The sequence below is a fragment of the Brassica rapa genome, chromosome A07, assembly GCF_000309985.2.
Source record: "Brassica rapa cultivar Chiifu-401-42 chromosome A07, CAAS_Brap_v3.01, whole genome shotgun sequence".
Classification (NCBI taxonomy): domain Eukaryota; kingdom Viridiplantae; phylum Streptophyta; class Magnoliopsida; order Brassicales; family Brassicaceae; genus Brassica; species Brassica rapa.
Genome location: NC_024801.2, coordinates 14830159 through 15102383, shown reverse-complemented (window position 1 = coordinate 15102383; position 272225 = coordinate 14830159). Strand labels below are relative to the sequence as shown.

The 272225-nt window shown below is 35.6% G+C and overlaps 47 protein-coding genes, 2 long non-coding RNA genes, 6 other non-coding genes and 2 pseudogenes across 78 annotated transcripts in view; 31 read left to right on the top strand and 26 right to left on the bottom strand.

Moving 5' to 3' along the window:
* The first annotated feature begins 3461 nt into the window (after positions 1–3461).
* LOC103829605 lies at positions 3462–6089 on the top strand. Its single transcript, XR_625582.3, has 6 exons — positions 3462–4305; positions 4489–4819; positions 4896–5192; positions 5263–5327; positions 5432–5534; positions 5641–6089. It is a non-coding gene; the product is annotated as an uncharacterized LOC103829605 (long non-coding RNA).
* Positions 6090–13037: 6948 nt separating this feature from the next.
* LOC103829603 (putative pentatricopeptide repeat-containing protein At3g47840) lies at positions 13038–15249 on the bottom strand. The gene has a single exon (XM_009105280.3). It carries the CDS (start codon positions 15185–15187, stop codon positions 13097–13099), a length of 2091 nt encoding a protein of 696 aa, XP_009103528.2. The 5' UTR covers positions 15188–15249; the 3' UTR covers positions 13038–13096.
* Positions 15250–15313: 64 nt separating this feature from the next.
* LOC103829602 (mannan endo-1,4-beta-mannosidase 7) lies at positions 15314–17481 on the bottom strand. Its single transcript, XM_009105279.3, has 5 exons — positions 16960–17481; positions 16590–16784; positions 16370–16492; positions 16020–16222; positions 15314–15926 (listed from the first exon to the last, which is right to left on the bottom strand). The coding sequence occupies exons 1-5, from the start codon at positions 17287–17289 to the stop codon at positions 15497–15499; spliced, it is 1281 nt and encodes a 426-aa protein (XP_009103527.2). The 5' UTR covers positions 17290–17481; the 3' UTR covers positions 15314–15496.
* A 646-nt stretch (positions 17482–18127) lies between these two features.
* On the bottom strand, positions 18128–20623 carry LOC103829601 (GTPase ERA-like, chloroplastic). The gene is made up of 9 exons (XM_009105278.3): positions 20126–20623; positions 19889–20034; positions 19662–19802; positions 19461–19577; positions 19217–19342; positions 18994–19092; positions 18809–18910; positions 18498–18578; positions 18128–18411 (listed from the first exon to the last, which is right to left on the bottom strand). Exons 1-9 carry the CDS (start codon positions 20520–20522, stop codon positions 18325–18327), a joined length of 1296 nt encoding a protein of 431 aa, XP_009103526.2. The 5' UTR covers positions 20523–20623; the 3' UTR covers positions 18128–18324.
* Positions 20624–21242: 619 nt separating this feature from the next.
* Positions 21243–21955, bottom strand: LOC103829600. Its single transcript, XM_009105277.3, has one exon. It carries the CDS (start codon positions 21712–21714, stop codon positions 21379–21381), a length of 336 nt encoding a protein of 111 aa, XP_009103525.1. The 5' UTR covers positions 21715–21955; the 3' UTR covers positions 21243–21378.
* A 4-nt stretch (positions 21956–21959) lies between these two features.
* On the bottom strand, positions 21960–23734 carry LOC103829599 (pentatricopeptide repeat-containing protein At5g66500, mitochondrial). The gene has a single exon (XM_009105276.3). It carries the CDS (start codon positions 23674–23676, stop codon positions 22093–22095), a length of 1584 nt encoding a protein of 527 aa, XP_009103524.1. The 5' UTR covers positions 23677–23734; the 3' UTR covers positions 21960–22092.
* A 48-nt stretch (positions 23735–23782) lies between these two features.
* On the bottom strand, positions 23783–25509 carry LOC103829598 (gamma carbonic anhydrase 3, mitochondrial). The gene is made up of 5 exons (XM_009105275.3): positions 25252–25509; positions 24792–24935; positions 24589–24714; positions 24361–24512; positions 23783–24259 (listed from the first exon to the last, which is right to left on the bottom strand). Exons 1-5 carry the CDS (start codon positions 25361–25363, stop codon positions 24032–24034), a joined length of 762 nt encoding a protein of 253 aa, XP_009103523.1. The 5' UTR covers positions 25364–25509; the 3' UTR covers positions 23783–24031.
* Positions 25510–28048: 2539 nt separating this feature from the next.
* LOC103829886 lies at positions 28049–35916 on the bottom strand. The gene is made up of 2 exons (XM_033275342.1): positions 34409–35916; positions 28049–29010 (listed from the first exon to the last, which is right to left on the bottom strand). The coding sequence occupies exons 1-2, from the start codon at positions 35661–35663 to the stop codon at positions 28976–28978; spliced, it is 1290 nt and encodes a 429-aa protein (XP_033131233.1). The 5' UTR covers positions 35664–35916; the 3' UTR covers positions 28049–28975.
* Positions 35917–36155: 239 nt separating this feature from the next.
* Positions 36156–38313, top strand: LOC103829596 (pentatricopeptide repeat-containing protein At5g66520). Its single transcript, XM_009105271.3, has one exon. It carries the CDS (start codon positions 36212–36214, stop codon positions 38072–38074), a length of 1863 nt encoding a protein of 620 aa, XP_009103519.1. The 5' UTR covers positions 36156–36211; the 3' UTR covers positions 38075–38313.
* LOC103829597 (putative glucose-6-phosphate 1-epimerase) lies at positions 37947–39984 on the bottom strand. Of its 3 annotated transcripts, none has more exons than XM_009105274.3 (9): positions 39761–39984; positions 39587–39682; positions 39333–39498; positions 39124–39261; positions 38910–39008; positions 38714–38811; positions 38501–38608; positions 38319–38400; positions 37947–38223 (listed from the first exon to the last, which is right to left on the bottom strand). In XM_009105274.3, exons 1-9 carry the CDS (start codon positions 39829–39831, stop codon positions 38158–38160), a joined length of 924 nt encoding a protein of 307 aa, XP_009103522.1. In that variant the 5' UTR covers positions 39832–39984; the 3' UTR covers positions 37947–38157. The 3 variants fall into 3 exon arrangements, with proteins under 3 accessions (XP_009103522.1, XP_009103520.1, XP_033131236.1); XM_009105272.3 differs by having other exon boundaries at positions 39587–39685; positions 39761–39968; XM_033275345.1 differs by having other exon boundaries at positions 39587–39679; positions 39761–39917.
* Positions 39985–40044: 60 nt separating this feature from the next.
* Positions 40045–40118, bottom strand: TRNAN-GUU. The gene has a single exon. It is a non-coding gene; the product is annotated as a tRNA-Asn (tRNA).
* Positions 40119–40353: 235 nt separating this feature from the next.
* LOC103829595 (U3 small nucleolar ribonucleoprotein protein MPP10) lies at positions 40354–44581 on the bottom strand. Its single transcript, XM_009105270.3, has 13 exons — positions 42709–44581; positions 42552–42607; positions 42324–42414; positions 42126–42236; positions 41891–42028; positions 41740–41808; positions 41622–41663; positions 41460–41528; positions 41285–41356; positions 41137–41190; positions 40899–41040; positions 40718–40783; positions 40354–40614 (listed from the first exon to the last, which is right to left on the bottom strand). Exons 1-13 carry the CDS (start codon positions 43354–43356, stop codon positions 40604–40606), a joined length of 1569 nt encoding a protein of 522 aa, XP_009103518.1. The 5' UTR covers positions 43357–44581; the 3' UTR covers positions 40354–40603.
* Positions 44484–47907, bottom strand: LOC103829593 (GATA transcription factor 18). The gene is made up of 2 exons (XM_009105269.3): positions 44923–47907; positions 44484–44813 (listed from the first exon to the last, which is right to left on the bottom strand). The coding sequence occupies exons 1-2, from the start codon at positions 45457–45459 to the stop codon at positions 44484–44486; spliced, it is 867 nt and encodes a 288-aa protein (XP_009103517.2). The 5' UTR covers positions 45460–47907.
* A 1038-nt stretch (positions 47908–48945) lies between these two features.
* Positions 48946–50579, top strand: LOC117126658. Of its 5 annotated transcripts, XR_004449356.1 has the most exons (4): positions 48946–49454; positions 49714–49760; positions 49843–49889; positions 50238–50579. XR_004449356.1 is itself a non-coding variant. In XM_033275347.1 (3 exons), the coding sequence occupies exons 1-3, from the start codon at positions 49115–49117 to the stop codon at positions 50301–50303; spliced, it is 489 nt and encodes a 162-aa protein (XP_033131238.1). In that variant the 5' UTR covers positions 48956–49114; the 3' UTR covers positions 50304–50540. The 5 variants fall into 5 exon arrangements, 2 of the variants coding, with proteins under 2 accessions (XP_033131238.1, XP_033131239.1); XR_004449355.1 differs by having other exon boundaries at positions 48946–49760; XM_033275347.1 differs by lacking the exon at positions 49843–49889 and having other exon boundaries at positions 48956–49454; positions 49678–49760; positions 50238–50540.
* A 393-nt stretch (positions 50580–50972) lies between these two features.
* Positions 50973–52912, bottom strand: LOC103829592 (7-methyl-GTP pyrophosphatase). 2 transcript variants are annotated; one of them, XM_009105268.3, is made up of 9 exons: positions 52710–52912; positions 52538–52609; positions 52369–52443; positions 52197–52280; positions 52026–52095; positions 51823–51914; positions 51599–51640; positions 51447–51527; positions 50973–51310 (listed from the first exon to the last, which is right to left on the bottom strand). In XM_009105268.3, exons 1-9 carry the CDS (start codon positions 52821–52823, stop codon positions 51239–51241), a joined length of 702 nt encoding a protein of 233 aa, XP_009103516.1. In that variant the 5' UTR covers positions 52824–52912; the 3' UTR covers positions 50973–51238. The 2 variants fall into 2 exon arrangements, with proteins under 2 accessions (XP_009103516.1, XP_009103514.1); XM_009105266.3 differs by having other exon boundaries at positions 50995–51527; positions 52710–52909.
* Positions 52913–66864: 13952 nt separating this feature from the next.
* LOC103829591 (BTB/POZ domain-containing protein At5g66560) lies at positions 66865–70334 on the top strand. The gene is made up of 4 exons (XM_009105264.3): positions 66865–67886; positions 67988–68057; positions 68139–69467; positions 69571–70334. Exons 1-4 carry the CDS (start codon positions 67846–67848, stop codon positions 70138–70140), a joined length of 2010 nt encoding a protein of 669 aa, XP_009103512.2. The 5' UTR covers positions 66865–67845; the 3' UTR covers positions 70141–70334.
* A 1331-nt stretch (positions 70335–71665) lies between these two features.
* On the top strand, positions 71666–71753 carry LOC117127028. The gene has a single exon (XR_004449788.1). It is a non-coding gene; the product is annotated as a small nucleolar RNA SNOR75 (small nucleolar RNA).
* A 52-nt stretch (positions 71754–71805) lies between these two features.
* On the top strand, positions 71806–71893 carry LOC117127029. The gene has a single exon (XR_004449789.1). It is a non-coding gene; the product is annotated as a small nucleolar RNA SNOR75 (small nucleolar RNA).
* A 66-nt stretch (positions 71894–71959) lies between these two features.
* Positions 71960–72029, top strand: LOC117126990. Its single transcript, XR_004449751.1, has one exon. It is a non-coding gene; the product is annotated as a small nucleolar RNA Z105 (small nucleolar RNA).
* Positions 72030–73754: 1725 nt separating this feature from the next.
* TRNAI-AAU lies at positions 73755–73828 on the top strand. The gene has a single exon. It is a non-coding gene; the product is annotated as a tRNA-Ile (tRNA).
* Positions 73829–74025: 197 nt separating this feature from the next.
* LOC103829589 (oxygen-evolving enhancer protein 1-1, chloroplastic) lies at positions 74026–75661 on the top strand. The gene is made up of 3 exons (XM_009105262.2): positions 74026–74334; positions 74702–74995; positions 75087–75661. Exons 1-3 carry the CDS (start codon positions 74092–74094, stop codon positions 75546–75548), a joined length of 999 nt encoding a protein of 332 aa, XP_009103510.1. The 5' UTR covers positions 74026–74091; the 3' UTR covers positions 75549–75661.
* Positions 75662–76512: 851 nt separating this feature from the next.
* On the top strand, positions 76513–82587 carry LOC103829588. Its single transcript, XM_033275350.1, has 2 exons — positions 76513–80550; positions 80643–82587. The coding sequence occupies exon 1, from the start codon at positions 78099–78101 to the stop codon at positions 78519–78521; it is 423 nt and encodes a 140-aa protein (XP_033131241.1). The 5' UTR covers positions 76513–78098; the 3' UTR covers positions 78522–80550; positions 80643–82587.
* A 1325-nt stretch (positions 82588–83912) lies between these two features.
* On the bottom strand, positions 83913–89424 carry LOC103829585. Of its 3 annotated transcripts, XM_009105259.3 has the most exons (12): positions 88476–89424; positions 88216–88287; positions 87205–87484; positions 86722–86806; positions 86241–86321; positions 86041–86166; positions 85185–85960; positions 84996–85095; positions 84853–84912; positions 84667–84753; positions 84458–84583; positions 83913–84349 (listed from the first exon to the last, which is right to left on the bottom strand). In XM_009105259.3, exons 3-12 carry the CDS (start codon positions 87276–87278, stop codon positions 84044–84046), a joined length of 1821 nt encoding a protein of 606 aa, XP_009103507.1. In that variant the 5' UTR covers positions 87279–87484; positions 88216–88287; positions 88476–89424; the 3' UTR covers positions 83913–84043. The 3 variants fall into 3 exon arrangements, with proteins under 3 accessions (XP_009103507.1, XP_009103508.1, XP_033131232.1); XM_009105260.2 differs by lacking the exons at positions 88216–88287; positions 88476–89424 and adding an exon at positions 87669–87687; XM_033275341.1 differs by lacking the exons at positions 88216–88287; positions 88476–89424 and having other exon boundaries at positions 87205–87644.
* A 4119-nt stretch (positions 89425–93543) lies between these two features.
* LOC103829584 (uracil phosphoribosyltransferase, chloroplastic) lies at positions 93544–99781 on the bottom strand. Of its 7 annotated transcripts, none has more exons than XR_004449352.1 (7): positions 99261–99700; positions 99051–99165; positions 98889–98937; positions 98654–98731; positions 98435–98493; positions 97326–97791; positions 93544–97102 (listed from the first exon to the last, which is right to left on the bottom strand). XR_004449352.1 is itself a non-coding variant. In XM_033275336.1 (7 exons), the coding sequence occupies exons 3-7, from the start codon at positions 98895–98897 to the stop codon at positions 97773–97775; spliced, it is 228 nt and encodes a 75-aa protein (XP_033131227.1). In that variant the 5' UTR covers positions 98898–98937; positions 99051–99156; positions 99261–99781; the 3' UTR covers positions 97213–97772. The 7 variants fall into 7 exon arrangements, 2 of the variants coding, with proteins under 2 accessions (XP_033131227.1, XP_009103505.1); XR_625575.3 differs by lacking the exon at positions 93544–97102 and adding an exon at positions 98115–98167 and having other exon boundaries at positions 97213–97791; positions 99261–99702; XM_033275336.1 differs by lacking the exon at positions 93544–97102 and adding an exon at positions 98115–98167 and having other exon boundaries at positions 97213–97791; positions 98435–98503; positions 99051–99156; positions 99261–99781.
* Positions 99782–103134: 3353 nt separating this feature from the next.
* LOC103829583 (protein DA1-related 6) lies at positions 103135–107289 on the top strand. Of its 4 annotated transcripts, XM_033275331.1 has the most exons (12): positions 103137–103301; positions 103520–103555; positions 103801–103891; positions 103976–105348; positions 105429–105558; positions 105625–105699; positions 105777–105875; positions 105977–106189; positions 106265–106330; positions 106414–106532; positions 106612–106670; positions 106740–107289. In XM_033275331.1, the coding sequence occupies exons 3-12, from the start codon at positions 103853–103855 to the stop codon at positions 107084–107086; spliced, it is 2520 nt and encodes an 839-aa protein (XP_033131222.1). In that variant the 5' UTR covers positions 103137–103301; positions 103520–103555; positions 103801–103852; the 3' UTR covers positions 107087–107289. The 4 variants fall into 4 exon arrangements, with proteins under 4 accessions (XP_009103503.1, XP_033131222.1, XP_033131223.1 ...); XM_009105255.3 differs by lacking the exon at positions 103520–103555 and having other exon boundaries at positions 103135–103301; XM_033275332.1 differs by lacking the exon at positions 103520–103555 and having other exon boundaries at positions 103141–103294.
* A 78-nt stretch (positions 107290–107367) lies between these two features.
* Positions 107368–109487, top strand: LOC103829581 (pentatricopeptide repeat-containing protein At5g66631). Its single transcript, XM_009105252.3, has one exon. The coding sequence runs from the start codon at positions 107427–107429 to the stop codon at positions 109410–109412; it is 1986 nt and encodes a 661-aa protein (XP_009103500.1). The 5' UTR covers positions 107368–107426; the 3' UTR covers positions 109413–109487.
* A 26-nt stretch (positions 109488–109513) lies between these two features.
* Positions 109514–110805, bottom strand: LOC103829582 (calcium uniporter protein 3, mitochondrial). Its single transcript, XM_009105253.3, has 2 exons — positions 110140–110805; positions 109514–110045 (listed from the first exon to the last, which is right to left on the bottom strand). Exons 1-2 carry the CDS (start codon positions 110671–110673, stop codon positions 109608–109610), a joined length of 972 nt encoding a protein of 323 aa, XP_009103501.1. The 5' UTR covers positions 110674–110805; the 3' UTR covers positions 109514–109607.
* A 443-nt stretch (positions 110806–111248) lies between these two features.
* Positions 111249–115381, bottom strand: LOC103829580 (annotated as a pseudogene).
* A 1363-nt stretch (positions 115382–116744) lies between these two features.
* On the bottom strand, positions 116745–117278 carry LOC103829885. Its single transcript, XM_009105572.1, has one exon. It carries the CDS (start codon positions 117276–117278, stop codon positions 116745–116747), a length of 534 nt encoding a protein of 177 aa, XP_009103820.1.
* Positions 117279–117473: 195 nt separating this feature from the next.
* LOC103829579 (UPF0496 protein At5g66670) lies at positions 117474–118758 on the bottom strand. The gene has a single exon (XM_033275334.1). It carries the CDS (start codon positions 118690–118692, stop codon positions 117535–117537), a length of 1158 nt encoding a protein of 385 aa, XP_033131225.1. The 5' UTR covers positions 118693–118758; the 3' UTR covers positions 117474–117534.
* Positions 118759–119659: 901 nt separating this feature from the next.
* LOC103829578 (dolichyl-diphosphooligosaccharide--protein glycosyltransferase 48 kDa subunit) lies at positions 119660–122545 on the bottom strand. Its single transcript, XM_009105250.3, has 13 exons — positions 122181–122545; positions 121962–122098; positions 121754–121879; positions 121608–121661; positions 121385–121498; positions 121166–121221; positions 121041–121082; positions 120852–120927; positions 120672–120743; positions 120443–120568; positions 120217–120321; positions 120056–120139; positions 119660–119970 (listed from the first exon to the last, which is right to left on the bottom strand). The coding sequence occupies exons 1-13, from the start codon at positions 122452–122454 to the stop codon at positions 119923–119925; spliced, it is 1314 nt and encodes a 437-aa protein (XP_009103498.1). The 5' UTR covers positions 122455–122545; the 3' UTR covers positions 119660–119922.
* A 237-nt stretch (positions 122546–122782) lies between these two features.
* Positions 122783–128570, top strand: LOC103829577 (UDP-glycosyltransferase 72E3). Its single transcript, XM_033275333.1, has one exon. The coding sequence runs from the start codon at positions 126935–126937 to the stop codon at positions 128381–128383; it is 1449 nt and encodes a 482-aa protein (XP_033131224.1). The 5' UTR covers positions 122783–126934; the 3' UTR covers positions 128384–128570.
* An 18564-nt stretch (positions 128571–147134) lies between these two features.
* Positions 147135–149132, top strand: LOC103829576 (homeobox-leucine zipper protein ATHB-53). The gene is made up of 2 exons (XM_009105248.3): positions 147135–147992; positions 148764–149132. The coding sequence occupies exons 1-2, from the start codon at positions 147552–147554 to the stop codon at positions 148995–148997; spliced, it is 675 nt and encodes a 224-aa protein (XP_009103496.1). The 5' UTR covers positions 147135–147551; the 3' UTR covers positions 148998–149132.
* Positions 149133–149378: 246 nt separating this feature from the next.
* LOC103829574 (serine/threonine/tyrosine-protein kinase HT1) lies at positions 149379–151592 on the top strand. The gene is made up of 6 exons (XM_009105245.3): positions 149379–150114; positions 150226–150361; positions 150449–150644; positions 150735–150856; positions 150933–151088; positions 151177–151592. The coding sequence occupies exons 1-6, from the start codon at positions 149783–149785 to the stop codon at positions 151507–151509; spliced, it is 1275 nt and encodes a 424-aa protein (XP_009103493.2). The 5' UTR covers positions 149379–149782; the 3' UTR covers positions 151510–151592.
* Positions 151593–151640: 48 nt separating this feature from the next.
* On the bottom strand, positions 151641–153605 carry LOC103829575 (probable protein phosphatase 2C 80). 2 transcript variants are annotated; one of them, XM_009105247.2, is made up of 5 exons: positions 153427–153605; positions 152721–153199; positions 152345–152654; positions 152119–152271; positions 151641–152036 (listed from the first exon to the last, which is right to left on the bottom strand). In XM_009105247.2, exons 2-5 carry the CDS (start codon positions 153197–153199, stop codon positions 151749–151751), a joined length of 1230 nt encoding a protein of 409 aa, XP_009103495.1. In that variant the 5' UTR covers positions 153427–153605; the 3' UTR covers positions 151641–151748. The 2 variants fall into 2 exon arrangements, with proteins under 2 accessions (XP_009103495.1, XP_009103494.1); XM_009105246.3 differs by having other exon boundaries at positions 153364–153573.
* Positions 153606–153868: 263 nt separating this feature from the next.
* On the top strand, positions 153869–156138 carry LOC103829573. Its single transcript, XM_009105244.3, has 3 exons — positions 153869–154753; positions 155076–155417; positions 155517–156138. Exons 1-3 carry the CDS (start codon positions 154466–154468, stop codon positions 155994–155996), a joined length of 1110 nt encoding a protein of 369 aa, XP_009103492.1. The 5' UTR covers positions 153869–154465; the 3' UTR covers positions 155997–156138.
* An 807-nt stretch (positions 156139–156945) lies between these two features.
* On the top strand, positions 156946–159032 carry LOC103829572. The gene is made up of 3 exons (XM_009105243.3): positions 156946–157292; positions 157375–157590; positions 158667–159032. The coding sequence occupies exons 1-3, from the start codon at positions 157050–157052 to the stop codon at positions 158754–158756; spliced, it is 549 nt and encodes a 182-aa protein (XP_009103491.1). The 5' UTR covers positions 156946–157049; the 3' UTR covers positions 158757–159032.
* Positions 159033–159271: 239 nt separating this feature from the next.
* On the top strand, positions 159272–163165 carry LOC103829571 (annotated as a pseudogene).
* Positions 163166–163670: 505 nt separating this feature from the next.
* On the top strand, positions 163671–164829 carry LOC103829883. The gene is made up of 3 exons (XM_033275992.1): positions 163671–164232; positions 164371–164642; positions 164725–164829. Exons 1-3 carry the CDS (start codon positions 163671–163673, stop codon positions 164827–164829), a joined length of 939 nt encoding a protein of 312 aa, XP_033131883.1.
* A 358-nt stretch (positions 164830–165187) lies between these two features.
* LOC103829569 (ATP-dependent DNA helicase DDM1) lies at positions 165188–169795 on the top strand. The gene is made up of 16 exons (XM_009105242.3): positions 165188–165911; positions 166085–166163; positions 166257–166529; positions 166613–166711; positions 166820–167166; positions 167249–167438; positions 167521–167696; positions 167783–167852; positions 167934–168123; positions 168209–168304; positions 168386–168480; positions 168571–168690; positions 168775–168894; positions 168993–169091; positions 169170–169274; positions 169358–169795. The coding sequence occupies exons 1-16, from the start codon at positions 165880–165882 to the stop codon at positions 169580–169582; spliced, it is 2316 nt and encodes a 771-aa protein (XP_009103490.2). The 5' UTR covers positions 165188–165879; the 3' UTR covers positions 169583–169795.
* Positions 169796–169875: 80 nt separating this feature from the next.
* Positions 169876–169947, bottom strand: TRNAE-UUC. Its single transcript has one exon. It is a non-coding gene; the product is annotated as a tRNA-Glu (tRNA).
* A 463-nt stretch (positions 169948–170410) lies between these two features.
* LOC103829568 (succinate dehydrogenase [ubiquinone] flavoprotein subunit 1, mitochondrial) lies at positions 170411–174279 on the top strand. Of its 2 annotated transcripts, none has more exons than XM_018653262.2 (15): positions 170411–170661; positions 170868–171029; positions 171122–171209; positions 171319–171465; positions 171608–171748; positions 171826–171911; positions 171995–172087; positions 172174–172237; positions 172340–172483; positions 172605–172792; positions 172905–173079; positions 173175–173345; positions 173444–173513; positions 173611–173731; positions 173840–174279. In XM_018653262.2, exons 1-15 carry the CDS (start codon positions 170569–170571, stop codon positions 173978–173980), a joined length of 1884 nt encoding a protein of 627 aa, XP_018508778.1. In that variant the 5' UTR covers positions 170411–170568; the 3' UTR covers positions 173981–174279. The 2 variants fall into 2 exon arrangements, with proteins under 2 accessions (XP_018508778.1, XP_009103489.1); XM_009105241.3 differs by having other exon boundaries at positions 170416–170661; positions 170871–171029.
* A 926-nt stretch (positions 174280–175205) lies between these two features.
* On the bottom strand, positions 175206–180206 carry LOC117126465. The gene is made up of 3 exons (XM_033274416.1): positions 178073–180206; positions 177873–177987; positions 175206–177781 (listed from the first exon to the last, which is right to left on the bottom strand). The coding sequence occupies exons 1-3, from the start codon at positions 178230–178232 to the stop codon at positions 177634–177636; spliced, it is 423 nt and encodes a 140-aa protein (XP_033130307.1). The 5' UTR covers positions 178233–180206; the 3' UTR covers positions 175206–177633.
* LOC117126840 lies at positions 176435–177552 on the bottom strand. The gene is made up of 5 exons (XM_033275991.1): positions 177491–177552; positions 177289–177400; positions 177055–177212; positions 176863–176983; positions 176435–176761 (listed from the first exon to the last, which is right to left on the bottom strand). The coding sequence occupies exons 1-5, from the start codon at positions 177550–177552 to the stop codon at positions 176435–176437; spliced, it is 780 nt and encodes a 259-aa protein (XP_033131882.1).
* Positions 180207–195496: 15290 nt separating the features above from the next.
* Positions 195497–197877, top strand: LOC103829567 (scarecrow-like protein 4). The gene has a single exon (XM_009105239.3). It carries the CDS (start codon positions 195732–195734, stop codon positions 197523–197525), a length of 1794 nt encoding a protein of 597 aa, XP_009103487.1. The 5' UTR covers positions 195497–195731; the 3' UTR covers positions 197526–197877.
* Positions 197878–198691: 814 nt separating this feature from the next.
* On the top strand, positions 198692–199476 carry LOC103829566. Its single transcript, XM_009105238.3, has 3 exons — positions 198692–198932; positions 199034–199161; positions 199253–199476. The coding sequence occupies exons 1-3, from the start codon at positions 198769–198771 to the stop codon at positions 199312–199314; spliced, it is 354 nt and encodes a 117-aa protein (XP_009103486.1). The 5' UTR covers positions 198692–198768; the 3' UTR covers positions 199315–199476.
* Positions 199477–199933: 457 nt separating this feature from the next.
* Positions 199934–202954, top strand: LOC103829565 (wall-associated receptor kinase-like 21). Its single transcript, XM_009105237.3, has 3 exons — positions 199934–200921; positions 201563–201610; positions 201695–202954. Exons 1-3 carry the CDS (start codon positions 200216–200218, stop codon positions 202789–202791), a joined length of 1851 nt encoding a protein of 616 aa, XP_009103485.1. The 5' UTR covers positions 199934–200215; the 3' UTR covers positions 202792–202954.
* A 5048-nt stretch (positions 202955–208002) lies between these two features.
* Positions 208003–212571, bottom strand: LOC117126731. The gene is made up of 2 exons (XR_004449538.1): positions 212337–212571; positions 208003–210922 (listed from the first exon to the last, which is right to left on the bottom strand). It is a non-coding gene; the product is annotated as an uncharacterized LOC117126731 (long non-coding RNA).
* Positions 212572–213543: 972 nt separating this feature from the next.
* Positions 213544–214452, top strand: LOC103829564. The gene is made up of 2 exons (XM_009105236.3): positions 213544–214070; positions 214216–214452. Exons 1-2 carry the CDS (start codon positions 213606–213608, stop codon positions 214270–214272), a joined length of 522 nt encoding a protein of 173 aa, XP_009103484.1. The 5' UTR covers positions 213544–213605; the 3' UTR covers positions 214273–214452.
* A 3739-nt stretch (positions 214453–218191) lies between these two features.
* Positions 218192–221684, top strand: LOC103829882 (the record flags this gene model as incomplete). The annotated part of the gene is made up of 10 exons (XM_033275990.1): positions 218192–218728; positions 218881–218982; positions 219233–219313; positions 219386–219495; positions 219574–219709; positions 219781–219967; positions 220076–220599; positions 220698–220895; positions 221002–221343; positions 221440–221684. Coding segments are annotated over 10 exons (2310 nt in total), but the record flags the coding sequence as incomplete, so codon positions are not given.
* Positions 221685–222216: 532 nt separating this feature from the next.
* LOC103829563 (precursor of CEP5) lies at positions 222217–226099 on the top strand. Its single transcript, XM_033276113.1, has one exon. It carries the CDS (start codon positions 222996–222998, stop codon positions 223410–223412), a length of 417 nt encoding a protein of 138 aa, XP_033132004.1. The 5' UTR covers positions 222217–222995; the 3' UTR covers positions 223413–226099.
* A 2246-nt stretch (positions 226100–228345) lies between these two features.
* On the top strand, positions 228346–236700 carry LOC103829562 (precursor of CEP6). Its single transcript, XM_033275745.1, has one exon. The coding sequence runs from the start codon at positions 231115–231117 to the stop codon at positions 231418–231420; it is 306 nt and encodes a 101-aa protein (XP_033131636.1). The 5' UTR covers positions 228346–231114; the 3' UTR covers positions 231421–236700.
* A 10666-nt stretch (positions 236701–247366) lies between these two features.
* Positions 247367–251066, top strand: LOC103829560. Its single transcript, XM_009105232.3, has 2 exons — positions 247367–249113; positions 249510–251066. Exons 1-2 carry the CDS (start codon positions 248833–248835, stop codon positions 250972–250974), a joined length of 1746 nt encoding a protein of 581 aa, XP_009103480.2. The 5' UTR covers positions 247367–248832; the 3' UTR covers positions 250975–251066.
* A 1077-nt stretch (positions 251067–252143) lies between these two features.
* LOC103829559 (mitogen-activated protein kinase kinase kinase 5) lies at positions 252144–255795 on the bottom strand. Of its 2 annotated transcripts, none has more exons than XM_009105229.3 (11): positions 255124–255527; positions 254417–255064; positions 254234–254321; positions 254081–254143; positions 253815–253981; positions 253655–253730; positions 253489–253548; positions 253272–253397; positions 252954–253181; positions 252790–252869; positions 252144–252632 (listed from the first exon to the last, which is right to left on the bottom strand). In XM_009105229.3, the coding sequence occupies exons 1-11, from the start codon at positions 255525–255527 to the stop codon at positions 252467–252469; spliced, it is 2106 nt and encodes a 701-aa protein (XP_009103477.1). In that variant the 3' UTR covers positions 252144–252466. The 2 variants fall into 2 exon arrangements, with proteins under 2 accessions (XP_009103477.1, XP_009103479.1); XM_009105231.3 differs by having other exon boundaries at positions 252147–252661; positions 255124–255795.
* A 252-nt stretch (positions 255796–256047) lies between these two features.
* Positions 256048–257660, bottom strand: LOC103829558 (50S ribosomal protein L25). Its single transcript, XM_009105228.3, has 3 exons — positions 257226–257660; positions 256989–257118; positions 256048–256515 (listed from the first exon to the last, which is right to left on the bottom strand). The coding sequence occupies exons 1-3, from the start codon at positions 257613–257615 to the stop codon at positions 256286–256288; spliced, it is 750 nt and encodes a 249-aa protein (XP_009103476.1). The 5' UTR covers positions 257616–257660; the 3' UTR covers positions 256048–256285.
* Positions 257661–259487: 1827 nt separating this feature from the next.
* Positions 259488–266799, top strand: LOC103829557 (LOB domain-containing protein 36). Of its 2 annotated transcripts, XM_009105226.3 has the most exons (4): positions 259488–264213; positions 264392–264447; positions 264732–265831; positions 266414–266799. In XM_009105226.3, exon 3 carries the CDS (start codon positions 264752–264754, stop codon positions 265766–265768), a length of 1017 nt encoding a protein of 338 aa, XP_009103474.1. In that variant the 5' UTR covers positions 259488–264213; positions 264392–264447; positions 264732–264751; the 3' UTR covers positions 265769–265831; positions 266414–266799. The 2 variants fall into 2 exon arrangements, with proteins under 2 accessions (XP_009103474.1, XP_009103475.1); XM_009105227.3 differs by lacking the exon at positions 264392–264447 and having other exon boundaries at positions 259489–264213.
* A 2159-nt stretch (positions 266800–268958) lies between these two features.
* Positions 268959–272225, top strand: part of LOC103829556 (serine/threonine-protein kinase SRK2I) — a 4138-nt gene continuing 871 nt past the window's right edge. The window contains exons 1-7 of one of the 2 annotated variants that reach the window (XM_033274236.1): positions 268959–269426; positions 269636–269710; positions 269807–269908; positions 269981–270034; positions 270124–270216; positions 271278–271370; positions 271456–271477. In XM_033274236.1, coding sequence (XP_033130127.1) covers positions 269250–269426; positions 269636–269710; positions 269807–269908; positions 269981–270034; positions 270124–270216; positions 271278–271370; positions 271456–271477 — 616 coding nt within the window. In that variant the 5' untranslated portion in view covers positions 268959–269249. The remainder of the gene's footprint in view (positions 269427–269635; positions 269711–269806; positions 269909–269980; positions 270035–270123; positions 270217–271277; positions 271371–271455; positions 271478–272225) is intronic. The other variant, XM_009105225.3, reaches the window with a different exon arrangement.

Genomic DNA, 272225 nt, shown 5'->3' with positions numbered 1-272225 from the left:
TACAAATCTTATGCCATAAACAAAATAAGTTACACTCATCATATCCATAATTTGAAAATAAAACATAAACAAAAAGTGTAAATAAAACTCATAAAATTCAAATATCGTTCTCAATCTTCCAAACACACATGAATTCAATCAATATAATAAACTGATACGGATGTTCTCATTATCCTCATATGTCATTCAGAAGATATCCAACGTCTTCAAAGTATCATCATACCGAAGGAATCGCCTGAGATCTTTCAAACCAATAAACCTTCAAAATAAAGAAATAAATTCAATCAAAGTTTGTAATTTCCAACATATATATAAATACACATACTGTGAAACTTACCGTTAATTAACACTCACCACATTCTTAAGTATCTTTTATGTTTCACTTCTCACATTGAATTCACATTTTATCATAGCCGCTACACCTTTTTCAATCATCATTCTCTTTCTCTGTCATGATGATAGATGTAGTGGTTTAGATTTGCAAACTTTGATACTGTGTTCTGTGGCAAATATTGACTGATTAACATGGTTGGAAAGCTGACAAAACTTCAACCCAATACTCGTAGTAGAGAGAATCAATGATCTTCTGACCGTACATGCTCATGTGAAACCAAGTAGATAATGACTTAACCATAACAACTTTCACAAGGCAGATAAAGATAACTAATGCAATCGCAGTTAGAGGTTTTTTCAATGACTACCATCACTTGATTATTCGATGAGGTTTCTCAATTTTTGCTCAAAATCACATTATGTTTTCCTTATTTTTCCTCAATATTATCTTATATCATGTTATTAGAGAGGAAAGCTAATCTATTTTAAGCTTTTGATGTAATCAATGATTGAAAAATAGAAGCTTCTTAATTGTGGTACTTCTATTATAATTAGAAGAGCGAGATATACTCATATAAGTTCATTTTATTAGATGTTTTCATGTGTTTTGAATGCCGTGTGAATGTATTTTTTTTATTTTTTTTTCAATACTTACATCTATCTATATATCTATATATATAAAAATATGTTTGCCTCCCTCCTGTGATGCCACGTCATCAAGTCGTACGTTATGGGAGTGACACGTGTCCCGTTTATATTTGGGGCCAAAATAAAACAAAATGTTGTCAGGGGTAATTGAACCCAGCACCTCCAGCATTGGTAATTTCTCTTAGAACCACTAGGCTAAAGTCACTTTTTATAAATATGTGGCCGCGAAAATACTTATTATCGTGTCGGCTGGAAGCCCATGCTTCTTCTGCTTGTGGCCAGGGCCAGCACTGAACTGACGTCAAGATGAAGATCGTGAAGTTAAAAACTTTGCTCCAAACAGTTTTGCAATGTTTCCAACCTTTATAACTTGATGCATATAATATATATCAAAATACATTTATTGTACACGCTTTTATTAGTTTTGCTTTTAAAAGAAGGTATTTGCAGTTATAAATATTTTGTGCCAGTGAAATAATGGTTGAAAAATCTCTATACATATGTCATTTTAAAATAACACTCAACTTTTATACACGTTTTTATTAGTTTTGCTTTTAAAAGAAGGTATTTGCAGTTATAAATGTTTTGTGTCAGTGAAGTAATGGATGAAAACCTCTATACATATGTCATTTTAAAATAACACTCAACTCCTATATATAGTCAATACATATATCCATGTTATATTCTAGACTAAATATTTTCTCTTTTAAAAATATAAAAAACAATTTTTTTAGTCTACAAGCAAATGTTATAGAGCAAGTATGCATTATACAAAATAATATATATTTAAAATCCATACACAAAAACGTAAAAGTTGATATATGCCTCTTTCTGACACATGCACACTCCACTATGAATAAGGAATAAAAAAAACAGTATTGTCATCAAACTTTATCACAAATCCACATTTGTACATCTATAATTATGAGTTGGACAATTAGTTAATTTGATACAATATCAAAACAAGAATAATCGAAAAACAACAATACCACCTCATACTAATAAGTAACACATAACAGATAACCAAATTCTTGAATCTTAAAACAAATTTCAACTCGAGCATTTAGTAAATATCAAATTAACTAATATCCTGCCCGTAGGGCGGGCCAACCCTAGTCTATCCTACTATATAAAAGGGACTAAATTCAAGGCTTTTGAGACTATCCACCTCAGCCAAAATATTCTCATCCAAAAAAAATTAAAAATAAATGTCATTTAGAAGATAATTAACTAATATAAAACTTTTGATATTTCTAAAAATTTCAAATTTGTAACTGCTAATTTATTAATAGAATCATATATCTATATTGAATTATGTTCTATTTTTAATCGTTACTTTAAGAGTAAATAAATTATTAATTTATAATATATATATATATATAGTTTATAACTTTATATTGTAGTTATAAATAAAGAAAAAATAACCGGGAAAGGTGAAGAAGCTCATATAAAATTATGTAATTAAAATGGTAAAATGGTGAATATGATGAAGTGAATCTAAGAAAATTTGTTGTACAAATTATGGTGCTTTCTTCGTCCACTATAATGATTTAAAATAATATATATTCATATAAATAAGTCAATATTTGTTGTTTTTTTGTAAGATGTTAAGATTATCATTTTCTGAAAGGTTACACTGATCCAAAGAGATTAGTTTGTGGAGCTAACCAAACGAGGATTATAGTGTTTACTTTGGAAAAAGTAATAGGTTGAAGGATAGATGGCGTGCGTGTTTTTTCACATGGAAATCTGCACATATATTAAAATTGTAAGATTTGAATCATAGAGAAAATATAGTGTATATGACTGAAGTTGATTCATTCCGAAACTAAAGATGGCTAAAATTCTTCTTTGTCAAAATGCATAGATGTGAATCTTATATGAATAGAGTTCTCAATTGTTTATAGCAGTGTAATAAATTCTGTGTGTAAAGGAAAAAAAATGTTGTATAAGTGAAAACAAAAATTATGATTTTTTTCTTGTGCTTATAGGCTCTTCGCAATTTGAAGAAGAAAGAACATATTGTGTGAAAATCTTTGGCTCGGTCAAATTTTATCGAGTTGTTTATAAAACTGTTGTTATATGATTCACGTAAATTTTCAGTGTTGATTTAAAAGCCCAAGAAAACCCATCTATACTGACTTTTTGATTTTTTTCTGTGATTTAAATTTAAAAAAGATAAAACTTTCGATAAGTTATGTAAACTCAGAACAAGTATTTAACTTTAGAAAGCATTTATATGTTTCAAACTTATAATATATACATATATAATGTTTAAAATTATGTATATAAAACCTGTATAAAATGTGCTTAAATATGTTTCTCTTCTTTAATGTGTTAATTGTACTATATATAACATTATTTTAAAATTTCAAAAAGTTTATGTCACATACAAAAACCATCAATAAAAAATATAATTCTCCATCTACAACCAGAAAAAAAGAAAAACTATAAACATATAAATTTAAATTAAGAAAAACTAACATTGGAAAAACAAAAAATTAATGTAAAAGAAACAAACCGACAAATAATATTATAAATAAAATAAATTTATAAGACACAATCCGCGCGAAGCGCGGAAAAAATCTCTAGTATATATAAAAAGGGAAGATGTTGGTATCCCTCCAGGATATCCACGTGGAAAGTATTTTTTTATAGGGGCGACACATGTCCTTATCTCTACACAAACCGTGCTTAATTTTGTCTATTCTTTTGGGCTTCGGTTAAAAGGCCCGTTCTCTGGTAGAAGAGTGGCCTTAAGTCGCGTTTTCATCGTCGCCTCTGCACTGGCTTTACGTTTCCGGTACCTTCTGCAGAGAAACGGTTCAACCTCCACGATGTGTCTTAGATGTGATCCTTGCGTCACAGAGGCGGTGGGTTTTTTGTGTATAAATAACCCTAATCTGATTTCGCGATGTCATGTGTGTTCTTGAGTCTTCTTCGTACGACGGCGTCGGTGACTCCAGACCTTCTTCACGTTTCTGAAACGGATTGCATAATTGTTTGAGAGGAATCTTCTTCAAGCTACGGAGAGACCCAAATTTTCAGTTTTTTGAACCAATGGAATTCCCTCCGCCATGTAGAGATGGAAACGACTCCATAACTTCTTCTGCCTTATCTCCGATGGGGTCAGCAGAGATTCATCAGTTGCGTCAAACTACCGTCTTCCTTTATTTCTTCTTCGCATAGAAGAGCTCTGCTGAGGAAGGAGAGTGAGATTTCAGAATGGGGCAGGAGGATTCGTGAATTGGGGACTCGATTATCAGAGGAGGCAGAGAGATTGCAGGCAGCTTCTGTGGAGTTTTCAAATTTGCAGAGAGTCAGGTAGTGTACCTAATCCAATGGTGAAGAACATTGTCAGATTTCTTTTATTTTTGTTTTGATGAATGAATGAATTACAGTTTGAAAAGATGATTCTTTGTTGATCAAAGTGATATATATATATATATATTGTTTTTGGTTCATTCATCTTTCTGATGTATGTAACTTTGTTATTGGCTCTCTCAGGCAAGCATCAGTAGCTTTGAACGTTTGGCAGCCAGAGGTTGTTTGTGGCAGACAGAAACAAATGGTTGAGCAAAGCGCTGTTCCTGTGAGTGCTCTTGAGATGGAGTCTCCATCATGGAGATTATGTTATGCAAACAGCAAATCACGGGTGTGAATAGGGCACGTGTAATTGACTCCTTTCTCCTCCTTGCTGGCGTGAAAGCCTGGAGCTTTAGTACCACAATCGAAGTTCATCTACTCAGTTTTTGGGAGGCAGAGCTGCTTACGCAAGCGCCAGCACCGGCTGAGGAATGTAAAGAGAGGCGGTGAGCTGACATGCTCCTCCACTAAGGTAACTCCAGCGAACAAAAAAATCAATTGCCTTCCTTTCTCTTGAAGATATGTGAATTTTACAATTTACGCTACAGTCAAACATTTGCTGTAAACGTTTTCAAGCGCCTCTTATGCATGCCACGGTCGACGTCCACCGTTTGAATACCTTCGTACATCTTTTCAAGACTGGTTCGATGTACGCGGTGAACGTTTGACGCGGATAAACCTTAACTTCAAATTGTCCAACTCTCCTTTGTCAATATGTTTCAGTGACTTAACCGCCTTCGCCAAAATAACAGAACCGGTGAACCCGATACCTCAAGTCAAGAGCTGTTTCAGTTCCGCGATTCTGAACAGCTGCTAGGCTGCGAAAACACCAACACATCTTCCAGGTCACTCTCTCAAACTCTGCTTACAATCTAACCCTGTTTATTATTTTAAATGTTCATCTTCTTTCCGCAGACATTATTGGTGAATTAACCGCTATTAGGGGTGCTGTTGATGACTCCTCACAAGGCAAAGAATCAGTACGTTTTTTCTTAACTTTTCTTATAAAGACTTCTACGATATCATAAATCAAGTAGAACTACCAAAACATGTTAACATCATGTACTTTGTCTGAAACTCACAGTGATGTATCTATTTCCTTGAGCTGCTGCCTTTCATAAACAATAGTCAGACTTACATGTTGACCTTAAAGTTATTGTTGCAACGAGAAAAAAAAAACAAAGATTGTAAGAGTTGCTTCCTCTTTTACAATTTCACACAATTGACTTTCTCTTTTATAATTTTTTTGCCGTGCATTAAAATGAGAATATTTTTTCATGTGATCACAATAAGTAAATGGCGGCCCTGGAGATGTTGTGCCTGGAGTTAGCACCTTTCCAGCCATGATCAATGTCATGGTGATGACAATTAATGAGAAAGAGCCAGCTATTGAAACAACCTAAGGTGGTCTATCAGCCACAAACTCTCTGTTCCCTACGTCTTCCAAGGCACATAAGAAGGCACACATTGCATAGTTGGAGGAGGGTGCAGTTTCTTAGTCACAGACTCACGGAAGCAGCTACTAGAATAATGCTTAAGCATAGTTTTTTTTTTTTTTTTGGTAAAACTTCATCTGCTGTTGACAGTACAGTACCCTTAAAACTATAAAAGACTATTGTATTTGGATTTCCTCATATTTAACCATATGTCAATGAGAGAATAACGGTGCTGCAATATGTTATCCGTAATATTTGTCGACATGGTAGTTACTATAATGATCAAACCTGTTTGTTATTTTTTTACAACACCTTCTCATTACTGCTTTTTACAACTACAAGAACAATCAAATTTTGATTTCCTAATCGTATTTGGCCAATTATCAATGAATCACTCAGTCTTCGTTTTATACATGAGTATTAACGGTACAACAAACAAAAATGTTAACAACTACGCACCGGATATGTTACCCGTAATATGACAGAACCAGTTCTAGATAATGTTTTGCTCTGGTCTAGGTTGCTCAGATATCATACACTAACTGACATTACATACCTTACATGGCAAATAACTGCTGCAATTTAGATGGAACCACTAATTTACACGACATATAAAATCTACACCAACTGTAAAGCTTATTTAGATTTTCAACCTTCTCATTCATAGCTTTTCCAAACTAAATAATATGAAGGTTTGTACATTAAAACTTCAAATATGAAGTTTCACAGTACAAATTTAAAAATTTGAAGTTGTTTTTAGAGCATGTATAATTCATATTTGAAGTTTTAAAATTACTTTTGAAATTACTTTTGAAAATGCTCTTAACACGAAACAATTTGGTTTTGGTTTGTACTCCATTATATATTTGCTTCAGTTTGAAATGTATTTTTAAACAAATTGTACAATCAATAAAGTTCTCACTTTAGTCGATAATATTTGGTAATAAAAATATTTAACCGATAACATGAAAATTCATTATATCGACACAAACTAATGAAATAAATAAATAATATATATAGAAGAAAATCTATAAATTAATACCCGACAAATGAATAGACACAATAAGTTTTACTAAATTTTACTGGTCTTGAATTGGACATATGTAAAATATAACTTAATTCGATAAAATAATAATAACATAATTATTATATATATATATATATATATATATATATATAATTTTTATACAAACATAAACAAATCATTTAAAAAAAATGAATTCATCGTTCATTTTTTAAAAAAAAATCAATATTCTGATGTTGTAATTGAATTACAGATAAATACATTGTATATACTATCATCATATTCAACACACATTATATATCAAATAATTTAATGAAGTACAATAAATTTTAACTAAGATTTAGTATCATAAAGTTATTTTTTTTGGACAACCGAAACAACTATTGTAAACAAACAAAATATATCTTATCACATATAAGATTTCCTCACCTAAAACTTTTCAAATGTCAAAAATCATTATCATACACATCTTTTGCAAATACAAATCTAAAACGCAAACCATAAAATTATACAAAAAATAATAACCAAAATCACAAGTAAAGTGTATCCCGCCCGTAGAGCGGACCGATCCTAGTATATATATATATAAATATGTTCGCTGTTCTCCTGTGATGTCACGTCATCAAGTCGTGCGTTATGGGAGTGACACGTGTCCCATTTTATATTTGGGGCCAAAATAAAACAAAAGGCTGAAAATAAATGAATGCAGTCAGGGGTAATTGAACCCAGCATCTCCAGCACTGGTAATTTCTCTTAGAACCACTAGGCTAAAGTCATTTTTATAAATATGGGCCGCGAAAATACTTATTATCGTGTCGGCTGGAAGCCCATGCTTCTTCTGCTTGTGGCCAGGGCCGGTACTGAACTGACGTCAAGATGAAGATCGTGAAGTTAAAAACTTTGCTCCAAACAATTTTGCAGTTTCCAACCTTTATAACTCGATGCATATAATATATATCAAAATACATTTGTTGTACACGCTTTTATTAGTTTTGATTTTAAAAGAAGCTATTTGCAGTTATAAATATTTTGTGCCAGTACAGTAATGGTTGAAAAACCTCTATACATATGTCATTTTAAAATAACACCCAACTTATATATATAGTCAATACATATGTCAATGTTATATTCTACACTAAATATTTTCTCTTTTAAAAATATAGAAAACAGTTTTTTTAGTCTACAAGCAAATGTTGTAGAGCAAGTATGCATTATACAAAATAATATATATTTATAATCCATACGCAAAAACATAAAAGTTGTTATAAGTCTCTTTCTGACACATGCACACTCCACTATGAATAAGAATTAAAAAAAACAGTATTGTCATCAAACTTTATCACAAATCCATATTTGTACATCTATAATTATGAGTTGGACAATTAGTTAATTTGATACAATATCAAAACAAGAATAATCGAAAAACAACTATACCACCGCATACTAATAAGTAACACATAACAGATAACCAAATTCTTGAATCTTAAAACAAATTTCAACTCGAGCATTTGGTGAATATCAAATTAACTAATATCCCGCTCGTAGGGCGGGCCATCCCTAGTATTAATATATAAAACTGTCTAAATAATCTCAGACATTTATCCGAAATCTGAATTAAACGAAACCGAATCACAAAAGAACTGCATAAAACATAATATTAGAAATAAATATAATCAAAAATAATTTATTTATTTTTTAAATAGACAGTTTTATTAAAATAAATAAATCCTCAAAAAATTGAACCACCGAATATTTAGATATTTAAAAGATTTTATAAAATTTATATAATATAAGTATGAATGAAAGAAAATAACCCCATAAAAAGCTGTGCAATTATTAGAATGAATAGACACATTTTTAGATAACCTCTTAAAAATCTATGCATTTTTTCTTGGAAACAAATCAAGAGAATGTGGGAAAGGTAACTCATGGAGGAGATACTCTAAAGGAGAAATTTGGATGGTTAATCCATCCAAATAAAAAATAGTAATGATGCACTTTAACTATCATAGCTACCAAGGTTTAATGGATATAAAGAAATATTTACTAATATGCCTTGTCTCAAAATTTCTACATAATCTAAGTGTGTTCATGAAATATGTATGATCAGAAATGCAGTTTTGTAAGAAGAAAACACACACACCTTTTCATCGTGTACGAAAATTAATTTTAATGACTTCAATATTTTTATGACTCAAACACGGATTATTCTTTCAACTACCATTTGTTGAAAACATTTCATTTGAATATTTTTGTAAGAATTTTTTTTTTTTTTTTTTTTTTTTTTTTTTTTTTTTTTTTAACAGGAGGTTCAAAGGTGACCCGTAATCCGCACGTGGTTTCCGTTTGCCCAAAGGCCCGTAATCCGCACATGGTTTCCGATTGCCAACCATCTAATCCCCCTGGCCCGGAACCAGCCGGCACTAATACCCATTACCCAAGGACCCAACACCAACGCCGCGATAACTTTAAACTTGGGGAGGGCGTAAAGCATTCCGTGGCCACAGGGGGTATTCGAACCCGGGTCCGTATTGGTTTGTTAACTACCTCAAGACCACTAGTCCACCACCCTGTGGTTTTTTTTGTAAGAATTTATAAGCACTCGCTTCACACAATTCTTTTTTTACCATTTTTAAAAACTTTTGTGAAAGATTTACAATAAGATACTTATAGAAATGGACAATTTATAGTTTTCAAAAATTTATAAGAATAATCACGACTTTTCAGATTTGAGATAGTTATTTTAAAATATATATTTACAGTATGACAATTTATTTTGAACTGATACAAGCCAAATCAAATAGTATCCTATCTTTGGATATACATACTATCAACTATAGTAAAAATATATCATTATTTTCATATTATTAATTATATTCAATGATTCAACTTTGGGTAATCTTCAAGAATATAAAAATAAAAAAATTGATCATTAAAAAGTTTAATGTCATTTATGCATCTCTTTTATCATGATCAATCATATTATAATCAATTTTAAGACTTATATGTAAATAACATGACCACTTTGGTGACTAACATGTTATAAACTATTCAAACATTAAAAATTAATAGATTTTTTTATCCTAACGTTATGTTAATATTTCATAACATATTTATTTCTATATTATGCTAATATTTCATAACACAAAGTTTATCTATTATTAAAATGCAACGGAAGTATTTTAAATTATACACCTTTTAAATTATATATTTTAAATTAATTAAATAGTATATAACTAAATGTGTTCCAAAAACTATATGAAACACTCTTAACCATATAATTAATTATTACTTAATCATTTGAATTCTTTCATATATTATCAGTAATTTAAAGGAAAAAAAATTAATTATATGACCATTCCTTTGCTTGCCACCTTTCACTATTTCAATTGATGACCTTTCACAAATTTTAAATTTGTAACCGTGAGTGATAAAGCGTTAATCACAACAACGTAATATAATGGAGACTTTTCATAACGGTCCGTCACAAAAAGTTTTAGCGTAAACCGCATGTTCATCGTATTTAGATTTTGGTTTTTAGTTTTTAGTTTTTATTTTTTAGTTTTTAGTTTTTAGATTTTTTAATTTTAGGTTTTGATTGTTAGTTTTTGATTTTGCATAAGATTTTAGTTTTTTTGAAAAATCCGAATGGTGGTTTAAGATTTTAGTTTTTAATTTTTGATTTTAGCTTTTTAAATTATTAATGATTTATTTATTTTAATCTGTGTATTATTTATTTATAAGATTTTTATTTTAAAAAAACTTAGAATTACTAAGAACTACATCATATATTTTAATAAATAACAATATTAATATATTAATAAAATATGTAAATCTTATCACTATGTAAATTTTATTAACGTATTATTTCTTTTAAATATTTTTTTTTTGTATTTACCTGTTTGAAATTACTAAATTAAAATTATTATTTTAATAAATTTCATCTAATTTATAAGGATAATTAAGAAAATATCGTATTTATAATTTTATATTTGGAAAATACATATTTATTTACTGAGATAATACATATATATTTGAAATGAATATATAATTTATTTCAATTTTATAAAATAAGAAGTCTATATAAATTTTATAAAACATTAGTGTTTATCAATAAAAATAATTATTTTTATAGACCAAGATGGTTATATAAACCTAACAAAAGTGGTTTTTGGTTTTTATGTAGAAAACTGAAAAAGTGTTGAAAAACCAGTTTTCCTAGGTTATAGGATATCTATTTTTTTTTTAAATTGTGAATGGCTTAAAATGGATTTTCTGAAAAACAAAAATCAGAAACTACTGCAGAATCTATAAACAATCAACACCTTAATATGCATGCGCATGTGGAGAAAACAAAATTCCAGAGTAAACTGCATGCATGCACTAATTCAGGCAAGTAATTCCACACTTTCACACATTTATTTAACTTTCATGTGCTAATCTCAATGTCGTTAAAATGATCATAAACACGCATAATTTAAACGGATGAAACCGTACATCTTCATGATCTCATGAAAAGTAATTCCATAACATACTTAACATTAAAGTTCAAAAAAAACATACTTAACATTGTCAAACAGTTAATAGGTGAACTAATTAAATTTTAGAATCTGATACTAATTGTTAAATCAACTCTATGATCTCTATAATGAAATCTACCCAAACCATAATATAGATTTAGTTTAATTCAACCCTAGTATGTTTTCTTAGAGAAAAAACAAAAGAAACACTTACCTTAATCCATGCTTAATGAAAATAAAATGAAATCAGTTCACCAATTTTCTCCTTCCATTGATTTTTCACTTTGATGATTCCTTTTGATGGAAAAAAAATCCAAGTTTTTTAATACAATTTAGTATATATGTTATAGTTATTTTATGTGATTTTTCATATATTTCATTTTACATGGATTTGTATATTTAACTAAGAGACACCAATTAATACCTACCATCATACATGTATCTTTACATATATTTTTTGGAAAAAAATATATTTATTGCATGATGAAAAGACACAACAATATAGAAAGATACAAAAGTCTTTTGATATTTTAATTTCTTTCCAACCAATGAAATTTTGGGATAAAAAAACACAATCATTCACATTAATTTAGATTTCATATTATTAATTGAAAAAGAAAATATGTTCATTGCATGATTAAAAGACACATCAATATAGAAAAATACATCCTTTGACGTTTTAACTTTTTTCCCACTAATACAATTTTTAGGATAAAAAGACACTATTATAAATAGATACTAGGTTAAGACCCGCGCCTTGCGCGGGATGAGCATTATATATATAAATTATTTTATATATTATATGTTTACAATATATTATGAAATAATAAATATATATTGAATAATTAAAAAGTCATTATCTACTACTTATATAATTAAATTGGTGCAAACATATAAATAAATTTTATAAATCGAAAAAATATTTTTTCTATTTGATATGATATATAATTAAATTTAAATGATAGTAGCATATATATGGTATATTTTAATGTTAATATTTATTAGATGATGCTTTTTGCTCATATTTTTTTTTTATCATTTGTATCTGTTATAGCAAAAAGTCTAAATTAATTTCACCGTGGAATTAATTTCTTAAGTAATTTATAATATTTTACAAAATTAAGTTGTCAATATTTTTTTCAAATTTTTTATCAAAAAATGTTCAAAGTAAATTTCAAAATTAAGATATTTATGTATTTTTATATGGTATATAGTTTAATTTAAAATGATACATATTTTATATATCTTTTATTTTTGATACTTATTAAATGAGATTTTTAACTTATATTATTTTTTAATTATTTGTATCATGTCATAACAAAATTTTTAAATCATAGATTACAAAATTTGAATGTGAAACTTTTAACAGTTTTAGTGATTGATACTCGTTTTAAAAAAAAATCAAAATATAATATATAAATAATTTTTTTAATTTTTATTATATGGTTACTATGATTGTTTAAAATTAAACAAATATAATTATAATACACACTTATTTTTATCAAATCTTTATTATTCAAAATCATTAATTATCATATATACTTTAGCCACATTAGGCAATTCCGTAATCTTATTTAAGGAAATAATGAAGCACATTAATAATGTATTTATTGTGGTTTAATAAAAAGCTTATTATATATTTAGATGGACCAACTTATTTCTCTAAGGATTCTAAAAATCATTCTAGTGATGACACGTGGCTACAAAAAATGTTGCAATGTTTCTCAAATAATATATAAGGGATGTCCGGAACATATTAGAACTAAGGATCACAAAATTTGAATTGGCTCGGAATCTCTCTTCATCTCACAACCGTATCTAAGACGCTCAGCAACAGATACTAGTAATTCCAACACACTGTATATATCTTCACTTTGTGGATGGGAACGACCGCCAGATGCAAAAGCTGAAACCCGATCCTTGATCAAAATTGAAGACCATCCTGGCTCTTTGATCACGCCTTTTGATTTCATACTCTTCCTCACAACTGCAGCCTCTTTCCACTTCCCTAAGCTTGAATATATATTGGCTAGCGTTACAAGTGCCGTAGAAGAAGTAGGCTCCACCTCTAGAATCCTCTCCGCCGCCCTTCTTCCAACTTCAACGTCTCTTTTGGCAGTACACGCTCTGAGAAGCGTGGTCCATACTACATCATCCTTCTCACACGGCATCTCGTCGATCATCCTCTCTGCTTCGCATAGCCGTCCTGCTCGGCATAACAGATCAACCATACAACCATAGTGTTCCTTGGCTGGACTCATGTTGTACTTCTCTTGCATCAAGTTGAAATAGTGGAAACCTAGGCCAAGCTGACCCGAATGAGAGCAAGCGGTGAGAACGCTGATGAAAGATACAGCGTCGGGTCTGAAACCAACGTTTAGACTCTTCTCAAACAGATCGATCGCTTCTTTGCTCTTTCCATGTTCTGCGTATCCGTTGATCATAGCCGTCAAAGCAACGATGTCAGCTCCTCTATCTGTTTCTTCGAATACCTTGGAAGCTTCTACGATACTTCCACATTTCGAGTACATATTAATCAGCGCGCTACGTATAGTGGGGCTCTGTTCTAAACCGAGATAAAGTGAAAGCGCGTGAACTTGCCTGCCTTGCTCAAGAACCGCCAAGTTCCCCGAAACGCTCAGCAAACTCGCGAGAGCAAAATCCGTAGGTTTCGTCCCTGATCGTCTCATCCACGAGAAATACTCAAAACCTTCTTCCGCAAAGCCGCCTTGAGAGTAACCTCCGATGATCGTGCTCCACGAAATGACGTCTCTGCATCTCATTCCTCGAAACAGAACAGAAGCAGAGACCAACTCGCCGCACGTCGAATACATGTTCATCATCGAGTTGCTCACTGACAAATAATCTCCTAGCCCTAGAGAGAGAACATTACAGTGGAGCTGCTCGCCCCAGACAAGTCTAGAAAGACTCGCGCAAGCAGCAAACGCAGACGCAAACGTTTGTTCATTAGGACGTACGTCAGAGTTTCTCATCTGCAAGAAAGTGTTCACCGCGTTTTCTTCTTGACCTATACGACTATAAGCAGTGATAAGGCTCGTCCACGAGACCACATCCCTCTCTTTCATACTCTCAAACAAACGCAGCCCGTCTTGCATCTCCCCGCATTCGGTGTACATCGTGAAGAGGGAGTTAGCCACGTCGAGGACGGCGACGAAGCCTTTCAGTATCACATGAGTATGAATCCCCCGTCCGTATATAACTTGGCGCAGACCGGCGCAAGCCTTCAAGGCGATCGCAAACGTGAAAGTGTCGGGTAGTCCTTCGAACCTCGACATCTCCGAGAAGTACATAAGGCCTTCCTTATGACGACGGGCGTGAACAAGTCCCGTGATGATGGTTGTCCATGTGACTGTGTTTCTGTAAGGCAATTCGCTGAAAAGTCTGCAACACTTGTCGATCATTTTAGTTCCTTTGTACAAATTCAATAAAGAACTTGCCACGTAGACATCGCTAAGGAGATGAGTTTTGTGTGCAAAAGCGTGTAAAGATTCTCCGAATGAAGAGTTGGAAGTTTGACCACAAGCCTTGAGTGCAACACTTAGCACGTGGGAGTCGGCGGAGACACGAGGATCATCGACGTGCATTGCAGAGAAGAGAAGGAGTGCTTCGTCGTAGTTTGTTGCAGCTATGTATCCCTGAATGATTGTTGTCCATGAATAGACATCTCTGTGAGGCGTTTTATCGAACACTTGGCGAGCATCCTGCAGGTTTCCGGAGCCGACGAGAAACTTCAGTTGATCATTCAACTGATTCGAGACAAGGAAGGCCGGTTTCTCAACGGAAGCTGTGCAAAAATGTCGGAATCTGCCGCCATTTCTCACAAGAGTAAGTAAAATCATACTATGTCGTTCTCTTACTCGGATGTGACTGCCTTGTTGTCTAGACGACGGTGGTGTTGGGCCCCGCCATACAGTTTCAATCTACGTAACGAAAACGGCACGTCGTACTAATTTCACAAAATCATATTACCAAAAGCTGTCGGTTTGATTTTGATGGATCTTGTCCCCCTGAGTGTTTTTCTTTTCTCTTTGTCCATTACTACTAATAAAGTATCATTACAAGCTGAGATCTTACGGTTCGGAACTCATCTCTTGAGCTAAAAAAAAAAAAAGTAAGTAAAGTATTACAAGAAGACCCCGCTAAATGTTTCAGTTTAGACCTCCTTTTCTTACTGGTCCATAGCCTCTGGCTCTCTTCCATTTCTCCACATTGATCATCCTAGCGAAGATTCTCCTAATCAAAGTTAACTTGCGCGATTGCTGAGCAATGACGTTAACAGTCGATGAGCTTTGGCTAAGTATGATCCCATACCCATCTTGAAAATTATCCATTCCGTTGCCCAAAAGTTGCCAGAACAATCCTCCAGCTGCTGCTCCTCCTCGTTTCGCAGACTCGTAAATCTTGCCATACACGGTGTTGAAGACAAGGTCTCTCTGCGCCGAGCCGGCTTTCTTCGTTGATTTGCCGAACTCTGCTACGATTATGGGTTTGTGAAGAACGTTCTGAGCGTCTTGGATGTGTGCGTCCAGCCATTTGTTTAAGAACTCCATTTGAGATTGCTCGCTCGAGTCTACAAACCTGCACAAATAATACTTAGTTAGTTAAACATGTGGTTTTTCTTTCTAACTGATTGGTGTAAAAATACATTTATGGACATTATTAATTTATTACCATTCGTCTGGGTAAGAGTGAACCGTGACGAAATCAATTCCCGGGATGCGGTTATTGGCTATGAAATCTGTTCCAAACTGGCCTGGTGGGTTCAGAGTCTTGCTTTGCGGTGAGGACTGACCGTAGAAACCTTCAAGTCCAGCTTCAAGCAGATGGTTTCTGTCTAGTGACTTCACATGAGCAGCCATTTCAGTAATCCAAGCCTGTTTTTATAATTGAAAAAAATAAAACAAACCAACAAGTTAAATCCCCCAAAAAAAAAGAAAAAGACTATACAAGTTATTATAGGTATGAAAATATGTTTTTAAGGTGAAACCTGAATGGTGTTACAAAAAAAAAAAAGGTGAAACCTGAATGGTTCTTCCGGTTGGATCTGAGGGGCAACGAGGCTCGTTCATGAGCTCCCAAGCCATAATAGTCGGGTCATCTCTGTAGTGAACTTTGGTAAAAGTATTGAATCTGTTCAGCACAGCCTGCAAGGAGATTTCAAAAGGTTTAGCTGAGAAAGCCATCATTTCTTTTTATTTTGCGTTGGGTTGAATTGAATGTATACAAGTGAGAGAATGAAACCTTGATATGGTTCTTGTAGAAATCTTTAACAAGAGAGTCTGTGAAGAAATCGTCTTCAGAAGAAACAGGACGGCCACGACTTCTAGCCCAGTCCACATATTGCTTCTTCCCTCCAAAGCTCACGTAGTTGTTGGCGAAGCTGAGTATGATCTTTATACCATGCCTTCTTGCTTCAGCTATCGCAAAATCCAAACCCTTTTCCACCATTAAAAAAAATAACTCGAAATCTTTAGAAAGAAACGTCAACAAAGATCCACGGACTAAAAACTATAAACAAAGCGTAAATTGGTTTTTCATCTTAATAATTAGTCGTGTGAGTGTATTTAATATCTGATCTAAACCACATATGTTCTTAGTCTAGTGGCGTTACCTGAAACATATCTTCATTGTAAGAGCCAGGGGAATACTGGAGAGGCCTGTAACCGCCGTCGCTGAAGGCCCAGGTTCGAGCAACGGTCAGTCCATGGCGAGACGCTTCTTGGAAGGCGGCGGAGATCTTAGGCCTTTGGGAAGGATCGGAGGCAACGTACATGAGCCAATAGGCATTGAAGCCATTAGCGTAATAAGGATAGCCATTGAGGCTAAACTGAACACCTTTGGTTCTCACGAACCCATCTCTCGAAAACGCATCTGTTCCGAGCTTCAAATAGCTTTGTTGGATCAGGATCGATAGGATTGTAACCAGACACAGAGGCTTCATTTTCTCCTATTTTTGTTGTTGTTATTGTTGTGATGCCTCTTCTCTTACACTCTTCTTCTTCTGGCTTGTCTCTAAGTGGGTATTTATGGACACAAACTATAACCGTTTTAAAGCATAAATCTCATTTAAGAGTGTGATAATAGCACATTCATGTATTTGCAATTTATATGAGTGGTTGGTTATTGATTGGTATTATTTCTCAAAATTTTAAACTGTTGTATTATAAGGAAACTAATGGTGTGTAATAAAAATCTCATATGTTAGTGTCACACTTAAACTTTGAAAAGGTGTTTTACGTAGGAAGTAAAGCAGGTGATTCCGCTAATTTTGGTCCCAATCAAATCAATCAAAGGTACAAAGAAAGCGTGAAACCAGTCCCACTTAACACGCAAGCGTAACCGTACACATGCCTTAATGCTTCAGCATCGGATCATGTTACACGTGGCAGAGTTTCGTAGGTTCTTATAGCAGCAACCCACGCGTCTTTCCACTCATGGATACAGAGCCCCTCTAACTTTTACTTGATTGACCCTTCCTTGCTTTATGGGTCGGTGCATTTCTATAATTTAATTTAAAGCCCATAAAGACACTCATGTGCCGTTGCTCTCTAGATTTTTTTCAGTTGGTTTGACGACAAAATGAGCGGTTCTAACTTTCCACCGACCCAACCAATTCACTCTACTACCTATCACCCGCCATAAATTACGGCCAGCTTTTAGAAAAGTAAGAAAAATGTAATTGTTTATATACTAGTATGTATTAGGTTATGAGTCTACTTACTACCTGTGATTATGAATAAAATGAGATTAATATTCTGTGGTTAGTTAGTGGAACAAAACAAAAGAAGAAAGAGTTTTATTTTTCAAAGGAATCGTCGGATTGAGATTAAAGACAAAAAGCTAACCTGAGGCTGAGCCGTATCGGTTAAATACATATAAAACAAAACAAAAATGGGGAAAAAGCTGACCTGAGCCGTGCCATTTGCACTTTCTACCCTTGCTCATATCCCAATTTGAAGCCACTACACACTACTTACTACATAGCTCGGATCTGTCCTCCATAGCCATAGTACTTGAGAAGTCCCTCATCTTGTCTCCAATTCTCCTTCACTCTCACTTCCACCTTCATTCCACCATTTTATATGTGTAATCAATCATATGTTCATTTGATATTTATACATGTAATGATTCATGAACATTTTTAAGCACCTCAAGGTAGACTTTTTTCTGAAGGAAATCTTCAATGTCTAGTCGAGCAGCCGTTGCTAGCGTTTTCAAAGCCTTCCCTTCCTATTGTATATCACATTGAAACTCATTTCAGCTAAATTAGTCAGAGATAAACTTGTCTCCAGTTGAGACCTTTTTGATCTTTGGGCAGAACAGCTAATGAACTGTATGCACTTTTTTATGAATGTCCACAAAACCTTAGCTACAACATGTTATGCCAAGAGGCCCAAGAACAAGGATTACTCAATGCAAATCAGCATTTAACGTTTTGATGTTAAGGGTTGTATACTTACTTTTCCTATAAGGATGATCTTCTGAGAATTTTTATCCACGACTACTTCTACTTGAATAAAATCTTTTGCAGCTGGTCTAGTTTTGTAGCTCAGCACGTTCACCTGCCACGTCGAAGCAATAAGCAAACATGACTGACGCCCAAAGTTATTAATAGGACTCGAGATTTGCAAACTTGTGAGCTTACCTGACATGCATAAGGAACTTCATTTCGATACTGCATAAATATCTTCTCTCTAACGATCTCAGCAACAAAGAATCTCTCCGGGTGCTCACTCACAATATCCTAGAGAGTCCAATACCCGTAAGACATTAAGCAAGCAAATTTGTTGCATGTGTAAATACAATATTAAGCAAATTAGTCATGAGCTCTGGTATACAGCAAAGGAGAGAGTTCTTTTCAATAATACCTTGGGATAATAAGGTGGGCCAAAGGGAAGTTTGGATAAGATCCATTCTTTCACATCCTCTACTCCATGTCCGTACTTTGCACTAACAGGTATAACTTCATCAACATCTGTAAATTTTTCATACCACTGAAAAGCAGTTGCAGCACTATCAAGCCAAGAATATTTACTATGACTCCACCAAATCTGGATCTCAAGTTTTATAGTGAAGTTGTGGTAACCAATAGCTAAAAAACAAGAAACCCACCTCCAGTTTCTTGGCAATCTCACCAGGTTTAATGAGATCTTTCTTATTCATAACAAGCAGCATGGGTGGCCTCTTCTTTTCGAGGTCTCCCAAGCCCTCTTTCAAGACTTGGTCTATCTAGCACATAAACACAATCCAGAACTATGAAATGGAATACTCAAATTCCACTTAAAAAAATAAAACAGAGAAGCAGCATAATACATTAGCAGGCGTTTTACAAGCATCAACAAGAATAACAACGCAGTCAGCATTGATGGCAGCATCACGGACATTCTTCATCATCATAGTGTCTAACCTATGCATCTTCTTCTCGATTACACCAGGCGTATCATAAAGTATCATCTGCGCAACACAACACAAGATTGCTTCTTAATATTCTTATGTATATCAATTCCAGAATCGTTTTTAAAAGAGAAAGGAATCAAAACCTGATACTCAGGGCTAGAGCAGATACCGAGAATCCGATGCCTCGTGGTTTGGGGTTTATCAGTAACAATGGAGATCTTCTGACCAATCATTTGATTCGAAAGCGTGCTTTTCCCCACGTTCGGCATCCCAACCACCGCCACGTATCCTAATTATATGGAGTATAAAATACCATCATCCCTAAAATCATATATCGATTAGGAATAAAATAAATAAAGGAGACGGAGAAAAACACAAACCGCTGCGATGATTGGTATCAGGAGGAGTGTGGCCGAGCTCCTCCATCTCGTAATCGTCGAGCAACGCCATGTTTCTGTCAGGTTTCATGCTTAACGAGAGCAGACTCGCCTCGTCACTCATATCCTCTTCCTCTTCTTTATTTTCTGTTTGCGATTGCTCAACAACCTCCGTTTGCCTAATCCATAGTTTCTTCGAGGAGGCGAGTTCCGTCGTCCGAGGACCGTAGCTAATTGTGGTGCCATTGTTCTGCGCTTGAAGATGCGATTTGGTCAATCTCCGCCGACGACGACGAGTATCGATGTTTTGATGTGGATAGAAATTAGGGTTTTCGAGTGCGGAAGTAGAGAAGAATTTGTAGCGGGAAAGAGTGGGGGAAACGTGCGGAGTGGCCGCCATTGTTGTTTTTTTCGAATTGATAGATCTCTCACTCGCTCGCTCGCTGGTTTGTGATTAGCTGAGGGACGAAGTATGATCTTCATACGACGTCGTTTTGTCTTTTCTTATTTAAGTTAACACCCCTATTTATAATAGTATAGCAAATTGCTACCTCAGTTATATTTTGGTGCTCGTAAACCCCCTTTTAGGAACACTACTAATTAACATGAAAAGAAGAATCAGAGGCAAACACCAAACGTTGGCTAACACTGCAAACCAGTGATCTCTGCAGCATCTAGCTGTTGAGTTATTTCCTCAACCTGTTTTTCTCTATAAACAAGTTAGAAAACAACCCATATTCATATTCCTCTATTCACAAGGCCTAAAGTTCAAAACTCATCCCATTTTAGCTCAGTTTCTATGTTGATAGTTCTTGAAGGGAATCACAAGAAGCTTTTAAAGTCAGATTACTGAATGAGTATGATGAAGTAGTTCTCAGTCCGAGCATATGCATGTATCTCTTAAGCATACAGGCTTCCTAAGGCAACAAAAAAACGACAAGGGGATCCAGGAACTGGCTAAAAATGATGGTTTATGCTCAGACTGACATCATAACAACTTCTCATATTAAATGGTCAGTAAGAAGAAAGAGATCCACAAAATTTACCACCATAAGACTCCCCAAAGTTTGCGTGGATTTGCAGCTCATCCATCATTTTCTACCTCTGTGTTACTTGTAAAAGCTTTAACTGATTGATCTTTTATTAAGCTTTAAAATTTTATACATGGATTGATCCGATCCACACAAGAAAAGAGAGCAACATTATGAACTTAGAGACGAGCAAAACCAGAGTTCTCTCTTTTCTCCATACAAAATCTATTTGTAATAAATGACAGGTCCATTTGAAGTAGCATCCCAAACTCCTCCTTCTTTCACATATTCCAAGTACCTAGAGAACTCTGGTTTCGCTGTCGTTTTGCTCTTCTTGGTTTTTGTCTTCTTCTTCTTCCTCTGTGATCCAATATCGAAGAAACTCAAAAGCGGGTGAACTGAACCTCCAGTTTTCTCCACCGGTTTCTTCAGCTCCGCTGGAACGCTCTGCACTTTCCCTTCTAAAAGCCTAACCCCTGCTGCTTCTCGTTCTTCTTCTTTCTCACCACCTAGCTTCTTGTAGCCTCCTCGGTCCTTCCTCGTGCTCAAGGCTCTGATCATCGTCTTCTCTGTTCAAGTCTCTGTTTGGAAGTTTAGTCTAGGTGATTTGTTTTTAAAATACAAAGAAAGAGGGTTGTGGAGAGGTTTGAAAAGGACACATCTTTTGACTTCTCTTGTCCTAATCCATTTATCTTAAAATTATCTGTGACATTGCCCTTTCAACTACTTCTAATCGCCGGTCAATGCTGCTCCATGCTGACTATGTCTTCTTTTGGTTTTTGACTTTTAGAACAAAGAGACAATTCAAAACCAATGCTTTAGTGGGATTTTTTTTTCTGTTTCTTTTCATAAAACAGTAGTTGAACTGCTCAAGTGTAGTATAAAGTGTTTAATAAAAGATGACGACTGATGCTGAAAAAAAAAACAAAAAGTGAAGATTCACATGAATGAACTGTGTCCAGCTGCTTTAACCAAACCTTTCTTATTCAACTTCTCCCTCATCTCTTCAACCATATCCCACTTCCCAATCGCTGCGTAGAAATTCGAAACCAAAACATAGACACTTGCCTTCTCATCATGACCCTTCTCCTCCATAACCCTCCTTGCTGCATATTCGCCTCGCGTTACATCCATATTAAGACTACAAGCACTAAGTACCGCGACCCATATAGCACAAGGAAGGTTGTTTCCGCTATCGTTCATTCTCTCAACTAATCTCCATATCTCCTCTGTATCACCAGCCTTGCTTAAGATATCGATGAAGCACACGTAATGCTCTGTTCCCGGTAACAGCCCATACTTCTCCTTCATCATACCAAAACATTCCTTACCTTCCTCAACTAACCCCGCGTGCGCACAGGCCGATAAAACAACTAGGAACGTCACTGAATTGGGCAAAACTCCACTTCCTTCTTCGCACATTTCCCTGAAGGTTTCGAGCGCTTTGACGCCATCCCCATTTACCCCATACGCATCTATCATACTCGTCCAAGAAACAACAGTTTTCGACGTAATGGCTCTGAATACAGCACGCGCTTGCGCGATCTGACCACATTTGCCGTACATATCCATCAAGCCGTTGCACAGCTTCGAATCCGAAAGGAAGCCGTTACGCAAGGCGACGCAGTGTATCTGTTTACCAATCCACAGATCAGAGTTGTCAGAGCAGCTAGCGAGAGAGCTAACGAGCACTCTAACATTGGGTCTCCGCCTACTCATAAGCAGTAACGCGTCCTCGTAGTTTCGGTTTCGTATGCAGCCTGATACCAAAGAGTTCAACATCGCCTCGTCGGTACGAACATTCAAACCGAAATAAACCTTCATGGCTTCACTCATCAGCCCTACGCTAGAGTAGAAGCTTATAATCGAAGTTCCTAAGACAACGAGATCGCGTCCAGTCACCACCACCACGGCGTGAACTTGCTTCCCTTGCTGCAGAATCTTGAGAGAGGCGCATGTTTTAACAACGGAACACAAAGTGAACTCACTGATTGCTACTTTGTCTCTACACATAGCTGCGAAAACGCCGAGAGCTTCTTTGCCCTTACCGTTTCGAAGGAAACCCGAAAGCAGAGCGTTCCACGATACTACATCTTTGTCCTCAACGCTGTCGAACACCGCAACGGAGTCAGCCAAGCTCCCGTGCTTTGAGTACATGTCGATAAGCGCAGTTTTTGAAATGGTTCCTGTCTCTGCGCCTTGTTTGATCATCAAGGCGTGAACTTGGCGTCCTGTTTTGGGATAGGACGAGAGGGCACATGCGCCGAGAACGGGAGTGAAGGTGTGCGAGGTGAGAACAGGGCTGGCTCGATGCATGTTAACGAAGAGACCCAAGGTGCCATCTGGGTTTCCTCCGCGGAGGTAAGACGAGAGCTGAGAGTTCAGCGATGAGAGGTCTCGTTGCAGCATTTCGTCGAACACGTGATCGGCGTGGCCTGAAAAATTGCGCGCCACCGCGGCTCTCCATAGTAAATTCGTCGATTTACCGGAAGCATCACCCAAACGAGACAAACATGCGAACATGTGAAAGGAAAAGGACAATACTCGGTGGCTTACAATAGAAGCAAGCAGAACCCTAATAGCAATCTCTATACGAGCATGTCAAAGCAAAAGGTCATTCTGTCTGAAAAGTGAGAAAAAACTGTTCCAACCACTTATTACACAGCCTTGTCGCCACAACTTTTTTTCTTACAAGAGAACAAAATCCTCTCAAGAATCTTTTACAGAGAAATAGAATGTCTTTAAAACTGAAAATTTTACTTTCCAAAGTAAGCGCTGGTCAATCAAAGGACCTTAAAGCTGAAGAAAACTTTATTGGAGAAGCATGAAATGAAGTTCCTTTTTAAAAAATTTCAAATTTAGCACGAATCAAAACTTCTCAAGCTGATTTTGGTACATTCTCAGAGAGACTGAGATCATCGTATTCAGCATCGCGAGCGTTCTTCTTGTAAAGAAGCTTCTTGAAATCAGTCTCGTCCAAGTTCTTTGTGTTTTCTGCGGTGTGCACTTGAGCTAAGTTGGAGTAATCCACAGCGGAACTGGAGAAGAAGGCCTTCTCTTCTTCAGTCACCTTCCTCATAAATCTAGCTGGATTTCCTCCCCAAACCTGTTTTTTTTTAAGATTAGAAGCAAGACTGAGACCACAAACTTCACCAGAGCAACCAACAAAGTTGGGATAATAATAAGTGTGAGTGTGTGTATAGGAACCTCGCCGGAAGGAATCCTAGTGTTCTGCCTGACAAGAGCACCTGACTCAACCATGGCTTGCTTTTCAACATGAGCTCCATCCAAGACGGTTGCACTTGCACCAATATAGGCCTCGTCTTCGACAGTGCAGCCATGTAAAACAGCACTGTGACCTGCCCCCCAAAAAAATTAACCTTACAATGAACACACTCTTGAGTTAGAGACAGGAAATGAATTGAGAATTTTTACCAATAGTGACATTGTCTCCAATGAGAGTAGGCAAGACCTTGCCGCTCAAGTTGGACTTGGCAACGTGGACAAGAGTGTTATCTTGGATATTGGTACCAGCGCCGACACTGATGCTGTTAGCATCTCCTGCACAATAAGCCGTTCAAAGCGTTTGTTTGTTATCAAGGAAAGAGTATTTGATTGAGATGGTAAAAGTAGTTTACCTCTCAAGACGCATCCATACCAAATGGAAGAAGCTGGTCCCACATGGACATTACCAATGAGAGAAGCGCTGGGAGCAACGAAAGCCTGCTTATCGACACTAGGGGCTTTGTCAAAAACATTCATAAGCGTGCGGTGCCTGGATACTGGAAAAACAAAGAAGGAGTTGTTGGCATGGCATAAGAAGTAGTATGTGGAGAAGGCTGGACAAAGTGAATCAATCACAATAGACAAATACAGAGAACACTAACAAACAATTGAAGAGAATCGCTTTCAGCAATCTTTTTAAAATATATAAGAACCGCTTGATTTGATTTTTTTTTTTTTTTGACAAATCGGAAAAGAGCACGCACATAGAGAGAGATGAAATCAATAACAATGGCATAATCAATCAATCAATAAAGCATCAAGATGAGAGAAAACTTGGGATCAAACAAGGATTGGAATGGAAAGAGATAGTACGTTGTTCTCGGAAGTGATTTTTGCCTTGGAGGCGACAACCGAGCCGATCAAGTGCTTGACCAGTTTCACGGATCCAGAACCCCACGCTGTACAATGCCTTTCCCATCACCATCCTCTTCTTTCTTCTTCGTCAACGAAATGAAATCCGAAAAGGGCTTCTTCGCCGGAACTAGAACTAGAGAGAGAGAGAGACTTCCACGCTCGTTGGTTTTCTGCTTAAATTCCGGTTATTATCCAGTTCGCCTTGTTAATTCATTCCGGTTTTAAGTAATTTCGGTTTTAGCCGGTTAAGTAATTCCGGTTTTAGTCGGTTCATTGTCGGTATTCTTTTGGAATTGTTCCTTTTTTCTTTTGTCAGGTGCCCAGAAACATACTACTACAATTACAACTCTTATCTACTCCCTCCGTTCGTTTTTTTTTTCTTTACGTTGTAAGACTTTGCACTTAAATTAAAAAAATTGATGCAATTTCTATTCTAACCTTTTCAATTACTTGAGTTTATTCATTAAGTCAAGGGATATGCTAAACATCACGTTAATAATTCAAGGGTAAGAAAAGTCATCTTATGTCATTATTTGCATAGAATTCAGCAAACATCAAGTATATTGACACAAAAAAGGTATATTGACACAAAAAAAAGCACTAGAACGTCGAATATAACCGGAGGGAGTAATAAATGATGAAATAAAACTGATTTAAAAAACACAATTACTCTTTGTTTGTTTTTGGGTGGGAACAATGTCTAAACGGTATCCAGATATGAGTAAAGTAATTTCATTCTCATTAATTAACTTCAATGTACAAGTCATGTATTTATACTATGTACAAACTCATGTCTACCGCTATACAAGGAGACTCAAACTATACAAATGACATAATATAAGTATAGGATAATAGTCCCCCTCAAGATGGGACGAAGATGTTTAGTAGACCCATCTTGCCAAACAGCTTCTTAAAAAGTGCAGGGTACAAGGGCTTGGTGAACGGATCAGCTAACTGAAGTTCTGATCGAACATGGAGCAATGTGAACAAGCCTTGAACCAGTCTTTCGCGCACACTATGACAATCCATTTCCAGATTCTTCGTACGTTCATGGAAAACAGAGTTATGAGCGATGTGGATAGCAGCGGTATTGTCACAGAACAACAGCGTCTTCTTCGATAAGAGAAAACCAAGTTCAATGAGAAAATTGTGTAACCAGAAAATCTCATCAGTAACAACGGAGAGACTCCGATACTCAGCTTCAGCAGAACTCTTGGCAACCACTTTTTGCTTCTTAGAGCGCCATGAAATGAGAGAAGTGCCAAGAAAAATGCAGAAACCAGAGGTAGAGCAGCGAGAGTCTTGACAAGAGCCCCAATCAGCATCTGCAAAAGCTTGAAGTTGCAACTCAGCCTGAGAAGAATAGAATAAACCCTGACCAACAGTCCCTTTAATATAGTGAAGAACCTTCATCAGAGCTTTATGATGACTCTGGCGAGGAGCAGAAGAAAACTGGCTGAGTTTATTCACAGCAAATGTGATGTCGGGTCGTGTAATCTGTAAGTACATAAGGCGACCAACAAGTCGACGATAAGCTTCAGCATCAACAGGAAGATCAGAAGGATCAACCTTTGGATCAGCTGTAAGTTTGAGAGAAGGATCCATTGGGATACTTGAAGGCTTACAACCAAGAAGTCCTGTATCAGCAAGCAAATCAAGAGCATATTTTCGTTGACAGACATGTATACCATCAGTTGAACGAGCGATTTCAAGACCAAGAAAGTATTTCAGTGGACCGAGATCGCGAAGTTTGAAATGATTCTTCAGCTGAGACTTCAAGAGATCAACTGCAGAATCATTGTTACTACAGATGATGATGTCGTCAACATATACGATGACACAGAGGAAAAGATCATCACCACGCTTGAGAAAACAAGTATGATCTGAATGAGTTTGCAGAAAACCCAAAGAAAGGAGTGTAGAGGAGAACTTGAGAAACCATTGGCGAGAGGCCTGTTTTAGACCGTAGAGAGATTTCTCAAGTTTACATACAGCATTCGGTGGTAAAGAGTCCCCCTTTCTTTGTGCATAGCCGGGAGGAAGACGCATGTATATTTCCTCATCCAGATCCCCATTTAAAAAGGCGTTAGAAATATCAAGCTGATGAAGGGAGAAACCGTGAATAGCTGAGAGACTGAGAAGCAACTTAACAGTAGTGAGTTTAACCACTGGAGAAAATGTATCATGAAAGTCAACTCCTTCCTGTTGAGTATACCCCTTGGCTACTAGGCGAGCTTTATACCTTTCTACGGTTCCATCAGCATTGAATTTTACCTTGAAGACCCATTTGCAACCGATAGGAGTTTTATCAGGTGGGAGAGTGCAAATGGTCCAAGTACCAGTCCCCTCCAAAGCATCAATCTCGTCATCCATTGGAACATCCCACACCAAAAGTCTCTTGGCCTCAGCGTAGGTTAAGGGTTCTTTTATTTTATCAATGGCCACAAGAAATGAAAGATAGTGAGAGGAAACTTTATCATAAGCAAAGAAAGAAGAGATTTCATGGAGGGTTGAAGATCCTATTGTATTACAATAGTAATCTTGAAGATAAGCAGGCTTTTTAAGTCTCCTGTGTGATGATTGAGCAGAAGGCTCAACATCAATTTCAGTGTTTGAGGAAGACGTGAGTGAAGAAGTCAACTCAACGTCAGGAGCATTTTGTGGCACAGGAGCTTTTGTTGGTAATTGATCAGGAAAAAAGTCAGAAGAGATAGAAGAAAGATCATTACCAACTAGAGGAAAGAGCTCTTCGTGAAAGACTACATGACGAGAAACAACAATAGAGTTAGTTTCAAGATCAAGAAGTTTATAGCCTTTTGTTCCCGAGGGGTAACCAAGAAGAACACAAGCACGCGCTCTGGGATCGAATTTTAGTCTGCCTTGAGAAGATGTGGAAGCATAACAAAGACACCCAAAAGATTTTAATTGATCATAATCTGGCAATTTGTGAGTTAAGACTTCAAAAGGGCTACGGTTTTTAAGAAGAGGAGAAGGAAGACGGTTGATCAAGTGAACTGCAGTGAGAATGCAGTCACCCCAGTAAGGAAGAGGAATATGAGATTGAAATAAAAGAGCTCGAGCAACATTGAGTATGTGCTGATGCTTGCGTTCCACAACTGAATTTTGTTGCGGGGTCTCGGGACAAGAATGAAAAGAGGCAATGCCTTTAGATTGAAAAAGAGATGTGAATTTGAGTTCTGGAGCATTGTCAGATCTAACCCCCTTAAGCTTCCTATCAAACTGAGTTTCTATCATGGCTATGAACCCGGGGAAAATAGTAAGGACATCAGATTTGTTCTTAAGGAGATAAACCCAAGTGGCTCGAGAACAATCATCAACAATGGTCAAGAAGTATCTAAAACCATCATGAGTAGTTGTGGAAAAGGGACCCCAAGTATCAATGTGAACTAAATCAAACGGTTGTGAACTGAGGTTATTATGAGAGATAAAAGGAAGATGTTTTTGTTTTGATAAATGACAAACTTTACAATGAGGATCACTTTTACTTTGGTGTTTAGGAATATCTAGAACAGAATGCATAGACTCAAGTTTGGACAAGGAGGGATGACCCAATCTCTTATGCCATAAGGCGATACTAGAAACTGCAGCAACAGTAATATTTGGTAAAATACCTGAAGAAGTTAAAGACTCGATATCCAGAAAGTATAGGTTGGCCACTTCTCTACCCATTCCAATCATTAATCCCCGAGTATGATCCTGAATTCCACAAGAAGATTCATCAAACCAAACTCTACAGTGTAATTGCTTAGTGAGACAACTAACACTTAAGAGGTTAAACTTGAATTGGGGAATATACAGGACATCACTAAGGAGAAGGTTACTACCCAGGGCTATGGTTCCTATACCAACAATGCTAACCAGAACTCCATTCGGCAAAGACACAGTTGTGTCGGGAAGAGATTTGAAGGTTAAGAAAGAGGAGCGTTGATGAGAAATATGATTAGTAGCCCCAGAGTCAATTACCCATGCGTTTAAGGGAGTAGCATTGTTAGTGACGCAGTCGGAAATCACTAAGGTTAGCAAACACTAACCCTTAGATCAAAATCAAGCTCTCAAGCAAGAACTCGAATATTAAGCTCTGGAATCCACCAGAAAAGATAAAAGCTTAAAAACTTCTATTGATAAGAAAAGATATGAATGTCCAAAACAGAATACCTAAAACTCTCTTATATAGAGAGAGCCTAAAACATAAAAAGGTAAATCCCTATAATAAAAAGAAAACATGAAATAAAAGGAAAACTTCTAGATTAGGTTATGTAAATCTAAGAGTCTCCTACATCAGTCTCCTCCACCTCGAAAGAACTCGACCCCGAGTTCTCTTCTGGATAAAGAACACCATCAGCATGGTACTCATAGATGTCAGCCACATTGAACGTATTAGAAATGTTCATGTCTTCTGGAAGTGCCACCACATAAGCATTATCATTTAACTTCCGCAAAATCTTGAATGGACCATATTTGCGAGGCTGTAACTTGCGATATGTGCCCACGGGGAATCTTTCTTTTCGTAGAAACACCATCACTTCATCTCCTTCTTTGAAAACCTTGAGTCTTCTACGCTTGTCTGCTGCTTCTTTATTCTTTTGGCCAGTTGCTTCTAACTTCGCTCGGACAGCGTCTCTAGTTGCTAGAATATCCTCTGCCATAGCCTCAGCTGAGATACTAACTCCAGGAGCTTTAGGCAACTTAACCAAATCGACCACATGCTTCGGAATAGAACAATAGACCAAAGAAAAAGGTGATTTCCCTGTAGCTGAGTGCACGGCACTGTTGTAAGCAAACTCCACTTGAGGTAAAGCCAGATCCCATTGTTTCGGTTTATCTCCACAAACACTTCGAATCATATTCCCCAAAGTTCTATTCGTCACCTCGGTTTGCCCATCAGTCTGTGGATGAGCTGTAGAACTCCGTTTCAAGCTGGTTCCAAACATTCTCCAAAGTGTAATCCAGAAGTGACTCAGAAACTTGGTATCTCTGTCGGAAATTATTGTCTTAGGAACCCCATGAAGACGTACCACTTCCCGAAAAAATAACTTGGCGATGTTAGAGGCATCTGCAGTCTTCTTGCAAGCGATGAAATGCGACATCTTGGAGAATCTGTCAACGACCACAAACACAGAATCGACGCCTCGCTGTGTACGAGGTAAGCCTAGCACAAAATCCATAGACAAGTCTTGCCAAATATCTTCTGGGATTGGTAATGGCATATAAAGTCCAGTGTTCTGAGATTGTCCTTTAGAAACCTGACAGATATAACACCTTTTAACTATAGCACCCGCATCTCTCCTTAAATGTGGCCAATAAAACCTTGTCTCCAAGCTAGCAATGGTCTTGTCTCTTCCAAATGACCACTAAGGCCGCCACCATGCAAATCGCGAATCAACTTTTCTCGTAATGACGAGCAAGGAATGCACAGCCTGTCTCCTTTAAAAAGATAACCATCTCGTATGTGGAAATCTGCCGAAGGATGCTTCCCATTACATTTGCCCCATAACTCCTTGAATTCAACATCACATTCGTACAACTCCTTCAAAGACTCGAAACCCACAACCTCTTGTGCTAAGATAGTGAGTAAGGAAGCTCTTCTACTCAAGGCGTCTGCCACCTTGTTAAGAGTTCCAGACTTATGCTGAATAATGAAAGGAAACTTTTGCAGAAAACTTACCCAACGAGCATGCATCTTATTTATCACTTTCTGGCTGTGAAGATACTTTAGAGCTTGGTGGTCTGTAAATAGAACAAACTCTCTCTGAACCAAGTAATGCTCCCATTGTCGAAGAGCTCGAAAAACCGCATAGAACTCTTGATCATACGTGCTCCACTTTTGGCGAGCTTCACTTAACTTTTCACTAAAGAAAGCTATCGGTCGTTTTTCTTGTGATAAGACGGCACCTATTCCCACACCACTAGCGTCACATTCCACTTGAAACACTTTGTCAAAATCGGGTAAGGCTAATACTGGTGCAGTACAAAGCCTCTCTTTAATTAAAGCAAAACTCTCTTCCTGTTCAGATCCCCAATGAAACTTCCCTTTCTTCAAACACTCAGTGATAGGCGCAGTAATGGTACTAAAATCTCTAACAAATCTTCTGTAGAAAGTAGCTAGACCATGAAAGCTGCGTATCTCAGTGACTGACTTAGGAACCGGCCAATCCCTTATGGCACTCACTTTCTCCTGGTCAACCTGAATCCCTTCTTCACCAATAACAAATCCAAGAAATAACAGCTTGTTGGTGCTGAACGTACATTTTTTTAGATTGATGTACAATTGGTTTTCTTGTAAAACCTGCAAAACTTGCTTCAAATGTTCCATATGCTCGTCTTTTGTTTTACTGTATATCAAAATGTCATCAAAATAAACCACCACAAAAGAACCAATGAACGGGCGGAGAACCTGGTTCATTAATCTCATGAAAGTGCTAGGAGCATTTGACAACCCAAAAGGCATCACCATCCATTCGAATAATCCGTCTTTACTCTTAAAAGCAGTTTTCCACTCATCTCCAGGCCTGATTCGAATTTGATGATAGCCACTTCGAAGATCTATTTTTGAAAACACCTTAGAACCTGACAACTCATCAAGCATATCTTCCAACCGGGGTATAGGGAATCGATATTTAATGGTTATCTTATTAATGGCTCTACTATCAACACACATCCGCCACTGGTTACCTTTCTTAGGAACTAGCAGAACCGGTACGGCACATGGACTCATGCTCTCACGAATAAATCCTTTTCTCAGCAAATCTTCAATCTGTTCCCTTAAAATCTCATTCTCCTTAGGGCTCATACGGTAATGGGGAAGATTTGGCAGACTGGATCCTGGAATCAAGTCAATATGATGCTGAATATCTCTCATGGGAGGTAGATCATTAGGAAGTTCTTCCGCAATCAACTCTTTGAAATCATCCAGAATTTCTAACACTTCTCTTGGGGTTGACGTTTCCTCCGTTACTGCACTCAACAACCCTTTAACAACCAAGGGATAGAAACACCTTGCTTCTTGAACATCCCCATCAAGCTCTTTGTCGTCATGTGTCATAACCAAGAAACTTGACTTCTTTTCCTTCGCAGTGTTACAAAAATCCTTAACAGGTGCCATGGCAATTTTATGGTTGCCCCACGTAAACATTATCACATTGTCTCGACCTCGATATGTGATATCGTTATCATACTGCCAAGGTCGTCCAAGAAGAATGTGACAAACATCCATGTCAAGAACGTCACAAGTGATCTCCTCCTTATAATGTTTACCTATAGATATGAGAACTTTGCAAGTCATGCTAACTCGAACTTGTGATCCTCTCTTCACCCAACCAAGACCGTACGGTTTCTCATGACGGGTTGTGGGTAGCTTCAGATAGTCCACCAGCTTTTGAGAAACTAAATTCTCTGAGCTTCCATTATCCACAATCACATTACACACCTTGTTTTGAATAGAACAATGTGTTCTAAACAAATTCTTACGTTGGCCTTCTTCTTTAGATGATAACAAGACTCGTTGCAGCACAAGGTTTATCATCTCTCCAGATTCTTCTTCAGCGAATTCAGCTCCCTCATATTCTTCATTCTCAGCAAAATCCCTTTCATCCTCTTCATCTTCTTCCTCTATTATAGCAACTGTTCTCCGACTTGGACAGACATTTGATTTATGACCATGTCCTTGGCAACGGAAACACTTGTCAATGGAAGGCTTAGCATAAGGATTGTTTTGTCTCTGAGCTGGTGCCTTGTTCTGTTGGGTTGAGTTAGAGCTACTAGCTCCTTTGTTTCCCGGATTGGAGTCTTTATTGGCTACACTCTTTTCTTTCTCACTTGTTGGTTCAAAATTGGTCTGAGCCGTGTTTCTTCTAAATGTTGAGAACCCGCGTGATGACTTCTCCATTAACTCAGCTTTTAATGCTAGACTGGAAGCTTCCTGCACAGTCCATACGGTTTGCAAACCCATCTTTCCCTGAAGAGAACCCTTTAACCCACTGATGTACCTAGCCACCTTCTGATTCTCTGTTTCGCCTAACTCATTGCGTTCAGAGAAACGCAAGAATTCAGCTGTGTACTCGGTCACAGTTCTGTTTCCTTGAACACAATCGAGATACATCTTGTAAAGAATTTGTTCGTAATCTTCCGGTAAGAATCGCTCCAGCATTAATTGCTTCATTCGACGCCAAGTCCTAACTGGTCCTCTCCTTTGTCTTTGCCTTTGGACAACGAGTTTATCCCACCACACTGCAGCAGTCTTCTTCAGTTTGACAGCTACCATCTTAACTTGTTTATTCTCAGGAACGCCCATGACATCAAAAAATCGATCAACATCAATTTGCCAATCAAGAAACTCCTCCACTCCCATAGTTCCATAGAACAATGGAATATCGGCTTTTACCCGATAATCATAATTGTTTTGTTGGTTTTCTTCAGCTATTTCTTCTTCTGATTCTTCTTCTGAACTAGAATTATCAACAATAACATCACGATTGTTTCGACCTTGTTGACCCCGAATTGGTCTTCTTTCTCCACCTCTTTGACCGGCGTGATTAACCTGATTGGGATAAGCCACAACCTGATTATTTAACGCAGTTACCAGATTTGCCAATTGAGCAGTTACAGTAGTGAGGTTTGTGGTTGCCTCCCTTAAACCTTCTGCGAAACCCTCGAAGTCGGCTTTGGTTACTGGTTGATCACCCATGGCTGATCAAGCTTCGAAAAGAGAAGGAGAAAACCTGGCTCTGATACCACTTGACGCAGTCGGAAATCACTAAGGTTAGCAAACACTAACCCTTAGATCAAAATCAAGCTCTCAAGCAAGAACTCGAATATTAAGCTCTGGAATCCACCAGAAAAGATAAAAGCTTAAAAACTTCTATTGATAAGAAAAGATATGAATGTCCAAAACAGAATACCTAAAACTCTCTTATATAGAGAGAGCCTAAAACATAAAAAGGTAAATCCCTATAATAAAAAGAAAACATGAAATAAAAGGAAAACTTCTAGATTAGGTTATGTAAATCTAAGAGTCTCCTACATCAGTTAGTAAATGAGCAGACATAAGGCCTATCAATACCGGTAAAAGAACAAAGGATAGAAGGATGAAAAGTACCGGATATTGGGCAAATGGTTGAAGAAGAAGGGATGGAAGCTGAGACCAAATGAACTTCTGGTGTGGGATTAGCCGTTGAAGTCTGAAGCTTGGTGCTGAGAAAAGAAACCAGTTGCTGAATCTGAATAGGAGACAGATCATCTGCACTGTGAGAATCATGTTGAAGAGAGTCGATAGCTGTAACATTGGCTGTCAAGGCAGAAACCATCTGATCAGATTTGGGAGAAGGTTTCATACTATTGGGATAACCATGTTTCTTGTAACAGCGATCAACCACATGACCAGGACGATGGCAGAATGTACAATACGGTCTGTCTTTCCTTTGATAACCAGCAGAATGTTGCGGAGGTTTATTGACAGATGAATCAGCAGGCTGAGAAACTTGAAAAGCTGAGGGAGGTTCCAAGAGGGATGAAGTCTGAGAGTGAGCAGCACGATGACTGTCCTCTTGATCCAAAAGGTTGAAGACTTCAGAGAAACTTGGAAGGACCTTCTTCATGAGAATACGACTTCTGATGTTCTCATAATTGTCATTAAGTCCCATGAGAAAGTCGATAATGCGATTAGTTTCCCTCTCTGCCAAAAGATCTGCAACAGTATGATTAGCAACCTGAAGACTTGATAGTTCCTCCCACAATGACTGAGTCTTCGTGTGATATGAGGAGAGATCCATACTTCCTTGCTTGAAGGAATGAAGCTGATGACGAAGCTTGTAGAGTCTTGGGAGATTGGATTTGTGATAGCGCGTATGAAGATCCGTCCAAATGTCTGATGCGTTCTTGAAGTACAAGATACTCGTATAGATCTGTTTGGTGACGCTATTCAACAGCCAAGACTTGATCATGCTGTTACATCGACACCAAATCTTGAAATATGCATCATCCTCAGAAGGTTTAGCGATAGATCCATCAACAAACCCTAACTTGTTCTTAGCCTCAAGACTAGTAGTCATCGCAATAATCCAAACGCCATAGTTACTACCATCAAGAGGTTCCGCAGCTAGAACTAAACCAGGATGATCGGAATTCAAGAGGTGATAAGGCGAATGAATATTATCAGGTGAATCAGATACCTCGAACCGAGCTAGTGAAGGTGAAGTACCAGATCGAACAGTTCGATCTTGAGATTCGTTGACGGCACGAGCTGGATTAGAGCCAGAAGGATCATCGCGACGCAACGGTGAAGATTGAGAGCCAAACTCAGGGAGATCTGGCGAAGGACGACGGTATCTCGATTTGCAGTTACGTTTCCCCATTGATGTCGATCTCGAACTCCGATTATCAAGGACAATCTGAAATGAGCCGAGATTGCACAGGGATGTGAGGGAACTGACGACTCGAGGAAGGTGACGACAAACGATCGGAAGAATCCGATGAGAATCCGGTGAGAATCCGGCGAGAATCCGGCGAGAATCCGATGAACGTGAGTGAACAGAGATGAATATCGCGGAAGGTTGTTAGAGAACGAAATCAGATCGCTCTGATACCATATGAGTAAAGTAATTTCATTCTCATTAATTAACTTCAATGTACAAGTCATGTATTTATACTATGTACAAACTCATGTCTACCGCTATACAAGGAGACTCAAACTATACAAATGACATAATATAAGTATAGGATAATACCAGAAGTACTCTAACTTAATCAGGACCCCTCTCATTCACACACCCACCAACGCCTCTCTTTATCCTCTTTTAACGAGACGACAACGGCCACTAGGAAGAAGAAGTAGAAGAAGCTTATCTCATTCATTCATTCACTCCCTCCTTTTACACCCACCCTCTCTCTCTCTCTTCCTCACATGTCGCTAACTTTAACTTCCTCCTCTCTCGCATTGGAACACACTCTCTCTTGTCTCCATAAATGCTCAAAGGAGGTCGAACTCAAGCAAGTCCATGCTCACATGCTCAAATCCGGCTTCTTCCACGATCCTTACGCCATCACAAAGTTTCTTTCCTTCTGCCTTTCCTCCACCTTCTCCTCTTACGCCCAGGACGTTTTCCTCAACGGCTTAGATCGCCCAGATACTTTCTTGTGGAACCTTATGATCAAAGGACTCTCCTCCTCTGACCAACCCGAGACCTCTCTTCTCCTCTATCACCGCATGCTCTCCTCTTCCGCTCCTCATAACCCCTACACCTTCCCCTTTCTTCTCAAAGCCTGTTCCAATCTCTCCGCTTTCCAAGAAACCACTCAAATCCACGCACACCTCACCAAACTCGGATACGCCAACGACGTATACTCAGTCAACTCCCTCATTAACTCATACGCAGTCACCGGGCACTTCAACCACGCTCGCCTTCTCTTCGACCGAATCCAAGAACCCGACCTCGTCTCCTGGAACTCCGTCATCAAAGGCTACGCAAAAGCTGGAGAGATGGATACCGCTTTAACTTTATTCAGGACCATACCTCAAGAAAAGAAGAACGCTATCTCGTGGACTACCATCATCTCTGGTTATGTTCAAGCGGGAATGAACAAGGAAGCTCTGCAGCTATTCCACGAAATGCAGAACTCTAACGTTCCCCCTGATAAAGTCTCTCTAGCTAGCGCTCTCTCTGCTTGCGCTCAGCTCGGGGCGCTCGAGCAAGGGAGATGGATCCATTCATACGCTGACAAAGCGAGAATCAGCATCGACTCCGTCTTGGCTTGCGCTCTTATAGACATGTACGCGAAGTGCGGCGACATGGAAGAAGCTTTGGGAGTGTTCAAGGACGTGAAGAAGAAGACGAAGTCAGTGCAGGTATGGACGGCTTTGATCTCAGGTTACGCGTACCACGGCCTCGGTGGAGAAGCGATCAGGAGATTCACGGAGATGCAGAAGACTGGAGTGAAACCAAACGGTATCACTCTCACCGCGGTGCTAACTGCTTGCAGCTACACGGGACTAGTGGAAGAAGGAAAGTCAGTGTTCTACACCATGGAGAGAGATTACAACGTGAAACCGACGATAGAGCATTACGGCTGCATGGTTGATTTGCTCGGTCGAGCTGGACTGCTCGACGAAGCAAACCGTTTGGTTCAGAAGATGCCTATGAAGGCTAACGCTGTGATATGGGGCTCGCTGCTCAAAGCCTGTCAGATACATAGAAACATCGAGCTGGGAGAGAGAATTGGAGAGATCTTAATAGGAATGTATCCTAATCATGGCGGGAGATATGTTCATACGGCAAACATTCACGCCATGGGGGGAAAGTGGGACAAGGCGGCTGAAACAAGAAGACTGATGAAGAACAAAGGGGTTGTGAAAGTTCCTGGTTGTAGTACAATCAGCTTGGAAGGGACCACGCACGAGTTTGTAGCAGGGGACAGATCACACGCGGAGATTGAGATAATTCGAAGTAAATGGAGAACGGTGAGAAGGAGACTTGAGGAGAACGGGTACGTACCAGAGTTGGAAGATGTGCTGCTCGATCTAGCTGATGATGAGGAAAGAGAGGCTATAGTGCATCAGCACAGCGAGAAACTGGCTGTTGCATATGGGCTAATGAAGACTAAACCGGGGACAACGATACGTATAATGAAGAATCTGAGAGTATGCAAAGACTGTCACAAAGTAATGAAACTCGTCTCTAAGATATACAAGAGAGATATCATGATGAGAGATAGGACAAGGTTCCATCGTTTCAGAGATGGGAAATGCACTTGTGGGGACTACTGGTGAAATATAAAATTTTATTGCTTAAGAAAAATGGATACATTCAACAGTATTATAAAAAAAAAAGTTAGAAGTACAATTGTTGTTTTTCAACTGATGCTGAGGAGCTGTGTTGCTGTCCAAGACTGTCCAGGCTCGAGCTTGACATCCCCAAGCTGAGAGTTAAGAAGGGACAAAGCGAGAGTTGAAAGCTTTTGAGTCTGTGTATAAGTTTTTTGTAAAGAGTTAAAGGCTTACTGATGATATATACCTTTGCATTTTCAACGCAGACAAAGTCTCTGTAACAAGCCTCCATCTGAACATGCGGGTTCCACAAGACAGCATCCGACCAGCTGCATTTTTTTCCAAATACAAAGTTTTACTCAGGAGGCACAAAACAGTTTCTGAAATGGAAGCATAAAGACACACATAAGCGTTTTGCTAAAATCGTACTTTGTGTTTTTGATGATTATTTTGTCACCCAAGCCATTATCAAAGTGCAATTCATTAGGGGCATCAAGATAGACGCAATCCACAAATCCAGGAAAATTGACTGCATCCCTGGTGGAATATTTGAAAATAAGAAGTTAGACGTGTGAAATATGAGAAAAGAAAACCAACTAGATCTGTAAACAGCTAAAAAAGGAAGGGAACAAAGAAACGAACCTGTCTTCTTGACCCTCAATTGGGTTTTTAGGATCAGGATCCTTATTGAGAGTTTTACAACCCTTCAGACCTCGCACGGATGCTCCCGTGACAGAAGCCTGATGAACCCAAGAAAGTTATAATACCAAAAAAAAAAACAAATTCAATAACAAAGCTAATTAATCCTGAAACTAGAGCAATCTTAAAGGAAGCTTACACGGAAGTAAGTATGCAAGGCGGTGTTAAAAGAGAATGGTTTGTTGTCTGTGTTTGTAATTTTAAGCTCGGTGGAAAGGCAGTCCGCGCCAACAACGACCTTAAAGCAACCCAAAACCAAAAAAAAAACTGTTAGAAGAAATGGCACCTTAGTTAACAACCTACAAGAGTGAGTTTGGAATAATAATTAAAAAAAAGGAATTGACAAGAAAAACCTTGTAAAGAGCGTGGAAAGCAAAGTCCCACATGGATCGACTATAAGGACCATCCTTGAGCTCAAGAGTAACAGCAGCATTGTCATCCGCATTCTCAGAATCCACAACAGACCAGTCCATGTTCCTTCCAAACCCATGCTAATCCAAAAAAAATGGTTAAAAAAGCATAATTCATTCAGGTGGAGGAAACAAACAGTAAAGAAGAGAACCTGTTGAATAACTCCAGGTCCAAACTGTGGGAAACAATGTGGAATCCCTCCGCTAATGGGCTTGATCTTATTGAAGACAGCATCAGGTCTAACGAAAAGAAGATCTTTCCCACTCGCAACTTTCCACGATGTCACGCATCCTCCAAACAGATATATCTCTGCCTCGCTGCATTCCAAATTCCAAATTCCAAACCAAATCAATCTTTGACCCCCAAAAACAAAAAAAATAACAAACTTTTTATTCTTTTTTTTACCTCTTGTCGGGAGAAGTGAGAACGAGTTTTGGTAAATTGCCTTCACCTTCTGTGACTCTCACTCCCGTAGTAGCCATCGCACAGAATCTTCTCCTGCTGCTGATATAAAAGAATTGTAATTTGTAAAGTGCCACGCTCACTTTTGATACAAAATCAATAAAGGAAAATGCTTACCGGCTGGTTCGGAGGTGATTTGGAGAATTAAGGGTGAGAAATGAGTTGGAGACTGATACCATCATCGCCATCTTTCTCTCCTTCCACTCACTCTAGATTGAAATTTGAAGACTTATTATTATTCCCCAAACAAAAAAAAAAAGAAAACAAAATCTATATATAAAGGGGAAGGAAGAGACAAACGGAGACGGAGGAAATGGCTCTTCGATTGACGGTGGGGACCCAAACTTTAACGTTGACCTCCTCCGAATAATCTTACGAATATCCAACTTTGAAAACAAAAACGCTAGAGGGAGGGGTCGAACCTCCGACCTTGTGGTTAACAGCCACACGCTCTAACCAACTGAGCTACTCCAGCTAATTGATTAGAGTAGTTACTTAACCAAAATATTAAGGGAAATTGCACCCAGTAACCAGAAAAAAAACAAAATTCAATACCTAACTAAAAATACCCTCTCTCTCCTACTTTCTCTTCCTATCTCTCTCTACTCTCTCTCTAAAAATCTAATTTCCTTTTTTTTTTTGGTTATTTAGCAAATAAGCCCATATATTAATATACAAATTATAAGAATCGGTTGTAAATGCTAAAGAAAAACAAGATAAAAACTAACATTTCAAACAAATGAACACACAAAATTCATCATGGTCAATTAAAAAAAAAAAAAGCCTAATAACTGATCCGAACAAAATTATAGGCGCTAAACCCTTAAGAACAAAATTTAAATACTTCTAACATGCTAAACTGTTGTTGGTATCATCTAATCTTGAAGCAGTCTTGTGTTTAGTAGATTTGTCTCGACTCAACTCTTCTGCCTCTGTAACACCCTCTCCTCTCTTTCAAATTTATTCATTGCCTGTTTTTTTTTTCCGAAAAGAGTACTCAAAGTTCAACATTTGATGCTTTTTGATATTATCAAAGTAGTAGTTATGTCATGTTCGAGCAAGAAAAAAAAATACCAGTTCTAGACATCTCTGTACTATTAGTATCACGCGCCTTCTTCACAGGTTGTTTTGCAGATTCAGCTGTTCCACAAAGTCAAAAAGTAATAGAGGTTAGAAACAATTTAACTTTTAACATTGTAGGCATTTTGTGTATTACAAATGAAAATATTTCCCATTAGACATTTAATTCCTTTACCTTTGAACTTTCTCTTCTTATTAGCTCTCCTCCTCTTTCTCTCTTCCTGTGTAAGCTCTGACTCTTCCTTTATTTTGCCTGTCCCCGAAAATATTTCCTCTGGAGCAAGCATTGCTGCATCTGACACTGCCACTGGCGCAACCTATACACAGAACACAATGAAGAAGCTGCTAAGTACAATGGTGCTCTCACCTCAATCAAACAGACAAAAACAGTTGAAAGTAAACAATAGAGTTACCTCTTCCATTGCTATGGCTGGGACGTTTGTCTGTATAGACATTTCTTCTATTACCTGAAAGTTTTTGAGTTAAAAAAAAAGGTTTTGGTGCCAACCTCGTTACTATGTTTAAACCTCATCATTTAGGATCTAAACGAAAAAAACATACTGGTTTAGGTGTAAAATGGAAGTGGGAGAGAGCATCCAACTTCAGGCATAGTTTCTTGAATAGCATGCTTGCCTGATTTAACATTTATAAAAGCAAAAGGGAGTGTGAAACTGGAAGGGAGAAGATCCATAGGTTAATAAACAAATAAGCCAGAAGCAAATTTCAAAGTGGGAACCTCTTTCTTCAGTTCATCAGAGAAAGTTGCTGGAGCAAATAACGGATTAGACTTCTGAACGTATTCTTCCTGCAAATAGTGGACCAACACACATTTATAAGTTGTTTGGTTCTCTCTCACAACAACTTAAAAACAAAATAAATCCTTGTAGACCATACAAACCTCGTAAACTTCGGCAAGACCTTTCTTGCTTTTACTATCGTCCTGCATATTTCCAAAAGTAACCAAACAGATTTCATCAACTGTTAAACGAGGTTAATAGCTCTTCAATAAAACTAACCAATTCCTTGGCTTCTCTTTTGGATTTAGTGGGCAGACTAGGCGCTCGTTGGACATCATCAAAACGAGCCTAAGAAACCACACGATAAGTTACGCAAAAGTCAAGAGGAAGAAGTAAAAAAGGAGACTTTTGTTGCAAACTAAGCAGTTACCTCAATGATTCGGCTCTTGATCATATCCTCAAGTGAGGCTGTGACCTCTTCTGTGATTACAGGAGGAGGTCTGGCATTGTGCTCAAAATCTAAATCAACTTCTAAAGCACTATTCTTTGGCCTCTTTGTAGCAGTTACCTTTCAACAAGAAAAGTCATACATAAATTTAGCTACAGAAAGCAACGTTGCAAGTTTTCACAGATTAGTAGTAGTGGAGTAAAACATCGCTGGGTACCTCTCCCTGCATAGTCCAGTGTTTGGGATCTAAGTTTGCTTTCTCCATCTGATCAATCTTGGATTGAAGCTTTAGTAGTTCTTTCTCATGGGTAGAGAGTTTTCCATTGCCCTAATGGAAAAGGAATTAGTCAGTCAGATCTCATGTACAATTCCACTAACGAGAAACGAAGTCATAGCATATAAGAATAACTAGTACTTGGTTTACATCTCCAGCTTCCTCATCTTCCATGACATCTTTCATCATCATTTTTGGTTCCTTCTTTTTACCACCAAAGAAATCCTCATACCTAATTTTAATTGATAGACAACAAAAAAAAAAAACTTAGAACAAATCCAAGGAAGAATTATTCGCCTAATCTCGTTTGTTCATTCTCCGGTTAGCTCATTAACTGTATATCAGAGAGAGAGAGCATAGGATCCATACCTGGCCTTTCCCAATTTGTCTGACTCTTCGTTTTCTTCACCAGCAAAAGCACCAAACTAGAGGACAAGAACAAACCAAAGATCATTCAACAGAAGAAAAAACTAAGAAACTTGCATTCAATCCCATTCATATTCCTGAACACTGTTTATGTGCATACCTCCTCATCTTCTTCATCATCCTCATCATCTTCTTCGTCTTCATCATCATCATCATCATCATCGCTCAAATTTTGCTTCTTTCCGTTTGACATAGCTTTATTGTTTTTGGAGTCGAAGCCATACTCTAGAGCTTCACCCTCCTCTAAAAAATCCTCCAAATCTTTGATCTTGAAGAACCTGTCCTCTATTCCTTCATTCTCTTCATCCTCCTCCTCTTCCTCTTCCTCTTCTTCATCTTCATCTTCTTCTTCACTTTCGTTAGCTTCTACCTCATCATCGTCATCCCCATCATCAGAGTCAATCCCATCCATATCCAATCCATCCTCCTGAGAATCCCCGAGGGCCAAGTTTCCTATTCTACGAACCTCTCGAGGGTTTTTAGCAAATCGCTTAACCTCATGCCGCAAGCTCGACAACAAAGGCAGAGACTGCATATCAATCTGCTGCCAAATCTGCTCCGCGTCAAAACCATCAACCAAGAGCTCCTCAAAAGGAGATTTGAGGTTGTGAGGCTTCAACCTAGTGGAGAGATACTGAGATGCAACGCGAGCCACCTCCGATATCGAGCTCGGCGCTAGAAAAACTGGTGGTTCAGTCGACTTCAGCTTCTCGAGGGCTTCCAAGCCCCAATCCTTTACATCGGCCATTGATTATGCGTACAGAGTTACCAAATCGTTGCCTTCCGGAGCTATGTGTGTGGCGGTTATACCTCTAAAACCCTGAGAATTAATTATCCCGCGTATACCTCTCATCCAAAGAGAGAGTTTTGCTTTAATCCTTGGGCTAGATTTGGGCCTTAAGTATTTATAATTTGGCCCATGTATCCTTATTTATTTTACCCTAGCATTACTTGTTAGGTGAGTATTGTTATGCTGGGAGGGGAGCTCACACTAAAGATAAAGTGGGCTCTTTAAAACAAAAGTTCCCAAAATATAAAATGCATTCTAAATCGCCTAAAAGAGGAAAACAAAAACAAAAAAAGCATTCCAAGACAAAAATTTCTGACCAAAAAATAAATAAAGGTAGACTAAAGTCTTAGGGAAAGTTAGTGCATAGAAGTAATAGTACATAATGGTTCTCAGTAAAATTATGAACCATATAATGCAAACATTATTCTCCGTAGCGCAAATTGACACAAACAACAGGTCAAGAGGAAGAAACTGACAAAACAACGGTCAAGTTACTTACGAGAAGAAGAAGACTAATCATAATACCAATAAAAAAGAAAAAACTCACTACAGTGGTTGTGTGCACCCACACAATTGAGACATTTTGTAAATCTACATTCCGATCTGATTTCAGGTCTTTCTCTATAGAACACATTTTCAGCGACTCAGGTGGACCTAAAACTTCTCTGTGTGAATGGAAAACTTCTCACTACAGTGGCTGTATGCACTTGGAAATCGTTTACGGGAATATATTTTTTATCTCCAAGTTTATTATGTGCAGCTCCTATATTTTTTTGAATATTTATCTATAATTCATGCTCATTTCAATAATATTCGGAATTCGTGTATTTATTTAGATAATAACATAAATGCGGTTTGTTGGTACCATGCAAAATATATAAAATAACAGCGTAAAATCCTTGACATGCTCGATCGTTGATGATTTCACACTGTTATTTGTTACTACAGTTTAAACAAATATTTGAACGAGTGAAAAATACATAATGTTACGAATTAAGATAAAAGCGTCGATATCATAACATCAACATTGTCTCTCTCCAACTTCTCAGTACACAAGGAAACTCTCTTTTTTTTTTAGATTCCTTTCACCTAGTAAAGTCATAGACAAGACTCATTGCCGTATCCTCTACATTAAGTCTCCACGAGTGGGAATGTAGGCCGTTAACTCCGTCTACGGGATCCCGCCGGTAATACTCTCCAGCACCGCCGTAGTCATGGTTTAACATGATCTCGCTGGCTACGAAATTGCACGTTGACGATCCGCTCTGATCAGTAGCATTGTTGTGGTTACTATAACTGGAAGGATGGTGTCCGTATTGATCTTGCGCGACTGTGCTGCTAGCCGTCATCCTCGTCGTATCCATCGTTCTCCTCTCTTCTTTCTTGAAACGAATTCCACACGCATTGCATAACGACTGCATGCACCGATTTATAATATAATTTAGAAAAATATATGTGATTTTCTATAAACAAAAGGAAGAAGGTTAAAGGTATTTAATAAAAGGAAAAATATAATTAAAATACCTTGGGACCTCGAGGACCATTCCTCCATAGGGGCGTAGACGTTGTATCACATTTGGTACAGCGACGATCAAGTAGAGTATCGCCGCCACCAGAAATACGGCGGTTGGAAGAGGGAAGGACGCTATACGTCGACGTTTTGGAGGTGTTCGTATCGGTGTCAATGAAACTGGAGACACGAGTTGAAGTACTGGACCGTCGCATCTTCTTCTTGTCTCTCTCAGATAGTCTTGTAGTTGTAGTGGACGGAGGTCCCAAAGAGAGAGTGCAGTCAACAACAGCGGTTTGTATGTTCGAACAGCCGTTTCCATTGTGGACAAATAAGCATGTTTGAGTGTGGTCGTGGAACCATCCGCAAGACTCACAATATCTCCCCTGCGTCATCTCTTCGATGAAAAAACCCCAAGTGAGACTTCTTTTGGGGGTTGGAAAGAAACGTTTAATTTGGAGGTGTTGTGGTGAATATGGAGAAGGCCATAAGGGTCCTCTATTTATAGTAGTTAAGCAAGACAATTGAAGTAAATTAATATGTCGAGACATGCCATTTTAGGGACAAACATAAAGTAGTGTATTAATTTAGACCTATCTACAATAACCAACAATCAGTAATCAACAAATAAAATTACTCAAACAAAATCTTATTAAGACGACTTAAACAAAATCGTGCAGAGACAAAAAAAAAAAGAATCCCATAGCTATATACAGTTTGTTTTAATGAACAATGTTTACTTAATTATATATGGGAGCGTTGAATGTATAATTATCTGTTCTGCAAATATTTGATTACTTTGTGTCATAAACTACTAAAATGTACTTAAAATAAGAAGGAAAACGTAGAGTGATGTTGATCCAAAAAAAAAAAGAGAAGAGCGATGTGATTTGATGTGATGTGTGGCTGGTCACTGGAGAAGGCAAAGGTTGGTCAAAAGAGCCCACGTGACAAGGGGGAGGAAGGGGCACAGAGTTCAGGCATCAGAGAGGAACTTTCAATCTCCGATCACGAGGCCTCTCTAGTCTCTATTTATATTTTTCTTTTCGATTTTGATTACAGGAAGCAACTATACCATATGTTTAGCGTTCTTCCTTATCTATGATCCAAACTGTTCTTGTTCTTTTCTGCCTCTTATTATTTATTTATTTGCCAAATATGTGAAATCCATTATAAAATGGTACGGTTGTAATATTACAAAAAATATAATCCTAAGATTTGTCTTGGCAAAAAGAAATAAATACAAGGCAAAGCTTAGACAATGTTAACAATAGGCCTAGTTAACAAGGCTGCGAGGTATAAAATAAATCATATAGCTCACTCATAAGGAAGCCAGAAACGCAAGTGGATTCATCCCTCCACGTCGCCATATATATCACACCTGTTTTAGTGTCTCTCACTCACATGATCAGTGATGATCGGAGATGGTTAAGTTAACGAGAAGAATAAGTATTAGTTATTATACGTATCATTTCGTTCAATCTAGATATCGTTTGGACCAATGTAGTCGCAGTAGGTTGAGTGTGTAAACCCCAAGAGAATCAAATCATATGCATGCCTTGTTTTAACGAGAAGAATATCCGTACATATTTTGTAGGGTTTCAGAGACAGAAAAAGCTTATGAGTGGAGAAAACCAATTAGTTAAAAGACGAAACCCTTCTATAATCATCTCACGTAACCTCCTACTGTCCTACATCTGCAAATAACCATCAAATTAATAAAGAGCATATTTATTTATTTATTTATTTTTATAAAAAGCATATTTATTAGCAGTATCTATATATATATATATGTGTGTGTATGTGTGTACGATATCTTTTTTTGTTCCTGTCCATTCGAGTTTTAGCAGGAGGTAGATTCTGATGTTGAATATTTGAGTGAATCTTGGTGGGTCAAAGAAGACGTTCTCTAAAAAGTGAAAAAGAAAAGGTCAAAAAACTAATAATGCTACCCATTAAAACGATTTTAGCGCAAAAGTAAAAGTTTTATTCTTGGGCATAGCGTTAAATCATTATATACCGAATCCGACACATTAAAATCAATTGTTTGTAAGATCATATATCTACTGTATGTAATTAGAAACAGATCTAGACAATGGTAATTGGTAGTATAACTTTGGATGTGCTTTACACTTAACATATTACTACGTGAATGTGAATATATTATGTGATGATATAAACTCAAATGACAAGAAAATAATCATCAATTTAGTCAAAAAAAAAGAAAATAATCATCAAAGTTGAAGGCGTGTGTGTATCCAAATGATGATGATGACGTAGGCTGGTTGGATTTTGCCGGGGCCCATGCATCGACTCGCTACTTGAAGAGTTCCGAGGAAAATGGCCCGGGGGTAAATTTTCCTCACGCATGCATCATGCATTGCATGCAAAGGCTTGATTATTAAATTAGTTAAAAATACACTTGATTAATTAATACCAGTATGTTCAGGTTGGGAATCAACATTTTTTTTTTTTTCCCAAATTGAAATTCATTCATAACTGAAATACGGTAGTTCATACATAAGCTGGCGGATAAAAGACATCCCCAGAAACAAGAGCCCACAGAACAGGCAGCTAGAACCCACACCGGGGCAACTTTCGATCACAACGTAAACAAGGCAAAGAAACTAGAAACCACACTAAGAAATAGCAAACTACAAACAACTACAGAGGAACATAAGACCAACCAGTGCAGAACACCTTCAAAGTAGCAGAAACCAATGATCTGGATATATCAATGCTGCCCACGGCACGCCATAAGATATCATCCACTTGTAGAACCCAAGACTCCACGTCTTCTCACACTGGATATATCGCTGCCGCCTATGGCCTGCCAAACGATACCATCCCCACTCGTAACCAAGAACCAAGACTTCGCAACCCGACGAGAGAGATCGCTTCACGACCCATACAACTCTCGGATACGGCATGAACGCATTCTCTGGCGTCCACTCTACACCTAGAAGCCCACAGCAAACCTCCACACAACCACAGCAAACCTACACTCTGGGAATCAACATTACTTGAGGGGAAAAGACGGGGACACAAGTTATCAAAAAAAAAAGACGGGGACATTCCTCAAAAGTTACAAAATACAGCCAGAATGTCTCTAGTATTTACCTTTTTTGCCTACTTTTGATATTTTCAAAACAAATCATATTATAAAACTGTTTCTATCGAAGTACGTAGCATATCAAGCTTTCAGTAAATCTAGTTATGTTACATATTACAGGAATTTCATTCTTTTAAAGTTTCCTGAACCCAGAGGCGGCCTTGGACAGAAGCGGAAGAAGCTGGTGCTTCCGGCCGCCACTAAATTATCAATAATACCAGCCAGAAATTTACATAAATAATTCAATAGGTCAACTGGTAAAGCATATTTTTAGTGCAGAGGAGGTGAGGAGTTCGACCTAACCTATTGATATTATTTAAATTTCCTTTTTCTTCTTATAAAGCTAAATATAAATAGGCCACATTTTTAAGATTTGCTTCCAGCCCATTAATTAGTAGGACCGGCTCTGCCTGAACCATGTGTGGTTTAAACATGGGATGTTATTAATATGTTATTTTTTGGTGATCTACTGGTAGGTGGATTTTGGGTTACTAAGTAATCCGGATTCGAAAGTATCTCATTACATTTTTTATTTATTGTTTAGGATCCATTTGAATACCCCAAAGATGGTCCATATGTGGGTTATAGTTCCATTTGTAGATTAGTTTAGTTTTTTCTATAGATCATGGATACTTCTATGTTAATTAAAAATAAAAGAATTTATCGTATTCAAGGGAAACAATGGAAAAAAAAACGAAAGAAGATGAGGATATCAAAAATATTGAACCAACGTACAAGTGAAATGTATCATAGACTAGGAGAGTTGTCAAATCAATATGTTCTTATACGGTGATCCAAAGTTAACTGAAGCATTTTCTTCTAGTACCATCTCGTATATAGCACTATACAACATATTATAGACATGGAGTTCGTGAGTTGAACATACATATCATCAAAACTTGTTGAAACTGCGAAATTGACATGTTATAAAAGATTTTGTAACATCTCGGTTTTCAATGTGTTGAAAAGGTTAGACCATCTTTATCCCAGGTTTCTAACTGGGTTTTTAACAAAAATAGATGATTTAAATAAATCAAAAATAATTATAAAGTTCATTACCGATCCTTAAGTAAGGATTCTGGAAACCGATTTTAATGGGAGTTTTACAACCACGTGTCAGCAAAGTAAAGGCACCAGATTTTTTTTTCTATTTTCTTTTCTCTTTTTTTTTCTGTTTTCTCATCTTCTCCGTCATTCGACGAAATCCACCACCTCTTCTCTCGGCTTCTCCGTCAGAAACGATCGACGACTCTGTCGGTCATCACGGCGTGTCCTCCGTGTTCTCCATCAGACGAGCACTCGAAACCCACCGAAATGACAGCATGATTTGGATGCTGATTACCGCCAGAAGAGGACAGCATGATTTGGACGCTGATTACCGTCATAAGAGGACAGCTCTCCCACCAAACTCTCTCTTCAATTCTTCTATTTTAGGTTCTCTTCTTCCTCTACCTCTGGTTCCTTATCAACATCTATTTGTATCATCTTGGGAGTGTTATTCTCTGGTGAATGAATTTTTGAAGCTTAATTAGCGAACTGAATCAAATATTCCTATGCTAACAAAAAAAAATCCGAAATAGAGGTTCTTGTTGATGTTTATAAAGTTTACAAAGTTTGTATAATATGCTTCTCGGTTTTGTATTGTGTTTTGGGTTAGATAACTTCAGTCCACGACTTGAATTACTTGTCTCAGATGCTGTCAAGAGGCAGATGACTAAGGACGATGAAAAGCATCAAAAGGTACAAACTTTTTTAAAACCCAACAAGATTTGATTCTTTACTCTTTATTATCATAGATGATGACATGGTATTGGTCGGTAAGATTTCAACCTGACGTTACCATATCATGGAGAGACTATTTCATTAGAGGTAAACTAACTTAAACTATGTCCTGCACTTCCTTTGGCCATTACTTCCTGTGTGATTCAATATATATGGTAGTGAGAACTTTCTCCAACTTTTACAATGCAAGGTATCAAATGTGATGACATTTTTTGCTCACTCTTGATTTAACTTTAGAAATACAGAATTTGACCTGTTTGAATATGAGTCAGGTTCGAGTTTTTTATTTAAGTTTGAAGGTTCGTAATCTTCGTTTTTGTAGATTTTAGTGATATGGGTCTATTATCAGTCTCATGTGGGTTATTTGCTTTTGAATATAAACCATTTTGCATCAGTTACTTACGGATGTTGGTTCTGCTCTTTATGGTAATACAGGAAGGAGAGCTACTTGTGCTGCTTACAAATGGTAGAAAGCTAATGGGAACACTCTGTTCTTTTTGATCAATTGAGAAGAAGAGGAAGCCCGTCTCTAAGGCAATCTCAACACACTCCATTCTCTTTATCTTTATGATGCATTGTATTCAAATTCCAAGTCTTGTGATGTGGGTTGGAGTTAAAGCGGGTTTAGGAATTTTCAGCCATTTCTGATATAGATTATTTCATTTTTGGATGATGCATTGTATTTCATTTGCATTGTATTAATAATTTTTTTCTTCTAAGAATCCTTAATTAAGAAACTTCCATTGGACCACTCAAAATGGGAGTTTCTTAACTAAAGTTTTTAGGTTACTTTTATTAATTAAAAAATCATTAAGAAACCCATTAGGGGTGATAGGGATAATCATGCTCTTAAATAATTAATTTGATTACTTGCATCACTTAGGCCTGGGCATTTTACCCTGACCCAAAAACCCGACCCGAAACCGACTCAAAAAAACCTGGTTCGGGTAGGAACCGACCCGATGTTGCAGAGGATCCACGGGTCTTGGACCCGACCCGACCCAAATTCGAAATCCGATGGGTACCCAAATTAATAATGTAAATTAAATAAAATGCATCAAAGGGGAATCGAAAACGAGTTATTTGTCTAGAGAACATGGGGTCAACCACTAGGATACAACGAATTGTTGTTGTATATCGCATAGTTTAATATTTATACACATTTTAATATAATAAAAACACAAATTTCGAATAAAATTTCGAATATTTTTGGATATATAAATATTTTCAGATATTTTTAGGTCTTTTTTAAATCGAATCCGAATCGAACCCGACCCGAAACCAAACTGAAACCAAACCGATAAATTCTAGTTACCCGAATGGGTCTAACTATCTAAGACCCGATCCGACCCGGATCCGGTACGATCCGAACCGACCCGGAACCGAGAATTTAAAATTACTTTATCGGGTCCTAAACTCTTAGACTCGAGATTGAGCTACAACACATCGGTGATGAATTTTTCAGTGAGTTCTTTAGGAAGTCCCATGACAGTATCAACTCCTCCCACCTTAGAACATTACAACGTAAAACGATTTTAGAGATGTTTACCATAATGTTTCTGAACATGTATCCAATATGGTGGAAATAAAACATAACAGAAAACATGGAATTTTTTTTATTATTATGGAGATAGGAGGGCGAACCACGGTATCAATAAAGGGAGAAATGAGGGGATGCTCAAGGGTTAAACCTCCAGCAACCTTGAAAGTTATGGAATCATCAATCTGAAGATTGAGAACAGAAAGTTAGAGACTGATTTGATAGCAAGAAAAGAAGAATCGAGTGAGGGTTTTACAAGATCGTCAATGACTTTTGCTGGTATCTCACGGAAATAAACCTACGTCACCAAAAAAACTATTAAATTCCAACCCGCAAGAAATAGTTTTTTATAAAACAAGGAATATCAATTATGTGTTCACAATTTGGTTAATGAAAGTTGACGTTGAGCCAAAAAAAAAAAACAAGGAATATTAATTGAAAGAGAAGAGAAGGGGATATGTGGTGAGTGTTGTAGAGTACCTCAGCTTTGTCCCATCCAGCTCTTTGAACACCAGTTTTCAAGTTGCTTATAATAACAGATCCAACAACGCCTCCGTGTGACCCGGAATAGCCTGTATTGGTTTGTTTCACACAAAACAAAAAATGCTTAAATCACATCTTTCATTACAGAACAACATTAACAGCTGAAGTTGCACCCAAAAACAACAAAAAAAAGGAAGGACCCTTGATAAATTGGCGAGCTTCTTCTTTGGAGGTTGGTTTTTCTCGGATAACACCTTTATAGACAACTACCTAAGAAGATATTCCCATTAACACATCAGCTCAATAATAATCACAAGAGAAGAAAATCTAATAGTAAAAAAAAAACTTTTTTAAAAATAAATAAGCAATACAGTGTCAGCAGTAATCAATAAGGTTGGTAGAGGATCTTGTGCAAACTGGCTTTGACCTCCCAATTTGGATATTATCTCATCTGCCTAGACCCCAATTCCAAAAAAAAAAGATATTTTTTTCTCAAAACCAGCAAGTGAGGAAAATATTGGAGACCATAAATTAGAGGATTACCTTGGCTTGAGCAAGAGCGACAACCAAGTCTTGAGGATTGTCTCTCCTGATAGCTTTCTCGTCAATGTCTGCAGTCTTTCAACCCCATACATATTCCCAAATCCAATTATTACAGTCACTTGAAAACTAAACACTAACTTAATATCAAACCCCATAAAAGAAGCATTACCACTATAGTGAAATCATATCCCATTTCACCCAATATCTTTTTTCTCGCCATCGACTGAGATCCCAAAATCAGCTGTTTCCTCGTCGTGTTCATAAGAAAGAATCATATATATATATAATTTAGCATTCTGATCGAGAATCGAAAGTAATCTATACGAGAAAAGCAAAGAGACCTTGAATCCTCTCTCCACCACCATCCTCGTCTCCTCCTCCTCTTTTTGGAAGAGTGAGGGAGGATATAATATTACGATAAATAAAATTACACAAATCGAATGTTTCACGACCATTTCTAATTTTTTTTTCTACTATTCCAACTCTCTTTCTCTTTATATACTTTTCTCTAAAATATCTGCAACTCTAATGGTCAGCGTAAGAGCATCTCCAATCTCACTCTATTTTTCACTCTAAAATAGAGTTTAGAGTAAAAAATGCTCCAATGGTACTCTATTTCTCACTCTATAATAGAGTGAAAAATAGGTTTACTCCAAATATAGAATAATTTGTTTTTTTTTTGTTCATCACTCTATTTTCTACTCTAAAATAGAGTACCATTGGAGCAAATTCAAACTCTATTATAGAGTTACTCTATTTTAGAGTAAAAAATAGAGTAAGCCATTGGAGATGGTCTAAGACCAACGGACAGTTTCTTTAGAAAGGGTATTTAACTACTTTAACATTATTAGTTGTAAAATTATTGAATTAACTCTTAAATTTTAATCACAAAAAGAAAATAGTGTAATTATAGAGTTACACATAGGAAGGGAATATGACATAATTTATTTTTGGGATTCTTATGAATTTACTTTTCTCTTCACATAGGAAGGGTGTCCTAATAGTAGTATTGTTTTTTTTGTGCGACGATAGTAGTAGTAGTAGTATGGTTCAACGTTGTTTTACATTCCTTTTGGCCAGTCTGGATCGTATCCAATCACAAAATGGCATGTGTTACAAAGAGCCATAGTTTGTAATTCTCAAATAATGTATTTAGTAGGTAGGCCATTCTGTAAAGTCATACCAATATTGGGACTATATTTCAAGTTAGCAAAGATATTGGGATATATAAATGGACGTACTAGAAATGGGGCGTATATTGTAAATATTAAAACAAGATGGGCCTGTTTTTCTGTATCAAACATTATCATGCACAGCATTTAGTGAGTCCTACAACTAATGGGCCTAATTTGTAAATTATGAAAGTTATGTGGGCTAAAAATAAAGCCCGGATGAGAGAACAGGTGTAATTGGACTACGAGTTGACCGTAAATCAGGAGTTTTTTGTTTTTGACTTTTAAACTGGCTTTCACCAACGATGGAGTTTTTCTATGCCGGAACTTTGAACTTTCAGGATTAGTTTCCTTAATTTCGTTCAACTTTTATGGATCCATGAAGGACGTTTAAAGGCTATACGGAGTATTCTACGTATAGTCCAAAAGAAAATCCAAGAATGCAGCCTCTAAAGAAGGGAACCTCTTTGCGCCCATATACTACTTTTAGATCCTGACATTAATCTGTGCCTCTCTTTTTTTTTGTCGACTAATTTGTGCCTCTTTTGGAGGTTTTTTCTTTACTCTCTTGTCACTGCCTCTCTTTTTTTGTATATACATGTGGTCAAAAATTTCGTTGACAGTTTGTTAATTATAATTATGTGAGCTAATGATGATCGATAGAAAGAAAGAAAAAACTGATTTTTTTTTTTTTTTTTTTTTTTTAAGATGAGAGAATAAAGAGTTGATATATTGAGAGGGGAAGAGAGTTGGAGCAGACAGTAACTTTGGAGTTTTACTGTGGTAACTTTAGTTTAACCACAGTAACTACTTGGGAAGTTATCTGATGAGATGAGAAGGTAACTTAGTGAAGAGAAGAGAGTAAACTCGACCAAAGAGGATAAGGAAGGATAAGGGAGCAGTTTGACAGCCTGTATGATGCTGGAAAGGAGAGGATGCTTTTCTACTAGTGCAAGCATGTGAGAAAGCACAGCCAAGTGATTCAAAAGGAGTTCCAGCCTGTCCTTTGACTACACATGCTTATACATTTCGAAATTACTTGTTGCTCTCTCTTTATATACTTGTAAACCCTCATCAGTATTAATTAATGGAGTTTTGAGTCTCTCTCTCTAGTCTCTCTCTTGTTCTTAATCTCCAATCTCTTTAATTCTCAGATTAAACTTAATCACTCTTTAAATCACAAAATCTAATATGGTATCAGAGCCAGGTTCCTTTAAAAGGAGAGAGTGATTTCGTTTTTCTAAATGTCCTTGAGTGTTCTTGAGTGTTCTTGAGAGTTCTTGAGAGTTTTTCAAGAGCTAGATCCTTTAAAAGTCAAGTTTGTGTCTGTTGGTGTTTCTTTTGGAGAGTCAGCCTCAAGGGAGTCCCTTTAGGTGTTTGACAAGGTCAGAAGAGGGGTCTAGTTTGTGGTTAAGCTTGGCGTGTGAGATTAGAAGCATTTGGGGGAAGATCTAGGCTAAAGGTTGTTGCTTTAGGCTAAAGGAAATGGAGCTGCTTCAATCTGGTACAACAAGGCGTGAAGAGAAGAAAGAGAGAGGGAATGAGTGGGGGTGGTTCTCACAAATGAAAACAACTCTGAAAAGGTGTAGAGTTTGGAGAAACCATGAGAAGGAAGAGTCTTTGAAGGGTAAAGCTGCTGAGAAAGATCAGACAGCAAGAGAAACAAGTGGAGATTGCTTTAGTCTTGAAGAAAGTATACTTCTTGAGAAGATTGAAGATGTTTATGAGAACAAGATCAATCTTAGGAGAGTGTATGAAGTCAAGAAGGTGATCAGTGAAGCTAAGCAAGGAAGAGAAGAGTTCAATAACCATGTGAGGAAGCTACAACACTTGTGGGTTGAACTACAAGGGTTGAGATCCCATGTGGATGGGGATGCTACACCAGAGCAAGAGATGGTCTTGAAGCTCTTGGCGAGCATGGAGTCATCATATGGGTGGCTGGTGGAGATGGTTCTAAGAGGGGAACAGCTTCCGGAAATGGAAGAGATCTGTGTGCTTATAAGAAGGGCGTATGAGATAATGAGAGATGATGAGAGGCTAACCATGAGTAGGAGTGAGAGCTCATGGAAGCCAAATGGGAGTAGGAGTGAGAGCTTCCAGAAGCTAACCATGAGTAGGAGTGAGGGCTCATGGAGGCTAACCGGGAGTAGGAGTGAGGGCTTCCGGAAGAGGAGGAGGTGCAGAATGCTATCCAAAGCTTATGTCAACATAGGAAAGGGTAGGAAGAGAGTTGTGGGAGAGTGTTCTTACTCAGCCTACATGGGGGAATCAGTAGAAGACAGTGGGGTGTTAAGAGAGCAGGAGAAAGGGAGTGGAGCTGATGATCGCATCACCAGGAAGGAATGGAGAGTGTTCATGGAACATGTACAAGCCTTAGCAGCAAGCAAGAAGCATGCTATACAATCCGGAGCTTCTAAACCCATGGTGATTGATTCTGGAGCAAGTCATCATATGATCAGTGATAGGAGGCTTATAAGTGAGATCAAGGCTGCAACAGGGAGTGTTAGGATAGCTAATGGTGCTATGATCCCAATAGAAGGAGTGGGAAAGCTCAAACTGTTTGAGAAGGACACGGCTGCCTTCTACATGCCTCAGTTCACTTCAAATCTATTATCTGTGAAGAAAGCTACCATTGATCTTGATTGTCAAGTAGTATTCAGACCTGATGAAGTTGAGTTTCAAGATTTGAAGACTGGGAGAGTCATTGGCAGAGGAGACAGCAAGAATCAGCTATACCACCTCGACTTGGCTAAGACCTCTAATCCCTTTGATTCTATTTGCTTGAGTAGTACTGCTGAGAAGATTGATAGTATTACTTGGCATGCTAGATTAGGACATCCTCATGCTCGTGCCATTGAATTGATAATCCCTAATATGTCATTCAATCACTTGGATTGTGAAGCATGCATATTAGGAAAGCATTGTAGGACTGTTTTCCCAACATCTAAGACTACTTATGAGCATTGCTTTGATCTAGTTCACTCGGATGTGTGGACCGCTCCATGCATGTCTAGAGACAGCCATAAATACTTTGTAACATTCATTGATGAGAAGTCTAAGTATACATGGCTCACATTGCTTCCATCTAAAGATAAGGTGCTAGAAGCGTTTATGAACTTCCAAGCATATGTATCTAATCAATACAATGCTACTGTGAAGGTACTGAGATCAGACAATGGAGGTGAATACATCAGCAATGCCTTCAAGAGTCATCTAGCCAAGCATGGGATTGTGCATCAGACCAGTTGTCCCTACACACCACAGCAGAATGGTGTAGCTGAGAGGAAGAATAGGCACTTGATGGAGGTTGCTAGGTCGATGATGTTTCATGCAAATGTCCCAAAACGTTTTTGGGGAGATGCTGTACAGACTGCTTGCTATCTCATCAACCGGGTCCCAACCAAGATACTGAAGAATCTGTCTCCATTTGAGGTGCTGAATAAGAGCAAGCCTTTTATTGATCACCTACGGGTATTTGGGTGTGTATGCTATGTCATGAGTCCAGGAGAACAGAGAAACAAGCTGGAGGCAAAGAGCACTAAGGCTATGTTCATTGGATACTCTATCACTCAGAAGGGATACAAGTGCTATGATCCTGAAGCAAGGAGAGTGATGGTATCTAGAGAAGTGAAGTTTATTGAATCAAAAGGGTATTATGAAGAAAAGGAGTGGGAAAATCTGAAGGATTTGTCTCAAGCTCCATCTGATAGAGCAACAACACTGAGGGTGCTGTTGGAGAAGCTAGGGATAGGGTTATCCCAGGATCAGGAATCTGGAAGAAGAGAGTCTTCCAATCCGACTAGTGAAGCTGAAAGAACAACTCCTCTTGATCATGAGAGGGGGAATGGAACTGAATCTCATGAGCAAGTGCAAAATCAAGATTCAGGCCAGCATAATCAAGAGGTGACACAAGAAGTAGAGAGTGGTGCTCAGTCTAGTGGAGATGGGCAAAGAGAGTCTACTGGCTCAGATGAGAGTGGTACTCAGTCTAGTGAAGGAGATGGGTCAAATGAGAGTGGTACTCAATCAAGTGAAGATGGGCAAGAGCCACAAGAAGAACAAGTTCAGGAGCTAAGGAGGAGCACAAGGGTGAAGAGAGATGCTTCCAACTGGGTAAACACGAGAGTGTACTACAATGCCCAGGCTGTGGAGCATCCTTCTCAAGCTATGTGTTCCTTTGCAGAGTTTCCGGACGAGCATACAGCCTTCACAGTAAGCTTGGATGAGAGCTATATTCCAAGGACATATGAAGAAGCTATGGCTTTAAAGGAGTGGAGAGATTCAGTTGCTGATGAGTCCGGAGCCATGATTAAGAATGAAACATGGTATGAGAGTGAGCTGCCTAAAGGGAAGAAGGCAGTGACTAGTAAATGGGTGTTCACAATCAAGTTTCATCCTGATGGAAGAATAGAGAGGCGCAAGTCTAGGTTGGTGGCAAGAGGATTTACTCAGACATATGGTGAGGACTATGTTGAGACCTTTGCTCCTGTGGCTAAACTTCATACTATCAGGATTGTATTATCTTTAGCTGTGAATCTTGAGTGGGATTTGTGGCAAATGGATGTGAAGAATGCATTCCTTCAAGGAGAGTTGGAAGATGAAGTATACATGCATCCACCACCAGGTCTTGAACATCTAGTAAAGAAGGGTAATGTGTTGAGGTTGAGGAAAGCTATCTACGGTCTCAAGCAGTCTCCAAGGGCGTGGTACAACAAGTTGAGTACTACACTGAATGGGAGAGGGTTCAGAAAGTCAGAATTGGATCACACTCTCTTTACCCTAACCACCTCATCTGGTATTGTGGTATTGCTTGTGTATGTGGATAATATCATCATCACAGGCAGTGATAAGGAAGGCATCAAGGCTACAAAGGAGTATCTCAAGGCAAGCTTTGAGATTAAAGACTTGGGGGAAATGAAGTATTTTCTTGGGATTGAGATATGCAGATCAAAGGAAGGATTGTTTATGTCTCAAAGGAAGTATGTGATTGATCTCTTAAAGGGAGCAGATGCCTATGGAGGAAAGACAGCCAAGATGCCAATGGAGGATGGTTACAAGGTTCCACGTGAGGGGGAGATTGAGGATAGCAAGCCATTCCATGATCCTAAGCTGTATAGGAAGCTAGTGGGGAAGTTGATTTATCTTACCATTACTAGACCTGATGTGTGCTTTGCGGTGAATCAAGTCAGTCAACACATGCAAGTTCCTAAGGAGCACCACTGGCGGATGGTGGAAAGGATCTTGATGTATCTGAATGGAACTACTGGTCTTGGAGTATGGATGGGATGTAACAAGAGTACTGAGGTTGTAGGCTACTGTGATGCAGATTGGGCTGGGGACCGAGCAGACAGAAGATCAACCACATGCTATTGTACATTCATTGGTGGTAACTTGGTCACTTGGAAGAGTAAGAAGCAGAAGGTAGTGTCTTGTTCCAGTGCTGAGGCCGAGTATAGAGCAATGCTGAAGCTTACAAATGAGCTGGTGTGGATAAAAGGGATTTTGAAGCATCTGGAGATTATTCAAGCAACGCCAATGACAATGCATTGTGATAATCAAGCAGCTATCCACATTGCATCTAATTCTGTGTTCCATGAGAGAACAAAGCACATTGAGGTTGATTGTCACAAGGTGAGGCAGATGATGATTCTTGGGGTGATTCTACCTTGTTATACTCGGAGTGAGGATCAGTTAGCAGATGTGTTCACAAAGGCAGCAAGGCAAAAGACAATGGAGTCCATACACATCAGGTTAGGACTCATTGATCTCTCGCCTAAGGGCTAGTCTATACACTCTCCTGATCATGTGATCTCTACTCTTTTTCCTCATTAAGGTTTTGTCCCAATGGGTTTTCTTTAATGAGGTTTTAATGAGGGAGATCTCATGGTCCTTCCAAGCTTGACTTGTTCCACATGGTCAAGCTTGAGGGGGAGTGTTGAGATGAGAGAATAAAGAGTTGATATATTGAGAGGGGAAGAGAGTTGGAGCAGACAGTAACTTTGGAGTTTTACTGTGGTAACTTTAGTTTAACCACAGTAACTACTTGGGAAGTTATCTGATGAGATGAGAAGGTAACTTAGTGAAGAGAAGAGAGTAAACTCGACCAAAGAGGATAAGGAAGGATAAGGGAGCAGTTTGACAGCCTGTATGATGCTGGAAAGGAGAGGATGCTTTTCTACTAGTGCAAGCATGTGAGAAAGCACAGCCAAGTGATTCAAAAGGAGTTCCAGCCTGTCCTTTGACTACACATGCTTATACATTTCGAAATTACTTGTTGCTCTCTCTTTATATACTTGTAAACCCTCATCAGTATTAATTAATGGAGTTTTGAGTCTCTCTCTCTAGTCTCTCTCTTGTTCTTAATCTCCAATCTCTTTAATTCTCAGATTAAACTTAATCACTCTTTAAATCACAAAATCTAATATGGTATCAGAGCCAGGTTCCTTTAAAAGGAGAGAGTGATTTCGTTTTTCTAAATGTCCTTGAGTGTTCTTGAGTGTTCTTGAGAGTTCTTGAGAGTTTTTCAAGAGCTAGATCCTTTAAAAGTCAAGTTTGTGTCTGTTGGTGTTTCTTTTTAAAAAAACTGATATTTGAGATTTTAGAGATTTAAGAAGGTATTGAGAGATTAAGAACGATTAAAGAGAAGTTTAGTGAAAGATTTAAACAAGAATCATGGTTTGAGAGTGATTAAGAGACTTTGAGATTTAAACTAGAGAGAGAGTAGAGATAGAGTGATTCAATCTCGTTAATTATTAATCAGATGAGGTTACAACTTATATAGTATGAGAGCTTAGGGTTTACAAGGTTTAAAGATAATCTAAAGCATGTGTAGTCAACCAGGAGAGGAGCGCATATCATAAAGCATCCAATGAGCTTCTTTCCGCGTGTGAAGCATCTTGGATCTTTGACTAGGATGCTGACAGTCTGTCACAACCTGGCACAGCCTGTCAGATGCGCTCCTCAAGCTCTCTCAACGGTCTGATCCAAGTAGAGCATGGTAGAAGGTAAGAATGATCCGTTTACTCCCCTCTTGGTTAAACGGTCATGGTAACTTCTTCTTTACCTTGTACGGCCACCTTGTACGGCCTGTCCGTACACTCACATCCCTAACTTCATCCTCAAGCCTCTAACCTTCTCTAGCTTCATATCACATATTTGCATCACCTCATTTCAACACTCCCCCTCAAGCTTAACCATGTGGAACAAGTTAAGCTTGGAAGGACCATGAGATCTTCCTCATTAAAAACCTTACCAAAGAAAACCCATTTGGGACAAAACTTTGATAAGGGAAAAAGAGTAAAGACCTCATGATCAGGGGACTATTCTATGGGTGTAAGATCAATGAGTCCTAACCTGATGTGTATGGACTCCATTGTCTTTTGTCTTGCTGCCTTGGTGAATACATCCGCTAACTGATCCTCACTCCTTGTATAGCATGGCAAGATTACTCCCAAAACGATCATCTGCCTCACCTTGTGGCAGTCTACTTCAATATGCTTGGTTCTCTCATGGAACACTGAGTTGGATGCAATGTGTATAGCTGCTTGGTTGTCGCAATGCATAGTCATTGGTGTAGCTTGCTCTATCTCCAAGTGTTTCAAGATCCCTTTGATCCACACCAACTCATTGGTTAGCTTCAGCATTGCCCTATACTCAGCTTCAGCGCTTGAACAAGACACTACTTTCTGCTTCTTGCTCTTCCATGTCACAAGATTACCTCCAATGAATGTACAATAGCCGGTAGTTGATCTTCTGTCTGCTCTATCTCCTGCCCAATCCGCATCACAATAGCCCACCACTTCAGTACTCTTGTTGCATCCCATCCACACTCCAAGGCCTGATGTACCGTTCAGATACAAGAGGAGTCTCTCCACCATTCGCCAGTGATGCTCCTTTGGGACTTGCATATGCTGGCTCACTTGATTTACAGCAAAGCATATATCCGGACGTGTGATGGTAAGGTAGATGAGCTTCCCTACTAGCTTCCTGTATAGCTTTGGATCATGAAAGACCTTGCTATCTTCAATCTCCCCCTCACGTGGAACCTTGTATCCATCTTCAAGAGGCATCCTTGCTGTCTTATCTCCTTGTATACCTGCATCTTTCAAAAGATCAAGTGTATACTTCCTTTGGGAAATGAACAATCCTTCCTTAGATCTACACAACTCAATTCCAAGGAAGTATTTCATTTCTCCTAAGTCTTTAATTTCAAATACAGATTTTAAAAACTCCTTGGTGGCTTTTATCCCAGCCTTATCACTACCTGTTATAATGATATCATCAACATACACAAGTAGACAAATGATACCTGAGGGTGAAGTAAGTGTGAAGAGAGTATGGTCCAATTCTGATTTCTTGAATCCACGCCCATTTAAAGTAGTGCTCAGCTTGTTGTACCATGCTCTAGGAGATTGTTTCAACCCATAGATAGCCTTCTTGAGTCTCAACACATTTCCAGATTTCACAAGATGCCCTAGGCCTGGTGGTGGATGCATATACACTTCATCTTCTAGTTCTCCTTGAAGAAAGGCATTCTTCACATCCATCTGCCAAAGCTCCCACTCAAGATTCACAGACAGAGATAATACAATCCTTATTGTATGGAGCTTAGCAACCGGAGCAAAGGTGTCAATGTAGTCTTCCCCATATGTTTGAGTGTATCCTCTAGCCACCAGTCTTGTTTTCTTTCTCTCAATAGTCCCATCAGGCTTGTACTTGATAGTGAATATCCACTTGCTGGTTACTGCCTTCTTTCCTTTTGGCAGTTCACTTTCAAACCAAGTGTCATTCTTTATCATGGCATTAGCTTCATCACCTACTGATTCCTTCCAGTCTTCATGTAGCATTGCATCTTCATATGATCTAGGCACATAGCTTCCATCTAAGCTGATCATAAATGCGCAATGCTCTTCTGGATAGCACGCAAAGGAGCACACAGCTTGAGAGGGATGCTCCACAGCTTGGGCATTGTAGTACACTCTTGTGTTTACCCAGTTGGAAGCATCTCTCTTTAACCGTGTGCTTCTCCTCAATGGAACTACTACATTCTCTTCCACGGCTTCTTCTGGTATCTGGCTTTCTTCACTAGCTTCCTGACCTCCATGTTGATCACTTCCCCTTGAGTCATCTTCACTTTGAACATGAGAGTCTGCGCTTTGTTGTTGATTTTCGGCTTCACTTGTTCCTTGAACTTCAGTATCAGCAGATTCACTTCCCCCTTCATGTTCTAAGTGAGATGATTCTTCAACTCTAACAGGTGGTGTTGCTTGGCGTTTGTGCTGATCTGATGACACTCCAATACCAAGTCCTTGCAAAATGTTTCTCAAGCTTGCAGCCCTGTCTGATGGTTGGGATAGATCTTCAAGTTCTTCCCAATTCTTCCCATCATAATAGCCCTTTTCTTCAAAGAACTTCACCTCCCTTGATACCAATACTCTTCTGGTATTTGGATCAAAGCATTTGTATCCCTTTTGGGACGTAGAGTATCCAATCATCATAGCTTTGGTACTCTTCTCTTCTAGCTTGTTCCGCATTTCCCGGGTACTAGCACATAGCACACACACCCAAAGATCCTCAAGTGTTCCAGCACTGGCTTACTCTTGTTAAGAACCTCAAAGGGGGACTGATCATTGAGAATCTTGGTTGGTGTCCTGTTGATTAGGTAGCTTGCGGTCATCACTGCATCACTCCAATGCCTCTTAGGCACACTCGTATAGAACATCATTGATCTTGCCACCTCCATGAGGTGTCTATTCTTCCTTTCAGCCACTCCATTTTGCTGGGGTGTATAAGGACAGCTCGTCTGATGAAGTATTCCATGGCTCGCTAGATGTTCTTTGAACGCATGACTTGTATACTCCCCACCATTATCTGACCTGAAAATCTTAATCTTGGCATTATAGTGGTTAGTAACATAGTTTTGAAAGTTTTTAAATGCATCAAGAACTCTATCCTTTGTTTTAATGAGTGTTAACCAGGTGTATTTAGATTTTTCATCAATGAAGGTGACATAATACTTATAATTATCCCTAGATAAACAAGGTGCAGTCCAAACATCAGAGTGGATCAAGTCAAAACATTTCTCATAAACTGTAACTGATCTTTGAAACACACTCTTACAATGTTTTCCCAAAATACAAGCTTCACAATCATTATTTTTAAACATGACACCTGGTAACATTATGCTTAAGGCCCTAACATGTGGATGTCCTAGCCTAGCATGCCACAAAGCATCCTTACTTAAAGAAACCGAGCTAAACGAAAAACAAGAACTAGAGATAGGAGAGAGATCTTCAAGCATGTAAAGGTCTCCCTTAGTTGCTCCTTGGCCGATCAACTTACTGCTCTTAATATCCTGAAACTTCACATCATTAGGACTAAAAATAACATTGCAATTAAGATCAGTAGTGCATCTCTTGACAGATAACAAGTTTGAAGTAAATTCAGGCATGTAGAATGCATTAGACTCTTTATTAAACAGTTTCAACCTACCAATGCCTCTAATAGGAATTCTATCTCTATTAGCAATCATGACATGACCTTGGGTAGGTTCTATATCCGTAATCAACCTGTTATCACTAATCATGTGATGAGATGCACCAGAATCAATAATCAAAGGTTTATGTATATCCTTAGCTAAATGACTTCTAGGATGATCATTGTTATTCTTTAAGTTCTCAAGAACTCCTAAGAGTTTATTAGCAATGCTATGTTCAGTTTTACCAATCAAGGGACTCTCTAGTATATCTAGCAACCTATCAGTTCTACTAGACATAGTATGAGCAGCAAAAGAATAACCAAGAGTACTGGGTCTTAGTTTGTTACCAGACTCCTTAAGAGCTTTGATGAGTGCATCTATGTCTGACTTCCTGATCACCTCATGCTCTAGGTTCTTTCCTCCTGAATGGTGAGAAGAGAGAGCTCGCCCTTCACTCTCATTCACTTGTGAGGATGTACCAGCCCCGGATGCACTGCCACTGCTTGTCTCGGTGGACATGTGAGCTCTGGCTTCTCTCTCCTTGTTGAATTTGCTTGGCTTGAGGTGAGGGTGAAGTATCCAGCATTGGCTCTTCTTATGGCCTGGCTTCTTGCAATGATCACAATTCCCTTCAAAGCGGTCACCATACTTCCTTCCATCATTCTTGTAACCCGCCTTGTTTGCTTGCACATCCTCAGCCTGATGAGCCATAGGTAGCTCCTTTTTTCCTCCAAACAAGCCTAGAGAGCCTTCCTCCTTCTGCAGTTGAGAGCACACCTCCTCCATTGTTGGTAGGCTTGACGATCTCAGCATGTGCTTTATGACATCCTGGTAGCACACATCCAAGGTCATCAACAACCCAAACACTTGATCCTGCTCTCTCCTCTCCATGATGATCCCTTGATCACTGGTGCTTGGACGCAGGTTATCCAGCTCAGACCAAAGAGCTCTGAACTTCCCAATGTGTGTAGTAAGCTCCACACCACCTTGCATCAAGGAGGTGATGGCTTTCTTCAACTCAAACACACGGTTAAGGTTTGAGACATCTCCAAATGTCTTCTGGAGCGTCTCCCATAGATGCTTAGGTGTCTCACAGAAGATGTAGGCTTCAAGCAACGGGACTTCAATAGAACTGTGTAGCACGGACAGCACCATCAGATCTTCTTGAACCCATTTCTTCTTCACCTCAGCTTCAGTGAGTACTTTTCCACCCTCAGCTTCCTCATTCCCTTTGGCCACTGGCTCTGGACCATCATCCGTGATGTGGTTCCACAACCCTAGCCTCCCAATAGCAGTCTTCACCAGCCGAGACCACAACAAGTAGTTCCCTACACCTTTTAAGGCAACCGGAACCGTAACAAGCTTACTGTAGTTTCCTTCCATCTTCTCTTTGCCTCTAGTTACTTCTAGTCTTCAATCTTGTACTTCAGTTGAGCTTCTACCACACCAGATCTTCAAGAACACACGGGACCAAAGAACCAAGGGTAAGACACTCCAACAAACTGACAAGACTTCCCGGAAGTATCAAGAACAAACGCAAGAACACAAAGAAGGAATGAGTAAGAATCACACAAAGGAACTAAGATCTCTCAATACCAAAGCCAACCTGGCTCTGATACCATGAGATTTTAGAGATTTAAGAAGGTATTGAGAGATTAAGAACGATTAAAGAGAAGTTTAGTGAAAGATTTAAACAAGAATCATGGTTTGAGAGTGATTAAGAGACTTTGAGATTTAAACTAGAGAGAGAGTAGAGATAGAGTGATTCAATCTCGTTAATTATTAATCAGATGAGGTTACAACTTATATAGTATGAGAGCTTAGGGTTTACAAGGTTTAAAGATAAGCTAAAGCATGTGTAGTCAACCAGGAGAGGAGCGCATATCATAAAGCATCCAATGAGCTTCTTCCCGCGTGTGAAGCATCTTGGATCTTTGACTAGGATGCTGACAGTCTGTCACAACCTGGCACAGCCTGTCAGATGCGCTCCTCAAGCTCTCTCAACGGTCTGATCCAAGTAGAGCATGGTAGAAGGTAAGAATGATCCGTTTACTCCCCTCTTGGTTAAACGGTCATGGTAACTTCTTCTTTACCTTGTACGGCCACCTTGTACGGCCTGTCCGTACACTCACATCCCTAACTTCATCCTCAAGCCTCTAACCTTCTCTAGCTTCATATCACAAGAATCATGGTTTGATATTTGAGAGGGGAAGAGAGTTGGAGCAGACAAACTGACAGGCTGTGCCAGGTTGAGATGAGAGAATAAAGAGTTAATATGTCTGCTCCAACTCTCTTCCCCTCTCAATATATTCAAATATCAGTTTTTTAAAAAACTGATATTTGAATAACACTGGCAATGGCATACAAAAAGGTTGTGAGGATCAACGGAGATGTGAACTTATCTTTAACGGTGCGAAGGTGTGCATGGACGAGACGATGTGTGAGGTGCGTGCGTGTGAAACCATCATTTCGTCTTCTAAACTTTTTTCCATCAGATGATTATTTCTCATAACACGTGAGATCACAAATAAAGGAAGTGAGAAAATCATTGAGTGACTTTCTAGTTTTTCTGGGGTAAAGTCTACTCTTACTTTGATTGCTTCTTTTATTTTTTTCTTGTGCCACGTACAATGACTCGATGAAGTTGAAGAAACTGCATCCATGCGGAAAGGACCATGAATACACATATTCACATGTTAGTAAAAACTGTACTATAGCCATTACATATATTACCATTTGAGCTTGCTCTGTAAATAATTAGTAAGAAGATGGAAACAGGAATAGCCTCTAAGTTACCTAAGGTATATGTTTTACATTTTGAGTAAACGACCCAACAATAGAATCATAAACCTCAGTAAAAAAAACTTGTACGTACTCCTAGGAGTTGTAACTTGTAAGATAGTAAATGAACATGTAGCGTTTAACAATATGAAAGAGATATGTCTGCATCAATAAATTCAAACAAGGGGTCTACAAACAAATATAATAAACATGAGCACCGTAATGTTTGTTTCCACATTCAAATTTTCAAAAGGTCGATATAGTTTTTATTGTTTGGTTGGCTGGTTTAAAACTGTGGATGGATGAACAATGCATTGAAAGCTGCACATACCTTTTCTTTTTCTCTCCTCCTTTACATCTGTAAATTTTGCAATAAATATAATTTTTGCTATGAAAATATCATAACAAAAGAAAACAATTAATGTCCCCCTTGCATTCCACATGGGATTCCTAAACGTCAAAAACCCCATTTTTCAGAATTAGGTGAAACATTATTTTCATATTAACTAGTAGTAATATATAAAAGAACCGTCCATATATATGTCTGCCACTTAATTTGTTTAAGTAAACAACTTTGGTCCTTGATTTCTTTTTTTTAACAATTCACTTAAACTATAAAATATCAATGGAGAGCATTTCAAAATAAGTAAGAAAAAACACTGTAAAGCATAAAATGGCAGCGTTTGTAGTTAATTAGAATACATGATTAACAAATGAGTGGGATTTTGCTTGTCCCAAAGCGAAATTTATCTGAAAATGTGTCGTCTTGAGAGAGTAGTTGAGATTCTTGCTGTTCTCCAACTAAAAGATTAATTTATAAAAAGAACAAATTAAAGGGGAGGAAAGATGGATCAAAAACGAGATCCCCTTTTTCGATATACGAATAATTGTTTTTTTAATCAGTCTCTTTCTCATCATTTAGGATTCCAATTCCTTCCTCTTTCCTCCCTCTTTTTCTCTCCACATTCTCCTTAGAAAGAGAGAGGTTTTGGTTTCTTCTGTGAGTGTTTTTTTCAGAGCTTTCTTCACCAGTGTGGTCTACAAACAATGGCGTCGTCAGAGAAGTCTACCTCCAAGGGTCAAGCATGGTGATGAGAGCTAACACTGCTTTCAATTAATTACGATAATGTTCGTTGTAATGCAGAAATTTATCCTTTTTTAACATATTGTTTTCTTCTTGTTGATGAAGGTTCTGCACGACTGGATTACCTAGCGACATTGAAATCGAAGTTGATGATATGACATTTCACCTCCATAAGGTGTGTCCATAAACACCTCAGATTCTATCTTTCATTTTCTTTTAAATTCTTTTTCCTCAATTTTTTTGTTGTGTCCTCCAGTTTCCTCTCATGTCAAAGAGCAGGAAACTTCACAGGTTGATTACAGAGCAGGAGACGAGATCATTTTCCTCTGTAAATCCCCAAACCTCCACGGCGCTAACTGTAGTAGTAGCAGAGAGCGATAAAAAGGGAAAAGGCCATGAAATCGAGGATGAAGAAAAAGAAGAAGAAGAAAACGAGCAGGAGACTGAAGAAAATGGCTTTCCACACATAAAGCTCGAAGACTTTCCCGGGAGCTCAGAGAGCTTCGAGATGGTGGCAAAGTTCTGCTACGGCGTCAAGATCGACCTCTCCGCCTCCTCTGCAGTTCCGCTTCGCTGCGCGGCCGAGCATCTCGAAATGACTGAAGAGTATTCACCAGATAACCTTATTTCAAAAACGGAGAGGTTTCTTTCGCATTCCGTCTACAAGAGCTTGCGAGAATCCATCAAGGCTCTTCAAGCTTGCGAGTCAGTCTCACCTTTAGCGGAATCGCTTGGTGTAACGGAACAGTGCGTAGAGTCCATCGTCTCCAGAGCTTCCTCAGCCGATCCTTCACTCTTCGGTTGGCCCGTAAACGACGGCGGCGGGGGCCCTGATCTGTCGCTTATTCCCGGTGGCGCGTCGTCGAAGTCTGCAAAGAAACAGAATAGGGATAATACGAATACGGAGCTATGGTTTGAAGATCTGGCGCAGCTGAGCCTTCCCATCTTCAGAACGGTGATCCTCTCAATGAGATCGGAAGATCTGAGCTCAGACGTCATTGAGAGCTGTTTGATTAGTTACGCCAAAAAGCATATTCCAGGAATCTTGAGATCTAACCGTAAACCGTCATCATCATCTTCAACCGCAGCTTCGGAGAACGAACAGAGAGAGATACTCGAGACGATAACCTCTAATCTCCCGTTAGATAAGAGCTCCATCTCCGCGACCACGAGGTTCCTCTTCGGGCTACTACGAACGGCCATCATCCTCAACGCGTCGGAGACTTGCCGCGATCTACTGGAGAGGAAGATCGGATCGCAGCTGGAGCGAGCCTCGCTCGACGATTTGCTCGTCCCTAGCTATTCGTACCTCAACGAGACGCTATACGACGTCGATTTGGTGGAGAGGATCCTTAGCCACTTTCTCGACTCCTTGGAGGAACGATCGAGCACCGCGCTAGTCGAGGCTGACGGACGGTCTCCGTCGCTGATGCTAGTCGGGAAACTGATCGACGGATTCCTCGCGGAGATCGCGTCGGACGCCAATCTCAAATCGGAAAAGTTCTACAACCTAGCGATCTCGCTCCCGGATCAAGCTCGGCTCTACGACGATGGACTCTACAGAGCTGTCGACGTATATCTCAAGGTAATCAATCTTATTGGAGAGTTGGTTAACAACCGGTTATCATTAAACCGGATAATTGGATCTGACTTGATTTTGAATTTTTCTTTTAAATATGAAATACAAGGCGCATCCATGGGTAACGGAAGAAGAGAAGGAGAAGATATGCGGCGTGATGGACTGTCAAAAACTCACGTTAGAAGCGTGCACACACGCCGCGCAGAACGAGCGGCTTCCACTACGAACCGTCGTACAAGTCCTCTTCTTCGAGCAGTTACAGCTCCGCCACGCGATCGCAGGCACGCTACTCGCGGCTCAATCGCCGTCTCCGTCTCAGTCAACGGAGCCGAGACCGTCAGCGACAAGGAATCTAACGATAGCGGAGGTGGTTAACGGCAACGAAACGAGGGGAGAAGAGGAGGTGGACGCTGGGAAATGGAAGAAGACGGTGAGAGAGAATCAGGTGCTTCGATTGGATATGGATACGATGAGGACGCGCGTTCACCGGTTAGAGAGAGAGTGCTCAAACATGAAGAAAGTGATCGCCAAGATCGATAAAGTAGGTTCGCCGGCGACGACGGTTACCGATCGGCCGAGAAGTTGGTCGATCACGAAAAAGTTCGGGTGCAAATTCAAGACGCAGGTCTGCGATTCGCAAGAGGCAACAGTGGTGGATCATAGATCCCGACGGGTTTGATCGATGAATCTCTAGTACAGAATCAGGAAAGCATATCGTGATGATGATGATGATTCTTGGATTGTTTTTTTTTTAAATTTAATCCGTGTAGATGTCTTGCTATGTTCTATACGAATGTGAAACGTTTTGAGTTTGGTTTTGTATAACCAAAATAAACGTATCTGAATTAGCATATCCACAGTAAACGTAAAGCCTAAAGCCCCCACTGATAATTAAAGTTTTCATAGATACAAAAGTGTTTTTTAACGTAACGTATTGGATTATGCCTTCAAATATGATATTCAAGCAGCTTAACACATGTTTTTTGGTCCAACTCGGATTAAGACACGTTATAATATCAAAATCTGGGCCACTTTCTGAAGTATTAGAAACTGGGCCGTAGTTGTTCAAAAAAAAAAACTGGGCCGTAATTATTGATTATTTTTGAGAAGCTGTCGGTGAGAAGTAGGAATTGTTTCGGGCAAAAACCCGAACGAAGTGAAACCGAACCAACCAAACCAGAACCGATTCAAACCGAACCAAAATCTATTTCAAACTATTGATTTAAGATTTCTCCAACCCGAATAGTTCGGTTCGGTTCGGTTCTAAACAGAATCGAACCGAGAAACCGATGTGTTTTATAATTATTTATATTAAAAATATTAGTAATATCAATATACTTAAATTCTAATACTAAACCACATATTTTCCCTTTTTTATTCATTAACATAAAATTTTCTAATTTAATATGTAATCATCAAAATATTTGATTTAAAATATTTCATTCATTGCTGATTTTTTAATTTTAATGTTATAAAAGACATTACTAATGATGTTGTTTATTTTACTTTCGTTAACTTTAATTTGTTTAAATTCTTACATATACTTTTTGTGACTTCTTAAAAAAATTTCTTTTCAGTTTTATATTAAATTTAGTTTACATAATTTATGTTTACATAATTTATGTTGTAAAACATAATTTTACTTACACAAATTAAACTAAAAAAATCTAATTAAACTGATTCAAAAACACACATCGAACCGAATACAAACCGAACTGAATACAAACCGGAGCAGACCGAATATAAACCGAACCAAACTAACTATGGTTTACTTCAGTTAGAAAAATACTAGAACCAAACTAACCAAACCAAACCGAATTCGAACCGAACCGAGAAAAGAACCGAAGTGCTCACCCGTTTCACCTATATACACATCGAATGTTGCGCCGTTTTGGCGTAAGTAAAGCGGGAAAGAACACTACTCGCTGTTCAGAGTTGATAGTAAGACTTCATGTCGTTTTATGGAGCAGGCTACCTAAAACCCTAATCCTATTTCCGTTCAGCTATAAATAAGCTGGCTACCGTCTGAATTCAAAAATTCAAGTATATGATTTCATCGTAAATATAGCTCTTTTGTCCTTTCTTTGTTATTCTAAGCAGTAATGCTGTTGCGGTAATATTTTTTTAGATAGGCACTCTGTTCGTTGTTCAAATCGGTTTTAAGTTAATTATTTGATTTCTATTTTGGTAAATTAAAAAAAAATTCTCAGTGATGAAGAAACAATAGATGACGAGTCCGATGAATCCGTTCATAAAAATCATGTGGACAATCGAGGCATTTGTCTGAGAGGATGACTGTTCTTTTTCCTGTTAGTAATTTGAGACGAACAAGTAAATATGGGTTTCTTGGTGATGAACAACACAATAGATGACGAGTCCGATCAATCCATTCTTTAAATCGTGGGGACAATCGAGGCATTTGTCTGAGAGGAATCCTATTTTTACTCTGTTTATGTTAGTTTTGTTCTACACTAAAATTTCGATGAGAAGAAGAAAGAAAGGCATGATGAGGATTGTTTATTGTCATCTGATTCCTAATGATGAATCAAAACCTCCTACTCATTCTGAGTGCCTATTTGTTTCTACTAGTTTATGCTCCTTTAGATATATAGGCTGCTGTATTAGTTTTTATTCAGTAATTCGGTTCTGATTCGCATAGATGCCCTCGAGTCAAATCAACTTCTTATTTTACTCCAAAATTGAGAAAATGGAGTGGGAAAATAGAGTGGGAAAATGGAGTAATGAACAAAAAATAAAAAGATTACTCTATTTATAGGGGAAAATCGCATAAAAAACCTTGAAAGTGTCACTTACTAGCACTTTAAACCTTGAAGTTTTTTCACTAACACTTTTAACCTTCAAAGTGACATTTTTATCATAAAAAACCTCCAAAGAAGAAAAATGACCGGTTTAACAGGTTAAAAACAGTTTTTTTTTCAAAAATAATTTTTTAATTAATAAAATAAACAAAAAAATTAATAAAAATCGAAAAATTAAACAAAAAACTCATAAATTCAAAAAATTAAAAAAATAAATAAAGATTTAAAAAGTTAAATAAAAAATAACAAAAAATAAATAAGATCAATTTAAAATGGAGAAAAATAAAAAAAAATCATAAATTTCAAAAAAAAATGAAAATTAAAAAAAAAAATCATTTGAAAATGAATTTTTTTTATCAACATTCATTTTTAATTATATGTAAGAAATTATCATTGGAGATATGCCAAAAACCGTATCATTGAAGATATGCCAAAAACCGTTATTTCCGACATATCTCCAATGACGGTTTTTGGCATATCTCCAATGATAATTTCCGACATTATATTTGAAAATAAAAAAAAAATATTTTTGAATTTTCAAATTTTTGAAATTTATTATTATTTTTCTCTATTTTAATTTGATCTTATTTATTTTTGAATTTTAGTTATTTTTTATTTAATTTTCTAAATCTTTATTTATTTTTCTCACTTTTTTTAATTTATGAGTTTTTTGTTAAATTTTCCGATTTTTATTAATTTTTTTTGTTTATTTATTTATTAAATAATTATTTTTTGAAAAAAACAATATTTTTAACCTGTTCAGCTGGTCATTTTTCTTCTTTGGAGGTTTTTTATGATAAAAATGTCACTTTGAAGGTTAAAAGTGTTAGTGAAAAAAGTTCAAGGTTTAAAGTGCTAGTAAGTGATACTTTCAAGGTTTTTTATTTTTTGTTCATCATCCATTTCCCACTTCATTTTTTCTATTTTAGAGTAAAATATGGAGTGGGGTTGGAGATGCTCTTAGGCATGACCAAATCGACTTTTCCTTGGAGTTACCGAAGCTTTTCAATAACGACAAAGTAACGTTATCCAATCTGTCAACAACAACAGCAATTAGCACTTTGTACAACTTGCCAAACTAATCCAGTTTCTAATATCAAATGTATCTAGTAAAATTTAAAGATTTTGAATATTTTGGGGATAAAAAATTTAGTTATATATATTTAAGAAGAGAAACGCATAGAAGAAGTCTTTTTTGATAAAAAAAAAGTCGTCTTTATTCATAACGTCACCTTTAAACATTTTTTCATTGGCAACTGATATGGATTATTTCATCGTAGAACCTATATAAGAATTAAAAAAAGTAAGCCTCAAACAAACGAGGAGACATAAAGCTCTAAGCATCCTCACCAGAAATGATCATTTAGGGATAAGGGCACTGCTAGTAAAAGTTGAAAACATTGGAGTTCAATGCTTTAAAAAAAAAAAACGATTTATCGATCAACAATAGTTTACGATTTGTATCTTCAACAAAGGCCCATTAGCTCAGTTGGTTAGAGCGTCGTGCTAATAACGCGAAGGTCGCAGGTTCGAAACCTGCATGGGCCATTATTTGAAACACTTTTTTACAATATTTGGATGTCACATGCATGTCAGCATCCCTGGGTGGACAGTATCCATATCTCCACTTAAGATTTGGACACGTGGCAACAAGAGAAGCCAGTCACACGAAACAAACCAATGAAAATCATCGCCTTATCCCAATCTTATCTCTCTACTACGATTATTACTCTTTTAATCTTTACTTTGCTCTGCCTCGGATCAGGAAAAAAAAAAAAAAACTAGAACTATCTGAGAGACACTCTGTGGCCATGGCAGCCTCTCTCCAATCCGCCGCCACATTCCTCCAGTCCGCAAAAATCTCCACCGCTCCTTCTCGCGGCAGTGCTCACCTCCGTTCGACTCAGACCGTCGGCAAATCGTTCGGCCTAGAGACTTCTTCTGCACGCCTCACTTGTTCCTTCCAATCTGACATCAAAGACTTTGCCGGAAAATGCTCCGACGCTGTTAAAATCGCCGGATTCGCTCTTGCAACCTCTGCTCTCGTCGTCTCGGTAACTTTCTTTCATCACCTATTCATAGATAAAATTTATCACAAATAGATTGAGCAAGAAACAAAATGAAATTAACTAAAACACATACAAGAAAATTAAAGAGTTTTTGTGTGCTACAGCTTCGTTACGGTGTAACATTGAACACTAAATGACTAAACCAATAACATTTTGAATAGCATAATAGAATATTGCGTTAACCTGCTAGATTCATAATCTTCAATTCATGTAAATGCAATCACTAGTAACAATTTTTTTAATGCTCACACACCTAATTTGATAGTGGTATGATTTTTAATGAATTTTTAAATCTTATTGCTATCAGTTTGTTGATTAACTGAAGTTGTATCTTTTTTGGGTGTAATGAAAGGGAGCAAGTGCAGAGGGAGCTCCGAAGAGACTCACTTATGACGAGATACAGAGCAAGACATACATGGAAGTCAAAGGAACCGGAACTGCCAACCAGTGTCCAACTATTGACGGTGGCTCTGAGACTTTCTCCTTCAAACCCGGTAAGTACGCTGGCAAGAAGTTCTGCTTCGAGCCTACTTCCTTCACCGTCAAAGCCGAGAGTGTTAGCAAGAACGCACCTCCTGAGTTTCAGAATACCAAGCTCATGACCCGTCTCACCTACACCCTTGACGAAATCGAAGGCCCCTTCGAGGTTTTTTATTTTGCTTCCACCGCAAGAAACAGACTTCTTTTGGGTTAGGTTTAGGGTTTGTGATTCATAGATTCTCTTTTTTTTTTATCAGGTTTCTTCAGACGGAAGCGTGAACTTCAAGGAAGAAGACGGAATCGACTACGCTGCAGTCACTGTTCAGCTTCCAGGAGGCGAGCGTGTGCCGTTCCTCTTCACAGTCAAGCAGCTTGACGCCTCGGGCAAACCAGACAACTTCACTGGCAAATTCTTGGTCCCGTCGTACCGTGGCTCGTCCTTCTTGGACCCAAAGGGTCGTGGTGGATCCACAGGATATGACAACGCCGTTGCATTGCCAGCTGGAGGCAGAGGAGACGAAGAGGAGCTTTCGAAGGAGAACGTGAAGAACACGGCAGCTTCGGTGGGAGAGATCACTCTGAAAGTGACCAAGAGCAAACCGGAGACAGGAGAAGTGATCGGAGTGTTCGAGAGTCTTCAGCCGTCGGATACTGACTTGGGTGCCAAGGTACCAAAGGATGTGAAGATCCAAGGGGTGTGGTATGGTCAACTTGAGTGATCATGTTATTATATCAAAACATTTTCTTCTGTTAATTGTATTTGATGATAATGAGAACATCTTTTCATGCTTCCTTCGTTTCCCTCTTATAAAATAAAAATGCACATGCCAAATACCAACTTTGATCTTTTGGTCTATTGATAAAGAAATAATATGTGTAGCTGATCTGTTGTGTATACATAGAATGGTTGGGCCTCAAAACATGCTATCAGTCCTAAACATGATGGGCTTTGCGAATTAGAAGTTTTACATTAAAATCACTTCGATAATCGAGGAATATACAAATGACTGAAATAGTTGGTTTGTGTAGTTGATATTTGTATGAAACTAGTTAAATAGACTGGCGAGCAGCAAGTGGAAATAGTATTAAGTAATTTAGTATAATCACCTTGCTCCTTATGGACCTTACCCTGTAGTATAATGTGCATGGGTGTAAAATATTAAAACAAAACAGTGTTTTTAACTTATAAATAAAACATATTGGTCTGTGCTTGTTCTTAAATCTCGTGACATGAAAAAACACAAACAATTACATTGGCGTGGGACAGCACATAACAATGCAGATCACAAGTCAGATGATCTTTCTTATGTTTTAAACCTCTGGAATTAGTATATATTAATGAAATTATTTAATTTTCTTGTTTAATTTTATCCTACAGAGATCAGATTCGTAGAGAAGTATAGTACAAATCTTTGCATTCACTCGCCAAAGAAGTTCTCAAGATACTCTTACAGTAGATTCTATAAGCGTGCGTGTCATCTAATCACATGTTCTATATCTAAAATCATTCTGCTCTGAGGCATGTTACTTGGTAAGTTTCATCTTAAGGATAATCGACTAATCCACAAAAACAACATTAAGGCAGTAGCACATATATAGTATATGCCCCCCCCCCCCTCCCCGCCCCATTTTTAAAATATCAATAAAAAATCATATATGTATTTGTTGGGTTTTAAATAAGAGTTAATTGTTGACAAAAAGAGGTTAATTGGGACAAATATAATTCATATTCTTCAAAAAAAAAAACAAATATAATTCAAATTGGGACATAAGTAGAATTGTATTATTGTCCAGTTTGACCTCATGTAATAACTATTGTTGGCCTTACATACGAAAGCATGTCACACCACCGTGGGAGATTAGTATCCACTAGATCTGACGAACCACTCTTTTATAATACGTTAAATGGCTGGGTATTTGGACAAGTTCTCTAGGCATGTAAAAACAATCAAAAGATACATCCGCCAAAATATCAAAATTCCTAAACAAAAGATAGACACATTTTCTGATTTGATTTCGGTGGAGACGTGGGTGATTTCAGCCTCACACAAACATTGTGCGAGTAAGGTTGAGCTATTTTATATTCAGAAAGTAAATAGAGTGGTAGGGCAATCCGATATTTTACCTTTTGTTTTTTTTTTTATATTCGGAGGAGTTTCCTGACCTCTATTTTGTGGATCCAGACTAGCCACGTGACAGATTTAAGCCTTTGGCGACCGCTTTGGATCAGGCCACGTGTTGGTTTCTTCGGGCCAAAGAACCCATGTGAAAACCTCGGTGGCCAATGCGAATCGAACCCGAGACCGTACGTGCAACCACAAGCCGTATACCACCAGACTAACTCGTCCTATTCCTTTTGTTTTTGAACCATTATATAGCCAATGAATTGATTATAGTCGATACAGATCCATTTTAATTGATATATATATATATATATATATATATATATATATATATATATATATATATAAACAAAAAGCAAGAAGTCCACTTTAACCTAGAAAGAAAGACTCTTCAGCAAATCGTTCAAAGCAAAAGCCAAAAGCATTAAGTATACATACATAACACAAAACAAGATAAACAATTATATACAGCTTTTTGCATGCCGTCCAACATAAGAAAATAGCACTAGGCATTCGATAATTTTGGGAACGTTCTCATTAATGCCACATTCATGCAAAATAAAAAGCAGTGATTTGAAAAAAAAAGTAGTTAAAATATTTGAATACTCCTCAAGGTAGGTGACTCTTGTATCTACTAAAAGGGTCCAACAGAATCTAACGGGCCCAGAACACTGATGGGGTCCACTCTCACATGGTAGTCAGTCAGTCCCTAGTGTCTTAACGTGAGAGATCTAATCTTAACCCACCCACCGGAGACGCGAAACTTCCCCGGCTAACTCAATCTCGTCTGCTTTGCCGGTCATGCTGCTCCTTCCTCTCTCATCTTGGCCACGTTAATCTCTCCTTCTTTCCCGAAATACCCTCCACTCGAGGGTCCGTTCTGTAAAATCATTTGGCAAACAATAAATAAACCAAACCGTGAGCTGTCATGTTCCATTGTGATTACTACAAGACAAATCTGACGTGGACTCAGAGATTCTCGAGGCTAGTTGTCTTCTTCTTCCTCGCTATTCATATATAAAAACTCGTCCCAAGGTCGTCTCTTTCACAAATACAACATCGAACTATCCTATCTTCTCTTACAAAACCTCAAACTCAAGAGTCAACTCATAGAGTTGTTGTTTTTTCCAAAGACGTAAACAAAAAATGGGAGCGTGCGTTTCACGTGAATGTATGAGGGGGGATTCGGCGAAGCTGATACTGTTCGACGGGACTTTACAAGAGTTCTCAACTCCGGTCAAAGTCTGGCAGATCTTGCAGAAATACCCGTCGAGTTTTGTCTGCAACTCAGACGAATTGGACTTCGACGACGCCGTTTCAGCCGTCTCCGGCGACGAGGAGCTCCGATCGGGACAGCTTTACTTCGTTTTACCGCTGACGTGGCTCAATCATCCGCTAAGGGCGGAGGAAATGGCAGCGTTGGCTGTTAAAGCGAGCTCGGCGCTGACCAAGAGCGGCGGAGTCGGTTGGCTTGACGGCGACGGCGGTAACTCGAAAAACATCGTCGGAGTGAAGACAAACGTACGTGGCGGAAGACTTACGCGGAACTTAAGCACGATCGCCGAGTAGGGTCAAATTAGTCTTTTGAAAGACGTATAAAATTGTAATTAGAGACGTTTGACTTTTTTTCTTTTTATGGAGAAAAAATAAACAAATTTGCCATTAGATTTTGAGAAATCCCCTATATATTAATTGTGAATCATTTGAAAAGTTATAACCTCAAGTTTGTAATAATTAAAAATAGCCCCTTCCTACGTGTCCTTTTGTTGTGCTCTTAATTGTCTTACGTGGCAGTATAATAGAGCTCATTATGTTGAGATTAGTATAAAATTAAACATCCTAGCAAAATGTTATATAATTGTTACACCGTCAAATACAATTGTCACATTCCCCTATCGTCATTACTCATATACTCCTTACACAATGATTCGCTATATCTACATAAGTAAACTTTTGATTATGTATTTAATTCTAAATTTTATTATTAACATAATGGTTGGGCGTATTGAATTCGGAATGGGCTGACCGAATATGTAAAGGTACTATTTATTACGTATATGCTTTTCGTGCAAGGCATGAGTAGAGTAGAATGTCGTGTTTTGGGAGACTTCGTTGTAACTTTTCCTATATATACTTTTATAGTTTGGTACGAAGAATAAAAGTTGACAAATATTTTCTTTAAATCTATTCTAGGATGTCATCTAAAATCGCATGGCCAAACCATGAGAAGGTCATAAAATATAGAAAATATAATTATAGGGGATTTGCATTCAACTTACCGTTTATATAATTTTAGAAATTCATATGTAAGATGCTTACTTAAAAACCTTTTTAATTTACAGATTGCTAAAGGGATATGGCGCCAGCTTATGTTTTCAAAGGAAGAAAAAATAAGAGAAGACGAGTATGTGAATGTACTTGAACATCAACAGAAACAAAAGTTCTTGGAATGGATGAAGAATCAATCAGAACTTGCTGGAAATGTAGCGTGCTCTTCTATATGTTGTTTTGTTTGGCATACTATGTCTAAAACGTGGAAACCAAAATATGATAACAAAGACGAGTGTTCTCTGTTGATCCAATTTATTTAAAGAAAATTTGTTCAACTTTTATTTTGTTTATTAATTTTACTATCCAGTTTTCGAAAGAAACCAAAATACGCTTCTTTCGACGACAGAGTCAATGATGAAATGTGATTGTGATTGTCTATATCATACTAATTTGTTTTAAACTGTTGATGGATTGCCAAGTATTTGATGATAAGGTCATACATAAAGACAATAGAAACACCGTTAATTCTTATGATAACTCAATTTAACCGGTATGCCAAAGTTTAAATATCTTAGAAACACTGTGGAAAGAAAACACTGAACCATGGAATTTATTTTCTATAGGGGATTTGTATTGCGAAATTAAAACAAAACACTATAATATTGTCACATGTATCGTGGTTATTCGATAACATATGGTTTGTTATACTTACTTTGTAAGTATATGTCGTGGCATACATTAAACTTAGTATACAATATTTAAATATAATATAACTTTGACTTTGGCAACAAGTTTTAAATCAGTAATGGTATTGCCAAAAATAAAGAAGTATCTTTTAATGATCGATTGGCCATCACGTTTATCCTATATTTTTGAGACTTAGTTTAGGAACGAAATTTGCAATCATTAATGCTATAAAACCATATAAAGGAAATAATAATATTTAACTTTACGTACCCATTAAATATTTGTGTGGCCATCACGTTTGCTTCGACACCAAGGTTTCATCGATGTTAATGTGATATATGAGATAAGGAAAACAAAATATGTAGTTTCCTGTGACTCTTTGATGGTAATTATTATGGCTCCCAAACCTAGACACGACATATATAAACATTGCTCCCACTCATTGAATCCCACATCAACTTGCAAACAAGCAAAAGAGCCAAAAAAAATCCGTTGCTTAGAAACCATGTCGATCAATCCAGTCGCTGATGTTAAGCCTTTCAAAACTATGTGGAAGATCAAGGTCAAAGTCATCCGGTTGTGGAAACAATACTCAGCTGCTGGAGGTGAAACTATTGAAATGGTTCTTTGCGATGTTAAGGTACGAGATTCTTTGGACGCCTGTAAAGTACATTACTTTATGCCTTTATTTTCGTTTCTGAAAGTCTTTTGTCTATTCTGCTATTTACCTAGGGTGCTAAGATTCATGCATCGGTGAAAAGGGACTTGGTTGCTAAATCCTGGGTGAGTTCAAGTGTTACTTTAATCCATTGTTTATGACACAATACATTTACTATTTTCCTAAGATGATATGACTCTTAACATTACAGGTATAAACATCTAAACTGTGTTGCATATGGAAGGAACGCTGTTGAGATTGATGCTTACTGGAATTATACAAGAGCAAATGTTGTTTTGTGTGTCTTGAGTTTTTGGCAAATCGAAAGGCTCCAAGGTATAAATTTTGTTTTAAACCTGTTAAATTTATACTTAATTTATACGCTGTAAAATTGGTTCTTAAATTATACGTGTTTACCAAAATATTTTTTTTTGTTTCATTAGGTCGATTCACATTCATCACGAACATTGAAGGATGTTCGAGGATTGAATTCGAACCCAATATTCCGGAGATTATAGCTTTTCGTCAGCTGTAAGAGCATTAATATCTTTACAAAACACGATTTTGTTCATATCATTAAAGATCTCTACTGTTTGTTAAAAAAAATTGTCCTTTTTTTAACAGGATTCCACCAAATGCTTATTGATGTCTTGCAACAAGCATTCGAAGGGATAATGAGGAGGACGTTTGGTGTTACATTTTATCGTTTTCAGTTTTTTATCTTTCAGTTTTTGATTTTGCTTTATAATGTTCCTGGGTTTTATAACATAAGATAAATTTATTTTGATCTCTATTTTTACAATGCTAAATGATAGTTAATTTTTCACAAGTGCGTTCTTTACTGGGTCGTATAATTAATTATCTCACTATTGTGTCAATACAGTTGATGCTAACCTTATTAGTAGACGTCCTATTGTCTGAAACAACACCCTTGGTTCCCACCTCTTCAATCTTTCTCTGCAATGTGAAACTCTTATTCAATATAAACTAAAATATATCGTCAACTCAAATACATTTAAGGATAATTCACAAAGTTTTGCTTTGCTTGATTGTTTAAGTATACTCATATCAAGCAAAGAATTTTTAATACTAATCATAAAAATTCTATTTCAATCAAGCAAACAATCATTAAATTTTAACATTTTTATCAAGCATTTGAATTCAAATAGATATTCCTAAATAGAATTTAGATTTGTTGAAATCAAATAGGTAAACGATGGATTTAGGTTTTCTGTGAAAGCTATGTCAGATTTCAACCTATATTCGAGACCCGATTGAAAAATAAATACCGAAACAAATGAAACTCCCTGCAATTGATAATTGATTTTACAGATCTCAAAATATTATCAAATTGACTAACCTTATAGCTTCTCATTTTCTGAATCGATTGTTTACTCTGTGGAAGACCAGTAACCTTCGATTGCTGTTATTGATTAGGTTTGGAACGGGAATACGTATTGCACAGAGAGATAAATCAGAAGATCGCTTTGGAATCGTCTGTGACGGTGATAAACGAAACAGTCGATTCGGGAACGGCAAATATGGGAAAAATTAAAAAAATTTGGGAAACAATATATCTGCAATTTGTGTTAAGACAATGACTTGCTTTTCCCCTCAAATATTGGACAATCATAATTAAGGAACAAATATAATCGGGCCTTTCAATTTATTTGTTTATTATTATGGCCCATTATAATTATTCAACTCATCTATTATGTTATATATGTTACGACAATATAATTTATATAAATGTTGTGAGAAATATTTTTTTTAATTCCAAGTTCTATTAAGTTGTGTTAAAGTCTTTACAATAATCAAATATAAATCTTTTAATAAGATTAGTTACCAAAAAAATGGTATGCTATTTTATTTGTCTTACTAAAAATATATCACATACTCGGTAATAAACAAAAATATTTATAGAAAGATCATTGACTGTAAATACAATTTAATCTTCCAATATCTATAAATACTTATATAACGAAAAAACAAAAATCCTATATCTCTTAATAAAAACCCCACCACATATTAGTAATATTCATCTTATAACCTAATTTTTTAAAATTTTTAAAAAAATCTCACCCCGCGCAAGGCGCGGGTCTAATCCTAGTGGTATATTAAATCCAGTGTGATGTGATTCCAATCTTCAAACAATGCAGTGCAATGTTCCCGTAGGTTTAATTATTTTTCTCACACGTAAATGTCTGTCTTAATAAATCTCAAAAAGTTATTTATAACCAGCAAATCAGCTTGTGATTATAGCTAGATTCTGGTCCAATGTACTCGACCAAACCAAGCACAGTTGAATCTAAAATAATTTTGAAAACTAAGGCGCTTTGCATTAAGATAAGGAAGGATTTAACGTTTTGATAGATATGTTCTGATGGAAGTTGTGGTCCATTTTACTTCCCTTTCGTGCTGCATTTATGACTGGACTATACGCTATTGAACATTGAACATTGAAATTTTCAATTTCTTTGTTGAGACTTGTATGCAAAGAGAAAGAGTTAGTTCGGTGGTTTGGATATACAAGTGACTTGATCATGAAAGCATAGCTACCAGTATGTGAAGTAATTTCAAAAGTCTTAAGTATCAGATTTTTTGTTTCGGTTATACATAGAACGAGCAACATTTTACTAAAGTTTACTAGTATGAGTTTGACTAAACTGGAATATGTGAGGCGAAGAAGGCAGGATCCATTGGCCCTAATCAGCATTAATGGGCCTTTAAAACAAACAAATGAAATTAAATAAGGCGTTGAAGCTTTTTTTTTTAACGCTGATTTATTACGATCTTACAATTATGATATAGGAAAGATTACATAGACGATTCGACAACCGACAATACTACCTACCTTATGAAGACCTACGCCTAACTGCATCACCTGAGCCGTCCTATGAAGATCCACGCCTGGCCAGATTTACTTGCACCATGTTGAAGATCTCTTGCAAGCCTTTTCCTCTGGAGTCTGCATAATTGTTTAATAAACCGCTTTCTCCGGGACTTGAAACCTGGATTTCCTGTAATCTGCAATAAATTGCATAGTCTGGGATTCGAACCCCAGACCTGGGTGTAGAAGCCTTTAAACCTTAACCAATAGGCTACGGTGCTTCCACAAGCTTATTGAAGCTTAGGATTCGAATATCAACAAAGAATTTAGGGGGCCGTAAACCACACGTGCGGGGTCTATAAACAAGTCGTGTGGTGAGGCTCAAAGGAGCTTGGCAGTGCTCATGTGCCAAAGCCATATTAGAAGAAAAACATGTACTTACAAGAAAATTAACTGGCTATGATAACAACAATACTAATGAGTTTCCTATCCTTTCCTTCGTGCTAAGTAACTGTGAAGAAACAAGAAGATCCAATCATCCAGACGAAACAGAACATTATTATGATTAAAAGATGGGGACAATCATAGACAACGATCTTTTTTATATACACACTGACACACATTTATATGAATGAATAATTTGTTTCATTTGGCAGCTTCTCTAAAAATAAGATATCTGAATGTAAAGCTGTGAGGGATCCAGTCAATGGCCTTGCGTGATTTACCACTACCAGATTGACACCTCTTAAAACATTTTCTCGAAGATTCCGGTATACTCCGGTTAACCATCTCCCTCAAACCCGCCGAACATAAACCGGACTCTTTCGCAAACGTCTCCACAAGCTTTGGCAGTTGAACTTTCTGATTGCGTAAGCTTAGGTTCATTCTTATGTAGTCTTCTTTCGACGTTTCTAGCTCTTGCTGGATCTTCTTTGGTGTATATACACGAACCTGTTTCAAAACAAAAACAACAACCAAGAAGCATAGGCTTCAGCTCTTTTAATTGGCGTTTGATTAATTAAGTGTTTCAGTGATTCTCTTAAAGTGATAAAGAAATACCGGGGGATCGGAGTGGCTGCCTGAAGCAAGTGCAAAATGTAGGAGAGGTTCTGGATGATCGATTGCGAAAGCTAATCTTTCATCTCCTGCTTTGAACTTCTTTGAAGCAAATAGCAATCTAATCCACTAAAAGAGAATGAAAAGAAAACGCCTTTTAAATACTCTAGGTTTGTGCTTTGAAGCTAACATTTAAACTCTCTCAAACTTACCTGTCCAGGATGAGACATTTTGCAACCAAGAATTGAGCTTTGTATTGCTTCCGCGCTAACCGTGTGTCCACCAACGTTATATGCAGCCTTTTGAAAATGCGAAAAAAACACCACAAATTACAAGACAGAGGGAAAGGAAAGGATGGTTCATGAATGCGTCTTTCTCTGTGCAAGAGATGTTGTTACCTTGAGTAGCAGAAGCACTCTCTTCACATTGTTCTGTGGAATCCCATATGCTAAATAGGCCTATACAGAGATTGATAAAAATTGCCATAAAGAGTCTTAAGAGACAAAACTGACACTTGATTATTTGAAGAAAAGGAGTTTACATGCATCACAAGTGCATTGTGCACATTTATCCAGAACGCCAGCTTCTCCTCATGCTTCAACTTACTTGGATCGACTTCCTCTAACCTACTGATAAGCGACCTGCGAGAGTTTAAACATGCCAAGATGCTAAAAATTCACATACAAATATACAATCAAATTCTACCCTCATCAATCTCAAAGCGACTCACTTGAAGTTTTGAAGAAGATCTTCGACCTCATTGGCCTTTTTGGCGTCTCTGTAAATGCAAAGCACTTCAACCATGTTGCTGTAAGGTCCACTGAAGTCTTCCTTTTCTCCTTGTGCATGGAAAGAGTTGTCTAAACGCACATCGAACGAGGAGGAGTTGTTTCCCAATCCAGGGCTCGATGTATCGTATTGGTCAGAGGGCGAGAATGCACTCCTTGATGATAAAGACGAGTTTGGCGATGAAAGTCCTTCATGTAGTAGTACAGAAGGTGCTGGCTCTGCGAGCTTGCAGTATATCTCTGACATACACTTGACCATCCCTTCAGACAACTTGTTGGGCGTCTCTGGAACATGATCTGAGATTCGAGTGCCGAGATGTTCAGCTAGACTGATTAGATTCTCTCCCTTCTGCGCATACAGCGGCTGGGAGTGGCAAGAGCGGGTGGTGGCTTTACTCCAAGAATCTTCTAGAGAAGCTTTTCTACTCTCGAATGATGAACGCTGCGAGTGGCTACGGTGAAAACTGGATTCCATTTCGGTTTCCTTTGGTCGATTTTGATCATCATCATCAAGCAGGGGATCATGTTCTTCAGAAAAGCCTAAACGCCTTCTAGGGGTTGTCACAGGAGGAGGCTTTGGCTTCTCCTTCTCTGAATTTGGGGATGCAGAAGAGATTTGCTGGTCAAAGGCTTTTCGATATAATGAAAGAAGATACTGTTCCAAATGTATAACTTCCATCTCCAGAACCGCAATGTCTTTGATCAAATCAATAGCTTGCTGAAGAAGAAAGGAATAACGTATCTTTAGACTTGCACAGAGCTCGTTTCCAAAAAGATAGATACAATTAAGTGACTGACCTTGGGCATAGGAATGTCGTTTGATTCCGACAACATATACGAAGAAGCTGTTGGATAACCTAATGCCTTTTCAAATGCACAACGAACCTTAAACTGATCTTGTAGTCTTGTCTCGAGCTGGTCAATCTGTGATTCCAACCAACCACAGGAATAAGGACATGATTATTACCAAGTAAAAACAAAGCGTACAACACATTTACCTCTTGCTTCAATGAAGTTTCGGTGATTGAGTGATACTGATTAGGCTTGTCTTTGGCTGATTCATTTGAACGACCCATGTCCTAATAAACCAAGTCAGACAAATTCCACAAAACGATAACCTGTCTCAGAATAGGTTTTATAAAGAAACAGCTTGGGAACTCTCTAATTTAGAGAGTTTAATTTCTAACAACTTAATACCAGAAAGGGAATTCGTTTTTTTTTTAAAGTACAAGACAAGTAAGAAGGATACAAAGAAGAATAGCGAAGCATTTGTGTAAAGGCAGGCTTTCACAAAAAAGACGCAAAAAGGAAAAAAAAAGCAGCTTGGGGTAGAAAGAGAGAGAGAAAAAGATGCTTATTAGTCAAAAGAAACATAAAGATAAATCCAACAAGGCAAGAATCATGTCTCAGCGTCTTAGGCTGTTCTTTAACAAATACCAATACACTTTAAAAGAATGGAAAGAAAGTGATTGTACTCACCAGCTTGATGCGTTGAGAGGCTTCAAAAGAAGTATTCGAAGAAGGTTGATCTCCCTCAGCTCTTTTCTTTTCTGGAAAGCTGGCACTGTGCATAAAGATTCTCAAGAGATTTTATTTAACCTTTTGGAAACAGGTTGCATGAATAAAAACCCATCCTAAAATACAGAGTTGCTATTTTTACCACCACATACACATTTAACAAGAATGTCTTTTAAATCCATTAAGTATCAGAATAAAGTTTTCATTAATTCTTCATCCATTACACTAGCAAATTTAAAAGTTTTAACAGACGCATTATCTTGTTCAGGGCAGCAATAAAAACTTTAATTTATCTGAATGATCCATAAATCTCAGATTTTCAGTTTATTGTGTGACCCATCGCAGCAGCAAGGGATTCAATTAACAGACAAATAGAGGGACACGTTTAGAGCAATCTACAAAGTAGTAGTTGTTAAATAACGAACAATAGAGTGGACAGCTTACCTTTTTGAACGCTTGTGGCTTTGAACCATCCTCAAATCCAACATTCTACTACCTCCACCAACTCCAAATCCCATTTGTTTTTTTTTTAAATTACCACAAAGTAGCTTTCTCCTTATCAGTTCCCAGAAGATGGAGAAACCAAAAGAGTTACAGGAAATGCTTCAAGAGATCGAAGCAGTAACCGCATGGCCTTATTAAAAAACTCCAGCTTTAACTTTTAAGCGGAGATAGCCTGAAAAGGTGGGGACTTTTGTGGAAAAGCTAAGTGAATCTTCTTCACCTGTAAGACACCAACGGATACTATAAAACAAGCGAAACTTCTATATCCTTTAGCGATAAAGGAGGGAGCTTTTAAACATTAAAAGGGACAAAATAAGCGTGGGTTGGTTTCAACTGAAGAAGAAAAGTTGGGTATGGCTCATGTTTCAGGGAAATGATGGTGAGAAAAGAGAGAGTCGACTCACGTGTCAAAAAAGACAGTTACCACTCTCCAGTGTGTACAAGACCCAACCAAATCGGAAAAAAAAAAGAGGGAGCTAGAGATCTACATAGATAGTTAAAAATAGACAAAGTGACAAAAGTGTTTTGCCTTCAAAAGTAAAGTAAAGTTACTGTGGGGATTATTAAGGTAACCAAACTAAATAAACATTATTATATACAATGTACATGTGTATTAAAGTAATACCCAACTTTTGATATGTGTATTTTGATATTTGCCCTATAGACTAGCTGATGGTAATATTCAATATCCATGAGTTTTTAACCACTAAAGACTAACATAATAATGAAAAAGGAATATTAGTTTAACCAATGTGTGGGTTTTTCTTCTTATATTTCTTGGGCTAGTTGGGCAAACAAGTCTGAGTTGTTGACCTTCCCCTCTCTATCTCCTCCACAGTTCCTTCTTGAATCACATGGCCCCATTGGCATGCAATTTACATTCTTTATCTTACTTAACTTTATATCTTAATATTCTAATTAATAATATGAATAGAGTCCAAGAAAAGTTACCAAATGGAAGCAGCGGCTATAACATAGTAGGAGATGGGTTCAGTCAGACATTTCAACGAACACTTAATCTGCCTGCAGAAAAATAAAAACAATATCGCTTTACTGAAAAGCCAAAGGACATGGTCGAATGCATCCAAAATATCATAAGAGGATTATAGTGGGTGGGGGCAGTGCAGCAGCAAGGGCATAAAAATTCCAAATATAAGTGTCTCAACAGAGTAAAAGAAAGAAGGAAGAAGACAGAAGTGAAAAAAACTGACCTCAAAAGAAATGAAAGTAAAAGGGGGCTAAAGTGAACATTCACACGTTGGAAGAGGATGATAGCTTTTGTGCTCTTGCTATTTGTCTCTCTCTCACTCTTAGTTTTTTTGGAGACAAGAGACGGGAAAAATTGACAAATGCGGATGTCCGGAAAATTTGTTTGTGTCTGAGAAGTCGGCTTCCTTGTGTCAAAGAATCACACTCTCACCCGAGAAAGAAAAAAAAAGTTTTTTTTCTTTTTTTGTTAAAAGAAAATTGGGAGGACGTGTGAAGGCATAAGTAAAGTTTGTCTTCCTGCTCTTCTTCTGACTTTAGATTGTCTTCACATTTTCAACTATATTTTTTTTTCATTTTTGAAAGAAAGCAAAAATAATAAATTACAACGTTGCGTATCCGATCCGATGTTTTGGTTTGCATATTAGATTAATTTATTTGCGATTTTGTAAGAGAGAGTAAGAATTCATTACGGTAACAAAAGAAAGAGTTTTTTTGGTAATGGTAAACTAACATTACCTTTTGTTTTGGGGCTTACTCGTCTCCTCGATTTCAGAATAACGTCGGACATCAGCTCACAAATTACGAGATATGCATGTTTTTTTGGTTTGTTTCGTCCTCTAAATCATTTTAATTTATTTTAGCAAGCAGAAAGAGAGTGTATTCAATTAATTGATACTGTGGGCTAGCTAAATATGAAGTATTGCTCTTAGCGGGCCTTTAATAATGCGCCTTATGGATCATGTATTAATCTAAACCCATTAAATTTTTTATGCAAACCCATTAATTTTTTATTATTCTGAAAATGATTGAATCTTATTATATACTTGTTTAATACGTTACAATAAATTTAGATAGCATTAACAAGTGATAACAAGAGTTATATACGTTCAAAAGTACCAGCAGATTTGAAGGTGGAGAAATAGATCAGTTCTGAAGATGACGTGTCTGTTCAGTCATCATTTTAAAGAAAACTGACAGAAGTAGAGATCATATTTTCAAGAACATATTAACTGTATTAGAAAATTATACTGAATAACCTAAGGATCAGTTTGATTACTATTTATCTGGCCATTGATCGGGATGGACCAACTAAACCAGTACACGTCTCTTTCTCTCCTCTTTACTTGTATCTTTCCAAACTAAACGACAAGCTGATCTTATCCTTGAAATTATTTTGTTTTTTGGGTTATAAATATGCGATGACATTGTATTCTTGTGTATACATTAAACGTGAGTCAACTCTCTGAACTTGCGATATACTATTTGTTTGTAATTGTATAGCATAAATAAGTCTTATTAAAGAAATTTTCTGAGAATGCGACTGTGCCGGCTCATATAAATTAACTAAAACTTTACGATAAACACAAAAATAAATTATCTCCCTCGTTGGACTCGTAAACATATTGCACATATTTTAAAATGCAACCCCATACCAAAAAAATCAGAACAGATAAATCACGTTTGTTAAATTTCAAAAGTATATCCAATCAACAAAAGATAGATACATGTTTTCTGAATCCCAAAAATGGAAATGATTTTCTGAATTCAGTTTGGTTATACTTGTACATGGATCATTATTTGACATTATTCCCAAGACAAAGTGAAGATAGCTTGAAATTACGATCAAAAGGAAAAAGAAAAGAGAGGGGAAAATATTTATGGTACACATATAAGGATCAGACATGAAAGCAAGAGAACAAGAGCCTCAGACATGTCTTGAGCGAGTGGCCAAGAGAGTCGCTCGTCTTTTTCATCGTCATGACCTTTTTCTTGTTCTTGAACCACTTCCTCTGTTTCTTGGCCGACAAGTGGTCTTCACCGTCGTAGCATTCGAACGTGTAGCTTCTGAGATATTTTTGTCTGTTGAATCTGTAGATCTCGGGGCTAATGTAATCTCCTGGTGACTGAAGAGGTACATCTTTTGCACCTTTATGGACTCTGACTGCGCTTTGAACATTTTTGATCATCATTTTCTTGTCTATAATCATAAAGAGAAGCTTTGTGCCTTTTTTATAGCGTGGCCTGCTGCTGAAAAAGAGAATGATTTATAATTTACAAAGTGTCCTTTTGATGATTGAATTAGTCATTAGTCACTACTCAGTACCGGTTAATACGACTTTTTGTAGTTGGTACTTGGTACAGCGCTAGACAATTGTTTTTGAAATTTCCTTTTCAAATATCCAAATAGTGTATACACCTGTAGGTAAATGTGGTTCCAATCAAGAGAGCCAGACGTCACTGCGTCGCCCGTCAAGATACACATTTAATATGGCCCGAGGCCCGTTTCAAATATATTGTGTTTCTTTATTCTGATCATTCGACTAAGGCCATTAGCTAAACATAAACGGTATGAAACATAAGTTTTGATCAGTGTTAAATCGTATCCGGACTGCAGTCAAACTGGTAAATCCGATGATCCGATATATAATCCGGTTTGAATTTTTGAAAAAAATATTATTTAAAAATCTGCAAAAAACCATTAAAACTCAGAATTCGGCTACCGGTTAAACTACTGATAGAACCAATAAATAAATTTTACTAATTTTATTAGATTATATTAATTATATGTTATTAGAATCTGTTTGTATATAATATATTAGTCTAAAGTCTTATTTTTATCTACTAATAAAAGATTATCATTTAAGTACTTGTATCCATTCATTTTTTTCGTGAATAATATATTAGATATTAGATTTTGACCAAATATATATATTAGATATATCACTCTATTACATTGATACAATTTGCTTACCAATTATTTCGGAAATTAAATCACTAACCATATCCGAATTTTACCAAATGACAATTAATTTTGACGTACCAAAATATCTCTCTAAATACAACATACATAATACAATATAGTATATACCTGAAATTATTTTATCCTTTGTTACGTCTCTTTACTTTCCAATTAACCTATCATCTTACGTGCCGTTACAAACAATACATAATCATCAAAAATTCTTATCGCTTGGACAAACTTTACCCTGATGGGAGGCCTCAACAATATACTTTTGGACCAATTACGAAAGCCCTCTCGTTTTTTCTTGGAAACTACAATGTTCTCCAAAACTGAAACATTTTGTTTGGCAGGTTTTATCGGGTATGTTGTCTGTTACAAAGAATTTTCGGGCTCAAGGTATTAAATGTGATACATAATGTCCACTCTGTGGATTCGAAGACAAATCGATAAACTATGTTCTCTTTGAGTGTCTAGTAGCACTTCAAATTTGGACTCTTTAAAATATACCATCTCATTCTGGAATTTTCCCAGCTCATCAGTTTTTACCAACATAGACTATTTATTTTGGAGAATACTGAAATAACCAGACTTGAGGTTCTTCCTCATGGATAATGTGGTATATTTGAAAAAATTGTAATGAAAAAATCTTTCGAAACAAAAACAAAAACAAAAACTCCACCAGACATTCTTCGAATGGTAAAAATTGAAGGAACATTGTGGTCGGAAGCATAAATTAAGGCCTCTCCAGTAGTGAGAGACATTTCTATAATACATGGGAGTTTAGACCTCAATAATATGAAATGGTGCTATATCAATGGTTTCTGGAAAGAAAATGATCTCTTTACAGGATAATGATGGTTTTGCAGGAAACAATGAGCAAGTGAATTTATGATGGGAGCCATGAATATCCGTAAAAGTCTATCACCTTTGCATGATGAATGTGAAGCACTGATTTGGGCGTTGGAGTGCATGAAGACCCTTTAGAATTCAGAAGTAATGTTTGCAATAGACTGTTCTCAACTGGTAAAGATGGTGTCTACACCAACAGAATGGTCGGCGTTCATTACACATATGAAAGAGTTCCTACAATATAAGCGTTTTGTTACCAACTTTGTCATCCGACATATCCCAAGGGCACAAAATACAAAGGCTCACAAGTTAGCACGCGGTGCTAGAAGTCTATCTTCAGCTATGGTTTAAGTTCCACCGTCTTGGGTAACAGGCTTGGATTCTTCTTAGTCTAGTATAGCCTTTTGTTGGAAAAAGGTATAATACTTCTAGACATGACTAATTCAGACCTTTTATTTATCAAGATTTTAATATAGGTGATTTAATTAATAACAAGTGCTAAAACTAATTGGTTTAACTAAGCCATTGTCCAATTTTTTGGTAAAGATAAATTGTCAAATAATTAGAGCAACTAAACCAATCGATTAATTATGAGTTTCCTATATCGTAATGAATAATATTGCAGTCTATTACATATGTAATTAATAGATTACAAGCATATGTTATTTATGACCCAGTATAATCCCTATATTGTTACTAAAATAATAATAGAAGAAACATATGGTCAATATTTATATTATGTGATTCTCTTTGTTTTTTCCCTATTAATGAATAATAAAATATAAAACTAATCAAATAAAAATCTAACAAAGCAATCTACCGGAATCATATAAAATTAAAAACCATTCCAAATTCAAGATTTGAAGCATGAATTGTTTAAATTATGATTTTGACACATATTTACTGGAACAAAATCATCCTAATATTTATATAACAAACAAATAATATTTACTAATTAAATTAAAAAATAAGTAACCGAACTACAAGTCACACATTCTAAATCGAACTCATTTTTAATCTAATAGAATGGTAAACACTTCTAACATAATTTTATAACAAATAATTCCGTGTATTAACACCGGTCAGAATTTAGTTCTAGTTAAAAGGTTAGATTTTCAGTTTTACTATTGTTTTCTTTTGTTGTCGAGTTTGTATCTCTTTCGCTATTTTTTTGATTAAAATGACTTAGAAAATGTTCTTGCTGAAGAATATCACAGAGGCCAAAGATGATGAAGTGATAAACCCCAGGAAATTTTTTTGGTAATCTTTTTTAAAATTATTGAATTTTCTGATTTTTATCATATATAATACCAAATAAGTTATTTATATGTGATTTTTAGATTTTTATGAAGATTTTACTATGCTACCCGAAGAAAATGAGTAAACAGTGGGAGAAATAACTAAAATTAGTTAATGTGATTTGATATTAGTTTATTTTCTTATTTACAATCTGTTACGGTTTGATGTTTTACTTTTGGTTTAATTTAGATTTAAAGTTTATTTTTATTATTCATATTTAAATACATATGAATTTTAAGTTTTGATATTCTTATTATGTCATAATTCTTAAATTGTTGCAAAAATGGTTAAATAGTCTAATTTGTAATTTGATATTTTATATGTCAAATAAAAATGAAAACAAAAAACTAAAGTTAAGTATTTTTGAATGTTTCAAAACACAAAATATCTCTTATGTTATTCAATAGCTAATATATTACCATACTAGTGGTGTGCCCGCGCTACGCGCGGGGTGATTATCTTTTGGTCTAATTTGTATTAGTTGATGTAGCCATATTTTGAACTATAGAATGTTGTATAAAAGTGTTAGTTGTTCTTGTTGTTTTTTATGAGAAAACAATGGTGAGAAATAAAAATATATATTAATGAGGACAAACCATTTATAATTATTTTTAAAAATTAAAATCAAAGCACAAAATATGACATAAATGATATTAGAATTAACTAGAGTTTTTCTCCGCGCTACGCGCGAAAAAGTGTATAGATATTTTAATTTACGATCATAGGTTCAATGTTTTTGTCTGGTGACTGAGAACATTGTATTTTTTTTCAAAATTATGGAAAAGTTGATGATTATTAAATTTGTGCAATTGTTAAAAAACAAAGAGAGTAGTTTAAATTATCATAATTTGTTTTTTGTAACAGAGTTATCATAAATATTGTAAGAAAGAGATTAAGTCTTTTGAAAAAAAGAAGCTGCAATCATTTTAAAAATCTATCGTATTGTTTTATTAATCATAACTCCTATGTTTTTAAGCATTTGAAAGAGAAAAAAATGGTAGGATAGGTGATTGAAACGTACTCATGTTTTGATAGTTCTTATGACCAACACCAAATAACCTTAACGTTTTACTGAGAAAATGATATACTAAATCATGTGTTTAAATGTGGTAGTTCAGTAAACAATGCGGCCATTAAAGCACTTCACAAGTATTATTCTAAATTTTATTTTATAATAATATAATACTAAAATAGAGTTGATTTTTACTCCAATATATTATTTTATTTTTTATGTAAAATGTCAATGATTTTGTAATCATTTTTGACACCTAAATAACTTATCAAATATTATTTTCTTTTGGATTTTTCTTAATCACATGAGTTAGGATCATGTATTATATTACCCACGTGAATACTCAATAATTTTGACGAATAATTGTGTTCAAAATCTAGCTCTTGTAACACATTGGAAAATATAGTTCTTGTAACTCTTGTTATCATACCTTGTGTCTTAAAAACCTCTTTCTACATAATTATTATCAAAATTAAATATTTAAATAATTAATTAATTTATATATAATCAAAAACAAAATTTTCTTAATAATATTTGTTTTTACAAAATAAGATAATTCTTATATATTGTGTTGTTATCTTAAAACATATTTTCAATTATAAAATTTAAAATAAGATATCAAACCATTTATAATAATTAAATGGTTAAAATCAGTTTTATCCTTGATGAAATTTATATATAATTAATTATATAATTAAAAAAATTATTGATACTATTATAATTTTTATTTTTACAATATTTTAAATTAGATAATTCTTATATGTATTGTGTTGCTATCTTAAAAAAATATTTTATTAATTATAAAAGTTAGAACATATAAACAATTTGTAAATAAATATTAATCAACTAACACATTTTGTATAAATATATTTTATAAAATATTTCTAATATGTGAATGCTTCATTTAAAATTTCGATATAATGCGAAATAAGTTTTCGCAATCGAGTTCTCACTTCACAAATTAGAGTGGTCAAAGTCGATGATACATTTAATAAACTTTTAATATAATTAATTATATATATAATCGAAAACGAATTTTCTTAATAATAAAAGATTAAAAAAAAGATAATTCTTTTTGGTGCAACTAAGAAATAAGATAATTCTTATATATTGTGTTGTTATCTTAAAACATATTTTTCAATGATAAAATTTAGAATAAGATATCAACTATTTATGGCGCGCGGATTACATATTTTAAATTTGTTTTATTTATATATAAAAATTTAGTAATATATTATTTCTAACTAAATTTGGAACAGTTTATTTGTTACCAATTTAAATTGAATATTGTGTAAATTTCCAAATTTTAATTTGGGTTTATTTTTTCAATTGTATCATAGAATTTATGTTCATGTAAAGCATATTTAAACTATATGTAAAACAACACAATTAACATAACAAATAAGATGAAAATAAACTGAGTTATTTTTATAATTATTTTAATGTAATCAATTTGTATTCTTTATTTTTCAAATTTTTATTTGATGCTTATAAAGTTTTACAAATTTATCAGTGGTAGTTGTATATACATTTTGGGTCATTTTAGTTAAAATATTGAAATTTGATCACACAAATAATACATGGGAAAAAATTATAATATAGTTTTGAATTTCTTATACTTATTTTTTGTTCTATTTGTATTTAACCCTCCGGGTTTGTTTCCAAAGTTTAATATGCTATCTAATGTTAACTTTATATTTAATGTTTCTCTATTTTATTTAGTAAAGAAAGAATTTTATTCTTAGAGATTTCTTCAATACAGAAATTTTTATTTCATAACCAGCTTTTAGTTATCAATTAAATACAAATAGATAGATGTTTTTGCTCAAAAGAGCTCGCAAGAAAATATTTTGGGACATAAAATACTTCGGACTCGGAGTTGCATTGACTTCTCTTTTTGGCTTCCATGTAATTGATTTGAAAATTAACCGTCATTGTACCAATGTTTTTGCCTCCTCTATTTTGTAGTATTGGTGAACGGCACGTTGATTTTGAAGTTTTTTCAAACCCCTCGTCATTCTAAAGGTTTAAAATAATTACATTTATGATAAATTAATGACCATATATGAACGTAGAAAGAAAATTGACCGATGAACTAAATCTAGTTTGTTTCAAAACAAAAGACTAAATCTAGTTAATTGCTATTTGATTATCGTAAGACTCATACTATTGTAGCCCAAATCAAAGATTGAAGACAAAGAATAGAGCCGAAAAGACCAACAAATTACTTAAGTGGTAAAGTATTTCAAGGTGCCGTGGGTTTTATATTTTGTTATTGAATGTGTTATATATTATTTGAATAAGACGAATATGGAGTTCTAATCGTTTTACAATACCAGATCAGTACCAGATTTTAGTTGTTTAACCAAATGTTAAGGTTTGTAGATACTAATGGCTACTAACTTTGGGTTTGTGTTACAATTATGAGCTATATTAAGGTTGTCCTACATTCTATAGAGTACGTTTTCCGCAAGAGTTTTCATTTTTTTTCTTTTGTGTGCAATTATTCTTTTAATAACTGAACTTCATATCTTTATTAACTGTCCTCCTTTGTGATCCATCTCCCTACGGATATCTTGATGAAGAACTTTCCCTACTGATATCTTGATGAAGACCTTGAACATAAGTGTAACAGTGTCTGATTGGTCCTCAAAACTAAGTTCAATGCACACTTATCAATCAAACCTCAAGCTCCAAATTCAATCTCCCTTTATCATATAGACCCACTGAAAAGAACGTAAAAACTTAACTAAATCACAAAAGGTCATAGTTTTATCTTCTGAAACGCAGAAGAAGATACTATAGTTTAATTTAAATCATCAAAAAACCTATGAGAAAGATGTTGTAAAATCCATTGATCAAAGCTGATTGTATTAAAAAAATTTGATCATTAGACAAAAGGTAAGATACAAAATCAGAACTTTTGATGGGAAAAATAAAGAATCATACCTACAACAGCTACGGATCCAAATATTGTACAGGTCACTGATGTCCTAGTTGTCAAGATTGGTATCAAATCTTTCAACAACGCTTTTTGAGTTTCTGATAAGTTACTCTCCCGCTCTTCTCATTGTCCACAATCTTCATTCTTGAAGGTTTCTTCATTGTCTCATTGACTGTTAAGGCCAAATGCTCTCGCTTAGCTGCAATCACTTCATCATCCTTCATATACAGAGCATCCGCAAGGGTCGTGGCAACTGCTACTTCTGACTTAGCCATTTTCTCGTCCTTCCCAAAGCTGGAAGACACAGCGGTTGCTCCTGCGACAGCTAACAGATGCATCCACACCAGCTACAAAGACATCAGCGTGAATCTGAGCCGTGTGTGCTCGAGACTCCTATTTCTTCTTCTCCAGTGAACTGTTGCTTGCTCGTCAAAATTGTTGCATAGAAAGTCCTACCTCTGGAAACCATTCCTGCAAACAGATAATGGTTAGAATCTTTTGTTTCACCAAAGAAACAGATAATGGTAAGTATTTCAATATAAAACATCTGTGTTACAATTAATTAAAATTTTAATGGACACTCATATTCAAACAACCAAAGCTTATTTACTCGTATAGGAGAATCAGTGATACTCAAAAGCCTTCAGTGAAACTCAACCGTATAATAATACAGAGAGAATGAGAAATTTGAACATATAAAGCAACTACGCCAAATACTTATACCTTATCAAGTGAGTTGGCTAAACTATGAGGAACGTATCTCAAAAATAGATTTCCTTTCAATACGAGATTACCTTTGACACATATAGATCTGTGTTGAGAAGCACTTGCTACTGAATGAACACAGCTACAATAAAATATACAATTACGTATATGAGCAGATTAAACAAAACAAACGTTCTAAACTAACAAACACCACTTTAATATGCTTTACGGCATTAGACACGCCTGCAAAACAGAACCAAAACTAATTCGCTCAATTAATTCAACCGAAGTAGCACCCACTGGAGTCATGATTTCTCCAACAACCATTGGCTTTATCACCATGACAGAGTGTAAAATCAAGAAAAATAAGCAAACATAATAAAAGAGAGATGTATCAAACAGGACGTACCAGCCACTCTCGAGATGCTTCGAACATCAATAGTCTCCCTATTTCAGCTATTGCATTCCCTGAAACAATCTCAAAAGAATTCAGCTTAAAAAGAAAGACAGATACCTTACTGTAGCAAACTGAAAACATGTTCCTAAATACTCGTATTTAAACTCAAGCGCACAACCTAACAGTGGTTGTATCTGCACAAACCCTGAAATCAAAATTATATATACTCACTGAAATAGCTGTAGGAGGTTGGTCGTTTCTCATGACAAAGATCCAGTGTTTGACCAATGGATGTGGTGGCGCCAAGACCTGAAAAATCCAAGAATGAATTCATCTCCTTTAACTCTCAATATAAAAGTTAATTGTGGCTAATTATAAGCTTCCAGTGGCATATTGACAGTAACTGAATTGGCGCTAAACTTTTAATTAGCAGTGTTTATAAAAAAACTTAATGAAAAAGAGGTACCTTTGACATCTACTTGAACAACTTTCTTTTAAAAGTTTGCAATCTGGGCCTGCAAGGATAGATAAACACCAACAATTTCCTTTTTAATTGTTTCTCCAACATGAGGTTTTAATTTTTGAATTATATGATGATATAAATTAGAAGTAAAATCAGTTGTCTTACCATAGGTATTGACCCTTACGGGAAGATCTCATGGGATTAGATTGGCTTCTGATTTGATCACGTCAGTTCATAATCATATGACTCGTTAAAGATTTGCAATCCGGGCCTGCATAAGCTGAAAAACACCATGAACCCATAGAATAATTAATCTATCGCTACCTATAAATCAGGAAAAGGGAACCATTTGTTTTTGAAAATCGCCAGAGGTACCTTAGCGTCAAGAAGAAGTAGACCGACCCCATAAGCTTGCCATTTCTTATCACATCCCGATTCCCGACCTTGCAAAATCTGAGAACACAAAGTTTCGACGGTAGTGTTACAGGGCCTGTTCGTGGGAGCTTAAGAGACTTTTTTTTTTGTCAAAGAGCATAAGAAGCTTTAAAATGTTTAATTTATAAAGACACAGGGATGGAGTAGCGGAAACGACAAAGATAGGAGAGGCAGAAGATATTCATCGTCTCAGCCTAAGGTTTGATGGTGGATTGAATGACAAAACGTGAACGACTAACGGAAGAAGATGAAAGGGCTCAGAAGGAGATCGTCGGTCTTGCGCGAGAGAGAAGAGATTAGGGTTCCAGAGTGTCGATGCGTCTCTACCCATCTCTCTAAATTAACGGGCCTTACGGGCCAACACTATAAAGAAAAAAAAATAGAGAAACCCATCAGCCCAATCCGACGTGGATTTAATTGCTGACGTGGACAGCTTCTCTGATGCTCATATAACCCTTTTAGTATAGGTTAGATATCCAATAAACCCTTTTTAACTTTTTAATTAAGTTAGCATCATAGATTACTTTCTTATATACCGGATAACTTTTTTTGTACAAATCCATTGATCAATGCAAGCAAAATAGAAATTATGGCCGAAAGTAAAAGAGCAAAGATTATTTCCATCCTTGTAATTTTGGAAGCATACAACGCATATATCATTTTCCTTCTCCGTAGTTGGAGGCCTATTACTACCCTCTAGATCAGTGATGATCAGATCAACGTCTAGTCTTGATGTTGCGTTTTGGTTATAGTCTTTGGTAACTTGAAGATCATTAACTAAAATATTTCTGACGTCTCTTACTTCATTCATCACGTATTCGATAGTTTCTTCAATGAGGAATGTTGAATCGAGGTAATGAATGTCATGATATGTTAATATGTATTCCATGCCCTCAGTTATTAAGTCATTAAAATTACCTTCGCTGTCGATGATAGATGGTAGCTGAAAATCAATGATGGATTATTGTGTGTTGGATCTATGGATGTAGTAGTGTTTACTTTGGGTTTTCACCTGAACAACTTGTTTGATGTGACAGCCGATGAGATATAAGTGGTTGGTTACTCATTCTTGGAGTATTTGTGAGAGCATAAGGTATTGTAGAAACGTATTATATAGGGTGAGGTTAAAAAGATGAATTAATTGTCTTCTTATAACTTTGGTTTTAATAATCATTTATTCATGGGTGTTAAATTTTTTGGAGTTATTTTTTTTGTATTGAATTGCCTTTTTTAACGTTTTACATGTTCTTTTTTATCAAGACTATGTATTATTTTCATATTGTGTTTATTTTGAAGAGACTTTCATAGTATTAGTTGTTATGTAGCGTTCGGGTTTAGTAATAATATAACTTTAATTTGAAATTGTTAAACAATATATGGTTTAGCTAACCCAAGATATTTGTGCTCTTTATTATAAAGTTTCTATAGGGAGTGTTGTTTTATAACTTAAATGAGTCATAGCTAAGCTTTGGATGAATTTTATATAACTCATGGTTGTAGTGGAATATTTTTGTTTTGTTTTTGCAGAGGATGGGTGATAGATATATATACTGTTCTGTCATTTTTTGAGTTGCGTTATCTGTAAATATGAGATATTATTTTTTCTTATGTGACTGCGAGAAAAATTAAAGGGAATTGTTTGAATGTAATTTATAAGGTATTTTAGGACCTTAACTTATGTTTTGGTACTTTTCAATACACGATTATGAATATATTTTATTTTACTGGTGCTTTTATATCTGTGATATGTACTTTTTCATATATGTTTTGCTAATTTTTCAAGACAGTTAAAGCAATATGGATTTATTTGGGCAAATCAAAATTACCTCTTTTTGGTTTTTTCTTTTCATTTATTTTTTAAAATCAAAATATAGAAAGCTTAGAGTCTAAACTCTTTGAAGCAAAGAAATAGATAAACTGGTGGAATTGATCTCTTTTCTAAAAAGAGATAATAACCCACTTATTAACTTAAAATCTCAATAGCGCAAATCTTCATCGCTCCAAAACACCTATTTATAACTCGACCTTGGATATGTTACAAACACCGATTGTTAATGAGAATAAATGAGGCGGAGTGGAAGAGAGGTGGGGTAAAACTTAATGATTGAATTAAAGTTTCATTTTAATAAATATGAAAGACGTTACAGGAATACGTGATTGGGGACGATAGATGGCGATGGCTTTCAGATGACGACGATATAGCTAACCTTAAAAAAGAAACGGGCCGCTCGATAAATAAACAGAAAACCCAAAGAGAAAAGAAAGAGAAAATCGTGTGTTTAAAGCAAAAGAGTAAAGAAGAAGTTGTCTCTGCTTGACACGTGGCACGATATGGAGATAGGAGAGGTGAGGTGGCAGCATGTGGAGCCTTTCTCTTCTACTTTATTTTTTGAGTTGCGTTATCTGTAAATATGAGATATTATTTTTTCTTATGTGACTGCGAGAAAAATTAAAGGGAATTGTTTGAATGTAATTTATAAGGTATTTTAGGACCTTAACTTATGTTTTGGTACTTTTCAATACACGATTATGAATATATTTTATTTTACTGGTGCTTTTATATCTGTGATATGTACTTTTTCATATATGTTTTGCTAATTTTTCAAGACAGTTAAAGCAATATGGATTTATTTGGGCAAATCAAAATTACCTCTTTTGGTTTTTTCTTTTCATTTATTTTTTAAAATCAAAATATAGAAAGCTTAGATTCTAAACTCTTTGAAGCAAAGAAATAGATAAACTGGTGGAATTGATCTCTTTTCTAAAAAGAGATAATAACCCACTTATTAACTTAAAATCTCAATAGCGCAAATCTTCATCGCTCCAAAACACCTATTTATAACTCGACCTTGGATATGTTACAAACACCGATTGTTAATGAGAATAAATGAGGCGGAGTGGAAGAGAGGTGGGGTAAAACTTAATGATTGAATTAAAGTTTCATTTTAATAAATATGAAAGACGTTACAGGAATACGTGATTGGGGACGATAGATGGCGATGGCTTTCAGATGACGACGATATAGCTAACCTTAAAAAAGAAACGGGCCGCTCGATAAATAAACAGAAAACCCAAAGAGAAAAGAAAGAGAAAATCGTATGTTTGAAGCAAAAGAGTAAAGAAGAAGTTGTCTCTGCTCGACACGTGGCACGATATGGAGATAGGAGAGGTGAGGTGGCAGCATGTAGAGCCTTTCTCTTCTACTTTATTAATATAGATACATAAATAAAACTAATTAATTTATTGATCCACAGTTTATATCGGATTAAAAACTTTGGTTTTGATTGTCAAAATATAAATGTGATAATCCGGGAAGTTGCTTCCCTGGTTCAGTATCCATATTGGATTAAAAACTTTGGTTTGATCGTCAAAATGTATATATAAATTTTAATGGTATCGACATATTGTATAATGTAAAGGAACACCAATAACAGCATTGGGCTTGCGATTGGATGTTAACTTTTTTGTTTTGTTTGTTTTGAGTTAAAAACAATCTTATCATCTTGCTCTCTCGCTCTTTGCTTGATTTATATTCGTGAGCTAGTTTTTATTTGTTTTATTGGAAGCTAGAAAACGGCGACGTTTCAAGAGGGAGGGAAACCCCCGTGATTGAATCGTATGGAATAAAAAAAAGTCAAAGAGGAATGTGGTTACGCCACGTGTGTACAAAACAGCTGGAAGGTTTGGACCACAAAAGTTTTCTCTTTCTTCTCGTCAAACCGACTCGTTTTAAACTTTTAACTTTCCTCATGGACCTATTCAACGCATCGAGAGAGAGAGAGAGAGAGAAGGGTGGGTGGGTGTATTTTTGTTAAGGGAAGATCGGTCGCTGTTTCCAGTCCACATGAAGAAAAGGAAAGGAAAGAGCTTTTTAAAAAAAATTTGGGCTGTAAACGAAACCCAAAAGCCATGTCTTTGGGAATATTCTTCCGGGTTAGCAATAAACCATCTCACTCTCGAGTGGTCTGGTCTGTGCTCTGGGTAAGTATTGACTTGCTATTCATTTTCATCCGAGTTGTTCGTTCCTGATTAAAGTTTGACGGCCTTTAAAAAAGATTCTCCCCAAGTATAAAAAAGTTTCAAATCTCTTTAAATGGGTCGTTGGAGTCTTTCACCTACGCGTCGACCTCAAAATTTTTGGGAATTCTAGCAAAAAAAACTCATGTGAACTTTTTTTTTTGTTTGTCTCTGCATTCCACTTCCAGCTCAAGCTCCTTTCTCCTGGCAAATCTCGGGTTTGCCCGATTCTTTTTGATCATCTTCTGTTACATCGTTTCACACATTCTTAGTTACCACTAGGCATAGATTCTGTCTCGTTACCTAGTTGCGTGGGGGTGTGTGTTTATTGTTCTGTAATTTTGATCATAATGTTCATGTCCTAATTCACCAACCTGATTGCTGATTTGTTTCCTAAAGCATGCTTGACGTAAATTGAGTTGTTTGGCTTAGTGATGATAAATAAATGGTTGATTCCTCGCAGGGGGAAAGGCTGCCCAAATCGGTGAAAAAGTGGGATCCAGAAGAGGAAGAAGATGTGGTGCCTCTCTTGCCTCAAACCCTCTACTTCTGAGGTTATATTGCTGCTTTCCTCTCAGCCAAAGTTCTTTTTTGCTTCCCTTTTTTTTTAAATCTTATCTTTTTTTGCTTCCGTTTAGGATCCTTTTGAAGCAGAAATTGATCTTGCCTTGGATGTTTCACGGGAAGAAGCTGACATTCAAGAAGCTAAACAGCTTGCTTTCGCCCTTCAAGAATCTTCTCTTCTCCAAAAACAACAAGAGGAGAAAAGGCGTGCCGGAGAGTTAGAGAAGGATGCACAAATAGCCCGTGCTTTTCAATATGATGAAACAGAAAGGGAGCTGGATAATAACTCTGCATTGGAAGACGAAACATATGAGCAGCCTGCTAAGATTGCTGTGGAGAGTTTTCAAGATAAAGGCAAAATAAAACAGTTTGAAGAGCAAGTGAAGAATGATGAACAGGTAGCACAGGATCTTCAAAACCGCTTCAACAAGATGGCATATGAGGAAAGTCCAGGGCTGCATGTGCTGGACGACAAAGATGAGCAGCTTGCCAAAACCGTTAAGAGCTCAAAGGAGAAGCGCAAAAGCAAACAGCTTGAAGAGCAAGTGAAAAAGGATGAACAGGTAGCGCAAGATCTTCAGAACCGCTTCAACAAGAGAGCATTTGAGGAAAGTCATGATAACGCTGTGTTGGACGAGCTTGCTAATACCGTGAAGAGTTTTAAGGAAAAACGCAAAAGCAAACAGTTTGAAGAACAAGTGAAGAGTGATGAACAGGTAGCGCAAGATCTCCAAAACCTCTTGAGTGAGATGCCATACAAGGAGAGTGCGGGGCTGCATGATAACTCTGTGTTGGGCAATGAAGGTGAGCTGTTTCCCAAGACCGTTGGGAGGAGTTTAAAAGTGAAAGGTAAAGAAAAGATACATGAAGATGAACAAGTGAAGAAGGATGAGGAACTTGCTCTGGTTCTTCAGGAGAGTCTGAACATGGTAGAGCCTCCTCCTCGTCCTCGTATTGAAGAACGTAAGAGTAATCCTCGTAGAGCTGCGTTGGATGTTAAGAAGAGTTCAAAAGAGAAAGGCAAAGGAAAGAAAAGTGAAGGTGAACAAGTGAAGAAGGATGAAGAGCTTGCTCTGGTTCTCCAGGAGAGTCTGAACATGGTTGAGCCTCCTCCTCCTCCTCCTAATGAAGAACATAAAAGTATTTCTCGCAGAGCTGCGTTTGATGTACAAGAGCAGCTTGCTAAGGAGAAAGGCAAAGGAAAGCAAATTGAAGATGAACAAGTGAAGAAGGATGAACAACTAGCTGTGATTGTTCAGGAGAGTCTAAACATGGTAGAGTCTCCTGAAGAAGACAGCAACATTTCCTCCTCTAGAGCTCCGATGGATGAAGACGAGCAGCGGATTATTTGGGAGAGTTTGAAGGGGAAGGGTCTACTAACTCAACCCGAAGATGAGGTGGAAGATGTTGGACAGCTCCTAGAGGCGAATCCTGCTCCTCCTCCTAGGTAAGCGTATATTGCTAGTTTTCTTGCATTCTTGATCTGGACTTAGTCTTGACCTGTTTAAGAATGTGTGCTTGAAGCAGGTGTGGTGGTTGTTACTGTGAGATTGAACAGGAAAGGTCTGTGGATGTGTTGGGTGTTCTTTGGCATCCTGAATGTTTAATATGTGGTGCATGCCATAATCCAATTACTATCCACGAAGTTGAAACCCATGTACGAATAACCTCCCTTCTTTACTTTGTTGCAAAATCAAAATAATTGATATATATAATTCCTCAGGTTTCAAACTTAAGAGGCAAGTTTCACAAAAACTGCTATCGCCGGTACTGCTATGTCTGCCAAGAGAAAGTGAAGGTATATAAATTCCCCTGTTGGTAATTTTCAGGAGGAGGATGATTTAATAATGTAAATGTAAAATTGTATTCTTTCAGATTAGAATGTTCAGTGAACATCCTTTTTGGAAGGAGAACTACTGCCCTGATCATGATTCTGATGGAACTCACAAGTGTTTCAGTTGCGAGAGGTTAGAGGTGAGTTTACCTTTCAAAACACAGGTAGAGAAGGGAATAAAAAGGAAAGTACAATCCTACTGGTCTGAGTTTGTTATGTTTCTTTCTTTTTTTCTTGGCAGCCTAAGGGAACGGACTTTGTAGAGCTTGATGATGGTAGGAGGCTGTGTCTACAATGTATGGACTCAGCGGTTATGGATACTTACGAAGTCCAGCCTCTGCACTTTGAAATCCGTGAATTCTTCGAAGGATTAAACATGAAAATCGAGAGAGAATTTCCTTTTCTTTTGGTGGAGAAACAAGCACTGAATAAAGCTGAGGAGGAAGAGAAGATCGTGAGTACAAAAAAAAAATTCTTATATATCTCTCTCGCTTTCTCTTTTTACTCATAAAGTTTCCAACACAAGCAGGACAATCAGGAGGATGGTGTGGTAACCCGAGGTATTTGCCTGTCTGAAGAGCAGATTGTCACAAGTGTAAGTACTTAACGCTTTTACACAAGGTTTTGGGCATTCATGGGTTATTTAATAATCTCTGTTCCACACACATATATAAAAAGGTGTCAAAAGGGCCAAAGATGGGGCCGAACAAGCAGCTAATAGGGAAGACCACGGAATCTCAGAAGGTTGTGAGTGGATGCCCCGTGACTGCAATTCTCATCTTATATGGACTTCCTAGGTATACTTTTACTCTCTGAGGTTACTTTCCTCTGTGCTGATAAAGACTAAATGAAAGCTGTCTTGCAAAATTAACACAGGTTGCTAACAGGATATATCTTGGCGCACGAGATGATGCATGCTTATCTTAGACTCAACGGTACGTACTGGATAAAAAAAACACCTAGTAGAATTCTCTCAAGTGTGTGTGTTTTGGTATTGGTTACAGGATGTAGGAATCTGAACAACGTTATGGAAGAAGGAATATGCCAAGTGCTAGGCCACATGTGGTTGGAGACTCAGACATACGCCACTATTGATGCTGCAGCTTCATCAGCAGCACCAGCACCAGCAGCAGCAGAATCTTCTTCTTCTTCGTCCCGGACTCCTAGTGAAGCAAGTGCGGGAAAGAAAGGGGAGTGGTCAGAGTTCGAGAAGAAGCTGGTGGAGTTTTGCAAGAATCAGATAGAGACAGATGAATCAGCAGCGTATGGTGATGGGTTCAGGAAAGTTAACCATATGGTGACAAATTCCAGCCTCAAGGATACTCTCAAAGAGATTCTTCGCCGGGGCTGAAGAAGATGACCCCAGCTTCAAAGTTTTGTATCAGCCATTTTGTTTATAATCATGGCTTTTTGTTTTTTTCAATAAAGCTTGTGTGAGTGTGCCTTGTGTGAGTGTGCAAACAGTTTTTTTTTTTTTTTCTCTCTTTAGCAGTTGTATCCTCCTCGGATTCAATTCTTGCGGTTGATTTAAAACTAAAGGAAATGCTTCTCATTTTTCGTCATTTCCCTAGTTTTAAATAGTTTCTCTGGCGCTTGGTAACAGTCTTGCTCAGCTATCGAATGCACACCAGATGTTCGACAATTTATCCCAACCACTAGTTTCTCCGTAGGCTTTTTCATTGTGACTGGAGATGTTTTCTCGGACCTTGTTCAACTCTGTTAAGCCACTCCACTCCGTAATTACACAGCAACTTCGATCCTTCTCCCGTGATCCATTCCCAAACAAACTCCAGCACTACCTTTCCCGAGCTACCCTCATCGACTCCATCCGTCTCACCCTCCGCTCCCCACCCGTCTCAGAGACCGACCTAACCACTCTCCTAAACCACCGTCTCCTCGATTCCTTCGTCGTCAAGAACGCCTTACGCTCCTCTCCTTCCCTCTCCTCCGCTTGGTCCATCTTCAAGTCCCTCAAGAAGATTAAACCTCAACTTTCATACGAAGCTGAGACGCTCCACGCCTTCGCCACCGTTCTCGCAAAGTTCCACCGCTCTTCACAGCTCAAGTCTCTTATCGGACTGGTCCACGCTGGCAAATTCGGCCATGTTCATCTCAGCTTTATGAACCTCATGAACTTGTACGCAACCGCCAGTGATTTCGACTCCGTTCTCAACACCTGGGACGAGTATATATCCTCAGGAGAGGGGAAAGGATGCTGCACCGAGTCTTGTAACATTGTGATGCAAGTTTACGTGAGCTTAGGTAAAGACGCTGACGCTGTGCAGACGTTTGATCATATGATTAACAACGGAGGGATCCCGAATTCGAGAACGTTCACGATTATGATTGAGCATTTGGTGAAATCAGGGAATCTTGATGCTGCCATGGAGGTTTTCGAGACCTTGCCTTCGATGAGGATCACGAGGACTCTGAAGCATTACTCTGTTCTGGTCGAAGCCTTTGTTGATGCTCAGAGGTTTGGTCAAGTCAAGACTCTGCTCGCTGAGATGAAATCCGATGGGAAGTTCCCGAGCAGACGCATGTTTGAGCCTCTGAAACGTATGAGAGAGGCTGGATTTGAGGAAGAAACTGGAGAGTTCTTGAGGGAGATGTTGCCTGATGAGAGAGTCAAGGACGTTTCTATGTATTCCATGTGCAATCCCAGCGATAGCGAAGAAGAAAAGGAAGAAGAAGAGCCCGAGCGTGATGATGCTCAGGTGAAGTTGAAGCCGTGGCTGGATCCAAAAGCTTTAGCTAATTCGTTAAAGAAGTGGAACTCTGATACTGTTACTGCTTTGGAAGAAGCTAACTTCGTCTGGACGAATCTTTTGGTATGCAAGATGCTGAGGAACTTTAGATCCTCTGAAACGGCATGGAGTTTCTTCTGCTGGGTGGCGGTTCAGCCTGGGTTCACCCACGACGCCTACACGATTGAGAGGATGATGGCTATGTTAGCACGCAACGGGGAGGTTGAGCTGGTCGATAAGCTCATCTCCAAAGTGAGAGTAGAAGGGATTAAACTACCGTTCAGCACCATCAGGCTGATCATTGATCTCTACGGAGTTTCGAAGAAACCAGAAGCAGCCATCAAGGTCTTCCGCCACGACAGAACAACACTCTGCGGTTCTGTTTCGGGTTTCAACCTCATGCTGTTGTACTCATCGCTCTTGAGAACGTTGACCAAGTGCAAGAGAAACGCAGAAGCTCTGGAGACGCTGGAAGAGATGGTTTCGACCGGAGTGTCTCCGGATATCCAGACGTTTTCGGGGTTAATGTATCACTTCGCATTGCAGGGAGAGATTCAGACGGTTCAGAGGCTTTTCTCGATGGTGAGACAGATCGGTCTGGAGCCGGATCCTTACATGTTGAAGCTTCTTGTCCAAGCTTATTGCAGATGCGAGAGATCAGTGCTTGCTTTCAGAGTGTTCCAAGACATGAAGGACTTGAATCTGATCCCTGACAGAGAGACGAAAGAGCTGCTTGTGAGGAGTCTGTGGAGAGAAGAGAAGCGCAAAGAAGCGGCTGCGGTTGAAGAAAGCAGCTACTGCGACGAGGAAGGGGATAGTAGTAGCGTTTTGCGTTTGGTGTTGAAGGGTCATGTGTGGAATTTTAGTTCAAGAGACATCGCTAGAGTCTACAATCTCTACCGCGATTGTATTTTGAAAACTCCTAGTTAACTTTTGTTTCCAGTTGTTTTCTCTCGGCAGCTGAAACCGTTTTAGTTCTATTGGTCCAGTGATGTTCTATTCAAATTAGTCAAGCAAGAAAGAACAAGACGTGCATCTAATATTTGATTTTATTCTACGAAAAATTTAGAGGTCTATACATTTAATTAGCATCCGAATTAGAAGAGAACAAAAAAAGGATTAGGATCAACAACGACCAGCTGAATTAGTCAAATCTGGACGGTGGATCTTCTGTAGCTTGGTAAACCGGTCGATATCGAAGTCAAGCATTTTAATCAAACGTTTCTGCTTGGTCTCGAACCGGCTTTTGTAGAAGCCTTCGAAGGAAGGTTCCTTGGCGGTACGGAGGAAGAAGGCGTAACCAGCCATGAAATACGTCGAAGTAACGAAGAAACATATGGGCTCCATCACGTCCCACGACAGCTCCCAAAACGTCAGTCTAAAAAATCCAATCGTTTGGGCTATAACAAGGCCCAATCCGGCCTGTAATTCTCGCCGTACCAGATCATCGGCTCTTTTGTCGATGTCTGATTTTATTATCTCGAGTTGTTCGAACTCCTGTCTTGTCGCGGCGTTGCGAGTGGGTTCGTGTGTCGGAATTAGACCAGCCACGGCTTTTGTTAGCTGTAATTAAATTAAGAAACAAACGTTAGATTTTTATTAAACGATTTCACTTGTAAATCTATGTAATGCAATGCATGTAACAAAAAATAATTACCACTTCCGGTTTAAGGCAGACGAAATTTCCCAAAACGATGACGTTTCCGGCTTTGTCAAGCATATTCGCGACCCGGTTACCATGTTCAGGATCCGAGTTGTTTTCTCCGCAAACCCGAACAAACTCCGAATAGGGAACCCAGTTTTTTCCGATGTCTCTCAGCCTCGATTTCACCATCTCCATCTCCGCTGCTCTCATAAGCTTCTTCACGTCTTCCACCGTAACCGCGGGGAAATTTCCCGGAGACGTCTTCTCCGGCGCCGTCGGAGGCGGTAACATCTCGTCAAGGCGAAGCCGATTGTTCGACAAACTCATCTCCTTGAGTTTATCCATCAGATTGCCTCCTCTTGGAACAATCTCCGGCGAGAAAAATGCCCTCTTGTGGAGAAATCTCCGGCGGATTCCAGAATCTCCGGCGTCTGGAGCAATGCCGGGTTTGGTCGGAGGACGCATTCGGGTAAGACCCGATATCCGGGAATAAGTTTTGGAAATGTTGAAGAGATTTCTAACTAGTGTTTTCTTCGACGACGCCATCGTCGATCTCTAAAGCTATGTTAGAAAAATAAATGAAAAAGAATATGTTTGCTTTTAGGAAGGAGAGACAGAACAGAGAACACGCTTTGTATATTTGGTCCGATATTAAAAAGTGAAGACTTTGAAGTGCCTTTTATAGTATTGGCGTTAGGTTCAGAGGGTAACGAGACGCAAATAAAGGAGAAGCTCCCAAGAAACAGCATATTATCACCGATATTTTAACACGACAATTACACACATAGGCGTTATCCATTACTCATCTTATTAAACTATTTTAAACGTTAGTTATGATACAGCTAACTCTATACTCTATTTTAAATTTTAAATAATTAGGCTAATAACATATGGATAGTTGACAAAAACAAAACGAATAGATAGAAGTAGAACCATCAGATATTTATTAGTGGAATGATGTTATTGACGAATTAAAAAAGCCTATAAATCTTTGACGAATGGTAAAAAAAGATTATTAATCATTGACGAATGAGGAATTTTATGCCCATTTTTAAAACATGTAATAATAATGTGATTTTTATATTGTACTTCAATTTAAAATTACTAGATGAATATTTTTGTTTTGAAAAATGCACGCTTTTGTAGAGTTTGTGTAATTAAATTGAGCAAATTCTCTAATGATACAATCAGAGCATGATTAAATTAAAATTAGATAGTCATGTCACGGGAATTAACATTATATATGGGTAAGCTAATGCAGATGATGATCGTACACGTGGAAAGCTAAGATTTCGACGTCATAAGCGACTCGCCACGCATTGCCGTCCAATCTTTGGAAAAAATCTTGATAACACGCGAAGTCTTCGAGGCCGGTCATCTTTGTCCACTCTGTTTCCATTTTTGTTTATTACTCATTTTGTTCATGAAAATAAGATATTCTAAATTTATTTTTATTCTAAAATAATAAATTTTCTAAAATTTTAAAATATGTTTAATAATTAATGTTGAATTGTATATTTTTAAAAAATATTAATTGAAAATATTTGAATTGATTGATATTTATTAAAAAATATAGTAAAATAAATAATAAATTCAGTTATAAAAAAATAATTATTTTTTTAATATACGTGAATACTCTAAAAAATCTTTTTTTTGAAAATAGAGGAAATATGATTTTAGGAATTAAATTTACTAAAATAGCTAGCTAACTAAAAAATACCCTTTTGATTATATGAAATCGTCATTATACTCAAACGAGTTTATGATTTAAAAAGTGTGTTAGCTTCTAAAATGCGGTGTTCCACATATATAACACGTAGATTTAGATAAGTGCATGCATCATTTCTGTATTTTTTGTCATTTAGGTTTATATGTTATTGATTAGAGTTATTTTTCAAATATTAAACCAATGGGAAATATTCAATTACTTGAACACGACTACACGAGACACCGAATCCTAATATGTTGTTTCGAGAATATGCAGTTGTCACCGGCGTTACAAAAAGAAAACCACAATGCTATATGCATCTTTAATAAGGCAGACATTGCGAATGTAATATATATACGTATATATTGTAGTTTCATAATCAGATCTCTATAAGAATATGCTTTAGGAACAATGGATAAATATCTTATTTAATATTAACGTAAAACTGACGTAGAATTAATTAGTTTCAGGACAGTTTGACCTGCGTTTCGGAGAATCTCAATATATAAACCAAAAAAAGAAGACAACTACACGGGAAAGGTGGGGAACGAAGAGCAGTTGAGTAAATAATAATAAATGTATGAGGACACACGTAAACGAGTCGCCACGTAAACGCAAGAGGAGAGTTTGGAATCGATGAGTGTGTGTGAGTGTGCTGGGGAGTTGATATCTAAGGAGGGTTTGTTTACACTCACGAGAGGCCCCAAACTGTTTAATTTCTTGTGGCGTCCAGTCTTTTTCTTTTTATTTGGTTGTTTCTTTTGTAAATAAATACTAATAATAATAATAAAAAATAGAAGAAAGTTGGATTCGTTTCTTTTTACGAAGCTACCTTCCCCAGTTGAACGAAGAAGCCTATTTACTTGTTTCTTTTTTTTGTTCATCATCCCACTCCCCTTTCCTTGACCGTTAATTCATACTAATACTTTCCAAGTTACCAAGTAAAGATTCTCTTCACAAGAAGGTAAAAGATATTTATCCATTTTTCTTTCTAGAAACTTATATTTTCCTGATTGCCATGTTTGTAAACACACATGACACCAGTATCTTATCTATAAAATAAAAGCGACTAAAAAGCATGATGGTGCAGTTTATTCGATGGATAATTAATCTACTTGAATTGAAAGTTTCTTGGTACAACATCAGTTTAAAATTTAAGAAAATGCGACAAAACACACACACATACACACACATTATATATATATATATATATTTTTTTTTAAATCAGTCATTTCAAATGGGGAACCTATATGTGCACAAAAACCCCAACTTAAAGCACATAGTCTTTAGTAAACAAGGAGTGTCCATTCTTGTAAAACCGAATCAATTGAAATCGAACCAAACCGAAATAGAGAAAGTGGTTTGGGTTTGATAGTACCGAATAAACCGAATAAATGTTATTTTTAAAAAACTGTAGTACATGGATATGGTTCGATATATTAACCGATTCAACTGAATAAAGTCATAAACTGATTAATTAAAATATATTGCTATATTTATAAATAAATTTTAGAATAAAATTAATAACATATAAATACATTATTCTATTAATATGATATTCATAATTAAAATATTGATTTTAATAATTTTTTATTTTGTTTTAAGTTTAAAAGGATATTTTACTTTTCTCATTTTCATTAAATTAAATAAAACATACCTTTTTAATGATAAATATTTGTGCTACATATAATTACTGTATATAATAATATTATGATATTACTATTTTCATATAATTACTGTATATAATAATTTGTGTTATATTTAAAAGTTAGAGCAAGGAATATATAATTTATGTTTTAATAAATTTGATTTTTAATCATATAAACTAAGATTTGTTATTGAAAAATAAATATAGTTATATTTTTGGTATAGAACCGAATAAACCGAAAATCACTAGTATATAAACCGAACTAAACCAAATTATATATGGTATTAATATAATAGCTAATTTTTATAAACCGGAAAAATTGAACCAAAACCGGACCGAAATCCGGATTGAACAGGTCAATGAACAACGTTAATGTCTTTAATGACTTTTTTACTTTCTTTTTGTTGCAAGTTCCCGTTCTAGGAGACGGAGTTGGAGGGTAAGGTGCGGATGTGCTTCAGAAAAACAAGTCTCCCCAAAGCAATGAGTCCGCTAAACATAGCTGCATGTTGACCAACTTCCTTGATTTTATCCGTAAGACCATCTACTATCTTCTTGATTTCTTGCGTCGCAAGTATCGTCGCCACCTCATCTTCTTCTCTCTCCACAGCAAACTCAACAGTCTCCAGAACAGATGAGATCCTAATTCTCAGTTTATCAACTTGGACTCGTATTTTTTCCGTAGCTATTTTGTTAATTCTCGCTCCAGTCCCCACCGATAAAACCACATTAGACAGTCTCCTCCATATCTTTACATTCCTCTGTTTCTTATCGAGCTTTGCTTTCAGCTTACCCAATTCCTCCAGAAGCACGTACACTGACTCGTACTGAGTCAATAACTCTCCGTCAAAAGGATCTCGCATGGCTTTAAACTTATTCAGCTCCTCCAATGTTTTTGCGTACTTTTTCTTCTTATTATCCGTGTCCACAGATTCTCCCTCGAACTGCTTCACTGCTGGCTAATTTCTGCTCTCTTGACGCAGTTATCGACGGTGTCGCAGAAATCTATGGTCTTGGAAGTACTTTTGAAGTAGACATCAACCAAAGAAGTCAAATCTTTGTTCTTCCTGACATGTTCTCTGCTTTCGATGATGTCTCTTACTACATCCCGGTTTAGGTCAAGTAGAAACTCGTAGACCTCCATAAGTGTGCCTTGGGATATTGACTGAGACTTGGCCGCCTGATCAGCGAGCGACTTCATGACACTGGTTGTACGCTGGTGAAGCGAAGAATCAAAGGTCTTGCGGTCAGAGTCTTGTTGACAAGCGGATGTGTAATATTTGAGGTCTGATGAGTATTTGGACCGCATATCTGTTCGGACCAGAGAAGTGTTCTTGTTAGAACTTGGTTTGATGCAATTCATGAGAGGAGACAAGACTCCACAGAACATCATTTGATATTTACTACTGCTGGTTGGGGATAATCTGATTGGAAAACAAAAATAAAAAGACAGATATTTAGGACAGAGTTTTGCATACAATGGAAACAGAAACAAAATATTTATAAGCTTAGAAGGTAATAAGGTGAAGAGAGAGACATAGAAAATTACTTGAAAACTTGGAGAAGAGTGGAGGATGTCTTCTGCCCTGACCAATCATATAATATACATATATATATATATATATATATATATTTTCCCAAACTGAACAGTTAGTCAACCTTGTACATGGATTGAGATTCAGTCTTTTTTTTCTTTAATATGTTTTCCAGCGGAACATGTTTGTTAATTGAAAAAAAAATTATGTATGCGTTTCAACTTGGTTGTTGAGTTTGTTGCAATGTCAATTCAAATTTATGTCAGGTGGGACCAAGAGCCTCGAAATGTATAGTTAGGCTTGGGCATAAAAACTGAAATCCAAATCTATACTCAAACCCCTCCCTTATCATACAGGTTTTAGATCCTGTAAATAATCCGATCGGGTTTCATATTGTGATATCGATGTCGGATTCAGTTCGGTAAAACCTGATACCCAAAACTAGGCCTGGGCGTTCGGGTCTTCGGATCGGGTTCAGGCCGGTTCCTTTCGGGTCCGGGTCTTTCGGATCCTAAATATTTAGACCCAATAGGTATTTAGAAATTTTTGGTTCGGGTTCGGGTCGGTTCTTCTCGGGTCCGGGTCGGTTCGGGTATATAATTAAAATACCTATAAAATATCCATAATTTTTCGGGTCCATATCGGGTCCGGGTCGGATTCGGATATTTAGGATCTGAAAAAGACATGACATACTCAATTCCATCAAATTTAGTTGATATTTGTCATATATATCTAAAATTTTACAAAATAACCTAAATGAAACTATTAATAATTAAAATAAAACATTTTTAAACTCTAAATTTTATATTTTAAAGCTTCATATTACTTAAAAAATATTACAAAATAATAACAAATATTGTTAACAAAAGATATTTTAACTAAATTATAAAATAATATATATAAAATAGAACACAAAAACATTATAGTTTTAGATATACATGTTTTTAAGTTGGGTACAAATCAGTTCTTATTGGGTCGGTTCTTTTCGGGTCCGGGTCTATTCGGGTCGGTTCCTTTCGGTTCCGGATCCATTCGGGTAAAAAAAATTTTAAACCCAAAAGATACTTGTAAATTTTCGGTCCGGGTTCGGATCGGGTATTTTTGGGTCAGTTCCGGGTCGGATTTTCGAGTCCAGGTTAACTCCAAAGAGTAACACCATGAAGTTTATCTATGAAGTTAATTGATTAAGTCTTTTTGGTAGGCAAATCTTGTTTTTCACGTCTTTTTCATATAAAATAACAAACATATACTACCTCCGTTCTGATTTAATTGGCGTTTTGAAACTATTTTTTTTGTTCCACTATATACAGTAAAATCTCTATAAATTAATAATGTTGGAACTATACCAAAACTATAATTTTTTTTATTAATTTATAGAGATATTAATTTATCGATATACTAATTGAAATAAAAATTTAATTTGAAACTATAAAATTATATTATTTATAAAAAAGTTTAGTGTATATTAATTTATAAATTATTAATTTAAAAAGGTTATATTGTATGATGATTTCGAGAAACCTATGTAAAATATTGTAGTATTGACTTTATTTACCTTTTATATTATTCTTTTTAATTAACAAATTCAACTCGTGTGCTCTTCACGACAACTAATACAAGAGGATAGTAATGGAATTTGTACAAGGTGTCTTGTTTTCTGTGAAAAGTATAGAAAGTCATATACTCTTCTTTTTTTTTTTTGCGCAACATAGAAATCTTATAGAAGCTAAACGAGTTGGCCCAAGGGGGCAATACAAAGGTGGGCTTTTGCTAATGTGTCCGCTAGCCCATTAGAGGCCCGAGGGCAAAATGAAAAGCGACAGACTGAAAACAGAGAAGAGATCGAATCGATGTCCGACAACACTCCGTAGAGTTCTGTCGGTCTTCGCTTCGTGGTGATCGCCGTAACGAGCGCTTGAGCATCTGAACGGAGCCAGATCGAGGTGAAGCCGAGTGAGAAGGCGTGAAGTAGAGCATCTCTAATGGCTAGAGCTTCTGCAAGAAGTGGTGATGCAACGTGATGGTGAGATCTTCCTCCTCTCCCTACCTCTTGGTGTTTGTCTCTGAAGACCCATCCTGATCCTGCAACCACAGAGTCAGCTTTCCAGGCACCATCCGTATTGCAGAGGATTGTCGTGTCAGAGAGATCCATCGACTGTGGCGGAGGATGCGATTTGGAGAGCGATTTGGAGAGCGTGGGAGCCGTCGGGGATTGCGCGAGTTCCCATTCTTGCGGAGGATCCGATTTGGAGAAAGTCATATACTCATATACTCATATATAAAAAAATAGAGGAAGAATATAATTAGGAAAATAATTTTTAAAGGAAAATTCTATCAATTTAAAATTTACATTAAAAAGCGTTTAAATTTTAAAATGGAATCTAAAAGATTATTCTAGTAGACAATAATAAGTGTATAATTTATATACACATATGTTTATTATTTAAACCAGCCCTTTCAAGTGAACAACCTGCTCAACAACTTTTGATGATAACATCTTTTGCAAGAACCCCTTTCTAGGAGAGGGAGTTGGCGGGTAAGCTGAGGATGTGCTGCAGAACGAGACGTCTCTCCGAAGAAATGACTTTGCTGAACCTATCCGTGTGTTGACCTACTTCCTTGATTTTCTCCGTAAGCCCTTCTACTTTCTTCTTGATTTCTTGCATCGCAAGTCTCGTCGCCTCCTCATCTTCTCCTCTCTCCACCGCAAAATCAACAGTCTCCAGAATAAATTTCAACCTTATTCTCAGATTATCAACTTCCAGTTTTATGCTATCCGTCGCTATTCTATTAACTTTCACCCCAGTCTCCACCGTCGAGACCAACCCCCTCTGTCTCTTGACAGCCTTTTCGTACTTCTTCCACATCTTGTTACTCCATTTTCCGACAACCTCGATCGACGGGGTCAACCCAGCGGCGACCGCAGTCAACACTATCGGTGCGCTCAGTGCAGCTGCAGCCACCGATAAGAGAAGAACGGAGACGAACGCAGTTATGAAAACCACATTTGAAAGTCTCCTCCACGTCTTTAGATTCCTCTGTTTCTTGTCTAGCTTTGCTCTCAGCTTACCTAATTCATCAAGAAGCAGAACCTGCTCCTCGTACACCGAGTCGTACTGAGTCAAGAACTCTCCGTCGAAAGGATCTCCCACGGCTTTAAACTTATTCAGCTCCTCCAAGGTTTTCGCGTACTTGTTCTTGTTTGCGTCCTCGGATTCTGCCTCGAACTGCTTCACCGCGTAACGGATGATAAGGCGGCTGTTCTCTGCTATCTTGACGCAGTTCTGGACGGTGTTGCAGAAGTCTAAGGTCTTGGAGGTGTTTTTGAAGTAGACATCGACCAAAGAGGTCAGGTCTTTGTTGTTCCTGACGTCTTCTCTGCTTTCGATGATCTCCTTTACTACATCTCGGTTGAGGTCGAGCATAAACTCGTAGACCTCCATGAGTGAGCCTTGGGATATAGACTGGGACTTGGCCTGATCGGCGAGCAACTTCATGACACTATTTGTTCGCTTGTGAAGGGAGGAATCAAAGGTCTTGAGGTCGGAGTCTTGTTGGCAAGAGGATGTGTAGTACTTGAGGTCTGATGAGTATTTGGACCTCGGGGAATTGTTCTTGTTAGAACTTGGTTTGATGCAATTCATAAGAGGAGAGAAGAGTCCACAGAACACCATTTGTTATTGCTGCTGGGGATACCCTTAATGGAAGAAAAAAAAAGGAAATAAGAAAGATGAAGATCAGGTGAAGGTGAGGAGAGACAGAGAAAATTACCTGAAAACTTGGACAAGAGAGGAGGATGTCGAGATTACTTGTGCTCTGACCAATTCTCTATATATATCTCCAAACTGAAACAGTTAGTCAACCTTGTACATGGACACGTAATAGGCTCCGGTCTTTTTATATGTAGTCCCTGTGGAACAAGTTGTCAATAAGAAAATATATTGCGTTTCAACTTGGTTGGACTGTCAATATCAACTTATTATCAGGATGGGGGGATCAAGCGCCTCAGTGTCAAGATTCCCTGTGTTTCTCTAATGTTTTATGAGTGAATGTACCTCGAGGTTTGTATCTACCAGGGGGTTGGCCAATCTCCCTACACAAGAAAGAATCCAAATGTTTCCCTTTTACCAGTCTTTCTTTCTCTCTCTATCTATTTCTCCGAGTTCTTCGGATTAATAATCCCCATAGACAGAGAAGATCAATAATGTAAGCCAAAATGTCTTCAACATATAGTGGAATTATTATAAACAAAGACCAACCACCACAAAGGCACCTCTAACTTGCGCCTTAAGTCAATATTATTTTTAAATAGTTTTATATGCCACAGAGCGTTGGATTGGAGGGAAGAAGAGAGAAACAACTTGAGTTGCTTCTTCGGTCTGTCTGTCTTTGACTTTTGTGTTCTATTGATTTCTCAACTAGTAGTGAGTTTGACTTATTCCGCACTCTTTTATTAGTATAAAGTCGAAACTCTATTCTATGTTATTATCTGCCTCTCATATGGATTCATGAACACAATACTACCGTCAACTAGTAGCGAGTATTGTGTACAAAGGAACGGTTCATTTCACATAATTTATGTAAATTCACAACTATCCGACGCCCTTAGGATTCTATTTTCTCTTTAAAACTTTTCCTATCACACAGAAACGTCCCATCATGGAGACTTTAGATGAACCTGGCCTCGGACATACAGCAGCGAAAAGAGAGAAGAGAACGGAGTGTAAATTTACGTTCACTTAAAAATATCTAGTTAACAAAAAAGGTTGCAAGTGTTCACTAATGCTTGTTGGCAAAAAAAAAAAAAAAACAAGATTCAAATGTTTGTTTTTCTCTCTCGTCTAAAAATGAAAGTCTGGGCTTTATTTTACTCTATCCGACTGGAGAACCATTCACGGGATGTTCTACTTATGGTAGAGGTAGACGAAGCTGAAGACAAAGAAACCAGCCATCTGCGTTGGAAACACAAGATTATGTGTTAGTTAGCTCTTTTATCAGTTTGTGTGTGTGAAAAAAAAAGAGATGAGGGAATTATACAGTGGTAAAGCAGGCTCCATAATAAGGATACGCAGTTGGGATAAATCTCTCATACTCATTGTGTCTGTAAGGCCTCACAGGAATCTGCATTCGCTCGCATTATTATTTTTACGTCACATGTCTTTTGTTTAGAAAGTTAGTCTAAAGAGATAGTTACTCACCTGCTTTGAAAGAGATAATGTAGTGTAGCCTAGCTTTTCATACTCAACCTTAAACTGGAATACACCATACACATCAGGAACCTTGAATGATGTATGATATAGACCCTGCAAAGTAGGCAACACCAAGCAAAGCTGAGTTGCAACTTCTAAACATGGAAGAAACTTAAAGTCCTAACAAAAAATAAAATAAGAGAAGACTCTGTTTTGGAGCTCAGAAATAAGTCACCTTTTTGTCTGTTGACAAGGTTTTCAGAACATACGGGCTCATCATGTAAAACTGAACCTGCACATCATCAGCTACATACGGTTCCCAGCTCTTCCCTGACCACTCCAGTATCTCCACAGAAAATTCCTGCCACAAAAAATAGCCACATTAAAAGCTTCCCGCAGATACACATTAAACTTAAAGGCAATTGTCACTTTGTGTGTGTCAGAAGATGTAGAAGAAACCATACCAGGTCATCCTTTATCCTATATATTGCTGGCTCATCTGTTTCTCCAACCCTGTGGTGTACAAGACTACCAGCCTGGACACATAAGCTAGGTGAGGAACGTACCCATGAAGGTAAACAGATCTCTAGCTACCAAGGTAGAGAGGTAAGAGCAAAAACAAATGATAAAGCCTCTGCGTATACCTTAAGATGACCTCTTTCGTGGAAGACCCATTTGCTTAGTTCAGTCACGAACTGTTGGTTGCCAGATTTTTCGTATCTGGCACAGTTTTACATACGATCAGTTAATTTTCTTCCAAAACGAAGCATAACATCTATCATTTGACAAAATAAAGATCCTTAAATATTCATAGCTACAGATCATGTACTTACTTGTTTGGACTCCCAGCTTTCTGGACACCAGATCTGAATAACCTGCCGCATGCAAACAAAATCTCTGAATCAGAAACATCCATATGCATGAATTGCTTGAGATATACCATTAAAAATCTACTCACCTGTCGCTAAACAACTGCAACGAGCCTGAGATCACAACCCTAGCATTGTTCCTGGCCTGCAGTTTTAAAATAGACATCAAAACCTGTGAGCTCAACGCACTGAATGAAAATAATCATCACAAGTGTAGAGTTGAGTACAGCTAAGAACACGATCGTTTAGAAACATCAAATTATCCAAGGGTGCATATACAGTATCTGGTACAAGAGAGAGAGACAAACCTGCATGACGGACACTAGCGAAATAGCAGACCCAGTGAGCTGAGGGGGACTCGACAACTTCGAGCTCGGGTTAGCAGAATAAGCTGAGGGAGAAGCTGAAAGAACTTTCAAAACCTATCAATGGAGTTAATGCAAAAGTTAATGCTCACACATCAAGGCATAGTAATTCATAAGAATACACATCAATATTACACACTTATCGAAAACTATTTCTTGGACTCACCAGATTGTTGGTAGGGTTCAATGAATGTGCAACACCTCTGAAGAGCACAGGAGCCTGTTATCCAAAAACCAAACACATAAGCCCTTAACATCCCATATATTACATACATTGTCACATAACTAAGCTTACAAAGCAGAGAAAGTTACCTCAATCTTGGTTTTTCCTAGAATGGCATGTGATTTAACTAAACCATCTGCAGCAATCAAGGTGTGGTCTCCGTCAACATCAGAGACAGAGAAGCTGGAATGATCAATAACCATAGCCGAAGAATCCTACGGAAGACAAAAACAGCTAATAAATCAAAAAAAAAAAAAAAAAATCATATCTCGCATTTCGTTCCAATGAGAGACGAACCTCATCGAAATCAACCCCACACTCCAAGGCAATCCCGCGAATCAGATCAGACGCAGAAGTATCCGCCGATAAGATCAAATCACGACCCGAATCAACGAAATCAGCTATCGATTTCGAATCCAACGATCCTCCAAACCCTATAAACAAGAGCAAAATGTCGAGATCGCATCCCAAATATATATATATACAAAACTAGCGATCAGGGAGCGAAGATCTTACGCTCTGTCGACGGGGCGAAGATGATGAGTCCGTCGTACACGTACTGGCCGTACCGTTGAAGCGCGAGCTTCGAATCTTCAGCTAGCTTGAAATCGAGATCGAATCCACGCGATTTGAGAGTGCTGAAGAAGATGGAATGAGAGGATTTAAGTGATAGGTCGTCGAGAAGAACCAGAACTCGCCGATCCGTCGGATTGTCGACGGAGAAAGAGAAGGTAAGCAGCGGAAGAAGGAATAGTGAGATCAACGCGACGGATCTCGAGAGGTTCATCATATTTGCGACCTAGGGGTTTTTCACGGGTATAGAATGATGGATCAACCGTCTAGATAGTGAAGAAGAAGAAGCAGACCCGATGACGTTGACGACAATCACGTACTCTAAACGCCGTCGTCTCGTTTACTGCTCGAAACATTAAAGTGGGCCAAAGTACAAACATTTAAAAGGTGTGAAATTAATGGGCCTAGGTGAAATTATAATTGGGTTACAATGAGACGTACTCTAAAGTAGGATGGGCTTCACTATGGTTCAGTGTCAGACACTTTAGTTATTAATATTATCATCAGATTAAAGATTTTGTTGGTCAATGATAAGTTTAGCACCTGTAACTTATGAGTAAACATGTAACATCCCCAAGTTGTAATATATGGAAAGGTTTAAAAAGATTGATTAGGCTAACTATGTCACTAAAATTGACTTTTTTTTTTTTGAGCATATTCTGAAAGAACTCCATATTTAAGAGCATCTCCAAGGGAACTCTATTTTTTCCTCTCTAATTTACACTAAAATATAATAACTCTATTTTAGAGTGAAATATAGAGAAAATTATAGTGTAGCATTGGAGATGGTCTAAGCATATTTAAGCTGAAGTAGTGGAAAGATAGGTGATCTATCGGGAAGTGATTCGCGATAGCGTGCGAGTGAAGCCAAAACATGAGAAAATGTCAAGTGGTGATTACAAGATCAGTAAACAATGATTTCGAGTTTTTAAAAAAATTAACGTACCGATCGCTGGAACGGAATAGACCGACAGACTGAGAAAATAGACGTGGATGGCCCATTAGCCGTGGACGGTCGGAACGTTACAAAATACACGTAAGTATATACGGGATTTTTCATTTAAACAATTGTTTTAGAATATGATTAAAACTCCACTTTACGTTATTTTCTATATCAAACTCCAAAGAAAGAAAACAGTAACCTATCGTTGTGGCAGGTGATAAATTAATTGGGGCGTGTAACATTGTGACATATATAATAGATCAATTGGACCGCCTCCTTGCAATTTATTTAATTTGCGTAATATTTGCTACGACGGTCCCGCCAAATATTCAACTACTAAGAGCATCAGCATGTTCACAAAATATTTTTTTATTTTTTTTTTCTGTTTGATTTTTATTTTTATTTTTTTTAAAAAGTTATTAATCGGACCAATCGCGAGTCGCCACGTGTCGTGGAGTCCGTGCTACAGTGATGATCCGGGTTCAATGCAGTGAACTCCCAAGAAACAGGTTCATTGCTTTTGTTTATTTTAATATTTTTTTTTCGAAAACTGTGTAAATTCCCCGTAGAGTTCACTGATGCGGATGCTCTAAGATCAATTATTCAATCATGTCAAAAAGACTACAAGTCTAACTTAATAGAGAAACTAATTAAGAATACCATATCTTAGCAGAGAAGTCCGACCACTCTATATAACAAATCACTGATGTGATTTAGGTGCACTGTTTACGTAAGCACGAGATCGCCTTGACTTACCACTTAACAAATTATATATTTTGTTTCATTAGAGATATCGTGAGAAGAAAGTAAAATATATAGTTGGTTAGAAGTTACACATTGTATATAAATAAGCACTAAGTTTCACCTCCGATTTAATTTATGATTAATTTGATGATATCCTTCCTTAGAGTTTACTTTTAACCATCTTGCATGGAATCATTCAACTTTGTTTTAAATATATAATTTGGTTAGAAGTTACACATTGTATATAAATAAGCACTAAGTTTCACCTCCGATTTAATTTATGATTAATTTGATGATATCCTTCTTTAGAGTTTACTTTTAACCATCTTGCATGGAATCATTCAACTTTGTTTTAAATATATAATTTGGTTAGAAGTTACACATTGTATACAAATAAACACTAAGTTTCACCTCCAAATTAAATTTATGATTAATTGGATGATATCCTTCCTTAGAGTTTACTTTTTAACCATCTTGCATGGAGTCATTCAACTTTGTTTTAGTGTCTTGACTTAGCAATTTGATAATTTAAAACTTGTTATGTGAGGTCACGGGGGAATATATTACGTAGTGACGGAGATAGCAGGAGAAAGAAATCAAGATATTGGTCATAGAATTATATCATAAGTGGAAATTTTCAACAAGTGGTCCAATTATAATTTTGGATTAGTTGGTGATTTTCCCTAACCACCAATATATAATGTGCTTTGAATGAACACATTTTATGGCATCCACTGTCCACCGGCCACCGGATCATTTGGGCATCTTGAGGGAATGATCTTGAGCTAACATATCAACATGAGGATTTATATATGGAGGATAATTGATTTTTTTATGAAATGTTAAATTTATTGATCATCGCTAAAAGAGTATATGTACATGTATAAGGTATAAGCTAACATAGAAAACTGTTATAGAAAGAAAACTCAAAGTTAAACTGTGTGAGCACCAAACCACCTGCACAATTAATTTGATGATTGATTAAGTCATTGATCAAGCAAATAGCTTACAACCACTGCTGAAACTGCCAACATTTTATTCTGATATACTACAATATGTTTGCTTGATCAATGACCAAAGCAGGAGATCGGACCAACTTAATAATGAAGAAAGTAGGTTAGGTACTTAGGTTTGTAAGACAGGGAAATGGTAGTGTGGCCAGGTACAATGGTGTTTAGGTACTTTCAACATAGAACCAAACACACATATATGGCCTAATGGTTTATCTTCTCCGTTATTCGATGGAATGTATATACAAGGTTCTTCATAACTGGCAGAAATATGTATGGATGCTACTGCAGGTCAAAATATTAGTTACTAGCTAATGTATTTGTAATAAAATATGATATTGACCATGTGATCCACCAATATCCTCAACGTGAGTTCGATCGTGTGGTGACTAAATGGTAGTTTTTCTATAGAATTCTCATATAGTTTTGCTCAAAGACATTATGATAATAATATATATAAAAAAATCTGTATTATGTAGGACAAATGTGGTGGTAGCTAGATCTTGCCAGGAACCAATAAAATATTTGTATTTTTTATAGTATGCAAAAATACAGACAAATTATGAAATTAAGTTCAAAAAAAAAAATACAGACAATCATATATCTCAGTTTTGTCATATTAAACATGTACATATATATAGTGCCTATTTTTAGAAGAGAAAGAATATCAAGTTGCATGGTTTCATATTACAGTTTTGATAAACAGTACAGATTTGTAAGGGTTGATATTAATTTCTCATAAACGTAACAGATTTATGACTTTTATCCGTGTCGATAAATAAAATTGTGTTATGAGTGGAATGGTATATAATAAAAGTTAAAATATAGACTCCGACTGTCTTTAACTCCAGATCTGCTCAATATGGGAGTGACCGTCGTGCACTGCACTCTGCTCAGTCTGTTAAAGAAGAAAATAACTTACACAGACAACACCATGTGCTATCTTTGTAATCTAATTTAGCACATTAGTCGAGTCTCAAGAAAATACAATAAGAAGTAGTATATTTTGGTATTTTATAGTCGATGTATGAAATAGTAAAATTATTTTACGGTCTTATAGATTTTTTTCTCAACAATTTTATTTTACAAAACTGCAGTTGGATTTAATTTCATTCATCAATATTTTAAAATATAACAAAACAAACAATAATCGTATGTAAATTTTCACCCAAGTTTTTTTTAACGCTGATTTATTATGATCTTACAATTATGATATAGGAAAGATTACATAGACAATTCGACAACCGACAATACTATCTGTCTTATGAAGACCTACGTCTAACTGCATCACCTGAGCCGTCCTATGAAGATCCACGTCTGGCCAGATTTACTTGCATCATGTTAAAGATCCACACCTGGCCAAATTTTCACCTAAGTTAATTTCAGTATTTTGTTATTACCCTTTTCATGATCTTATCGTTATATAATGTTTCCGATAAGAGTAAATCATATAATTCATTAGTATTTCTATATTACAATGGAGTATATGTGAAGTTTGATTATCAATAAATGCATTTATAGTATCTAACAGTTATCTTTGTGAAACAAATTTTTCAATTTTTTTATGGAAGAAAGGCAAGTAATATATATAGATTAATAGTTTAGTACTAATGTCATTCAATGTATTCGTAGACCATTGCACCCTTTATGAATTAAGATGGTAGTTTGATAAAAACAAAAACATACACCTCACACACTAACCTAACCTGCGGTAGAAACTTCAATAATAATGAAGTGGTTCACTACTAATTCAAACTATACTATATAAGTGTATAACAATAACTAATTTGCAATATTAGACACAAGAAATAAATAAATAAATATATTAAGTTACAAATTTTGGTAATCAATCGAAGTTATTAATTTAAACTAGACTATCAATGTTTTTATTTAAAAGTAGTAATAGAATTGGCTATAAATGAACCCATAGGAGCTACCATAGGAACTCATCACAAATCCTCTAGAACTGAAACTAAATAGTAAAGAAAAAAAAAGTATCAATGCAAATGACAAAACCACACGCCGCCATGTTTTCAAGTCCCGGAATGGGCCACCTCATCCCGGTGATCGAGCTCGCTAAACGTCTCTCCGCTAACCACGGCTTCCGCGTCACCGTCTTCGTCCTCGAAACCGACGCAGCCTCCGCTCAGTCCAAGTTCTTAACCTCGAGCGGCGTGGACTTCGTCAACCTTCCATCGCCGGACATTTCTCAACTAGTGAACCCCGCAGATCACGTGGTGACCAAGATAGGAGTCATTATGCGTGAAACGGTTCCAGCCCTCCGTTCCAAGATCGCCGAGATGAATCAAAAGCCAACGGCTCTGATCATCGACTTGTTCGGAACAGATGCTTTATGTCTAGCATCAGAATTCAATATGTTGACGTATGTGTTGATCGCTTCCAACGCACGTTATGTTGGGGTTGCTATGTATTATCCAACTTTGGACAAAGATGTCAAAGAAGAGCACACGGTACAAAGAAAACCGCTTGAAATACCGGGATGTGAACCGGTTCGATTTGAAGATACCATGGACGCATACCTGGTTCCGGACGAACCGCTGTACCGGGATTTTATTCGTCACTGTCTAGCCTACCCAAAAGCTGATGGCATTTTGGTGAATACATGGGATGAAATGGAGCCTAGATCATTAAAATCCCTTCAAGACCCAAAACTTTTGGGTCGGGTCGCTCGTGTACCGGTTTACCCTGTCGGTCCATTATGCAGACCGGTTGAAACATCGGAAACCGATCACCCGGTTTTGGATTGGTTAAATGAACAGCCAGATGAATCGGTTCTCTACATCTCCTTCGGGAGTGGCGGTTCTCTAACGGCTAAACAGCTAACCGAACTGGCTTGGGGGCTCGAGCAGAGTCAGCAACGGTTCGTCTGGGTGGTTCGACCCCCGGTGGACGGTTCTTCTTGCAGCGATTATGTCTCGGCTAACGGAGGAGGCGGAGCCAAAGACAGCACGCCCGAATACTTACCGGAAGGGTTCGTGACACGTACTTGCGATAGAGGTCTCGTGGTCCCATCATGGGCCCCACAAACTGAAGTTCTTGCTCATAGGGCCGTTGGTGGGTTTTTGACACATTGCGGTTGGAACTCGACGCTAGAAGGCGTGGTTAGCGGCGTGCCGATGATCGCGTGGCCGCTTTTCGCCGAGCAGAATATGAACGCGGCGTTGCTCAGCGACGAACTTGGAATCGCCGTCAGAGCTGATGATTCGAAGGAGGCAATAACTAGATCGGAGATTGAGGCGGTTGTGAGGAAGGTTATGGCGGAAGAGGAAGGTGAAGAGATGAGAAGGAGAGTTAAGGAGCTGAGAGACAAGGCAGAGATGTCGTTGAGCATCGACGGTGGTGGTTCGGCGCACGAGTCGCTTTGCAAAGTCACGGAGGAGTGTACACGGTTTTTGGAACGTGACAGGGACTTGGCACGTGGTGCTTAGAACTGCTTATCGTTTTCGGACTGTTTGAAAGTTGAAACTGCGTGTCGTGTTTCAAAATTAGTGTATTTCCACTGTGTAATAGAATAAATAGATATATGTATTTTGAATGGTGTGTAAAATACTACTTTTGGTTATATATTTATCGACTAGTTTGCCATTGTAATATAATTATCAGTGTTTTGTAATATACTAATGTTTTAGACATTTTTTTTTTGGTATCTGATAGGCTTTATTCTGTTGCTCCACGTTAACCTTTAATTTTGTATTTTTTGATATGCTAGTCTTTATAGCGTTTAGTATACGTATTTGTCAACGAATACCTGTATTAAATAAGTGATGGTAACATACTAATATTTTCATTTTTAGTATATAGATATATAGTTTTTTTCTACTTTTTTCTCAAACATAAAACGATACATCTAAATCAGATAAACCAGATAGAAACCTGAAATTTTTAATGAAAGTAAAGCTTTGAAATAAACCAAAACCAGTAAAATTTACGTCTTTAAAATCAAACTAAAATACAAATACAATTAAAAAAATCTAAAATATTAAACAACTAGCTGAATTTCGAAAATACCCAAGAATATTACTCATGTTTACGATAAAAGTTTGTCAAAAGAATCTATCCAATATTTACTTTGATTACTATTTAAACAAAAACTCATATTTATTATCACGCTAATGTTTACGAAAGTAACTTTTTTCTTTCTTTCTCATTATTTCTATTTCTTAGCACTTTCATTTTTTATATTTATCTCAATTACTCCAAAACTAGGTTAAGACCCGCGCCTTGCGCGGGATGAACATTATATATATAAATTATTTTATATATTATATGTTTATAACATATTATGAAATAATAAATATATATTGAATAATTAAAAAGTCATTATCTACTATTTATATATTTAAATTGGTGCAAACATATAAATACATTTTTTAAATCAAACAAATATTTTTTCTATTTGATATGCAATATAATTAAATTTAAATGATAGTAACATATATATGGTATATTTTAATATTAATATTTATTAGATGATGCTTTTTGCTCATATTTTTATCATTTGTATTTGTATCTGTTATAACAAAAAATCTAAATTAGTGATAACAAAATTTTCACTGTGGATTAATGGTTTAAGTAATTTATAAAATTTAAAAATTAAGTTGTCAATATTTTTTCAAATTTTTTATCAAAAAAATGTTCAAAGTAAATTTCAAAATTAAGATATTTATGTATTTTTATATGTCATATAGTTTAATTTAAAATGATACATATATTTATATATCTTTTATTTTTGATACTTATTAAATGAGACTTTTAACTTATATTATTTTTTATTATTTGTATCATGTCATAACAAACATTTTAAATCATAGATCACAAAATTTGAATGTGAAACTTTTAACAATTTTAGTAATTTATACTCGTTTTTAAAAATTCAAAATATAATATATAAATAATTTTTTTAATTTTTATTATATGGTTACTATGATTGTTTAATTTATTTTAATAGCTTAAAATTAAACAAATATAATTATAATACACACTTATTTTTATCAAATCTTTATTATTCAAAATCATTAATTGTCATATATATACTTTAGCCACATTAGGCAATTCCGTAATCTTATTTAAGGAAATAATTAAGCACATTAATAATGTATTTATTATGGTTTAATAAAAAATTTATTATATATTTAGATGGACCAACCTATTTTTCTAAGGATTTTAAGAATCATTCTAGTGATGACATGTGGCTACAAAAATATGTTGCAATGTTTCTCAAATAATATATAGGGGATACCAATCATACCCACAAAGTTTTATTTTAGTGTCCACACAAGAGTAATTGTTTTACTCAGACACGTTAGATTTATAACGTGAAAGTTTAATTAAAAGATAAAATGTATATTGGCTCTTTTGGAGTTGGAAGCTATGATTTGAGCCATGTGACATGGTCATAGATAGTCTATGATTTAAAACAGATTGTTCATACTTGATCAAATTGTTGTACCTCCCAAACGAGTATTGTTTTCATTTACTAGTCGTGCCGTATAAAAATTTAAGGAAAGTAATCCCAAAGTTATTTTTCAGCATGTTAAATAAATACGTTTCACCAAATGATGAGATTTCAGGTATACTTTTTTTTTTTTGGTAAAATGTTAAATAATTTCAGGTATACTTGATTTAGTTTGCTTTAACTATATTTCTAGAAACAAAACTATTGCATCCTTCCAGAGTTTGTATTTTAGAGATATAATTGTTGGATAACAATTCAATTTATCATTTTTTTAAAGAATGTTAAATTTTATTTTATTTTTTAAAAAAAATTACAACAAGTGTGGCATTGTTTTAGAGTTTGTGTAAGAGTAAACTGAATTTAGAAAACAACTTAACCCCTCACTTGCTTCTTGTATCAAACCAGACTCTAATGCTTTGGAGAACTTTCGACTCCCTCCCATTTGCAAAGAAGATATGCGATTTCTTATTTCTTTATCAATGAATTTTAGCAAAGATGCTCATGGCTGATGCGTCTTTCCATGTTTTCTACCATTTTTTTCTCGCCATATGGAATGAATAGAGCATTGAAACGCATATCAATTTATCATTAGAAGTTTAGATGAGGATAGTTTGATTACTATAAATTAAGCTGAACTCTAATTAATAAAAACTGATAAATGTTTTAGAATATAAAAAGTTTAGACATATTTAAAATTTTAACAACTAGTATCACAACCTAAATTCAGAAAAAAAATAGATTGGAGATATGAAAGTAGGATATATCTTCATTGCAGAAGGAAAACCCTTCAAAATGACATAGCAATGAAGTTGACAATATTTTTAGCCATTAGAAAGATTCATTAAATTTCTTCTCCCGTTATTTCTAAATGATAACGACGTTAAGATGAATCATTCCCATTTTTAACAGTTTATTATTTAACTTGATAACCATCATCTTCTAATCATCTAATCGCTTAGTTGACCTTCTAGATGAACTACATATACATAACAGAATTATTAAAAAAGGTGGGTTGTATTATTTTATTCGCTTTTTAGTTTATGACTTTATTCCCTTATTATATTTCACTAGCAGAAAATAAGACATCTTTCCGGACGTGACTCTTCCTCAACCTCTCTGATTTTTTTCCTTGTTACTTTGGAAGCACCAAATCAATTAAAGGGAATAAATAACTTATCATGATGACAGATTCCAAACATTTCATAAAAACAAATAAACATATACCTGACTCACTTGGATTATTATATGCACTGTCCATGATATATGCTGCCAAATTCACGAGTTTCATATCAGATGACAATTAAGTTATTTGTTTATAATAATATATTATACGAGTTTGAATTTTCGATGGATGATAACACAAAGCTAATATTTAAGTTTTTATATTATATTTAATACACACCCTAATTTTAGCATTGACGGAATTGTCAACTTTCTTCGTTCTTAAAACGAATGAGTTACATGATTTAAAGAGTTTTTATCAGCTTTTTACATGAATCTTGTACAAACACTTGCAAAATGTTTTCTTTTACAAGAAAAGTCTTAACTAAATATATAATTTTCTCGTTCGCAAGCACTTGTATATATTGGTTAGCTGCCCAGACATCAGCAAATGTATTTTTGTATGAAATTATTTTGGTTGACAAATCTTAAAAACTAATCAAGCTGTTTGTGGATAGGAAAGAGCTCAGCAGCCTGAAAATCGTTTGTTTATCTTGCAATCGGCTCATATTTTGGGCCGTAATGTCGTGCACGAAATCAAAAGACTACGGCCCACATTGTTCGATTCGTAACGATGCCAGCCCCTTATGTTCGTTCACCTGGCCTTGTGAATCAAATTTCTTTTCTTTTATATTAACCAAAAACGTTATGAATCTTTATTTTAATTTTCTAAAAGATCAATATTTTATATTTTTCACACATTTTAATAAAATACATTAAATTTGCATAATTTTTTGTATTTATTTTTTTTTCAATAACTCTAAGCTAATAAAAAATCAATTAGTGCAATTAAGTTTTTTTAAATTTACAATTAGTTAATAAAATATGCATTAAAAAAAATTAAAAAATAGATTTTTTCGAAGCAAAATTTTTTTTCTATAATATTATGTAACTTTAAAGAACTGAAGGAGTATTACATAAAGGTATTGGAACACATCATTATATTGTATGTTATGTGATATTAAGTTTTGATTAATTTATAGTCATATTTTATGTTATGCGATATTGTATCAGAACAAATCATATTGAAGGTCTATCAATAAAAATTTCGAAAAACACATCATTATATTGTATGTTATGCGATATAAAATTTGATTCGCATGTGCTAACTAAATTTTGTTTTCTCAATCCGACGAACATCATCAAACAAACAAAATAATACCCATAGAATTCAAATAAAGCCACTCCAGTGTTGCTGGATCTAAGACAGCTTCTTTTTATTCTGACAATATTTTGCGCTAGAGACAATGTAGCCGCCGGAGCACGATACTTGTTTTCACATTGTAGTTAAGTAAACAATTAATTTTAAGATTATTTTGGTTATTTGATGAACACTAGTTGTTATCATGTGCTTAAAGCTAATACATCGTTTGTAATTTTGTACGAGAATACAGCTCGGAATAATGTTATACAAGCGGACGATGGGGATCCACGTGACTTATCAATCTTAGTACAGTTTTTTCTTCGTTTTATTTTTCTTTATTTAACTGTAAATGTTTATGTAACTATCATATAAACCAATGTTAGAATATTAACTTAATCACCACAAAAAGTAGACAAGACTTGTTTGGTGATGTTTTGTAGCTTGAAGCTTTACGGTGGTCGACGATGTTTCACAACAAAAAGTAGTTGAGAACTAATTACATTTAAACAATCCTTAAATGGTGGCGTACCTTAGGGTACTGCTAGTCAATTACAGCTATTCTTGCATATCATCATATTCTGGATATTTAAGATGAGTTGTCCACTCCGGCAGCACTTGCCTCAAAATACTCTTTATGAATAAGTTTTTTAGTGCTAATCAGTCGCCAGCACAGTCAGAATATAATAAGCTAATTACAGTACGAATGTATTGATTAGTTGATAGATAAACTTTTGATTAATTTAAAGAAAGCACAAACGTATGGAATCTCTCTACCCACTTGTCTATCTGTTACTCAAAGCACTGAGAGAGTTGGAAGTACGGGAAACAAGGAAGGCATATGTTGGGATAAACATGACATTTAATTCTTTTAATCATTTTGCTTTAGTGATAATTAATTCGGATTAGTTTAATCAAACAAACAATAGTGGGAGTATTATTATATAGTTAAAAGGACAAGTAAATCGTATATCCCACCTCAAAAGCATATGAGAAAAGGAATCTACACCATGCCATATGCGCATCTTCTTTCGCACTTAGTATTAGATCATTTTCCAATAAATGTATACATCTATTAAGATTATAAATAAACCCTAATAAACGACTGCGATTCTGACGCTACTTTCAAACTAGGGTTTGACATTAGTGCTTGGATTTGAATCCCTATATCGCATTTATTATAAATTTTGTCTTGAAACCTATATTAAGACGAGAGTAAACCAACCTAAGCAAACTCCAAATTTTATCCATATACCTATATACATTTTAAACGATCCATACATTACACATGCATTAAACTAACTTAAATTAGCAGCATATCTACCCACTTAAAGCCTATATAAGACCACAAATATCGCTTAATGGTTAAGACTCAATAGAATACAAATTCAAGCTGGTGTACGTAGCTCTGCCTTTTTGAGTGCTTCTCTTATGTTTTTATATATATCCTACTTAAGTTTTGGTGTGACTGTGATGCAGAAAGCATGTCGTTATCCACTGTGATTAGATTAACGAGTAACATAGTTATATCCAGGTTATATCAAACATATATAAGAATGGGCTGGACTTTTTTTTAAAATTGGTTTCAACTTTAAAGGTATTTCCATACATTTTTTAAACAACTATGCTATATTATATATAGAAGGAAACTTTTGCAACCAAACGATGGAATAGCAGGAGATCTATTTTCATCGAACATACCTTCTTTTAGATATTTTGGATATAGCATGGCAGCCGAGTTGATTTCCAAAAGGAAAAGAAGATATGTAAACACTCTTTTACATTCATTTTGTATTCTATACATGCTAGTCAGGTAATGAAATTTTCAGTTTTTAACAATAGGCAAAATTATAAGATAATAAATAAATCATTTTCATTTTTTTGTTCCGATCAATATTAACCAATTCAATTATGGTGGAAAAAGAAATAAGAGAACCAAATGTAAAACGATAAGTCAAAGATGGAATCTGAAGGGAAGAGAGGCCCGGAGAAGGAAGGAAGGTAAGAGGACACGTGGCATAAAGAGAAGCGTGGTCCAAAGAATAAGGAGTACCGGGAAACGACACGTAATCCAAATAGAAAGCATGCCCATGTGACCTCTTAACTTTACATCACTCATTTACTTGCGTGGAACTTGTCTTTGTCACCCACTTTCCTTCTTTCGTCATATTTTATTTTTAATTATTTTTACATTTAAATATTAGTTATATTTATTTTGTGCAAATGGGAAACACGTAACAAAAACCAAAACTCGACTCCTTTTCTAAAACATATTATTAATCTTCCCATAAACGAGCTTAAAGTAGTTGCAACTCTCTAGTTATATCCTCTTATATTACCCCTCCTTTGTAAAAGCCATACCATAATATTTATGATGTACATGTATCATGTGCTTCCACATACAACAAACACTGTTCTTTCACGAAACTAAGTTTTGGTTATCCAAGATTAAACACGTTTGAGTTGAAGTCTAAATCAACAACTAAGTGCATCGAATATAAGAATGCGACGTTATAACTTATAAGAGACAGAATGATGGCCCGACAGTGCACACCATTTATATAAATATTTGTGCGTCTGGGAAATAAAGCTTTATATGAGTTGTATGATGTGTCTTCCTTCAATTGCGAGAAAAACTACGAGGGGGCATACAACTAAAAGAAGCTTTATCGGTTTCATGTTCTAATTGGATGAATGAAACTCAATTTATTTTACTTGATAAAACTGTATTCGTAACATTGAAGACGAGATGGTTATAAATATTTTGAGACAATCTCTTTTTTTTTCTTTGGAATTTTATGATTACCACTTTATGGTACCACTTTTCATACTTACCATCATTAAAAAAAACATTTTCAAAAATATCTTCTTCATTAAGTGGCAACAAACTTTTATACATTTGTTCTATATATATATAATAAATCACTATTTAAATAAATAAATAAATTTTTTATGTTTTTGAATTATACTTTTTCAACTTTGAATTTTTTATAATTTTTGTTTTGATTTTCTCGAATTTTTTTCCAAAATTTTTTTTTAGAATCGAAAATTGTGTTTGAAACTATTTTTAAAATTTTTAAATATTTAGTTATATATTTATTAGAATCTTAAATTTTACATTCTAAAAATTTTATTTTACCCCTTAATTATAAACCTTAAATCTAGATTAGTTAATCATAGAGATATAAGTGTTTTTTATCATTTATTAAAATGAAGATAAAAATTATTAGTGTAAAGTGAGATAAACAGATAAGAAATCTGTCTTTTTAGATAAATAAATAGGACTGTGCCTTTTAACGTATTGAACTATCCGAATTTATAATTTGAATTTGATATATACTATTCCCTTCGTTCCTTAAAGATACATATTCTAGAGAAAAAATTTGTTTCTAAAAGATTTCTTTTTTACATTTTCAATGCATATTTTATTAACTAATTGTAAACTTCAAAAATCTTAATTGCATTAATTGATTTTTTATTTGCTTAAAATTATGGAAAGAAGATAAACACAAAAGAAACATGCAAATTTAATTTGTTTTATTAAAATGTATGAAAAATTAAAATATAGATCTTTTATGAACAGATGAAATATTATGAACGTGATATTAGTGATAATTTTTTTTTAATTATATAATCTTAAAATTGAGTATAATCCATTTGGTCAAACTAACATTCTTACTCTCTTAAAATAAAATAAAGAGTTACGTGAAACGTTTTGACACTTCGGTTTATCTCTCTTGTGTTTTTGTGTTCTTAACCTGCAACGAAGGTACAGTAGACAAGTTGAATTTTATCCTGTCTCCATTTGAAGACCACGTGAAACTCACGTGCATAGCCGTCATTCAGTGTCGGGATATATCTTCTTCTTCTTCTTCTTCTTCTTCTTTCTCTTTGGACTATTTTTTTCTTCCTAATTATATACCTTCCTATGATTCCTGTTAGTTTCCTAGTTCCTACCGCATTACACACCTACAAAAGCACACTACAACCTTTTTTCTATTTTCTACCAAGTGCCCGTTTTTATATTATGAAAGTGTCCACTACTATTTTTATTTTTAACAACATGAACTATTTTAAACCTCCAATCATGTCAATTATATATATATTCATAGCATTTACTTTCGAACGGATTTGGGTAAATCCTAAAAACAGGACCAAGGCGTGTTAAAAGCTACAATTTCTTCTTCTTTTTTGGTGAGCAAGTTAAAAGCTACAATTCGCAAAGCCCTCGGTGAATTTGTATTAGCTTAGTTTTGCGTACTTCCCCTTTATATGTCTCTTTTCTTTCAACATACAATGTATGACCCTAGGTTTCACACCCTCAACGTCGATGGATCATATATGCATAAGTCGTTTTGTTTAACTGAATCTTATTAGTGGGTTTCTATCTTTTGAGGTGACATGATTTTATGGTTCTTTTTTTTTTTTTTGTTAAGTATGTAAATTTTCATTAGAAACTAATGACACAGGGGATACAAAGGTTTTGAAAGATCAAATCCTAGCATCTAAGAAGCTTATCAAAGCAAGCTGCCTAAAAGAGCCACAAAAAAAAGGTAAAAAAGACTCTTCTAGGACAATGAAAGGTTTGATCACAATCAAAGAATGTGACCAAGGCAGAAAAAAATTAACTTGATAAAAAGAGGAGTTCTTTATGTTGTACAACGCAAAAAGGTCACGTTGAGTTAATCGCACGATGGAGTATTATAACACTATTGATTAAGAAAAATTGTCGGATTTTCTAATAAATGAATAAAATTCTGGAAGATTCGTCACTACAAGAAAACAGCGGTATTCTGACGGACGATCCGACGGAAAATGAATTCCTCGGAATATACCGAGGCATTTCCGAGGCAATTCCGAGGAAATACAAAATTTTGCTTCCTCGGAATTCCGTCGGAATATTCCGACGGAATTCCGAGGAAAACACATTTCGTCGGAATATTCCGACGGAATACCGAGGAAACTAGTATTCCTCGGAAAAAACCGATGAATTCCGAGGAAATATTATAGACGTTAGAGAGCCGTTGGAGAGCCGTTGGGGGATTTTAAAAATTCCGAGGAAATTCCGACGAACTAGCCGTTTGCATCGGAATTCCGTCGGAATTTCCTCGGACCGTCGGCAGGATTTCACCTATAAATACAAGCACCCCTCTTCCTCTTCATTCACACCATATCTTCATCCTCCCTCTCACTTTCTTTACACACGAATTTGATTCATAAAAAACATGTCTTCTTCCAATTATTTTCGTTCTTGGATCGATCGACCTCATTTGGATCCGAACACGAGATTGCTTACGGAAGAATACCAACAAGGTATAACCGAATTCATGGGGTTAGTTCACCGACAACCGGAAGCAAAAACAGGTATGTTAAGATGTCCTTGCTCTAATTGTAAAAATAAAAAAGTTATTAAAGAATGGGATGTTTGGACTCATTTATATTTGAGTGGGTTTACACGAAGTTACAAAATTTGGTATCATCATGGAGAAACTGATTATGAACTTGGTAGTACTAGCGAACCTCAGCCACCGGTTAGATTAGAAGATCCAATTAGAACGGATGTAGATTACGGTGTAGGTACTGAGCAGATGGTAAATGATCATTTTAGAGGGGAAGATTTACCCAATGCCGAAGCTAGGAGATTTTATGATATGTTGGATGCTGGAAAGCAACCATTGTACGAAGGTTGCAGAGATGGTCATTCAGCTTTATCATCTGCTACAAGATTGATGGGCATTAAGACGGATTATAATTTGGCTGAAGACTGTGTGGATGCGATTGCTGATTATGTAAAAGGTATTCTACCTGAAGATAATGTAGCTCCTGGCTCATACTACGAGGTTCAGAAACTCGTAGCTGGTCTTGGTTTATCGTATCAGGTAATAGATGTATGCAGAGACAACTGCATGATTTATTGGAGGGCGGATGAACAGCGGGTTTCATGCAAATTTTGTGGGAAGCCTCGTTATAAAGATACGAGTGGAAGAATTCCAGTACCATATAAAAGGATGTGGTATTTGCCTTTGACGGAAAGGTTGCAGAGGCTGTATCTGTCTGAACGCACAGCGCAACCAATGAGATGGCATGCGGAGCACTCAACAGATGGTGAGATCAGACATCCTTCAGATGCAAAAGCGTGGAAGCATTTCCAATCAAAGTATCCCGACTTTGCGTATGAGAGAAGAAATGTCTACCTTGGATTATGTACTGATGGTTTCAGCCCGTTTGGCAAGAGTGGAAGACAGTATTCTCTATGGCCAGTCATTCTTACACCATACAACCTACCCCCAAACTTGTGCTTGCGACGAGAGTTTTTGTTCCTCTCGATTCTCGTTCCCGGACCAGAGCATCCTAAGAGATCACTTGATGTGTTTCTTCAGCCACTAATATATGAGTTGCAACAACTATGGACTCAAGGTGCTGAAACATACGATGTTTCGTATAAAGAAAACTTTCAAATGCGGGCAGTACTAATGTGGACAATAAGTGATTTTCCAGCATATGGTATGTTATCTGGATGGACAACGCATGGAAGGCTATCATGTCCATATTGTCAAGATAACACTGATGCTTTCCAACTAAAACACGGAAGGAAAACGTGTTGGTTTGACTGTCACAGGAGATTTCTACCACCAGATCATCCATATCGTAGAAGTAGGAATTTGTTTACGAAGAACAAGAGGGTGTTTGACAGTCCACCTCCGGAAATTCGTGGGAAAGATTTGAAGACACAACTTAGAGATTTTGGTGCAGAAAGAACGCCAGACGTCGGTGGACATGAGCATTTTCCGGTAGATGGTGTTGGAAACCTACATAACTGGCACAAAAAAAGTATTTTTTGGGATCTGCCATACTGGGAGGATCATCTACTAAGGCATAATTTAGATGTCATGCATATCGAGAAGAACTTTTTTGACAACCTGATGAACACGATCCTTAATGTTCAAGGTAAAACAAAGGATAATTTGAAGTCAAGACTGGATTTAGTCGATATATGTGCTCGTTCAGAACTTCATGTTGATGAGAGTGGTAGGGCTCCTTTTCCCATATACCGACTTGATGCAGCGGGAAAGGATGCGTTCTTTGATTGGATTTCAAACGATGTGGAATTTCCAGACGGTTACGCATCTAATTTGCGTAACTGTATCGACAGAAAGGAAGGAAAGTTTACTGGCTTGAAAAGCCATGATTGCCATGTAATGATGCAGCGTCTCCTTCCGTTTGCCTTCAAGGAACTATTACCACGAAATGTTCATGAAGCAATTGCAGGGATAAGTGGTTTCTTCCGCGATTTATGCACAAGATCAGTGACTCTTGAAGGTATTGAAAATTTGAAGACTAACATAGCTGTGATTCAGTGCAACCTTGAGAAGATATTTCCTCCCTCATTTTTTGATGTTATGGAGCATCTTGTTATTCACCTGGTAAGAGAATTGGAGCTTGGTGGTCCTGTGCAGTATAGATGGATGTATCTGTATGAGCGGTATATGTTCCATTTGAAGAAGATGGTGAAAAATTTAAGTAGGGTGGAAGGGTCTATAGTCGCACAGATGATCAATGAAGAAACTTCAAACTTTGCCGAGTACTACTTTCCAGCAGAAGTTCAGACCAAAAACAGAAGACCTGCTCGGCATGATGATAGAGGCGAACGGGCAACATATCATTGGAAGGTTCCAGACATTTTCACAGACGTTGGACGACTTAGCGGAAAACCAAAAGACCGTCGACTTACTGATCAGGAGCGCAGTCATTTGCAAACATATTTACTCACCAACTGCGAAGATGTTCTTCAATATGAAAGGATTTTCATGGCAGAAAAGCGGTTAGAATATAGATACGCCACAGAGGACGAACTAGAAGAAATGAAGCAGAGAGAATTTGGTGGATGGATGTTTACCTATGTGAGTGATGGTTTGGCCAGAGGTGAAACATTTGACGATTGGATACGCGAGATGGTCGTTGGACCAAACTTTGTTGTGAAGTCATATCCGAGATTTTGTACTCGAGGATATGCATTCACAACTCAGAAGAGGAGACGTTCGAGTACGACTTACGATGCTGGTGTTTGTTCTGCATCAGGAGATGATGTATACTACGGACACATAAATGAGATTTTGGAAATCAAGTATTTGGGCATGGTTGGATTGCGCTGTACTGTTTTCTATTGTGACTGGCACGACAACACTCCAGATCGAGGTGTGAGAACAGATGCATTTGGTGTTACATCAGTAAATTCAAGACGGAAGCTGCAATATTATGATCCTTTCATTCTTGCTTCTCAGGCCGATCAGGTTTGTTATATCAAGTACCCCCGGGTAAGGAACAGAGATGATCCATGGGTTACTGTTACAAGACTCAACCCGAGAGGCCGAGTTCAGGGAAGTTCTGAGCTGGAAGACCCACTACAACCAAGCACATCCGGCAACTTAAGTGCAGCAGAAGATTTAGGTGGAGTTGGCCTTGTAGTCGATTTAACTGACTTCGGAGAAGAAGCCGCCGTTCACGAAGAGGATGAACCAGTGATTGGAGAGTTTCACCAAGATCCAGATTCAGATTCATCTGGTGATGACGACTCGGAAGAAGACTAGCCTCGACCTTTTTTTTTTTTTTTTTAAAGGAAAATTTCGAGGAAATTCCGAGGACAGATAGGTTTTCCTCGGAATTTCCTCGGAATAGATCTTCTCGATTGAAAACCCCAAGTTCCTCGGAATTCTGTCGGAAAATTCCGAGGAAATTCCGAGGAACTCTTTTTGTTTGTCGGAATTTCCTCGGAATATTCTCGGTATATTCCGAGGAAATTCCGACGAACATAAGGATTTCCTCGGAATCTCCTCGGTATATTCCGAGGAAAATCCGAGGAACTGGGGGTTTTAAATCGAAAACAACGTTTTACGGATTGAATAACACGTATATAACCTTCATTAAGTGTCATAACCAGATTATGATGTTTGGAACTATGAACTTTGGTGTTTTATCCAATAACAAACACTTTTACGATTGCATGAACGAAAACCACACAACGTAAGAGAAACACTTATACACTTTAATAAACGGTAAAGGGAATACTTAGAATTATTTTTGAAATTGTGTTATTTCATGGTTTATGATCATCTATACAAAGAATCCTCAATGGTATGCATTATAATTGTATAAGAAATGAAATACGGCGAAAATAATCGATGTTTTAAAACCCCAAACCCTGGTTCCTCAGAATTTCCTCGGAGATTACCGAGGGTATTCCGAGGAAACTGGATTCGTCGGAATATTTTCATCTAACCGGGTAAACGAAGCCGCCAAATATTTCGGGAAAATTGAATCATAGAATTCCGAGGAAATTCCGACGGAAGTATAAAATATTTCCGAGGAAATTCCGACGGATATTTTCCGTCGGACGCCTCATAAGATTAGGGCGAGCCCGATCTTCTTCCCCATTTCTCTCTTTCTCTCCGCGCCGCTGCACATCTCCTCTCGCGATTCCGGCGATTTCCGGCGATTCCACCGTTCTCTCTCCCGTTTTTCCGGCGATTCTCCCCTAATCCTCCCCCATAATCATGTAAGAACCCTATCCCACTCTTTTAGGTTAGATTTGTATGGTTTTTAAGTAGATTTGATGATTTTGGAATGAGATTTATAGATTTTGTTAGGGTGAATGGTAGATTTGTGTAAAATGGAGTTTGATTATGTATTTCACTTGATTTGAATTTTTTTTTTAGTTTTTATCAATTTTGTGGTTATAAAAATCGAATTTGAAATTATATATATATATATTGAAAACGTTTTTTGTATATAAAATCTATTTTTGCATTTTAAATTCATTTATAAATTTATTAAACATTTTTAAAATCTATAAAACTTTTTTAAGATTAAAAATCATTTATATAATATTTAAAAACATTTTTTTTGTATTTTATATGTAAAATATAAATTTATATATTTATTAAACATTTTTAAAATTTTTAAACTATTTTTTATTATTAAAACTTTTTTTGTAATTAAAAATGATTTATAAATTTATTAAACATTTTTAAAATCTATAAAACTTTTTTAAGATTAAAAATCATTTATATAATATTTAAAAACATTTTTTTTGTATTTTATATGTAAAATATAAATTTATATATTTATTAAACATTTTTAAAATTTTTAAAGTATTTTTTATTTATTAAAACTTTTTTTATTATTAAACTATTTATATTTTTGTGATTAAAAACTATGTTTTTAAACTATTTTTAATTTAAACTGTTTTTTTAATTAAAATTATTAGAACTAATTTTTAAATATGTTTTTTTTTAATTTACAGGTCTAATGATGATCAGATCCGGCCTCGCCAGCGTCGTAGCCGGGGTGGTATGGGGAGCCAGTCTCGGGGTTCTTCCAGCCATGTTCAGGATTCCGTTTCGCCCCACAGCTCATACCAAACATCTCCCTCTCCATTACTCGCTCCTGCTGCTCCCTCTCCCGCTGCTGCACCCGCTCCTGGTCCCGCTGCTGCACCCGCTCCTGGTCCCGCTGCTGCACCTGGTCCTCTGGGAGTGATGAGGGTTGCGGAGTTGGTTCGACAGCCCGGTCGTGACCATCTTCCCTATCTCACTGAGTATCCACATGGACATGGTCAAACATGGTAATTTAAACTTTTATTTTTTAAACTATTTTTAATTTTTAAACTATTTTTTTATTAATAATTTATTTTTTTTGTTAGGTTCAACCGATCCGGGAACGGGATCAGCGCATGGATCAACCGTATGATGTACTCGGCCCTCGACAGCGGACATCCGACTTTCACTCACTTCCCTGTCGAGAAGCAGCATCTGTGGTTTCAGCAGTTTGCGGTAAGTATTCTAATTTTTAAATTATATTTTTTATATTATTAAAACTATTTTTTGTAATTATTAAACTATTTTCTATATTTATTAGACATTTTAAATATTATTAAAACTTATTTTTGTAATTATTAAACTAATTTATATATTTATTAGACATTTTAAATATTATTAAAACTTATTTTTGTAATTATTAAATTATTTTTTTAATTATTAAACTATTTTTTATTTATTAAAACGACGATTTTTGTAATTTTTAAACTATTATATTTTTGTGCTTAAAAACTATTTTTAAACTATTTCAGCAAGAATTCAACTGGAATGCCGATGATACGCTCTCTATCTATCACCATTTTGTCCATAAAGTTATGGACAACTATGGGAAGCAGATGTACGAGTGGAAGAAGAAGTGGGAAGTAAACAAGGTAGTTTTTAATTTATTAACAATTTTTAATTTATTAAACTATTTTTAAAATTATTAAACTTTTTTTTTTTAAATTAAAAGGTCCCAAAGTCGATGAACGGCACGGTCTGGAAGGAGTTGTGTGCGCATTGGGATAAAGAAGAGACGAAAGAAACTTCTTCCACCAACTCCAACAACCGCAGGAGCGACCGTAAAGGAAAGGGCATCTACAAGCATAACTTGGGTGCTCAATCTATTGCCACTCTGGCGGATCGCATGGTAAGCTCAACCGCTTTTTCTTCAATTATTTAAGTTTCAGAATTTTATTTTTTTTGCATTTTCAAATCTCTAATGTTTGTCTAATTTATTTTTTTTCAAGGCGGAAGAAAATGAAGGCCACCCAGTTGATGATCTCGCCCTTATGAAAAGGGCGTATACCAACAAGAAGACCGGCCAGATTGATGATGGTCTTGTGAGGGACGTGGTCGACCTGGTCCAGACTCAGGTGTATGACGAAGTGTCTCAGCTTCAAACCGATGATGACGATTCGACGGCCTCGACCAACTTGTCTCGGGTTCGAATCAACGAAATCGTTGAATCGGTAAGTTTTTTTTTTTAAAAGTTCAATTTAATTATTTCTTGATTTTTATTTTATCATCAATTTAAATTATCTTAACTTCGTTTTATTTATATTTCAGTCGGTTCCAAAGAAAAAGGGACGTTTGGTCGGTTTGGGTCGTCGCTCCCGGTCGGCTGCTCCTTCTTCTGCACCACATGCGTATGTTGATCCAGAAGTTCTTACGGCTCAGCTGAAGGACAAGGATGATCGGATATCTGCGTTGGAGGCTCAGATGGCAGCTCAACAGGCGGGCTATGAGACCCAGAAGAGGCTGAACGAGCAGATGATGGACATGATGAAGAGGATGTACCCGAACGAGACGTTCCCGAACATTCAAGACCCGTAGTTTTTTTTTTTCCAAAAACTCTGAATGTTTTATTTAAATTTGAATATTATCTACTATGTTTTATTTTATGTTTTATTCAATTTTAATTTTAAATTTTAAAAATTTTAATTTTTTTCCAAAAAAAAATAATTTTTAAAAAAAATAAATTTTTTAAAAAAATAATTTTTTTCAAAATTCCGAGGGAATGGAGGTCCTCGGATAATTCCGAGGAACTTTTATCCCTCGGTAAATTCCGACGAACATTAAGTTCCTCGGAATTGTCTGAGGGAAAGGATTCCTCGGAATTTTCCGAGAAACTCAATTCCCTCGGAAAATTCCGAGGGAAGAAAGTTCCTCGGAAATGTCCGAGGAACAAATGTTCCTCGGAATTTTCCGAGGAACAAATGTTCCTCGGAATTTTCCGAGGAACTTTCTTCCCTCGGAATTTTCCGATAAATATTCCGAGAAATATTTCGTCGAAACTTCCGAGGATTGGACCATCGGAATTCCTTCGGTATTTTCCGAGGAACCTTCCGACGAACATTGTGTCCTCGGAGTTTCCTCGGAATTTTGTTTCCTCGGAATTCCGTCGGAAAATTCCGACGGAATTCCGAGGAATTATGAATTTCCGAGGAGTTATTTCCGAGGACTTTTTTCGTCGGTATGTCCTCGGAATAACGTTATTCCGACGACATACCGACGATTTTTTCCCTCAGTATCCCGATGTTTTCTTGTAGTGCGTGGGTATAGACTTGTAGTCACTAGACTAATGTAAAATAATAATCAGTAGGGAAGACGGAAAAAGGAGGAGCACATTGCTTTTCAATTAAAGGAAATGAGTGGTCTCGAGCTCCGAAAACAAATTTAAAAACCCTATAAAATTGACTAATTAACAGTATAAACTTAAACAACCAAAGACAAGACAGATCGTATATACAAGTCTATACGTTTGGAGACAAAACAAAATAAATTAAACAAAACGTTAATATCCAGTAATTATCCACATACAATTGGATCACTTGCTTAATCCTGAGTTTGGTCGCCTTCGGGATCCACACTACGTCTCTTGTCCACAATAGTCGTCCACATCATTCAAGTGTTTTATTACTTTCATTAAATTGCAAATTATGATGATGAAATGCAGCAATCGTTTTATTTTCCCTCTAACATGAACCTTTAATTTTCTTTTCATGACGCAATAAAAAATTGAAATGATAATTAAATATTTGAAGACAGACACTTCTGAAAAATGCTTTGACAGACATATAAGTAAATAAAAAAGGGAAAATCGCATAAAAAACCTCGAAAGTGTCACTTACTAGCACTTTAAACCTTGAAGTTTTTTCGCTAACATTTTTAACATTCAAAGTGACATTTTTATCATAAAAAACCTCCAAAGAAGAAAAATAACTGCCTGAATGGGTTAAAAACAGTTTTTTTTCTTCAAAAAATAATTATTTAATTAATAAATAAACAAAAGAATTAATAAAAATCAAAAAAATTAACCAAAAAAACTCATAAATTAAAAAAAAGTGAGAAAAATAAATAAAGATTTAGAAAATTAAATAAAAAATAACTAAAAATTCAAAAATAAATAAGATCAAATTAAAATAGAGAAAAAACAATAATAAATTTCAAAAAATTGAAAATTCGAAAAAGTTTTTTTTTCCATTTTCAAATATAATGTCGGAAATTATCATTGGAGATATGCCAAAAACCGTCATTGGAGATATGTCGGAAATAACGGTTTTTGGCATATCTCCAATGATACGGTTTTTAGCATATCTCCAATGATAATTTCTGACATTATATTTGAAAATAAATTTTGATAAAAAAATTCATTTTCAAATGAATTTTTTTTTTGAATTTCCATTTTTTTTTGAAATTTATGTTTTTTTTTATTTTTCTCCATTTTAAATTGATCTTATTTATTTTTGAATTTTTTTGTTATTTTTATTTAATTTTTTAAATCTTTATTTATTTTTTGAATTTATGAGTTTTTTGTTTAATTTTTCGATTTTTATTAATTTTTTTGTTTATTTTATTAATTAAATAATTATTTTTGAAAAAAAAACTGTTTTTAACCTGTTCAGCCGGTCATTTTTCTTCTTTGGAAGTTTTTTATGATAAAAATGTCACTTTAAAAGTTAAAAATGTTAGTGAAAAAACTTCAAGGTTTAAAGTGCTAGTAAGTGACACTTTCAAGGTTTTTTATGCGATTTTTCCAAATAAAAAATTAATAGAGAAACTACAATAAACTATATTGAACTAAGAATATCTATAACTGAAAATGTATAAATGTATTATCCTCAAATGTACATCTCGTAGAACACATAAATATCTATATTTGAATGTGTACTACATCATACTCACACAACCAATCTACTGTTCTAACAAAAATAAACAAAAGAGGGCATAAGTGTAAATAAAGGGAAAGAGAACCCAAGAATAATAAGGTCACGATCTTCCGGCTTATAAAAAGCATCTCATAGGACTCTCAACTTCACCAAAGTCATATCTTCTTGTACCACTCTCCTTCAAACATAGTCAGAGAAAAACAGCAACTCTTGTCTGAAAAATCAGAGAGAGAGAGAGAGAGAGAGAGAAAAAGAATGGATCAAAATGTGCTAGGCACTCAAGTGTACCCCTACACGACCCAAACCCATGGCCAGTGCATCATCGTTAACCAGATCGATGGATCATCATCAGGCGAAGGATCAAAGCCGGTGAAGCGGCGGAGGAGGAGGAGGAGCAAAGGGTCGTCCGCCACGAGCGAAGATGACATGACGGCGATCGGAGTGATGCTGAGGAAGAGGAAGTTGACTGATGAGCAAGTGAATATGCTCGAATTCAGCTTCGAGAACGAGCACAAGCTTGAGTCAGGGAGGAAAGAGAAGATCGCCGCAGAGTTAGGTCTCGACCCGAGACAGGTGGCTGTTTGGTTCCAGAACCGCCGTGCACGGTGGAAGAACAAGAAACTCGAGGAAGAGTACGCCAAACTGAAGAGCCAACACGACACCGTCGTCCTCGGCCAATGTCAGCTCGAATCTCAGGTATAATTTTTAAAAAAATCTTTAACATTACAAAACACATAAACTCAATGTTTTTTTTTGCCGAAATTTATGTTGTGATTATTTTATTTTTTTAAAGGATGATTGATTTTTTTCCATTTTCAGATATTCTTGAAATTACGTATGAAAATATATAGTGTTAATAACTATATGAATAAAAACTATATGAATATCATATGTATTGGTTAATTAATATTGTTAAATATAGGCATATGCAATTAATCAAATCGAAATTTATAACCAGGTAAGAATATTTGAATCCGGTAGGCTTAGGGCTTAAGATGCAAAGGGCCCACAGAGGACATGAGTGGATAGTTCGTCATCTTTTTTCTTATCCAACGTTTAAGAAAACAACTCCGCCGTACAATCTAAGTTGGGCTCATGATAGCCCATTTGGAATTCCCACTGAGTTAATGCCACGTATAAACCCTTTTCTGCATTTAGACTGACATGCTGGAAATATTCTCGTTTGATTTGATGCATATTCTTTTTTTTTTGAACAAACATTTGATGCATATTCATTACCATAATTTAGTATAGGATGGATAATGAAGATAATACTTTATTTGTGAGGCCAGGAAGAAAACAAAATGAAATTAATGGTGAAAATACAATGTCTCCTATCGATAAAAAAAAATGTTTTTAGAGAATGTTGCCCACTCTTCTCTGAACTCAATGGCTGTCATTGGTATTAAATACTATATGTTTTTGCTCAAAAAAAAAAAAAAAATACTATATGTTTTGATTTTTCAGGTATTAAAACTGTCGGAACAATTGAGTGAAGCTCAAAACGAAATTCGAAAACTTTCGGAGCGACTTGCTCAAGAAACGTTAACAAACAGTCCGAGTTCACCTCGTTCTGTTGAAGCCAATGGTGCACCAATTCATTTCGAGTTTCCGCCGGATGTTAATTACAACATCCCGTTTTACATATCGGATAATAGTTACTTGCAGAACATGGAGTATTGGGATGGTTTGTATGTGTAATTTTAACAACTAAAATATTTAGTCTATGGATCGAAAATCATGTTTAAATTAATGTATAAATAGATGTTTGTCAACCTGTTGTAAATGCAGTGTTTAAAATATTTTTATTTTAATAAATAACTTTGTTTCTCAACTCTCTTTTTCCCTCTAGTCTCACATATAGGCATTCTGATTCAATATTAACATATTTGCTAAAAATACATATCATTAATAGTCGACGACCATATAAAGATATATAGGGAACATGATTTTCATTGTTACATAAATCAGATATACAAATAAATATATATAATATAGTTACCAAATAGGTTTTCTCTCCAGCTGAAATAGAAACTCCAAATTTCATTACGTATAAGTCATTTTCATTTATACTGCAAATCCTGTATAGATAAAGTTTCTTTTTTCTTTCCAGCCAGATAAAGTTGTAATTAAAACTGGAGATTTTTTAACTAAATATATAAAAGATAAATATTTGTACTCCCTAATTTATCAAATCAACAATAAGGAAAATGAACAGAAGAATTGATCATTTAAATCAATTAAATCTTTATCTATAAGTTTACTTTGGGTCAACATTAATCCTAATTTACCAGTTATTATAAACACGTGTATTTACACACAGAATTAAATGTGTTTGAATATGTTACTTTACTAAAGACTTATTATAAAGTTTCCATTTATTTTCCCTCTCGTTCTTTTTTTTTTGAAAAAAACTAAATTTACAGAAAAGGTACAAAACTTGATAAGACTTTACAGAAACACCCCAATATATTTCGCGTATATAAATGCACAGCTTTCACACTTTAACACTCTCTTCTCTCTCTCTCTCTCTCGTCTTCGTCGCTCACGCCACAATGCCTCGCGGGTACCAACGAGCACCTTCAATAGAGGCAACAACAGAGATTCCGGCGGAGAAGAAGCTTCATCCAAACTACCCATTTCTCATGTCCTCAAAAGGTCTCGAATCAGCCGACGACAGCGACGACGACTACTCAGACCTCGATTACGACGATCAGTTCCACTTCAGCATCAACGACGACGTTCTTGTCGACGCCAAAGAAGTATCCTTAGGGGAGCTGATCGGCGAAGGCTCTTCTTCCAAAGTCTACAGAGGATTGTGGGTTCATCAAAAGGCTTTTCCTTTTCTTGATTTCGCTGTTTGTTGTCTACAAAGTTTGAATTTTTTCATCAGGGTTTGTGTCAAAGATGGCTTCTTTATGATTTATAGGTTCAGGGAAGTGAACCCTGTCTCAGTGAGGATATTCCAGCCTGAAAGAGCGGCTGCCGTTAGCGTTGAGCAGAAGAGGAGGTTTGAGAGGGAGGTTCTGTTGCTCTCCAAGATTCAACATGAAAACATTGTGCAGGTTTTGGATTTGTTTTCGTGTGTGTTATTAGTCTCTTATTATATCAAAGTATTGTCAGCTGAGCTGAGATTCATTTTTGATGAACAGTTTATTGGGGCCTGCGTAAAGCCAAAGCTGATGATTGTTACTGAACTCATGGAAGGCAATACTCTTCACAAGTTTATGTTGAGCACTCGTCCAAACCCTCTTGATCTGAAGCTCGCCATTAGCTTTGCCTTGGATATCGCTCGTGGAATGGAGTTCTTGAATGCTAATGGCATCATTCACCGTGATTTGAAACCTAGTATAAATGATCTCTTTTAGTTAAATGTGCAAATATCACTGATTCAAGATTGTGGTATTGAGTTTAGCAGAGGTTTGGTTCTGTTGCAAGGTAATATGCTGTTAACAAGGGATCAGAAACATGTGAAGCTGGCTGATTTTGGACTTGCTAGAGAGGAAACTAAAGGGTTCATGACTTGTGAAGCTGGTACCTATAGATGGATGGCTCCTGAGGTGATTGTTTCCAATAGATTTCAATCTCTATCCACTGGGTATCACAAATTAAGATGTCTTGATTGGTTGATCTCAGATATTCAGCCATGAGGCACTTCAAGTTGGGGAAAAGAAAGAGTATGATCACAAGGTGGATGTGTACAGCTTCGCTATTGTCTTCTGGGAGTTGCTTACCAACAAAGTCCCATTCAAGGGAAAGAACAACATCTTTGTTGCTTATGCTGCCAGTAAAGTCAGTAAGCAAGCCACGTTTTCAAAAGCTCATTGATTAATCACTTGAACATGCCCATTGATCATCTTTGTTTTTTGCTTTTGGTCAGAACCAGAGACCTAGTCTGGATAATATTCCGGCAGGAGTTGGTTGTCTCCTTGAAGCATGCTGGGCAGCGGATCCTAAAGCTCGTCCTGAGTTCAAAGAGATTACGGCTTCACTAGAAAAATTGCTTAGAAGCTTGTGCTCAGATGATGATGTTTCGTCAGCCAATGTAGCAACCGAGGATTCAACAACTTATTTGGTTCAGGAACGTGTTGTCTATGACTTCCCCAAGCTGAAGATAAAGACTAGTAAGAAGAAGAAGAAGAAGAAGAGAAACAAAGTGATGAATATGATGGCTCCGTTTCTCAAGATCTTCAGAGATTGTATTTCCAAGTAGAAGAGAGTGTTCCTTTTTCATATAGCTGCTGACCATCATCAACACTTTTTTCACATAAATAAACAACACAGAGTATACCAATTCGTATATCACCACCATCATCGGATTCACCTGTGATAAAACTGATCAACTGAAAGATAAAAACTTATTTGGATTCATTGAAACCAAAGTACACATCATGAACTAGTGTGTGAGCTCATCAGATAATACCGTTACAAAATTTAAAACAAAAGGAGCGATCAAGCTGGTGTTACGTAAGAGACGAGGGCGGTGATGTCATCAAGCTTTCCTCCGTAATACCTGTAGCCAGCCTCCTGAGCCGCGGTGGCGAAAGGACTCTGCCGTTTTTTGTCAACAGCTCTCGCACGTGCCAAATCCGCAATCTTCTGAGCAGTGCCTTTAGGGTCCAGTCCAGCTCTAACCGAACTAACAACCACTCCTGTGATGTCTTCGTTGTATAGATTATCATACACACCGTCCGTTCCCGCCACAATCACATCCCCAGCCTCCACATCAATCATGAATACCTAATTCAATAAGAGCCTTAGAGGTTTTGTTCAATAATGTTGTCATATTAAGTAGTCTTATTAAGAGTTCAGGAGAACAGACCTGACCGGAGCGAGGCATGTCGCCACCACTGTCTCCACACCCTAACTGATAAGTAAAGTTGAACCCGTGCTGCTGAACCGGTGACTGAAACACCGTGGTCCCGTCTCTAACCACCGTGAATCCACTGTCTCCGAGATTAATAGCGTGTAGTCCCTGAAACAAGAACATATTTTTACCTAAGCTTTATTGTGTTGTTTCACTCACAAGCAAAGGAAACAAAACTTACCTTGTCAGTCAAAGCGATGATACAAGCAGTGGAGGAGCCTTGAGCTCTGGTTTGAGAATGCGCTTTCTCTAAGACCATCAACGGGTCAATAGAAGAACCTTTAGCCAGTTCTCGAATAGCTGCTACTGAGTAAGACATTAGTTCACGAGAGAACAAGCCAGCGTTGACACCGACTTCAGCCCAACCGCCAACACCATCAGCAACACCGATGGCTTGTTCTTCATCGCAGATGAAGTGAGCGTCTTCTCCGCCTGTAGCTTCTTTCTCAGGATGTGGGAGGTAACATGAACCAGACACCAGCTTCAAACACCTGCTCAAAATAACATCAGTTAACTCAAAAACTTATAACAAAGAAAAAAAGATATAGAGAACTTACTTAAGAGATGTAGTAGTTGGTGAAAGCTCAGAGTCTTGAGAAGTAGACAGCTCATGAGCCGAGAAACAGACAGTAGAGGTGGTGTGGACAGTCTTAGAGAAACCCCCAAAGAGTGAAGGAGTCTTGTCGAGGGGATCAATGCTGGAATAGTGACAGACCAATCTGTTCTTTAAATGCTCTCTCTTCCTCCCAAGTCTCATGCTAGCAGCAGTGAAGAAGGTAACACCAGCAGGACTTGAAGGCTTCTTGGTGAAGTCTAAACCGTTATTAGCACAAGCTGTGAACAAATCATCCAAGCAGGCGTCCCCAAAGACTGGGAGAGAACCAGAAGTAGCCATGGCTCCTCCTCGTAGTCTCCTTCCGGAATCAGAAAACAATCTCCTTTGAGCACCGGAGAAGAAGGTCTTGTTGCTTTTTGCAGCTACTTGAAACCCAATTTGAGAAATAGGGTTTAGTCTTGAGAGAGCAGTCGCTGACATCTGAACAAAGCAAAATAAACCAATGTTTAATGACGATGATTAACACTAACAACCTAGAAAACATCCTTTAATCTTAGAGCCTATCTATGTAAACCAAAACGGAACGGAACGGAACGGAACTACACGAATCATCAGACTATCAACGACAGAGATTCTTCACTCACTCTTGAAGGGACTCTCTATATTGCAAGGAATTAGGTTTTACGGTTGAAGAAAGTGAAACCTACCACCACTTATCAAAAGCTCCTCCTTATTACCAAACCTCCTCCCTTAATCTGCAGCCGCTAGCTCCTGTGTTAATTTTATCAGCCGTTGAGGGTAAAACTGGAATTTAAGGTATTAGCTGGCCTGTTCGTACGAGTGTTGGCTGGTCTTTTGAGATTATATATGTTACCCAATTGTTATATTAGCTTCCTATTAATGGGCTTCAAATATTTGTGGCCAATAGTCTTCCAAATTTCCAACTAGTGTCTCTCCAATATTTGAATTTTTAACAGTCTTGGATTGTTGCTTAATGATCTTGGTAAGTAACTTAGTTTGAATTTATAACTACATAGTTTGATCCACTTCCTCCGTACACTTCGATTACAACTTGTCCATAAACAATTAAATGATATTTATTCCAACTCCAGAAGAAGAAAAACAAAGCTTAACTGAATAGTGAATACAAACAATGAAACAAAGACCAAACAAAGTAACAAACCCCATTTGAATAGCACAAAAATAGGAAATCAATATATTTTCTTTTTACAAAAATCAATATTGTTGTAACGTTATAGACCAAATCCTAAAGACAAGGACAAACAAAAGCCATTCAAGAAAAAAATTAAAATATAATTTCGTCCCCTCAATTTTCACAGGAAAAATACAACAATTCACAAAATATGAATAAAAAATCTATAAGATTAATATGTATGGCATGAGCATGAGACATGCAAATTACTTGTGTATTTGTTATCAAGAACACAAAGCTAATTAAAGACGACGAGACTAATCGAAACTCCAATTAAAATAGCCTAAAACAAAGGAGAACCACAACTGTCAACTGGAAGACATTTTAAACAATTAAACATGGACGAAATTACAAAGGTTAGGGAATCATTAGAAAAACAAAATAGAGAAATAGAAAAAAAACAAAGAAGATAGGTTTGATGAGATACAGGCGTGCTGACAATCTTTGAACCATTTGTAGGTTTCGTTCAGTCGATCGCTCACAGAACAAAAGAAAAACGAAAGAACAGGAAGAACCGAAGGAGTGGCAAGTGTATGAGGAAGCTGTGTCCCAACATAGACAAAGACGATGGTTTGGAGACGGTTTTGGAAGTTCCGATACCGGAGGAGATGTTTTCCGGTATGGGCAATAACCCTGCTTTGAGGTGCCAGAACATGATGACGTGGATGAAAGCTCAAACGTCCGATAAATGGTCTCAACCCTTGATCGCTGCTCGTATCAACGAGCTTCGTTTCCTTCTCTATCTCGTTGGTTCACCTCTTATACCTCTTCAAGTTCAAGTTGGTCACTCTGTTCATAAGCCTGTCAAAGATTCTTCCATCGTAAGTAATCTCAATCTCACCAGGGCTTCTCGAATTAATTTTAGACCTTGTTCAAAAAAATTATTCCGTGAATATTCGACGATTTTATCAAGTAATTGTAAAAATTAATAATTTCGTTTGATTTTAAAAAAAAATTATAAGCTCTAAATTTAGCATTTTATCTAAAATATTAAAATTCTTACCTTGATGTATCTATATATATAGATATTTTTTAAAATAATAATTTTTGATATTTTTATATTTGGGGGCACTTATTACACGGCCCTGAATCTCACAATCAATCTAATATAGCTGATTTAATCAAATATTTGACTGCATGCAGCAAGCTTCGACTGCGAAATATATAGTGCAGCAGTACATAGCGGCGACGGGAGGACCAGCGGCGTTAAACGCTGTGAACAGTATGTGTGTGACCGGACAAGTGAAGATGACAGCGTCGGAGTTTCACCAAGGAGATGAATCTGTCGGCAATCTTAAGAGTAATGACGAGATGGGTGGTTTTGTGTTGTGGCAGAAGGATCCAGATCTCTGGTGTTTGGAGCTCGTTGTCTCTGGCTGTAAAGTCATATGTGGAAGTAACGGTCGCCTTTCGTGGCGGCATTCTTCTAACCAACAAACACCCGCGTCTACCGGTACGCCGAGACCTCTTCGTCGGTTTTTACAGGTACAGTTCCGGTTTAGTTTGTTTTTTTTACAATTCAATTCCGGTTTAGTTATTATAATATATTAAATTATTAATGAACCGGTGGTTTGTTGTTACCAGGGTTTAGATCCTCGATCAACGGCGAATTTGTTCCTCGACGCGACGTGCATCGGAGAGAAGATAATTAACGGCGAGGATTGCTTTATATTAAAACTGGAGACAAGTCCAGCGGTTAGAGAGGCTCAAAGCGGTTTAAATTTTGAGATCATTCATCATACTATATGGGGTTACTTTAGCCAAAGATCGGGACTGTTGATTCAGTTTGAGGACTCGCGGCTTCTGAGTATGCGGACCAAGGATGGTGACGTTTTCTGGGAGACTAGCGCCGAATCGGTGATGGATGATTACAGGTACGTGGATAATGTGAACATCGCTCACGGCGGAATAACGTCGGTTACCGTGTTTCGGTACGGTGAAGCATCAGCGAATCACAGGAGACAAATGACGGAGAAGTGGCGGATCGAAGAAGTTGATTTTAACGTTTGGGGTCTCTCGGTGGATCATTTTCGTCCCCCGGCCAATTTGAAGATTGGAAAATAATTTTGTCCTTTAGTTGTATTTATCATTCTTTTGCTCCTGTTTTATTATTTTTCGTTAGTTTTTGATATATCAACAAAGTCGATGCATTTAAGATTTGTTCAGTATTAAACTTTGGATACAAAAGAACAATAATTTTTGTTTTTTTGGTTAAATTTGGAAGAACAATAATATTATAAGGTTCTATATAAATCTTGTGGTTTAATGTGTCTACTAAATTGATTTACAATAAATTTGATGTTGAGAAAAAATGTATAGTTTCATAAATCTAATTTTTTAAACCAATTTTTATCATAGAATGAAATAAAACGAGTATATTAGTTTATCTTTTTCAATAGCATCGACAATAAGTTGAAATCCATATAGTATTTATAAATCCAAATAAAATATACAAATTTTCAAATTTTATCGGATTAGTATTTACAAATCCAGAGGTTTTTTTCGGATTTGGGCCTTTGTATTTTTCACAAAGAAATCCATGCAAATCCATTCAAATACATTATGAAATCAAATATATTAGTAAATCCGTATGATTGAATAACACTTGATTTGAATTAGAATTTATGAATCATTAAACGAATAACACTTGATTTGAATTATAATTTATAAATCATTAAACGAATAACACCTGATTTCAATACATATTTTAAAATCATATAACCAATAACATTAGATTTAGTTTGGATTTTCAAATCCATCAAAATACACCAACTAATAACCCCCACTTATTAAGAGCTTATTAAAAATATGACAACTAACTTATTTAATAATTAAGAGCTTCCTCTTTCATGGATCTAAATCTTTTCTTAAGATGGTAACCAAGTTCATTCATTAAATTAATGAAGTTGAAAACAGATCACTTTCTCTAAAAATATGTATATACTTTTCGTGTTAATAGTGTCGGTCCTTAAAAAAATAACAAACGAAGGGTCTAATTATAGTTTAAAGGATTTATATATAAGCAAACCAGTTTTCCTCATTCACACTTTCCAGATTGGGAAGAGAAACGGACGACGCTGTATTTACAGATTCAACACTTGTTCCGTCTCCGATCCAATGAAGGACGCCGATACCTTACCTCTCAGCACTTCTTCCGCCGCGGCGAACGCCAAGAAGGAAAACGGCTACTCCGCGCTATTCTCGAAAGGCCGATACAAGTTCTGGGCCTTGGCCGCGATTCTCCTCCTCGCGTTCTGGTCAATGCTCACCGGCACGGTGAATCTCCGGTGGTCAGCGGGGAACATAAGCCATTTCACAGACGATCTGGTCTTTCCGATCCACGAGGATCTCGACGTTCTCGTGAGTTAATCAAATCTCCTTCCAGATTTCGCTGTTGGTTGGTTATGTTTTTGATTAGGGGTGGTTTGATTGGTGAGATCAGGAAATGGAGGAGAGGGAGAAAGTGGTGAAGCACATGTGGGATGTGTATAACAATGGCCGTCGTATCAGGCTGCCCAGGTTTTGGCAGGAGGCGTTTGAGGCTGCTTACGAGGAGCTTACCAGTGATGTGCCTGATGTGGTGGAAGCCGCCGTTTCGGAGATCGCGAGGATGTCTATTCGCTCCGTAGTTATAGATCCGCCCCCGGTGCATTCCACGGTGAGAGTCTCTAACAATGAATCTGACTTTTGATTCATTCTGATTAGCTCTGCTTATAGAATGAGCCATTTGAATCGGTAGAAGACCGTTCTGTCATATGTTTTTTTTTTATTAATTCAAAAGGCCATTCTATTAGTCAAACTTGAGCTGGTCTGGTTAACCAAACCGGAATAGAACAATTAATAAAATGCAATTTCCTATGGAAAGATCTAGCAGTCTTAGCTAAAAAATCAGAAGTCTGATTGCGCGCCCGTGGAACATGAGTGATTTTGATGTCCGTAAAGCATATCTGTAACGTTTCTATCCTCTCCAATTTTGTCGTAAATCTTGGCCAAGCATGGGGATCCTTTATCATTGCAATCAGTTTCTTACAGTTTGTCCCGAAGCTCTGACATGTTGAAGCATGTTCTCCATCGCCCATCACAGTACTTCTACTTCCGAATGCAAAGCTGATTTGCGTCGCGGGATTTTTTTTGTCCCCATAAGTTGAATGTTCCCAGCTATATTAAGTGGGTTTAGATTTTAGTATATTATTATGTACAAGTGTTAATTAGTAGATAGGCTTCAGCTATTAATATTATCCTTTCCTGGCCTGATCTTACCACATCAGGCAACTAGGACAAAAAGAAGCATGTTTCGGGTTCTGGCTTTGAAGTGTTAGTGTTTTGGTTGTAGATCTCTTTCTCCGCGGTTTAGTTAGTGGGAGAATGTGGTTTCTTTGTCCGCATTTTTAGTTTCAGAGTAAGCCACATAAGGTAGAGAGATCTAGTAATTGCTTGACTGTTCTGTTCTGTTTCTTTCCTTCATGTTATAGTAGTATTCTCTTCATGGTGCATTGGTCTGGTTTATACTACCCACTCCCATGCGGTTGATCTTGATAATCTTAAATAGTAAAAATACATAGCAAGCTTCCTCTTCTCAAAGAAGCGATCTTAGCTTCTTGATGCTTAGGACAGCTGTACACAAGCATCGATCGATCCGCAGAACTTCAATAATCTCAATATGTATTTTTCTTCTACATGGGTTCTTTGAGTGTCAAAATTGCTTTAACCTTAATCTCTGTTTTTGTTTTGCAGAACGTACGGGAATTGACAAAGACTCTGAAACTTGCGGACAAAGGAACAACGACTCAAACATCCAAACGAAGCAGCCGTCGATTGAAGTAGACTTCTTGTGTGTGTTTTATAATACGCCGAAGCTTTATCAAAGGTAGTGTAGTCCCCGAGCTGGCGTAGCGTAACAATACTTATATACTCCATGTCAGAAAGATCAGTCTCGTCATTCCCACCTCCCTCCAAAAAAAATATGTCCATCCATGATCACTGTTATTTTTTTCCGTTCCACTTAGAGGCATGAATCGCTTTGCTAAAGACAAATTTTTGAGGAACTTTCTTTTATTTTGGCTTTGAATGGTAATGTCCTTTTTTGTTTTGGACTCTAAATATATCTTTCTGCTCTTAGATCAGCCCAGTTTGCCAAAAAATAATTAATTAATTATATTTTAAATTTGGATAATTTTGTTGCCAAACTAAAATAAAAAAATATAAATAATTTAAAAATAAGATTAAGATCCTCACACGAGAACAGAACCTACTGTACATTTTATTCAACCTTCGTTCAAATTTCCAGCGAAACCCATCTCCATTCTCCCTCCCGGAAAAACCGTAGCTGAGCTCCGATCGACCTTCACCATGGGGGACATGAACGAGCCTTTCATGCGTAACCAAAACGCTGCCGTACAGGCACGCACTAACTAAGGTTCAGAACCGATGCAATGTTCTTCAGCTTAAGCTGGTTCGTCGTCTCTTCTCTCCGATTTATTCATACGATTTTCGCTCTCGTTTGCTTTATTTATCTTACACTAGAGATATTTATTAAGATTCTACGATTCAAATTTGGTTGTTGTGTTCTAGTCTTTTCATCAAGTATTATCTCAGTATCTACTGATATTTTACCATTGCGGATCAGGTGCTAATAACATGATCACTTCTGAATTTTGAATATCAAATGACAGTTTAGAATCAATAAGATGTATGGATTCACCATGAGGAGAAGGCTTTGTAACCTGTTTGAGGTGGATTTCATCTTAGTATTAGAAAGTTAATATGATCACTTGCTGTTTCGCAGATGGGTCAAAGCCAACCCACAGGCTTGACCCCCAATCTTTTGAAGCTCTTTGAACCACGACCTCCCTTGGAGTTCCAGCCACCACCTGAGAAGAGAAAATGCCCTCCTTATACAGGTTTGCGAGCTTTGCTTCTGATTCTATTTAACTTTTACTCATAATGAGGAGGGTAATAATCTTCTTTGTCCCGTGTGTGTGTATTTTCTTAGGCATGGCTCAATATGTGTGTCACTTTGCTGAACCTGGAAATCCAGAGTATGCTCCACCTAAGCCTGAAGTTGAAACTCCTGTATGTTTTCATCTCAATCTCTCTCTCTGTTATGCTTACTTTAGTGACATGTATATCTTTATTCTATTTTGGACCACCAGGCACAGAAAAGGGAGAGAATTCATAAATCACGACTGGAGAAAGGCGTTGAAAAGGCTGCAGAGGATCTAAAGAATTGTAAAACAGAGCTGGCTATTTTATAATTTATATAGCAGCTCTGTTTTGGTGACTTGAAGTTACAGTTTGATATTTTTTTTGTCTGTCAGATTATCCGAATAATGATCCCAATGCTTCTGGAGATCCATACAAGACACTGTTTGTTGCAAGACTTGTAAGTTCCACTGCCTGCTGAATTGACGACCATTGTAGACAGGTGTGTGTTTTGTGGTACTTGACTTTATGCTCCTCTTGTCTACTTGCAGAACTACGAAACCTCTGAGAGTAAGATTAAAAGAGAGTTTGAGGCTTATGGACCAATCAAGCAGGTATGTATATCCCATCATTCCCTAACAGGTTCGGTAAGAATTTTTGAGATGGCTTCTCGCTCTCATGTTTCTCTTTGCAATATGTTTGATTTTACGTTCAGAAGTCTAGGTTTTTGAAATTTTTACGCACAGCTTTTTTCCTTTGAGACCAGAGGTCGAGATGTTTCTGAATTGACATGTTTCGCCTTCTTTTAGTCTACTTATTAAAGCCACTGGGTCTTTTTCTCATAACTTGCTAAAATATTGTAAGTAGTAAAAGAAATCCTGCTCCGTATTTTGTAAATTTCACAAACCTTGGTTGAGATTTTTCTGGGCAAGTCAACCATAGGAGCAGGTATAGATCAGGTAACTTTCACATTTTGATCTGTCTTTTCAAAGGATATATATATATGCTCTTGTTACTACTATATCGAGGGGTTGACACTCACAGGTTTCATAGTGTCTAAGATATATATTTCTCGAAACCCATCCTGGTAAGCTACTTTGAAATATTTTGTCCCGGTTTTCCCTATCCTGGCACCTTATGATTCATCCTACGTGGGAAGCATATGACAGAACGGTCTTCTACCAATTCAAATGGCTCATTCTATAAGCAGAGCTAATCAGAATATGACAGAACGGTCTTCTACCAATTCAAATGGCTCATTCTATAAGCATAGCTAATCAGAATATGCTTTTCACGGTCAGAGTTTTCTAAGAGCACCCGCAACCGTGGATTTTGATGAATCCTTAGCCCAAATCCGTAGGATTAGGGTATTAAAAAAATAATATTTATGCTTAATGCAGGAAGGACTGGGCCGTCGCGAGGGTTTAGACGGATCGAATCCTTAGAGACGTGGCTTCTTCTGAGTGGGTGCGTGGGCTATGCGTTTGGGTGGGGTCAAAAAAAAAATTCATTTTCCATCGAAACCGAAAAAAAAAAAAGTTAAGGAGAGAAAGGCGATTTACAGGCGATCTCTCTCGATCTCGCTCCCTCGGCTCCAGCTAAGGTAAATCGAAGCTTTTACTCCTAGATTTCTTGATTAAGATCACTCTTCATGTTCTCTGTTCTCTATTAAGGGTTTGGTGGTGTGGTTTCGACCGAATTTAGTTTAATTGAGAAATGAGGGTTTGTAAAAATTTTGGGGATAAATCGTTATTTCTTGTTTATGGATTGTATCGGTCTCGGATATCCTCTTTGTGTCAATACGGATTGAAACAGGTTGTAGTTTCAAGCGATTTGCCGTTTCTGAACTGTTTTCAATTGAAACTTTTTTAGTGATATTGTTATCTTATATGTGTTCGAATTCACTTTGTTGATGTTGTTTTCGTTCCTTCTAGCCAGTTTGCTTCCTTCTCGTCAATTTGCTTTAACTCTAGTGGTTGTTTAACTCTGTCTGTTTTCAATTTCTTTTCAGGTTTACGATAATGGGACGATACAGTTACAGCCAGCCATCTTCATCATCAAACTCTCAAGACTTAAACTCCCTCCTTCAAGCCGAAGCAGAGATGTACGCGGCTGAAGCTGAGATAAGTCAGTGGAATGCAGAGGCCATTCACAACAAACCATCACCAGAGGGTGATGATGGAATCCCCAGGACATGCTACTGTGGGTCGGAGCCTGTTCACGGTTATGGACTAACTCCTAAAGATCCATACCGACGGTACATTACGTGCCCCAATGGTGATGATGGAGACTGCCACGTCTGGAAATGGTGGGACGTGGCCGTCGAGGAGGAGATGAGGGACATTCAGACGGAGCTTAGTGAGCTTAAGGGTGAAGCCAATGAGCGTGAGCAGAAGCTGCTCATCCTTGAGAAGAGAATAGGCGAGCTTACAAAGAAGAAACCAGGAGCTAAGCGAATGGTCTTTACCATAGTTTTAGTAGGGTTGGTGTTACTTATAAATGTGCTAGGTTAGTTTATTTAATTGTTTCATCTCTTATAGTTATCAAATTTTATAGTTTGAGAAAGTTGATTGTTTGTTCTTCTTTTTCAGGAAAAATTGTGAAGGATTCAAAGGAGTGGGGCGTACCAGCCATGTTTCTTTAACGAGGTAATTTTTTAACTTTCTGGTGTTTTAACTATTGAAAACTGCTGGAGGGAGCTGAGGCACGACCAGAAATGGTGCTCCTTATATCCGGCAAAGGAGAAGCGCAAACAAGCTGTGGAGGTGGATACAGAAGAAGAGCAGTTTGTCGATCCAGAGGTTAGACCACCAGGAGTAAAGGCTGCGAAAGCTGGTAAGAAGAAGAAGAGTGGCAGGGAGGAGGAGTTGTCGCAACTACAGGGGGTTTTAGAAATTAAACAAAAACTGTCGAAACAGAAGCTTCTTGATCGTTTACTCGCAAAAGCAGAACCTCTCTCTGAAATGGAAATCAGTCTTAAGCTCAAACTAATGTCAGAAATGTTATGATCTTTTATTAATCTTGCTTTTTAGGTATTATAACTATTTAGTGTACTTGATCACTGTGTTATTTGATCGAAATTGATATTTTTAAAAACGCTTACTAACTCTTGTCACTCTGTTTTGACAGGTTGACGCATGTGGGAAGGAGTCACGGGTGCATTTGGTCTGTAGCTCTTGTGGGAAGGAGTCACGGGTGTTGCAGGAGCCACGGGTGTTGTAGGAGTCACGGATGACTCTGTTTCCTTTAGTATAAGTACTAGTGTTGTAGTTGTCTCTGAGAGTTTGTATTAATCAACTCTCTTTGTTTTCCTCGGAGCTGTTCTTATCTACCACTGCACTGAAGTTTAGGTAATCTACTCTATTTGTTTTCAAACTTGGAAAAAACGTGTATCCTCTAGTATTTGAATGATTGTCTGATCCCTTCTAATATTTAAAAACACTGCACTGATGTTTTTTGTTATTTGATTCAACATCTGTAGTTTGTGACTATTAAGAATTGTATCAAGCTGATGTTTTCTTTGTTCTAGACTTTTACTGATAGAAATAATGAAACCAATGTTGAACCGGTAGCAAAAATTTGATTACGAGTTGTAAACCAATGAAACCAATGTTGAACCGGTAGCACAAATTTGATTACGAGTCAAACCAAACCAATAATGAACTTTAATGTGGAGTAAACCAATGAAACCAATGTTGAAATTTAATGAAATTTGATTATGTAACATTGCCCATTTGTTTAAAATAATATTTTGGTTAAACCTATAATCAAAATTTCTATCCAATCTTATTTGTTTAAGATAATTATTTTCTAGAAATGTCATCATCTTCATCCGATGAAGTCGATGCAAGATTGGACGAAATTTGTGATGAATACGTGGAAGAAATATACAACGACATAGTGGAGACCCAAACCATACCACAAAGGACACGTCAGTATGTTGAACGACACCGCGAAGGAGGACAAGACCAGTTATGGAATGACTATTTCAGCGAAGATCCGACATTCTCGACTGCAATTTTCAGACGCCGTTTTCGCATGAATCAGAATTTATTCTTGCGTCTTGTTCATGGCCTAGAAGAGTACTTTCCATTCTTCCAGCAAAGAAGAGATGCGACCGGGAGATGGAGTCTTACGGCACTACAAAAATGTACTGCTGCTATTCGACTGCTTGCTTATGGTAATGCGGCTGACACCGTTGATGAATATCTCCGACTTGCTGAGACCACTGCACTTTCGTGTTTACATAATTTCACAGACGGAATTATACAATTATTCGGAAATGAGTATCTACGACGACCCACACCGGAGGATCTCCAACGGCTATTAGATATTGGAGAGAAACGAGGGTTTCCTGGGATGGTCGGGAGCATTGATTGTATGCATTGGGAGTGGAAAAACTGCACAACCGCTTGGAAAGGACAATATGCACGTGGATCGGGAAAACCGACAATTGTCTTAGAGGCGGTAGCTTCTCACGATATTTGGATATGGCACGTCTTTTTTGGTCTTCCAGGTACCTTAAACGATATTAATGTTCTCGATCGATCTCCTGTTTTTGATGACCTTTTACAAGGTCGAGCTCCGAGGGTAAAGTACATGGTCAACGGACACACGTATAAGTTGGCGTACTACCTCACAGACGGTATATATCCAAAATGGTCGACATTTATCCAATCTATCACACTCCCACAAACTCCTCAACATGAGTTATTTGCTAAAGTTCAAGAAGCAACCCGAAAAGATGTGGAGCGGGCTTTTGGAGTTTTGCAATCTCGATTTGCAATTGTTAGAAATCCGGTTAAAACATTGAACAAAGAAAAGATAGGGAAGATTATGAGAGCATGTATCATACTCCACAATATGATAGTCGAAGATGAACGGGATGGATACTATCGTATTGATATATCTGAATTTGAAGAAGGAGACGCCTCCAGATGTTCAGAGGTGGAAACCGAGATGCCAACAAATCTGAACAATATCTTTCCCACTCGGAATGATCTTCGTGATAAGCAAAAGCATGAAAGATTGAAGAATGATTTAATCCAAAATATTTGGAATAAATTTGGTGATGAAGATTAAAAATTATTCTATATTTATGTAAAATTTTTGTTTTTATGTTTAATTAATGTATTTTATGTTTAATTATTGTTTTAATGTAAAATTATTGTATTTTGATGTTAAGTTATGGATTAATTAATGTATTTTATGTTAAATTAATGTATTTTTTGTTTATTTATATTTCACAAAAAAAATATTTTTTTTCCTAAGGATTCTAACTTAAGGATCACCATTGTACACACATTTTTAACAAGAGTCCTTAACTATTCAAAAAAAAAAAAAAAAATTTAATACTTTAATAATCCTATGGACTCCACAATGGATGCCACCGTTGTGGATGCTCTAAGTCGCGTGAGTATGGATCTAATGGCTGACGCTATTGTCTTCCCGTAGCAATAAACATTAAACATGCGTGTGTGTGTTCTGTAAGATACTCCTTTGTTTTCTTTCCGTCTGATAATGTGTTTAGCGTTTTATTATGCACCTGCAAAACAAACGAAACCATTTAGCATTTTAACTTGTCATCATTTTTATGTTCTATATGTTTATTATATAACCACTGGATTAATGTAGGATTACATATTAAAACTTAGTAATTAATATACACAGGATTCTCTGACTGTGTTGTTCGATATAATAATAATTTATATAAAATTCAGTCAATAAAAGTAATACAAATATACAATACCCATAACCATTGTCTTCGCCTTTGTACTATACAATGAGAATACAGTGATACAGATAAGGAGAAACATAGGGGTAAAAGCGTCAATACAATCTTCCCGCCAGTGGGCGCTACTTCCAATTAATAGAAAAATCGAAAAATGTGACAGTGCGTCTTTTCACCATACCCTCGTTTTGAATTTGCTCTCCGAAAGCGTCTGAGAGAGAGACAGAGAGAGTGCTCGGTGATTTCTCCCGCCGCTTGGGGTTTTTCCCGTTACCGGAACAACCTTCTCCTCCAATGGTTAGTCTGCGCTCCACAGAAAACACTCCGTAAGTCTCTCCCAACCTCTCCTTTTTTTCTCCGGCGATGTTACTGATCCCTAACGCCTCTCGCTGTTATTCTTTGGGGATTTTTCCCAATCTGTGTATGATTGCTTGTTGTGGTATAGCATTGTTTATCTCTGTTGATTTTTAGATTCGTCATTTTACTTTCGGATTTTTAGGGCTTCGGAAATGGCCAGCGACGGCAAAACGGAGAAAGATGGCTCCGGCGACTCACCCACTTCTGTTCTCAGCGATGAGGTTTGTTCTGTGTTCTTTGGGCTTTCGAGTGTGAAGCTTTTTCTTCTGTAAATGTGTATTGATTTGGGCCTTGTTTTGTTTTACTTTTTGAAGGAAAACTGTGAAGAGAAAACTGCTGCTGTTGCTGTAGAGGAAGATATACTTCTAGCCAAGAATGGAGATTCGTCTCTTATCTCTGAGGCCATGGCTCAGGAAGAAGAGCAGCTGCTTAAAATCCGGGAAGATGAAGAGATTGCTAAACGTGCTGCTGGGTCTGGTGAAGCTCCAGATCTGAATGATACTCAGTTTACTAAACTTGATGAGCTCTTGACGCAAACCCAGCTCTACTCTGAGTTCCTCCTTGAAAAAATGGAGGATATCACCAAAGTAAAATCTTCTTCTTGTTGGTTATTCACATTTGTAATGAGAGTTGTTTTTTTTTTCTTAATTGACTTCCTGTGTTTTGCTAGAATGGGATAGAAGGTGAGACCCAAAAGGCCGAGCCTGAGCCTGAGCCCGAGAAGAAAGGTCGTGGACGTAAAAGAAAGGCGGCTACCCAGGGCGACAGTGTTAGTTCCTTTTTTTATAAACTTCATCCACTCTCATATTGGGTATCTTTTGTGTTGTTCAGAAAATCAACTTACTTTTGGATGTTGGACGTTTTATTTTTCATTCAGATGAAGGCTAAGAAAGCTGTTGCTGCTATGATTTCAAGATCTAAGGAAGGTCGTGAATCTGCCGAGTCAGATCTGACAGAGGAAGAAAGAGTCATGAAAGAGCAGGGTGAACTTGTTCCTCTTCTTACTGGTGGAAAGTTAAAGTCTTATCAGCTCAAAGGTGTCAAATGGCTGATATCATTGTGGCAAAATGGTTTGAATGGAATTCTAGCTGATCAAATGGGACTTGGAAAGACAATTCAAACCATTGGTTTCCTATCACACCTGAAAGGAAATGGGTTGGATGGTCCGTATCTTGTGATTGCTCCACTCTCTACTCTTTCAAACTGGATGAATGAGATCTCTAGGTACTCTCTTGACCATTCGTGTTTATATATATGTGTCAAGGTTTGAGGTTTGTTTTCAATTTTTTGTTCTCTTGTTGAATAGGTTCACGCCTTCCATTAATGCAATCATTTACCATGGAGATAAGAAAGAAAGGGATGAGCTCAGGAAGAAGCACATGCCCAGAACTGTTGGTCCGAAGTTCCCTATAGTCATAACTTCTTATGAGGTTGCTATGAATGATGCTAAAAAAAATCTGCGGCACTATCCATGGAAATATGTTGTGATTGATGAGGTAATTCTCCAGATTGACTAGCGTCCTAGGCACATGAGTTTGTATCATCTTGTAACTTATTTTTTTTTATTTAATCTTATAGGGTCACAGGTTGAAAAACCACAAGTGTAAACTGCTGAGGGAGCTAAGATACTTGAATATGGAGAACAAACTTCTGCTGACAGGAACACCTCTGCAAAATAATTTGTCTGAGCTTTGGTCACTGTTGAATTTTATTCTGCCTGACATCTTTGCATCACATGACGAATTTGAATCATGGTACTTTTCTACTGTTATCCGTAGCTTCATCTTTTAAACATTTATTCCTCTTCAAGTATCCAGCTGATAAACTTAGTACTTTATAGGTTTGATTTTTCTGGAAAGAATAATAATGAAGCAACTAAGGAAGAAGGAGAAGAGAAAAGAAGAGCTCAAGTATGAACATTTATGGTTTATTTCAGTAGATTTATTTGATTGTATATATATATCTCATGAGAAGAGTAACTTTTTGGCTAGGTTGTTGCGAAACTTCATAATATACTACGACCTTTCATCCTCCGAAGAATGAAATGTGATGTTGAGCTCTCACTTCCCCGGAAAAAAGAGATTATCATCTATGCTACAATGACGGATCATCAGAAGAAGTTCCAGGAACATCTTGTGAATCGCACCTTGGAAACACACATTAGAGATGATACTATCCGAGGTATACTTGATCTTCTGTGTGTTTTATGCTTTTACAATTAGTTATGTCTCTTCTGGATTGCTTTGTTAATCCGTTATATTATCAGGTCATGGCTTGAAGGGAAAGCTTAACAATCTTGCTATTCAACTTCGAAAGAACTGCAACCATCCTGACCTTCTCGTGGGGCAACTAGATGGCTCATGTATGTGTCAGTGTGCCTTTCTACAAATGTGTTCAAAATTTATATGGTACCATTCTGTTTAACTGTTCTTTTTCTTAATAGATCTCTACCCACCTTTGGAAGATATTGTGGGACAGTGCGGTAAATTCCGCTTATTGGAGAGATTGCTTGTTCGGCTATTTGCCAAAAATCACAGAGTATGTTTTACAATTCACAACCCCTGGTGGCTGGTGCATAGCTCATTTTCCATGAGATCGGCTCTGATTTTTGTTTTCCCTGGTGAACAGGTCCTTATCTTCTCTCAGTGGACAAAAATATTGGACATTATGGATTACTACTTCAGTGAGAAGGGGTTTGAGGTTTGCAGAATCGACGGTAGTGTGAAACTAGAAGAAAGGAGAAGACAGGTTTGTCCTGTGCTTATGCTGCTTTTGCATCATAACAATATTCGTACCATATAATAACCACAAGGTCTATCTCTTACGAAACAGATCCAAGAATTCAATGACGAGAAGAGCAACTGCAGGATATTTCTTCTCAGTACCAGAGCTGGAGGACTCGGAATTAATCTTACTGCTGCAGATACATGCATCCTCTACGATAGCGATTGGGTAAAAATCAAATTAGTCCATTTTTCTAAGAAATTCTTTCCTGGTCTTTATCTCTTTCTGGGTGGTCTCTAACTGTATGTGGGTTGCCTGATCTCCAGAACCCTCAAATGGACTTGCAAGCCATGGACAGATGCCATAGAATTGGTCAGACAAAACCTGTTCATGTTTACAGGCTTGCGACGGCTCAGTCAATAGAGGTAAAACTATTAATCATGTTTCTACTCTCAAGTCAGTGAGATTTTTGTTTATTGAGACTAGTATAACGTTTTGCGCAGGGTCGAGTTCTGAAACGAGCGTACAGTAAGCTTAAGCTGGAACATGTGGTTATTGGCAAAGGGCAGTTTCATCAAGAACGTGCCAAGTCTTCAACACCGTTAGAGGTTTAATTTCTCTCAAAAAACAAATCCTTTTGTACTATACCCTTTAATCTCTTAGTAAACGCTTGAACCAAACAAATACGCAGGAAGATGACATACTGGCGTTGCTTAAGGACGACGAAAATGCTGAAGATAAACTGATACAAACTGACATAAGCGAGGAGGATCTTGACAGGGTGCTTGACCGGAGTGACCTGATGATTACCTTACCTGGTGAGACTCAAGCACAGGAAGCTTTTCCAGTGAAGGGTCCGGGTTGGGAAGTGGTCTCTAGCTCAGCTGGAGGGATGCTGTCTTCCCTCAACAGTTAGACCACTCTTTGAAAACCACTTCGGTGTGTGTTTTTCTCCGGAACATTACCGGTTACTTTTGCCTGATACTCGGAAGTTTTAACTTGAAACCTTGGAAACATCTGATGAAAACAATTGCGGATACTATGTTATTAGACTATTTATTTATGCGTTTTGAAATTTGGCAGTACCTTTTAGTTAAGTTGAAGTTTGAAACTTGGAATTTTTGCATTATTTGTTTGTGTTGGATTTTTGCTATGTTAATGATCAGGCCCGGTTGAGTAACTAAAACTCAAAAATGTGAAAAAAAAGAGCTCCGTTGCCGGGAATCGAACCCGGGTCGCCTGGGTGAAAGCCAGGTATCCTAACCGCTGGACGACAACGGAATTGATGTTTATAGTTGTCATTATCGTATATTCAAACCTAGTCTTTTCCTCACAAAAGGTTTCCAAATACTGGATTAGAACCGTCCACGATTATCCCTTCCTACGTTTCCGAATACTATTAAGCTGAACCTTATATAAAAATTGAAAAAAGTATTTATGGAAGCATGGAATAATTTGATGAGTATGTTACTGGTATAGATAATAAAAACATGGGCCATTATTATTTAAATTTTTTTAATGGCCCTTATTATTTTAAAATTTATTTATTTTAATCGAGTTACCCCTTTCATCGTTTGATCTAAAAAATGAGCAGGAGACGGGCAATAAAGTATAAATTGTCCACCAAACATGTTATCAATTTGACCAATACGAGGGCCTAACCTTGGGGGGTGGTTTAGTTCCCAAAGCAAACCGGTTTAGGCGTAGTTATCGTAAGAGAGTAAGGGTATAAACGGAATTAAAAGAAGTCATCGTTTTCCATTTTTGCTTTAATAAGCACCTCACCTCGGTGGCTCTCTCTCACTCCGCTCGCGAGTTCTCAGGTAAACTTAAAAACGATTTCGTCTACCATTTCATTTGCATCGAATCTGATCGGCTAGTGGATTCAAGAACAAGAAGAAGATGTGGCGCTGCGTCTCTCGTAGCCTTCGTGTTCCTTCCTCAAGGACCTCGCTCTCTGGATCTCGCTTTTCCAGATTCCTCTCCACCGGTTCCGTAAGATCTCTCTCCCGATTCTTAGGTTTATCGTTTCGATCGTATGTAAATACGCGTGGAATCTCGAGTAACGGTTTATTCAGTAGTCAATAGTTTCGTCCGCCATCAAATCCGTTTGAGTTTTAGTATTGAATTTGATCGGGATTGCGTATTGTTAGAATTGCTTTTATTTTTGCTTATTGTGTGTATGGATGTTGATCATGCAGCAGACAGGTGATTACACGATAGTGGATCACACCTATGATGCGGTGGTTGTGGGAGCTGGTGGTGCTGGGCTTAGGGCGGCCATTGGATTATCTGAGCATGGATTCAACACCGCTTGCATCACCAAGCTCTTCCCCACACGGTCACATACCGTCGCTGCTCAGGTTAATTTCGTTTTACCATTCTGATTAGTAATGGAGTTTTGGTTTCTTTGAGATTTGATGAGCTTTAATGTGATGTGGGGGATCTGTTGAAGGGTGGTATTAATGCTGCACTGGGAAACATGTCTGAAGATGACTGGAGATGGCATATGTATGATACTGTCAAAGGAAGTGACTGGCTTGGTAATCTTCCTCCTCCTTGCAACTCCTCTTTTCATAGCTTATTGCTCTTGCTAGTATGTGGTTCAGTTGTTGTGCGTGCATTGAACAGTTATTGATTTTCTTTGTGTAGGTGATCAAGATGCCATTCAGTATATGTGTAGAGAGGCACCAAAAGCAGTGATTGAACTTGAGAATTATGGTCTTCCCTTTTCTCGTACTGAAGAGGGTAAAATTTACCAGCGTGCGTTTGGTGGCCAGAGTCTTGACTTTGGCAAAGGTGACTTTGTCTAACGTCTTGCTACCTTTTTGATCATTTTATTTGATTTTTTACATTTGTGCTCTTGCTGACTTAGTTTTGGGAGCTTTGATTGTTTTAATAGATTTTTCTCATGTTGGCTTTCTTTTTATTCTACCGTCAGGTGGTCAGGCCTACCGTTGTGCTTGTGCTGCGGATCGGACTGGGCATGCTCTCTTGCATACCTTATATGGACAAGCTATGAAGCATAACACACAGTTCTTTGTTGAATACTTCGCTCTGGATTTGCTCATGGCTAGTGATGGTATGTGTTTGGGATATTTTTTCCTTTTACTTGTAGCTTCCGTTAGTATTGATGCAACATTGTTATCCGATCTGCAGGCACTTGCCAGGGAGTAATTGCACTAAACATGGAAGATGGAACATTGCATCGTTTCCGCTCTGCACAAACAATCTTGGCCACTGGGGTGAGCTAGTTTTTAGTAGGTTTCATGTTACGAATTTTTCCAGTTGTGCAACTTTACTCACACTATGCCTCATTTTCTTCCAGGGTTACGGCAGAGCATACTTCTCTGCAACCTCAGCACATACATGCACAGGAGATGGCAATGCCATGGTTGCACGTGCTGGTCTTCCACTCCAGGTATGCTGCCTATTCCGTTTTGAGATAAATGGTGTATAACGTATCTGTATACTAATAATATTGTTGTCTGATTACGTCATATGCAGGACTTGGAGTTTGTTCAGTTCCATCCAACTGGTATTTATGGAGCCGGATGTCTCATCACTGAAGGTTAGCATCTTGTCCTCACATACTCCATTTACTTAGAAGATAGAGATTTAAAGTGGTTTGTCACATGTTCATTTCTGGTGTTTCTCTACTGTACTATTGCAGGATCCCGAGGTGAAGGTGGTATCCTTAGAAACAGTGAAGGTGAACGTTTTATGGAACGATATGCTCCTACAGCCAAGGATCTTGCATCAAGAGATGTTGTCTCTAGATCTATGACTATGGAAATTAGGGAAGGTCGTGGTGTAGGTATGCTAGATTCAACTTTCGCAGCTAACCCTCATTATGAGTCTTTGAGGACCATGATTAATTTCGTGATCCTGTGTAGTCTTAATACTTGTTTTGGATTAACCGTTGCTAAAATGGCCAGGACCGCATAAGGATCATATCTATCTCCATTTGAACCATCTCCCACCAGAAGTTCTAAAAGAAAGGCTTCCTGGAATATCTGAGACCGCTGCAATCTTCGCTGGTGTTGATGTTACCAAAGAGCCAATCCCAGTCTTGCCTACTGTGCACTATAACATGGGTGGTATCCCAACAAATTACCACGGCGAGGTAAGAATAGCAGGAGTCGTTGAACTTTTAAAGTAATTTTACTGAAATTTGTGTAGAGTGAAATATGAGATGCAGTAGAAATCAGGAGTAATTTTTTTTTTTTGTCGTGCAGGTAGTGACCATCAAAGGAGATGATCCAGATGCAGTGGTTCCAGGGCTTATGGCTGCTGGGGAGGCAGCTTGTGCATCTGTTCACGGTGCCAACAGGCTTGGTGCAAATTCTCTCCTCGACATTGTTGTGTTTGGCCGTGCTTGTGCGAATAGGGTAGCAGAGATAAGCAAACCAGGTTAGTCATTTTTTTTGTAGATACTGTATTATAAAGTACATAAAGAAGAGTCTAACCTGATGTTTTTTATCTGCCTTATTCCTCGATGGGTGCAGGGGAGAAACAGAGGCCTCTGGAGGAGAATGCAGGCAAGAAGACGATAGAATGGCTGAACAAGTTAAGACACTCAAGCGGGTCGCTTCCTACATCAAGTATCAGATTGAACATGCAGAGGATTATGCAGAACAATGCAGCTGTCTTCCGCACGCAAGAAACATTGGAAGAAGGTAACAAAAATTAATCTTAGTTAGTCCTGGGGATTAATAAGCTCTCTCCCATCTGCAAAAGCCGCAAGTTTATCTTAACCTGGAAAAATTTATTGCAGGTTGTCAGTTGATCGACAAGGCATGGGAAAGTTTCGAGGATGTCCAGGTTAAAGATCGGAGTTTAATATGGTAAAACGATGGTTTACACATGGGGTCGAGATTATTAAATTATCAATGTTACAAAAAGCTCCTTGTTAGTTGTGACTAACTTATCTGATGAATGCAGGAACTCTGATCTGATAGAGACAATAGAACTGGAGAACCTATTGATAAACGCTTCAATAACAATGCATTCAGCGGAAGCACGAAAGGAAAGCAGAGGAGCACATGCTCGGGAAGATTTCACGGTTTGATTCCCCTTCTTTCCTCATACAGTAGTATATTTTATAAAGAAGAAGATGATGATGATGATGATATAATAATGAATGTGTGTGTGTGTGTGTGTGTGGGTGCAGAAAAGAGAGGATGGAGAATGGATGAAGCATACATTGGGGTATTGGGAAGACGAGAAAGTGAGGTTGGAGTATAGGCCTGTTCACATGGACACTCTCGACGATGAGATTGACACTTTCCCTCCCAAAGCTCGCGTCTACTGATTTCCTTCCCCCCACAAACAAACAAGCAAGCAGCAGCAGCGATATGCTTGTTATTTTTATTGTGTCGACTGAATAATAATAATACCAGGAGGATAAGAGAGAAGGGGATTAGGAGAAATGGACACAAAAAAAGGAGTTTTTGCTATTTATTATTGTGATGAGAGAAAGCTCATGTTTTGGAGGACAAAAACAGCTTTCGTCGTCTTCATCTTGTTTTTTTACATTTGACACCAGAAAGGGTGTGTAATAAAATGGTAAAAGACCGTTAAAATGTGTTCTGTATTCCCTTTTAACCAGTTCTTGAAACACTATTTACTTCTATCTTATTAAAAGAAAATTATGTCTTATTAGAAGAGAAAGAACAAATATAAAATACTCCTAAGATTTATCACTTATTTACTATAAAATGTCACTGAGGTAATTAATAAACCTACATTTTAATATTCATTGTCTTTTTTATGATATGAATACATTTCTTAAATTGATTATTAGCATTACAAGAAATCGGCAACAATAACATAGATAGACAACATTAATATTGCTCCCATTATACCACATGGAAATTACTTAATCTTCACTTTGTAAACGAATCTGGTACAAAACTGGGTTAGAACCATCAATACTCACGTGTAGAGGAACGTTCCATGTAGAACCAAATTTATACAAAGTTACAAACCCGGCTTTTATTAATGAAGTCAGATATATAAACTCGATGTATGTCTAACAAAACCAAATTACATTTATGTTAACTTATTAATCTTATTGTTTTGGTCGACCAAGTAGTCATTATCAATTATTTAGTATAGAAAGATCATATCAATATATATAATAACAGAATTGGAACCGTTATACTTTTATACACAAATTCCTAAGTATCTCCTATAGTAAATTAGATTACATTATCAATACTAGGGTCGGTGTCCGCGCTTCGCGCGGATTACATGTTTAATAAAAATCTGGTCAATTAAAATTGATAATTTTGAAGTATCCGAAAGAAAAGTCAAATTTCGTATTTTTTTTTTATAATGGGAAGACGTTGGAAGCGGTGATAATTATCTTTTATTAAAACATAGTAAGTTTGAGTAAATAATTTTGTTGAGGACTGGTTGCGTTTGCTATTAGGCTTAGGATAGTAGTTTATTCCTCTTTTGGAAGCGTTGAATGATATCAATTTCGTTGTTAAAGTAGAAGCGCGTTCCAAGTGTTGCTGTGAGTGATAGTTTTCCTGAAAAAAGTGAAATATTTGTTAGCATTTAGTTTTTTGTAAAGTTTATGTTTAGTTTATTACCTTCATGCATCCGGAAAGCAATACCTATTAAGAGTTTAATCCCATATTTAATTTTTTTTTATAATTAAACAGACTTTAATAATCCTTTTAAATAACGCAGTATCAAATAGGAGTGAAATTTCGAATTTATTTTACAAACTGAAATATAGATAACCATTATTTTCAGAATAAGTTAAAATATATCTTTTTAGAATAAAGGGTTATTTGTGAATGTTAAAATTAATAAGGGGTTATTGTTGAATGTTTGAGCAATCAAGGGTTATTTGTGAACGTGTTCTATAGCTTTTTGGAATTGTAAACGGTGAGAAAGTGTGAATGTTTTCTAATGTTTTCTAAGGTTTTTATTTATACATTCGAGAAATTGTGAATGGTTTGTATAGTTTATAGAAATCCTTCACAACCCCTCACCCATCAGAAAGGAATTAACATTTCCTTCGGGGGTATTGACTTGTACACAACTTATTGAAAAATCAAGACTCAACAGGATTATCAACAGCAAAGCATAACAGAAACAAATAAAAGAAAGCAAATACATAATTGTAATACAAAAAATCTTACAGGGAATATTAGATTGACTCGAAATCTGGCTGAGAGGCGATGGATATGTGTGTAGACCTAATGCAAGAACTTGAATACTTCTTTTCAAAACGTTATGTGGTTTTTACATATCTTTAGTTATTTGTATTAATGGTAGAATATATTATATTAAATTCTTAATGAATGCAGTCTTCTTTATTGGGATGAAATATGGCAGTTTCGTTATTAATTTACTTGAAGAATATTCTATTGAGTCAGCTAAGGTTGAACAAATTAATATTCTATTTGTGGTAGATCGAACTGTAATAATTAACAGCTGGACGTAAACGTATCAATGCATGGATCGTACGTTTTCTTTATTCGATTCATGCATTGTATTATGTTGACCTCTTCATAATACAATAATGAATACGAATACATAAAATTTATAAGACTGCATAACCAAGGTAGGAATGAAAACCAAACAACTTAATAAGATAAGAAATCCATAACGTTTTAGCAAAATGAAATTGTCTTAGCAAAATGGAAAACAAAATGACTGAAGAGAAATAAGAAGACTGTTATTAGGGAAGCATGCTGACTGGGCAGTCTGTACCAGCCACTGGTGGAGTGATTTTGGTGTATGAGATCTAGCCACTACGCTTGATACGCTTAGCTTCCTTCTGGTCGTCAGTGGCCGAAGTACCACTACCACTGCTCTCAGCTACCTCTAAGATTCCCACTTCAGCTCCTGGACTATGGTTTTGTGCGCCAAGAAGAGAAAGTGGCGTGCTGAGTGGCGTATTTTTTGGTGGTAAAACTGCTGGTGAGATAATCTTGGTAGCGGTCAAGGAAAGTCGGGTTGAAGTGAAATTGTAGGGGGAGACCTTGATCCTGAATTTCTTTGTCTGGCCAATTGTGTCAATAAAACACTGTGGCAGTGGAACTTCAAGCTCAGCCTCATCTCCACCATTTTCCTAATGTAATAAAATTTATTTATCAACTTGGTAGACTTTATGATTATAATATGTGTCAAGATTATGAAAATCTGCTCATGTATCAACAGAACAACAATTACCTGAACATAGGCGTCAATCAACTCTGATGCTTTTCTGCCAGTGAGCTCTTTTCCAGCATCTCCGAGGATGATGAACGTGCACTGCTCCTCATTATCATAGACAGAAAGCTCCACCCGATAGCTAGTTCAAATAGCAAGTGATTAGTATATATACATTGTCAGATGGAAACATATGTGACAGGACAATCTTACTTGGCTAATGCAGTAGCATCTTCATTGCGGCATTTTGGACAAAGCAAGGTTGTCGGACCACGGTTTAGCTTGGTCTGGCAATCTTTGCAAGCAATGTAATACCACTCAGCCCCAAGCTTGACATCATCAATTGTTGCAATGCAGTCAAAGTAGGCAACCTAAAATAACATCCCAAAAGTTGTGAGCAACTAAATTGAGAAAAGTGCTTGATTCTAATCACGAAATGGGATTTACCTTAGCAGGCTCACGTTTGAGGAACACAGCAATCTCACTTATTGTGAGAGTCTCAGCTTTGACAACCTCAACTGGGTTGACCAAAGAAGTGGCAGAAGGGTTCACACTCAACCTTGGTAAGAATTTTAAATCATGCGATTAACAAAGTTAAACACATAATAGACTAATATATAGATTGAAGAGGACATTAGCTAATACTAACCAGGTCAAGTATTCACTGGTGGGGTCAACATCTTCGTCCAAAAACACCCTTGAAGAGGACATGGAACTTAGGCGCAACTTCCCTGTCAATACAAAGCAGTTAGTGGTAGGTTTATGTAAGTGAGTGTGAGTGATCAGGAGTTCTTATATTAAGTGTAAGAGATTACCCCCGAGCCTTTTAGGATTCACAGTTGTGACCAGAAGGACCGTTGGAGTGGTTGCACTTGCGTCAAACTTCAGGCGGAAACTTTCTGCGGCTTCGTCCCATAGATAGACGTTCACCACTGGACCACTGCAGTTAATAAAGAGTAGATGTTTAATTTAACTAAAACTCATAAATTAGAAAATGATATATATGCATTGGTCGAACAACAACAGCTTACTCTTTAAGCTGCAAATGGACCGTCACTTTCCGAGAAACTGAGCCATCTTTGTTGCACAAAACCGGACGCTGATGGAGAGCCTGGCCATCAACCAGCTTAAGGTGGCCAACAACATCTACAACAAACAGTCAAACGCATATATGGGTTTAATAACACATACCGTGAAGAAAATATATGATAAGAAAAATTCTAAATCTTACCGTGAAGATCCCCTCTGAGATCGCAGTTTGCTTCAAAGTCTGAAAAGGAATGGACTCTGAAGCGCTCTGTCAAAATGCTTTCAACGTCTTCTTCATCTTTTGACAGGGCAGAGTCGTGTGAGATGCAGATTACCAGCCTCTGATCAGCAACATGGTACATCACCTTGCTATTGGATGCATAGAAGTTTGTCAATGTGTAGATCCTCCCACGCTGGAGCTCTTTCTCATACTGGCTCCGACGGTTCTGACTGATGAACCCCAGAGCTAAAGTCCCCTACAGAACAGAGATACAATATCGTGTCAGTTGAAAGTGCTCAAATAGATTGATATAAGGCAACAAAAACAAACTTCACAGTTTTGGTTTATCACGAAGCCATGTTCTGTATAATGAAAGAGAAGCTAATATTATTTTATCCTATCGCAAGAAATCAAGTGTGTTTAACATTAAAGTTACAATGAATCATTCCAGTTTTTATGTAAATCAATCGACTTTTTTTTCAACATACGCTAACATCTAAACCTAATGGAAGCTAATCACACATAGGCTAATATTATTTCATCCTATCGTAAGAAATCAAGTGTGTTTTTCAGAGTGATTAAAATTACAACGTGATTGATTCTGGAAAACAAAAACAAATCCCACTAATAAATCAAAGTTACGCTAACATATTTCAAACAGATCAAAAAAAATGTTTTTATTTTAACGAATCAATCCAATCAAGTTTTTATTACGCTAACATTCAAACAGATCAAAAAAATGTTTTTATTTTAACGAATCAATCCAATCAAGTTTTTATTTTAACGAATCATCACAGTTTCTAATAAATCAAAGATACGCTAACATATTTCAAACAGATCAAAAAAATGTTTTTTATTTTAACGAATCAATGCAATCAAATTTTTATTTTAACGAATCATCCGAGTTTTTATTTAAATCAATCTACTTTTTTTTTACAACATATGCTAAATCTCAACTTAATGGAAGCTAATATAATGAGAAATGAAGAATTACCTCCGCATCGATCATGAGCATCTCGATCCCAAGAATGATCCCTGGTACTCCTTTGACATTCTTGCGAGCTTCCCAGAAATGAAGAAGCCTAAACTGCAAGGTGGAATCTCCGGGTCCCGGTGAAACTTATCTGAAGAGGAGGGGAGGAGAAGATTCGCCGGTGAGGATTGCGGTATTTTTCGACATGATTAGGGTTCAGAGCTAACAATCTGAGGTAAGAAAGGTAAGGGTAAGCGCTGAGGTCACAGAGATGAGGGTTTAAATAGAAATCAAGATATAAGGCGAAGGGGAGATCTGGAAGGTTCGCATGGATCTTGAATGGAGGCTTAAAGGAAGAACATTGAAGTTTCAGCCCTTTCATCGGAGGCGTTTTGCGGGAAGATTTCGGGAAGAGAAAGTGAATCGACATGGGTGAAAGAGAAATAGGGAGCGGCGATTAGGGTTGTTGAGAGGAGGAGAAAGCTTTCGAAGCTTTGGCTTGAGTCTCGCCAATACGCGGATATGAGGGTTGATGGGCTGGGAGAAAGTGAATAATCTGGCCCACAGAACAGAGATTGAGTAAGCCCGCACAAAGCCCGTTCGAATGTGCTGGATTTTAATTGGAAAGTGACGGCCCACAAAACAGAGTTTGAGTAAGCCCGCACGAAGCCCGTTCGAATGTGTGGGATGTTAATTGGAAAGTGACGTGGCAAAATGATTGGATGGGAATATTTGGCCTAGGTGGCACCCTTCAGAACATCCATAATTAAGCCCTTTTATATAGTGGGATTAATAACTACTTATCCTAAAATCTTACCTACCTATAGTTAAGACTTAAACTCACAAATGTCCTCCTTTACATATATTACTTCACTCGCTTTTAAATTAGAAGACAACAGGATCCACCTATAAGAGTTTTTCTTCAGTCACAGCATGTAGGTTCACGGTTAATAGTATTTTGTTATTTCATATTCTATCTTTAAAAAAATAAAAAATAATAACAAGTATTTACGAAGTTATACTATATTTTTAAAATAAAAGTGTAAAAATAAATAAAAAATAATAGTAATTGCAAAAAAAAATTTAAAAAATATGTTTAACGCCATCATCAAAACACTAAACCCTAAATATTAAACCTTAAACCTTTAGGTAAACCATAAACCATAGAGTTTAGGATTTATCTAAGGGTTTAAAATTTAGGATTAAGGATTTAGTGTTTTTAAGATTTAGTGTTTAGTGTTTATGATTTAAGATTTAAAATTTATCCAAGGATTTAGGGTTTTTAACCCAAGGGTTTAGGGTTTACCCAGTGGTTTAGGATTTAGTATTTAGGGTTTATTGTTTTGAAATAAAACAAAAAAATCAACTACTACTATTTTTTATTTATTTTTACCTTTTATTTTAAAAACACAATATAACTTGGAAATACTTGTTATTTTTTTCCTTTTTAAAAAAATATGAAAATAACAAAATACTATTGGTTAGGGGGTGAACCCAAAAAAAACTGCACCTATAATTCTAATCCTAATCATATATTATTTAGCCTCTTATCCTTCATTACATATATTATTTAACTTTCCTAATCCTATGTATAAAACAATATTTTCCTATTTTAAAATATTTTTTTACAGATATTTATTTCATTTTAACTAATTTTATCGCTTAATTTATTATCTTTTCTAATAATTTGATATATTTTGTTACAAAATTACAAAACATAACTTAATTGTTTTGAAATGTTTTATCATATCTTTTACATATGTTTTCTCACTCTTTTTAACTAATTCATTAATTATCTTTACTGCAATATTTCGACAGCATTTATTTATATTTTAGTCATAATAATTCAACATGTTTGAATGAAATTGATCCATTTGTGACAAGAATTCAAAACGGTTAACAAAGAGTTTTTTTTTACATAATCAGATAGGTATAGACATTCGGATATCTATTAAGGTACGAATTATTTCTTTCGGGTATCGTTTTTTTTTGGGTTTTGAAATTAGGCTTCATTCGGGTATTAAATTTTTTTGGATGAGTTTCGAGTCGGGTCCTCCCAAGTCCGGATGGATTCGGGTTTAATATATATAGAAACCTAAAAATATTCAAAACTATTGTATCTGAAACATGTTCGAATATTTGTCGGTTCAGGTATTTTGAATTCAAACTAAAAATAACCATATAACCAAAAGTAACATATTATTTGATTTGATTCGGATTTGATTATGATGTATAGGAACATAAATATTTAAATACTTATATAATTAATTATATGATGATATATATAAAATATATAATACTAATTATGAAAACAAAATATTAATTTATAAAAATATAAAATTCACATCCACGCGGGGGCGTGAATTAACTTCTAGTTGTTGTTTTAAACCACATGGTAGATCGAAATACATTTAGTTGATTAGTAATTGAAATTTTGCATTAGAACATTTCTAGTGTAAATTTTCAATTTTTGTGTTATATACGGTAATCCTTCTAATATTCAGAAATATAGTAATTCCATATCGGAACTGAATTTACCTTAACATTACTTTATTTTAGAATAAAATTATAATAAAAAATTAAATCATTATTTGATTTATGAAATAAACCTTTTTTTTATTCCATTATAAAGTGTAAAAGGGAGTAGAGCTAAAATATGTGTAACTCCAAACTTCATTTTAAAGTGGAGTTGGAGATGTTGTTAGTCCCGTCATCGTGGCAATGGTCTTGTTATAATGCTTCTTTCTCCACTTATGGCAAATGCTAAAGAGGTGCTCTTCCACATATACAATTTGCAAATACGGTGGGTGAATAATGAATTATCATATATACGATTTTGACACTAAAAACGTGACCCCATCTCTATGGATTTTTTTAAAATATTGGATCAATCACCAGTTACATCTTCATATTCTACAGATTATGTAAATTATATACTCTAATCAACCATAACCAAATCACTATATGTGTTTTATACACTTGCTTATATGATAACAAAGTATTATATGTAGCCGTATATTTGTTTGTTTGTTTGCATTTGCAGAGTCAGAATTCGTAAATTAGATGTTAGAACTAACCAATGATGTGACAAAAATCAGTAAGCTTCGCACATATTAAATCAACCAGTCCACTTCACTAACCACCTTTATCTATTAACCTATTCATTTCACATATACACATCAATTAATTACTCAATAACAGACTTTGCATTGCCTAGAACGCAACGTATGACAGAGAAATTTCAGTGATTAAACCGCCTAATCCTCTCATCCCTAACCTTTCCAATAAAGTAGTGTTGAAATTTTTTCACTCATACACCTTTCTTTTTCTTATCCTTATAAAAAAATCTGAAATTTGTTTTGACGGCTTTCGGATGGCAACAGAAAAATGTAATCCCAGATTAATTAAAAAACTTATATGAGTTGGCAACTTATATTTCTTTATTTTATCTAAAAGTACGACTACCACAACAGTCTTATATTAAACATCTAGGAACCGATAAAATTTTACGATTTGTAGATACAGTTATTAAGAAACATAAAACCCTTCGAGCCAGAACAAGATACTGGTTATTTTAGGTAAAAAAATCTGAAAGAGAGATGTGTATTTGTAAAGATATCAAATTACAAAACATTAGCGAGTGAGTGGTAAGAAGTGGGGTCACCAAAGTGAGTGGTCTTTAATTTTTGACGTGGAGACAACGGTGCAGCCCAAAAGAGCTGAGAGGCTAACTTGCTTTCTCCACTTACTTTCTTCCAATAACTTTTTTCCCTTCTTCTTTTTCCTGTATTATAGCACTTTTCCCAACAAAAATATCACACTCAGAATACAAGAACTCAGTTTAAATCTTCATATCTTAAAACAAACAAATAAAAAGGTACTCTATCCGTTCTGGAACGTAAGATATTTTACATTTTTTACTTGTTCCATAAAAATAGATTTTATATATGTTTAAAGTATTTTTTTATATTTTTAAAAACTATTAAATGAAAATAGTTGAATTGATTAAATTTCATTGGCGAAAAATTATTAAAAAATGTATAATAAAATAAAATAAAAATTAAATTATAAATATTTATTGAATTCTTAATAAGCTTGAACACTTTAGAAAATTTCACTTTCGGGAACAGATGGAGTATCAATCAACACAAACTCAAATAACTTGCAAGTAAGAAACTCAAATGTTTTTATTCAAAAAAAAATCAAATAAGTTAACAATGAATTAAAGTATACGGTTGCAAACTATTTAATTTCCTTAACATATATGAAATTAAAACCATAAGTGTGGAATATCGTAGCTCAATGGTAAAACGGATTCTTTTTTGCATCCAAGTTGTGAGTTTGAACTTTACTGGAAGGAACTAATATACAATCTTTTAATTTGTAAGCATGGTGCACTAGTCTACCCGTGAGATATTTGCCCCCATAAAATTAATTTGGATCTGTTTGGACCTGAGATCTATTTCTGAATTATCAAAATATATTAAAACCATAAATTTATACTATAATTTGAATTTTTAACCAATAAAAACTACGTAAGTGTCAAGAATCAATATCAAGTTGATCACTCGTTCTTAGATTCTACTTCGCTCGTTTGTGACTAGGTTCTTAGGTTTGTAGTTCGATCAAGAACACATACACGCAATTTGTTTACCCAGACTTCGTTGCCTACTGTCTGGGGAGAGATCCAAACTCTCAAGCTTCCACTAGATCATATATGATGATACAGAGTACAAAGAGCTTACAACGTTTCCTTTGTTTCAGGTTAACTTGACACAGAAGTTACCGGAGAACAAGCGTTGTATCTGAAAGTGCACCACCGGCAATCAGAGTCGTAAGAGAAGATCAGGTCAGCTCCTTCACCGTCGCTCCTCCGTCTCTTCTCTCTCGCGTAGCTCTCTCTTTCTTTCTGTATCTGATCAGTGTAACAGAAAAGGTCTAACAACCTTTTCTTATCCTTTCAGCTTATAAGGACGATGATCTGTTTCCAAAACGATGCCGTCCTTATTAATACTCAATGCGCAGTCGTATAGCTTCTGTCACCGAAGCCCAAACTGATTCAGTCTCTGGCCCAGCAGAAGCCCGTACCGAGAGGAGCTGATGTTCGACAACCTTTAGCTCACAATCTCCACCTTTGTCGAAATCATACTCTCTCTCTTTGTCTTTCGAACATATCGCCACCAAACCTCAACTCAGAGTTTCAACGAATGTCACCGATCAATCAGCTTCTTCAATCAGGCTCTAGACTTAATCTCCTGACGCATCTCTCATCCTGAATCACAGAACTTCAACCAATACCAACCAGACTCACGCCCTGCTCTGTCTTCTTCCTGAGATCAACCTCTCTGAAGATAACCACGTAAGGGCCCTGTGTTGACTTTATCTGTTCTGTTTCCCATAGAACTTTTACCAGTCCTAGGCTTTGTCGATTTTTCTTCCTCAATCAGATTAATTTACCTTATCTGATCTTCTGTTTCCACTCCTTGTTTCGAGGTATCCAATCGACAAGACCCTCTCGGAGCTCCACCTGCTTGGGTTAAGCGACTAACTTGAGTTTTCCCAGACACCGCTCGAAAGCATTTCCAGGTAAACTCTTTGTTAGAAAATCTGAAGCATTTAGGGTAGTGTGCACCTTCTGTAGATCCACTTGACCTTCGCGAACTTTGTCTCTGATGTAGTTGTATTTAGTATCCATGTGCTTAGTTCGGAAATGATAGACTGCATTCCTTGCTAGGCAAACTGCACTCTGTGAATCACATAGTAGTTTAAAACTTTTGAACTTAAATCCCAACTCATCGCAAATCTTCAAAAGCCACTTCCCCTCTTTTGCTGCTTCTGTTAAGGCCATATACTCAGCTTCTGTGGTTGACAATGCCACCACAGACTGAAGTGTTGACCTCCAACTCACGGTATTACCTCCCACTTGAAACACATAAGCTGAAACAGATCTTCTACCATCCAAATCTGCTGAGTAATCAGAATCACTGTAGCCGACTATCTCAAACTGATCTTGCTTAGTAAAGGTTAGGCTTATGTCCAGTGCTCCTGTTAGGTATTTGAAAACCCATTTGACTGCCTCCCAGTGACCTCGTCCTGGTTGAGCCATGTACCTGCTGATCAGACAGATAGCATATCCCAAATCTGGTCGAGAACCTATCATAGCATACATTAGGCTTCCAACTGCACTGGCATAGGGAATTTTATCCATATATTTAGCCTCTTCCCTTTCCTCAATCTCAGTTAGCTTCTTCAACTTAAACTGTGAACTTGTAGGAGTAACCACAGCCTTAGCTCCTTCCATGTTAAAATTCTTCAGAACTTGTCTCAAGTATCTTTCCTGTGACAATTTTAACACTTCTCTCTTTCTGTCACGAATTATATCCATTCCAAGGATACGTGTAGCCTTACCCAAGTCTTTCATTTCAAACTCTGTCTTTAACCTGTCTTTCAACTTCTGTATCTTGTTCATGTCTTTAGCAGCAACTAATATGTCGTCCACATACAATAGAAGATATACTCTGTCCTTCAATTCTTCTCCGGTAAAGTAGACACACTGATCATTCGCACTCTGAACAAACCCCTGTTTCTTCATAAACTCATCAAATCTTTGATTCCACTGTCTAGGAGACTGTTTGAGTCCATACAAGGATTTCTTCAATAGACATACCTTTGATTCATCTCCCTTTTCAGTAAAACACTCCGGTTGATCCATATAGATCTCTTCGTCTAGATTTCCATACAGAAAAGTTGTCTTCACGTCCAGTTGCTCAAGTTCTAGATCGAAATTCACAACCATAGATAGCAGCAGTCTGATGGATACATGTTTGACTACAGGCGAGAAGATCTCATTGTAATCTACTCCTTCAATCTGTGTGAAACCTTTTGCTACTAGTAGAGCCTTGAATCTTGGTGGTTCCACACCCGGGATTCCCTCTTTGAACTTGAAAATCCACTTGCAACCAACTATTTTATTTCTGTTTGGCTTCTGAACTAGCTTCCAAGTTCCATTTTTAGCCAGTGACTTCATCTCTTCTTCCATTGCTTTCTTCCATTCTTTCCAATACTTGCTCCGCATTGCTTCAGCAACAGTTCTTGGTTCTTGAATCTCCATATCCTGAGCACATACTAAAGCATAAGCTACGAAGTCCCCACTCTCAAACATAGCTGTTTTTTTCAGCTGTCTCTTCCCTCTGTCTCTAGCAAGAACATAGTCATTCAGTGATTCCACCGCATCTGTATCTGCTGGTGGTTCTGCGCTTGACTCAGTTTCACTCTCTGACTCTGACTCAGATGAAGATCCTGGATTCAAAGACTCAACTTCAATTTTCTTACTAGCTCCACCTGAATCAGAAATCCCGTGAACTTTGTCGAAGTTGAATGTGACTTTCTTTGAGTTGTTCTTCCTTGATTCCTTTTCTTCCATAGCGTCTTTAAACACTAAATCCTCATGAAACACCACATTTCTGCTCAGTGTGCATTTCCTTTGGTCCGGCATCCATATCCGATACCCCTTAACCCCCTGAGGATAACCCATGAAATATCCTTTAACAGCTCTAGGACTGATTTTGTCTTGAGTAGTGTGTACATAAGCCACACTTCCAAAACGCCTCAGGTGATCAAGATTAATTTTCTCTCCTGACCAGAGTTCTTCAGGAATTTTGAAGTTCAGTGATGACGTTGGTGATCTGTTGATCTAGTATACAGCAGTCGAAGCCGCCTCTGCCCAAAACTGTTTCCCAAAACCTGTTTCTGCCAACATACATCTTACTTTATTCATGATAGTCAAATTCATCCGCTCAGAGACGCCGTTCTGTTGAGGTGTGTACGAACAGGTCTTGTGCCTTTTAATTCCTGCTTCTTTGCAAAGCCCATCAAACTCCTTGTTACAAAATTCGAGACCATTGTCAGTTCGTAGACACTTTACTTTCTTCCCAGTCTGAGTTTCAACTAGCTGCTTCCATTCTTCAAAACTTGCAAAAGCTTCTCCTTTAGTTCTTAGGAATTTAATCCATACTTTCCTTGAGAAGTCATCAATGAATGTGATGAAATATTTGCATCCAGCTAGACTCTCCTCAACTCCCGGAGATCCCCAAAGATCAGAATGGATGTATACTAGAATTCCTTTAGATGTGTGCTTGCCGGTTTTGAAACTCTGCTTTTGAGACTTTCCCAAAACGCATTCTTCACAGAAGTCTAGTGTGTGAATCTCACTTCCATCTAGGTAACCTTCCTTTATCAGCACATTCATGCACTTCAGTCCCATATGACCCAGGCGAGAGTGCCATCTCTGTGCTTTGTCGACTTCTGGTCTTGCCACTGCTGCAACGTTCTTCTCAACTGATCCTTCAAGGTAGTATAATCCCTCATTATACTTTCCAGACAACACTTTCCTTCCATCTTTATAAAACGTCACTCGAAAACCCGCTCCTTCATAGTTGCAACCATTTTTCTCTAGTTGACCGTATGAGATGAGATTCCTTCCCATCATAGGCATGTATCTCACGTTAGTAAGAATAACTTCAGTCTTGTCGGGGTTTCGGATTTTGATCTTTCCTTTTCCTTTTACCTCGCTGTGAGTGTTGTTTCCCATTAAGACTTTGCCCCCTTCTATTTCCTCAAAATCAAACAGTGAATCCTTGTCTGGTGTTATGTGAATGGAATTCTAGAATACATCCATTCTGATCTTTGGGGATCTCCGGGAGTTGAGGAGAGTCTAGCTGGATGCAAATATTTCATCACATTCATTGATGACTTCTCAAGGAAAGTATGGATTAAATTCCTAAGAACTAAAGGAGAAGCTTTTGCAAGTTTTGAAGAATGGAAGCAGCTAGTTGAAACTCAGACTGGGAAGAAAGTAAAGTGTCTACGAACTGACAATGGTCTCGAATTTTGTAACAAGGAGTTTGATGGGCTTTGCAAAGAAGCAGGAATTAAAAGGCACAAGACCTGTTCGTACACACCTCAACAGAACGGCGTCTCTGAGCGGATGAATTTGACTATCATGAATAAAGTAAGATGTATGTTGGCAGAAACAGGTTTTGGGAAACAGTTTTGGGCAGAGGCGGCTTCGACTGCTGTATACTTGATCAACAGATCACCAACGTCATCACTGAACTTCAAAATTCCTGAAGAACTCTGGTCAGGAGAGAAAATTAATCTTGATCACCTGAGGCGTTTTGGAAGTGTGGCTTATGTACACACTACTCAAGACAAAATCAGTCCTAGAGCTGTTAAAGGATATTTCATGGGTTATCCTCAGGGGGTTAAGGGGTATCGGATATGGATGCCGGACCAAGGGAAATGCACATTGAGCAGAAATGTGGTGTTTCATGAGGATTTAGTGTTTAAAGACGCTATGGAAGAAAAGGAATCAAGGAAGAACAACTCAAAGAAAGTCACATTCAACTTCGACAAAGTTCACGGGATTTCTGATTCAGGTGGAGCTAGTAAGAAAATTGAAGTTGAGTCTTTGAATCCAGGATCTTCATCTGAGTCAGAGTCAGAGAGTGAAACTGAGTCAAGCGCAGAACCACCAGCAGATACAGATGCGGTGAAATCACTGAATGACTATGTTCTTGCTAGAGACAGAGGGAAGAGACAGCTGAAAAAACCAGCTATGTTTGAGAGTGGGGACTTCGTAGCTTATGCTTTAGTGTTTTGAACGCTAGCTGTTAGGATCATAGGTTCCTTATATAGACCCACGTTTGCTGCTTGGTTCTTCTGATGATCATCTTTTCTTTCTGGGCAGTCTCGTTTGTAGTGTCCTTCTTTACCACATACCCAACACTCACGTCCCTTAGGTTGACCCTGAGTTTTCTGAGCCTTTTTGAATCTGTTTCCATTGCTCTTACTTCTGTTCCGATTGTACGAGCCACCTTGACGTTTATTCTGTCTACCTCTCTCTGCAAACAAACCTTCAGCTTCAGACTTTCCTTTTCCTAACAAGCCTTTTTCTCTCAACTCAGCTTCCTTTGCATAAGCCGACGTTGTGACTTCTTTGACTGTCAGCGTATCCTTCCCAGTACCGTATTTTAATGTGTGAACTAGGGTATCGTACTGAGGAGGGAGACCTGTCAGTATCTGAATGGCTTGATCCTCGTCTGATATTGTGATGTTTAAGCTAGCCAGATCATCAATAAGCTTTAGGAATGAATCCATGTTTTCCTCAATGCTTTTGTTTTCTTGCATCTTGAAACTGGCAAAGCTTTGCTTGAGGTAGATTCGGTTTGGAAGTGTTTTTGTCTGGTAATCTGCTTCAAGCGCCTTCCAAACTCCCATAGCAGTCTGTTCCCTCATTACTTTCCTCAAGACTATGTTCGAAAGGCTCGAGCATATGAGGTTCCTTGCTCTTGTATCTTTCTCTTTAGCCTTAGGATCTTTTTCATCTTCCGCTTCTGATTTCACTTCTTGATCATCTTCACCTGATGATCTCGAGTCAGTGACTCCTGCCAGAACATGGCCCAGTCCCTGCAGCTCAAGTTGCATCTGCATCTTGAACTTCCACAAACCAAAATCCCCTTTGCCGTCGAACTTCTCCATCTCAAACTTCTTAACCGCCTCCATGGAGATAAGCTCGCGGTAGCCACTTGATTAATCCGTATTAGATCGTAAGTGCCTTAGGTCGCTTAACCGCAACCAGATCGAGAACCTCCCTGCACAAAACCTGGCGCTCTGATACCACTTGTCAAGAATCAATATCAAGTTGATCACTCGTTCTTAGATTCTACTTCGCTCGTTTGTGACTAGGTTCTTAGGTTTGTAGTTCGATCAAGAACACATACACGCAATTTGTTTACCCAGACTTCGTTGCCTACTGTCTGGGGAGAGATCCAAACTCTCAAGCTTCCACTAGATCATATATGATGATACAGAGTACAAAGAGCTTACAACGTTTCCTTTGTTTCAGGTTAACTTGACACAGAAGTTACCGGAGAACAAGCGTTGTATCTGAAAGTGCACCACCGGCAATCAGAGTCGTAAGAGAAGATCAGGTCAGCTCCTTCACCGTCGCTCCTCCGTCTCTTCTCTCTCGCGTAGCTCTCTCTTTCTTTCTGTATCTGATCAGTGTAACAGAAAAGGTCTAACAACCTTTTCTTATCCTTTCAGCTTATAAGGACGATGATCTGTTTCCAAAACGATGCCGTCCTTATTAATACTCAATGCGCAGTCGTATAGCTTCTGTCACCGAAGCCCAAACTGATTCAGTCTCTGGCCCAGCAGAAGCCCGTACCGAGAGGAGCTGATGTTCGACAACCTTTTGCTCACAGTAAGACTTCGTATTGTATGAGTTTATATCTTTTATTTATCTTCACGTGAAAAGCAGTCTGATGATATTTTTCTTACATCTATTCTATTAAAACAGCAGTGTGACTCATTGACAAAAGTTATGTCCAACTTAAAATATAACTGCATATAATTAATAACTATTTCAATCAATATATTTTATAACCTCTACGTTAACTAAACCCAAAATTCCCGGACCCACTTCTTCTTCTTAATGAAATATGAGAGAAAGTTGCTCCTTCTTCTTTTAATCCGTCTGTAAATTATAGTTTTACTTTTTGTTTCTGTTCCAGTAGTTACTCTTTGCTTGATGCGCTATCTTGATTCGAAAACTAGAGTGTTCTGATTTTCATCAGTTTTTTTACCAATAAAAATCAGAATTTTTTGGTTCATTTTTCTTGACTTTTTGATCTGAGATTATCGGACTTGGAGCTTTTACACTTTTATTGGGAGATTCATTTGGTTTTGATTGACAAAAAGTGGATTAGTTTGAGATGGAGATAATGTCGAGTTTCGTTGAAGAAAGAGTTAAAGTATGAATCTTAACAGAGAAAGCTTAAGTTTATAAGCTTTGATTGAAAGTTGAAATTGAGAGTTGTCGTCAGAATCAAAACGTGGTGACAGTGGAGAAGACGATGAGCTTTTAATAGGTGTGGGGCCGGTGCCTTTAGCTCTTCATTCCAAACATGTGCATTGAATATTACTGCACATAAAAGTAATTTAATAATTTAATTTTAGATTTTAGTTTCAATTTTGATTTCTTATTTGACTATTTTTTAAAAAAAAGTTAAGCTAATAAATAATTAAATAAAATTATTATAATGTAAAACCAAAAACAAAATATTAAGCTTATATATAACATATTGATAAAATTATCAATAACAAAAATAAATTAATATTAATCTAAATCACGTGAAATAATTTTGGTTCTCTGTATCATAATTTTCTCTAATAATATAGTAAAAGTTTTCTTAAAATCTAATTATCACAAATCAAATTTATTTATTGTTATCTATTCTATTTTTCAGATATCTATTCTATTAAAACAACAACATGGCCAGTTAATAAAAGTTATGTCCAACTTAAAATTTCAAAATATATTCTATTAAAACAACAACATGACCAATTAATAAAAGTTATGTCCAACTTAAAATTTCAAAATCTATTCTATTAAATTAAGAACATGACCACTTGACATAGGTTTAGTCCAATAATAAAAATCATGAATCAATTAAGAAAAATAATAAATATAAATAACTGTTTATAAGAAAACTAAATTATTTAATTTATCTATTCTATTAAATTAGGAACATGATATTATTATGATAGTATTACTTATAAAAATATATTCTATGGGTTTTAGTTTAACGGGTTTTAAATAGGTTATTCAATTAAAAATATTTATTAAATGTGATTTTACTTCAAGTTAGTGAAGACCTTTTAACCTATTTACATATATATCTAACTAAATATATTAAAAATTATTATTTTCAAACATTTTTTCGAAAAAAATTGTTCGTCTTTCGGTGCGGGTTGGAATTGATATTGGTTTTCGGATATAACATTTTAAGAATCGTTCGAGTATATAGGCCAAACCTAATAGATTATGAAACTTTGATTTTCGGATCGATTCCGAATTGGAGTTTTTGGATGCAAATATTCTTGACTAATTATGTTAGGTAACTACGAAGAAAATATAATATGTTGCTAAACTTTAGGAATAAATTTTAAAAATACTTTATGAAATACATATGGCATAAGTGTATAATTATGCAACTTGACATATTTAATATAGTTACAAAAAATTATATTAAATTAAATTATTATTAAACACAAATATAATTACAAAAAATAACACAAATATAAAAAAATAATTTAAAAAAAAAATTAAAACGAAAAATATACCCGCCCTTTAAGGACGGGTCAAAATCTAGTTTACTGTTAAAAGAGTACATATATTTTTCTGACAAACAAAAAAAAACAAAAAGAGTACAAATATTTAAGCACTTGTGCTTTCCTAATTTTATTGTAACTAGAGCCGGTGTCCGCGCTCTGCGCGGATTACATATTTAATTAAAATATATTAATATTTGTGTTAATAGATTCCTAAACGTTTTCCTTGCATTAAAACAATGGTGAAGAAGTGCCGCATGTTTGTATAGAAAACAATCATCATCTAAGAATCTTCATCACAAAAATGTTTTTTTTTTGCCAAAGTATTTAATTATTCTTATATGTGTCTTCTAGGGATGAATGACGAATCTGTTGATATAGTTGGGAGCAAGGTTTTTTTATTAAGAACTAATTGTGGTTTCTTTCATAATTTGTATTTTTAAATAAAAAACATATTTTACTAATAATGTTTATATTTGTTTTATTAGAGTTTTGTAACTATAAAATGAATAAAAATATCTTTATTTAGTACTTATATAAAATTATATAGAGATAGATTATTAATTTATGATTATGATGGGACTATATATTAATTTGGAACAAATATTAAGCAACTCAATTAGATTCTTGCAAACCGGGGGAAAAGGAGTGGCCGGTCATGTCGTCTGTATTTTTACCTTTTCCCAAGTTTTTAAAACGTTTCGTAGCAATAAACAAAAATCAAAACGTAGCATTTCATTTACATATTTGGAATCTTATCAAATAAGATGTAACTTTTCTTTTTTTTTGTGCGCTTCAAATTTAATAAGATGTAAATAGTCAAAAAAAATATATATATATATAAAACATAATTTGTATTTTATATTTGTTTTATTAAAGTTTTGGATTAAAGTATTAAATTAATATATCAATACTAATAATGTTTTTGATTCAAAAATGTACTTGTAAATTCAAAATACCTCCCATAAGTGGAGGATCTTTGGCGGTTGGTTTGACCATGGTATTGAGGAACAATCGATCCTTAAACAAAGGAAAAAATATTTAAATGTTAGGCAAAGTGAAATGGTTTGATAATAAAACATAGTGAAAAAGGTTCCAATGGATAAAATCGAACCATGAGATTAATTACAAACTAAAATCTTATAAAGCCAAAAAAAAAACTAAATATTTTATATGACCGATAGATGTGAACTACAATTGTAGTAGCTTAGCAGGCATGAACTATTATATTAAATCAAAAAATTTTGGCGGAGACCAATAGCTAAAGACGGAAGATTGTCGGTCTATGTTTAATCTTAACCAACTAAAATCTTATACGTTTGTTCGCACAGATTATCAATATGAATCTACTATTAAAACAATTGAAAATAAACAGTGGAAGGTGAGCCAAACCCCACGTCCCCAACCGCATACAGACTTAACTATCCAACTCTTAAACATATCACTTACGCCAAGAAATTGACAAAATTGTGACTTTCAAATATTGACTTACACAAAATCTTGAACGGTTGGCAGTGGTGGTTTTTTCAGAGTGAGAGGGGATGAATATATGGTCTTCAGATTAGAGTTCTTGATCCTAATGGTAGAATATATGTTATTTAATTTTCAATGAATGCAGTAGGTATTTTTGGCATAAAATATAACGATTTCCTAAATTAAATTGTTCACCAGCTATAAGAATATTAAGTATAGGGCAAGTTAAAGTTGTAGAAATCGATTTTGATTTAGGATGGCAAAGATGTGGTAGCTAGAAGCCTAATAATCAATAATCAATGCATGCATTGTTTTATTATGATGTAACTGGAGTTGAACCGGGTTAAACCGTGACTCTTCACATATTTTGATTTGGGATGGTAAAGATGTGGTAGCTAGAAGCCTAATAATCAACAATCAATGCATGCATTGTTTTATTATGATGTAACTAGAGTTGAACCGGGTTAAACCGTGACTCTTCACATATTTTAATGGTTGGTTTTTTTTTTTAAAACCCAATCCAGAATGATATGGCATAATAGTTGGTTCTGATTATTTTATCCGGCAAGGCTTAGGAAGTTAGGTTTTAGCTCCTTTTGTATAGTAGGATCTTTGTTTGGTCTTTCTAGCTTATTTTGGGTAATTTCAAAAGCTTCCTCGAGTGTTTCCCCTCCTCTCTGGTCCAGCAACAGTTAACAGGCCCCACTACCGATCCCTTTCCGTGTCATATTTTAGAACTACCTGGGCTGCTGATGATCCATGGGCCCATCAGTCACCCTCAAAGCTTGTATATAGACCATTTATACTCGCACTCCTTTCAGGCGCGTAACGATGTACAGGATTTTAAATGAACAATGGACAATACAATTACGAGAGCATGAACCATCTACTTCAATTAGCTTTCTTTTAAGAAAATAAATACCTTTGGTTTATTTTTTCGTTGGGTCTCGTTTAATGTTATTAAATCTCTATTTATTTACTTGCAGACATATAACTACTCAGATAGTAATTTTATTGATCTCTTTTTATGAAGCCATGAAACAAACAAGGCAGTCTATATATATGTATGGTTTTTTTTATGAACAACATGTATGGGGTTTTTTATACCTTCTATTTTCATGGTTGATAACAAAGAACACCTTTTATTTTTCATTTTTTTTTGTTACCGATGACACAACATGCAGATAGGGGTGATTCACAGACAGTCACAAGCAGTTCTGATCAGATACGCCTACTACATTGAAAAATCAACGGCCGAGATCTAAAACAGTCAAAGATCTACAGTATGATGACGTCACTGTAGACAGTGGTGGACCATGCGTCTTGGGTCCCCCGTAAAGAGCGGGATGAGACGGGTTCACACACACACACAGAAAAATAGAACCCCATGGTCTCTTTTTTACTTTCAGTCTTTTGAACTTTTTAATCCCAGTGAAGACATTAATATGAACATGTTATATCATTTGTTGTTCAATTATTTAGTTGTTTCAACTTTCTTGAATTATATGTTGTGTTTAAAACATAAACAACATACTGTAATCGCTGTCTGATATGTTTTGTGTATCTCTTAACTACAAAACTGATGTGGAAATAATCTTACAGTGACAGACACACAGAAGAAGGAAAGATGTACATATGTATGCATGACTCGTCTGGTGTGTTTGTTTATTACCGTTACAGATATCGTCTATTTATATAGTAAAGGAAAATAAATGAAATAATATATACAGTAGTTTAAAATCAATAGAAAATGGGTCCCATAATTAAATCGGACGGTCAGATTTTAATCAACGTAGATCCACTTTCTAGGGCTGACCTTTCTTACCGCTCTCTCTAATACTACTAAAATCCAAAACTCTATTCAGCTTAAAATCTCGCCGTTTCACTTTCTCCCTCTCTCTCTCTCTCTCTCTCTCTCTCCGTCATCGTCTTCTTCCTCTTTCACAGTGAGTGACACGAATCTGCAGGAGGTAGTCTTATTAGACAGCCTTTAAAATTCCGGTTAGATCTGGCCGTAGAATGGCTTACATGTGCACCGACAGTGGCAATCTAATGGCGATAGCTCAGCAAGTCATCAAACAAAAGCAGCAACAAGAACAGCAGCCTCAAGATCATCAGATCTTTGGTATTAACCCTCTCTCCCTCAATCCCTGGCCCACTGCTAACACCCAGTCACTCGGGTTTGGGCTCTCCGGTTCGGGCTTTCCTGACCCGTTTCAAGTTAACGGCGGCGGAGATCCCGGAGATTCAGGGTTTCCGTTTCACAGCTTAGAGCATCACCATCCCACCGCCGGCGGTGGTGTTGGCGGTGGTGGGTTTCGGCTTTCTGATTTCGACGGTGGAACTGGCGGCGAGTTTGAGTCCGACGAGTGGATGGAGACTTTAATTACCGGTGGAGACTCGGTGGCGGCGGCTGAAGGTCCTGATTGTGACACCTGGCAAAATAACAACGATTTCGTAATCTACGGTCCAGATCCCTTCGCGGCTTACCCGAGTTCTCAACCGTCGGATCTCAACCAAGTCGTAGCAACTTCCACTTCACTCCCGTCCACCTTGTGGCCTCCGTCGTCACCATTATCTGCTCCTCCGCTTCCATCTCTATCCCCGCCTCGTCAGAAAATCAAAGATCCAGAGACAAACGACTCAGAAGACGGCGGCTCCGGCTCGCATGACTTTGACCTAGAATCCCCCTTGCTGAGAGCTATCCACGACTGTTCACTGATCCTAGACTCTTCCGACTCTGTAGACCCTGCCAAGGCGGCGCTTGTTCGGATCAAAAAGTCAGTATCGGAGCATGGTGATCCAACGGAGCGAGTGGGGTATTACTTCACCGAAGCTCTCTGCAACAGACTATCTCCCGATTCCGTTTCAAACGATTCCTCCCAGGCGGCGGCGATTGTGGAGAATCTAATCCTTTCTTACAAAACCCTAAACGACGCGTGTCCCTATTTCAAATTCGCGCATTTGACGGCGAACCAAGCGATTCTAGAAGCGACGGAGCATTCCAGCAAGATCCACATCGTCGATTTCGGAATCGTTCAAGGGATCCAATGGCCAGCTCTTCTCCAAGCGCTCGCGACGCGTTCTTCGGGTAAACCCGCTCAAGTCCGGATCTCCGGTATACCAGCTCCGTCGTGTCTAGGTCAATCTCCCGAACCCTCGCTGATCGCCACCGGGAACCGCCTCCGTGATTTCGCGAAAGTTTTGGATCTGAATTTCGATTTCATCCCGGTTCTCACTCCGGTCCAGTTACTAAACGGGTCGAGTTTCCGGGTCGATCCGGATGAGGCGCTCGCCGTTAATTTCATGCTTCAGCTCTATAAATTGCTGGACGAGACTCCGGCTGTCTTCGACACGGCGCTGCGGCTCGCGAGGTCGTTGAACCCGATGGTCGTGACTCTGGGAGAGTACGATGTGAGCCTTAACCGGGTCGGTTTCGCTAACCGGGTGAAAAACGCGCTTCATTTCTACTCTGCGGTTTTCGAGTCCCTGGAACCGAGTTTGGGGCGCGATTCGGAGGAGAGACTGAGAGTGGAACGGGTGATGTTCGGTCGGACGATCTCGGGTTTGATCGGACCGGAGATAACCGGAAATCAGAGATTACGGATGGAAGGGAAAGAGCAGTGGCGGGTGTTAATGGAGAATGCCGGTTTTGAATCGGTTAAGCTGAGCAATTACGCTGTGAGCCAAGCGGAGATTTTGTTGTGGAACTACAATTACAGCAGTTTGTATTCGATTGTTGAATCTAAGCCAGGGTTCGTCTCCTTGGCCTGGAATGATTTGCCTCTCCTCGCTGTTTCTTCCTGGCGATGATGAACCGAACCGAACCAACCCGGTATTTGTAGTGTTGTTTTTTGGTTAAGACTAAAACAAGTATTCAAATGTTAATATACGCCTTCGTTTGATAATAGTGTTTTGGTTTAGTTTCAGTCGTTGAATTATTTCGGGGTAGGTTTTGAATTTTCCCTTAAACTTAATGTGTTTTTATTTGTTTTTCTTTTAACATTGTTGGTTATATAAAGTAGGTTAAAAGCTGTTCTTAGTATTGTTGTGTACTCAACTACTTGTTTCCTCGTTAGATAATGTAAAATTTGTTTGCTTTTTCTGCTCGTTTGTTTGTGATGTAATTAAATACTTCCTAAGGTAGAAAAGGGATAGTAAGTATTTATCTGCGTCTTGTTATTTTGCTTAAAAGTGATAGAACAAAGATTGTTATTCAGTTTTGAGATCCTAATATCAATAGTCAGAAGTCTATTAAGCTTTTTTTTGGGTCAACGAACGTTTTTTTGGTCTAAACGGTCAAAGAATTTATTAAGCTAAATGTGAACACCTGCAAATATATACAGTTAAAGTTTATTTTTTGCCGGCTCTAAAAATCAAACTCAACTTCACCTATCTGTTTCTGTGATGATTTAACATGTATATTTTTTCTATTTTCTTTTTATGATTGTTAAAGATAATGTCGAAGTTTTCCACCCACTGCTCTCATTCTTGAGTCAATTCAGTGTCAGTCTCACTCACTGTTCTGATTTTTTCTTTTTCCCGAGTGTGCAAATGATGACATCATATCCACGTCCTCCACTCCGTCTTCTTTAACGGTCAAGTGCCCCCACATGTATGTCTTTGCGGACGTGTCACGGCCCAATTTACTTGCTGGCCCAAATAAGTAGAGAGGATTTGTTATAGAAACTTTTGTTGCTAGCCCAAATTGGTAAAAGAGGATTTGTCATAGAAATCTGGACCGTTCAATACGTGTCGTCTCTCCGACATGTACATAAGGAAGCCCTTTCTTTGTCCACCACCTGCCATCGAATTTCCACGTGGTTGAACTCAAGCCAAGACACCGTCGTAGGAGTCAGAGACGCTTAATTAAAGCATAATCCTGATAGAGATTAACTTCAACTACACTTTTACTAACCATTTCATACATACATTTGTCGTCGGCATAGGAATCACCTAATATTAAATCGTTTTATAACTTTATCGTCTCCTCGTAAGGATAAAAACTAGTTCATCTATAAATTCAAAGCTTCGAGAAACCTTACAAAGCTGAGAAATGATCAACGCGTTTAAGACGATACGACCACTGCCTTCAGGCACCGTCTCTTTCTTTTCATCACCGTCTAGAGTTAGCCGCAAAGTTGCAGTATTTAGTTTTACGACCACTTCTGATCAACGAAAGATGGATAAAAAACCTGAAAATTCGAAGGAGAAATACGGGTTTGTCTCGTTCACTATATATACATTTAAATAGTGTGTAGTCCGTTTGGAATATATTATAATGTTTCTTTTTGTTTTCCTTGTTTGATTAATTGGAGCAGTGACGTGATGTCGCATTCGTTTGGAGAAGGATACGCTACAAGGTCTGATGAAGAAGGTTTTGGAGGAACCTATGGAGGTAACCAATCTTTTCAAAAGCACAAAGATGAGGTTCATGAGAATCACCCTGGTAATCTAACAACTTTATAATAATATATAGTACACCTCTAAATCGACTGTGAGTGTTTACGATTATGTGTGTTTTTTTCCTTGTTTTCAAGATTACGACAAAACTCAGGGTAGCGAAGCGAAGGAGAAAGAGAGAGGTAGAAATCAGACATAATCACACCGGAAGGACGAATGAATTTTGTTTTGTTTAATATTAAGAATAATAACAGAGACTTATGCTCTGTAGACTGAATTTTCTATTGCGTTTATGGACACGTTACCCTTGTCACTAATGTAATACTCGTTGAATGAAATCTTAATAGTCTTTGTTGGTGTATTTAAATTTTCCCTCGAGTGTGTTTTGTTTATTGATATACCAAAAATATTTCCACCATTTTTTTTTTGTTAATGTGGACCGTCAAATGTCTAGAAAACGTCAGCGATGAATTTTAGCACCGTTTCAGACTTTCTGGATCAGAGGTTACGTTACGTGATACTAATACCAATGGAACTTCGTTGTTGGCTCCATGTTAGCTCCTCACGATTTGGTGTAACAAAATATGGCGCCACAGGTTCTCCAGATGATTCATGCTCTTCTTATCGTGATGCCCAGGCCAAGTTACATTCGTTGCAAGGATGTAATGTAACTCATGCTATCTTCAATTACTTGGCTTAATTATCTGATGGGTTTAGTTCAAATAGTTGTATTGCCTGTTACTGTTAGTCTCGCACGCACGTATGTACTTATTTAACAACAACAACAACAACAAAAAAGTTGGATTCGAATTGGTCTTGGTATATGGTCTTTTCCCGCGACTACGTATGTTTGTTGACTTTTAGAAAACGTAAGACCGTCAGAAACAATGATAAAGTAGAAAACTGATCACGGGTTTCGTTTTGATTTAACGGCTATGATGACAAGAATGCCCCTTATCCACTGTTAACGAGTCAGCGGAACCGTAAATGTCAACTCAACCTAGTAGCCGGAAACGAAACGGTCAAACAAATCATTCCCATGGAGCAGCTTAACGTACAGCCTCTCCCATTGACAATCATTCGATCCATTATTGTCATCAATGGACCACACTCCGTATCTCATCTTCCTCTTCTTCACTCTAACCGTCGCTGCTCAAACCACCGGCTCGGTTAACTGCCAACCCGGTTCCCTCCCTTATCCGTTCGGTTTCACCGACGGTTATCCTATCCGGTTCAATTGCTCCGAGAAAACTGACGAAGCTGCGATCGGAGAATTCTCTGTAGCGGAAGTGACGAACGCAAACATATACGTGAAGATCCCGCCGCTGTGCAAGCGCGACATCCGCAAAATCGAGCAGCTCTTCCGCCACAGTTTCGCTCCGTCGATATCACAGAACACAATCCTCGTCCAGGGGTGCAACGAGTCGTCGTCTGATTGTTCGATCGGTCGAAGTTTCGTCCAAGACCGGTTAAATCTCAGCAGTTGTATTTCTCAGGTGAGATGTCTCGACGCAGCTACGGAGATAAAGGCCGATGTGATGAGTGTCGTCAACGTTGTTAACCGGAGCGGATGTAAGTATTGGTTCTCTTCGATCACGCCTCAGTCTAAATCGCAAGGTTCGGTTAACTTGTTGGGTCAACTCAGGCTCGATTGGTGGCTTAAGGAAGGCTGTAGTAGCACCACTTGCTCCGCGAACGCAAGTTGTACGACAGTCAATATCGGCGGCGGTGGGTTTGGTCATCGTTGCACCTGCGACGATGGATTTTACGGCAACGCCTTCAACGTGCACGGTGGTTGCCGACCAGGTCCGTGCCATTTATTTTACTTCGTTACCAAATTTTTTTGACCGACATAAGGAAAGCTAATCAGATAGCGACACATAACTTCAAACTGACTTTAGCTTTGCCACATTAATAATGTTGGTATTATGATAATTTTACAAAAATATAAATTTAACAAAAAAATCCTATTCTTTTAGATTTATTTTAAAATATATTATTTTCAATTTAAAAAGAATAAAATTTAATTTTGTGATATTTATACTAGTTAAATTTTGTAGGTTTGGACTCCATCTTGTTATTAGATTATTTAATAAACTTTTAGGTATCAAAATTATATATCGTAGAAAATAAATGTTTTTGATATATAACTGGATAAAAGCACCAAAATGTTAAATTGCAAAATGCAAAGAAAATTATAGATGAGTTTTATATAAACCTTGTATTAGTTATATATATAATAATTATCAATTTATAATTTTAGCGGGAACATGTATTTATCCAAAAGATTTTTAAATTTTTTATTATTTTATCAAATTATGGCATATTTTACATTAGTCCAATTTGAGATCAAGTATTTTACTAATTTATTGATTAATTTATGGAATTTTATATTGTAGTATGTGTATTATTCTGTTGCTAACTAGTGTCGCTGATTTAATTTTCAGTTGGTAAACGCAAAGGACTACTACACAAACTCATTGTTCTTGGAATTGGTAAGTAAACTTCTATATATATAGCTCTGAAACTATAGTGGCGTTGATTATTAACTTGAATGTTTATGTTTTGAAATACCACAGCTATTTTACTTGGAGCTTCACTAATTGCCATATTGATATTTGCTTTCATCTACCGCCACAAGCGTTCTGCGTCTTCATCAAGATCATCCCTCGCGAATCGCTTGTTCTGTGAGCTGGCCGGGAACTCCAGCGTTCCCTTCTACACCTACAAAGAGCTCGAGAAAGCCACCGACAATTTTTCCGACAAAAACAAGCTCGGAACCGGAGCCTACGGAACAGTCTACGCTGGAGAATTCCCAAACAGCTCATGGGTCGCTATTAAACGTCTCAGACGGAAAGACACACCAAGCATCGACCAAGTCGTGAACGAGATCAAGCTTCTTTCCTCCGTTAGCCACCCTAACCTCGTTCGTCTCTTAGGCTGTTGCGTCGCCCAAGGCGAACCGATTCTAGTCTACGAGTTCATGCCGAACGGAACGCTTTCTCAGCATTTACAACACGAGAGAGGCCACGCACCGCTTTCTTGGCCGCTACGTCTCTCCATCGCTTCTCAAACCGCAAACGCGATCGCACATCTCCACTCTTCAGTAAACCCTCCTATCTACCACCGAGACATCAAATCCAGCAACATACTCCTCGACTACGAGTTTAACTCCAAGGTCTCTGATTTTGGACTTTCTAGGCTCGGCATGTCCACCGACTTCGACGTGTCTCACATCTCCACGGCTCCACAAGGTACTCCTGGATACTTAGACCCGCAGTACCACCAAGATTTTCAGCTCTCGGACAAGAGCGATGTCTACAGCTTTGGAGTTGTTCTTATTGAGATCATCTCAGGGTTTAAAGTCATAGACTTTACTCGTCCCTTCACTGAAGTGAACCTAGCCGCTCTTGCCATTGACAGGATCGGAAGAGGGCGTGTGGTGGATATCATTGATCCCTCCTTACAAACAGTGAACGATCCAAAAATGTTTTCCTCTCTTCAGAACTTGGCCGAACTGGCATTTCGCTGCTTGTCCTTTCACAGAAACATGAGGCCTACAATGATAGAAGTTGCTGAAGACATCCAACGGATTAAGCTTATGTACTTTGGCAAAGAGGCGAGGAACTCCAAAAACCGATCCGACATCGATATAAAGAGATTAAACAGCAAGTAATAATTATATCCGGGAGTTTGAATTTTCTTTTGTTGGTTCCTTGTGTATGAAGTAAGAAAAAAAAACAATGCAGCTGGAAGATCCACTAGGCTTTGTATATTCATTTCATAAAATCTATACAAAATATATAGTTCCCTCTGTTAATGAAAGCGTTAAATCTAAACATTTTTGGGGGATGCTGTTTTTAGCCACTTGTAAGTTGTAACCTGAGAGCTCTTTTCAAAAACTAAGATTAAGCGCCATAAACATTCTTAGCAACCGCTAGCATTGCCGCTTTTCCTATTATATGATTACAAAGTGTAATATAAGCCAAAATACATATGCAACTAGGTTAAGACCCGCGCCTTGCGCGGGATAAACATTATATATGAAAATTATTTTATATATTATATGTTTATAACATATTATGAAATAATAAATATATATTGAATAATTAAAAAGTCATTATCTACTACTTATATTATTAAATTGGTGCGAACATATAAATAAATTTAATAAATCAAAAAAATATTTTTTCCTATTTGATATGATATGTAATTAAATTTAAATGATAGTAACATATATATGGTATATGTTAATATTAATATTTATTAGATGATGCTTTTTGTTCATATTTTTTTTAATCATTTGTATCTATTATAGCAAAAAGTCTAAATTAGTGATAACAAAATTTTCACTGTGGGAATAATGGTTTAAGTAATTTATAATATTTTAAAAAATTAAGTTGTCAATATTTTTTCAAATTTTTTATCAAAAAAAATGTTCAAAATAAATTTCAAAATTACGATATTTTTGTATTTTTATATGGCATATAGTTTAATTTAAAATGATACATATTTTTATATATTTTTAATTATTGATACTTATTAAATGAGACTTTTAACTTATATTATTTTTCAATTATTTGTATCATGTCATAACAAAAGTTTAAATCATAGATCACAAAATTTGAATGTGAAACTTTTAACAGTTTTAGTAATTTATACTCGTTTTTAAAAATTAAAAATATAATATATAAATAATTTTTTAATTTTTATTATATCGTTACTATGATTGTTTGATTTATTTTAATAGCTTAAAATTAAACAAATATAATTATAATACACACTTATTTTTATCAAATCTTTATTATTCAAAATCATTAATTGTCATATATACTTTAGTCACATTAGACAATTCCGTAATCTTATTTAAGGAAATAATAAATCACATTAATAATGTATATATTGTGGTTTAATAAAAAACTTATTATATATTTAAATGGACCAACCTATTTCTCTAAGGATTCTAAGAATCATTCTAGTGATGACACGTGGCTACAAAAAAATGTTGCAATGCTTCTCAAATAATATATAGGGGATTTTGGATAAATTAAATAAATATTTATTTATGTCCTCGTTTTATTAATGCAAACTCTTGTGTACCTACTGTTTTCTGTTTTTTTTTATTCAGTGGAATTATATGATATGGAATTTTATTGTTCATTAATGTACATATAAGAGCAATGATTAGTAAACAACAAAATGATCTTCTATTAATCTACAAATTGATGAGCATGGAAGTATTTAATGCTACATTAAGAATACCATTCCCAATTTGTTTCGAGTTTTTTGAATGGCTTTACACAACATTCTCCGAAGACGAAATGTTAATAATTTTAGCATAACTCAAACAAAATCTAGCATTCTCCACATATAAGTCTCCTTCTAATAAGCCTCCTTCTATGGTCTACCTTTGTCGAGATTTTTTCAGGTGAGCTAGTTTCAATGCAAATCGCTCATTAGACCGTCAGACAAACGAAAATCACCAAAAACCTTTTAATCGCCACAAAAGCCATTCCCTGCCTCCTCATATATTGATCTGTTTTAAACTTCTTACAGTTCTACGAAATTTCTCTTAATTGGGCCTTGCGAGTTTTACAATGAACTTAATTACCTTCAGTGTAGTAGTAATATTTTAATTAGGGTAGAAATCGTATTTGATCACTGCAAGATACGCGAGCACATTACTCCATTTAATACTCAGACAGCTCATTGCTTCCATTTGTCAGCCTAATCGAAGCCGACCATCTTGAAGACTTTGATTTTTATATTACTTATCGGGGTTTTGAGTTCAAACTAATTTCTATATAGGTCGTTTATAAATTAAACAGAGTAAATATTAAAAAAAAACTACGAGGATAACAAAAGTATATTTGATTATTCGTTGCTTTGTAAAATTAAAAATACAACGTAACCCCGCACGTACGCTTCCGTAGTACCCTGTGAACGGCTTTCGATGCATGTATCAGTAATTACATTAGCATTATCTAAACATTTTTTTGTTAAAGAGAGAACCTTTACAGCATTATATAAACACAAAATACATTATCATGAATTAATCATATAGAGCCAACTTTAAAATTCTTTTAAAATAGTGGATATATTGTCGATGTATATGGTTTCAAAACACATATATTGACATTTCAAACGTAATATATAACACCAAATAAAAGTTTGGCATCCTCGAAACCAAGAAAACTAGAATATCTTTGGCATATAGATATATGAGTATATTTATAATTTTAAACATCCATGCAACAATATATTTATATATGTTATGTTGTTATATATTAATAATGTTTAGATAATAATCCTCTGGATATTTAGATGCAAGGTCAGCAAAGAACGTTTACTATGGAATAGAACGTTTCTTTCAAGACGCGTTGAAGATTGTAATGAAGGAACGTGAGGCTTGTGTTTGTGTCCAATAGGCAATAGCCCATATGAGGTGGTAAATTCCTTGGGGTGACAATATATGAATGGTACTAAGTGAGGCACCCAAGGTATTAATATCCATCATTTAGAAGTTTAGAGTGATCATCTAACCTCGCGATTAGATGGTATTGAGATTAGTAACACACACAACATATATATTATACATGTTAATTCTATATATTTTCTAAGACAACACAGAAACACAAAACTATAAATTAAGTAGGTAATATTTTCTGCTCAAGTTAGATTGTTTTGTTTCTTTTTCTTGTTCTTGTAGAATGACTAGAATCTAAAGGTGAGACCAGGTCGTATACAAACAATAAAGAGAAAGCTCTTGTATTGGATTATTTTCGAAAATAACAGAGAATTATCTTTGACCAGTCATGCGGACGAGAGCAGTGAGTTTCAGCAAAATGAAACGTGGCACAAACCCACTTGCCACTCATCACCTGAGAAAAGCGCTCTTCGAACCAGGTGATTGACAACTGGTGTCCTTTGACTGCACGTTACAGTTTGTTTATTATAGTTATTGTTAAAGAGTTGTAGAGTATACATTAATACTTTCTATATTTTGTCATTTTCCATACCGGCTGATTACAAATACTTTCTATATTTCTATAGTCAAAGCTTTTAAACTAGAAGTTCAGAAATTTCAAAATAAAATGCATAAGGCCGTCCCTAAAACTAATAGATGAAAACGATAAGAGAAAATGATGCATGCAAACATTGATAGCTAGTAGGTTAGAGTAAATTAAGATAACAGAAGTATAAGCAGGACCGGCTCAACACTGATAGGGACCTTAGGGCAAAAGACATTTTTTTACTCTCTCAAATATATATAGAGATAATGTTTAAAATATTTTTAAAATTTAATCAATAATATTTTGTATATTTTGTAATGAAAATAAAACTATATACATATCAAATAATTTTGGGCCCTTTTCAATTTTATTTATTATATTTATAATTTTTTATATATAAAAATATAGATTTATAAAAAATTAGGCCCTTTATTTATCATTACATACGGGGACACAGGCTCGGACCCGAGGCGGTCGCACCGCTTGTCCCCCTTGTAAACGGGCCCTGAGTATAAGTTACACAAAACGTTTTCCGAAATATTATTCCTCAAAGAATGATAAGAACTAATCTAGGGGAGCAATATATATAAACTTCATCTAACATGCCCACGTGATCTTAGCCCTAGCAGTTTTACAATTTATTTTAAAAATGGGAGAAGGCAATGACTTAAATCTTGTTTAAAATGTGATCTCAAACTAACTAAACGAAACGAAGGTACAATGATTAAACCTTACATTCACGTCAGTAAGAAAATTCGTTCACGTTGGTCTCTCTATAATACTTACTATAATTTAGATTTAGCAAAAGAAACTTAGTAGTATAATTTAGTTGTATATATTGGATGTTTCTCTAATAGTACACTACTTGGTGAGTGTAACAGAACGAGCACGTGGAGGTCAGGGAACGGGGCGGCATCGCCAGCTAATAAACCCATTTTTTACTATTGAGTCAAACCACAGTCAATGTTCGAGAGATTATGGCTCATATTTTTTCTATTTTGAAAACCTTGAAAAGATTATAGTGCAAAGAAATAAAAGTGAAATAAATTGTTTCATTTAAATATATGGATATATTTTTACAAATAAAATAAACTAGAAAATATCATTAAACTTAACAATATAAATAACATTTTAGTGCAGGACTGGATTTCTTTAGAATATCAGATTCATATATTTACAAATATTCTCACAATATAAGATTTTATGAAAATGTTGAAAACTATAACTCCTCATTTATAAATAATACTTCATCTGTTTTATATTAAATGTCATTCTGATTTTTAAATTTTATTTCATTATAAGTGTCATTTTACATCTCTAATATAAATATTAAATAATTTTCCAATCTTTACTCTTATTTTTAATTCATTAGTTAATAAAAACAAACAAAAAATTATATTAAACATGAAAAAACAGATAATTTAACAATTTTCTTATTTTGTTTGCAAAAACTACAAACACCACTTATGATGAAATGGAAGGGTCTTCAGTTGAATTTATTGCACTGGAACATGCTTTACGCCATGTTATCGATAGTAGCGTTGGCTAGTTCCGGGTCTAGGACAATTATTTAGGCCGAAAGCCTAGACACCAGTCACACTACCTCTTGATTAACAAAAATAAAATAAAATAAAAAAAAAGATACTCTAGCTAAATTTATACATTCTTATTTTTGATACACAAAAAAAAAAGAAGAAAAACTCTGTTAGCTTACCGTTTTTCTCCCTAGCCGCTAGAGAGAGAAGGTCCGTCATCTCTCTAAAATTCAGCTTCTCTCCTCTGATTTTGTGAAGACCGGCATGCGTGGGCGTACATAGCCACGACGTCGGTCTTTATTCATCCCTTAGCTTGCTTTTGATGTTGGTCTTCTTGTGTTCGATTGAGATTTCTTCTGGGTGGTTGTTTGGCTGTGGTGGAAGAGGTTTCCCGGTGAGATCTCCGACCAGAGCTAACATATCTACTTGATTATGATGAAGAAGACGCCATATACGGTAGACGTACAGAGCAGTTCACCTCCAGCCGTCTTTTTCTCTGTATTTTTTTTTTATAGATTCTGTTAAGTTCTTGTTGTTTGCTGACCAAATATATCAATTCAATTCATGTTTTGAAATCTCTACTCGGATCAGGTGTGTTTATGGCTTCAGAAAAGCTAAATCTGAGACGTCGTTGTTTGGATTTTAGTGTCTGTCTTATTTGATCGTTGTTATAACATCGGTGTAAGCGGTGTGGGATGGTGGCGTGGTGGTGTGTAGTGAGCATATATAACATGCTTAACATTTCTGAGAAGTTTCAGATTGCTTGTCCCGTTCTAGGAAAGAGTCATTCTTACGGCCTTTGAATAAATGTATTTTACGGTGTGTTTTTTGCTCTCATGTTCTTCGGTGGATTCGGTTCGTTGAAACATTATAATGAGGTTGAGGGTCTTAGGCTTTTCGATGAAGGTTCGTTTGAGGAGGAAGCTTGGTCCCAGTTGTTGTTCTTCTCTGGTTTGTTTCTGATGTTATTCTTATCGGTTCTGGCTTGGTACCGTGAATTAGAGGTTCAGGTAAGTTGAGATTTGTTTCGTTGTTATTGCCACTACATCGCTTCCTCTCTTGTCAAGAGTTCCGTCTGTTTAAAGAGTAGATAAAGTAATATTGTTATCCCTTGTCAAGGATTTTTTTAGGTTTGGTTACCTGAGTGAGTCTTCTAGTGATTGTTGTAGTTTTTCAAGTATCACCCGTTGTTTGGGATTAAGTCATCTGTTGTTTGGCTTATGTCTCCCTGCCGTGGGTTTTAGAATCTCAATTTTTGTATGTTCTACAAGTTTTATTAATCAAAACCAGAAGAAAAGAAAAAATTCTGGCTGTTTTGTCAAAAGAAAAAGAAAACACTCAGGCCGTTCGAGAGACTCATTTAGTATATATTTTAAATTATTTACTAGGTGATAACCTGCCCCTTGGGCAGGATGAGATTATTACTTTCATTATTTATAAGATAAGAAGATATTATGCATGTTTAATGTGGACATCAAATTATTACACTGCTGATACGAATTCAAATTTGTTTAAATACAGAGTTTTTTTTTCTTCTTTTTATAACCATCCTTGAGAAGATTAGAGCAGAGAAGCTCTTACCGCTGATAAGAAAATCTTATTACCAATAACTTATGGAGGAAGCAACACTATATCCGTACATATAAGCAGATAAAACAAATTAAATATAGCTTTAGTTGGATATATTTTCTTAAATAGCAGCTGATATATGAGCTTTTAGTTATGTTAAATTTTGCATATTTGACCTCTTAATAGATACTTCTGCGACATTTCCATGTTAGAAACTTAGAATACTATAACATGGAAATAAAAATGTAAATGTCAATGCAAACAAACATTCACAGGTTTGATGTGGGTAATAACTTGACGAATTTATAACATAAGAGATTTTACTAAAACTCCATGCATGCACTGATGATGATAGTAAAATGTTAATGAAGTTGAAAAAAAACATGTGAAACCTAGAGTAGTTAGGCTAATTAAACTACAGTAGCCAAGAAGAGTTTAATATAAGAGGCTGATGAAACCTTAACCTATAAAATTGTAAAACGGTCAAACTTGGTTTAATAATAAAAAAGGTTAGTTCGACTTAGTCTTCTTTTGACAACCGAGTTATAATTTTATAACTGAAATAATTTAACTTTATGCTCAATACGATGATTTTATTGGTGTTATTTTGTTTAATTAACTGAATTAAATATCTCTTAACCTCTGCAAACAAATATTTCCAGTATTCCCACACTGTAAACACACAACCCCATTTGATGCTGCGAGAATCAAACCTGAAGCGAAAACAATATTCAATCTCACGGCCATGGAGAATCATACTGGTTTAACCAATATGAACAGGAAAGGAAGATAGGGATGCAGTTGGAGCTCGCAACACTTAACTATTCTGATTCGGAGACGTTCCTATAGAAGTCTTGCTTGAATACACTCAACCTAAAGATTATAAAGCCTACGGAAGAGGTATTAATGAACGTCTTCCAACATATTTTTAACGTAGACAAAAACCTCTCCATGAGTAGTTTTACGTTTCGTTTGTTTTAGTGTGTAAGCGAAAAAGGAAACAAAATTTTGAAAAGTTCTATTAAAGCAAGGTAAATTTTTTTAAATTAATGTGAAAACGCCAAGTGGTTAGTGTGAATGCATTAAAGCTAATGCTTCTCTTTTAATATATAAGAGATTTTCAAACTATTGAGAAAATTGTAGAAAATGGAGTGACGTAGCTTTCAGAGACACTTCCGTGGAAGAGATGCCATCTCTCCAAATCTGGCTACTATTACACTTTCCTTTTATATCTTTTCCCTCTCATTTCTTTCCACTTTTATTAGTTTATCAATTGTTTAAATTTGAATTTTTTTTTTTTGTCGAAATTTTTGAATCTTGTTTTGGACCCACGATCATTCTTTACTTCCAAATGCCAAGCCCCTAGAAGTGAAAAGTAAAATACACAAGGAGAGATCTTTTTCATTTACACCAGTACAAAAACTAGTAAGTAAATGCAGGTTGACCATTTTTATTTTTCGTAATTAATAAATTAATAATTAACTGTCACACAATCCACATTAAATAGGTTCTTTTCTCTTCGAAAACAAAAACATTATAGTAAAATAATAATATTCATTTTGTTAACAAATAAATAATAGTCACTATAATAATAACTTAATTACTAGTATAGCTAGTAGTTATCTTATCTTAAGGAAGCCTCCTGGAATCATCTGATATCACCTTCGAATAATTCTAACAGTTTAAATCCCTTATATATTAAAAGAGAAGCATTGTAATAAATGCATTCACATTATAATAGACACGTGGCAGCTTCACAATGATTTGATAATAAATATGCTAACGCGTTCACACTATAATCACAAATGTGTTCACACTACGTACTTTGTGATTTTTTTTAATATAAAACTCACATACATAGTTCCAATAAAACTCTAGATTTTTCGGTTCGAATAAAAATAGATAACGAATCAAAAGCTAAACTATATATATATTATTTTTATTGTTTACGGATAAAATTGAGCAAAATATTCATAAATTTTGATTCGATTTGTTATCCGTTTTGATTTGAACCAAAAAATCTTGATATTTGAAACTCTACGAAACAAATCAAATACTAAAATACAATATCCAAAAAAGAAACAAATCACTAATGCCAATATTTTTAGGAACATATATCTAATTTGATATGTTATATGCATATATATACATATATGGAAAGAATTATATATATATGTTATATATATTATACTTTATATCAGTTTTACAATATAAATTTATTATATTAGGTACTAGAATTAAAAGGTTATATAATGTTTTATTTTTGTAATAAAATGTTATTATTAAATTATTTTTAAAGTTTTATTTTATTTACAATCAAATCGAATATTCTTTAAAATTCTAAAACATTTCGGATATCCGAGTCACCGAATATCTAGGTGGCTAAAAATCGAATCGACAAAAATGCTTCCAAATATCCAGATACTTGATATGTGTCCACCCCTATTCACGAATGTAATTTTATTTTCTTTTGATGAAAAAATGACCAATGTCAAGGTCTTTTTTTATTTTAAATAAATTTTAATTTTATCTTTCATGTATTATTCTAAACAAAAATATCATTTAATATTAATTAACAATATCTTTATATATTTTTCAACTATTTTTATATACTTTTTACATAAATATACATGTGCACCTTGATGTGAGCATCTTATAACTAAGTATTCACCACAGCTGAAGTATCTAATTTTTTTGAAAGTTGAAATATTTTTTCTTAATGTTTCTTTCACTATTGACCAAATTGTAGTTAAATGATTTGTCTTAATAATTTTCTTTTCTTTTTCTTAAACTATTATCTGTTTAAAAACTATAATATGAAACTATTGGTTCGACATGACGACTATCTAAACTTCATAATATAAAAATAAACATATAATATTAATTTTAGGTTTTTATCCGAAAAAACCTAAAAATCAAATGTTTTAACCGAATAAACTAAAATGAATATTAATTTAAAATAATAATTATATTTTAGAAGATTAAAAACAAAAAAACGTAAAACCTAACTAATATCCAGATTAAATAGATTTATTGCCTTTTTTATTAAAAATAACGAAACTAATAATCACATCCCGCGCAAGGCGCGGATTATTACCTAGTACTAGTAGTATATGAAAATCTAATAGTTTAAGTCACCATGGACAGAAACTTCTTGTTATATGATTTGTTTAATACACGATAATTCTAAATTAATTTTTGATACTTATCTACGCGTACGTCACACGTGTGTTTTTTGGCTTTTTCAAAGCAAAACAAGGAAAAACTTAACTAGGGAAAAATGTAAAAAATAAAACACTACCTTAAAGTAACTAGTTCCCTAAATGAAAATCAAATTAACATTTTGTAATACGTATACGATAATTACTAATTAGGAGAAGCACAGTTATTACGTTATGACAAAACATCATATCACATGTACACGACCAGACATTTTGGCAATGCATATCACTTCATATTATCCAGATAATAAAAGGCGGGAATATAATAAAAATAATAATAAAGGGTGCGCATAAGTGTTTTACATAACTTCGAAATCAGTTAGACACCATACAATATGCTTTACAAGAAAAGCAAAAACACCACTATCCATTTCATGCCACTGTATCATAAATGTATTACCAGAATCGACCAATAACTGAACTGTGTTTCAAACACATAGAGTACAAAAGTCATTTATGTATTTTTCACACAACGAACTGAAATTATAATTTCATTTGGACTGGCTAGTGAAATACAGATACTTGAATTCACATGTAGCTGAGAAGTAAAACAGAAATAAAGAAACATTATTATATTTGGATATTTGTTTGTAGATCAAATTTTTTTATAAGTACAAGCAAAAACAGTTCTATGTATTTCTTTTTTAATTTAGCAACTGTGTCGGAGCGTGTTTTCAGCAGAAATTCTTGGGCCTATTTTTGTCTAAATTCCAATAGCCAATCAGCTAGGTGACACGTGTACAAGACATCACCAGCCCTAGTAATTACTTTCATGTACTGAACATATTAGGTTTGATGATAAAATTTAAATACTTGTCCTTTGAACATAATTTTTTCTTATAATAAAAAAACATTATGTATATATATATACATATATATATCCAATGAACATTTACCTTCCTAACTGTAACAGCTGGAAAACTTTTTTTTGGATGAAAGAATAAATATTATACTACTATTTTGGTTATTATGGCTTCATCATTGATGCTTTGTGCATAAGAACTAAATGAGTATTGGGTACTATATAATACTACTGCACAAGACTTCTCTGTGCAATTGACTGTCCCTACCAGAATTAACTCTCTCTCTCTCTCTCTCCAAAAGAGTCTTTAAAGTGAGTTTATAGTTGGACACAAACGAGTTCTCACTCTAATGGCATGCTTAGAAATGTACAACTCCAATGGTGGTGGTGCGAGTCCTAGAATCTCTTTCTCTAATGATTTCGTTGAGATAAGGCCTGAGACTACGAAGACGCCGAGATCAAGCCCTCTCTCCAAACAAGAGGGTTCTTCTTCAGCTTCTGAAAATTTCGAGTTCTCTGTCTCCAACTACACAATGATGCCTGCTGATGAACTTTTCTCTAAAGGAAAGCTGCTGCCTTACAAGGAGACTAATCAAGGCCAGAGAACATTGAGAGAAGAGCTTCTAGTTGACGAAGACGAAGAAGAAAGTCCTCGTGATGCAACCAACATATTCTCTCTCAAGCCACCGGTCTTCTCATCTTCTTCTTCCTCTAAGGGAAGGTGGAAAGGGCTTCTGGGCCTTAAGAGGGCCCATGTTGGGGCAAAGAACAATGAAGAGCGATTTTTTCATATGATCAACAAGAAACAATCTCAGGTACTACATCTCTCATCTGGATTTTGTCAAAATCTTGTATCCATCTTTTTCTTCTGTGCATTGATGAAAGTTATGCAATTTTCTATTTTCGGGTCAATGTCAAATGTGATAAAAAATTTCTTCCATTGAAATTTTGGGTTGTCAGGAAGCAATGAATGGAAGAGAAGGGTCAAGTTGCAAGGAACTGAAGAAGAGTATGTAGAGCTTATTAAAAACAAAAAGCTTTCACTTTAGCTAGAAACATGTTTGCTTTCAGATTTTTAATATGTTACATTTATGTTAATCTTGGATCTTGAAAGTCATTTAAAAACCTAAAAAATCAGGCACTTGTGTGTTATTTGTTTGACCGAGATGGTTTTATTTCATCAACTCTTTTCCACTACTCATGTTTCATTGATCTTGTGAGGTATAGATCTGTCTTTGAAAAACTTTGTTGGATGTACAAAAGAAAGAGAGAGAGAGTAGTTCAGAAAATTAAATTTCCAGTCTTAAAAATTGAAGTAACGCATGTCTTTTGTCATCATAGTCTTTACAGATCTATCATCTGTCGATTTGTTATTAGTTATTATTACAGTTCAACTCCAACTTCTCTCTCTCTCGTTGACCGCATTATCTACTGCTCGGAGCATTTCCGAAATAAATTTTATAGCTTTAAATATAGGGAAATTTGAACCAATAACCAACAAAAAAATTATATTTCACTAATTAACCATTTCCTTCCCTCTCTCCTTCCTTTTCTTTCTATCTCTCTCTACCCTCTTACTACAAAACCAATATTTTCTTCTTCCAATATAGTTATTCAACAAATTAACCCTTAAATATAGAGGTTTTTGCTTTAAAAAAAACTTAAAAACTTCAAATTTAAAGTTTTAAAGTTTCACTATTCAAAATTCCAAATTTGAATTTTGTTTTTTATTTGCATTTTGGTCTTTATAATCAATTACACATCCCACTAATGAATTTTAATTATTTTAATTATTTATTGTTTTAATCTTTAAAACTTTTGTATATCATAAATGTTTCAAGTTTTGTTTTAATAAATTAAAATTTTACACATAAAATTATATAAATATGTTTAAAACCAAAATTAAACAACAATAATATTACAAAACAAAACTTGATAATTTTTTTTTTAAAAAAAGATACATGAGACATAATTATTACACAAATTTAGATATTACAACAACACCAATAATCTAGTAAATTTGCTCCAGAACTTCTAAAATATTATCCAAACAAATGTTATGTAACCGAAGATGAAGCATTACATAAATAATTTTATGGAATAATGTGGTATTTTTCTTGTAGTTTAATATTTAATTATGTATTTATATTTATAATTGGGCAATTCTCATAAATAGACCATTTTAAAGTTTTGATCACAAAAGTAGACCACAAGAAGGAAAGTGATCAAAATGTTTCATTTAATAGGTAAAAAGACTATAATACTCTAGATAAATAAAAAATAAAAAAAATAAAAATAAAAAAATAATTTTTTTTAATAGTTTTAGATTATATGTTTCCAAATTCAAACATTTTTATAATTTTTTTTGAAATATTATTTTTTGAATTTTTTTAAACCTTTTTTTAAATTTTATTTTTTTTAATTCGAAAATACATTTGAAACTATTTTTAAAATTTTTATTTTCAAAATTTTAATATTTATTTTTTATTTTATAAAATTTTAAACATCAATCTCAAATTTCCACCACTTAACTCTAAACCCTAAGATTTGAATTAGTTAACCTTAGGGGTATAAATGTATTTTTACCTCTTTAATGAAATATTTTGGTCATTTTGATTCTTAGAATCTATATTTGTGACCAAAACTTTTTTAGTACTATCTTTGGGTATTTCCCTTTATAATTTTATATTTTAGTGTAATATTTTATTAATTAATATTACTGAATTATTTTATATATGTCTTGGTTATTTATAAAAGTTTTATAGGTTTATATTAATTATGAAAAATATAAAAACTATATTGTAAAAGACAAATAATTTTGAAGCTAAACTTGAAGTTTTGCTATTGGAGAAAAATTCTTTAAAACTTTAAATATAAAGTTTTGCAAACTCCAAAACAGAATCTTTTTGGGATGCTCTTAATGCATCAAAGTTTCACAATGGCATATATATATATATATATTTTTAAGTAACATGACCACTAAGTTTCTTTTCTATTATAATCACAAAGGCCTCATTGTTAAACTGTCTCAAAAGAGGCTATCGTCTAACACAATGAACAAATGTAAGAGATTAAGACATGTGCATGTAGGGCTGGGCATAAATTCCAAAATCCGAAATCCAAACCGAATCCGAACCAAAACACCCGATCCGTACCCGATCCGAAATATAAAAATATCTCAATGGATCTTATAGGGTGTTACAAAACATATCCGAACCCGAAGTGTTATTAACCGAAACCCGAACGGATAACCCGAAAACCCGAAAAATATCCAAAAAAACCGATCCGAATGTCCAAATTAATATATAATATAAATATTTGAAACATAAATATGTACTTCAAATATTTAATTTCATATTTATTTGGATATGATATCTAACAATAAGTATTGAAAATTTAAATAAACACTTTAAATACTCTATTATATACAAAGAATGATATATTTTTTATGTTTTACTTTTAAATTTTAGATTTTACTTTAGATATATCCGAACCGATCCGATATAACCCAAATCCGAATGATATATGGTTACTTAGACATATCCGAACCGATCCGAAACCGAAGTGTTATATCCGAATCCGATATGTACTTGTAAATTTACAAGAATGGGACCTAGGAGGTGTTACAAAATGGAACCAAAATCCGAAAAACCCGATCCGAACCCGAACGGGTACCCGAACGCCCAGTCCTATGTGCATGTGTAGAATAGTAAAATGCGATTCTCTTGTATCGAAACAGTACGTTGCCTTATCAGTTTTGACTAACGGCATGACTGGTTTTCCTGCTGCCACCCGTAAATGCAGTTCTTGCGGTTGCTACCGGTTGACAGCGTTTCGAAACAATTATACAAACCGCTATAAATCGCTTCAAACCGCTTCGAACCTCTTAAAATCAAAAGCAGATTCCAGCTAGCGTTTGCGGTTGCGGGCAGTTGCGGGAGGATAATGTTTTTTTCTTTTTTTTCAAAAACCATATAAATACAAAAATAAAAAATATTCAATAAAAAATTTAAATTGGAATTATAAAAAGAGAAAAAGACTAGGATAGCACCAAACCAAGTTTTTGTTCCCAAAGTAGCACTCAAGGCCCAAAATCACAAAAATAGGTTTCATTAAAGAGGTAAATATACACTTATACCCCTTGGGTTAATTAATCCAAACCTTAGGGTTTAGAGTTAAGGGGTGGGGTTTTGGAATTAGGGTTTAAAATTTTATAAAAAATAAAAACTAAAATAAAAAATAAAAAATTTAAAAACAGTTTCAAAAAGTACTTTTAAATTATAAAAAGAAAATTCAAAAAAAAATTCAAAAAAAAAATTTCAAAAAAAAATTATAAAAATTTCGAATCTGAAAACATATAATCTGAAACTATAAAAAAAATTCTTTTTTTCATTTTATTTATTTTTATTTTATTTTATTTTATTTTTATTTATTTTTGTTTGTTTATTTAATTTTAAACCAAGGGTATTAGAGATATTTTACCTTTTAATGAATGTCATTTTTGTGACTTTCTCCTTCTATTGTTATTTTTGAGACATAAACTTCAAAAAGTGCTATTATTGACAATTGCCCTTATAAAAATACCAAAATATATCTATTATATTTTAATTAATATTATAAAATTTAAAACAAAAATATTTTCTATAATATTAAAAATTTAAAACTATAACTTTTTAAATATAATTTTTATATTTATTATAATATTATGATTTTTGATATTTTTATAATTATATAAAATGTAAATATTATTAATTTATTATTTAACCGCTGTTGTATTTGGTTGCAAGGTAGACTTTGCTCCCATTTATCTAAACTAGGCTTTTAAATATCTCTAGAAATAGAGCGGCATCTAGTCTCTTTGGGCCTGTAATGAGATTTACAAATATATCGAAGCTCGATCTGATAATCAATTAGGCTTTAATTAAGCCCAAATTAAATAACGAGCCTACAATACAATGGCAATCTATACAAAGGACACGTGGCATTTAATTTGTGGGTTGGATCACGACGACGAAGAAGGCATGGCGGCTTCTTCACTTGTCGTTTCTTCGTCTCTCTCGTAAAACCGAAAAGTTTCACCCACCGATGCCCCAGGCGGAGCTACTCTGAGATCGCCGGCAGATTTTGTTCGCAGAGGGAGGAGAAATATCGAGGTAGAAGTAGACAAAACCGAGGGGAAAAGAAGCTAAGGATGGATTGTACGCGGGTGAATTGGGAAGCGCTCGATGCTCTGATCATCGATTTCGTAACCTCCGAGAACCTGGTGGTGGAAGAAGACGCATGCGCGAATTCATCGCCGTCTCCTTCTTCCTCGCCTTGTATCTCCTCATCGTCGTATCACGCTAGATTGATCATTCGCCGGATCCGAAACTCGATTGAGTCCGGGGACATTCAGAACGCCATCGATACGCTTCGCTCTCACGCTCCTTTCGTCCTCGATGATCACAGGATTCTCTTTCGCCTTCAGAAACAGGTTAACTCTCGAATGCCTCCAGCCGATTTAGGAGGATAGGATCCGTAATTTTATTTATTTTTGGTTTGTTAGGATTGCTGAAAAAAAATTCAAAAATCGGATGAATATATATATAGATGTTTTGTTAACCTGAGAACGAATCTTGCTTTCAGAAATTTATTGAGCTGCTGAGGAAAGGAACGCATGAAGACCGTGTTGCTGCTATTCATTGCTTGAGGACTTGTGTTGCTCCCTCTGCTCTCGATGCCTATCCGGTACTCTCTCACTCTGAACATTTTTTATTTATTTATTTTGTTACATACTTTGCTTTTTGTTATATTCTTTCTCTGTTTGTGTTTGTTTATTTTAGCTCCATCTTTATTGTCATTAATATTAGCATAGCTGGCAACCCTTCTTGTTTATCTATCATACTGTGTTATCAGTAGTAAGTCACTGTTGTGACTGGTTCTCAGTCTATCATGTTCTGACCTTGTGCATATATCTATCTGTCTATCTATTTTTAAGGAAGCTTACGAGGAATTCAAGCATCTCCTTCTTGCACTCATTTATGATAAAGATGATCAAACCTCTCCAGTTGCTAACGAGGTATCTCACTTTTTTTTTTTAATTTCATCTTTTGAACTGCTGCTATAACATCATGCGCTTTCTGTTCTACAGTGGGCAGAGAAGAGAAGGTATGAAATGGCTGGACTTATGTCATCTGTCTTGAGGGCTTCTTTACAAGCATATGATCCACTTTTTTCAATGACGCTTAGATATCTGATCAGGTAAAAGTTATTCACTGTTATTATCCCCTTTTTTTTTTCACTTGCTCTGATTAAGCCTTATCTCTTACTTTTTACCAGCATACATAAAGGATTTTGCTTTCACCAAGGAATTTCCTCCGCAGTTTCTGATCTCACTCATAGGTTGCTCCTGGAGGAACGTGATCCCCCAGCTACTCCTCTGGAAAGCATGTACGAAGCACCACCGTTTGATGAGGTAACGTGGCAGTTAGCTTCTTGTTCAGCGTGCAATACGCATTGTACTGATTTTTAATTATCAAATTTCAGGTGGACATACAGGCTCTTGCTCATGCGGTTGAGCTCACTAGACAAGGTGCCGTTGATAGCATGAAATTTGCCAAAGGTGACCTCTTCCAGGCTTTCCAGAATGAATTGTGCAGGATGCAATTAGATGTTTCTGTTCTTGATGAACTTGTTAAGGAGTACTGCATATACAGGGGTATTGTTGATTCAGGTTGGTGGTCAACCTCTAGGCAGTTTCATGATACTTTTTTTCATTATCTTATACCTCCTTTTCTTGCTTGGCTTTTATGAAATTCTGATCGTCTTAATCTGTGATCAGAGATGCAAATGATCACGGGTCCTGTCAAACGCAACCAATCTGAGGTGACGCATAGGTTATCAAGAGACTGTTCTGCTGAAATAGATCTCAACACAAGTCAACATTCAGATGTTGAGGACTACAGCATGCTTGATGGCGCACTCGTAAATGACTCTGAAATGTCTAGCAAAGAAGGAGGTGAAGTTGGCAGTGAACCAACCAACGTTTCTGAAGATTGCAGCAATAGCTGGTCAAACAAATGTGAAAACACAAGAGCTCTGGTTAGAATTAGATCCCATATGAGCTGTGAGAGCAATAAACGCAAAAGATGGCGAGGGAGAATTGATGAAACGGATCGTCTTCATGATCCTTCATTTTCGAAGACTGAGACAGGCATAAACCCTTTAGAGAACAAGTATGAAATAGCCTTGGCGCTGAAGGAATTGGTTAGCAGAGGAATGGTAGCAGAAGCCGGTAATGAGATCAGCACCATGGATCCAGACTTTTTCACACAGAATCCGGTTTTACATTTCCATCTTAAGCAGGTAACAAGAGAAAGCTCCCTAAGAGAAACTGCTTGTATTTTCTTCTTCTTCTGCTCGGTAGTGGGAGATACAAAAGAATATATATGTATTATGAGCAGGTTGAGTTTCTAAAGCTGGTGAGTGCTGGTGATCACAACGGAGCACTAAAGGTCGCGTGCTCTCACTTAGGTCCCTTGGCAGCCAATGACCAGTCTTTACTGAAGACGTTGAAGGAAACTTTGGTAGTTTTACTCCAACCCGACGGAAACACAACTGGGAAAGATTTGCCTTTGAATGATCTGGCTAATACGCTACAGGTAACAACAGTGTTTATTAGTTTCAAATCTCCTCTGCTTTTTGTCTGATAAAGCTTAGCTTGACAAATAAATGGTTGGCTTGTTGGTTTCTGCCATTTTCCTTTAGGTCTCTGTGGGTAATAGGCTCGGGATTGAAGAACCGCAGCTTATGAAAATAATAAGAGCGACGCTTCACTCCCATACTGAGTGGTTCAAGCTTCAGATGTGTAAAGACCGGTTCAGTAACCTCCTTAAGATAGATTCTTTGAAAGAAGTGAACGCTGATTTGATCGGTGCTATCAAATCAAGATCAAACAAAGAGAACAACGCAAACTTGTCATCTCAACTCACGACGACGTCTTCGAGCACCATGACCTCCGAAGATGGTGGTAGCAGCAGCTTGATGATGACGACTCAGACTTCGTCAAGAGAGGCCTTGTGGGAAGAAAGTGCAATACTTAAAGTAATGGTACGTTTCTTCAAGATCCTTATTGACTTGTGGACCAATGTTTTTTTTCCTTATTAAATTTTAGTGACACACGACTCACTAGAGAGATGGTTTCAGGAATTTCTGGCGTTGTCGAGGTCTGATGCAATACAACTACTATCACAATACAATGGAAACGCTGAGGCTGTGATTCAGCAACTCTTTGGCTAAAACGAACAGAGCGAAAGTTCTTTTAAATTTGCATGAGATTATTTGTTTATTCTTTCTGCATTTGGTGTATGTACATTACTTTACTCAGATACACTTGTGAAAGAAGAGAAACAATTGCTAGTTTTAAACAATAAAAGTTGTTGCAAGAGAAACAAGAATTCATATTAGATGGGCCTTAGCGAGACCCCAGTTGGACCCCTTTTTTTTTTCCTAGAAGCAGCCCAGTTGGACTCCTATCACGTCATTTTACTCTTTTGTAGTCACGAAGCAGCGACGGAAGCTACAAAGATTCTGAAATATATCGAAAATCCCATATATTAATTGAGAATCATTTCAAAAAAATTATAACTTTAAATTTGTATAATTAAAAAAGAGATTCTGCTTAGGTGTCATTTAATTAGGATATCAATTTAGTTTATGTGACAGCTTAAGAATCAGCTGAAAAAATGTCGGTGCAAATTTAATTTCTAGAGAACAATATATTAACCCAAAATATAAGAAGCGTATATTTTTTTCTTAAATAAAAGTTACGAAATCACCAAATATGATTAATATATATATATATATATATTACAATTAATGACTATGAATAATAAATATTTGCATCGTTATTCATTTTTGTTTAATTTTATATTATTTTAAAAAAAAATCACATTAACTATATAATAAAAAAATTAGATTTTTTCTTATATGTTATATATTGAATTTTTTTAAATGATTTTAAATTACAAAAATGAGGAAACCTTATATGTTATATTTTAAAAGTTTTAAAATGACTTTAAATTACAAAAATGAGGAAACCTTATATGTTATACTTTTATTATATGTTAGATTTTTTTTCTTATATGTTATTTAAAAAAAAATTTAAAACGACTTTAAATTATAAAAATGTAAGTTTTCCTTAAACATACGACTAAAAGTATTAAAATGACATGTTTCAGTTCAATTTGACCTGGAAACTTTCAAAACCATATGGACGATAAATGTCAAAATAATTCAATTATGTTTCCTTTTTTCAAGAATATATTCAGTGAAGAAAAAAATTATGTCATAATTTGTTTAATGTCCAATCCGATCAACCCATAATATATTAATTATAGTTTAGTTTCACATTTTTTAATAAAAATTGATCCGGTCAATCGAAAAGAAATTATATAATAACAACAAAAAATATTGTATATGTATAAAAAAAGATCAAATATATAAATAAATTTGTCAATAATATATACAAATAAACTCACCATGCGGAAAACGCATATTTTATCCTAGTGTTTATATATAATTTAAATTTTGATTCAATTAGTTGCATGTTTTCTTTACACCAATCGTTGTATTTTAAAATAATACTAGTACTAGCATGCGACCTACTTTGTAATAATTTTAATAGCTAAATCGACTTAAATTAATTAGTTTATACTTGCAATAGTAAGTACGTTATAGTCTCTATATAAATGCCCCCATAGATGGAAGTGTTACTTCACACCACCATTCTCAAACATTCTGAGAGTCCAAAATTAACAACGATATTTAGTTTCTCTTATTTTTCTGTTTTCTTTTTCTTTCCCATTTTTTCTCCAATGGAATCATATATGGGTCAGAAGAAAACATTGTTCGCCTGTGTTTTTTTAGTGATGGTTCTCTTTTTAGGGTTTAGTTGCGTCCACGGACGAATCCTAAAAAATATGAATGTTGATCATGAAGATAACAAGAAAATGATGGTAATGCACAACGGACTGATGGTTGATCAAAAGACGGTGCAGCTCTCGCCATCACCACCGTCGCCTTCACCGCCGCCACCGGGAGGTAAGGGAGCAGAAGATTTTAGGCCTACATCACCCGGTCATAGCCCTGGCATTGGCCATAGTTTACCCCACAACTAATCATATTTATGCAATTCCACATATTCATGTGTCTCAGTATGTGTTGTTAACGTGTGATTTGTTGTCTTTTAATCATTCTCATGCAGTTCCACTCATGATATGTTACGTCGGTCGTTCGAAATTTCTTTAAATATGGCTTTATTGAATAAAATGGTTTAGGTTTTCTTTCCGATCCACTCAAGGTTGAGTACACATGATACTTCATACGTATAATCAATCAATCGGTAACTGTAAAATATACACATTGTTAAGTAATAAATATGGCAAAAATAATCATAAGAACTGAACAACTAATCGAAGCTTTTATATAAATTATGATTTAATATTTAAACACAAACATGGCATTTTATATACTTTTATACATTTCTATAAATTACTTCTATTTTTGAATATTGTCATTTATATTTTGCATTAAAAACTGCGACATAAATCTGATCTTATTTCTTGTATTCCAAATAGAGATTGTAGAGATTTAAGATTGAAATAGTAGAGCTGCGGATGTAGAGTTTTATTTTGAAGTTTTATTTTATTAGTCAATAAAATAATAGCTAGTATATGCATTTGTATATGCGTTAAAAACTAAAAAAATATTTTGATTAATCAGAATGAGGTATATTTTAATCACCCTAATTCATTGTATATGTAATTTATAAAATACATAATAACTCGTTTTTATGCTTAAGAATAATCATGTGTTTGATCAAAAAAAAAAAGAATAATCATGCATGTGCTCACATGCAAAAAGGCCATACATGAAAAAAAAGTTACGGCATTCGTGCGGTGGTGAACTGAAAGAGTTTATGTGAGTCCATGTTTACATGGGACACTTGTAAAAGATAAAGACATCTCTTGGTATGTTGGTGTTCAAATTTAATATTAATTGTAAAGGGAGTGATTACTTTTTGAGCTTTCGAACCTTTTTGATTTGCTTTCAATGTTATTTACTTTTTGAGTCCTTTATAAATAATACAAGCCACTGTTTATTTTAATTACGAGTGATTACGTATAGCAAATTGTTGTTTTAAATACATAATAAGGTCTATAAAAGAATAAATTGAAACGAAACCAAAAAGTCTGTGGTCGGAAAGTGTGGTAGGCCCTTGAACTGACTTCCCTGCGTGTAGGAACCAGGCAAAGAAAAAGAAAAAGTATCAACCTTTTCAATTTTCAACATGACGTTAAATGGGCTGCACTGCCGGCACATATTATTTTTATATGGCGCGAATATTCAAAAGTGTGGGATAATTCGACTATCAAGTGTTTACAATAAATTACAACTAAAGACTAATTTTATTCCAAAATTACTCTTTAGTTTGCCTTTCAAAATTCAAATTGTATACATATGTTTCTTTATTTTTGGTCAAAAGTTCCAAAACGTTCGTAGATAACATTCCAAAATTACTCTTTCGTCTGCGTGATTTGTCCATCAATGTTATGTGAATTTCACTCCTTTTGTCAATAAAACTGCTTTAAAATGCATAGTCATTATTAGACATAAAATAATATCAAATTACACATGCAAAGAATGCATTTTGATATATTTCATTTGGTGGAAATTGTAACTCGCAGATTGTAATATTTTGTTACTATTGTATCTACTAATATTCTGTAATATATAAACGACAATTATTGACATCAACAAAGTTCAGAAGAATTAATTTTAATTAGTAGTTATTGTCTCAAGCTACTACAAAATATTTGATATTATATTCAATTATCATATTCAGCTAAATACTCATGTAATTATTTATCTTATAAAAAGCTTAACAAACAACTCACCGAAGTCAAATATCATTGTCAAACAAATACTATATTTCTTTTATCGACTGCCCATAAAAACTTAAACCAAGTTTTGATCCGTGTAAAAGTCATTCTGAAAAATGTTAGACAATCTCCAATGGTAAGAACCTCTCATAGGTACTTATCATTATTTTAGTTATAAATTTTTAAAATTTTGTAAATTAAAAACTTTTTAAAGTTGCAATATTTTGTCATGTCCAATGGTACAAATTTTTTTATGGATTCTTAAGAAAGATTAGATATTTTAATGGTAGAACATCTTCTTAAGATGTACAAGAACAAGAAAAAATTAAGTTTGAAATGAATTTCAAACTTAAAAATAGAAGAACACGAGATATTTGTGTCATTAAACTTAGCAAAACTAATGTCATTACAATGCCACATATACACACGGATCAGAGCAACCACAAGACTATGTACTTCAATACTCATCTACCACTCAACAAACCAATTCAGGAGGAAAAAAGTATAGTTTTGAAGAGCTTATGTAAGGCAATCAGATCAACACACAGATAAGGGAGAAAAGAAGTATTATTTTGACGCCACCGGTTTTTTTTATCTATCCATACTTTCTGCAGATTCAATACAATTCATTAACTTTTTCAGAAAACAAAGCTTATAAATTTTGATTTTTGATTATAGAGAAAGAGAGAGAATGAAGTAGACGAACCTTGGTGCCTTGATCGAAAGATTTAACCCTGCAGAGGCAAGTGTAAATGTCTCTTTAGTGAAGATTTTCAGGGAAACCACCAAGGATTTTCTCAAAAGACAAGTGTGAATGTCTCTTTTCTTAGACTGATTCTCAATTTTGAAGAAACCTAAATTCCCAAATCAGAACATAAAAATCCCTAAATTGAGATAATACCCACGAAATCAAACATGATGAAGAAGAAATAATTAAGGTTTGAGGCCTGTGTAAAAAAATTGATTTACCAGACAAATACGAAAAAGAAAAAGAGATGACAAAGAGAGAAAGAGGCTGTCAATAAAAAACGGACACGTTAGAAGTTTTTACCAATTTTAAAAACTCTCTTTTAGGAACCGGTTACTATCAGTTTTTTTTCTTTTTGATTATTTTTGGATTTTTTCTTAAAGAACCTTTCTTTAGCAACCTCCATTGGAGGTGTTCTTAGATCCGATCAGATCTGATTTATTTTGGGTTATTCGGTGTAATTGTTATTCCAGTGTAAAAGTCAGTTTAACAAACACTATATATATCACCCGACTCAACTGAACTATCATCTAATCAAACCAAACGGACTATTCGCTCGAACGTTAACACAATCACATGCAAAATGCCTGAATCGAGGTTTTATTGCAAATTTTTTGAAATACTTCATCAGTCGGTCCAACCAAATGATCAATATCACTTTCATTATCAGGAATATTTTGTATAAAATCCCAAAAAATAAAAAGAATATTTTTGTAGGATTCAAATGTATCTTAACGTCGCCATGCGATTTTGTTTTATTTTGACACTTGTTTTCATTTATTCCGTCTATCCATTTTAAAGTTTTATTTGAACTTTTAATGTGTCCGACAACGCCGCCATGCTTGTAAAAAAAAAATAGTGAGTATTAAAAAACAAAATAAAGCCAAGTTGCTATGAAACATTAAAGTACTGAAAGACGAGAATAGTTAGTTCGTCAACGAGTGAGTAGAATCAAGTCAAAGGCACCATTGCCATCAACTTAGCCACCAACTCTTCCTTACCACTAAGTTTTCTTTATCGTTTGTCATTATAATAACTTCTTTTAAGAACCTGTGTGTCTTTATTACCAAATAAGACTATACCGAATTCCAGATTAGTATGTAACATTAAGAATATTGACTTCAATTCTCAGTTGATTTAGATACATATATATACCATATATCAACCATTCTATGAGTTAATGTTTTGGGTAGTTGTATCTTATATATTAAAACAGAAGTCACAACCTTGATTCATGTGTGATTTTTTTTAAAAATGGACTTAATGAACCTATTCATAAAAATTCATACTATATTTTAATTCAGACTAATAATAAATATAATTTTTAAAATATTTTAATCATAGTATCCTTTGATATCTTTTCATTTTAAATAAAAATATATTTAATTTAAAATTCTAACAAATCTGTTTAAAAAGATTTTTACTAGATCTTCATTTTTGAAATTATATTTAAATATTTTCACTAATTTCAAAATTAGTTTAAAATATTATTATACATTAATATATTCAGTTATATAAAATGAAAAATAAAAAAATCTATAATATTTTAGTTATTATATAATCATAATCAATCATATTATATTAAAATTATTATATTGAGCTAAATATAATAAAATTGTATTAAATTATTAAATTTATATATTTATATATTTTATTTTCGTAATTATAAAATATTTATGTTCAAAAATAAAATCTAATATGTTGGGAAGATGGGTTAACATTATCAAACTATATAATACATGTATAAAAATTAACATGTATTTCTTTAAAGTTAATAATATAAAATCTTTGTAACTACTTTAATCATAATATATTTTCATTTTAAATATAATATATATTTATATATTATATTTTAAAAATTCTAATAAATCTGTGTAATATTTAAACAATAACTTAATGTATTTTAAGTTATCGTTTAGAAATGAAAATAAATAAATTATATCCTATTTTATCTACTTTTATAGTCATGATCATGTTAAAATATAATTATTATATTAAAATAAATATGATAAAATTATATTCAATTGATAAATTTATAAATTTTATTTTCATAAATATAAACTATTTATTTAAAATATAATATGATGATAGAACGACTTAAAATTAACAAACTATATAATACATGTCTAAAAATTAACATATCTTACACTTTTATATATACAATAATAAATTATCTAAAATGAATAAGCATAAAAATATTGATAAAAAGAAATCCAGTTTTGAAATACGGGTCAGAATTTAGCATAAATTAAATACAAAATATTTTTTAAATATATTTTTTCATGAATATATTAATTTGCTTAATAACTAAATGCAAATACAATAAGATAAATATATAATAAGAAGTGGCAAATACATAAGGTTTAAACAATTAATTAATTATAACATGTAAATTATAAAATTATTGTATTTGAAATAGTTATATAAATATTTAAGTATATGATTAACATTAAAAATATATACCACTTATGTTCTAAAACAATAATTTATGTATAGAAAAGTGAAAACAAACACCCGTGCGGTTGCACGGGTCAAAATCTAGTTCTAAATTAAAATTTAAGTTTTACTCTGTGTTTTATTTTAACATTTTAAGAGATAAAATAATTGACTTATTATCATCAAGTTCGAATTTCCCGTTGAAAACACAGATTTTCATATGTTTATGACATTTTAAGAGATGAAATAATTGATTTATTATTCTCAAGTTCTAATTTCCTGTTGAAAACACAGATTTTCATATGTAATAAACATCTAAAACCACACAGAGAACTATTTTTAAGACTTTTGTATTATTTTTTGATTTTTTTGGAAGTACAACAGGCTGTAAAAAAAAAGAGAATAAGAAACTCGACGGCTTGCTCCCTATGTTAGGATTTTGTTTGTCTTTTGTTATTCACTTAACCAATTTTAGGGAGGCCTATTGGAAATAGAATTTGTGTGGAGTTTGAAAATTTTAAGAGTTAATAGATTTTTAAAAGTTAAGTAGATTTGATGAATTCTTATCCAATGTATTGTATAAATTGTCATTGATTATTATAGATTTTCATATATACTTTTTTTTCCAAACTTATCATTCTATTTTTTTTTTAATTCTTTCATAAAATAGAACTATTTGAAAATTAAATAAAAATTTTGGTTTTTTAATATTTTGACATTTTGATTTGTCTTGTTATATTTTTGTTTTGAAGTTTTTAAGATAAACCTATGAATTTTCTCATGATTTTATTTTGATATCAAATAGTTATATTTCATGAAAGATTTTTTTTTAAAAAATTTTTTTTTTTAATAATTTCTGTTATCTTTAGTTTTTTTTTTTTACAATCATCTTTGACTTGACAAAAAAATGTAAAAAAATCTTGTTGTGTTTGTATATTTGTGTTTTTGGTACATAGATTTTGAGAATCTTATGACTATATGTGATATTTTTAAAGTTGAGTGTTATGAGTAAAACTATAGAATTTATGTCCCAATAACAAAAGAGTTTAATATAATTACAAAGTCAATAAAACTAAACTTTTTGAATAACATAAGATTTTCATAGAATTTAAAAGTCTAGAAACCAATAACAAAGGTTTCTAATAAGATTTTAAGAATTCATTAACCAATAACAATAAAATCTCTAAATTTTAAAATTCCTTCAAAATTTAACTCCCAATAACCCCCTTTAATCTAACTTTATTTGTTTTTACCTATTCATCTGGAAGAAACAACCCGTTCTCAAGAAAAGAAAACAACTCGATCGTTCTTGAGCTTCGTTAGAAAACAACAATAACAAATAAGAGATTAATTACTACATTCAGAGAAACAAAGTTATACAACATAATTAACGGTTCTAGAAGGCAAATTAGAAAATACGAAAGAATATTGGTACATGTAATGATTACAATTATTTTTTTGTACGAACATTTTATAAATATGACTTGATGGTAGCCAACCCTTTTGGTAGTGGAGAAGATCTTGTAGTTGTGAGTGGAGTGTCCTAATTTAAAATATACTTTAGGAGTCAAGAATGTGATCATATACCCACAGGGAATCTCAACAAATGCAAAATTTTAGTATATATAACAAAATATTAATTGAAAACGTATCTTAAAATAATTTCTCAGGCCATCTTTTTCTAAAGAAATAAAGATAAAACTAGTGAAGTCTCTTGAAAAAATTAACTAAACGAAAGATTTAAGAAAGAGAGGCATTCCAGTTCCCAACAACCATGCTATATAACTTTTTGTTGATTATATACATCTATAAATAAAACAGGATTTCTTTCAAGATTTGTACCATATTTTTAAAAGTCTAAAGTATATATAATTTTCTTGTATATATTATCTATAAGGAGATGGCCAGATGGGAGAGGGCCATTCAAGCATCAGTGCCTTTCTATGGTGAGGGAAGGGCGGCTTTTGTGGAAACTTAGTTACCCTTTGGCATTTTATAAACAATTTATTTTCAGGGCTAGAGATAATCGTTATCGAATTTTTTTTTATATTATCAAACCTTGGTTAGTCCTGACTCCTGACTGGAGCAGATAAAATGGTTTCCCCTTCATTTTTTTTTTTGGTTTCCCCTACGTGCTTACAGTTTTTTCTCAGTTTACAACTTAGGAAAATGTAGTGTTTTATATGAACACATAGTTAATATCTTTGTTATCACCAGCAATGTTGATCACCAGCTATGTTTTATTTCCACTGAAAAATTACAAAAGGTATACAAGTATGAGAGATTCAGGACATCTGCACGCTTAGATTGTGTCATATTAAATTATATTTGATTTGTTTACTATAAGATAATAGCAACAAACTAAACTTATAAAAATTTAAAGCTGATTTATATTGGTGATGATTGAAACCGACGTTTCTGATATTAGATGTACCTTAAAAGATACCAAGGGTCCATCATATCGTTTGTTTACTAAAGCATATATATGTTTAATACTACTATTACACCTTTTTTTTATAATTTACACTATGGATTTTCTTATACTACGGAAAATTGATACTTGAACGGTCCAAGTTAAATCACTGGGCTCATTGTTCCACTTCCACTCATATTACACTTATAAAACGATCGCTCTTTCAAGTAACTTAAAAACATAAGCCAAAGTCGGGTGATCTCTTTTGTCAAAAAAAGTCGTGTGATCTCAAGCGTCTTCTCTCATAAACCTAGAAACTAATCCCAGACATAAAAAATAACATGAAACTCTCAGCTTATATCATTCATACCATTCTCTTCATGTCAGTTGTATTTGATAAAATACAATACAATGAGGCAAGACAGTTGCAAACAGACGGTAAAGATCGTGATCATCAATTCACGGCCGGTTACACTGATGATTTCGGGCCTACTTCACCAGGTAATAGTCCGGGCATTGGTCATAAGATGAAGGAGAGTAATGATACTGTTGAAGGGCTTAAAGATGACTTCATGAAGCCTACAGCGACACCAGGACATAGTTCCGACGTTGGACATGCTGTCAAGAACAGTGAGCCTAAGGCTTAAAAAGATTCATATACTTTAGGGTACTGCTTAGTTGCTTTTACTAAATTACTATGTATCCTTTAAGAAAAAAAGAATTACAATGTATCTAAATTATTGTGTTAAGTGTAATTTCAATTTAGTCTACGTAGTTTATGATATGTCATTCGTAAGTTGGTTGACTATGAGTTATTAGTTCATTAATAAAGTTAAATACGATTTGTGTTTTAATTCATTTGGAACCTTATTTCTTGCATGAATTTGCATGTTAATACTTTATACTTCGTACGTAGTGAGCTTCTTACTACTCGCCACCATGTGCAAATTAAAATGTAAAATTGCAAAGATGGAGATCTTTTAGATTATATATATATATATATAATATGTGTGTGTTTCTGTGTAAAAAGACATCTTATACAAAACTGGGACTTTAAAAATAATAGTTACAAATGGATGGCCGGCGATAGAAAAAGCAAGGTTTAAATATTTCCAAATTAGGGAGAATGAAATTAAAATGACTTTACACCAAAAAAAAAAAGAAAAGAAAAAGAAATTAAAATGACTTAATTGAGTTCTTTTAGCTATTACAATTAAGATAACGCATTAAAAACTATTAATAAGAAAATATTATATTTCCTAAGTTTCAAAAGAGAATAAATTTTAAACTTTTTACATATTAAGAAAATATATTAAATTTTGATTATTAAAATATTGTTTTTTTATAATTAAATATTTCTCACAACTTTCAACCAATAAAATTTTAATAAACACAATAATCTTTTTTTTTTTAAGTTTACAATTTAACATTAAATAATGCATTGAAAAGATAAAAATGTTTTTTCAACATTTTTTTTCTAAAACATGAATCTTTTCGAAACCGATAGATTATTACATACATTTTCCTTCCGTCTCCATTAGCTGAAGTTGAAACTGTACAATACAAATATAGAAAGTGATTGTAATAAATAAATAATGGTTTTTCTTTGTCGCAGTTGTAATGGTGAATTCTGTTGAATAAGATAATTTACATTAAACATTTCATATCTATTATTGGAAGATTTCCCAAGTACATATTCAAGGTAATTATTTTGTTGAATAGTAAAAATAATACATTTTGTAGGGTGGGCAAATACCACTGGTGCAGCGTACTATTCAACCACTAGACACTAGTGCTTCATGCAGGGGCACTAACCAAGGTCTGGTAACTAATGTTGAATTTAAGTGAGTATTTAATAAGCTTATTACTAATTACCATGGAAGAAAAATAACTTAGTGTGGGCCACATGCCACACCCCCTTCAGCTCTAGGTCCGCCCATGGCTTCATGTTACCATACCAGATTCAAAGGTTTAACAAAATGCATACTCAAATCTTGTGTACTTTCCTTGAATATATAAGTTAAATCGTTTTGGGCGGTCCCCTTAAAATCATAAAAAATTGGTTGTAGTGCTGTTAAACATAAAAGTATAACTTAAAAGGAACATCTAAGATAAAACAGTAGATAATTGTTATATTAGGTAGAACTTCTCTATCTGTCCATATATTTTTTATATAGAGCATTTATAGTTATATTATTAAAATTCATGAATGGTAAAACCTTAAGTCTAAAATCGTCGAATCTGGTTCTTGCATTTTCAAATAGGAAATATTACAATGTGACATTCCTAATAGTATAGCTAAACCTTTTTTGATTACTGTGAGGTTTTACTCAGCATACTCAAGTATTATCAAATTGCATATAATACTTGAGGCACATACTAACGGTTTACTACTTTAAATGTACAGAAATCTATCTATCTATACTAATAAAGGAGAGTTTTCTCTCACCTTAACCCTCCACATCATTTTCCTATATGGAGCATTTCTGGACACGTGGCAGACTAAGAATTTTCAGTTTCGAATGTTTTGTTATGGTATTTGGGTTTTTAAAATATGTTTTTGTTCAGGCCCATTGAAGTGTAGGGTTTACCTCATTTTCTGAACTTGGATTTTCACAGCTCAGCTGTCGACTAATTCAAATGACATCGCCGATCAACTCTCCGTAACGTCCTCCACTCTCATTAATATGTACTTTAAACCGAGTTGTTTATGAGGTTTATAGCGGTTTGAAATGGTTTAGAACGGTTTGAGTGATTGTTGCAAAACGCCAACAACTGCAAAGCTGCGTTTGCGGATGGTAGCGGGGAAACCAGTCATACCCTTAGTCTTAGTGAGTTTCCTCCACTATTATATCCGACTTATTTGCACCAGAACACGTCTGATCTCTTCTATGGCGGCGTAAAGTTGAAATTTTAGAGATCATGTATGCATTTTGATCGGCTTGATGAATCCAAGGAATAAGTATATAAAAGGAAAGCTAAGGACGTTGCTGGGATCTGAGTCTGGTGCTCCGGTGTTTTTTTTTTAATTAATTATTAACGTTCTTAGAGCATAATTATCGCTGACACCGGTGGCACAGTTTTTTAGGAAACCTTTTTTTGATTATTTTTTTGTCTGAAATAAAGAAAAATATTTAAAAACGAACCAATCGCAGGCCCCACTGACACGTGGCGGCCCAACAGTACAAGAAACACTCCAAAATAGATTTTTATTTCATAGTTTATGTGCGATTCTTATGGTTTTTATGGGGCCCACGCAATAATTTTTTTTAAAACCCCATTAAAGTTCCGTGATAATGGTGGCCTTAGTCATAGGGTGAGCTTCAAGTGTGAAAGGAACATAGATGTGAATTACTAAATTATATTTAAAAGTCATAAATGTCAACCCCCCCTCCCCCATGCTAAATATATTTGTTGTAATGTTGTGCATTTGGACTTTTTCAGTGTGATTGAAGATATATTATTGTGGTCGTATCATAAAACACTAACCCACCATCACATTTTAGCTACTCGCGGTGGAGAACGAGCTTTTCATGGTGGATGACCCGTCTTCTTATGAGGTACCTCAATCTCATTAGATATGAAAGGTGCAGCCACATCTATGGTTGCAATGAACAAGATATTGATCACACTTTGCTTCACTTACTACTTTGATATATCTTCTCACTTTTTTGATAAATCTTGCTCTTTTCACATCTTTAGCAAATGTCACCCATAAAACAAAAGCTAAAGTAATCAACGAATTCTAAAAGCATTTTGCTCAATTGGATGTAGCGGTAACAAAAAACTCTATTCATTTCTAAGAGCATAATATTCAGAAATTCTGGTGTAGTCGCAAATATTGGTTGTCATGTTTATTTTTATGCATATATTTGATTTTTTTTTTATAAAAAAAAGTATGTTAAGAAACTGATGGACAAAGTAAAATAAAATTTAAATACCTCTATATATTTACTATATTTTGTTCCTACAAACACATAAATAGTTTTGAAATCTTGACCACAAAAATAGTGGTTCGGATCATTGACAAGGCAATTCGCAACATGATTGCTTTTCTTCGCTACAAGGCTGACCACAAGCTTGCATGCTAAATGAAATGTTGGTTTTAAGTCTCAGTTTAGAGCTTTGCAGTTTAAAACGTTTTTTTCAACCATGTAAATTTTCATCTGTAAGCCTTTATTTCTGTAAATTTCTATTCTTTATACAATGATAATTGAATTTCACATTTCATAAAAAAATAGTTTTGAAATCATTAAAATATATATTAGTGTTAAAGATCCTACGCGCCGGCATACCCCTAGTTAAACTATAATTAACACATTATGAGCACACTATGTCAAACACATGAAGTTTTACTATATAAGTGTATAATATTTAAATTTACTCAAAAATGAATATATACACAGCAACATGCATATTATATAGCCGCAAAGCACCCGAACAGGAAAATCCAAAAACATTTCTTATGCATGTGCAGTAAAAACACTAATTTAGTACCAGTTGTAATATCACGAGATCTCGTGAGAGTCTCAAAAAGTTCTGTAAGAAACTAAAAACATTTATATAGTTAAAAGGACTTGGCTCCTTCTTGAATCTTGACAGTCTAAACGTGCACTCATCTTCTTAATTACCACTTTTTAACGATGACCACATTCACATCAATTTGGTTCGAACTTGTATGGTGTCCGAGGAATATGCTTTTTATTATTCGGTGCAAATATTCACCAATCATCATATACGTTTTCCCTAATTAATGATAATGTTATATACATTATAAACTCTATAAATTAATAAACACGGTAAGTTAATAAATTTTTGTTATTCCAAATTAGACTGGTGTAAAATATGACATGATTCGATAAAATAATAAAATAATAATATTTAGAAAATTTATGGCTAAATATATGGTCCCTTTAAAATCATAAATTAATAATTAATATATATATAAATTTTCTATATACATAAATAAAACATCTTATTTTTTATAATTTTTAAAATGAATTGTATCTCTAATTTTTATTTTATATTTTATTATTTTAGTGTTACTTTATTGAATTACATATAAAAACTGATTTGTATACTTCCATATGTATTCAACATACATAAAATCTATCAAATGATCTCATATGTATTTAACTAACATGTAATATTATGAAATAAAATATTATTTCTTTCTTTTAAATAATTTTTAAAAAATTTAAGTCTGAAAATGGAAAATTTCTCTAAATTAATAACTATATAAATTAATAAATTATCATACTCCCAACATTATTAATTTATAGAGTTTTTACTGTATGTTGATATAAAGGGAAACTTACAGAATATAATTTCCTTCAGAAATACTTGATTGAGTTTAAAATACAAGTTCACACAAAACGTAATAGCCATAAACTACAAAATATCTGGTTATCTCATTTTTTTAATGGGAGTGTATATGGGGTTGTTTAGAGAGTTGTAGACAAGCAGAAGGTAATTTAAATGACAACATATCACTGATATCAACATAGATAAGAGATTAATTAGAGATCACATTCAAAATCAATTCAAATATATTTATCAGCCGTGACGTGGTTGGAAAATCCTGAATTCACGACATGTATCTTCCTGTCCTAAGTGCATCTCCAACCATATTCCATTTTCAACTCCAAACATTATTATGGAGTAAAATTTTCTTCAACCCCACTCCATTTTCAACTCAAAAATGGAGTAATGGCTAGGGTTACTCCATTTATGGAGTAATCTTATCCATTACTCCATTTTAGAGTTGAATTTTTTTTATTTTTAAAATGGTCTTTTGAATCTTTAATGTTTCTATTTTTTACTTAAATAATATTTAAAATGATACAATAACATGAAAATAGTATATTCCACAAAAGATTATTTAATAATTTAAAATAAATGCATAAAATAACAGAAACATAAATAATTAAAATAAAAATAAAAATAACATAAAATAAGTAATTTAATAATCTGAAAAATTCGTTCCGGATCCGCTAAGGTCGGTGAAATATTGCCCAAACAGAGAAGTCTGAGAAAGAGTTTGTTGAGCGTGAACTTGATGCACCAATTGAACTTGGAAGAGAAGCTCTACCTCCGGATATCGAAATTGCAGAAGATGAAAATGTCCGAATTCAAAATTTTCTTGCTCGATTTAGGAATATCAAAGATAAAAAAGCTCATTTTTCATTACGAAATGCATTAGTTGATCATTTGTAGGAAAAATATTCTAATGCTCATTGTTGAACCCACATATATGTTTTTTTTTAATGATTTCTTGTACTTTCTAATAATAAATATTTAATTCAAATAATTTATATTTTAATTATTTATCGTAAACATAAAATAGTTGGAGTTAATTGATAAATTTTTATAAGTATAAGATTTTATTTGTAATTATTAATAAAATAAAAATGAAATCATATAAAAATATTATTTTTGGAGTAAAAAATGGAGTAATACATTAGAGTAAAATCTTACTCCATTTTGGTGTTGTACCATTTTGAAGTAAAAAATGGAGTAATACATTGGAAATGCTCTAATTAAGGATGATTTTGGTTACATCTCGTAGCCAAATTTTACAATTATAGCTAGAAGGATAATTAATTGTATATTTTTATTGGACATGCATGTACTCATCCATATACTAATGCTATCTGGCACCGCCATTCTTGTTAAACGGTTTTTGTTATATATAAATGAGCTCTATTCACAGAATATTCCTAGAAGCTTGACATTTATAACAACACTCCTAATTGTTTTCCAGGAATAAATATATCATGTATTATAAATAAATAATTTATTGCTTTATTTGTTGGAGGTTCACATGCATGGTCCAGCTAGTCATTTTTCTTCTCCATAAATAGCATCCAGAGTCGAAGTCATTGATACATAATTTCAACTCTTACACAATAGTCTCCGTACATATATACTTCTTACGCTTATTGTTCGTTTTGTGCACTCTAAAAATTATAACTACCTCAGATAATTGTTATGGCTAAATGCACTTTGACAACCTTGGTTTTGCTATTAGTAGTGCTGATTCTCATCCAAGAGACTCACATCGTTGAAGGTCGACCACTGAAATCTTTGGGGATCTCTAGTATCTCGAAGAAAGTTGGTGGTAGCGGTTTGAATACTTCAAGCAAGGTAGAGACAGAAGATCATTCCTTGGATGCGTTCCGGCCTACCAAACCCGGGAACAGTCCCGGAATTGGTCACTAGTTAAATGTTGCTTTGACAAATTAAGAAGATGGAAGGGCTATCTTTTAGACATTTACTTGTGACAAAGTATGATGTTGTGGGTGCGTCGTGTATTGCCTGGGGTTTCTATGTATTGCTCGTTGTGACGTTGTGTTTCGCGTGATTGTAATCGATGACTCTTGCACTTTAGTTGAATTGCTTTGTGTTATGCTGCTTTATTTCTTTCCCTCTTGGTCTATCTAATATGAATTCCAGCTTCAATGCGATGTATTTCCACATTACGATTGTCTGTGTACACAAACAAAATGGAGCTTATGTCTGGTTCGTAAACTAAAGGGTGCATGCATGCTTAAAATCGCAAGGCTCTTTACGTACTCCATGGTTTTTATTACATGTAAATAATTCCATAATTCAACAGGTTACTAATGAAAATTGGAATTAATATATTAGGAAAACTTATATTCGTTACTGATATACGAATTTTATCACTCGCGCACACATCAATCGACAAAATTTTATTAGTCGTATTTAACTAATATATCTCAGATATTAAACGAAGAATATTTTTCCACATTCGAACATCGGTATCGTGGTGTAGTGACGGACAAGTTCCAGGTTGCTAAGCACGAAAGCACTCCACTGCTCATGTGGTCACACGAATATAGATCTATTGCTTGGGATCTATTTGAATACCGAAAAAAAATCATCCGTGGATTGTACCTCATTTAAGAATTAGCTTGAGTTCTTTCATAGGCTCGGAATGCCTTCAGATTAATAAAAAAAATTGGTATCTTTCCACCAACCATGACTTTGCATCGATATAAAATAATATGTTAATAAAGCATGTATATCACATTTGAAAAAGACGTACAAGGAAAGGGTAACGCAGAAACTATGTGGATCCATTAGGGTAAGTAACATAAACAAGGAGTTGTACCCTCCCTTTTTCTGCTACTTATTTAGTTTTCACACTTAGAAAGGATGTTTCTCGTTGGGGTTGAACCAACTCTCAGAACAAAAAGAACATACCTCATTTGATAGACTGGAGAAGGTGTCTGGTATCCTTAGAATCGTCTATTAATATCTGCTCACTTTCATGAAAGTTGACATTACTTCTTTTAATATTGATGCCTTAATCAGGCTAACTACATGCAATGCATCAACATAAAATGAAATTCATCCTTTTGTATAATCGTAATAGTAATTAGCATTACTAATTATTATATGTCCAGTATCCTGAAATCGGCTTGGATGCTAGGCAGTGATCACAGGCGCTCCACTTCTCATACAATATGGTGATTTGACACATAAGAGACGTTATGTGACTTCCGCGAATTCTTAAACGGTTTCAGGCGGCTATTTTTTAAGAAATGATAAGATAACATACTTTGTGGATTTTGTATAGTTTATAAATTATATACTATGAAAGAAACAGAAATTTGTATATATTCTTTATGATATATGAAAAATTAATGAACGTTAGCTTGTTCTAAGAGAACATATTAGCTCGAATAAACGTTGTACTTGTTAGGAATTCTTGTCGATTTTACCAGAAGAACAAAATTATTGTCGATTTATCTACACAACTCTACGGCCAAATTTTAGACACATTGGTTTCTATCGTTCTATAAGTGTTATTTCGGGTGATTTTTTTTTTTAAAAAAGGAATGTTTGAACAAAATATAAAAAATAAAGTCCGAGATTAATAATTTGAGATTAACAATCTGTCATAATCATGGTGGTGGGTCTGACCAAAGATTATGCGGTCTCTAGATCTTTAAATTGACGGTTGTAGCTGATTTGAACCTAAGCCAACTATCCTATTTTCCATATTTGGTTTAATCCTTAATTAATAATACGCGGTCACAAGCAATAGTGGCCTTAGGGCATATGGAATAGTGGCAAAGGACACTCTGTTTTAATCTTATTATATAACGACAGCTTTTTTATGGTTATGTTTGATAACTACAAAGGTGTAGGCGTGTAGCTCTTGAGAAGTTTGAGGGGTGGTTTGAAGCTAAGTTATTTATATTTTTACAAAAAAAAAAAAAGATAGAATAACCACCCAGTGGTCTTGGAGTACTTAAAGCATGTTCTCGCTGTCGATCAATATGTACTTAGCCTTTTAACATTTAGTATAGGTCTCATAGGTAGGGTTAAGTTATTAACTTGCAAGTGTGGTTATATTATAATACCGTACGGCTACGATACTATTTATTAGTTTTCTTTTCCGAATCATACGGATAGGACCGCTTTGAAATTTTGGAGGTCCGTTGCTGTGTCTATCTAAATTTTTTTTTTACAAATTTGAGGGCTTAAAATTTCTTTTTGGAAGCTTATTTGTATGTAATTTTTTTCAAAAATTTTGGGGGTCTATTACGAATGTTTTCACCTATCATGGTCCATGGTCCATGACCGTCCTTGCGTACCAATAACTAATATTTCGGGAGTTTCTGAACGCGATGAACGCACACCAATATTATGTATTCAAACTGAACGAGCCAAAACGTATTTAACAACTAGTCATGTGTTTAGCTGCGGTGCTATTAATGCATAATACGCAACATACATATATATATTTCATGTATGGTTACAAAAAAAAATCATATATAACGTTATGAACAACTGTATGAAATTACTTCTTCTCCCCTGTTGATTATTTTTTGCAGATTAAGTAACATAAGAGATATAGGTCAAATACCCAATCCTAATTGATTTTAATTCAAAATTCATGAAATTAAAAAATTTAGATTGATAATATAACCACTTTGTGCTTATTATATAAACACATTTTGACAAAGATTATAATGAACACCAATTTTCTGTTAAAGTTTTAGATATAGAGTAGATGACAAATCATTTTTAGCACGAATATGGTAAACAAGATGAAAAGTGAGATTAGAAAAGAAAAAGGTACTCATTTAACCTACATTCAATATATATTATGTTATAATTGCACATTTTCCTTCCTTCGTGGACCACATTAACCTATAGTATGGGTAAGTATAATATAAAAATGAAATATCTCTACTTCCCTGATAGAAAATATAGCTAATTCAGTTCAATTTCGATATTCGGAAACTAAAAAATTTACACTGCATCCATATTTAAATGCTTGGCGAAAGTACACCAACCTCATGACAACCTTAAGTTAAGTATCACAATGGTATTTTTTTCCATTACTACATGTTTATTTCTTTATAAATTTATGACACTCATTGTACTTTTCTCTCTATATATAAAGTAAGGGTTAGGAGGCAAAGGGGAATATAGACAACTAATTAAGCACACTATGAAGTGGTGGCAGTGGACCTTTTAGCTCATCTGAGGCGTTGAGAGCTAGATTCCTTCTCAAGTCACATGAGATATTATTATATTGTTTACATTAATTTGTTAATATGGACATTATAACTTAGTTTAAATATATTTTCGGAGAAAAAATAATATAATATGTGTTAAGTAGCCCCATAGGTCTGAATGTGGTTAACATGTTAATTTGGGTGTGCCTATATATAGACACCCTTACACCCAAGCTTCCTTAAACATTTTAAGATTCAAGACTCTCCAGACATCTCTTAACTACTATTTATATGTTTTTTGTACAAGCTTAAAGAAACTTGAAATCATCCTTTAAAACCTAAAGAAACGGAGAGGCTTATCGTTCTTGTGTACTTCTTTGCATTCGTTATTAACATAAATCCATCATCAGCAATGGCGAAAGCTGTGTTCTTGAATTTTTGCATAGTTCTTCTTATTATTAACATAATCGTATGTCATGAGATCCTACCGACCGAGGCAAGACACTTGGGAACTCATAGAAAGCCAATCAAAAACAGAAAAACTACTTTCAGTGTACACAACAACTCCGGTGGCTTGAGCACAACCGCCGTCGGCTCGGTGAAAAAAAGTAGCATTAGCAACGAAGAACACGGTGTTGATCAGTTCCGGCCAACAACTCCTGGAAACAGCCCCGGCATTGGCCATTCCATTAAAACCTAATGAATTGAAGGATTTACACACTTGCATTGTGTCAACAAGCATAATTTGTTTCTCTTCTCTTCTCTTCTCTTCTGTCTTCTCTTTCAAAATATTTGTTTCTTTAATTATTAGTTAATGTCGCCCATTGTATCTCGTACATATAATCAAATGGTTATTCATATCAGTCTCCATCTGGATTTTACGTAATCATGATGTTTGCTAAAATAAGAAATCATTTTTGAGAGGGTATTTCGTTTTCAACTTAACGCGGGAGATATATACATTTGTTAAAATAGTTTTGGAAAAATAAAGTTTGGATTTTCTTACTACGATCTCAGTTATAGTTGGCTACTAAATATTACTAAATATAAATGTCCTAGATAGTAAAAGTATTCAGTTTCTTCCACATGCCGTGATAATAATACTAATCTAGGTTTTGGTTCAATATCAACCGGTTATAAAAGACAGAAAGCTTAAATAAATAACCCAAACTTAATTGAAACAAGATTTGATACAGACAGAAAACATTCCGTTGACTATAAAACCAAAGTAATTAATATATAAGATCTAAAAGAAAAGAGTGAATCATGAAGGTTGGTGGGCTCTTTGGTGTTATGACTGAGTGAGTGATATAAAACTACAAGTTGGTTGATATCTGTATATAAAATACTACACACGATGATAAAAGCTTATTCCATCTTATTAATCATAATCATTACTTTGTTATTTTGTAACGATCTTATAAGACAATGTTTTTGGAGTTTACTATTCCAATCGCCTTAACAATATATGCAGAAGAAACTGCAAAGTATATCAAATAGTGCAAAAGTTACACATACAATTAAGCTAACTAGTAACTGATGAATTATAGTATATGGTTTTGACGGATATTTCCACTTAATTGCTGAAACTTGAAATTTAGCTCAAGTTTTTAAGGGATTTTAAATCAAATCGGCTTGACTTTGTAATAAACTTAGAAAACCAATCTATATTTTCTAAAATTAATAAAGTAGGCTAGAATTTATACCCCTAATAAAATATCATATGCTTCATTGTCTCCTATTCATGACCGGTTTTGCCCTAAACACTAACTAGATTATGACCCGTCCTTTGAAGGACGGATATATTTTTTGTTTTTATTTTTTTAAGAATTTAATTTTTATATTTGTGTTTTTGAATCATATTTGTTTTTAATATTAATTTAATTTAATTTAATTTTGGTAATTATATTAAATATGCCAAGTTGCATAACTATACATATTATATTTTCTTAGTAGTTAAATAACATAATTAGTCAAGAATATTTGTACAAAAAAAAAATCCGACTTTGAATCGACCCGAAAATCAAAGTCTCATACTCTATTAAACATGGCTTATATACTTGAATGGTTCTTAAAGTGTTATATCCGAAGACCAATATTAAACCTAACTTGCATCGAAAATTGAACAATTTTTTGAAAAATGTTTGAAAAAATTACTTTTAAATATATTACGCTATATATATATATATATAAATGAGTTAATATGGTCTTCATTAACTCTAAGTAAAATCACATTTAATAAAAAAAATTAATCAAATAACCTATTTAAAAACTGTTAAACTAAATGAGTTCATATAAATATTTATTTCTATTAGAAGTCCACTAAAACCTGTTAAACTCTATTTTAACATCATGTGCTTTGTTAATTGATAAACTTAATGTCTGTGTAAAAGTTTCTTAATTTTAAATGCTTCTTATTTTTTGGATAATGTATAGATTACATAATCATTTAACTTATTTGGTATTGATCAAATTTGTTTTTAAAATTTTTCATATAACAAATATATGTGTTTGTTATAACTGTCTCAAAAATATAATAATTCATTTCCAAAATTTTGGTTGATATTTGCGTAGTCCAAAAAATAGGAATTTAGTAAACAGTTATTATCAAAATAGGAATTTTGTTTGTATCTTCCTTGCTCCCGTGTTTTTTAGGTAAGCAGTTATAAGCAGTTACTAGATTTTGACCCGCGCTTTCAAAGCGCGGGTTTATTTTTGTTTTTTTTTTCAATTGACAAATATTTAGTAAATGTCACATTTTCATATATTTGTGTTTTATTTTATAAAAGACTTAAAAAATTTATCTTTATTTATCGTATTTCATTTTAAATGACTATTTATGTTAAAAAAATTAAACTTTATTTTTTTAATGAATTAAGTTGGTATAACTCTGATAAATTAATTTTATTATGGGGTTAATATTTTAATTAAAAAATTATATACTTTTAATAAAGATTTATATTTTTCAATAAAAAAATTCAATTATTTTTATGAATGCTTAAATTATATTAAGAAAAGAAAAAAATAATAATTAAGAATAGTTGAAAAAAATTATTTGAACTTGGACTCAATGGCCCAAAGGAAAAAAAAAGTGAGAATTGAATCTGATTTTTTAATAGGCCCAAATGGCCCAAGAGAGATTTGATTTGGGCTGGATCCAAAAATAATAACCCAATATAGATTTGTTATTAATATTACTTAATTGCCCTTAATGAAACATGCAATGTTAGTGAAGAAAATATGCCCCTAAGGTAATTATGATAATAGGATCCTGCTTTAATAGTATAGATATATTGTTTCCTTGCTGCCGGAATTTTTTAAAGTAAGCAGTTATATATGCATATAAGGAGTTATATATTGCTTCCTTGTATTTTTAAACTTGGACTCAACTATTATCAATTAGACATGTTCCTAATTTAATAGTATTGATACAAGATTCTGTACGTTCTCTCCTAATTTATCCTACGAATTGATTTCTTTCCATTGTTGTTAGGTTGTTCCTCGGAAAATGTTGACAAAGTTTTGCTATCTTATAACCCGGAAAATAATACTAATACACTTTGTTAGCCCGTTATTAGACGTGAAGGCCCGTTAAAACCTAAATAGTGAAGCCCGTTAAGTTTGGTCAATGTGAGAATTTAGTAAAACCAATTAGTCTAGTAATCTACATCCTCAACTTTCTCGTTTTGCACTTGCATGATAAGATACATCTTCAAGGATTCAAGACTCGAGACTTTCACTATTCATTGTGCAGGTTTCATCATTATATTTCAAATTTTCAGCTCTTTACAACTTCATAAGTTTAACTCGCATATTTTTAAAAAGACTAGGGATTTAATTCTTAAAATGATAACTATTTCATATCCCTAGTGAGTATTAACATTGTTTGTGAAATACTTACATAAACGAAACTTAAATTGTAAATATATATTGTGGGCTGGATTCGGACTGACGAGACTTATAGGTCTGTGGGGCCTAGAATATTGGTCGCTGTCTTATACATGATTTAATGGCTCGGTTGGTGTAAGCAGTTAATTAATAATGAGAATCTTTGGCTACAAATTATTTCCATAAGTTATAAATTATTGATGTGTGATTAATACGTCAATACATTTTAATTTTTTTTTGTTGGTCATATGCATATCATATATACGTCAATGGCTTTCATTTTAATTTTAAAACGTCTTCATGGTCCACTTGATCTTCAGCCGTTCGATCATCAATAATCTTTAGAAAGATGTGACCTTTTCGTGGGCCCAGAACCGCGAATCGTAGCAATGTGGGCAACACGTCGAGAGGAATCTCTTAGACGACGATAAACGCCGTTAAGCATCGAGATTCCCCGTTATTAACTCTGTTAATGAGGCAACCGTTTCGCAACTGTACCGGACCGTACCGGTTTTGTCGTACGCACAGAAAAGTCCGAAACACTCGCCTCGCACCTGTTTCATTACGATTTTACCCCCAAAAGGCCGATTCGGATTTTCCATGCCACGTCTCAAGCAAAGTGTTTATGCCTTTCTTTGTGAAATTGTTTTCTTAATATTACTCGTTTTACCACGGAACCTGGTTGAAAAAAACAAAAAAGTAATTCACCAAACATGATAAAGGTTGTAAAATACTCATTCTGTTTCAAAATACATGAAGTTTTAAGATTATGCATAATTATTAAGAAACTTGTTTTTTATCTTAAAAATATCATTAAAATATAAATTAAAAGTTATTCAACCAATCACAAAACAGACTACAAAATATCATTGGCTACACAGTTTTTGATAAAGTGAAAAAATGCATTGATATATGAAAACATCATCTATTTTGATACATTAAAAACTCTCTAAAACATCATCTATTTATTAAAAGCGTTGATATATGGTCATTTCTGTCGTTTACGTATGTTTGTTGTAAAGTTCTACTACATAATCGTCTGACAACATAATTTTATATATTAAGGTATGACTGGTTTCTCCGCTACTATCCGCAAACGCAGTTTTTGTGGTTGGTAGCGGTTGTTGGTATTTTGCAACAATCACTCAAATCGCTTTAAACGTTTTAAACCTCTTAAATTCAAAAATCGGTTCCAGCTAGCGTCTGCGGTTGTGAGCGGTTGCGGAAATGTATATATTTTTTAAAATAATATAAATACAAAAATAAAAATTTTAAATTGAAATTATAAAAAAATATTTTTATTTTATATTATAAATTTTTAAAAATAAAAATATTTTCTATAATTTTTTTAAAATTTCAAAATATAATTTTATAAATATAATTTTTATATTTATTATAATATTATGATGTTTAAGATTTGTGATTATATAAAATATAAATATTGATAATTTATTATTTAACCGTTGTTGTATTTGGTGGTTAACCAATCATAAGTATCTCGCAAACGCACTAATTTCTAACCGCATGCAGTACTAATCGTACATATCTATTAAAACCGCAACTACCCGCATCTGTAAACTCCCGCAACCGTAACCGCTGCGGTTATACCAGTCAAGCGCTTAGTACCTTGTTTATCTCTACAAACTGATGGTTAAGGTTTTTAGTTAATTTGTAGGGTTTTTAAATTGTTATGTATATCAGTATATGCATGCGAACAGTGGCAGTGGCGATGCTGCATGGAATAAAGGAGGGGAAGTTATCCCCATAAAAATTTAAAATTTAATGTAATTCTTTTACAGTTTTAGTATACTAATGTAATTCTATAGATATAGTATACTTGTGTTTATTGTTTCATTTCTGCTTCGGATAAAAAAAAATATTTCTAAATCCATCATTATGTGGGAGCAGAACCGGGCTAGTGAAAATTTGTTAAAACATTTTAGTGAACCGTTATATAGTGAACCATCTATATATATGTGTGTGTGTATTTTTGGTATAGCAACATAAAAACAGCTATTGTAAAAATAAATAAAAACTTTAGTTATGAAAAATGATAAAAGGTATTGATAAATTTTATGGTATTTAGACCAAAAAAAAAGAAATTTATGGTATTACGATTTAAGAAATAAATAAATAGTATACTATAAACTATATTTTTACAAAATCATCAACAAAATTTGTAAAAAAAAATTAAGAATCTATAAATATTTTATTTCAAATAGGGCTTCCAAAATCTAATAATCGGCTTGGTATGCGAGACTCCAGTGCAAGATGTCTCACTTTGAGTATTGATTGTTACTAAACACAAATTATTCTCAACATATATATTTTTTCCTAAAGGATTCTCAGCATATGCATTCAGCAGATACGTTTTTTGTTTTGTTATGTGGCCAACACGCATTCTTGGATATAGAAAACATACAAGGAAGATTAACACTATACATGATGGATGCAATCTAGTCGAGGTAGGTACAAGGTAGACTTGAGCGTATTTTAGGATTAACAAACTTCCTCAAACTGGGAATGGACACATATCTAATTTTTAGTTATTTGCCTACAATACATGGTGATTTTAAGTTTTTTATTTATCAAATATAAAAACATACATTATAAGAAAAATTAAGATTTACTCGATAAAACAATATATAATAAAAAGTAATAAAACAAAATTCAAGATAATATTCTACCCACGTTAGTGATTAAATCAGTTGCCAAAAAATTGGTTTGATATATAGTCTAATGAAAAGATAAAGTATATATAATAGATGTTTGAGTAAGATGAGCAGTCAATGAATTGGAGGAATGCATATATATATATGTATATATAACCTTAAGCAATATTTGAAAACATCCATATTGTCTATTGAGGACCGTTTGTTGAATATACAAGTGACACATTCGCACATTTTTGTTTGGTACTAAGACTATGCTTTCAGTAGGTCTATAATTTATACAAAAAAAAATCTTCTAAGTTAGCTTGCTGATGTATGAAAGAAAGGTTGTTGATATTTTCAAAAACATTATCATAACTTTGATATATTTAGATTTAAATTTGACATACATAGATGGCAATCATAACTCGGATATGTGCGTAAAGTTGATTTTTTTTTTTTGGAAACTGGTGTAAAGTTGATTTCTACAAACTAGAAAATGTTCTACGATCCGATGATAATAATCTACGAAACTATCCAAACAAATATTCAGAAACTTGAGAAAGAAAAAGAAATGTTTATTAAAAATAGCTATAAATATGCTATAAATATGGGAATAAATGTAAAATAACCATATTCTATAATGGATAATCTATATGTTCTATTTTGTAGAACTAAAACAACTAGCTTTTAAAAAATTTGACCAGAAATTTTCTATAAAATTATTTTGATCAATTTACAGAAATCATACTAAAAGAGCTCCAAAATTATTAGTGTAAACATATTACTAAATCGCTTAATTAGTAAAGAGATTTGGACAAAGATTTATAAATTAAATGACAACAATGGTTTGGTCCCAAAAATACATGTCTGAAAATGCCAATTAAAAAAAGAAGTAAAAGAGAGTAATTTGTGAGGACACACACACACACCATACTATTTACGAACGGACCAGCCTTTGAGGGATTTTAAACAGCTAGGTCAGTAGAAGAGGGCAAATAGGTAATTTCGTAGGAAGAGTATGTCATCTTGTTCCTCTCCTTTAATTTTACCAGTCTATTGGTCCTCAGCCTCCCTTCGCCTCAGGTGGCGTTTGCTCTATCATCCCAACAAAATCGCTCCTTTTTTTTTTTTGATTAATTCTTACAAACAAAGGAAGAAAAAAAAAACTGAAAAAGCTCCGAAATTTCAGACGACAAGTCTGTCTGTAGATGATTCGATGCTTCTGGCAGACATGGACCGAAAAGCCCTAGCGATTACGCCTCCACTCCTACTCCTTTCCTCCTTCTTCTTCCATCTTCGGTACCATCCTTTTTCTATATTACTCACCTCTTTCTTTTTCTTTTCTTTTTTTAGCTCGCCAACCTTTTACGATGATGGGTCACTGTTGTTTCTTACATAAGCTCACCAAAGTTTTGATTTTTTTTGTTGTCACTAGCTCTGATTGTTGTGGGTTCATCGAAAAGTCTACTCTTTTATGCGCTCTACTTCTGGGTTTTTAGTTTCGCTATCGATAGGAATAGTCAATCTCTTCTTTGTCTCTTTACTGTTTATAGAACGCTTTTGATTTCTTTCTCTCTCTCTTTTTGGATACTATTTTGAAGATTGCATTTTTTTTGGGTATGTTTGTAAAGTAGTTTGGTGAACCCTCCCCCTGATTACATATGTTTCTCTTCTTGTTTGTGTGGGTTTTTGCAGAGGAGCAGCATTTGGTTCATCAAAGGCCTTTCATTGTCTTCTGCTTCTCTCATGTCTCTTGCTCTCCTCAGTCAACACACTGCATAACTTGGCTGACTATGACTCTCTTGGTTCCTACAACATTGCTGAAAGGTTTCAGAGGTTTAATGGTGGGAGTGTAGGGGTACAGAATGTTTGTCCCAGTTCAAACCTCCTCTTCTCTTTGCTTCCAGCTTTAGGATCAGAGTATCATCAGTTTGATCCTGTTCTCACCTTCTTTAGTCCTGGCAAATCATCGAGTAGTAGTAGCTCTGCGCTGGCGAGTAGCAACAATCTATCTGGCGTTGTGTGGCTGTCTCTAAAGCCTGTCCACATCATAGAGTTTCAGCCTTTTACTGGATTCTCACGCATAGGAGGAGGTACCAAACCTTTGTCCAAAGAGCTCTTGGGTAAGGAGAACACAAGGGAGTGGAGTATCTCTGTCTCGGGAAATGGTTTGATGGAGCAGAAACGGTGTGAAGGGTTGTCTTTAGAACCAGGGGAGGACTCAATCAAGTTCCTCTTCTTCTACTGGACCGAACTCTCTTGTGCATCTGGAGTTGCTGTTTTTGCAGTGCCTATGAAGTCCACAGCGCCTGTTCTGATGCTTAGTCTTTACAAAAAGCCAGTCTCTTGGTGGCTGCGGGCCAAGAAACTCTTGATCGCACTTCTCATTGCCGTTGCGTTGCTTATTCTGATATTCTGCTTCAACGACCACTTCGTCGAAGAGAGAAACAACATTGCGGTTAGCAAAGCTGAGAAGCCATCCACTATCACAATCTCTCTTGAAATGGATACTCTGCTAAGATCCATAAGCAAAGAGACGTTGCAAGGGTCCAATGAGGTTGTTTCCGAGAACAGTGTAAAGCCAGTTGCTTCTGTTTCTTCTTGCCAAGTAGAAGAAACATCAGAACTCACTGTAAAGACTGCGAAAGACAAGAAGAGAAGGCGTAACAAGAAGAAGAAGAAGAAAGGAGCAGTCAGCGAGTTAACAACAGATGTTTCAAGCAGTCAGAGCGGAAACTCAACTCCAAGATCTCCATTGTCACCAGAACCACCAGCTGTTGTTGTTACTCAAGCCGCAACGAAGCCTGCTACTCCAAAACCAGCGCTATCGCACTCAGCAACGTTTCCTGTTTCAGGTACCAAGTCAATGGTGATCATACAAGGAAGCTCCCTGGCTCCAAATGCGAGAGCTCCTGGAGCCAAGTCAAGAAGTGAAGTGAAAGAAGCAGAAGAAGAAGAGTATAGGTATTATGATATATGGGGAGATCACTTGACGGGGCTTCATTTGATGGATAGGTTTAAGGAAGTGAGAGAAGGCAGCAGCAGCTCATGTTTTGGTGAAGAAGACGACGAGTTTGTGAGTCTTTTTGTTAAGGGTCCTCATCACAACTTGTTACCAGGCTGCTCTCTTGCCAATCCAATGGCTCTAATAAAGAAATAAAAAAAAAGATATTATTATATAATAATGCAAAGCCCAGTGGGCTTTATGATCAGGGAGCATTTTTTGCATGGAGTAGCATGTTTCTCTTTTGATCGCTGTGTTTATGCTTGTAGTGGCAGTGAAGCTAAATGCCTTCGAGACTTAACCAAAGGTAGAAACAGTGAAAAGTCTTACAACGGTAGATCAAATACTAAAGAACAGATTGAAAAGAGATTTAAAAAAAAAATAATACTCTCTCCGTTTTTTTTCCGTTTTACAATGTAAGTAGTTTAAACTAAAAGAACTAATATTAAAAAAGTTGGTACTTTAAAAAAATAATACTTAATTAATTAGTTTAACCAATTATAAAAATTAATATTATTTGATTGGTTACATTATATCTAATAAATGTAAAAGTTATTTAGATATTTAGAAATAAAAGAATTTTCCTGAAACTTACAATAGAAAACGGAAAGAGTAATAATTTGAAAAAAATGATTTCTCAATCATTTCTCCTCTTCCTCCACCTCCTCGATAACAGCGAGTCCGCCAGCAGCATTGAGCTTGGCAACAAGGTCTTCAGCTTCTTTCTTTGTGACATATTGTTTAACAATGGAAGGGACATCAAAAACAATCTCATAACGCTCGCTCAGGTAAAAAAACTGGTACAATAATGTCTTTTCTTCTGTAGTTTTGGCCCATGCAACTTCTATAAGCACATCATCAAAATTAGACTCTTCAAACTTAATCAACTTTGGAGCACTGTTGGTTGCTTCCGTATTAGGCAACATGAGTTTCAACTTGTTATAGTATTATCCAACGCAATTAGGTAATATCACAAACTCATAGAACGTAAACGATATATATAGAAACAGCAAAGACAACATATCAGGAGTCACAACACCAGTCCAAATTGGATCAGCTGAATAAACTTTAAAATTAAGCCTTAATTTTCGAAAGTCATCCGGATGATCCATCCGAATGAGTTGCACTTTTAGTACCTAAACGAACAAAACTCTCATCTCTCTCCATCTAGATGGCTCATCCGGATGGAGAAACGAACATGCCCTTAATGAGTTTGAAGAGGAATCACATTTCTTGATTCTTATGTCCCTGTGAAGGATGAGCTGGGATGTCTTGTCCAAACATATTACTAACCTAAGCCAGCTACTATCAAGAGCGAGACTTCGAAATCACAGAGAGAGATTGAACTTTTAAATTAATGGTTCCAAATCTAAAAAATGATGTATCCGGAACCAAATGTACACAAGACGTCGTTTATACACAACTCTTCCTCTAAAAACCCCCGGAAAAGAAAGAATCAAGTCTCTTTTCTCAATTCCACAGTGGAATAAAATGTTACATACACAACCCTTCTACCCTCTACCCCCAAACTACCTACGTACATTGATACACACATGTGCATGAGAATACGTAGTAATATCTTCATATGATATTTTAACAAAAACAAAAAAAAAAAGTCCTTCATATGATATCGTTGCCTCGGTGCAAATCAAACTTGATCAGAAGGGACGCTGATTCTTCTTCGCTCAGTGCTTGGCTTAGGTTGTTGGGATGGAGACGGACTCGGAATAGCCTCGAGAGTGGATCGAGGGGACAGACGGGGCACTGTCCCGGTTAGATCAGGAGACCGGTACTGTTGCTGCTGCCAACTTTCACTGGAGAAAAAGAAGTACGTTTGAAGAAGCTGGAGAAAGCCAACACACAAAAACAAACAGCACAGAGGAAAAAAACACAAAAACACAGGTTTCACATATGTTTCGGTTTTGACTAGAGAAAAACTTACACAGATGAGACTGTGATGAGAATGATTACCTCTCTGAGGATGTCACGTTTCTAGCGCGCGGAATTTGATCTAGTTTGAAATTTGGTTTCTCCCTCCTAGTGTTTGGTTCCTGTAAATGCAAGTAGAGAAAGATTATAATTTAATACATAGGTCCATGACAGAGATGCAAAGCTAGGATTGAGGTTTTGCTTACCTTTATGTTCATCCCGTTAATTAAATGAGAGCAATTTGAGACATCACTGTTACGTGGGGAGGTTGATTGCACAGAGTTCTTAAGGAACCGGTGTTCTAGCAACATAGATGCGGTTGGTCGCTCTGCCGGGTTTCTCTGAAAACATAGTCTTAGAAACTCTTTGCCCTCCGGTGACATCGATTCAGGTACCGGTGGGCTATCTCTCATCACCTTGAACATAGCTGCAGCCTATGTATGGGAAGGCAAAGTTGACACAAACAGTTTTAGCTATCAGGAGAAATCTATCTTTAGTGTAACAAGGCATATGTGTGTGCTTACCCCTTCAAACTCACTCCATGGAGGCTTTCCAGTGAACATCTCGATGATTGTACATCCTAAACTCCATATATCAACAGCAAAAGCGAGATCCGGGTTGCTATCTTTTTGCATCACAGCTTGCATGAGCTGTGTGAGTAAAAGAATATATTAGTATAAGTATATATAAAAGGTTTATACGGTGTAGTGTTTTTTTATAAGATCATTCAACAAAGACTACCTCTGGTGCCATCCAGTACGGACTTCCCTTCAACGAAAGATCAGCTCTTTGCCCAGTAAGCTGAAGAACAAAATAGCAACTTCATTATTATCAAACAGAAACCAAACAAAGAGCCTTGATCACTTGTTCAGCAACAGTGAAACAGTAGACAAAATATAGAACTCACGTGTTTGGCCATGCCGAAGTCAGCAAGCTTGACAACACCAGAGGCATCGACAAGGAGATTAGCACCTTTGATATCCCTGTTGAACATTAAAGAAAATCAATATGCGTAAAGCTTCAACATATATTCACCAAGATTAATTACACTAATATTGAGACTTTACCTATGTACTGTCTTTTTGCTGTGCAAATAAGCCAGCCCGGACAAGATGTGACGAGTAAAATTGCGAACAACAGATTCTGTCATGGTACCGCCGCCATGGTCTCGAATATATTTGTTAATTGAACCCGGGTGAACATATTCCAGGTATATAAAGAAACGATCTTCTACCTATACATACAAAATAAAAGACAATTAGTCCAATGAATCTTCAGACACACTGAATCAGATAGGTAAGATTATATGCATGGAAACAGAGGATATACTCACTATCTCACTACCAAAATACTGCACAATGTTTGGATGTTGAAGGTTACTGAGAAGTTTTATCTCCTGAAACAGAAACAAGTTACGTATCAGATGGCGGTTTGAGAACAAACTAAACACAGACGATCATCCTATAGTCTCTCTCCTGGAGCTTACCTGCTCTAGCTGCTTTATACACTCTGCAGATTTTGGGTCATCAGGAAACAACTCAACTTCCTTCATCGCACATAATGCTCCCGTTTCACTGCAAATGAAAAAAAAAAACTCAGGATACACTAAAAAGGGAGCATTGTTGGCACCCAACAGCTATAGGAAAGAGTGAGAATACAAACAGATTACCTGTTACTGGCGACATAAACACTTCCAAATGTACCACGACCTATTAGCTTCCCTTTCTTCCACTGAGAATTCATCGGGAACAAATCCTGTTTGAGAGGACCCTGCGGGTACGAAACAGGAGAAGCAGCAGCTGACAAAGAGGGACAAGCAGCTCCAGGAGGGAGAGGCAAAGGATGAACATTCGAGCTACGTCCACTGGCAACATCAGTGGACATCCTCGGATGCAACGGCGAGGAAACACTATCCCTTGCTCCAGCCAAATGCTCAGGCGATAGCATCGGGTGCAACGGTGAAGTTGGCCTGCTCGGTTGCGGACTTCTGATCTGTCTACGCGGACTTCGAGGCCGCGGGCTGTTGATTGGAGAGTTGTCTGTGCTAAACGCCGTGAAGTCGTAAAACGCAGGAGGAGGTAGCCCAGAGGTGTCAAAGGGCATATCTGGAGCTGACCATGCTTGATTGCTCTTAGGAGGTAAATTAAAAAAGGGTAGATCGTGGCCAGTACTCTTCCTTTGAGGGCTAGGGACGGGACTCATGTAGGGACTCGTTGGAGCACTCATTGTTGGTATGTTCACCCAATAACCGTTTCTAGTATTCGGACTATTGTTACAGCTGGAATTCTCCGAGGCTCTTCTCGACTCATGTGCAACGCTGATTCACGTGAAATGTCAAATCTACAAACCGTAATTGAAAAAATCGAAATCTATTACCTGGTGAGAGGAGGACCACCAGAGGAGGTGCGATCAGCGATAACTCTACCGTTCGCTGCATTCCGATTCCTCGAGTCTCCCTCTGGTAACGGCAGAGGTAACGGTAAGGGGACGGCGGAAGGGGAGCGGGGACCCGGCGTGTAAGCGCTTGGAGATCGATTTAACCAGACGTCGACGGTGGGAGAAGAAGAGGAAGACGTTGAAGCAGGGCGTTGTACCAGAACATCGTCGTCGGTCAAGTGACGGAGCTTCCTCTGACGCGTGAGCCTGCCGCGGTTGAAACGGAACAGACGACGATGGAAACGATCTCGATCCAGATTGCGATCTGGATCCGGGGATTCAGAGTAAGAAGCCACGGGTTTGAGGGAGGGAGAGGAGAAGGAGATTTGTGGAAGCCAACGCATAGCGAGAGATCATTGTATGCTCATAATAACAATAATATCAAAAGGACTTGAATCCTTGTTTTCTCTAGAATCGAGACGGAGATGGAGGCGATGATGGAAACAACCCCAACGGATTTAACAGAAAACAAACAAACACACAACCAAAATGGAAAAAAAAAAACACCAGAAAAAAATTATAACGAAGATGAAATGTTGCGAGGACAAATTATTTCGGGAAATTGTTATTGAAGAGAAGACGGTTTGTGTTTTCCTAACACGGTTTACAACGGCTTTCTATTTGATTAGTGTAAACCAAATTGCGATATAGTTTTACAAATATTGTTTAATCAAATTTGAGAAGACATTTTACATAGTTAGTATTTGATATTTTATTTTATTATATTTCTTTCTATTTCTCTACTTTTATATCATGATGATTTCGTAAATCAAACAAGTCAACGGTCAAAATAAACCAAAGAATACGTGGCTGAACCTTCTGGTCACGTGTCATTCTCAGCTCCCAGTTTCCACTGGTATGGAATGGACCAAGTCGTTGTTGGGCTTTTATTTTCACTGGTAACGACCAAATTCAAGTTGTTCTGACTCTTGCGAAGAATCGGATACTACTAGTTAAAGTAACATTCCGAAGAAAGACTCAAAAACAGATATGTTGTTGATCAGCAATTCAAACTGAATTTGCTTCGTTCTAGAACAAAAAAATAAGTAGCTAGAGAGGACTTGAAGGGTGCTTCTCTCCTTCTAAAGTTGAAGGACTTATTCTATGCTTGAACAGCTTCTGGTTCTTTGACCGGGCTTGTGGCAACAATCTTACACACAGGCAATGTCTCATTCCTGCTCAACAGCTTCAACGATGGATGGAATTCAACTTCTTGCATTAACACTTTGTCCGCTATGTCCAGTTTGCTCACATCCACTTCGATTTTCGATGGAATGTGTTCCGCTGGGCCTAGAAGCTTCAGAGTGCTTCGCATTGACCGTAGATTTCCCCCTGATCACATCAACAGACCAACAAAGATTGAAATATCAACATAGCCAAAACAGTAACAACGAGTTCAAACGCTAAACACTCAAATTATACTTGCTAACATAAGAACCCTCGTGAAAGTAGTCTACTATTCCCAATGCGAACTAATTGAAAATGTGCTCCACAGGCAAGAACACTACAAACATACTGAATATCTAACTCATTTAGGCTTTGGAACAGAGACACTACTACCGGATAAAAGTGAAATATACCACTCTTTACATGAATTTAACAAACGGCACAACAGAAGGAATGAGAACGTTATCGAGCAAAAGAAAGACAACACTAATCTGCAAAGTTGTCATTAGTCCAAATAACAGAGCAAATCTTCACATTGCCAATCAAGACTAATACACAACAATACCATCCTACCAACAAGATGTGAAATTTGATGAAAGAAGGTAATAAATAAGAACAGAAGACAAGAGTGTACTTACCTTTCTTAAGACCGGGACAATCATCTAATCCTTTGAAAACAATTGGAACATCAACCTTCAGCTGCTCTCCATCATTAGCCCACACGAACACTAAATTAAGTATCTTCCCACTCTCTTCATCTCTATGAATCTACAATACAAATAAACAAACCCTTAAAATCGAAATTCATCACCAAAGAAGACACAGCCACATTTTTTTTTTGCATTTTTCTAAATTCATGATAAATTTTCGAATACCTTGAGGGGAAGTACACGACCCGACTCAACCAGCGACGAAGAGCCTTGACCAGCTCTGACCTGGAGCTTGAAAGTAGTCGAACAGAAGAACGGGAGACCCACAGAGTCAACAATCGACTTGATCTGCTTCTTATCGGCCGTCAAAAGCTGCTTCCTCGAAACGCCTCTCTTCGAAGCGTCAGTCTCGAGAAGCGATTGGGTGAAAACCACGGCGGGAATCCGGCCAATCGTCCGATCACGAGCCGATACTCTTCGCCCCGTAGCCTCTCGTGGTATCGCCTGAATCGTCTCATACTGATGTAAACAACGAATCGATCGACCGAATGAGTATGCTGCTGGCAGATTAGCTGCCTCCGCCGCGGATCTCACGCCACGCCACCATATCGCCATCTTCTGCTTGTTGGAGTTCGAGTGACAGTTAGGGTTTCAGGCGATGGAGGAGGGGTTTAAGCTTTGTGGGCTTCCTCTGGTATCGGCTCATTTACTATTGGGCTTTTTATCGGCCCATTGTGTCAGTATAGCTACAATTTGTCACCTGTTTTTATCCTGGTTTAGCCGTATGTTTGTTATTTTGATTCGTCATGCAGCATTTTATTATTGCGATGTTTGTTTATGTAGCTAGTAGCTACCAAACTCAAACACACAAGTCACATTTATATGATTAATTAAATATCACGAATAATTTTTGGTCGTGCTTTGTATTTCTCTTAATAACAACATTCCTTTCATTGTCTTATTCTGATTTTTCAAGCCGTATCAGTATGCAGTTGCGCACACGCTAAACCTATTTAGCTCATTTGCCAAAACACAACCGTCAGGTCTTGTATAATTATTTAGTTTAAGTTATTTTCTTGCCAACCAGTATTATTTTAGAGAAACTCACTAATCATTTTTAATTTATTTTCACAAAAATAATTGTCAAAAAGAAAAATGATCAATTTTTTTTTTATTAAAAGGTAAAAATATATTTGTACTCTAGGATTAACTAATATAGACTTAGGGTCTGACTGGTTCAAACACAGCGGTTGCGGTTGCGGCTGCGGACGTTTGCGGTTGCGGGTGGTTGCGGTTTCTAGCGGTTTTAAGAGATTTGTACGACTGGTTCTGCGGTTAGAAATTGGTGCGTTTGCGGGATACTTATGACTGGTTAACTACCAAATACAGCAGCGGTTAAATACTAAATTAACAATATTTATATTTTATATAATTATAAAAATATCAAAAATCATAATATTATAATAAATATGTAAATTATATTTTCAAAGTTATAGTTTTAAAATTTTAAAATTATAGAAAATATTTTTATTTTAAAATTTTATAATATTGATTAAAAAATAATAGATATATTTTAGTATTTTCATAATTTTATTTTAAAAAATTTATTTTTATTTTTATTTTTGTATTTATATGGTTTAAAAAAAAAAAAATTATCCTCCCGCAACCGCCCGCAACCGCAAACGCTAGCTGGAATCAGCTTTTGATTTTAAGAGGTTCAGAGCGGTTTAAAGCGATTTGTAGCGGTTTGTATGATTGTTTCGAAACGCTGTCAACCGCTACCAGCCACAAAAGCTGCGTTTGCGGGTGGTAGCGGGAAAACCAATCAAGCTCTTAGGGTATGACTGGTTTTCCCGCTACCACCCGCAAACGCAGCTTTTGCGGTTAGTAGCGGTTGTTGGCGTTTTGCAACAATCGCTCAAACCGCTCTAAACCGCTCCAAATCGCTCTGAACCTCATAAATTCAAAAGCTGGTTCCAGCTAGCGTTTGCGGTTGCGGGCGTTTGCGGGAGGATAAAAAAAAATTATTTTTTTTCCAAAACAATATAAATACAAAAATAAAAAAAATTCAATAAAAAAATTAAAGTGAAATTATAAAAATGCTAAAATATATCAATTAAATTTTAATTAATATTATAAAACTTTAAAATAAAATATTTTCTATATTTTTAAAAAATTTAAACTATATCTTTCTAAATATAAATTTTATATTTATTATAATATTATTATTTTTGATATTTTTATAATTGTATAAAATGTAAATATTATTAATTTATTATTTAACAGCTGCTGCATTTGGTAGTTAACCAGTCATAAGTATCCCGCAAACGCACAAATTTCTAACCGCAGAACCAGTCGTACGAATCTCTTAAAACCGCTAGAAACCGCAACCACCCGCATCCGCAAACTCCCGCAACCGCAACCGCAACCGCTGCGGTTAAACCAGTCAGGCCCTTAGGGTTTAGAGTTAGGATGGGATTTTGAAGATAAAGTTTAAAAATTTTCAAAATTAAAAATAAAAAATTTCAAAATAAAAAAAAACTATTTTGATCATTTTCTTAATTGAGAGCTATTTTGTAACAAAAACTTAAAAAAGTATTTGAAAGAATTGTCTATTATATTACTTTGACTCTATTTTTATCCTCGTTTTGCTCCTGGTAGATGTTTTTCATATCAAACTAAACTATCTTTTACCAAATTTAACTGGTTATAGAAAAATAATATTTAGGCTTTAAGAGCCTATAATAGTATAAAATTCGATTATATGTTCTTGTCAAATAAAAGTCTATTGTAAATTAGAACTAACCAACAAAAAGGTGGTGTAGGGTGGTTGAACCGCATGTTTTTCATTTCATTATCAGTTAAGAAAAGCATGTATAGTATATAAAATGTGAGAGTTTCGTAACTATACTATTAAAAAAGAAATATTATATATATTTATACAAAGTTATTGCACTTTTTTATTAGATTACTAATTTTTTGGTTTTATTTTTAAACTAACAATATATTATCGTATATTTCTCTAACAATATTTACCTTAATCAGTAAAAAATATATATCAACATTAATAAAATATATTTTTTCTAATATTTACTCCTACAATATCGGTATCTAACAAACTAAATTATATAGTTTTAAACATATTAATTTTTTCAATATAATACTAGCTTTGTATCATAAATATATAACAATTTCAAAATACGTATTCATATTAAAAAAATTATATTCAAAAAAATCTGCATTTACGAACCAAGGGTCAAAATTTAGTGAAAGACATGTTAGATATATTTTTTCTTTTTATGAACCACATTTGGATTGCATGTTCAACCATCCGAAATAATAGAGTTCAAATATGATCCATGAAAGAGCTCACATGTTTTAGAAAAAAATCGCATAGACGTAGATGCATTAATGCATGTTTGAGTGATGTCGTATTCCATAAAATCTACCAGGACACCCGGACTATAGAAAATTTGTTGAGTTTGTTGATTAACGTATATGCAAATATTTTATTTTATTACGATCCTCATTACACTTGTATTATAACCTCTATTACATTCGTTATATTTCGTATTAACTATGTGTCGAAGAGCGGGACTTGTGGTCCAGTGGTAGTGGACATACATTAGATGCAATCACATTCGAGATTCGATCATACTACTGCGGAAACTAAGTCACATTGTTCTACTCATCCTGGTTGCGGATACGTCCGTATGAAAATTCAGGAGAACACATGTCGTGGGTTGCATCGTCCACCCGGAAGTTAAGACCCGAGTTTAATCTTTTTTTTTACAAAGAAAACTATGTCTTGTATAGTTTTTTTTTTAAGTTACCAAAGAAAAAATAATGTCTCGTATAGTTTTCTGTCTAATATAATCGTTATGCATCGCCTAGTCTATATTATCACCATTCGTACCTTAACAGTTTTGTGGCCTTTTGAATGATTGCAAGTGGCAACGAGAGAGGGGAGACAATAAGAATATACAAATAAATATGATCTGATAACAATAATGTTTGGCAAATGAGAGACGTTCCGATGCACGTGACAGTGTCTAAGCTGTTCAAATGACAAAGTCAACATGCTGAGAATAACATAACAAACCGGACGAGCATTAACTTTGTATAAATATAGAACAAGACTTTATTTCAATTTTCCAAATTAGTAATTTTTTTTTTGGTAAAATGTTAAAATTATTATATTAATTTTTAAATTTGTGACAAAAATTACATAAAGAACAAGTAACACAATGCGATAATAAAACTAAACAATATATTCTAAACGGAATGAAATACAAACCCAAAGATAGAAGAAAGCCAAATTCGGACCTTATAAAGCGAGACCAGTCGAGTACCACGAGCTACCGAAAGAAAGACGCCCTCAAACCTTGAAACAACAGCTCCTGTAACTTCCAACCACTATGTCGAAACCAAACATGGAAGAAGAATTTGAACACGAAACAAATTCAAAACAACCGACAAATAAACTTCCGACGACACGAGAGAGAACCACCAAGGAACGATACCGTCGTTCGTCGAGTCGTCCAGGAGATTGCCGCCTCCGTAACCGTCCGCAACCGCAAACGCTAGCTGGAACCAGCTTTTGAATTTATGAAGTTTAAATCGGTTTGGAGCGGTTTGAGCGATTATTGCCAAACGCCAACAACCGCTACCAACTGCAAAAGCTGCATTTGTGGGTGGTAGCGGGAAATCCAGTCATACCTAATAAAGATTTATTTCGCGGTTGTTAAAATATCGTACTTGTATGCATTTAAAATGGCTAAACCACATACTCTAAAGTAACTAGGGGTCTTCTGATTAAAAAATCGACAACTAAAAATTTAGACTATAGATTGACAAATGAGAAAGCATAATAAACTTATACTAATTTTAGATATGTAACTAAAATCTACATAGTTTTTTCGGCCGTATACTACGGTGTAGAAAATGATCCACGAAAGAAGTTTGAATGACCTAATCACTAATCAACAAACCCAAAAGATGAGACCGTACGTGAGCAATAACTTAACTAAAATTAGTGGACTTTTCTGTTGGCTAGCTAACGTCAGCCAGTGGCCCTCTATTTTGTTCATGTAATAAGCCATCGGATTTGCACGACAGAAACAAGCTTCGTAGTACATAGAGTCTACCTCTTGTTGTCAAAAAAGGTCTACGTCTCGAAAGATCCGATCTCAACCACTATATTTTTTTTTTGTTTCAGTTTCTTCTTTATGGTGAAGGTTTTTTTTAACATGGAATGTTTTTTATGGTGAATGTTCTTATGATCAATTTTGCTAGTTATAATTAAAAATAAAATCTATAATACATAAGTGGTATTTAAAATAAACGATTGCATGTGTAATTTTTGAAACTCAAGTTCAAATACGTAGAAGCTTTAGTCATAAAAAAAAAACGTAGAAGCACATAGAAAAGTGCCGTTGTACACCAAATTCTAACGTCAATCTCTTCTTCTTCGTATATATTTTTCGTATGCAACTTTTATACGTTTGTACGTTAGTTTTTCGCCTAGGTTTCACAAAACTCAACATAAAAACGGAAGAAACAAATGAAAACCAATACTGTATTATTATTTGTATATGGGTATTTGTGCACCCTTGAAAGTTCGGGTTTTCTTTTTTTGCTATAATCTTTTTCTTTTGGTTATAATCTTCAGCAATTACAATTTTCGGTCAAGTGGTAGATTCCTTTTTGTCACTATGATTCAAGTGGTAGATTCCTACCAGTCACTATAATATAATAACAACAAAACTTATTTGTTTGAAAACAAAATCTTAACAAATGTAAACAGAAATAAAAAGAATACAAAAATTATTTATCGATTCTATTTTATTTTGGGTGTATTAAATCTTAAATATTTTGAATAATCTTACTTGTTGTTTTGAAGGAAATATTTAGTGAGAACGATATGTTTGTTTGAACGTATCTAGTTTGTTGCTCAAAAAGAACGTATCTAGTTTTGAATCATCAACAATATTAAATGAATAACAAAATTATTAATTATTATCATTCAGCACAAATGAGGAAGTTTATGGCAGTAAAATTTGACCTAACTAACGTTAGTTGTGTTGATTATTTTGGTTATGGCGCACGTGCGGTAACTCGTAGTGGGCTTGTTTGTAATGTAACTACGGTAATACCCCTACCATGGGTCAATCAATTTTACAATTAGCTAGTAGGAACGAGAATATTAGTATAATCGACTTTAAGTTTAAGTTTTACATTTTCCTCTATTATATACTCCAATATTTCCAATGCAAATTTGTTGTCATTAAAATCATTCAAACTTCGCAGCTGTGAAAGCTTAGATACATTTATTTTAGGGTATTTTCCTTAGTAAAAGTGCATTCAATGAATTAAGTTGGACAAACAAAAAAAAAATGAAATAATCAGTGACGAAAGAGCCAACCATGTGCAACACTAGACTTGTGTTGAACATAACGAAGCACTTTATTTCCATCTCCAGTTGGCATGTGACCTTTGACTATTTACTAAAAAAGTTTTAAGTGCATCTTAAAAAATTTCCTATAATTATTGCTTATATATTTGAGTAGTTAAATAATTCAATAATTGGACGTTGGAGTGCATTGTGTGTGTAAAGATAGTGAGAAAATAAAAGAAAATGGTTGTATTCGTGGGGCTGACTTTTTCAGTAACTGTTTGAGATTTCGTATCAGTTTGAGATTAGAGAGGAAAAGGACTTATCTAGAGACCGAGACAGCAGTTCAAGGGTAATTTAGACAAAAACAAATGAAATAGTACATGGACAGCACTGTAATTACGTACGCGGTTGCTTAATAGTATTAAAACCTCATATAATAATTATGAGATCGGACGGCTGTAAACCTCCCTCTCTAATCTCAACGGTTATAGTTTCTGGCGTGTATATAAATGATCGTCTCCGTCATTAGAAAAGGCTCTTTTCTTTTTCCCAATTTCCTATTCCTCTTCTTTCTTGAGGGTTATTCTCTTCTCCACGGTTTATAAATCTTGGGCCTTAGGGCGGAATAAATCTGAGACCAGATCAATAATCAGGTTCTCTCAGAAACCCTAGAACCCCATCAGTAACTTCTTGCTCACTCAACCTATTTGTGATCATGGAATCATGAGATGAAGAGAGTGCGATATGAAGCTAGCTAAAAATATATCAGAGTGAAAAAGGTTTTGAAAAGGAGAAAGATTTGTATATTTAATTGAGGTAAGACTGATTTTCTTTTTTCGTTTGATGATTTGCTTGTTTGATTGACATAGATTGATATTGATAGATTTTTCTTTTCTTTATTATCATTTATGATGATTTATGTTTTGTTTTATTTTGAAATCTGTTTGATCTTCTCTCTTATACTACCCTTACATTTTTTTTTTTAATAACACAGATCTGTAATCGAAATAAACATTTGAAAGTCATACGGTCGCCATCATCTCTACTCTGGTTTGTAACCATTTCTAGTTTTATCATATTGTTAGAGAGCACTAGTATAATACACCATTAGTTTTTTCTTGAAATATTCAGATTTTATTGTTGTTTCACTATTGTATTTCTTGTACGGAACATTTTTGTATGCACTACTCACGATACCCCTTTTCTCGATGTTATCTCTAATGACTGTGACATGAAGCTTCCTCGATGCATTTACTTTCACGATCCCTATTTTCTTATATTCAAAAAAGAAACTGTTTATTTAATCAAACAAACTGAATATTTTTTTCTTCCAGGCTTTTCCAGAGAAACAAAAATGGCGTCTTCAAGCTCTCCATGCGCAGCTTGTAAGTTCCTAAGGAGAAAATGCACACAAGAGTGTGTATTCGCTCCATATTTCCCTCCAGATAACCCTCAAAAATTCTCTTATGTTCACAAAGTCTTCGGTGCAAGTAATGTCGCTAAGCTTCTCAACGAGATTGCCGCTAACCAAAGAGAAGACGCGGTTAACTCTCTTTTCTACGAAGCCGAAGCTCGACTCCGCGACCCTGTGTATGGTTGCGTAGGTTTAATCTCGATCCTTCAACATCGGCATAAACAGCTTCAACAAGATCTTGAAAACGCCAAGAAAGAACTCGCTGCTTACGTTGGTCCTCAAGCTATGCTTCCTATTCTCCAAACGCAGCATCATCCTCAACCGCATTCCATGTCTCTACCGCCGCAGCCGCAGCGACCGTCTTCCTCCTCTTCTTCAGCGTCTGTGCTGACTCAGCAGCAGCAACTGCATCATAACTTGTTTCCAATGATGGCTATTCCAACTGGACAACTGTACCATCAGCAACAGCAAAATATTTTTGAGGCTCAGCAACTAGCTGCGGTTAATGCGGTTGCGAGAGAGCAGCAGCAGCAGCAGAATGAATTGTTTAGAGCGTTTGGAGCAGGAGGAGGAAGTAACACTAGTCCAAATCATCATCATCAAAACCAACCTCAAGTTGAGGTTTTGAGGTTTGATAATGGTTTTGACTTTGTACCGACCGGTTCAGTTACAGTAACCGGATTTAATCAATTAAGCTCCAGCGGTACAACCGTAACCGGAATGTCACCGTCTTTGGCTCTTGGTGGTAACTTTGTTGATAGTCCTCCCACGAATGATAGTTATCATACGGAGCAGCAATTACATCATCATCATCAAAAGCAGCAACATCATGAGGCTCAGTTGTTCATACCTACACAATCTTCCCAACCGCTACCACTTCAAACGCAGGAGACTCAGACGCAGTCAAATTCAGAGAGCGAGGAGGGTAGAAGGAGTATCATTGATTCATCTCGTTAGTTGAAAAAAAAAAGAAAAAATGTTACCGCCTTTGACCTTCTCGCTTGCTCGAATTTTCCTCAGGTACGTAATAACAAAAAAAAAAGTTAGAATTTTAATTTCCCCACTAATAGTATTAGGGTTTCGATTTTTTTCTGCATTTTGATTATGCTTTATGGTATAGCACAGTTACAATGGTACAGAGGAGGTTTTCCTTTATATAACATTTAAAGATAAAGCCTTGTCAGCTCTTCTTGTTAGTCTAGCCATATAGCCCATATTATTATAAAACTTCCTTTTTGTTGGATTCTCTGAACAATAATGCATTAAAACTAACCTAGTTGTTAAATTCATGGTGGGTCACATCACTTCACCGATTCTTGGTCTACACTAGTGTGATGATATGGTAGTTATTTACGACGTGTATCAGCTTGCTTCTACCTAATAGGGATAATTTGTGTACGTTAAGAGTCTAAGATTTGCTTACACCTTTCTGTCTGGAGATCTTTAAGTGTTTTCTCCTTAGATACACTTTATTCATCCATATATTAGCTTCAATCACATCGATCAACTTCTTTATATTAATTATTATTATCGTTTCTTGAATTTTGTAGTCTTGGATCCATAGCTTTTTATTTATACTTATTTCCTCGACTTTTCTTGCAGTTGGAAACTCTGACTTTGCTCAATGCATTACGGACATGATCGAGTTCTTTCTAAATTTGTCGCACGTCCAACAGCGAAAAGACACCCACGATGTAAAAGTCAGCGGTATTTGGTTGATTTTGAGTTTTGGTGAAGAGTATTATAACCCAGAGGCTCGTATGAAATTGAACAAATGCTCTATACTCCATCTATCCCTCTGGTTTTTCATTACGGAAACATATATTAATTTACATTTTTCATGTATTTCCTATTTTTATTTTTTTTATTTGTTTTGGCTTTAAATGAAAATGAGAAATATTAGTGTTTTTGGATGCAATTATATTTGTAAATGAGATGCTAAGAGCAGGGCACTTCTCCTAGTGGTTTATCACAACCTAATTTTATAATATCATGGAACAAGCTATCTTTGTTTTTCATATACAGTAAAAACTCTATGAATTAATAATGTTGGGACTATAAAATTTTATTAATTTATAAAGTTATTGATTTACATAAATGTTTTTTTTAGATTTTTTTCTTATTTTTGAATTTTTTTTCTAAAATACGAAATAGTTGATTTTATTTGGCGTATACTTTTATGTTTCATAGAATTCAAATGTGGTTTTCCATATAATTTTATTAAATATTATCAAAATATATCGAAATTTTAAGAGAGTTAGAAATAATTTCATTGTGAATATAAAACCAGTAATATTATGTTTAGTTTCTACTTATATAAAATGTATATATAGATAAATTATTAATTTATGATTTTAATGATACTATATATTTACATAGAATATTCTAAAAAATATTATTTTATTATTTTATTGATTTGTGCTATTTTAAAAATCAGCTCAATTCGAAACTGAAAAAAATTATTAATTTATAGTATTTATTAATTTATCAATTATTAATTTATAGAGTTTTTACAATATGTTTATTTCTGAAATTTGGAAACTCCTTTAGCTTGGTTAGATGGTTTAATAGCTTACCTTTTTTCCTTTTCACAAGTGATGTCTTGGAGATTTTTCACGATATTGTAAACATGTTATATACGCATAATAATTTTGAGTATTGTTATATTAACTTTATAAGGTATACAAAAGTAAATGAAGAAAAATTGTTAAACATTATGATATTGACTACAAAAATTCTACATCAGTTTTTACTAGAGGAATGTGTTAATATATATATATATATATATATATATATAGAATTTGTTAAATACATTTAATGTACTTATAAAAAACGCACATATATAATAATCATCAAGTAGATGAAGCTAAAGAAGTAGTTAAGTGTGAATGCTTGGCAATTAAGATTGTGTTGGGTCATTTATTAACACTCTTTGACCACCCATCAGTTTAGTCTTGGCTCTCTCTTTCATAGCCGTTTCCTCTATATATTACTGAATCAACAGCAGATGGATTACACGTACAACACCATCTAAATACATAGTCAAACCAATGTAAATGACATCAACTAGGTTACATGTAGATGTATGTATGTGGGTGAGCTGTAGATATTGTATACATGATGGTTCATTAGAAACATGGATACCTAAATGTGCATGTGCATATAATAGTATACAAATCACACCAGTAGGATGCTTGGTATAGCAATAAAGAGAAGGTGATGAAATTGATGAGCATCGGTCATTAAATTAAGCACTGACCCATTAATTGCGCACTTACCCATAAACCCACACACTCCTTTTTACTTAAAATGTTTATCTATACCTCTCTCTCTCTCTCTCTAGTGTAACTTTTGTACTCTTAAAAATTAAATGGCTCGTGTCGCTAATGTCGATTCCTAACTAGGTCAAACAATAACTAATTTAATACGACCGTCCATAGTGAATTGTAATTTAAGATCGTCACTGGACCGAGAAAATCATGAAGCCAAAGTTATGACTAGTAGTCTTAATACATCCAATCAAATCATGCATTGTAAAACTAGGCTGGTCTTTTTAATACATTAAAAGGCCCAATTACATTTTCTATAACAAGTAGAGGCCCATCATCAGTCCATTATTATTTCTTGAGGTCAATAAATGAAGAAGAAATCAACGAAGTTGCCACGTATCTGTCATCCTCACCAATCTGGTAGCGCGAACGATCTGCTCCTCTTTGTCTCACACCGTCTTTGGAGCTCCGTTCCGTTCATATCATAACGCCGTGAGCTAACGGCGTAATGGTAGAGAATATTCTTTCAGCACATGGCCGCTGCTAGCTTCTGTCCCGTTTCCTTGTGAACTAAGTTTTTCTTATTTTCCCCCAAACTATTTAAAAAAATATATCTTTGTCGCCAAATCGAAAAAAATATCTACCTTTCTTTTATATTTTAAATGATCTGTTTTTATTAGAAGTAGCTACATACAGTAATTCTTTTGTCTGGTTGATACTACAAATTTTCGTTTAATAGAAAAATAAAATCTAAATGGATAAATACAGAGAATTTAAAGAGAGAAAGAAAAAGAATTGTTGTTTTTAGCCGACAAGGACGAGTGATGTCGCACTTTTTTTCCTTTATCAATTTCACTTGTTGATTGATGTTGCTTCTCATCAATGATCAAAACGCGGCGGCTATTGTCGTATCAACGAACAGAACGTCGTCGTTTCGAGACTATCCTTATCTCTTGGGACGACCAATAATTGCCTTTTATTTCTAATTTTTTAATTTCTTCCTCTCTGCTCTCATACGCTTTTCCTTCCTCTTGGAGATATTTTTTTTCCTTCATTTCGCGAGTCTTCCTTCCTCTTGCTAGATTCCAGATTCTATTCGTGGGAAGATTCGAAATTTGAATCGAGGTTTTTAGGCCCTCTGATGTGATTGGAGGAAGACAGACAGAGAGATGGATCGAGCAGCAGCGGTGGGCACAGGACCGATGGATATGCCGATTATGCACGACAGTGATCGTTACGACTTCGTTAAAGATATTGGGTCTGGTAACTTCGGAGTAGCTCGTCTCATGAGAGATAAAGTCACAAAGGAGCTCGTTGCTGTTAAGTACATCGAGCGCGGAGACAAGGTTCTTTATTCTTTAAAAAAAGCTCAAATTTTTATTTTCTATATTTGGAAAGTTGATGTTTTTTCTTAGTTCATTGATCAGCTTACACTTTCCAGATTTAGGGTAATGATAAATCATTCGCCTTTTTATGGTTATTATGGTTTGTTGATGATGATTATGCTTTAAAGTGCTGAGCTTTAACTAAATGGTGATGGATTACGAGTTTTCAGATAGATGAGAATGTTCAGAGGGAAATAATAAACCACAGGTCACTCAGGCATCCTAATATTGTCAGATTTAGAGAGGTAAAACTTTCATCTTTGAAAATTTATAAGTCCCCCCCCTGAGTGCGTGGTTTTAGTAGACTCTTTTAACACACGGTTGCTTGTGACTGAGGGTAGGTCATTTTAACACCGACTCATTTGGCTATTATAATGGAATATGCTTCTGGTGGTGAGCTTTATGAGCGCATTTGCAATGCTGGACGGTTTAGCGAGGATGAGGTTCTCTTTAGCTTGATTCTTTAATTCGCGCCTCTGTTATTAATTTTTTTAAATTAATTTATTCTTGTACAGGCTCGGTTCTTCTTTCAGCAGCTTATATCTGGAGTCAGCTATTGTCATGCCATGGTATGCAGAGATATAATGTTCTTGTAAACTCAAGTTTCACATGTTTTTTATTTTCTATTTACTCTGTTTATTCATGTTTTTTAATGAAGCAAATTTGCCATCGCGACCTGAAGCTGGAGAACACATTGTTGGATGGAAGTCCTGCACCTCGCTTAAAAATATGTGATTTTGGTTACTCAAAGGTATATGTGTTGGAACTCTGTTTTTACAAAGAATTTAGAAGCTGATGTTTTCTGATTTTCCGGTAACATTTCCGGCTACACCGGTGGCTATTCCGGTCAGATCATCAGCTCGTTGTAAAGCTTGTAATGAGCACTACAACCTGGTATATTCACACATCAAAAACAGATTAATATTGAATAAGAAATGATTCTAAGAAGTTGGTAGCTTGGTGTATGTAACACTGCAACTTTTGTCTAAATGACAAAACCAATAATTGTCCCACATCGGGGAATACAAGAGTCATAGAGCAGTATAAATATGGCATTGTGTCATATGAGTGTAAACGGCTCGGCTCGGCTCGGCTCGGCTTGGGCTTGGGCTTGGGCTTGGGCTTGGGTGGACCAAGTTAAGCTCAATGTTTTGCCATTTATTTCGAGAAAAAACAGCATACAATTTTATTTAAAACGACAAGTAGTTTGTCTAGAAAATAAAAACGTCATGCATGTTATCCTCTCGAAAACTTTTTAAAACGAGATAAGAGAGAGTCTTGAGGAAGAAGTTTCGGAACTCAACTTCCCTCGATCTCCGCGAGATTCTCGCCCACGTGCAGCAGCTGTTGCGGGAAGTGGGTCGTCTCCGTCTCTTTAAATATCGTCTCTCCTCTTCCTTCATTTCTCAATTTTTTCGAGATCAAAATCCAACAAAAATCCTTCTGCGTAAGTCTATATTGCGAGAGTGTTTCGTAGAGTTTATAGTTCGATAGGGCGATCACGAGTGAGCCGTGATTCGTCTGCCATGGTTTTATCCTGGGACTCTATATTCGTACAGTTCCGTCTCACTAACGGAGCGAATATTTTGAGTTAAGGAAAGAGATCATATCTCGACTCCATGTCTCTTCGCGAATACGATTTCTTATCGTTCTTGTATTCGCTTTATACATTCGTATATTTTCCTTAACATCGCTTTTATTCTATCGTTTTATATCAGTCCGGTTTTCCGGCTTTTACAATATGATGAATGTTTTCTTCTTCTTCCATTCTCTGTTTTAAGGTTTTTGCTTATGCATTTGCTTTGTTGACAGTCTTCTGTTCTTCACTCGCAACCAAAGTCAACTGTTGGCACTCCTGCTTACATTGCACCAGAGGTACTACTTCGTCAGGAATATGATGGCAAGGTGATATAGCTTCTTCCTCTGTAATAATCTGCTTTTTTTTTACTCAGCATGGATGAATAATTAATAGAGATGGTTACGATACCAGATTGCAGATGTATGGTCGTGTGTAGTAATGTCAAATGGGCGGGTTATAAATGGGTGGCCCGTGTCCAAATAGATATGGTCCGAAATGGACAGGCCCATATTGAACCATAAATATTTTTTGTCCAAATGGGTGAACCCAACTATATACATGGCCAAATTTGGGTTTAACCAGTTGGACAATGGGCGGCCCAATAAGCTTAAATGTCTAGGGTTAAAAATTGGTGCGTTTGCGGGTGACTTATGACTGGTTAACTACCAAATTCGGTAACAGTCAAATAATAAATTAACAATATTTATATTTAATATAATTATAAAAATATCAAAAATCATAAAATTATAATAAATATAAAATTTCTATTTAGAAAGTTATAATTTTAATTTTTGAAAATTTATTGAAATTATTTTTATTATAAAATTTTATAATATTAATTAAAATATAATAGATATATTTTAATATTTTCATAATTTTAATTTTAAATTTTTTATTAAATATTTTTACTTTTATATATATATTGTTTTAAAAAAAGAAAAAAAAATTATTTTCTCACAACCGCCCGCAACCGCAAACGCTAGCTGGAGCCAGCTTTTGAATTTATGAGATTCAGAGCGGTTTGAAGCGGTTTAGAGCGATTTGAGTGATTGTTGCAAATCGCCGACAACCGCTACCAACCACAAAAGCTGCGTTTGCGGGTGGTAGCGGGAAAACCAGTCGCCCCCTAATTGGACACATGGGCCGTCCATGGATAACTCAACAAATCATGGTCCTATTTG

Excerpts from the sequence above, each read along its gene's own strand:
- LOC117126465 (XM_033274416.1), bottom strand. The coding sequence starts at position 178,232 with ATGTACCATGTTGCTGATCAGAGGCTGGTAATCTGCATCTCACACGAC. Across the intron at positions 177,988-178,072 it reads TCTCAGAGGGGATCTTCACG|ATGTTGTTGGCCACCTTAAG; the intron begins GTAAGATTTAGA and ends TGTTTGTTGTAG. Across the intron at positions 177,782-177,872 it reads GTCCATTTGCAGCTTAAAGA|TGGTCCAGTGGTGAACGTCT; the intron begins GTAAGCTGTTGT and ends TATTAACTGCAG.
- LOC103829563 (XM_033276113.1), top strand. The coding sequence starts at position 222,996 with ATGGAAGTGTTACTTCACACCACCATTCTCAAACATTCTGAGAGTCCA.
- LOC103829559 (XM_009105229.3), bottom strand. The coding sequence starts at position 255,527 with ATGCGTTGGCTTCCACAAATCTCCTTCTCCTCTCCCTCCCTCAAACCC. Across the intron at positions 254,144-254,233 it reads GTATAAAGCAGCTAGAGCAG|GAGATAAAACTTCTCAGTAA; the intron begins GTAAGCTCCAGG and ends TTTCTGTTTCAG. Across the intron at positions 253,982-254,080 it reads AGTATTTTGGTAGTGAGATA|GTAGAAGATCGTTTCTTTAT; the intron begins GTGAGTATATCC and ends TTGTATGTATAG.
- LOC103829569 (XM_009105242.3), top strand. The coding sequence starts at position 165,880 with ATGGTTAGTCTGCGCTCCACAGAAAACACTCC. Across the intron at positions 168,895-168,992 it reads TCCTCTACGATAGCGATTGG|AACCCTCAAATGGACTTGCA; the intron begins GTAAAAATCAAA and ends CCTGATCTCCAG. Across the intron at positions 169,275-169,357 it reads AGTCTTCAACACCGTTAGAG|GAAGATGACATACTGGCGTT; the intron begins GTTTAATTTCTC and ends ACAAATACGCAG.
- LOC103829557 (XM_009105226.3), top strand. The coding sequence starts at position 264,752 with ATGGCGTCTTCAAGCTCTCCATGCGCAGCTTGTAAGTTCCTAAGGAGA.
- LOC103829603 (XM_009105280.3), bottom strand. The coding sequence starts at position 15,187 with ATGATTTTACTTACTCTTGTGAGAAATGGCGGCAGATTCCGACATTTT.
- LOC103829581 (XM_009105252.3), top strand. The coding sequence starts at position 107,427 with ATGTTTTCTCGGACCTTGTTCAACTCTGTTAAGCCACTCCACTCCGTA.
- LOC103829598 (XM_009105275.3), bottom strand. The coding sequence starts at position 25,363 with ATGGTGATGGGAAAGGCATTGTACAGCGTGGGGTTCTGGATCCGTGAA. Across the intron at positions 24,936-25,251 it reads AAATCACTTCCGAGAACAAC|TATCCAGGCACCGCACGCTT; the intron begins GTACTATCTCTT and ends TTGTTTTTCCAG. Across the intron at positions 24,513-24,588 it reads TGGAGACAATGTCACTATTG|GTCACAGTGCTGTTTTACAT; the intron begins GTAAAAATTCTC and ends TTTGGGGGGCAG.
- LOC103829584 (XM_033275336.1), bottom strand. Across the intron at positions 98,504-98,653 it reads AACCTCCTACAGCTATTTCA|ATTGTTTCAGGGAATGCAAT; the intron begins GTGAGTATATAT and ends AATTCTTTTGAG. Across the intron at positions 98,168-98,434 it reads AAGCATCTCGAGAGTGGCTG|CTGTGTTCATTCAGTAGCAA; the intron begins GTACGTCCTGTT and ends ATTTTATTGTAG.
- LOC103829597 (XM_009105272.3), bottom strand. The coding sequence starts at position 39,831 with ATGGCGATGATGGTATCAGTCTCCAACTCATTTCTCACCCTTAATTCT. Across the intron at positions 39,262-39,332 it reads GACCTGGAGTTATTCAACAG|CATGGGTTTGGAAGGAACAT; the intron begins GTTCTCTTCTTT and ends TTTTTGGATTAG. Across the intron at positions 38,812-38,909 it reads CCTTGCATACTTACTTCCGT|GCTTCTGTCACGGGAGCATC; the intron begins GTAAGCTTCCTT and ends TGGGTTCATCAG.
- LOC103829589 (XM_009105262.2), top strand. The coding sequence starts at position 74,092 with ATGGCAGCCTCTCTCCAATCCGCCGCCACATTCCTCCAGTCCGCAAAA. Across the intron at positions 74,335-74,701 it reads CCTCTGCTCTCGTCGTCTCG|GGAGCAAGTGCAGAGGGAGC; the intron begins GTAACTTTCTTT and ends GTGTAATGAAAG. Across the intron at positions 74,996-75,086 it reads AAATCGAAGGCCCCTTCGAG|GTTTCTTCAGACGGAAGCGT; the intron begins GTTTTTTATTTT and ends TTTTTTTATCAG.
- LOC103829595 (XM_009105270.3), bottom strand. The coding sequence starts at position 43,356 with ATGGCCGATGTAAAGGATTGGGGCTTGGAAGCCCTCGAGAAGCTGAAG. Across the intron at positions 41,664-41,739 it reads AAAGAGAAGCCAAGGAATTG|GACGATAGTAAAAGCAAGAA; the intron begins GTTAGTTTTATT and ends GGAAATATGCAG. Across the intron at positions 41,529-41,621 it reads GTCTTGCCGAAGTTTACGAG|GAAGAATACGTTCAGAAGTC; the intron begins GTTTGTATGGTC and ends CACTATTTGCAG.
- LOC103829565 (XM_009105237.3), top strand. The coding sequence starts at position 200,216 with ATGGACCACACTCCGTATCTCATCTTCCTCTTCTTCACTCTAACCGTC. Across the intron at positions 200,922-201,562 it reads GCACGGTGGTTGCCGACCAG|TTGGTAAACGCAAAGGACTA; the intron begins GTCCGTGCCATT and ends TTTAATTTTCAG. Across the intron at positions 201,611-201,694 it reads ACTCATTGTTCTTGGAATTG|CTATTTTACTTGGAGCTTCA; the intron begins GTAAGTAAACTT and ends GAAATACCACAG.
- LOC103829601 (XM_009105278.3), bottom strand. The coding sequence starts at position 20,522 with ATGGCGGCCACTCCGCACGTTTCCCCCACTCTTTCCCGCTACAAATTC. Across the intron at positions 19,093-19,216 it reads GCCCACCTTATTATCCCAAG|GATATTGTGAGTGAGCACCC; the intron begins GTATTATTGAAA and ends TGGACTCTCTAG. Across the intron at positions 18,412-18,497 it reads AGAAAAAAGTCTACCTTGAG|GTGGAAGTGAGAGTGAAGGA; the intron begins GTGCTTAAAAAT and ends GGTGGAATGAAG.
- LOC103829602 (XM_009105279.3), bottom strand. The coding sequence starts at position 17,289 with ATGAAGCCTCTGTGTCTGGTTACAATCCTATCGATCCTGATCCAACAA. Across the intron at positions 16,785-16,959 it reads ACAATGAAGATATGTTTCAG|GGTTTGGATTTTGCGATAGC; the intron begins GTAACGCCACTA and ends ATGGTGGAAAAG. Across the intron at positions 16,493-16,589 it reads TCTACAAGAACCATATCAAG|GCTGTGCTGAACAGATTCAA; the intron begins GTTTCATTCTCT and ends ATCTCCTTGCAG.
- LOC103829558 (XM_009105228.3), bottom strand. The coding sequence starts at position 257,615 with ATGGCGATATGGTGGCGTGGCGTGAGATCCGCGGCGGAGGCAGCTAAT. Across the intron at positions 257,119-257,225 it reads GTCGTGTACTTCCCCTCAAG|ATTCATAGAGATGAAGAGAG; the intron begins GTATTCGAAAAT and ends TTTGTATTGTAG. Across the intron at positions 256,516-256,988 it reads TTGTCCCGGTCTTAAGAAAG|GGGGAAATCTACGGTCAATG; the intron begins GTAAGTACACTC and ends TGATGTGATCAG.
- LOC103829572 (XM_009105243.3), top strand. The coding sequence starts at position 157,050 with ATGAAGGACGCCGATACCTTACCTCTCAGCACTTCTTCCGCCGCGGCG. Across the intron at positions 157,293-157,374 it reads ACGAGGATCTCGACGTTCTC|GAAATGGAGGAGAGGGAGAA; the intron begins GTGAGTTAATCA and ends TGGTGAGATCAG. Across the intron at positions 157,591-158,666 it reads CGCCCCCGGTGCATTCCACG|AACGTACGGGAATTGACAAA; the intron begins GTGAGAGTCTCT and ends TTTGTTTTGCAG.
- LOC103829599 (XM_009105276.3), bottom strand. The coding sequence starts at position 23,676 with ATGTTCGCATGTTTGTCTCGTTTGGGTGATGCTTCCGGTAAATCGACG.
- LOC103829585 (XM_009105259.3), bottom strand. The coding sequence starts at position 87,278 with ATGGGATTTGGAGTTGGTGGAGGTAGTAGAATGTTGGATTTGAGGATG. Across the intron at positions 86,807-87,204 it reads AGCCACAAGCGTTCAAAAAG|TGCCAGCTTTCCAGAAAAGA; the intron begins GTAAGCTGTCCA and ends CTTTATGCACAG. Across the intron at positions 86,322-86,721 it reads CCTCTCAACGCATCAAGCTG|GACATGGGTCGTTCAAATGA; the intron begins GTGAGTACAATC and ends TTGGTTTATTAG.
- LOC103829564 (XM_009105236.3), top strand. The coding sequence starts at position 213,606 with ATGGCATGCTTAGAAATGTACAACTCCAATGGTGGTGGTGCGAGTCCT. Across the intron at positions 214,071-214,215 it reads TCAACAAGAAACAATCTCAG|GAAGCAATGAATGGAAGAGA; the intron begins GTACTACATCTC and ends TTGGGTTGTCAG.
- LOC103829588 (XM_033275350.1), top strand. The coding sequence starts at position 78,099 with ATGGGAGCGTGCGTTTCACGTGAATGTATGAGGGGGGATTCGGCGAAG.
- LOC103829576 (XM_009105248.3), top strand. The coding sequence starts at position 147,552 with ATGGATCAAAATGTGCTAGGCACTCAAGTGTACCCCTACACGACCCAA. Across the intron at positions 147,993-148,763 it reads AATGTCAGCTCGAATCTCAG|GTATTAAAACTGTCGGAACA; the intron begins GTATAATTTTTA and ends TTGATTTTTCAG.
- LOC103829562 (XM_033275745.1), top strand. The coding sequence starts at position 231,115 with ATGAAACTCTCAGCTTATATCATTCATACCATTCTCTTCATGTCAGTT.
- LOC103829591 (XM_009105264.3), top strand. The coding sequence starts at position 67,846 with ATGGCGTCGTCAGAGAAGTCTACCTCCAAGGGTCAAGCATG. Across the intron at positions 67,887-67,987 it reads ACCTCCAAGGGTCAAGCATG|GTTCTGCACGACTGGATTAC; the intron begins GTGATGAGAGCT and ends TTGTTGATGAAG. Across the intron at positions 69,468-69,570 it reads CTGTCGACGTATATCTCAAG|GCGCATCCATGGGTAACGGA; the intron begins GTAATCAATCTT and ends ATGAAATACAAG.
- LOC103829596 (XM_009105271.3), top strand. The coding sequence starts at position 36,212 with ATGTCGCTAACTTTAACTTCCTCCTCTCTCGCATTGGAACACACTCTC.
- LOC103829567 (XM_009105239.3), top strand. The coding sequence starts at position 195,732 with ATGGCTTACATGTGCACCGACAGTGGCAATCTAATGGCGATAGCTCAG.
- LOC103829885 (XM_009105572.1), bottom strand. The coding sequence starts at position 117,278 with ATGACTTTCTCCAAATCGGATCCTCCGCAAGAATGGGAACTCGCGCAA.
- LOC103829568 (XM_018653262.2), top strand. The coding sequence starts at position 170,569 with ATGTGGCGCTGCGTCTCTCGTAGCCTTCGTGTTCCTTCCTCAAGGACC. Across the intron at positions 171,749-171,825 it reads TTTGCTCATGGCTAGTGATG|GCACTTGCCAGGGAGTAATT; the intron begins GTATGTGTTTGG and ends TCCGATCTGCAG. Across the intron at positions 173,514-173,610 it reads AAAGATCGGAGTTTAATATG|GAACTCTGATCTGATAGAGA; the intron begins GTAAAACGATGG and ends TGATGAATGCAG.
- LOC103829593 (XM_009105269.3), bottom strand. The coding sequence starts at position 45,459 with ATGTCTCGACATATTAATTTACTTCAATTGTCTTGCTTAACTACTATA. Across the intron at positions 44,814-44,922 it reads ATGGTCCTCGAGGTCCCAAG|TCGTTATGCAATGCGTGTGG; the intron begins GTATTTTAATTA and ends CGGTGCATGCAG.
- LOC103829883 (XM_033275992.1), top strand. The coding sequence starts at position 163,671 with ATGTCATCATCTTCATCCGATGAAGTCGATGCAAGATTGGACGAAATT. Across the intron at positions 164,233-164,370 it reads GATGGTCGGGAGCATTGATT|GTACCTTAAACGATATTAAT; the intron begins GTATGCATTGGG and ends TTGGTCTTCCAG. Across the intron at positions 164,643-164,724 it reads TGCAATCTCGATTTGCAATT|TCGAAGATGAACGGGATGGA; the intron begins GTTAGAAATCCG and ends ACAATATGATAG.
- LOC103829566 (XM_009105238.3), top strand. The coding sequence starts at position 198,769 with ATGATCAACGCGTTTAAGACGATACGACCACTGCCTTCAGGCACCGTC. Across the intron at positions 198,933-199,033 it reads AATTCGAAGGAGAAATACGG|TGACGTGATGTCGCATTCGT; the intron begins GTTTGTCTCGTT and ends TAATTGGAGCAG. Across the intron at positions 199,162-199,252 it reads GGTTCATGAGAATCACCCTG|ATTACGACAAAACTCAGGGT; the intron begins GTAATCTAACAA and ends CTTGTTTTCAAG.
- LOC103829886 (XM_033275342.1), bottom strand. The coding sequence starts at position 35,663 with ATGGGGAAACGTAACTGCAAATCGAGATACCGTCGTCCTTCGCCAGAT. Across the intron at positions 29,011-34,408 it reads AACCATTTGCCCAATATCCG|GATCATACTCGGGGATTAAT; the intron begins GTACTTTTCATC and ends TGTGGAATTCAG.
- LOC103829578 (XM_009105250.3), bottom strand. The coding sequence starts at position 122,454 with ATGATGAACCTCTCGAGATCCGTCGCGTTGATCTCACTATTCCTTCTT. Across the intron at positions 120,928-121,040 it reads AAAGCTGGGAGTCCAAACAA|ATACGAAAAATCTGGCAACC; the intron begins GTAAGTACATGA and ends AAACTGTGCCAG. Across the intron at positions 119,971-120,055 it reads ATGGAGCCTGCTTTACCACT|ATGGCTGGTTTCTTTGTCTT; the intron begins GTATAATTCCCT and ends TTTCCAACGCAG.
- LOC103829573 (XM_009105244.3), top strand. The coding sequence starts at position 154,466 with ATGAGGAAGCTGTGTCCCAACATAGACAAAGACGATGGTTTGGAGACG. Across the intron at positions 154,754-155,075 it reads CTGTCAAAGATTCTTCCATC|CAAGCTTCGACTGCGAAATA; the intron begins GTAAGTAATCTC and ends GACTGCATGCAG. Across the intron at positions 155,418-155,516 it reads CTCTTCGTCGGTTTTTACAG|GGTTTAGATCCTCGATCAAC; the intron begins GTACAGTTCCGG and ends TGTTGTTACCAG.
- LOC103829600 (XM_009105277.3), bottom strand. The coding sequence starts at position 21,714 with ATGATCAGAGCCTTGAGCACGAGGAAGGACCGAGGAGGCTACAAGAAG.
- LOC103829575 (XM_009105247.2), bottom strand. The coding sequence starts at position 153,199 with ATGTCAGCGACTGCTCTCTCAAGACTAAACCCTATTTCTCAAATTGGG. Across the intron at positions 152,272-152,344 it reads TCATCGCTTTGACTGACAAG|GGACTACACGCTATTAATCT; the intron begins GTAAGTTTTGTT and ends TTCTTGTTTCAG. Across the intron at positions 152,037-152,118 it reads ACATGCCTCGCTCCGGTCAG|GTATTCATGATTGATGTGGA; the intron begins GTCTGTTCTCCT and ends TTATTGAATTAG.
- LOC103829583 (XM_009105255.3), top strand. The coding sequence starts at position 103,853 with ATGTGGTGCCTCTCTTGCCTCAAACCCTCTACTTCTGAG. Across the intron at positions 103,892-103,975 it reads TCAAACCCTCTACTTCTGAG|GATCCTTTTGAAGCAGAAAT; the intron begins GTTATATTGCTG and ends GCTTCCGTTTAG. Across the intron at positions 106,331-106,413 it reads AAGAGCAGATTGTCACAAGT|GTGTCAAAAGGGCCAAAGAT; the intron begins GTAAGTACTTAA and ends ATATATAAAAAG.
- LOC103829577 (XM_033275333.1), top strand. The coding sequence starts at position 126,935 with ATGCAAATGACAAAACCACACGCCGCCATGTTTTCAAGTCCCGGAATG.
- LOC103829579 (XM_033275334.1), bottom strand. The coding sequence starts at position 118,692 with ATGGTGTTCTGTGGACTCTTCTCTCCTCTTATGAATTGCATCAAACCA.
- LOC103829582 (XM_009105253.3), bottom strand. The coding sequence starts at position 110,673 with ATGGCGTCGTCGAAGAAAACACTAGTTAGAAATCTCTTCAACATTTCC. Across the intron at positions 110,046-110,139 it reads TCTGCCTTAAACCGGAAGTG|CTAACAAAAGCCGTGGCTGG; the intron begins GTAATTATTTTT and ends ATTTAATTACAG.
- LOC117126658 (XM_033275347.1), top strand. The coding sequence starts at position 49,115 with ATGGGAGTTTTACAACCACGTGTCAGCAAAGTAAAGGCACCAGATTTT. Across the intron at positions 49,455-49,677 it reads CTTCAATTCTTCTATTTTAG|ATAACTTCAGTCCACGACTT; the intron begins GTTCTCTTCTTC and ends GTTTTGGGTTAG. Across the intron at positions 49,761-50,237 it reads ACGATGAAAAGCATCAAAAG|GAAGGAGAGCTACTTGTGCT; the intron begins GTACAAACTTTT and ends ATGGTAATACAG.
- LOC103829560 (XM_009105232.3), top strand. The coding sequence starts at position 248,833 with ATGTCATCTTGTTCCTCTCCTTTAATTTTACCAGTCTATTGGTCCTCA. Across the intron at positions 249,114-249,509 it reads TCCTTCTTCTTCCATCTTCG|AGGAGCAGCATTTGGTTCAT; the intron begins GTACCATCCTTT and ends GGGTTTTTGCAG.
- LOC103829592 (XM_009105266.3), bottom strand. The coding sequence starts at position 52,823 with ATGGTCGTGAAACATTCGATTTGTGTAATTTTATTTATCGTAATATTA. Across the intron at positions 52,610-52,709 it reads TGGTGGAGAGAGGATTCAAG|CTGATTTTGGGATCTCAGTC; the intron begins GTCTCTTTGCTT and ends ACGAGGAAACAG. Across the intron at positions 52,096-52,196 it reads TATTGATTACTGCTGACACT|GTAGTTGTCTATAAAGGTGT; the intron begins GTATTGCTTATT and ends ATATCTTCTTAG.
- LOC103829574 (XM_009105245.3), top strand. The coding sequence starts at position 149,783 with ATGCACAGCTTTCACACTTTAACACTCTCTTCTCTCTCTCTCTCTCTC. Across the intron at positions 150,645-150,734 it reads TCACCGTGATTTGAAACCTA|GTAATATGCTGTTAACAAGG; the intron begins GTATAAATGATC and ends TTCTGTTGCAAG. Across the intron at positions 151,089-151,176 it reads TTGCTTATGCTGCCAGTAAA|AACCAGAGACCTAGTCTGGA; the intron begins GTCAGTAAGCAA and ends GCTTTTGGTCAG.
- LOC117126840 (XM_033275991.1), bottom strand. The coding sequence starts at position 177,552 with ATGTCCTCTTCAAGGGTGTTTTTGGACGAAGATGTTGACCCCACCAGT. Across the intron at positions 177,401-177,490 it reads ACCAGTGAATACTTGACCTG|GTTGAGTGTGAACCCTTCTG; the intron begins GTTAGTATTAGC and ends ATTCTTACCAAG. Across the intron at positions 176,762-176,862 it reads TGATTGACGCCTATGTTCAG|GAAAATGGTGGAGATGAGGC; the intron begins GTAATTGTTGTT and ends TTATTACATTAG.